Source organism: Accipiter gentilis, chromosome 14, assembly GCF_929443795.1.
Source record: "Accipiter gentilis chromosome 14, bAccGen1.1, whole genome shotgun sequence".
NCBI lineage: Eukaryota > Metazoa > Chordata > Aves > Accipitriformes > Accipitridae > Astur > Astur gentilis.
This window is the reverse complement of record NC_064893.1, coordinates 30816735-31103226: the sequence shown is the minus strand read 5'-3', so window position 1 is coordinate 31103226 and position 286492 is coordinate 30816735. Positions and strand designations below refer to the sequence as shown.

General features: G+C 43.3%; 9 protein-coding genes across 20 annotated transcripts; 3 read left to right on the top strand and 6 right to left on the bottom strand.

Annotated features, from left to right (window-relative positions):
* Positions 1–23999: 23999 nt before the first annotated feature.
* On the bottom strand, positions 24000–49759 carry LOC126045813 (uncharacterized). Of its 2 annotated transcripts, XM_049817342.1 has the most exons (10): positions 49714–49758; positions 48757–48858; positions 48148–48242; positions 37300–37472; positions 35885–36554; positions 31598–31722; positions 31385–31487; positions 26913–27094; positions 25928–26011; positions 24000–25141 (listed from the first exon to the last, which is right to left on the bottom strand). In XM_049817342.1, the coding sequence occupies exons 5-10, from the start codon at positions 35941–35943 to the stop codon at positions 24753–24755; spliced, it is 942 nt and encodes a 313-aa protein (XP_049673299.1). In that variant the 5' UTR covers positions 35944–36554; positions 37300–37472; positions 48148–48242; positions 48757–48858; positions 49714–49758; the 3' UTR covers positions 24000–24752. The 2 variants fall into 2 exon arrangements, with proteins under 2 accessions (XP_049673299.1, XP_049673300.1); XM_049817343.1 differs by having other exon boundaries at positions 31598–31740; positions 36213–36554; positions 48757–49759.
* Positions 49760–50062: 303 nt separating this feature from the next.
* Positions 50063–56125, top strand: BHLHE23 (basic helix-loop-helix family member e23). Of its 2 annotated transcripts, none has more exons than XM_049817345.1 (2): positions 50063–52918; positions 53870–56125. In XM_049817345.1, the coding sequence occupies exon 1, from the start codon at positions 50149–50151 to the stop codon at positions 50851–50853; it is 705 nt and encodes a 234-aa protein (XP_049673302.1). In that variant the 5' UTR covers positions 50063–50148; the 3' UTR covers positions 50854–52918; positions 53870–56125. The 2 variants fall into 2 exon arrangements, with proteins under 2 accessions (XP_049673302.1, XP_049673301.1); XM_049817344.1 differs by having other exon boundaries at positions 53828–56125.
* Positions 56126–93236: 37111 nt separating this feature from the next.
* On the bottom strand, positions 93237–113863 carry SLC17A9 (solute carrier family 17 member 9). The gene is made up of 13 exons (XM_049817199.1): positions 113708–113863; positions 105417–105614; positions 103665–103804; positions 102889–102988; positions 102132–102262; positions 101205–101301; positions 100150–100246; positions 97729–97816; positions 97377–97411; positions 96695–96810; positions 96365–96420; positions 95982–96011; positions 93237–95877 (listed from the first exon to the last, which is right to left on the bottom strand). Exons 1-13 carry the CDS (start codon positions 113815–113817, stop codon positions 95714–95716), a joined length of 1362 nt encoding a protein of 453 aa, XP_049673156.1. The 5' UTR covers positions 113818–113863; the 3' UTR covers positions 93237–95713.
* A 4333-nt stretch (positions 113864–118196) lies between these two features.
* GID8 (GID complex subunit 8 homolog) lies at positions 118197–125048 on the bottom strand. The gene is made up of 5 exons (XM_049817200.1): positions 124972–125048; positions 123572–123701; positions 122186–122382; positions 121475–121672; positions 118197–121144 (listed from the first exon to the last, which is right to left on the bottom strand). Exons 2-5 carry the CDS (start codon positions 123687–123689, stop codon positions 120971–120973), a joined length of 687 nt encoding a protein of 228 aa, XP_049673157.1. The 5' UTR covers positions 123690–123701; positions 124972–125048; the 3' UTR covers positions 118197–120970.
* A 6430-nt stretch (positions 125049–131478) lies between these two features.
* On the top strand, positions 131479–187848 carry DIDO1 (death inducer-obliterator 1). Of its 3 annotated transcripts, none has more exons than XM_049817198.1 (17): positions 131479–131641; positions 146234–146432; positions 148687–148797; positions 149112–150030; positions 150348–150666; positions 153647–153859; positions 154639–154864; positions 168713–169178; positions 170140–170299; positions 171001–171117; positions 171347–171454; positions 171806–171941; positions 172070–172616; positions 173485–173638; positions 174339–174428; positions 175100–175295; positions 182687–187848. In XM_049817198.1, exons 2-17 carry the CDS (start codon positions 146336–146338, stop codon positions 186073–186075), a joined length of 7248 nt encoding a protein of 2415 aa, XP_049673155.1. In that variant the 5' UTR covers positions 131479–131641; positions 146234–146335; the 3' UTR covers positions 186076–187848. The 3 variants fall into 3 exon arrangements, 2 of the variants coding, with proteins under 2 accessions (XP_049673155.1, XP_049673154.1); XM_049817197.1 differs by lacking the exon at positions 131479–131641 and adding an exon at positions 144293–144583; XR_007508136.1 differs by lacking the exons at positions 131479–131641; positions 168713–169178; positions 170140–170299; ... (6 more) ...; positions 175100–175295; positions 182687–187848 and adding an exon at positions 156612–157583 and having other exon boundaries at positions 154639–155686.
* A 2584-nt stretch (positions 187849–190432) lies between these two features.
* On the top strand, positions 190433–196947 carry TCFL5 (transcription factor like 5). Its single transcript, XM_049816429.1, is given in 7 exon segments — positions 190433–191738; positions 192442–192628; positions 193270–193429; positions 194030–194276; positions 194709–194850; positions 195621–195710; positions 195712–196947. Coding segments are annotated over 7 exon segments (1584 nt in total). The 5' UTR covers positions 190433–191004; the 3' UTR covers positions 195736–196947.
* Positions 196948–197574: 627 nt separating this feature from the next.
* Positions 197575–239717, bottom strand: COL9A3 (collagen type IX alpha 3 chain). Of its 2 annotated transcripts, XM_049816427.1 has the most exons (33): positions 239628–239717; positions 235818–237874; positions 234498–234566; positions 229907–229942; positions 229388–229459; positions 228534–228587; positions 223991–224026; positions 223368–223391; positions 222834–222887; positions 222107–222160; positions 221311–221352; positions 219884–219940; positions 218149–218202; positions 217606–217659; positions 217040–217093; positions 216242–216295; positions 215051–215104; positions 214551–214604; positions 214194–214247; positions 213508–213561; positions 212704–212748; positions 211680–211733; positions 211192–211245; positions 208296–208349; positions 207785–207856; positions 204197–204232; positions 203056–203100; positions 202468–202500; positions 201933–202079; positions 201221–201275; positions 200182–200364; positions 199832–199909; positions 197575–197815 (listed from the first exon to the last, which is right to left on the bottom strand). In XM_049816427.1, the coding sequence occupies exons 2-33, from the start codon at positions 235881–235883 to the stop codon at positions 197640–197642; spliced, it is 2028 nt and encodes a 675-aa protein (XP_049672384.1). In that variant the 5' UTR covers positions 235884–237874; positions 239628–239717; the 3' UTR covers positions 197575–197639. The 2 variants fall into 2 exon arrangements, with proteins under 2 accessions (XP_049672384.1, XP_049672385.1); XM_049816428.1 differs by lacking the exons at positions 229388–229459; positions 229907–229942; positions 234498–234566; positions 235818–237874; positions 239628–239717 and adding an exon at positions 224758–224834.
* On the bottom strand, positions 237915–250083 carry OGFR (opioid growth factor receptor). 7 transcript variants are annotated; one of them, XM_049816419.1, is made up of 10 exons: positions 249828–250083; positions 248031–248078; positions 247678–247731; positions 245138–245182; positions 244332–244394; positions 243931–244015; positions 243460–243538; positions 242921–242987; positions 242462–242610; positions 237915–241337 (listed from the first exon to the last, which is right to left on the bottom strand). In XM_049816419.1, exons 1-10 carry the CDS (start codon positions 250044–250046, stop codon positions 239951–239953), a joined length of 2196 nt encoding a protein of 731 aa, XP_049672376.1. In that variant the 5' UTR covers positions 250047–250083; the 3' UTR covers positions 237915–239950. The 7 variants fall into 7 exon arrangements, with proteins under 7 accessions (XP_049672376.1, XP_049672382.1, XP_049672379.1 ...); XM_049816425.1 differs by lacking the exon at positions 249828–250083 and adding an exon at positions 249358–249816 and having other exon boundaries at positions 248031–248083; XM_049816422.1 differs by lacking the exon at positions 247678–247731.
* Positions 250084–251705: 1622 nt separating this feature from the next.
* MRGBP (MRG domain binding protein) lies at positions 251706–257965 on the bottom strand. Its single transcript, XM_049817099.1, has 5 exons — positions 257734–257965; positions 256996–257117; positions 256365–256446; positions 254285–254359; positions 251706–253209 (listed from the first exon to the last, which is right to left on the bottom strand). Exons 1-5 carry the CDS (start codon positions 257963–257965, stop codon positions 253019–253021), a joined length of 702 nt encoding a protein of 233 aa, XP_049673056.1. The 3' UTR covers positions 251706–253018.
* Positions 257966–286492: the final 28527 nt, after the last annotated feature.

The following is a 286492-nucleotide window of genomic DNA, read 5'->3' as shown; positions in this document are numbered from 1 at the left end:
CTTTCAACACTTTTGCACGCCTTAAAAAAAAACACCATATTTGGCCACCTGCTGCTGAACTTCACGGTAGCCGTCCATCCAAAGGTTTACAATAACCAGGCAGCCCAGTATGGTTTTCCAGCTTGATTTCCTCAGCGGGATTTTGTAGGGATAAGGTGACACAGGGGTGATGTCTGAGAGCCTCCTCTTCCTCACCCGTTCACTGCTCCTGGGGACACAAGGAAGTTTTTAGCCTTCGGGCACAACAGCAAAGTGCAATTCGAGTTACCCGTAAGGGATCGGATTTGGGCTTTTGCTCCTTTCGGAGGCTCCTGCCCGCAGCCCCGCAAGCAGCCTGCCCTGCCACCGACTGCCTACACACGCCGAGAACTAGATCCCTTTTTCTAAGCCAAAGCACATCTCTAATTCAAACACAAAGTGAAAGGATGCTGGAAAGCCACTGGCCTTTATGGTTTGTTAAGCTCCTTGTGCAGGCATAATTTTAGATATTTTTTTTATTTTTTTTTTGAGACTAGACCGTGTCACCGCTGTGTTGCACTCCACAAAACCCACGAAGCCACCATCCCTCCTTCAAAATGATGGAAGAAGTATGGGGAAAATCCCGCCTTTGCTGCTGAACTATTACGTGACTCTCTTTTTTTCTAAAAAAAAGAATAACAGTCACATTTCTAAACAGCTCTTTATTAAACCGTCCAAACATATCATCTGCACTGGAGGATGTAAGGGCTGACACCAGACAAAACCATCAGATTGCTCCGAGAAAATGCATTGGCTTGTCTTGACAATTCAGGACTCTGTGGAATACCCTGTTCATATTTGCTGTTGATTTTAAGACTGAAATTTGCAGTATGAAAACAGACATGCCTAAGAAAGCATTGCTCAGCTTAAACTTAAAAGGACAGAGATGCAAGATTACAGCAGAGAGATGCAGCTCCTGGCTCCGAGCCCTTTCTTAGGAACCAGCTTACACTTTGCCTTGGGCTTTTGGTCTATCAGCATCTAATGAAAGATGACAGTGCAGGCTCCCTTAGGGGCTAACGTGGGCAATTTCAGTTCTGGCATTTTAATTTATCTGTAACCAGCAGTTTTCAAAAGGGTAGAGCTAAAAAAGAACTTGGCTTGGTCACACACAGACAAAAAAAGGGGGAGTTGTGACATAAAATGCATGAGGAGGTTTGCTTCATTTTAACTCCTTGGGATCCTGCTACGCAGACGCTGCGCAGCGGAGCCTGTAGCGATGGCTGCGGTCTCTTAGCACGGTGGCTTGATGCTATTAACCCTATACACCAGGTAGCTGGGGTTTCTTTAGGCGAAGTGGATTCCTCCATGGTTTATGGCTGTCGGGTTTAGTGCCGGGCACATCTACTATATTCCTGACAGTTAAGGTCCCGACTTTTCCCGTTTATTAATCCCCAAAGTTGCATTCAGACGCTGTAATGGCGAAAGGTTAGCTTAGGATCAGTAGCAGCCATAAATCCAGAATTAAAGGCCGCGGGTTTGTCTCCAGCCCACCCCGTGGTGCCTAGGTGCTGCGGCGGGGGGGGTCGGAGCCTGCTGTGAGCGGGCATGAGCACCCACGCACTCGTTGCACGTGTGGAGCTGCCCCTGCAGCGTAGCGGGCAGCCTGGGGTGCTCCGTTCGTGCTCCAGGGAGAGAGGAGCAGCTCCGTCCTCGAGCTGGACCTCCCGTGCCATTTTTCTTGCCAGGTTTCCCGAGATCCCACGTGCCGGGGTGTGCGGGTCGAATGGAAGGTTCTCATGGCAAAGCTCCATGCTGACACAGCCCGACGCTGCGGTACCGCTGACGATAGCGCCTGGCTCCGGTTCATAGCCGAACCTCATCAGTAGCATTTGACGGTGCCGTCTATTTGTTCCCTGGCACGTTCAATATACCCTCCAGGCGCCTGGCTAACCTCAGGGCACCCCATACCACCAGTGAGTTCCTGAAGGATGGGTCCAATCCAGCTGCTGCCTGGGCTGGGGGTTGCAAAATCTTCATTCAGGATTGAATGGGTTAAATTTTTTAAATTTTTTTTTTATTATTATTATTTTTTTTTACTTCTTTCCACGGAAGAATTTCACTTTGCCTTTTTTTTTTTTCTCCCTGCTGCCTCTAGAGGACCAGGCGATTCAAGGCACAACTCTAGCAGATGGTTTTGGTGATGTAAAGCACAAGGGGATCGCTCCCAAGAGCTGCTGAGGCAGTTAAGTCAAAAATGAAGTGATGCATGCAGCATGCCACAGCCCCTGTCCCGGCCGGCTTCAGACGTTTTCTTCCGCACAGCCAGCTCCGTGCTGTCCCCACGGCCTCCGCAGCGATTCATACGCAGAGCTTTCTCCGCATCTGATCCAAAAGTCTGCTGGAAGGGGTGATCGGCGCTTTCCTAAGCACCCTGAGCCGGTTCGAGTTGGAGCAAAGAGCAGGTGCCGGTCAAAGGCTCGTACGGCAAGCGAAACCCAAATCAGCAATCCCTTTGCCGATCCTGCCGCGAGAGCTGCGAAAGGTGCTGGGCAATGCAAGCTGCAAACTCGCTGGAGATCAGGAGACAATTTTTTTGAGGTTTACAAATTGTAATGTAAAACCTTAACCTCTCGTCCATGGCAAATATTGCCAAAGTTGTTTGTTAGAGAGTGAGAAAAGCAAATCCATGTTTTGTCAATATTAGTCCGATAAACAAAATTAAAGAACTAAATGCATTCTGTGCTTAGCAAATGAAAATTAATTTCTGATACGTGAGAACTGACTTTCTCTAAACAACATTTCCCTTGCTTTAGTGAGATAATCTAGAGCTATATTAGGAAATACAAACATTTTTCAGAAGAACTATACATAATTTATAGAGAAGCAGATCTGAATTAGCTATAGCAGTGCAGTGAGCTTTACTACCGTCCATACGCCTCTCGCCCCTAAAGCCAGGATCTCGGCTGTGCACAGCGAATCCGCTCCATCTCTCTGATGAAAGCCTCTCCCAGAAACAGTTAAACACAAGAAACCAGAAATGATCCATAAATTAGGTCTGGCTATAGGTTCAAAATCATAAGTTATGGCCTATTGACCTCATACTCTGAGGGGAAATCAGAAGCATTTTTCTAAAGAGCCACCACTGGAGGAAGGGAGGTTTAATATATGGCACAGCAGAGCACTGATGCAAATAAATACGGCGCTGCATAATTGTAGGGAAAATCAATAAATAGCATGGTGGTTTAAATAAAGATATGCACAGTGAGGTTTCTGGTTTGTATGTGTGAACGGCTGTTTCCCCAGAAGTGGAGGAAGATTTTTTTCCTGCATAGAGCCTCTAAATACGACAAAGGCAACGGCTCGTCCGCTGCCCCTTTTACGAGGAGCAAGTTTCAGCTATTGTCTTCCTCAGAGCAGCTATCTTGAGTCCTGATTATTAGCATAATTAATAAGTGCAGTTTGCTCATTTGAAAAATTCCAGCGACATTTGCCGCTCAGGCATCGTCAGCGCAAGACACAAAAAATCACTGTGACAACTGTTTTGCAAGTTAAGGTTTTACTGACGAACACCACAAAGAGATGAAGCCCAGAGCAAGTCCCTTTTCACTTTAATATTTAAACCTCTTTTAAGACAGCGTCAATATTAATGCTCATAATTGATGCTGGCAGTTGACTGTCTGACCATAAAAAAGGCAAGGGATATGATTAAAAACAAAAAAAAAAACAATAATAGCGATTGCGATGTGCCGGCCATCGTAGAGGAGGGTGCTGGGACGAGGGGCTGAGGTCTCCTGCATCCCTGATGCCGTCGAAGCGGAGCTGGTGGTGCTGCCCAGGAATGGATGAGACCCTTCGGGTTCGGCTGATTGCGTTTCTCCAGGCAAAGCCCTGGATCTCCCGGCCGAGAAACCCATCCTTGCTCAGCCTCAAGACCGGCCAATGCTTTTAATAACTAAATACCATTTGTAGCTAGTTAACCTCGGGATTTCCAGCATTAAAGATATTTCCCAGAGGTACCAAAGAGCACGAGGTGAATAGATAAATGCAAAGTTCATGGAAGTCGGTGGGAAAGAGCACACGGAAAATACCCAGCAAGTGCACTGTGCGCTGGGCTCCGAAAATAGTTATTTATCGGACAGAGCTTTTTGATTGTCATTGATCTTATTCTGAGAAATTAGTCAATTGTTTCAGTTTAAAATTTAGGCTAAAAGTAGCCATAATTTGAAACCGAGTTAAATGCAAAGTGCTAGATAACCTGAGTACGATTATTGTCGTTGCTCGGTCTATAATACAACCAGAAGGAATTGTGCAGTAGATCACCATCTCCATCTTTTTAAATGGACGTGTAGAGTAGTTTTGCTGGCTTTGAATTGTACTAGTATGCAGTATATGGCGTAAAATCAAAACCGGAGAGATAATGTGGTTATTTAAGCTGATACAGTATTTTGAATTTTGACTTTTTTTTCACTTTTTGAAATTAAAGGTGAGGAAACAACTAAAAGATCTTGTACCCATTAAAAAATCGAGCTGCGTTCACTAGAGGAAAAAAATATTTCATGACTAGCAATTTGGGATTTCTAAAAGGCGAGGTTTAATAAAAAAATTATCGGTGCCAACACTTCTCTTTTTCTCCCAATCAGGTTGAATGGCTGCATAGGCAGAAATCTTTCTGAACAAACAAACCCAACGCACTTCAGTTAAGTCATTTTATGTACTTCCACTCTGACATTCAGCCTTAAACTAAAACCAGCAAAACTCCTTCCTAGCAACCCTCTCCCAGCAAACACGCTCCTGCTCCGTAGGTATTTAAGCAGGATGTCCCAGCCAACCCTTTTCTTTATATTCTTGATGGTTTTTTCGCTGTGCTTTGGGGTTCTCCAGGCAGTTTTTACTCCTTCCAGAGGAAGATGCACAACAGAGGAATTGGGATTAAAGAGACAATGAGAAGTTCCAACCGCTGCCGTGCGGCAGAGAGCAGGGTACGGATTTAGCGCTAACAACAGAAAATAGGAGAGCTTTGTAGCAATTAAAGCTGGTCAAAACCCACCAAATGGTAGCGAAAATAAGAAGGGGGGAGGGGGAAATCATTGCGGTATTACGAGTCTAAATAAAAAAAATAATCAATATTCTTATTGTTCTCTGCAAGGGTCTCACAAGGAGGGAAGAGCCATGCCCAGGTCTCAGGGCTGGCTGCAAAATACAAGATTAGCGCTTAGATCCTTATCAAAAATGGCAATGGGAAGCTTTTGTTTAAAAGGTCTACTTAAAAGAAAGCTCCCCTGACCGATTACTGCGTTTGTATTTAAAAGAAAGACGACCGCTGACATCAACTAGCTGGCCGCAAATGAGCGTGCTTTAAATAATTATATTAGTTTCTACAACAAATAATACTAAGTGAAAACTGTGTCGGGGTGCGCACGTACGTGTGTGCGCACACACGTGCGTTAGCAGGTTTCATGCCAAGGAAAAAGGCTGCTGGAGAAAACCTGGTGATAAATGCATCGGCTTCATCTTAGAGGTATTCTTTTTCATTTGGGCATCAGAAGTGAAATACCCTGTGTACTGTAAACTGCTGCTCTGTACAGTAATGCATTTGTTACCACTATGGCTCTTATTTAAGCATCTGACTACAGTAATTGTTTTATACATTAACTATACTCCCTGATGGTTGCTCTATTATCTTTTTTTCCAAAATGGTGCTCGCAGATATTAGCAGCCTGATTACTTGTTTTATTAACAATTTCAACACTGTGTCAGTGTTGATTTGGGAAGCGGGACGGTATTGTCAGCGGCGTGGATGCGGCGGGGGCTTTGAGTTTCCGCGATGCTTTGTTATTATTTAGCTTGCTGATCTGCGCTGGCCGCCCTTACCCCAGCAATCCGGGCTTTGAAGCCTAGAGGAGTCGCGGTTTCGGTTCGAGTTGCGTGTTGACGATCCATACGATCGAGACGCTCTACCGCGGATAAGCATTTGCATTCAGCTGGCCATCAGGGCCAAAGCCGTTGCAAAAGTGATTTGCGGGGGGGAAAAAAAAAAAAACAAAAAAAACAACAAACAGGCAGAGAAATGATGGATTAGAAAGGGGGAGAGGGATGCGCAGGCAGCGACGCGCGCTCCCGTAAACGCTGCGTGTGCGAGCGCGGGTTGTCTGCGCGTCTCTGGGTGGGAGCTCAGAAAAGGCAGGACCAAATTTTCTGTGGCTGTGCAGCCTCTGCTACATCAGCAATTCCCAGCGGCAAGGGGAAGGCGAGGAAGCCGCCGGATCGGGCCCTGGAAGGGGGCAGGGGAGGTTTCTGCAGTGCAAAGCGCTCCCCTGCCTTTGCTCATGCGTCACTTCTGTCACCGAAAGGAAAATCAGAGTCTGACGCCAGTTATTAAATATCTTCATTATAAGGGCATTCCTTCCAGCTGACTTTCAATTTTGTGGTATCTAGGGGCCCTGTGTTAATAACTGCATGCTAAGGACAAGTGTTCTTAAAAAACACTGACTATTTACATTCTTATAAATAATATGCAGCTTCCCGCTTCTGACTGATAGATATATTGTTCAGCCAAGCCACCATAAAGGCAATAAATATATGTACTGTTATGGGTCATGAGTCTAAAAATTAAATCAAATGCAGAAATTGAGTCTTGACAGAATCTGAAGGGATAATGTCTTAGCTTCTCCAATTACGCAGTTCAACATTTGGATAAATCATATGAAAGTAAGTATTTAGCCCCATTTTTCATAATCACTATTAATGAGAACAAAATGGGAGCTGAGGGCAGAGGGAGAGAGTTCTGACAAGATAAATAGCATATGGGGTGTGTTGTCAGCCACAGAAAATCAAGGCTGTTTAAACCCCCTAAACAGCAGGAAGGAAAAAAGCAGTAAAAAAAAAAAAAAAAGAGAGAGAATAGTGGTCATGTGTTCTTATCAGCGACAGTCACTGTGTCAAGGCGTTTGGGATCTGGCTTTCCAAACACGACCTAGGGCACAGAAGTATCATCTAGAGCACCCTGGGATGGTGTGAATAACTGATATCCAGCGCATGTGATTTAAATATTGCCTTTTCTCACTCTGTAAGCAGCACTTAAAACCGTGCTAAAAAACTTCATTTAAAAAAACCCACAAATTTTCCCCCTGGACTGGTCCCTGTGGGTCCAGGACAGGCAGCTATACACACCTTCAGTGGCCATCTCTTTGTTTGAGGGCAAGAAGAACATCGAAGAAATTGTTTCATTCGTACCGCGGTTTTCTTCAGCTTTCATGCCAGGACACGCGCAAGATGTGCCGGGCTTAAACGAAGGAGGGGAAGGTATAAATTCTGTAGTCATTTCCCATCATCTTCTCTGTCTTTCCTGCTTTTCATGTTGAAATCACTTTAAGCATCTGCAGTAGAATTATTCTTAGAGAGTCTCTCATGAAATTAGATGTCTCTGAATTGAATTCATTTCCACTCCATTTTGTCAGACGCTAACACAGGGAGAGCCAGATCCTGCTCTAGCTGGCTTGGAGACGCCGTCCCTGTTTTGGCACGCAGAAGCCGGGGCTTCACACTTGGGCCGAATTCGTCCCCCTCCATCCCGAGTTTTCGTCCCCATCCCCAGTTCATGCCCTGCTTTTCGGGATCTCAGGGAGCATCCTTTGCACGAAGCAAGGCTCTTGCTCGGATGCAGACAGCAGCTGAACCCTGCCGTTCGACATCCTAGCGACTCGCCGGGAGCCAAGTTCTATCAGAATATTCTTACAACATAGAGTACATCGGTCACTTTTTGGCACTGAATTAGAGTTACAATATCCCCGCTAAAGTCAACAGCGGTTTGTGGTATTAGATACACGAATGTATCCTCCGCTGCTCTGAAAATGAGCGCTATGCCGTAAACCTCTGCATTAAGCTATAAATACCCCAGCAGTCCAGGGGAGAAGGGACCATTTTGATGTCTCATGCAACATTAGCAGCTCACAGATTAAGCACGTGGGGCCTGGGAGATCATCTCCTTGAATCAATATAAAGCAGGGAAGCAAACAAACAGCTGGCCGGGTTCCCCCAAAATAAAAGCGTTTGATTGTGGCAAGCTTCAAAGCGACTGGTTGACACGAAATAGGTTGGGTGCCCTCCCCTGCTGTGCCCGAGGAGCAGAGGGTAGCGTGGATATAAATAAACATACAAAAATTACTGCTTACTCCTCCCCCCGCCGACAAACCGCCTCCCAAAGAAAACCAGGGAAGCAACAAAAACCGCCCCAGAACATATGGCGGAATCAAGCGCAGGATCCCCCGTAGGTTTGGGTTGTACAAGTAAATATTAATCTGGGGGGGATACTGGGGGCTGAGATCAAAAGAGCAGCTCCCGTTTCTATAGGGAAAAGGAGCGCTTTGATGTCACAGCGTCTTCCCTGCGCCGCCTAATGAACTGAAATTGTGACACAGTGACATCCTGCAAGGTTTGAAAGCACTTAGCACAATGACACATCTTTGGGGTTTGCTGCTCTCTTTTTCCATCAGCCTTCTTCGCCAGGCAGCCGGCGGCAAGGGCGAGGGGCGGGGGGGAAGAATTCTGCCGGCGAGGATGGAATAGCGGCGGAGGAGACGGAGGCGGCTTTTGGGGAACCAGAGGTGAGAGTTTCTCCCTCGGTTACACCAGGGAGAGCAAAAGGGGACTCGCTCCGTCGCAAGCCCGCCTGGGCGGCATCAGGTAGAGACGGCAATCGGGAGAGAAGCACGGCAGGGTACGTCCCCCCCACGACCCCCAGCCTTCGTGTCCATCCAAGGCTGGCGGGACCAGAGTCATCCTCGCGCAGCATCTCCCGCGCTCCGTCCTCCGGCGCCCAGCCCAAGTCACGGCATCCTCATGGGATGATGGATGTGAAATGGGTTTTAGGAAGACGCAGGGGCAGGGTTCCGTGGAGGCAGAACCTCCCCTCGTTCACGTCAGGCCAAGAAAATACCCAGCAGGTAGAAAAACCATGGCTAGAGGCACCTTCCTCGCGTAGGCTTTTCAGCCCGGTTTTGGCCAAAAAGCCTGAATATTTTACCCAGGCTCCCGAGAAAAAAAATTACACTGAAACAACACCCTGTGCCCCCACACCAGGGAGGGCAGGGGAGCCCCCGCATGTGATGGTCACAGCTCCCCAAGCCCCCCTCCCGCATGGCACATGCTCTGGGGAGGAAACCAGAGAGTATGAAAATAAGAAAGTCCTAATAAACTGTGCAGCAAAAACTCCCAGGGCGGCCAGGGGGGGAGAAAAGGAGGTGAAAGTGGGAAGGAGAGATCCTTTTTTTTTAAGAAGGATGATTTCATGGAGGGGAAAGGCGTTGGCCTTCGGCTTTCAGGTCTACCCGCTTGCTGAGCAGAAAGGCTCTGCTGATTTTGGATGGATGCCCTCCAGCGTTTCACCAGAAGGTGGTTGACCTGCCGTTGCCTGTGGAGAGTGGGATGGTTTATTGGATTTTTCCGGGAGTATCTCTTCACCCAACCCACGGCTCGTGGCCAGGACGCAGAGCCCAGCAGACCCCGGGCAACGCCGCCACTCAGGGCTGCCCACAGCTGCTCAGGCAGCGCAGGGTTAAATCCAGTTAATCCCAGGGATTTACTCCAGATTAACCCAGGGAATTGAGAGCAGCATTTGGCCCTGTGTAAAAGGGTCGGGTTTTCAATGGCAGAGGAAACCCAACGGCATTACCCGCTCGGCGGGGGGGAGTTGCAGATGTGGGTAAGAGAGTTGCTGAGGCCAGAAGTTAGAAAATGTAATACAGCAAGACAGAGCTGCTGAACCAGGCGGGGAAAAGAAACTTTATTCAATCATCTGCTTTACTTATTTCATAGCTGAGGAAACTCATCTATTCCTTGGACTTGTTTGTGCTGTGAAAGCTCTGTGTTGTCACGAGGCAAAGAAACTGTTACAGAGAATAAAAAGGGCGACGCTGAGCTGCAACCTGCCTTAAAATGCTGCACTCGGCTAGGAGGAATAAAACCACGAATTAGTAAAAAGAGCCCCACGGCTTTTCCAAAGCCTAGGATGCAGTCTGATCACTCTTCACCAAGTCACTGGGATTAGGAAGGCATTAACGGGAATGACAACTTGACGGGTTTTAGCAAAGCGTCGTGACACTGTGACATCGCCTTTCCAAAAAATACCGTATTTGGGTGTGTGTACGCAGAAACACATGCACGTACGCAGCCATACGCGCAGAAGGGAAGCCTGTAAGGACTCCAGGTGTCATTAGAAAAGCGTGAGCAGGGGACCGACCTGTCCCAGGAAGGGCTACAGAAATGCACCTGCATAATTTCATCGACTCAAAGGTCCGTGGAGGAGTTTGCTGGGGGGGATGCAGCAATAGGGTTCGGGCATCCCGAGACCCCTCTGTCCCCTGAATCGCGGGGAGAAATGCAGGGTGGTTCCCAGCACACTTCCGACCCGTGGGAAATAAATAGTTTCTGGAGCAAGGGAAGGGATCGGTCACACAGAGCTGCTTTTACATGAAAAACTCGCTGCAGCAGCAAGAGGATTTGATTGCACGGAACAGACTGGGGCTGGATGCAGCTCCAGATGCTGCTGTGTAGAAATATTCAATAATAATAACAACAACAACAACAACAATAATAATGCAATGGGAAAAGGCTCGTCTTGAACTGATCATTGAGGCAAATTAATGCAACTTTGATGTAGCCTTGGGGTAGGTGGCTCCACGCAAGGTCACGTTGCAGCCTTGCGATGGCCAGGACAGGGCACCAGCACCCGTGGGCAGCCCCGACGGCCACCCATCACCTTCGTGCACCCTGCCTGCAGGCGGGGGGGGAAAAGCACTGAGCCGGGAAGCGATAAATAACCCACGTCTCACGGAGGGATGGATGTTTCTGCGTGTGAATTAGAGGCCTTGCCTGCTTCCAGAGAGATGCCCCTTGCACGGCGCCGCGGCTCCTATCTAGGGCAGGTTTCCCTTCAGAGATGTCATTCACCAAATCCCACTCAGCCGTGATTTCAGCTAAGCTGCATTTCATTGTTTTTATTTTTTTCCCCAAATCAGCCTTATGCCGATTCCACCCTCTCCGCTAGTTAACCCCTGCAGCGCCAGCACACCCCAAATGTCTTTAAGGGCTCGGGGAGGTTTTTGGTCGTGGGAATCCTAAAACTTTACGGCATGACACAGCGCCTTAGTGAGGCCATCTGGCAATTTGCTTAGAAAACCTGCCACAGAAATCTGGGTGCCTTATCAGCCATTTTTCCCATCTTTCTTTTATCACAAAGTCTATACGAGTCAGATTAAAGAAAGGCCGTTTGTATAGCGTTAAGGGTGTTGCTGTATTAAGACTGTAGATGTTTACTGCAATTTTCCTTAGCTCATAGCTGTATTTGACCAGTAAAGTGTGAGTTAACCAACATCCAGTTTATCCATGAACATCTTTAAGTAACTCACAATTATTTCATGTTTGAGTTGGGCTGATATAGCAGATGTGACCATCCCCTGAGCTGGGCAGAGGGGTGGACCAGGGGGCTGCCTTTCTGCACGCTTCCCTAGCTGTGTCATGATGGATACCCCCATGCTTAAATTAAGGCCACGATGCTTGATTTAAAAGTTCAAAATCAGGACGGAAGAGGAAGTTAAGAAATTAGGAGAAGCGAGTTGCATCATCGGATCCTGCCAAGTCAATGACTCAGGCTTGTTTTTGAAGTCCTGAACATGATTTAGGCTTCCTCATCGGGATATGAGGTCTGAATGGGAATCCTGTCCGGAATCCCTGCTTTGCTGCATGGCTAACATGGGAAACTGTGGCCCGAGGCCAGCCAGCTCCGAATGATGGTCCTTCCGCTGCTGTGACCACGGCATCCAGAGACGCGGGGCTGCTCCTGATGTGGGGCAAAACACCGCCTGCCTCTAGCTGACACGAGTGGGACATGGGTGCAAATGGAAAACTAACCCTGTGCAGCTCCAGGCCCTGGCATGGCATTTCCCTGTGCAGGGCAGCCAGGAAGGGATGCTGGTTGCTGAGCAGGGGCTCAGCTCTGGCACTGGAATTGGGTGTCCTGCATCCAGCCTGCACCCACCCTGCACCCACCCTGCACCCTGCCCGCACCCTGCCTGCAATCAGCCTGTGCGCAGCCTGCACCCTGCCTGCAATCAATGTGTGCGCATCCTGCACCATGCCAGCACCCTGCCAGCATGCTGCCTGCACCCAGCCTGCAATCAGCCTCTGCACAGCCTGCACCCTGCCTGCAATCGACCTGTGTGCAGCCTGCACCCTGCCAGCACCCTGCCTGCAATCAGCCTGTGCGCAGCTTGCACCCTGCCTGCATGCTGCCTGCAATCAGCCGGCAATCAGCCTCTGCACATCCTGCACCCTGCCAGCACCCAGCCTGCAATCAACTTGTGTGCAGCCAGCACCCTGCCTGCACCTTGCCTGCAATCAGCCCCTAAACACCCTGCCTGCAACCCTGCCTGCACCCTGCCTGCAATCAGCCTGTGCACAGCCTGCACCCAGCCTACAATCAACCTGTGTGCAGCCAGCACCCTGCCAGCACCCTGCCTGCACCCTGCCTGCACCCTGCCTGCAATCAGCCTCTGCACATCCTGCACCCTGCCAGCACCCAGCCTGCAACCAACCTGTGTGCAGCCAGCACCCTGCCAGCACCCTGCCTGCAATCAGCCTGTGCACAGCCTGCACCCAGCCTGCACCCACCCTGCACCCTGCCTGCACCCTGCCTGCATCCTGCCAGCACCCACCCTGCACCCTGCCTGCACCCTGCCTGCAATCAGCCTGTGCACACCCTGCACCCTGCCAGCACCCACCCTGCACCCTGCCTGCACCCTGCCTGCACCCAGCCTGCAGTCAGCCTGTGCACACCCTGCACCCTGCCTGCACCCACCCTGCACCCTGCCTGCACCCTGCCTGCAATCAGCCTCTGCACATCCTGCACCCTGCCAGCACCCTGCCTGCAATCAGCCTGTGCACATCCTGCACCCTGCCTGCACCCACCCTACCCCCTGCCTGCACCCACCCTGCACCCTGCCTGCACCCTGCCTGCAATCAGCCTCTGCACATCCTGCACCCTGCCAGCACCCTGCCTGCAATCAGCCTGTGCACATCCTGCACCCTGCCTGCACCCACCCTACCCCCTGCCTGCACCCACCCTACCCCCTGCCTGCACCCACCCTGCACCCTGCCTGCGCCCTGCCTGCAGTCAGCCTCTGCACACCCTGCACCCTGCCTGCACCCTGCCTGCACCGCCCGCCCCCCCCGCCCCGGGCAGGCTCGTAGCGGTGCTGCCCCCTGCCGGCAGCGCCCGCCCCCTGCAGCCGGCCCGGCCCGGCCCGCGGTTGCCGCGGCAACGATCGGGGACGGGGACGGGGACGGGGGGTGGGGGGGGACGGACACGGACGGACACACGGACGGCGACGGGGCCGGGACCCGGCTCCGCCGGGGATGTGTCCCGCTGCCGGGACCCCTCCGGAGATGGTGCCGAGCCCGGGGGGGGGGGGGGGGGGGGGCTGCAAAGCGGGCTGAGCCGGGGCGGGGGGGGGGCCGCTCCGCTATTATTAGTAGTATTATATTCTTCTTCTTCTTCTTTTTTAGCTCTTTATTTGGGCAGAAGCCGGCACTCGGAGCGCATTTTCATCCTGCAGCAGGTATTCCGTTGCGGGCGGACACGGAGACATCACCGCTTCCGACTGCTTTTAGTCGCTGCTGCTCATCCTCCCCCAAACCAACATCCAGTTTTCCCACCCCCACCCCCAAAAAAAAAAGTGCCCAGACTGGGATTGCCCCTCCTGCCCCATCCGCAGTGTCCCGCTCTGCCACGGGGTCTTGGTAGCCCGATAGGGTCTTGGTAGCCCGATGGCAACCGGCTCCTGTGCTCCAGCGAGGGGTCTCCCCCTTTTTCTTGCCCAAAATGGGGTGCCTGTCAGTCCCCGTTCCCCCCCCCTCCAAGCTTCCCATTGCCTGATTAGGATTCACCTCGCATCCAGACGGAGGAGGGCATACGTATCCCGGCATGCACCCGCCCAAAATTGCAGACCATTGCTCGCGCTGCAGCGGCCATCTGGTTGGAAAACAACAGGCCAAACAGTTTCAGCATCACGTCATGTATCCAGCCAGCGAGGAGAAAGTGGAGGGGAGGGGGGGGGGGATGCAGAAATGCCAGGGAGAAGGAAGGTGGTCGGCATGGATGGATGCGCGGGAGCGAAAGAGCGGGGAGAGACGGTTCCAGCGAGGCCGCGGCCGTGTGCCGCGGATCCCGACCCCGCCGTGCCGGGATGTCCGATCCCACCCGGAGGATTCTGCCGGGGGAACGGTCCCCGCTCCCATCGCGCACCGCAGAGAAGCATCGCGGTTTGCAAGGATTTCCCCCTCATAAATTAGTATCTTCCAGCTGTTTCCTTCCACATAAAATCTCTTCTATTTCTTCTCTTATTGCTTTATATAAACAAACATGAGAGCGACTCGTTCTAAATAAAGTTATTTGTCTACGTAAATTAATATATCATATTCTCTCCTGAAATATAGAGAGCTATTTGTCTCTAGAGAAATCATGTTAAGAGTGACATAGTATAACCCTATTCATTTGCATATGCAGATATGTCTAATTATTCAACTTGCAATTAAAGGCTTGTGTGTCAGCAAATGAGACTAATTAGATACATTTATCTATGATAATCAGCTTTATTACAAACAAAATAGATTTCCCTTCACTTCCCAGGCAAGTGAGACATGTTGACTGGAGGTAGCTGGTCAAGGGCCCGTGGACTTAAATCGCTGACAGGGTTTCCATCTGCACCAAACCGAGCAGAAGCGCACAGTAGTTCGTTATTTCTTTGTGTCTGAAGCACAAACACATAATTTTTCAGCTTTTTTTTTTTTTTTCCAAACTTTCTTTTGGAAATACCCCACCGGTGCAATCTATTCTTTAGTATAGAGCAGGGCATAAATAATTACTAGAAAACAAGGTCTGGCTTCTAAGTGATTTAGGCTCCCATATTAAAATAAACCATGGATGTTCTCTCTGAGGGCTGAGATAGCACGTAAGGGAGTAGCAAGGATGCAGACAAAGCTGTCACCTTCCATTTAGGGCAGGTAAAAGATACTTGAGCTCCTTCAGGTTAAACAAAACGATTGCAGCCCTCGCCCAAAGCACAGCCTCATCCCACCACTTTCAGCAAAGGGTTGGCAAGGCGTAGGCTGCAAAACTACGAGCTCTGTGGGTTGGTATGAGGCGGAAAAGTCCAGAGGCATTGAGGGGAAAAGTAGCAAGGATGTGCCAGACACTGAGCAAACCTGGTACTCGGGGCAGCGAGAGGGATGCTCTGGGCTGATTATTCCCTACAAGGGGCTCAAAGCTGCAAAAGCAGAACCTGGTTCCTCCTGGCAGAGTTCTGCTACTTTCAGGAAAATATCATTTATTTATTTTTTTGTTTTCTTTTCTTTTCTGTGGACTGAACCAAAGACACAAAATAATATTCAAGTCCCCCATTTTTTTGGCTAGTTACTCAGGCCAACAGAACGTGAAACACTCGACGCCGATGTCTGCAATAGCTGCAATATAACACGTTGTACTCTTCCTTTCGTATAAGAACGTTGCAACTGTTTTGTTAGATCGTCCACCTACTACAGGGCAGTTGTGTTTCACAGTTGCTTGGCCAATATGTGATCTATTGAAAATAACATATAACCTCTCCGGACTGGAGTTAGAGCCAGTAATCCCCAAAAGACAGGAGCGGGTGTTAAAAACAACTTTCTCTGAGCTCCTGCTATCTCACTTTGCAGAGTTTCCAGCTCACAGCCTCCTGCTTTTGGGCAGCGTCGGACACAGGCTGCCAGGTGCAAAGGAGCAGGGCACAGAGCAGGTCCTGATTTCCTTGCTCTTCTGCCAAATCATGCTTTTGGACATCTTTTACCAGTGCTTTACGCTTAAATAACATTAAAGAAGACATCTCAGATAGTACTAGATAGTGCTCGGAGGGCAAAACGCACCGTCTCCTGGCATCATAGCAAGAGGATGGGCAACACGAGAGAGATGTTTAGATGATGCGGTGTCCCCAAACTTTTTAACAGCCTTTTCCCGATTTCCCAGTTACTTGAAGGAAGGCAGCGAGACACCTTCCACGAGCATCAGATCCACTTTTAAACTGTAAAGAACTGTTGAAAAAGAGTTCAAAACCTGCCCTCGCTACTGACAGCCTCAAAAGCATCCTCATGGGTCACATATTCATAGCGTGACATGTGGCCCATAACCACTTCAGCATTTATCCAAGTACTCCCCAGCCCTGGTGCCTGCAGGACCCGCGTCCGTCCCTTCTGTAATTGTCCCAGGTTACTTGTCCAGCTCAAAATCAGGAGAAGTGAATCCTGGAAATGTTTGAATTAGAAACAAAACGGTTTCATTTTGGAAATCGCTGACACAAGACTTTTTTGGCTTTTTCTTCAAACCTTCTGGCTAGACTTGCTGTGTTATCTTGGGAAGCAATCCTCAACTTGTTCATTGTATTGTTATTTACAGAACGGTGTGAACAACATTTGTCATGGTCGCTCAGGACAATGTTTTCACAATGTGCACACTGCAAATCAAAATAAATGCATTTTCAGATAACTAGTTTATTTTCAAAACTGTATTAGTTCTGGTGGAGCCACAGACAATTTTTCACAGGTGTAACGCAGAGTTACAAGCAGGAATTATTCTTAGAAAAAGTCAAAATTATCTCATTTTGATAATTTTCAAACCAATACCTATTTCTTTTCTCATTTCAGACCTCCAGTGGGGGGGTCCCTCTCTGTAACTTTAGCCATCGAAAATGGAGATGCCTCAGCCAGGTTCCGCAATCCGTGTGTGCAAACTGCATACACCTCCTTCGTGTTTCTACTACCTTCCAGTGAGAGAAATTATTCTCTGGATGTGCCTCAATTTAATTTGAAAATAAAATGGGATTTAAAACAAAAGAAAGGGAAATGAAAGAGTATCATCAATGCAAAACGGTGGCTTGTTCCATTCTTCGCTTTTCTTTCAGTGAAAGGAAAAGGACGAGAAAGAAAATTAATTTCTAGTTGATCCAAATATGTTGGAAATTTGTTACAGTTATCCGTTGGGTGGAGAGAGAAACAGGAGGGAAGCAAGGGAGGGGAAAAAACCATCTCTTTCCAGAAGCAGCTTCCTGAAAGTGTGTTTTATAATCATCATTCTGCATTTTCTATCTGTTCCGACATTTCAAGGGTGAAAAAGCACCAGCACAAAATTGTAGGAGCACTTTATAGGCCCACAAATCTGGGTGAGAGAATTAGGGTTTTTTACTTTTTCAAGAGACCCGAGATCCCTCTTAGGACCCTAAATAAGAGCTATACTTTCACAGGAGCTCAAACTCATTTGCTCTTATCGTGATGCTTATGGTACCTTTCAAAGCCCAGCAGCTCTGGGCACTTGGGGGCTAGAAATGTCCTTTTTGTTCTGCGTTTCTTTATTACTCAGTTTAGTGGGATCTCATCCATCACTCGGGCTTTTAATGCTTTTACAGTAATAGCTGGCCTTTTCCCTCTGTAACACATATACTGTAAATTGAAATGATCAGGCCACAAACAGGGCTGTTGGTCCCAGCCAGGCTCCTGTTGCCTCCTGCATCACGCATCTGGCTGAAACGCGGTGGGGTTATATCGTTTTTAGCATCTAGGGATCACTGACAGGAGTTAATAAGTATTATATAACCTTCCCCAAAAAGCATAACAAAATAATAACAAAAAAATAAGGTTAAGTGAAACCATTTCAATAATGTTATAGGCCTGCTTTCAATCAATGAAAGCTGGGAAATTCAATGTCTTTAGAGGCTATGATTTCATTTTAGCTCCCTCCACTGCTGAACTTCTTTTCACAAAGCAATGAGTTAAAGACTTAGCAGCAGATTCATAATACATCTGAAATGTACTTTTTGTGTTTAATATTCACTGGAATGGTTGACTTTGCTGGGTTTGGTTATCGAGAGGAATAATAGTTTTCAGTTTCATTGAAGCATAAGATATAATTCCATTATCTTTTTTTTTTTTTGGATAAAATAATCTGGAAGAAGTAGAGCAAAATGGGAGAAGAAATGATTCTATAGACCCTGTTAATTATGTATCCATCATATAAAATAGCAATAATAGCATAATAATTTTTCATTAAATAGGGCACGGGAATATTTGCAATCTCGTGCTGTCAAGTAAGAAATGGCTTTAAAAAACTCCACTTTATTTCAATAATGCTAACTAATTTTGAAGCAATTAACACTAAATTTTGGTGCCTACTAAGTAGGAATCTGACAATTTTGCAGCTCTGAATCAATTTGTGCATTGCTCCATATACATTAAGCCTGAGTTCAGCCCCTGTAACTTCAGGGACTTAAAAGTTAGATGCCTGCTCTAAATTAGGTGCCTGAACTAGCAATATAGTTCAGGGACGGGGACCTCAGACTTGTACTCGCTCCACAGCTTTGCCACCAAGCTGCTCTGTTTTCCAGCCTGTATCTGAACGCAGAACAATTGCATCACTGTATTTCAAATTAATATAATTGAAAGAGGTGCCATTCTATTCTCCCTGCAGGGAGCAGCCATTTAAGCATTGATCTTAATTTCAGGAGGTTCAGGATGGAAATGAACTAACTCCAAGAAATTGCCAGCATTTCATCTGAAATGCAAAGCTACACTCCCGATGCCCAGTAAGCTATTCAGATAGCAGGTTCAGAGAGCAGCATGACCCTACAGCGAGAGCGACTACGTCCCTCAGTCTGCTTTCCTGTTCAAGTACGTCAGATTTTGAAGATGCTCTCAATTATAAAGGCTAGCCGGTGTACCGGGTAACTCTGCAACACCTCAGCTTTTTCCCATGCGAGTATATCCCACGTGTCTGTCAAGGAATGCCATGTCTCCTGTTATGGGAAAATCCCCTTGCAGACACAGAGAGTTGTTTTCCCATTCAAACGAAACCCAGCAGTGAGCAGCAGACCCATGCTGCAAAACGCAGAACAAAAAGGTTTGATCCTTGCAGAGGTGCAACGTTAGAAAGGAAAACGGTTGCATGTTGAAAACACAGACAATTTGATAAAGAGCACGAGAAGAAGGAAAAAAGCTGCTGCTGCTGCTGCTGCTGCTGCTGCAGCTTTAAATTAAAATGCTGCATCAGCCAGTCCCTCAGGACTTGATAGAAATCTAATTAGTCAGACAATCTGGCACCAAATGTCCTAATTTCCCCAATCCATGTGGGATTTGTGTATTCTCTTATTCACTGCAGTTCTAAATTTCAACCTGAGCCTTTCTAACCCCTCTCTTTTTTCCATGCAGACATGGGACTCAAGAGAAGGTGATCCCTATCAAAACCTAATTGTTTTTCATAAACCTTTAATTAATTAGACTCAGCCTCACGAAAGACACTTAAAATATTAACAATTTGTTTAGACACAAGTGCTGGCTGAGGACTGCTGCAGCGTTGTATTTTTATAAGAAACCCAAATGTAATTAATGTGCATGGGCGTACGCTCAGTGTGGGGTCCAGGAGGGCGGCTGAACTGGGAGTCCTCCCCGAAACGCACTGGGAGCGGAGTGAGGACCGTGGCCGGGCTGTGCCGTGACCAGCATCGCAGCCAGCTCAGAAGGATGGATGCAGCATGGGTCCTCCGCGGCCAAGGGTTAAGGGCAGTGGCAGCCCTGGGGTGGTGGGTTTTAAGAAAAGCTCCAAAAGGGCATTGGAGTCCCCCCAGGTTGGCAGGGCACACTGAGAATGGCAAACTCATTAAGGCAATTAGCCCGGTCCTAGGGGACCACAAGGTCCTGGAGTGAGGTGCTGAGTGCCTCTGAATCCCTCTGGCACCCTTGGAGAGTGAGGATCCTGGCTCACACAGGATTAAGCCGTTCGGGAGTAACAGATTTGATTTTTATTTTTTTTTCTAGAGCGGCTATGACCTGTCATGTCAAAGCTTTTTATTAAAGTCTCTTAATCCCCAGATTATCACCACAATAGTTCCACAGGCCCATTCCAGATAAGGCAGGGCCCATTGTGGAGATGCACATTGGAGGAGTTTTAATCTGCAAATTATTGGCATGCAAGACCACGAGGGGCTGCTTTGCTGTGTTGCCCGTTGCGTCAAGGGGAATTGAATATTTATAAAGAAGACTTCAAATGGGCCATGCACTGTATTCCTCCCACACATGTGCAATCCCCATGCGGCAGAGGGGCCCTGCTGAAAGAAAAAAAACCACTAGTGTGCAGCCACAACACACACGTGGACTGCCCCAGAAGCCATGCAGCCTTCGTGGAAAGAAAGTGAGGAGGGCTAGGGGGAAGGGGTTGGTCCCCTCCTCCAAACACCCCATTTCAGCCACACGGGATGCATGATTTGATTTTTAAGAGACGAATGATGAGAGTGGAAAGGCAGAGCTGGTGATGGGAACTCCACTTCTCTCTTGAATACCGGGGGAGGACAGCGAACAGATAAAGTCCCTGATAGGGAATCTTTGCTGACACAAAATATGCCATGTGGAGCGAAGGCTTATGCTGTATGCAAAACTAATTATCAGATACCTTCTAGATTATGGAACGACTCAAGCATCTGTTTCACCCTCTTTAAAATAGCCTGACGGGTTTGAAAACGTCATCCCTTGGGTCTGGGGGCTCCCCAAGGAGGTGCTGGGGTGCCCAGGAGAGACCATCCCCTCTGCAAAATGTTTCCAGGCTGCCAGTGAGCTGGCAGGGCGAAGCAGGAGGTGCCCTCTCTTCTCCCCGGCGGTGTTTGCACAAGCACATTGTTGCACCTCACTGCAAAGGCTGCCGAACAAAAATTAACACAGAAATGCTGTATGAACAAGTATCGATCGGGAGTATGGCAAGTCTGAGCGGGGTGAGCTCAGTAATAGGTGGAGCAGAGCCCATGGCGCCGAGCTGAACCTCTCCAGCTGTGTGTGGCAGGTAGGTTATATATACATATATTTACATATATGCATGCATTCTGCAAGATGACCGGCTCCTTCAGCTCTGCCTAGCATAGGCGCTGCTGCACAAGGCCAAATCCTAGCTACCGCTCAGAGAGATGCTGAGCCCCTCTCGTTCCTACTGAGATCCCAGCCCCGGCTCAGGCTGCAGCATCAGTCAGGGCAGAGCAGTCGCAGCCCTCAGCAGCAATTTGAGAGCTTCTCTGTCAGCAGATAAGGCAGAGGATAGTCCAGGACATGGCTTGGCTCCTAGCGTGTAATCTCCCGTTGCTTGCTAGGTGAGGATATCACCCAGTGGCTGGGGATCTGGCTCAAGATCTGCAGACTTGGACTCAGCTCCGGCTCTGCCACAGCCTTCCCGTACGACCTTGGGCCAGCTGCTTAGGTTTCCTCCATACCTGTTTCCCATCTGTTAGAAAATGACTGGGTATATTAAAGGGTTCTTGTGAAGATAAGTAAACTGTGAGGCTATTATTAGCTATTACACTGATAGGGCCCAAATGTTCCTATTTTCTGTAACAGCTCAAGAACTTAAGCAGGCAGAAAAAGGCTTCGGGAAAATAAAGGATTGCCTTTCTGGGGTCTCCTCTCAAAGGAGGGAGGTGTGTCTTCCTTTAGAGCCAGCTCTTCATGCATTTTATGAAATTGCAATGCCCACATTTTCCCTAACAGCCTTCGTTCCAGCCCGTGAAATGGCCCCCAATAGCCTTTGGCTCATGGAAACCTTCCAGTGTGCTTAATATTACCTGCAATGCCTATATTAATCATAACACGCAGGTGCCAGAGCCACCGGAGGGAAGGAGAAGGGAGAGGCCAGGTAATTTATCGCTATACAGCCCCAGCATGAGCGGTTGCATTAGTCCAAAAATTACTTTGCTTTCTGGTTCCCAAAGTTCTTGGGAGTACAAAAACGGAGAGGGGGTTATCTGTGAATCATCTGTCATCTCTAAAGCTTTTGGCTACAACCTTTTCATGACTCGTGGAAAAAGAATTATAAATAAAGTGTGGGGGTGGGGGAAGTGACTAATTGAGTGCAATAATTAAATGCAGCTCCCAAAAAAGCTGAGCATGCTTCTTCAGCCATCAGCACCCTGAGTGAGGGGTGAGAATGCCTCCAGGATTTGCCAGGGCTTGGTTACTGCAGAGCACTAGTATAAGGGGCAGCAGCATCTGGCAGGATGCAACAGAGCGTGTTTCCATGTAACACAGTCGATGCATGGGCAAAATACTGGTTTTTGATATGCACAAGCCTGGGCAACGGAGCTGAAGCAGGCAATTAGCTCTTGTTGTTGTCCCGTTTGGGGGGAGCTGAAATAAAGGAGTGTTGAGTGCTGCGAGGAAATGTAGGGCAAGGACTAATACCGGCAGGCGAAGTCAGAGCGTTATGCATTCACCTGGGCCACCAGATTTGCAGGCAAGGCTGCCAGCTTCCCCCAGACATGCGAAGGCACTAAATAAAACTGGTATCCAGCTTGGAAAACTTCTGCTCCAGCAAATAATACTTGCAGGATAAAATACCGGCATCAATATATCCTGCGTGCCAAATGAAACCATTTGTATCCACTTGTTCCCTCTCTGGTTCAATTAATAAAGGCAACTGAAGAAACAGCGAGCACATTTCCTTTCAGAAATCTCCCCAAACTTAGTGACATTTGGAATCACACAAGACAGCTGCACCGTGAGATAAGTTAAATGATGTATTCAGAAATGGCTCGGTTCAGAAGGTTGCATCTTTCATAGGAGCCTGGCATCGAAATCTGTGTTGTGTTCTTCAAATGTGGAATAACTCTTCTTCCCAGTTTACATATATTGATGAATACACTTGAAAGATGGCCGGATTTCTGTATAGTACAGTGCTTTCTTTTCCTGACACATGGATCCATCTGCCAACATCACAGACCTAATTAGTACTCTCTTATTTCTATTCACCGGCTAGTAAGCATGTGGCATCTTTCCACAAGCCTATAAATCCTCACTCTACGCAGACATATACCATATTGCGATGGGTGGGTTATAACCTCAGTGAAACTGGCAGTTGCAGTTGCCTTTCCATTGAGGCTTAATGTCATGATAGCCAAAACAAGAGAGGCCATCACTCAAAACACAGGCTGGCACAGCAACGCTAGGGTTGTGGTTCCGAGTTTCCCAGCCCTGAGCTACCATGTCCCCCACCCCTAAGAGCCACACACACTGCTCCTGGGTCAATACAATTGTCTACAGGGCCGTCATTGAAATTGCTTTTGTGTAACGGTCCAAAAAAAAATCCAGCATAGAGGCTTGGTCATAAAGGAAGATGTGATTTGTGCAGTTTAATATAATATCACAAATGCAAGAGCTACGAGAAAGAAATGGCAGGGATGCGATGAGCCCTGGAGACCCAGCTCTGAGAAAGGAGAATTAGGAAATCCCTTAAATAAAACAGAAAGAGGATAAAGGCATATCTGGCTTCATTTCTCCTCCAAGCAGAACAACGTGCATCCCCTCCCAAATCTGGCCAGCCCCGCAGGTCAAAAATATTGTGTGAATATGCACTAGAGGTTATTGTTCTTCCCATGCTGGGGAGAGTTATTTGGAAGCCTCCTGCTGGTGTTAAATTAAATTACCCATATAAATAGCACCGGAGGTGACGGACAATAGATCCCACTGGTTTGCATGCAGGCTGCTCAGTAATGGGCTGAAAGGTAGAGCTAGTGTAACATGCCCTAAAAGGCACCTATTTAAGTTAGATCTCATCAAACTTCCACCTGGTCTAAGTTACTTTACAGACCTCTCCCTGCAATGATATCCAACTTCTGCTGTGCAAGAGCCAAGCCTACCAAATACCTCAGAAGTTAGTAGCAAAGTGCCTTAATTACTTACGGTGTTATTTTGGGGTTTCCACTAATTTTGCTAAAAAAATCCATTTGAGTGTCTATATTCAAATTTCTAACATTTTAAAATAGTGCTTCTTATGGGGGGGGGAAAAAAAAAGCCTGCTCGACAATGATTCTCTTTTTCTTTCTTTTTTCTTAAATATCCTTCCCACTTTGCAAGATTACTCCCTGCTGCTCCTTTTTAGGATTAAAACAAGAAGTTAAAACAAGTGAAAGAATGAATTTTCCCCAGGGAAGCTAACAAAATTCATATCCCATCAAGCTAACCAGCAAGCAGCATCTCAGGGACCAGCAACGCCAGATATGTACATATGATGTAAAATGCTTGAAATGTATCGTGAGGAATATATATAGCTTTCGTGTTGCTAGAAAAATAGCAACAGCAAAAGGCTTGGTGGTTTTATGTTCTGTCAGGGGTATGAGTGTCATTACTGGATGGGTACTCACCAAATACAGGTGCTGATAGGACGAGAGGAAAATTGGAGGATTATTTTTTAAAAACAGAATCTCTCTAAGCCAAATTAACCCCTGACATAAGCCTACTGAAGTCGATGCTGCTACTGGGCAACCAGTTAACCTGGCTCTTTTGCTTTGTTTTCCACTTATTTTAGAAGAGTCAGACCGTTTTTACATTGCTGGCCAAAAGAGAGTGTGTGAGGATTAATAGTCAATTCAAGGCTGTGAAGTGCTGCATTGCTGTGAAGTATTTAATTTAGATCCTTTTTGTGTTTCTGAGGACGTAGCCTAAGCTGTCTGTAAGAAAAAATATAAGGTACAGCCCAGAACTTGCAGTGATGTAAAAAATTAGCAAAAAAAACCCCAACCCAAAGACAAGAAAATGAAACAACAACAAAAACCTATCAGAGAGTGTGAAATTCACCTGGATCCCTCCTAAGGGGTTTGCACATTTGTGTGATTAGAGTCTTATTTATAGGAAAATCTTGTCACTTCTCCTCACACTCTGTGGGGCTGTAAAACACATCACTGCTGCTCTCAGTTTTTGGAAGAGCTGCTGAAAACAGGAGAACGTGTGCAGGAGGGACAAAAGCTGTCGTTCAGGAGGGTCCCCCAGCCCAAGGTCCTGCCTCTGTGCAGGCACAGGCTGGGGGTTTTAATCACAGTGAGATGCCGACGTCCATGTGCCAAGGGATTGCACAAGGGGCACTTTGCTGGAACAATACAAGCCAAAACGCTTTTGGATGCCACTCCAGAGGCTTTGCCCACTGTCACGGGAGGGAGCTGGTAAAGGAGGACACTCTCATTTTGCCTCTGGCCATGGTTTGCAGTGCCAAAGCACTGCAGAGGGGCCAGGGAAGCATCCCCTTTCTCACCTAAAGGGTCCTGAATAATGCACAAAAGCAGGATTTCCTCCTGGCACCAACCTGTAAGAAAACAGCTGGCATTAAAATAAACAAGCAAACAAACAAACAAAGGCTCCATTAAAACCTGACATCCTCATAACAGGACCTTGATGTCAACTTAAAAATCTCAACGATCTCCAAAGGAGTTATAAAATCTAGTAATTGCAATTGCTGCAACCAGTGATTTCCCAAGCACTTTGTGTGCTGCTCGGGCACAAGTGGTTGCATGAATAAACGGGAGAGCGAGGGAGAACCAGAGGGAGTGGGAGAAGAGGTAAAGAGGGAAAACGAAAGAGAAGAGCCCAGGACTGTGCTGGCAATCTTCCTGCTCATCTAAATGGATGTTTGATTTCTGAGCATACCACAACGCGGCATTGACAGATCCATTTCTCTTGCAGGGCTGTCCAGTTTGATACATTTCAGGTTGCCAGTGCTATACCGTGAAACCTCACCCAACTCATTTTCCCCTGCAGGAGCTCCTCAGGCAGAAAAGGGGATATTTCTTTTTCCAGTTGTCACAGGGATGTGTTGGGCAGCTAATATATATAAATTAAAAAAAAAAAAAAAAAAAAAGGCATGCAGAAAACAGCAGAGCCCTGAACCAAAGATAAAAGCCTAAACAAGTGCACTGAAGTGTAAGGTTAAACGGAGAGGGAAAAGCCATTAGGGACAGTAGAGCTTTGGAAAAGAGTAGAAATAATTCTTAAGGAGAAAGGGATGGTGAAGTATATCTTAAAGACAAAGAAACAGAAGTCAGAAAAACATGGAGAGCTACTGTTGGAGCTCAAGACAGTACAAATTACTTACCCTGGTCAAAATTTACTCTGGCTGAGATCTCTGGTTCTGAAATAAAATGGTTTTCCTGATTGTATACTCCTTTGCAAGGCCTGGCTTCCTGAACACAAACAGAAGCGACGATGTCACCGCAAAAATAATAAAACAGTAATCGTTTTGTTGGCTTGTCACATATTACAGCTAATTATTTAATTACTCTAATTTAAAGTTTTACTAGATTCAGCATCAAAGCATAAAAATCTAGTGATTGCAGTGTCAGAAAGGAATAATATAATTAACGTATTTAGTAGTAACATATTAAACTGTTGATTGCACCGCATTAATCGGCAGAGATGCTATGATACATGGGAAGCTATATGAAATACATGTCTGTATGGGCCTGTGTTGTCTTCTTCCCCGTGCCATCACTTACACACCCGTGGGGTGGGAGGTGCAGGTGTGGGGGAGAGAGGCAGACCCATTTCTGCTGCAAGTGTGTGTGGAGGCAAGCTGCGGATGAGCTGACAGCATCGCCACAGAGGCACACGCCAAGCACAAGGCTTTGCACCATCTCCACAAACAGACCCAAAGCACAGATGACAAATTTGGGGACATGTCTGGCTGCCATGCACCATGAAGGCTCTTTGCCCCAGGGATGTGCTGGAGTGGCTCCTGAAGCTGCTCAGATTTACACAGACCTGAGCCCACCCACCTCAGCTTCACACTGTTTCTCCCACATAGACACATATCCCAGACAGAAGCATTTAAATGAATCAAGGTCTAATTCCCTAAGTTATCCACAACACACCAAATCAGAAGCAGTTGGGTAGTCACATTCTTGAAGCCATAGGCCCTTTATTTTGATAGTGCCCTCCAAAATTGGCTTGCTGGGCGCCAGGCAATTAAAAGTAGAGAAATTCTTTCTGCCTGACATAATAACTTTTTTTTTTTTCTTTTCCTCCACTGCTCCAGAGCCAGCCAGCCAACAGAGGGAGCACAAATTCCTGAGCAGCCGTACATGCCTGGACTCTGCGATCCCCTCGGCTGTGTTCGATTGCTGATTGTGCTGGCACACAAACCAGGAGGCAGCCAAAATCTCCAGCCTTGGAGAAATAATGGGCTCTGAACTCCATTCCCCTGGGACAGGACACGGAGCAGCTCAGCTCTTTGCAGGACCCTACTCCAAATAAGAGCCGTGATCTCAAAATAGGAAAATAAAGCAAGACATCAGCAAAGAAAAGGCCACTCTGGAAAGAAAGGATGCAAAACAGTGAGAGAGGATACGGGTTTATGTTTTTAAGCTTAAACTCTTCTACAAAATAATTCCCTGATCACAAAGGGAAAGACAGCAAGATGGAAAAATTATTAGGTGAAACACACAGGCAAAAAAACAGACACACATGTCTAATAATTACAAATTACACTAATCCATTTTTTCAGATTAATTTCTGTCTGAAAAGAAACACTATATATTCCTTTTTCTCCCTCAGTAAGCACAGCGGCCTGCTTGCCTTTCTTTTGAGACAAGTCATGCTCTCCAGCATCATGCAAATACCTGCCCACAGTAGAAACGCTCCCTGCACCACTCTGGTTTCCAGACCCACATCTAACCAAATGCAGTTTGCCCTCCAGCCACCCCTGGGATAGTTAAGTAAGTGTTTTTTATGGTAGAGCTGTTTCTTTTTCTCAGCTGAAAATGCCATTGTACTATAGCTTTATCTAAAAAATACCTAAAAGCTATAGATACAGACACAGCCAGGTTTGAACTTCTCAGTGTGCTGCTTCTTAGAGACAATCCAGCACCTGGGCTGTGATGTTGAGAGCTGAATTAACTTTGCAGGTTTCACAACAGCAAGTCAGACATGCATGTGGACAGCAGAAGGGCACATCTAGTTGATCCTAGCTGCTAAATTCAAGACTGCCCCAGCTGTGTGTGACTTCTGAGCCACGCATAAATGAGGCATTGTTGCAAGACTAGCACAAACTGTATTCTTCAAATTAAAAGAAATCATTTACTTAGGTTTTTTTCTCCCAAAATAACAGAATTTGAATATATTATTTGAAAAAATACATTTTCGTTTTCCACCTCACTGCGTCCAATGATTGTGGTGTGATTATTAAACACTTCATAAATAATAATGTGACATTTTCAGATTGTGCGTCTGATTAAGCAGCCATTCTTCTCTCCCTGACTGCAACCATGGACAGATGAGATTGCTGCAGACGCGGCAATCTTTGTGGCTCCTTCCCTGGGGATCAGGGATCAGAAGTTGCCCCTGTAACCCAATTAAATCCAAGAGGATATGAGCTGCTCACTTCGGGCCAGCTCCAAAACTCATGACCGTCGATGGGGAATCTTGACATGAACTTCTCTGAACTGCAGATCTGACCCATGAACACTGCTTGATGCATCTTCTAGGGAGGATATTTTACACAGTGAGTCACTTTCTCTGCAGCGGGTAATGATTTTACCCAATTATAGTTTAGTATTAGGAAGCCTGCTCTAGGAGCAAACAAGCAGTTTCAGATGAAGACAGAACTAAATCCAGGGAACTGAAATATAAGAGAAGATAAGTTTCATCTAGAAGCAAAAAAAGTGAACCTGAGAGATAAATACTCTCTTAATGAGGGATCAGAGTCCTTTGAGGATCAACACATTGCAGAGACCCTCCTCAAAAAGTTTGCTGCACCTTTTTCACAGCAAAAAAACATTTAGTAAAGTTATTTATTAAATGAAGACCCAAAATCCAGTGGCATTTATCTCTTGGTTCCAGTGCCTGTGATGCAGCTGTGACTCTCAGAGCTGTCATATAGAGTAGCGCAGATGTCAGTGAAAGGGACAATCTCCTAACCCAAATTCTCTCTTGCCTAGCATAGCATTTGGATGAGTTAATCCCAGTCGGAAAACCCAAATGCTTTCTTTTTTTCTGAGCACAATCACCATTTCAGAAAAATGACCAAAGCAAGCAGGCCCTCTCCGTAAACCCTCCCAACCATCTGTCTGGATATTACTGACCTTTAATATTATGCAGGCGGGAGGTGGAAAGGACAGGATGGGGGGGGGGGGGGGGGAGGTGTGGAAAAATGTCATTGCTGTAACAATGGCTTATTGCATTTGGATAATCTCGCTTCTTGTACCACTGCTAACATGGTAATCTTTCTCCACCTACTGTATGTCAATAATGCAATAACCTCGCTCTCCCCCTGCATCAATAACACAACAGCCGCTCTCCGCTTTCAGCAGCACTGATGAATTCTAGAATTGCAACAGCTCAGATGGTCCATGCTAGCTTGTCCCTGCCTCCCACCCTCATTACATTTTAATTTCACTTTAAAGACAGTTGCTATCAGCATTGTTTGGCTACAGCTTCTGCAAAATAAGATCAGGCTGTATGTGAACTCAGGAGGTTCCTCGGCTCAGCACAGGTGCCAGAATATTTTCTACCAGTGTCGTTTCTTTGTATATTCTCAGTTGAAAAATTAAGGCAAGATTTGCCAAAGACTTAACTGGCCAACAGCTCAATGTATCCTCCAAAGGAGCTGCTCTAAGCTCAGCACTTCAGCGTATCTGTTACTTATGCTTCAGTGTATGGATGGCAGGTCAGATTCTCACTGTCCCCATTGCAGCCTTCAGATCTATGCCAATTACACTTATACCAGTCCACCAGTTATTGATTAATCAGTGTTAGTTTAAAGCAAAAACATACCCAAGTGCTCTCCACAGACATGTTAAGCAAATTATGGTTAAAAAAACTGATATAATAACAACAGCTAAAAAATAGTTAAAGCCAAGTGATGTGACAAGTTGGAAAAAAAAGATCTGAAAGCTTAATCAAATCAGCTTAATATCAGAGAGCATATGGTAAAAAGATCTTGTAAGAGAATCCTTAATACTACAGTGGGCCTCACACACTGATTAATATCACCTCCTCTGTATAGTCTAGCATGGATGGATTCAAGAAGAAGCTGATAATTTTCAGAAATGCTGCTCCTTGTAATGATAGAAGATGAGGTTTTGTGAGTTATGTTGAGAATTATTGGCAAAGGTTAGGTGATTTCCCACTGGTGCTAGAGGGAAAACATTGCTTGCAAATTACCAGCATTTGTCAGTACTAATATCACATCCCCCAGCCACCTAAACTGTCAACATTAATAGGTGTCTTTACAGCAAAAAGGGGTGACGATAGTCAAACTTGATCAGACCTTGAAATGAGAAGAGGAACATGATACAGAGAATAAAGAAATGGAAATGTGCTTGCAGTGCCTCTTGCCTTAGCTCCCAACATCCCACCCATAACTGTGTGGGTGGCACTGCTTACCACGCTCTGCCAATTATCACATTTGCTTCCCTGTTCGCTCTCCTTCCCATCTCTCTTTCATTCGCTGGGTAGATTTCGTTAAGCCTCTTCCATCCTCTCTCTTTCCAGTGACTGCTCTGTTTTAACCTATCTATCATTAGCACAGTTTCTTTTTCTTTTTCTGAGAAGCAAATGCAAGATGCAAGATGCAAGATGCTAATGCAAGAGGCAAATGCAAGATACTTTCCCAAGAAAAAAAAAAAAAGCAAGATGAAAGGCAGGAAAGGTTTTCTGGTCATTCTGCTACCAATCCCCTGTAGAGCCTTTGGGCAAGCAGCACCTTGGATCCCACTGGCAGGGGGCCCATAGCACTGCTCCCCAGGAGGGACGTTAGAGACAAGGGTCCTTGCCAGGCTTCTAGGAACTTCCCTCCCACTTGGGCACCGCAGCAGCATATGTTACCCCCTATTTAAACCTTGAAAGCCTTCAGTATTATTTAGATTGCAAGGTTTGGGTGAGTCTGGGGAACAGTCTAACTTGCAACCTTGTTTACCTGATCTGGGAGTGCAGAGTCTCCTCAGACAAAAACAATACAGACAGGTCTACACTTCTGGCAGGATAGTAATCATCACTGGTATTCAGCAATTAATTAGTGTTTTGCTGAAGAGTTGCTAAGGTATTTTCCCTCCCTGCTTTCCCTCTGTACACGTCATGCTAAAGGACCTGCCATCCACTTCTCCAGCACTTGAAATTCAGCTCTAGTCACCTGTCTTTGTTTCAAGCAGGCAAAACAAACCATGACTTCACTCCCTACATCTTCATCTTTCAGGCTGCACAGCCCATGCAACTGGGGACACAGATCAGCTTTGTCCATAAGTTAACGCACAGTCTGATGTGTAGTTTGGTACCCCTACGAGGAGTGCATATAAAATACAGACATCTGCTCTCCTGAGCCTTTCAGCACCAGAGGTAACATTAATTTAGGTCGGCCACAACCAGAGATAAAAATCATTTCCATTCGACTCCTCCTTCTGTCAAACTGAATAAAATATAGTTCACTTATTCACCTCGCCTGGCCTCTTGGTGATTAACATTAGCAAATGCAATCAGCCCATGGCCACGTCGCCACTCTACATTAATGCAAAACTGGGGGAGGGCCTCGTCTACTATCAGCACAAAAAAAGAGCCTTACCTTTTAATATGCTCATTCTTCACATGGCCACTAGTGATAAAAGGAGCTGTCAAAACAGATGGACAGGCCAGCCTAGGCAGAGATAGGAGATTTCTGCTGATTTCTATGGGAAAGAGAAAAAAAGCATGCAGTGAGCACTATGCACATCCTCAGCAGTTACCGCTCACGGAGCAACCGAGGCTCTGGCAAGGCCGCGGAGGGTCATAAGCTTACCTATCCTAACTCCATTTTTGTGTGTGCTACTGCAGTCTTGTCTGCTGCCACCTCCTCCCTGCTGCAACACGGCTGCTCTGTCTGGAGCACGGGCTGAGTTTCCCAAGCGGGTCCCACGGCAGATCCTGTCGAGGAGTATGGCACTTGGAAAGAGGCATAGAAAAGGGTCACTGCTGGCACATGGTGTCCAGGAGTGCTGCTAAATTTTGCAGTCTGGCTCACTTGCATGCCCCATCATCAGCCAAAGCTACTTTTCCTGGAGGCATGATTATTAGTACCTCAGGCTAGTATTTTTAGCAGTTCTTCCCACTGTTGCAGATACCTAATACATCATGAAATGCAGAATCGAAGGCCCAGACTCATTTCCCCGTCTACTCACTAGCAATTAAGGGCAGGCTGACCACATGGCGCTCCTCACCATATCTCTGCTCAGGCAACTTTGAACACAGATGCAAATGCTGATTCTGCCAAAACCCCTGCATCTAAAATGCCAAACCCCTGACTACCACAAAACGGTTTGCATCTGAGGAGTGTTCCGTTCATGGATTGTAAAAAACCCTGATGCTGTCATCCTTGAGCTATGAAAATATGAAAAGAAGTGCCAGGTTTAATGCTAAACCTCATTCTAACCCTGCCTGTGATACCACGGTTCCGGGGCACACACCATTCACAAAAGCATACATCTGGATAATCTAAGAATTAATAATCTGGTCTTTAACAACCTCATTCACCCTCTATGAAAATGGGTGAAGTGATACAAGGTTGGTTACCCTTGGAACTGTGGGTGTCTCTGTGTGCAGCAGTATGGCTTGAAAAACTGCATGCAGAATCTCAGCCCACATTTGGAAGACTTTTTTCCTTAAAAATATTTTCTATGATCCATATGTGGGTAACAAAAGTTGTTGTTTTAAGGCAGCTGAATTCATTATTCTTCTTAGATAACATTCAATGCTCAAATACAATTTTTTTTTCTTTTCCTTTCTTTCACTACACCCTCCTCTTTGGCAAATAGGACTCCCAAGTCCCTTCTGATCACTAATAACATGGGCTTTCATACCCTCTTGGAACAAGTGAAATTTCTTTGACATCTTAACTTTGCACAAATAGATTTTAATGAGGGAATATCACCTTGCCTTGAGCTAACTCTCTTCCTTTGCTCTTCCAAGGCTTTTGTAGTCATTTTCTTACAACTTACAGAACATTAAAGTTCAGCAAAGTGTTTGAACACTGCATACCATTTCCCAAGGAACTTTGTTTATTCGCTTCAGACTGTCACAAGAGGGATACACTTTCAAAGATACGATGTAAATCAGGCAAAGGAAGAACATCTTCTGCAACCCTCCATTGTCCTGACATGGTCTTTCATGTCTGCTTAGGGGATTGCATACAAAAGCACTTCCCATTGGGTGACAACCAGGGTGATGCTACTAATATAAATAAGGCTCTGAAGTTATGGTGCACTCACAAGGGCTGTGGAAATCCTTAAGTATAACTTGAGTAACATGCACTTGTTGAAGGGATCAGGAATGTGCAATAGATGGGGAAGAGAATATCTAGCTACTTGCCAGAGGATACATCAGTTCATGTTCAAACTTGCCATAGACTTAATGAAGACAACAGCCAGAGAGGACATCAGCCTCTAAGTTCTGGAATTAGAAGAGGATATGAATCTGGGGTTAGGAAATACTGATCTTGTTGTCAAATTCCTCTCCATGCTCCTCCTAGAGCACAAAGTTGAGACAACAGACTAAGAAGCCACACACTTCCCACGCTGTCATTTTGAGAAAGGTTCCCAGCACAGAGAGACACCAAGGGATGGACTTTTCTCAAAACAGTTGTCCTCTGGGGTGGAGCAAAGTGTCACTGTGAAACATGGCAGAGCACTGAGATCCTGGGCAGACGTTCACTGAACCCATGAGTGGGATTCAGCTGTCCCCCTGAAAACTCTTCCCTTTGCTGATAATTTACTGTAATTAAACCATATGTAAAATTCTTTCACTCTGTCAGAAGCAGAGACCTTCTGCTGCCCATATGCCAGAAAGACAAATGAAGGGCAAAGCTCACACGAAGAAGGCAAACTTTTGCTTCTTGATTAAGGAACAGTAAAGACACCTTCCATAAATGTGGCTGCTGGTGCTCAGATGATGTTTTGACATATGAGCGAGATCCACAGTGAGACACAATGAGTCCCCAAGAACAGTCAAGAAACAGTCAGTGACCACACGTTCTGTTTCCAGTTCCCCTACTGCTGTAGGAATGGGGTGTTATCAGCATCAGGCCTTATCCCTGGCACAGGTTACTGCTGCTCGGGGCCCATACTGTGCTAGAGCTTGCTCACTCCCCAGGCTTACACCTGCGTGTAAGGGGACAGCAGCTGTGGGAAGCTGGGAAACAGCCAGCCTCTTCTCAGTGGTGCCCACTAAAAGGACAAGAGGCAATGGGCACAAACTGAAGCACGGGAAATTCTGTTTAAATGTATGGAAAAAAAATTTCCTGTGAGGGTGAAGTACGGGAACCAGTTGCTCAGAGGGGTTATGGAGTCTCCATCCTTGGAGACATTCAAAACGTGAGTGGATGTGGTCCTGAGGACTAGGTAGCCCTGCTTGAGCAGGGGGGTTGGACTAGATGAGAGTCCAGAGGTCTCTGCCACCTCAACCATTCTGTGAGTCTGTGAGAAGAATTCATGGTGCTACAGAATATGAAGGAAGAAGCCTGGATTTTGAACACTTTGAACTGTCAAAACTGAAATTATTCCAATTTCTTAAAATACAAAAGAAAGGCAGGTTCTCAGCTTACAGACAATTTATTTCTGCAGACTTGCCAGACAGGAGAGACTAATATTTTGCTGTTGTTGATCTAACTGCACTTCAACAAGTGCAACAACAAAAGTCTAAATAAGCTCAAACCTTTACAGTAAATTGTTAGCTGATGTGTTTTTTAAAATTGTAAATATATAAATAAGGGCAAGAATCTGGAGTTTAGTGCAATAGAAACAGAAAGCTGATTCAGCAGAACAAGGCGTAGTCATAAAAGATTTATTACGCTTTATCAGCAATATCCACAGTCTTTCTGTGATTAGAGTTGCATTGTGTGTAATTATCTTATAGAAATTCTGCTCTTTGATGTGCTTTATCCACCATGCTGAAATACAGTTCAATTCTAGTGGGTTTTCATGGTTGACTGGAATTTACATTAATTCCTTTGGGCCTGCAGGGCCAGCCTGGTCTGTCACTAGCAAGCTCTTCATAAATATTCATATATATGTATATATATATATATATAAAATTCTGTAAAGTCCTAGACACTCTGGCCCCCAAAAAAATAGGGGAAAACAAAGAGTCTGACTTCCCAGGAGTGATCTTTGATTAATATTCCATAGTCCAGCCTTTCCTCCCTTTCATCATGAATTAGAGAGGGATTGAAATGTTTACAGTAATTTGCAAGCAGAGGTTACACTCTGCTTTTAATTTAAAATGTCCAAGCAAATTGAGGAAATGATTTCATCTCAGTTCATTAAGCTTGATTTTTCTCAATCAGAAAAATGTTCTCTTTTTATTTTGCTTTTTAAAGTTCACTGATTTTTTCCTTACCCCCTATGCCCATAAATGGTTGCTATCAGCCAGGAAAACTACAGGTGTTTGCAGGCCAACCTGTATAAGATGCAAATGCTTAAAACTACCTTAGTTGTGTACCTGATTGTGCTTTTGTGGATTTCAGCATGGGGGAAGTAATCACCTTCAATGGGAGCAGAATCAATTTTCTGAATAATCGCTTAATCCTTGGGAGATGCTCAGCACCATGCAGAAAGGAAAAAAGAACAGAGAGCAATGGGGGACAGAGGTTTAGAAAGTTTGGGGTTTTTTATAAGCAAAGCTCATTTTGCTCCTGTGTTTGATAACTAAATGGAGGCTACTCTGATTAAATATGTCCAAAAAACTCTCAGAACTGTAGCTCTGTGCCATTTCAGGCAGCAGATACAGTTAAAGTGAATGAAGAAGACATAATTATGCCTGGTTTGCACAAATCTCACCTCTGTCACCCACCTACAAGTGTCATTCTGTGGATCCAATATGTTTTTTGATTCAGTGTCTGATATTAGAAGAGATAGAATTTAAATACTTCTTTAATTCAGAGGTGGAAAAAAGCACAGAACTAATGAACAGAATCCATCATTGCAAATTGAAGGGCCAGGCCACCAGTGGGTCTGATCACTTCCCAGACCTAGAGAAGTCATGAGAACCCAGTGAGCATGGTCCACAGAAACTAAACTGTCATCAAAGGCCAGACCTTGTTTTTGCAGAAGCCTCACTCATTCCCTTCAGCAGGTGCAGAGGTGGATCCCCCATGTACACCACTTGGCCAGACTTCTCAACCTAGAGTCTGGTTCTCCTTGTCCAGTGAAACCCCAGCACCTTCAGGAGTTGCAGCTCGAGAGTTCATTCCACAGTCAAATTTCACCATCAGGAACATATGCACAACCTTTTCCTTTACAACTGCAGGGAACGCTTCATCATCTACCCATTGATTTCTAAGGTGTACATTGAATAAGATTAGATTCCAGGTCAGTTCAAGGAGGGAATAACATCCTCCATTACCAACTTGACCTGATCCTCACCTCTTTCCAGCCAGCCCTTCTGGGTTCATTATGTTCTCTTTTCAACTCTTCCTATGACAGGTTTCCTGAACAATACAGAACCATCAACACCCAGATAATTAATTTGTGGTGGTGGTGGTGGTGTTCACAAGATCTTGACTTGCTTGCGGGAGGGGGCATTATAAATCCCATTTCCAAACCGTGCATCCACACTGCTTCTCGAGAGATGAAGGGTGATGGAAGGAAAAACCAGCCCAGGCTCTCCACTCCTCTGGTTTTTTTATCTGAATGGAAGTGGGTTTGAGGAGGCTTGACATAACTGTGCAGGCAGGTCTGGGGAGAACAGATGCCAGCAAAAACCCTCTGTGTTGTGAGAAGAGAGGGAGAGACGAAATCAATACATTTGAGTAAGAATTGAAACAAGTTAAGAGCTGTATGCTTATTAGCTCCTCACAGCAAAATAATCTGCCATTGAAAGCAGACAGGGAAGAATATCAGAATGACTGTAATGGAACACAGATTGGTTTAATAGTATCAGAAACTCTTTTGAAGGCAGCTGTGTAGCTTAGAGCAGGTGGGTGCAACTCAACAGGGAGGCCTATCTCTAGGTAGAGACTTTGTTAAAGAGAAAAAAGGGGGGGAGGGAGAAATTGAAATTCTGTTGTCAAGTAACATCACGCTTTAATTTCATGCCACATTATGACAATCTGGTCTGTAAGGCACTCCCAGTGTGTGGCTGCAGAGCTGCTGTATTACAGCTTCTGCTTGCAAAGCTGATAGGCCCGGGAGACCTGCAGCCCTCAGCTAATTGTAAACCCGATTAAATAGCAGTGTGAAGAAGTTTGATTAATTCAATCTATCTCCATGCATCAAGACCAGAACCAGACGTGGCACGAGCCCCAAATCTTTGGAGTATCAAGTTCTTTGTTCTTCGTGTTTCAAATAAAAAAATTAAAGTGAAGCATAGGAAAATAATGAAATTATAACATTATGACATGATGAAACATAAGTGACAATTCTACTTTTCTTTCTAGAAAATCCCCAGCCTTTCTGCCTTTAAAAAATAATGCATAAAAAAACATTTCAATTAGCATCTTTATGCGCTTACCCAGATAAATTACCATACTAATAAACTTCTGATAGACTTTCAGGGGCTGCTTAACCAAGGGCTTCTGATCCAGTTGAATTCACGGTCTCTTGGACAGGATGGATTTGGACTTGATTAATTTCAGTTGTTTCAATTGCAAAGAAACTGTCGATTGTTCTCTCGCTTCTAAGTGCCTGTGAGACAGAAAGAGGATGTAAAGAGGGACTATTCCTGCTAACTTGGCTGGCCTGACTGACCTTTTGGAAACCACAGCATGCAATGCGCTCTGCACTGCGCAGTGCAATTTTGTGCAATTCAATTCAATTTACACAACTGATTTACACGACGTATTTTACACGACTGATAAACGCTTATGATACTGCTTTCCACTTCTTGAAATACTGTGAGACTGGCAAACAGCATATCCAATTTATGAAGTCATGTGTTTGAAGAGCAATTTTGACCAAGAAAAGTGTAAATATTCTTAGGGGACATTTTTACTTTGCATGTTCCTATTTGGAGACAACTGCAGCTGCACATGCTTGAAGTCTTTGGGTCCTTTTCCCCAGTAGGCAGGGTCTTTATATATTTCCAACACCAAGGGAATTGAGGGATTTTCCCATGCTCAATTTACAGAGAAAAGAGAGATAACTAGTCAAGTTGCTCTTTGCAGTTTCTTTCATCTCTCACTACCTACAGAAGCTAATACAGGAAACAGTTCAAGAAAGAGTGAGATACTAATTTCTATGCCTCATGAAGTGATCTGCGTACATGTGTCTAACTCTCCCTTTCACTCTGTTACAGCCTACTGCATGTGAAGTCACTTAGTTCCTACTGCATCACGTATTAACGGTATGACTTCTAATAACACCGGTAACGCAGCTATACAAAGCGTAATATTAGATTATTTCTGTTATTCATCAGTATCACGGTTGGACAGAATCCTCATAAATCTACCTAAAGTGGCTTCCCATGGATGCTAGTGCTACCACCAAAAAATAATATATTATGCATACATGTATAGCTTCTCAGCTACCCACCAGCTGCTTTTTGTGTACGATTATAAAATACCTGCATGACCCTCCTAAATTGAATATGATTTGATGGCAGCAGCTGAGCAACTGCAGTACTCAGAAGCCTTAAATATTTCAGAAGCCTTCTCCCTCCTCTTCCTTTTCTCCCCCACCAGCAACATAGAGGACTTCCCAGGCCCCACCACACTCCTGGAATGCATTCTCTCAAAAAATCCACTGAACCTCAAATTATTATTCCATGGTGAGAAAAGCAGTGAACAGTAGAAAATGACAGTTTACCCAAATGGAGGTGAAAATGCACTTTCTCCTGTACTTAAGAGAAATAACAGCTTTCAGCAAAGATCTAAATCCTAGCAACAAGCACTACATAAATGCAAAAAGGTCATCTCTTTGTTAGAGAAAGGTTACTTTGCTGAACACATACTTTAAAAAAAAAAAATCTACTAAAGGAAATTAAGCTTGGTAACATTTCTGTTGTATTTGCCCATGCAGAGAACAGATCTGTGCACTCACTTGCAGTGCAAGGATGCAAAGGAAGGTTGATTATAATGAACAAATTTCTTCTTTGAGAAATACAAGGAAGAGAATCGAAGATGTGTTTCAAACAAATGGCTATTTAAAAACAGAATTTGGGCTCTGCTGAGCAAAGCACTAGTTGTCAGCTGTGAATTCACCTGGATGGCAATAGAGAGGGACTAGAAACAGCCAGAAAGATGAGCGCTCCTGCACTCCTGATGCAGTCATGCAACTTGTTCATTGTCCTTCTCCTCTAGCCAGACTGGTGTCTGCCTTGGCTTAAAAACGCTTGCGGTAAAATTCTGGTTCCAGTAAAGACCACAGCAAACCCCCCTTTGCCTTCAAAAGATGGAGAGGACTGCAAAGTTTGGGAGATGGCAGGCTCCAAAGCCAAGAAATCCCTGTTTGAACAGACAACCAGGCAAAGGGTATGGAGAGAAACACAGGCACAGAGGGCTGATGTGCGTAAATGCTTATTAATCAGGAATGTACATAAGAATATGTTTCATTTTACTGCTAGTAAATAAAGTAAGAGGTTCTGCAAGCCAAGTTGGGTAAGCTGCTGTTCAGAAAGAATCATCACAAGGAACAGGGAGGAATAAGATGATGAAGCCAAATGTTGAGGGGATAAAGGAGGGAATACATAGCAGAAAGTCTCCCAGAAATACCCAGAAGGTCTTGGTCCTGCAAAGGACAACAAGGAGAATACAATAAATTAGGGGCTGCATGAAACAATGACTCCAAAACACTTGAGCATAATGCAGAAGGATGCTAGTGGGAAAACTGAAACAAGGAAATGTCCACAGCGTTTATTATCCTGGTCTAGATCCATTTAATTCTTATGTGATTCAGTACAACATCATCTTCCCTTGACCAAGCTCCATCTCCAAGGTAACAACTGTTTAGGAACGACCATGTTTAAACAGACATATACAACAATGATCTAGGCTTCTTCTCTCGGTCTCTTCTTGCCTTTTGGTGAAACTGCCCCATTGAAATCCGTTGGAAACTCCTGTGGACTTTATTGGGAGCGAGGATTACATTGTCTTCTGGGGAAATACAAACAGTTACCTTCAGATCTGTTAAGAAATCAAGGATAGGAATCTCTGGTCAATAAGAAGCTAAGCCTAGGAAAATAAAAATGCAGTTCTATGTCACCTTGGGAAGATCAACATCATTTGTCATGTGGTGTTTATTCAGCAGAACAACAACTGCATTTGTGCTTTTAAAGGGAAATGAAAGGAGAAGGTAGCAGGAGGGGGGAATGGGGGAGATCTGAGCACAGGAATGTACTGCCACTCCAGCCTGCTATCATTAAACCACATCAGAACTTCATAATCATGGTGTTTAATTAAACAACAGAGGCATGGGTTTATGCATTAATAATGAGGCCTAGCACTTTAGCATGTCAGGCTAAATACAGTTTTAAATTAATAATGTAGCACCACAGCATTAGTGAGAAAATGAAATCTTATTAACAACTTAATAAAGTCCCTTATTTGCTAAAGTTCTAGCTCTCGGGGAACAGTGTTATAGCAAAGCATTTGCGTCCCTTAAGAGGGGCAGATGGGAGGAGGTGCTGCTTTCTCACACCCTCCGTAATTCCATTATATATAGCTCGCGTAGTCACTAAATATTGCCTAGTGTCTGCCAAATAATGCCGTATGTTACTTCTAAACCTAGGTGTGACGTGCTGGATAATCTGCACATGCTCTTTTTATACACCCAGGAAGGGCATTTACTCACTTTTTTCTATTACTGTACCGTCTTACCAGGCAACACTGGAGAACAGGTATGGGACTCCAGCATTATCTACAACATCAGTGCTTTACAGTCATTTGTGTATGATCTTCTCAGGGCCCAGGACTGCAAACACTGCTATTTTGAAGACGAGGAACTGAAGCGCAGAAAGCAGCTGAGAGCATGAGGAATAACAGAAAGCAATTGATTTACTGTGGCTTACAGGGTTACCACCTATCAGCTGATCCCTAATAACTGTCTATATAAGCATTCTTGGACCACTCTCCAATTTAGGATGTATTATTTTCAGAACAGACTGAGAGTGCACATGATTAGGTACTCCAGCTCTGCTGATAGGCAGTCACTTGTTAAGCTGCGGAAGCTCTAGCACTTTATAGCCAGGGTTTCACAAGCCTTTAGCTTCCTGACTCCCACTGATTTCAAGGACCTGGGCCACCTCAGGCACACAGTGAATCGGTAAAAGACTAAAGACTGGAGCCTCATCTGCTCAGCCCTACAGCAGAATCTGAAGCCCAGGGCCAGGTTTCCATTTGTCCATGTGCTTGGCACAAATTTATCTACCAAATTCCCTTAAATCCAGAGAAACAATCCTTTTACCCCTCCTCTACTGGTGGTCAGCAGTTCTGCCATCCAAGCAAGGGCTCTCTCTCCACAGGTTTGCCCATCTATCTTGAAAGTCCCACCTGGGCTTGCTTTGCGGAGGAAACAAAGAACAGGCTACAGGACCATAATGAAATGAGTAACGCGGGGACAAGATCCAAAGCCAAAGAGCTGACTTCAAATGGCTGAGCATTAAGGCCATGAAGAACTGACAGCAGCAATGCCACAACCAGCCACGGCCGCTAAATTCAAGGGAGATCATAAAAAAGAAGATGAATAGAGACAGGAACAGACAAGGTATGTCCAGCTATGAGTCTGTCAAAGAAGGGCCTCTTTGGGATGTAAAACACTGATCATACATCTTGTGAAGCTTGAAAGCTATTGGATTAGAATGGAAATCAGCCAGCAACACTGCTGACTGTTGCAGATGGGACCGGAGAAAAGCAGTGGGCTAAATCCTGCCTTTGATTATGCTCATGGGACCCTAGAGCTATTTCCTCTTCCTTCCTCTGTTGTCTCCACTCACTAACTTTGCTCTGAATTTGTTGGACAATGTACCAAAATAAGTAATCTTTTAGAGTGCTGGGAGAGAATGTGAATGATGGGAGGTAGACACACATACACTTACGCAGCCTTTGGATAAGACCCTAGCAAGCCCCCTTCTTATGGTAACAACTCCCTTAAAAAGAATGGTCTTCCGTATTAAGTGCCTCCAAATTTTCATTTGTATTTTCCATGTGTGTCCTGCTCCAGAGAGAATACTGATCTTGCGGAAGTTGGATGGGAGATTCTCATTGAGCCCTTTTTTCATTCGGTTACTACCCAGCTCTCTGGAATGAGGGGAAAGATGGGGCAGAATGGTAAGTGCAGTTCTCATAGGAGAGCTCAAAGTGGGGAGTAGATTTCTTTGCAAAGCCTGCGCATTAGAAGCCCTGCTCTGCATGCAGAGGTTGCCTGTCTGCTCCTTTCCTGCTTCAGAGACCCAAGGATGTGGGTTTCACTTGGGAACCACAGAGTTCATGGGAAGTAGCAGCCTGTGCAATGTCTGTGCAAGTGAAAAGCCTAGGACATAAAAATCATCTTGGTGTGCCTTGTTTTCCATCTCTTGTGTTAAATAATAAATAGAAACCTAATGGAACTGAGTATGACTGCAGGATGCAGCATAAGCGAAGCCAGAGTAGACCTGCATCTTCCCCCTTACTTCATCACCAGTGAGTAAATGGGTCACTGGTGAATGGGATCTAAGTAAATCTCCATCCTTTTTATTCTATCTTTATACTCAACCTACTGCAATTGAATGTGGCTCAAACTCACACACCTCTGCTACAAAACACTAAATAGAAATATTATAAATGATCTCAACAAAACCCCTTATGTTTCTACTCTGAGCTCAAGAAAACTTGAGGAAACAAAGTTTTTCATTCCAGAAATCCTTCATTTACTTTTTAATTGTGCAGTGGGATGTCTTGGGATCTGGTCTTTTTCTCCTCCTTTTTTTTTAATTTTCTATTTATTAATATTTAATCTTTGCATGGTGCAGGAGAAAATCATTTCTGCAATAACATCAGAATGGGAGGGTTAGAAATCAATAGCCAAGCTCTCACAAGACACATTCAATCCCTTCTTAATCCATTTTCAACTACTCCCCTGGCTTATTAGAACAGCCAAGTTTTCCCACACTTGTTAGGTTGGGATATTCACGTTGCAGGAGGGAACTGAAAGCACCCAGAGAAGCAGAAACCTCCTGAAAGGCAGGAAAGAGAACAGATCATTTGCCTTTGGGAGAAAAGCCTAGACCTCATTCTGAACCCAAATCCCTCCTCTAAAAACCTTCTGATAGAAAGCCTGGCTCCATTTCTGTGAACTGTGACACCTCCTGCACGCACCGTCAGCCCTCACCCATGCTGGAACATCTTTTCACTTCAGTTTTTCTTCAAGGCCATCTGTCACATCCAGATTTCTCAAGCACCACCTTCTCTAATGCATGGGTCAGTTCTGGGGAGGGAGAAGAGCCAAACAAGCATACTCGATGGGAGAAGCCGATGTCTTAGAAAGTCAATTACCAGAAGAATCCCCTGCACCTTCCTTAATGCCTCTAAGACTTGAAGATATGACAACAGGGACTTATTATTACACTTGAGCACAGAAACCAAAGCCCATGATTGCCAGCCTGCACCAACCTGACGATGCACTTATATTCACACTGCACATCCCACTAGCCACGCCATGACTATACAGTCATTCAGGTCTGAAGAGTCAGCCCATCCCTTCTTTCTGCATCCTACTGCTTCCATCAACACTTTCTTCTTGAAAAACTAAGCACTTGCATGTTGGTGTCATGCAGCGCCCTGTGCCAGGAGCGGACCACAGAAGGGATCCCAGCTGCACCTTGCACCCAGCTGTGGAGAGTTAGCAAGATGCACAGTGGATTTATAAGAGAGTTGTCAAGAACAGAGGAAGGTGTGCACCTTTCTTCCCGTTTAGAAACGGACTGTGTTTAGCATTTGTTTTATTGAAGGCAGGCAACATTTTTGCTTGGACTCTAAGGGGGCAGCTGGGGTTCTTGTCACTCTGTCTTCTCTTTAGTAGGTTTCACGTTCTGGGATATAGCTCTGCATAAGACTATGCAAACTCTCCCTGAAAATATATGCTTTCTCCTCTCTGTGCAGGGCTGAATATCCACACATGCCTTCTCTTAGCAGAAGCAATGATGAGGGCTGTTCAGCAAGTTTGTAGAGGGTGCAGCCAGAGCTAAGGGCCCTCTGTGCGCTGCTGGCCCTCCGTGCGCTGCTGGCTGCCATAAAGAACTTTGTCCTAGTGCTGGGAAGGAAGAAGAGGAGGAGACTGTGACATGTGAGAAGCAAGAACTGTATGTCCAGTTTCAATATCCAGTATCTCACCTGCAAGCAAAAACTGGAGCTAGGTAGGAAAGAAAGGATGATGCCCCCTTGCTCTTGTGAGGGCCAAGGGCTACTGTGGCCCTGTGCCCAGGCAGCACATCCGAGGCTACTGCAGTGTGGCCCTGTCCCTCCTCCCCGGGCTGCCTCTGAGCCTGGCTGGTGCAAGGAGAGACTTTGCCAGCAGAGGGAACTGCAGACCACATAATCTCTCCTTCCACGCTGAAACACGCACTGAAGCGCGTCTCTTCTCTCCTATGTGGGAGAGATGTTTCAGGCACCTCTGCCAGTGCTTTTGACCAACTTGCTGCTGGCTGGTTTGGTTGTTGAGGGTTGTTTGTGTACGGGGATTGCTAAAGAAATCCATTCAAACAGGAAACCAGTTGAAAACTCTCGGCTTACGGTATTAAAAAAAATATTAAAAAAATCTTGCAACTTCTTATACCCATCTTCTTGCTGCCACCTAGTGAAGGGGAAAAAGTATGACTGAGTGACATAAGAGGAGCAAAAGCCATCCCAGAGGCTTGTACTTATTAAATGAACTCTTACTTTGAATAAACTGCTTCAAAATAACCTTCAAAGTTGCACAAAGGTCTGCTCCTTCACTGTTGGAAGTCTCCTTCAGAAAGGGCCCAGCTACTAACAGAGGTCTTTATGATCACTTGTGTCTGAAGAGCAACATAATATTGACCATTTTGTTGTACTGAAACTCTTTGGGCTGCTCTTATAAGCTGTAGGAATTGAGGTGGTCTTTGCACTATCAGACAGTAAATGAAGATTTCACTGTCTTTTATATCATCATGAATACATAATTAGTATAGCCACTATGGCAGGGAGGATTATAAGCACAGACTCTTTACACATCCACCCAATTTTTCAGGCAGGTTTTGTAATCAGAATCAAACTTCTCGTTAGTACCCGAGTGAGCTTCAGGTAGGACTGAGAACAGAAGTCCTATATCCAAAGTCCTGTACATCAGTCATAAGGTCTTCCTTCCCTAAAATAAAAAAGGTACGTTCCTGCATCACTCAGGGATTTTTTGAGAGGAAAGCCTCAGCTGTGTGATGGACAAGTGATAGACAAGAAGTCAGCAGAAACACTAACACTTCAGCACTTCCAGTTCTTCTTACACTCCTGTCATGCTTCCAGGCAACAGCCGTGACCTCTAGCTAGTCCAGACCTATACATGTTTGGCCAGAAGCCTGCTAGACTGAGCCCTGCCTGCTTTTCCCTGCCTTGAGTTTCTGTCCTCTGCCTACCTACCATTTCCAAATAGCCAGAACCAGCACAGCGTTGCCATAGCTTGTGCTTTTTCTGCCTGGTTGTTCTTGCCGATTTTCTACTATTACACCCAAGGGAAAGAAGTATTCACCCACAATTTCCAGCAGTTCCAGTTGAGCTTTCAGTAGAATAATTCCACTCGTCCTACCATCATTTGTACTCAGCAGAAGATGATCCAATCACTCATTTTGATGCTGGAACACCTCTTCACTTTCCACTCTCTTGCGTTTGTCTGAATAAAAGGTCCAAAGGCTGCAGTGACAGCTGCCACCAGGAACAGGGTCCTATTTACAGGGAAGGCAGCCAAACACAAGGTGTGGGATTACAACCCGAGGCCCATAAGCACTCACCACCCTTATCGTGCCTGTTAGCCTTTTGGGTTATTATTTCTGAATTTTTAGCGCTTTGCCTACCTCTGTCGGGATGCCGAGGAGGGTCGGTGGGTGCCCGCTGACGGCGGGGCTCTGGAGGAGGTGGTCGCTAGGTGTCAGCATGGGACCACCACACCGGCCACCGCTCCCGGTTACCGGAGCAGCTACCGGGGCCTCGGGGGGGGGGGGGGGGGGGGGGGGGGAGGCTGCTCGACCCCCCCCCCCCGACCCCGCGGTCCTAACAAAAACCATAAAACCAGACCATATTGGTCTCTCTTACACCTCCTTTCTTCCGATCTTTTCCAGAGATTTTGGGTTGTTCTACTTTTAATAGCCAAATCTGGCTGGTCGGGATGCAGATGCATTTCTCACAGTGGCCCCCTCCTCTTTTCTGGTGGAAAAAAATCCATTTGTGCATCAGTCCCTCAGTCAAAAATGCTGTTATCCAGCAAAACAACTAAAGTTTTTAAACGAATGTGGCAGTCTTTGCAACTAATTTTCTTATACATTTCGATAACAGGTCCACTCCAAACACTGAGGTCTTTTATCTACGTGTGATAAGTAACACATAGCTCTGAGTAAAGGTTCATGCTTTATAGCTTAGTCCTATCTCATTCCAGTCCTCTAGACATTCAGACAGTAGGCACTGACACTGTAAGATGCATTGCTTGATTCAGGTCCTTGACTTTAAAACTGAAATTGAAGAAAATATGTAATTGTTTCGATCCTTTTCTCCCTCTCTTCATATCAAAACTGAAATAAATTGTATTCAAGCTCTTTCTGTAGTAACAGGTGCTGCAACCTCCAAATTTGCTTTTTTTCCCCCCAGAAGCATGAGAGCAATCTCCAAGCTGCAGCTGAACCTGGGAGCTGTAGTCCTGACATAGCAGCAAACGCTGGTCAGTGCAGCCCTGGCAGTCTGTGCTGCTCGTGGTTCGGTCCCTGTACACAGTTAAGCAGCAAGTGTTTCTCTTTGTAGGTAGTTTCACCTTGTCAAGCTAGCAGAAAGCCCTTGAATTTACGGAGGCAGATGTACAGAATGCAGTAATCAAATCACTGACGCTGCCTATTATTTATAAAATGTTTGTGACTTGAAAGAGTCTTAATAAAGGTATGAGTCCTGCCTTAAGGAACTTACAGTTACAAGAACTATTATAACTGCAGTGATAATAGTTTGCTATTAATTATTAAATATTCACACCAAGTTTTGAATATGTAAAAGAAAAAAAAAAAACACTTTAAAGCTGGCAAATACTCTACAGCATCTGATAAATGTATTTCCTCTTGCATATGTCCATTTTTCCCCAAAGCACTTGGAAGAGATTTTATTTTCTGCCATGTTCTTCCATATGAGTCACTCCCTTCTGCTATTTTTTTATCTTCCTTTTCTGTTGTTCTAGTCCAACATGTCAAAATCCAAATCAGATGTTCCTGTTTCTCAGTTTTCAGTGAGAAACCAGGTTGAATAGTTTCAAAGATGCATATTCACAGCTGAAATTGGAGAGAGAAGTCCAAACCAAATTCTTCTATGTGCATTTTTTGGTAGCACATTAAACCTGGTTTGATTTCAGATTCATACAGGCTCCAAATGATTTCCCTCAGCTGTGCTTTTTGGAATTACATATAAAGCATCAAATCCTTCTGCTCTTTTCTCCTGTAGTTAATATACCTCCCAAGTTGCCCTTCAGTGTTGAAATAACCCTTGAAGAACTCATCTATTTATTAAAGCACTAGAGAGCCTGTGTGAAAAGTGTTTACATCTAATTTTCAGCCCACTGTTTCTCCTGGCATTAGCCTTGATAAATGCATATGACATATTTAGAAAGCCAGCAATACTTGTAACGTCTCTTTACAACCAGAATTCCTGAAACGTTCTAACAGTGCTAGTCCTTCTCATCGCAAGATCTCAACACATTACAAAAAAGGTAAATCATTTCTAGCAGGGGACGATCCTGCTTTTAACAATCCCTGCACATCTTTCTCATAGGAATGATTTATGCCAGTAATAATATTCTAGTACCTCCCTCCTTTTGTCTATTTTCACTTGGAGTGTGGGACTGATTCCAGAGATGAGCGGAAGTTATGCTGTGCTCGCCGGTATTTGAAAGTCCCCGTGAATATACACAGTGATCTGTCCCGGGAGTAGTTAAGTGGTCCAATTCTCATAAAACAATTAAATTACTAAAACCAGTAATCGGTCTTCATGGTCTGATAAGCCCGATAAGGGTAGCAAAGAAGAGACGTGACAATATTGTAACACGTTAAAGACACCGGAGGTGAGATAAGAGAAGACCAGTGAAAAGTATGATGGTCAAACCTTGCGCACGGCCTGACAGCCAGGCTTGGACAGCAGCTAGTTTTACGTGCTCCACTACTCCAAAACACGGAAACACAACCTTCAAAACTTACATTCACAAAGCAGAAGAACAGCCTCATTCCAGGCAGCAGCTCTGCAACCACGGGTGAGGGTGCATGTGTCACTGCAGATCTTGGCACTCTTGGCTCTGATGTGGAGAAGGAAGAGAGACAAGCTCGTCATTTCACGTTAGCACACTGCATAAAGGGAGGTGATGGGAAGAGGACAAGCTAACTACGCTTTGCGGAGGGCCTGATAAAAACAAAACACATTCTGGAAAAAGCCTCGTGTCACCTTAACACCCAAGCTATTTACTACAGCAAATAACCTACCAGGTACATCTGCATCAACTGGTTGCATCTGCCTGTAGGCAATATCCACCTGCTTGCATCTGTATGTCACTACACAGGATTCATCCCATCCTTTCTAAGCAGACAGTTGAGGGGCCTGGACCAGGCATGTGTCATGCTTGGAGAAAGCCTGGTATGCCCTTATACTATCTTTATACCAAAACTCAGTATCGTGAAGCAGTCTCAGAAGCCTAGGAAAAAAAGAGACTGGGACCTCTTTCTGTTGCAATTAAAGATTAGGCCTTCTCTATCACGTCGATGCAGGAACATGAGACAAAGCATCCTGCTTATCCTTCTCTATGCAGCTCTCACCTTTGCCAGCGGCTGCCTTGGATTCTCCTTGGGATTTCTCTGTGGGCCAGACGGTCTACCAGTCATGGCAAGGATTCCCCCCTCGAGTGATGACTTCTCGCACTGCAGGCCACGATGTGAAGTGGTTTGTTTCCTTTCCAAGCTTAGCACTCAATTACTGGCACCCACAACTGGGAAGGACAGAGAGTCCCTTCAGAGCTGGACTGAGTCACCAAGGATCAAACTTCTTTTTCTGGCACACGGAAGGGAGGAGCAAAGGGAGACTCTGAAGAAAATGGAAATAGACAGGGCCTTTGCCTTGGAAATCTCTCTGCACAACAGGTGCCTCCTCTGTCATCCTCGCCTAAATCAAAAGGACCTGATCAGCAAGCCATGCCTACAGCTGTCAAGACCTTGCATGCCTTTGCCTCCCATCACAACACGTACCACGAGTGGTTCGTGTTCCCATGCCTGGGGCGGGGGAGAGTGTTTGGTCCTCCAGTTTTCCCTGGGAATGACACTAGAAAGCTCTCCAGAAAATACTTTGGTTCCCTATTCAATTCTTTATTTGCCCTGGGGCTAAAAAGGGCTAAGGCGAGAAGCAGTCAGAAGCATCGGCTCAACCGTCACCTTTTCTTTTTAATTTTAGGAAGGGAAACGAGCACATTGGCAGGCCTGGAGCTCAGCGCTATTACTTTCTAAGAGCTGAATCTGCTCTCACGTATCCATCGGGTCCAGACACCGCACGCCAGGGACTGCACTACGAAGTCAGGACGCCTTCCCTGCCCTGCCAGCACCCAGCGAACCAGAGTTCCTACCCTCGGTGCCGAGCGCTTCACGCTGCCAGTTTCTCCCCCGCTGCCTTGTCCCAGCCACCAAACCCAAGTTCCAGAAGGCCAACAGGGGCTCCTTCCCATTCCCGCTCCCTGCTCGCCACCGCTTTCTCCAGCCCCTCCTCAGGCAACCCCCTCCTCTCACCACCCAGGGGTGTCCGTTGCCGCCGTCGGAGCCCGGGACCCCTCCGCCGGGGTCTCTCCCGGAAAATTCGAGGAGCCGCCGGCCGGCCACGAAGGGAAAGGCCGGTCACGAAGGGAAAAAAAAGGCCGGTCCCGAAGGGAAAGGCCGGCGCCACTCTCCTCTCTCCCCTCTCCCTTCTCCCCTTCCCGCCCGCCGCCTCAGGCGCTGCCCGCCGCCCCCTCAGCCCCCCGCGAGCCGCCGCGGCCCCCTCTGATTGGGCGGCGGGGGAATCCCAGCGGGCCCCTCTCCGCGATATAAGGGGCGGCGGGGCCGGCGCCGGGCTCACTGCCCGCCCCCAGCCCGGGCGCAGCGCGGAGCGGAGCGGCGGGGCCGCCTCCTCCTCTTCTTCCTCAGCGCTGAGGCGGCAGAGCGCGGCTTCCCGCCCGCGCCGAGGCGATGGCCGAGCTCAAGTCGCTGGGCGGCGAGGCGTACCTGGCGCTGGCCCCGGGCTACGGCCCGTCGGCTTTCGCCTACGGGGCGGTACGCGGCGGTGCCGAGGGCCCGCGGGGGGCCTACGCGGGTGGCGGCGGCGGAGGAGGAGGAGGAGGCGGCGGCGGCGGGTCGGACTTCCACCCCGGGGCGTTGGGCAAGTCGGCGGAGAGTAGCGGCGAGCAGAGCGGCGACGAGGAGGACGGCTTCGAGGCCGGGGTGAAGGGCGGCGCGGCCTTCGAGCGAGAGGGCAAGCTGAAGGGGGGAGCCCTGGGCAAGAAGCCCAAGGAGCAGCGCTCGCTTCGCCTCAGCATCAACGCGCGGGAGCGGCGGAGGATGCACGACCTGAACGACGCCCTGGACGGGCTGCGCTCCGTCATCCCTTACGCCCACAGCCCCTCGGTGCGGAAACTCTCCAAAATCGCCACCCTGCTCCTGGCCAAGAACTACATCCTCATGCAGGCGCAGGCCCTGGAGGAGATGAGGCGGCTGGTGGCCTACCTGAACCAGGGCCAGACGCTCAGCACCCCGCTGCCCGCCACCCTCAACCCCTTCGGACAGTCGGCCGTCTACCCCTTCGGCGGCGCGGCCTTGCCCGGCTGCCCCGAGAAATGCACTGCCTTCACAGGAGCCGCCTCCGCCCTCTGCAAACACTGTAATGACAAGCCTTGACTTCTGGCTGCTTCTTCGGGCTTTTGGGGTTTCTTTTCTTCTGTTTTTTTATTATTATTTTTTTTTTTCTGTGCACTTTTTCTTTCCACTACCATCAGCCCTGGCTTCCTACCATCAGTTAAGTCTGGGTTTTCTTTTCATTTGCTTCTCTTAAATACCCTTCCCCTCCCCGCACCCCATTTGGAAATATTTGGCAGTACGTGGACCCCCAAAAAACACCCACCTTCAACTTTGTTTAGTTGCACCCCCCACATGCAACTTCATCTGTAGAGTTATTTCCTTCCCAGCCTGTTAGTGGACTGTGAGCACAATGTTGCTTTTCCGCTTGCTCTGATCTACAAAGTTTTTGAGCAGTTTTTAAACTAAACCATAGAAAAACAGGGAGGGAGAGAGATCTGGAAATGGAAACCTCAGTGAGTTTTCTCTGGAATTATTGACCTGTGTTAAAAATAGCTTAAAAAGAAGGGGGGGAGGGGGGCAGCAAAATCCAGCTGCAAAACTATGCAATGTTTCAGAATCAGGGTGGGGGATGTCCTGTGTAGCCAGTTGGCTTGGACTGTACCCACAAATCCAAATTAAAATGTCATTTGGTCAGCTCATGGGAGGGGGGAAGACCGGTGCTCTTGATAAAACAATAGATGCTTCAAAATAAGATGATGCTTTTTTTTTTTTCCTCTTAAAATAAAAATTGACCCGTTCTTGAACCGAGAGGAACCTGTGATTGTATGCTAATGCCTGCTTCTTGCCTGTTTCTCAGTTTGGTTAAGTTTTCCGGATGATTTTCCAAAGTCATTGCTCATCATGATAAACAAAGCAAAAGGTCACTTAACATATTTATATGTATTTATAATAAATAAAAGACATGAATAACCACTTTCTCTGTCCTACATGTCTCTAAAACCAGCTGGCAGTCAAAGCAAAGCCCCTGCTGAAGTAAGGTAGAGAAGGACACGGCAGTCCTTTGCAGAGGAGCAGCTTTGTGAAGTTAGGCAAATGATCGGAATACTTGGAAAAACCTTGTGGACATCCAGCTCCTTATCAGCAGGGATTTGTTTTTTCTCCAGTTTCTCATGAGTTGTGAGCACACAAAAAAAAATGTTGATTATGCCCGACATCTAGAGTTAAGCAGGTAGAGATTTAGCTTGTGTATTTGGACACTTGCTGGAGAATGCTGTGTCCTGAAAGTGGTGTTTGAAAGGGGTTATTGTAGCACAGATCTTAGCTCTGAGGACATCCATGTAAAACATGGCAGGGAAGGAAATCGCTTAAAGACTCTGCTTATCCCTTTGGCTTGGTTTTCTGTTATATCTGTGGCTTGACCCTAGACCTATGTGTGGGGTTTGGGCCACTTAGTATCATGACTAAACTAATAATCTCTTGCCAAGTATTGAGTGTGTTAGTACAAGTTACAAAGTGAGCCCCTTGCTGGCGAAGTTTTTGATGTTGCTTGTGTTGGTTTACTTTGGTTTTCTGGTTTATGATGTTTAACGCTTTGGTGCCTTGTATGCTTCACTGGTCATTATATAATAATAATAATTGAGGTGCATTCAGTGATTTCTGTTCAGATTGGAATACCCACCCAATGTCAGAGCAACCGCGTAAACTGGTACAGTTGCAGCCTGAGGGGCTAGAGCTGTCCGTGGCCATTTGTGTTAGGAGTGGGGTGTAACTATTTAGGGTTATTAAACCAATTTCCATGCCTGTCGCTAGTGTTATGCTAATTTGAAAAGGACTGCCATCCCTCTAAAGCTGCTTGTCTATGGCACTTAATTTTAATTAATACATTTCCAAAAGACTTTTTGTGTTTGGAAAACGAAGTGTGTGATTAAGCCTCAGTCATAAAGACATATGCTTAAAACTGGTTCCTGCTCATTTCCATTTTTATATCTTCATGTCTTCTTTTTTTTTTTTTTTTTACAGAATAGTTGTACAGAACAGTTTATCTGTTGTACCTTTTTCCATAAAAGAAAATCTTGAAAATACTCTTAAAAGGCATCTGATGAAGCGAAAGCCGACCAAAACCACTACTGAAGCAAAAATGACTGGATACTGCAAATCAGCAAAGGTCATTTAAAATTTTGCAGACTGAGTTGGTGCTAGATAATATTTTTGGGGAAAGAAAAGAAAAAAAAGGTCAGTTTAACAGAGTCATGATTTTTAGGTAAATGTTTATTACTTCTGGTGAAAGTTATAGAAGATTGAGCAGTTGGAATATTTAAATGGAGATTAGTTTAACTGTTCATTTTTCACCAAAACTAAGATAGTTGGACGATAAAGTATTTAACAGCTTAATATTAAATATGAGTTTGGCTAAAGATGCTAATAATAATAATAATGGAATTTATGATTGCTTCTTTCTTAAATAATTATGGCAAAAAAAGTGGCTCACTAATTTCAGAGCCTAACAAATTCTTCATAGTCTTAGAGGCAAGCTATTTTTGGAACAGTGGATTTTAGTACAGTGATTGTTTAATTCTTTTGCTATAATTTACATGAGTAAAAAACTTGCTCGTATAACCGTATCTACCTAGAATCCTAAAAATCTACCTTCTGAGAGTCCTTGAAATATTCAGAAGGCGCTTTGAGAGCCCACTTTGAGTTAAATGATCTCAGGAGGCTAAACGTGGAATTTCAAATACAGAAGATAAAACCTTCAGTAAAGAAAATTTTGATAGAAAAAATAGCAAGCTTGAGTATCTAAGTACTGTTAAAAGGCTAGGCATTAAAAACAGAAATGTGGAACTTAGCAAAGCAATACTAGAGGAACTTGTAAATCATTACTGAAATTGACCTTAAAGTACAGGGGTTTTAATTCAAAAGTAAAAAGAAGTCCAATCATAATTTTTCCTGCAACAATCGAATTCATATTAAACTAAAACAAAGTTGACTAACTTCTCAGTTAATCTGAAAGCTCAGTCCTGTGGGCTGCTTCTAGCCACCACAGACTTACAGGATTTTAACTCTTCTCATACAGAGTTGAAACCCGTACTGAGCCCTTTGCGTTTCCTGTTGACAGGAAGGCATCTATTTTGATGTGACTTACGCTTTGTGCTGAGCTGCTGCTAAAACCTCTGCCAAGTGAATGCCTAATACCACTGGAAAGATGATTTTGTTGGGAGGGGATAAACTAGCGTCTGATTATTGCATTTGTGTGCGTGAAGCATCGGTGCTAACCTTGCAAATGCGCATGGTTATCCTGGGGATGAGATCCTGTAACTTGTCATTTGTTTTTCCCCTTCTCTGGCGTATGAAAAAAAAAAAAACCAAACCCAAAACTTATTTTGTGTACCATGTAAGGTTTTAAGTGTCCGCTTCTGGTTGGTGTCTCAGAGAATATAAAGGGAGGACTTCAAAATGCTGAACATCTTTTTTCTGCTCAAATGTTCTTGTTATGCTGCCTGCTTTTTTTCCAAGAAGGATTTATGGTGTATGCTCAGATGGAACTGAAATACAGATCATGTGTTCTAATGTACTCATTATCCTGGTATGTTCATATTTTGAAGAAAACATTATGCCAACTTTTAATTAAAGATAATATATTGTTTTCTAACCGCACTTAGTTTTTCTTTGAACTTCAAGAATGATCAGCATGAGGTGTCATTAGGAAGAGATGCAGAGAGGAGATGCTGCTCCACTGTCTGTTGCTTTTTTTAAGCTGCGTAATTCTAGTCACTAACCAAAACTAAAGTTTTAATAATTAATATATATAACCTTACTAACAGGGAGTTGGAAACTGCTGTCAGTTTGCACTGCATCAGTCAAAATTTAGCATTAGCAGTCTTGAGCTTGCAAGGTAAAATCTTGTTTAACCAAATACAGGGAAGCAACAGGTTTGAAGATGGAGGGCCCGGAAGGCAGCTGTCTACTTCAGGTACCAGCAAAAAGTTAAATCAGTTGGAGTTCTAGAAAGAAGTCATGAGAATCATGCGGGTTTGCTTGTTTTTTAACCTGTATAGTTGATTTTCTGACATACTTCACAATATCTGAATATTGCTGCATTGCCGAGATCGTTTCTGAGACTTTAGAAAGTGGTCATTGTTCTCAGATCATTTTTCAGGGTTGTTCTTTACATATACATTTCTATCCTTTCCATTTTAAAATAGTAGCTGACGTTTTACAAGGGTGAAATGAATGTAGGGTCCAATCCTGCTGCTGTTTTACTAATTGGCGGCATTTCTGGTGATAAGTAGTGACAGCAAGATGGGGCCTGATGCTCCAGAGCACAGTGGTGGTTTCCAAAACCAACATAATGGTGCCTTCTTCAAGAGGCTCCAGAGGACCAGAAGAGTCTGTACAAGCTTTATCCCTTTGCTCTATTAGCCTTGTAACACAACTGTAAAGCATCAGGCACGGTGGGTGGATAAAGACCTTGCTTAAAACCTTTCACGCTTCTTCAGACCAAACCTGCTAATTGCCAGCTCAGCAGCGAGGGAGTCGCGGTGCTGCAAGGTTGAGTTCTCACGGCAGGTTTCAAGTTGAGTTTTCCACAACTCGTGTTATTTAGCTTAGAGTTTAGGAGAACAAAACCAAGCATTCCACACTGCGCTTTTCCCTCCTGTTTCTATAACGTATGTTCAAACAAGTGTGTTTCTTGGATGTGCTCCTGAAAATAAGAGGTCGGACTTTCCAGCGTTACTGAAATTTATTTTTATCTGTGCTTGTTGCCTGCCATGTGAATTATCAGCAGAGAAATCATTGCTCTGATCTCAAATAGGTGAAAATACTTTTAAAGAGTACTAGAATACACCAACCGATATTTTTAATTTTCAAAACTGCTTTTACTCTGTTACCTGTCATTTGATAGAATTTTGATTAGTATTGCACAGTAGAAAAGTTGGGGTTTTTTGTTTTCACTAATCCTGATTAAGGCTAGAAAAGACTCTTGATTACAGTAATTTTAATAATGTAAATTTGTTTGTGATATGTCTTTAGTCTTTAATCCCCTTTGGCGTTCCGTTCAAAGGGAGATGAAAAATTCAGGGATTTATAACATTTAAATCAGTCATTCCATGAATACTTGTCAGGCAGTTTTTCTCCAACCTGAAATAAAAAATACTTAATGGGTATATAAGAAAATATTTTGCTGTCAAATTAGAAATATGTTCGCATGGTTTTTGTAGAAAAATAGCTTAATATGAAACATTTTATAATAAAGCATATGTGCCTAAGAGAAAATGGAAACAATTATGAAAACAAAGAATATATATGAGAGATCTTTGCCATTCATTTAGATGTTTCAAAGTATGATTTCCCCCCTGAACTTTATATAATATTTTCAGTCAAAACTCACATTAATTCTGTTACCTGTTACTTCAAATTCTTATTTCCATTTGGTTTTATAAATACATACAGTTTTAAAATTATCCAGTTAATTTTTTAAAATATTCTTAACTTCATTTAACAATAGTAAAATTTGAGTTAATGTTTATTCCTGAAATGGTAAACAGTTTTTAGCATAAATATCAAAATGTCTTTAAGGCCAAATAGATTAATCTGAAGTATTAGTTTTAAAATAAATTGATTTGTAGTGATATTTAGCCAAAAAAAACCAGAAGTGGGGTTTTAATTTTTTTGCAATACGTCAGGTAGTGAAATTTGCAGAACAAAGACTCGCAGAAGACAAACGACAAGTACGTTACACCTTACAAAACAGAGAAGGAGAGCATGCTGCTTTTCAAACTCCCTGCCCTAGTGAAACAGTTAAAATATATATTTTTATTATTATTATTTAACAGCTTATTTTCATTTTTAAGTCTTTAATTTCATCAGTGATTTATGTTCATTAAAATCTGTTTCATTAATGCTGTTTGTATTTGCTTAATTTCTATTTCCCCACGCTAATACTAATGTTTTGTGTGTTTATGCATATTGATACGGAATTGTACTATGTATATAACCCAACCTTCCTCAGCTACCAATGGGGAAAAACTATCTGCTCTTTTGCCTTAAGTATTTCAAAGGGAAAAACATGGCTGAGCAAAAAAACATCACCCCAGTTTTTCCTCCAAGCCCACTTTTGTCTAAAGTAATGAGGCCATAGTCAGTTGGCTCCAAAAAGCGTTGTGATTTAGTGTGACGTACAGTGAATCATTGCAGATCCATTCGGACTGCATTCGTTATTTTAATGAGACAGAGGCAAATCTGTTTTTTGGCCGCAAACCTTAAGATGCAAGCATAATGCGAAATGTTTGTTGATTGCCACAAGGCAACTGACATTATAGATTTTTATCGCCATCATTATGTGGTTTAAAACTCGCCACATCCCAAGATATTTAGCCCCTTCCCTTTTCTCCTGCAAATGACAGGGAAGTTGCAATGCTGACATTTAAAAGCAAAAAGCTCATCTATTTAATTTCTGCACCTATTAAAACCTTACGTCGCATCCTAGGGTCTGCACTTTTTTTTTTTTTATTCACGCTTTCCCAGAGGAGTAGGAAAACCCCCACCGCAACGCGGTCACCCAAAAAAGGTCACATTCAGTTGGGCGACAGCAGTACTAGGTCCCCACCAGCCTTTGCTTGATGTAGTATAAGAAATGACAATGAGGCAGGCATATCTTTGCACAAACAGTAATCACAGTAATGGTGTTCATCAGAATTTACTAGTGCTGAACTTTTCTATAGTCTGTAGTTGTGTTTTCTCTTCCATGATACCAGTAAGGAATTTATTGTGCTTGTATCTGCCTTCAAGAAAACAGCAGTCAATTGATTATTGAAGAAAAAAACCTGTCAAAATCAGGTTACACTGATAAATGTGGTTCTATGTGCGGGCATGTTTGTCTGTGTAAAAGGCACATCCACATGCGTGACGTGTTGATGTATATTTATAATGTCTTCACATGTATTGCACTCATGCACGCATGAAAGAGTATTTCTATAATTTGTTTACCAAAAATGTCTCTTTTCCATCAATTGTTGGTAGCTTTACTGGAATGCTTTTATTATCTTCTCATGAAACTTTGTACAACATCATTTGACTGTAGCACAGAAAGTGTCATTGCGTAAAAACCACTGGTCTCCTGAAAAACTGCTTTGACCTGTCCAACGTGACAAACCCATGAATAATATTTTGCATCGCTTTATTTTACCCTTAAAAAAGAAAGTGATGTCTTGGGACAGGACAGGGTGTTCGTTTCCCGTTCTGCCATCGGCAGCTTTGCAGTAAGAACGATGGAGAACGAGCGTTATCTTTGCTTTTACTGGTTTCCAAATGCATGCATCCTATTTTTATTGATTTGCTAAAAGTAAATGTCATGCATTGCGCTCTTCACAGAGGTGTCATGAAGAAATCCTTATGCCACTGATTTGTAAATTATGTTACCTTAAGTATTTTTTATCTCCTGGCAGCTTCAGTGTAAAGCAAACTACACAGCTGACAGCCATGGTGGGTGCGCTCGGTGTTTACAGCAGAACTGAGGCTGTAGGGGAAAAAGATGAAAATCTCTTGCAAAATGTTAAAATGGCTGCTGACTTGGAGGCCTCTGGCTTAGTTCTACTTTCTTTCCGATGTCCAAGAAAATACAATTTTACTTCTAACAACTTTTCTCCCCTTGGCTTTTTCCCTCTCGTGCCTCCATCAGTTTCCTGGAAGATTTGAGGAGAGAAAACACTTTAGTTACAGGAGCTCTATTACCCCTAACGGTCCTTTTTGCAATTGAATGTGGCACTGTATAGAATAATCTTGGTACCGGGAGATTGCAGAACATAGGCAAGCTTATTCCTGTACGACTTGACTCCTCTTTCAGGTGCTTGCTTGTAGCAAGTTTGCAAATACCCTTTTTGGGGGGGTAAGCAATGCAGCAAAGAGCACCTTTTCGCCAGTGTTTCTCTCCTTGGCAGTTGTTTGGGGTCTGTCTTATATTTTACTCCATCAAAAGCAAAGCCAAAATCCTTGTCAGGCAAGAGACTTTCCTTTCCTTTTTGAGCTCTTGTGTGCACTTGTTAGGACCAGACCTATTGCTGAAGTTCCCATTCTTGCAAATTATCTCCCCTGTAAATGCTTTTGCCCTCAGTGGGATTCTGATCCAGCCTGCAAACAGAATAGTTTCTATATAAATACGTGAGAAATTAGTTCTCAACCACATCGAGCGTGCATGTCTGTAGATATTTACTTGGTTTGGGGTTTAGAGTTAAACCAAATTGGGAAGCAGCATCTGATCATTTTAGTGAAATTCTGTTGCTTTTGACTTCCTTCTCCAGTTGCCTTGCCCTGAGGCGCAGAAAAGATCAAGGCGTTTGCCCATGGACACACACTGACTTGAGTGAGCGGCTCACCATATTTGAATTCAGATGATCTTAGCTTGCTGCTTTCCTAAATAAGCCGCACATTAAGCTGCCTCCTCAGCAGCATCCGTGCTGATATTTTCTCTCTCTCTCTCCGCACGCTCGGGGTCCCTGGGAAGATCGAGCCTCTCTTGTGGTGGTGGTGTCACCCAAGTCACCTCCTGGTTCCTTCTGGAGCAGCGAGAGCCAGTGGAAAAGGAGGTGTAGCTTCATCTTGGCTATTTTCTAGCAATCTCCTGCCGCTACTCTAGCCCGAGGCGACTTGAACCTACCCGGGGACCAGCCAGTCCCCAGCTGCTTCCAGAGTGGAGAAGCATAAAGGTGGCTTCAAGCCACCTTTGTTCTCCAATCCTCGTCTTGCACTGAGCACAGTCGAGCCATAGGGGAGAATCTGGGCCAGAGTTTATGAAATGCTTTGCTATAGAAACATGCCCTCGCTGCAAAACGCAGCTTTCTGGTTCTCTGAGCTCCCGTCTCAACGTCCTTCGCTTCTTGCCCTGCAACGGGGGAAGTGGCAAAGACTGCAGCCAAGATCCTGGCTCTGTCTGTGAAAGCACCAGTCTGTAACGTGAAGTGTCATCGCAGGGCTGTCCTTTGCTGCTTTCTCTGCATCTCTGTCGCTGTTCGAGCCACAGGCTCCTGCCTCAGAGAGAGTCCTGCACAAAGCTGGTAACCCCAGGAAACAAGAAAGGCTGATACACGGTGGGAGGAGGAGGAGGTGCTATCGCTGGCTCAACAACTCTTTGGTTTTCTCTTTACAAGGAAAACAGGCACTTCTAACGGGGATTTTTTTTGTTCGTATAGTGACATCCCTGCTTTAGCCTAGCCTTTGGTTTTGAACCAGCCCCAGTTTGCTCTCGCTCATCCTGAGGTGATTATACTTACACACCTCTAATTCCCCTCCCAATTTGATACCCAACTTTTGGGTTTCATTCCAAGGAGTCAATCCATTTCTTACACTAATTTTGCACCAGTATCACTCTCCTAATGTCAGGAAGCCTTCTCGTTTTCAAATGAGACGAGTGCCAGCCTCATGAAATTCACTTTTTGTGATCAGCATTATGTGGGCAGTTAACTTCTAGCACTTCATTTCTATTCTCTAGCCCTTTCCATGATGTCCTGTGTAACACCCAACATTGCTGATGACACGCACCACACATTTCTGCTGGCTGAAACCCTTTTAATAGCTGGGTTTATTTGTCTGAAATGAAAGAACGACTTTCACCTACTCAGTGTCATTAAAGAGTCTGCTAGGAAGTGACGTGAGGAATGCTCTGGTCAAAAGGAGACAACCCAGGTGACCAGGTAAGGCACAGAAGATATTCAACCCAGACAAAAAGGCGTGTGTCTGCTCACTTGCTGAATGTGGCAGATATGCTCCACAGGAGTGTAACTCCCACCAGGTCCTGCAGTTGGAGTAACTGTCATCTTTTGCACTTTAATATAATCTAAAAATTTCTAAAATCTCCTCCAAGGGGCAGCGGATTGGGGTTTTGTTGGGATTTGGCCAGCAGAAAGTGGCTCAGCCTGGTACTGATGTGAGGGGTATCTGCTCAGACAAGAATGCCCCGTAACCAGACCAGTCATGGCAAAAGCTATTTTTTTGTCACACATCTTCTGATGACTCTCTAACGACTTTCAGTCTGTTTGCTACAGTGGCCTATGATTCATTCACCACATTATCCTAGCTGCTGGCCTGAAACACTCTATTTAAGTTAGACCAAATGTTTATTCTGATCTCAATTTCCATTCAGATGTGGTTCTACCCCAAGTTCGGGGTTTCATTTGGTCCAGCTGTTAAAATTCAGGATCGATATATCCCAAATTTGGAGGCACGGGATGGTGGTGTTCAACCCAAATACGAAAAATACCCACTGCGGTCATTAATTTTGAGATAAAAAGATGAATAGCTTGGGATAGACTGGTGACCCTCTGTTCACATAAATTTGTTCATCACAATTCAGTGATCTGGATTTCTAGTATCTGTCTACATAGTCATGGACAGAGCAGAGTATCTTCATTCATTCAGGAGTTGAGAAGTGGAAATTACATGTCTTTCCTCTTCATTTTCTCTGGGAAAATCTTTTAAGTAATTTATGGAGTAGTTAATCTGGTTTCGCACGTGTGCGGGTAAATGAGCATGTCATGTGTCTTCGCATGCAGGAGAAAAAATTATTTCCTGATGGCGAGATAATGGAAACATATTGGGGGTGAGAGAAGGGCTTCATTAGAAAAAGCACAGCTTCATGAATACGATTCTCGCATACGAACCGTGACTCATCTGCTCCAGACCGAAAAAACATCGCTAGGAGTCAGATTATTGTACCTAACTCAACATCCAAAAGTCAGACAACTAATTAAGCCTGGGCTGTCTCCATACTGAGGAATAATAGGTAACGGTTTCCCAAGGGTAATTCATGTCACTGTAGAATAGGTGGACAAGTCGCCTTCTGGGGACGCTTATCTCTTGACATTGACTGCAGAAGCTACACAGGTTGCTCAGAATAGATGCCCGCTTTTCAGGCGCCTAAAGACAGGGAGATAAACCCCCGCCTTACAGCCGAGTGCTAGGACTTAAAATGAGAGCTTGAAAGGTTGCGGTTTCCTACCAGTTAGAATAACCTGGCCGCAATAAGGAGCAGCCCAGCAGCAGTAAGCATAACCCAAGGCAATGTGAAATTAAAAGCAGCTTTCATTAAAGCTGCCAAGGGAAAGCGTTTACATCTGTGGGAAGCAAGTGTGGTCACTAAATAATATGGGATAATAACAGTGAAAGAGATAAATGAATAGGGGTAAAAGGAGTAAATGATGCTGACAAACCTCAGAGCTAAGCTCCTAAAATTGAAGGTTGTGGACAGTGTCTGCGATCAGGACATGTAATGTTAACCCGGGTCAGAGCCCCTTTCAGAGATCCGTTGAAAAGACCTACTGAAAAATGCGAACAGAATTTATCACACAAAATATTTGAGTGGGTGAGGTCAAATTTGTACTTCTCTGTTGCCCAAGAGCTGTGGGCTGAAGATGGTGCTGTTATTTGCTGTAAGAAGATGATGCGCAGGCACGCTGCAAAAATCGGCCAGCGTGGACCTAGTGAAAAGTCCCGATTCCATAGTTATAAACTGGAAAAAAGCACTGCACGTACGAGATGGCATTTTGCACCTGAGAACACGGCAAATAATAATGCATTTCTGAAATGCATGGTATGGCCCTGCGTTATGTGCTTACATCTGATGAATGTAATGTGAAAGTGGCCTAATGCAGTATGTTATTTGTCCTGATACATTCTGGAGCTTCTGTGAACAAATATTAAGGAAGCTGTGAAGCTGTCACGCTTTGTAAAGGCTACTCAGAGGTGCTAGATTTAGTAGCTACAATTCTAAAATGCAATTGTGTTTTTAAAGCGTATCTTTTCCCTGGGTGGAGCCTTCACACACACCCAGAAGGTTTTTTAATTGACGTCCATAACTCTTCCCTGCTTTAAGTAAGGCAGCAGAGAGGGCACCGCTCCACAGTTGCACTGTGGTTTACTATCGAGGCTTGACAACAGTATCCCATATGTATCTACTGGAAAATAGTGTTAATTTCCCCTCAAACACAGCAAGTCTGCCATCCAAAATATCTGCAAATCCTGAAACTCAGTGATGGAGTGAGGGCGGAGAGAGTCATCGCGTTTAACCCGTGACTACCACATTTTTCATTCTTACAAGGACGTTAGACGCAATAAAATGAATTCTGGTGGAAGCATGTGTCTCCCTGAAGTGGGCAAACGATAGGTTAAGAGAAAGCAAATGAAAGGTAAGATTAATAGCATTTATCATGGCAGATAGACTAGCAGTTTGCTAATTAAAGATGTTAGAACATAGAAGCAGCCAAGGATCAGTGGCTTTTAATGAGGATGTTGTAGGGTGATTTAGGTCTAATTTTCTGCTTAATAAGGCTGGTTTAAAAAGTAATTTTGTTGGGATGTGACTCTCCTAAACCTGTTCATTATCAGTGATGGGACTTCACTTCAACACTCCAGGAAATGTTGTGTTTAATTAATATTGTGTCGGCAAGTGGATATGCTGACAGATGAGAAAAAAATTGATGAAGAACTTTCAAGGACATTGACTTCATTACACAGCTTCATTATAGCCTGAATAACTGGCTAAATATGTCATTGGAAAGATAATGTGCCACTTTTAACTCTTCTCTGTGTGTTGCTCATGTAAGTAAGCAGAGTATATTTTCAAAATAGCCACTGTTGGAAAAAACCCAACATCAAGGGATCAGTTCTGCAATGTTTTCTCATTGCTTCAGTCTCTTTATGAGATTTCTAACTGATAGTGGACTATTTAAAGCAAAGCGCTGTAGATTATTTACATTAATTTATCAACCATTTTACTTGGACAGAATAAGACTTTAGTAAGTGACATTCTTCACCATTGGGTAATTTTCCACAGCACCCCTGAGACAACAGTAGAAATTAATTTAAAAGATTTTTATTTCTCTGCACAAAATAACGTCCTGAGGTATAGTGGTGGATTGATCAGTGTCTCGATATATCTGTTGATGGAGATATATTTAGACCTGTTTGGCCCATTTGTCAGCACGACAACGAACGTTTGTCCATTTAAAGCCCATGATCTTGTATACACACATACACTTTATGCATTTGGGCTTATTGAAGCAAAATTAACTGTCCCAAAAGGTCCTAAATACTTTGCCTCTACAGGGACAGGGATCAATTTTAGCAGGGTTGCGTATAGGCAGGGAAGACTGCCTTACCCTGCCAGGAGAGCTGAGGGAGACAGGTCCTTACTGGCACTGTTACTTGAGCCAGGAATACTTTCAGTATCTTTTTGCCGTGCAAAAATTGGGTACCTGGGAGGCACCTCAAACAAGTCTTTTCATCTCAGCGCAGAAGAGCCACACAGCAATCTTTATTACCCTCTGAGGAACACTAGTTTTAGCCCTGATTTAGTGGGTAGTGTGTTTGCATCCTGCACTGGCAGCCTCTGCTTCTGCAGCATCCTTTAACTCTTCGATGATTTTCTTTGCAAACAGACTCATCTTTCCCCTGGCTAAGGTTAAGCTATGAGAAAATCACCCTATGAAACAATTCGAAAGAGAGAGTCTACCAAGTTCAGTTAATTTTTGGACCAGGGGCCACTGTAGTAGTTCGCAGTTGTTTGCAGACCACCCTGCACCACCACACCAAACTTTCAACCAGAAAATATAGCAAAGCTAATCTGTTTCAGACTAGATGATGTGACCCAAGTTTGACCTCAAAGACTTTGGGTTGGTGTCCCCTGATCTGTGTTAGAAGTCTTTTTGCAGCAAGATAAAAAGCTTCAGATCTGCTCTTTTAAACAGGGGGTGGGAGAGAAAAAGAAAAGCACAGAGCACAATGTCTGGACCAGTGTTTACCTGGAGGAATACAGAAAAGCATCCGAAAGGTGTCTTACAAGCTTTCTAGAGAAAAACAGGTCAAGCAGCAGACTACTGACTTTTCCTGGGTTTCAGTTGCCTTTTCTTTGAGAAATAAGACTGTTTAAAGAACGAAAGGAAGAAGAACAAAGATCAACCTTTGAGGCTGACAGCAAAAGGAGAAAAAATTATTTTCAATCTTAATCATTGGGGATATTAGCCAAGAGAAGAGGGCCAGACAGGGGAAAGAGAAGAGGCGCTGACTGGAGGCGACAGCTGGAGTTTATCTGATGCGTCAGTTCTCTTTAACACCTCCATTTTGTGGCTGCTGTCACCTTCAGATGAGGACTTTTACAGAATGGGATTCACTAAAGCGTTCTGCCGTATCAGCCCCGTTACACACCGGAGAGCTTTGTCCCCGTAGCAGTATTTGCATTTACATTCCTATTTCTCATAGCTGCAGGGAGACCCACACATGAGAACATGCCTGTATCCATGCAGCCATGGGCATGTGCATATCTTGGCCCTCACCCAACACCTTCGAACTTTGCCCACATGCCAGCAACCGTTAATAATGACTCGTTATTTTTTTACCCTCGGTAATAAGGAAGGCAACACTCAGCCCAACTGTTCAATGAAAAAGTAGCAGATAGCGTCCTGTCATCACCGCAAAGCTGAATCCACTCCAGCACCTTATGTCTAGACAAACTCAGGAAGATATCCTGGGTTTGGAAAAGAGGAAGGGACTAATGAAAGCCGTCAATCTCCACCCAGGTTTGCTGTGTCAGTACATGTATAATGACCTCCCTAATGGGTAATTGCAGGATTAGAACCTCAGAGTTTAAATATCGCACAGGGACATCTGTCAGTGAAGCAAACCATCGCCTGGCAGTGGTACGATGCTCTTAGGTGCTTATATGGATCAGCCCGCAGGAGAGAAGGTGCCTGGGATAGATATAACATCGGCTAAGCCTGTTAAATATGCAGATCCCGAGAAAGCGACTGTAACTGTCCACCCGCAGGCACAGCGGGCCGATTCTTGCACGTGAGCGTGGGAAGATGGTGTGGAGAGCCCACGCGTGTTGGGTACACGTCACCCTCGTCACACACACCTTGGGAAAGCGGCGACCTTGTTCCATAGTGGTGGCAGGGGACAGCTGGAAAGTGGCATTTCAGGGTGCCATTCAATGTGCCGCTAGATATGCCATCATCTGTCAGTGATCTCTGATGGAATCACACCTCATGTGGAAGACAGCAAGGGCCAAACAGCTCCTAGATGAAAGCTGGAGTTATATCCAACTTGTCTTCTACGGATACCCACCTCAAACACCACAGGTTATTCTCTGTCCTGCCTCAGGACAGAGTCAGGGTCGTGCACCTTCGGTACCGGAAATTTTCTGCTCGTATTTCAGCATTTTGGGTGGCATGACAAGCACAAACCCTTAGGCATAGAGGAGGTCACCCAGTCCATTCCTTCCTACTACTCCTCTTAAAAACGCTATTGGCCAATAAGGGATTAAACAGATGTAAATGAGGCTCAGGGAATATTTAGTGGCTTTAGTGGAAAACACGTTTCTTTTGAAGGGCTGGGGTAATCCTCCCAAAGAACCTTTCCGTGGTGCTGTGGTGATTTCGGAGACCACCCCATCTCGCGACAGTAGCTTTGGGCCATCCCCTTCAAGAAGCATATGTTGAAATGAAGTTATCAGAGCAGCGTCATTGCCTATGGAGTTCCCCATCTGTGTGCTCTGCCAGCACCAGCAGACAGAAATCACTGTGTGCTTCAAGTGCTGGGCTATTATCACTTATGTCTACTTAACAAAAGGAGTCCACCCCGTTATTAGCCACTTAATGCACCTTGTTTCCTGTGATTTAGTTGGGTATGTGGCATCTTGGGTAAAATTCCACCCACACGGGAGTTGGTCCTTGGGTTTCCAACGGTTGGGCAGCCAGAAATATCACAAGGACTTCTAAAATAACATCCTCTCTTACCTTGGTCCATGGAGGGTTAATGCTTACCTATTTATCTGCATTTAATTGCATTGGTTATGTATTAGTGCTGGTGCATGCTCTGATGTAAATTATGCGCAGCGTATGGCTCCCCATTCTCTGCGGATGTCTTGTTTTTAATAGCTTTATCTGTGCTACTTGTGTAAATAATGAAAGCTGGGGTCCGGTCATTGATCCGGACTAGCCAGCTGGAAAGGGCTCCATCTGCGCTCCCTCCCTCTTGAGCCAATTTTCGGGGCAGAGTAACCGTCTCATCCCCGTTCCAGGACCTGGCACCCTGGCATTAATCTCAGGGCAAGAAGTTCAGCCTGCGTTTTCTGACAAGCCCTGTAGTTACAACTCGCAACATCCATTTTGTCTGCACTTCGATCGCATTGCCCCGTACCTTCTGACCTAAGCCAAACCGAGGTATAAACCGTGCCCACGGGCAGTGGCACCGATGTACCTCTGTGGGTCCATCAAGCTGCTCCGCTGCTTTCTCCAGTTCCACGTATACATACAGCAGATACAGGTTTTGAATGCACAGCAACATTTTTTCTGTGAATCCTCAGCCGTAGACGCTGGTAAGTGTATCAGAGCTCAGGGTTACACATCCAGTGTTGAGTGCCAGCCTTTTTCCAGGTGTAACCTTCACCTGCAAAGTGTGCGGCTTTTTTTCTACCTCCTACTTAATTGCTGGTGAAAAATCTGGCTCCTTCCACTTGCGCTTGCCTGATACCTGCTGCAGCCAAAGAGGAGCGCAGATTTGCTTGGAGACAAATGATTTAGAGAGGGGAAGGTCATTCCCAGGCTAGCGCAGCTAAGAAGTGGATGCAAAAGTTTTGCAGAGCCTGTTAAGCTCAGTGTGGGCTGGAAACTTTAGCTCTCGCCATGGGGGCATGTATGTGGCTAAAGCTGTTTGAAATTTGGATAAATAAGTGCGATGTGGGGAGTTGATCTGAACTTTTGCTCGGGGCTGCAGCCATGCAAAGACCCGACGGTCGGGATGCCCCACCGCAGGCACGGCTCTCCAGCTGGGATGCGAGATGCCCATCTCGGGGACCGCTGGCTTCTGTCTGACAGTCGGGAGACTCAGGTTTTTATTCTGCCTCGGCTTTTCTTGTTCCTGAGCTTGCTGCTTAATTGTTCTCTGACAAAGGGGCTAATTAATTCATATGCAGGGCAATTAAAACACGTCGGATGTGATCGGTTTTGCAGCACTGACAGCGAGGAGGTACAGAAAGCAGCCCCGAACAGGGGAAAAGACACGTTCCCGCTTGCTTTCTGGTCTTGCCCCAAACGGACCTCAATCCCCAGGGTGTGTGACATGGTCAGACTGAGCTCAGGCAACTCGGAGGAGGAGGAGGGCACATTTTTGGAGACGAGCCGCTCAGTTCATCCTCACTCCCGCCCTGGCCTTGGCCAGGGGAAGCTCAGTTTAGTTACTCAAATCGAGGTCTCATCTGCGGGGCCAGAAAACGAGAAACCCTCTTCTCTGTGCAGGGCACTTACTGGTTCCACTAACAGTGTCTCGGGTCACCTCCTGCGGCCAGGTACGTTGGCTTCGTGGTACCATCTCACAGGGAGGAGGTGACATGCCCAGGGACAGCAAGGAAGTCGGTGGCAGAGCAGGACATCATCTCCTGCCGGGCTGGATCACGTAAGTGTGAACTAAACAACCAAGCAGGTGTAAATTTGGAAGCAAAGGGTGGTAGCGACACACGTATGTCAGCAGCTTATACGCTTGGTCACCAGAAGAGCCTGTTGCTCGTTTGTGCGGTTTCTGGAGTATCTCAACCGAGCATTCACCTTCGGGGCTGGAACAGAAAGTCCCTCAGCACACGCTCTATAAATATTTAGATGGACCTTTCAAAACGAATGCTATTAGAAATTTGGCTATCTGTAGGCTGTTGTATAATCCAGTACAATGCACAATTATATAATTGTCAGATATCCAAGAGTTTAATATTTTGCAATACGCCAAAATCAAAAGCGTGCTCTTATTAACATCCCAAATGTACTAAGTGTTTAGTAAATACTGGAAGATACATTTCTTGCCCCAGAGAACATACAGTCTGAAAAATTAATATTGATTCTAGACAAATCAATGTTTGCTTACTAAAATCATGTGCTGAATACTTTATAGCACCCGCACCGCTGCAGGGATATTGCAAGCTATGTCTTCCCTGCGATGCCATGAAACACAACATGAGTCTGTATGCAAGGCTTCACCTTACTGTGCAGCTTTAAAATTGTGGCAATAATGTTACTTAACAACATCTCCCGTCAGTATTAGCGAAGGTAAAAAACCCAGACTTTTTATGCAGATCCCCAATGCGTTTCTTTTAGGCAAGGACTATGTACATTAATACAAATCATATTTTATGTTACTCACAGGACATCGAGATAATCAGAAAGCTATCTTCATAAACAGAGGGTTATTCATAATCCCTCACATGGCATTTCAATTATCAGTCTGATGACGATGTGACATTATGGATGAGGTTGTGATTAAATTTTCTTGTGTAATGACCCTAAGTAAATCTTTGCAATTTTCATTTTGCAGAGATTTAATATAGATTGGTGGCCTGTTGTTTGGCCCCTGTTTAATCCAAAATCGTTCATTAAATTGGGACCAGTAAACATCTGATGATTGCATTTCATGGGCTGAGCTATGAATTTAACATATTAAATCTACATTCCAGATGGATATAAGCATCTGTTCTCATTATGGTTATTGGTGTTAATCTGAAACCCTGACCTGTTTCTCCTAGCATTACTCATATTAAATTCCATCCCAAATTCTAACAAATACTGGCATGAGGGCAGAAGATAGCTAAAATACCTTCACGTGCACGTAATCCGGTGAAAGATTAACAGCAGAAATTAGGGGACAAATAACATGAACTTCTTTTTGTTCTCAGAAGGTGGCTTCCATTACTGCAGCATGTAAAACAACTGCTTTTGTGTTCTACCATTGAAAAAAAAAACCCAAAACCTGGAAAACCCTGGTAGCCAATTCTGTTTGACCGTGTACTTGCTAATCACCAGGCTTGAGCCATATCCTTTACAGAGCAGCATATCCCTAATTTGTAAATCTGATTTGTCACTAAATCTCTGCAGAGTTTGACCTAGCATCTTGCAGGCACTTGTCTGGCAGTAGCCAGGCTCCTCTGCTTCAGAGCCAGTCAGCTGAAAGTCAAATTAATCGGTGACTTCCAAAGACCATTAGGAAGAAGATATGTGTTACAGGGCTGCTGAGAGCTTCACCGCACTGAATGATTCATGTTTATTGCAGCCGGGGCATTTATTTATTAGATTGCTCAGTGTAATGGGAAATTTAAAATGACACACATTGTATTACAGGAAGGCTTAGCAAAATATTATCTCCCCGTTATTGTAAATCAAACAATTCTCAATGTCAGTTCAGATCACCTTTGCTCAGCAGAAGTTTTTCCAGAGGGTTTATTTAGTTCCTTAGGTATTTTTCGCTTTACCTTAAGCAAACGTGCCCTCTTCCCAACCTGATGTGTGAGACAGGCTGCACGGCTCAGTGCCGCGGACTGTGTTGGGATGGCGACTGTAATCCTGGAATTATTTGGGTCTTCACGCCCAGGTCCTGCGTATAAAGGATCAGACAATTCAGCCCCCTGGTAAAAACAGATGAGCCAAAAGGGTGGATATAGTTTTTGCCTTGAAAAAGAAGAAAACACTCAACAATTTAAAGGAGCAGAAGTAGACCTGTTCTACCCACCTTGTACCAAAAGGCACAAACCCCTCCTGATGCCTCATTAGCTGATGCCCCAGGGTTTTCCTGGCTTGTTGGGTGGAGGGGAGCAGGAAGGATCCAGCCTCTGGGGTGGTGGGAGAGGGAAAAGCGGCCAGGAAAATTGTAAATACCAGAAAAGCTTGCCTGAATACTAGTAAAGCTGGGCTGGAGCCAAAAAACTGGACTAAGCCCATCACTGGAGTTTGCCCTCCAGCAGCACCTTCCCTGCTCCAGGCTCTCTGCATGTGGACCACAAGTGACTAATAGCAGGACTAAGGGTTAGGGGGAGGGCTTTGTGGGTTTTTAACCACCAAATATTCACCTGAGACATATAAACACTGTCCCTGCAGGACAAAGTGTTGGAAAATATACAAAAGCTCTGGTTATTGGGTAAGCAGTGAGATGCAGCGTTTCCCGATGGCGGCTCTCTGCGCTGGGCAATCACTCCTCTGCAAAATTTCCCTGGGATTTTAACAGGTTGAAAAGTGCAGAAACACGAATATAGTATTTCCGATAGGAACTGAAGTTTGTACATAAAACAAGGGGAAAAGGGATTTAAATATACAGTAGGTATTAGCGAGCGCATCACCTACACACAGAAAACTCCAGCTGCATGCAGCCTCCCATACCCATTTCAAAACAGGAAAAAAACCTCCGGTATCTCAAATACCATCTCAAAGATCACAAAAAAAAAGGGGGAAAAAGGACTGCAGCGTTCAGTGGGTGAAAATCCCCACTAAGGTGCGTATTTACCGTCACTCACGGTTGTAACAGAAGGACAAAAAAAAACCCCAGCCCTGCCATTAGTAATTAAGCCTGCATCATTCATGGGAGAGCCGTTGTGTATATGCAATGAGGCTAATTATCTCCAAAGTACTGTTTGATTTAAAAGAGTTTGGTTCGCGGGAACACGCAGAGGGGCTCACACAGCTAGGCTGGCCGCACTTCAGTCGGAGCGGTTTGACTTCGGCTCCTCGCCCTGACGGTGGGATTCGGAGGCGGCAGAAAGGGTTTGTTACCGCTCATCAGCGTCTGTAGCCCCTGACAGCCGCAGCCGCGGGAAGGATGGAGCACGGCAAGGATGGAGCACGGCAAGGATGGAGCACGGCAAGGATGGAGCACGGCAAGGATGGAGCACGGCATTGGGATGACGGCAACAGGTCCACGAGTGCAACTTGAGGAGATGCTGCCTGAAACGATTGACCCAAATTCATTTTCGCTCCAGAATATCTATTTTATTTTTCATATCCAGGTGTGGTTGTACCAAGCCTTTGCCCCATTGCATCCCAGGATGGGTACGGTGGCGGCAGTTTAGGTGGGTGGACATCACCGAGAGGTCACCAGCTTGGGGGAGAGGAAAGCAACCAAGGAGCCGCGTCCTGGGGGAGCTGCTCTGGCAGCAAACGTGTGTGCACAGGCTGCCTGGGCTTAGCCACGAGACGAGGCGATGTTTCTTTGGGTCGTTATATCTAATGGTGCTTCCCGCTGGCTGCAGACCATGTTCACGGCACCGTGTGCGTGCAGGAGCAGACACAGAAGTGGTAGATATCTCTCATCACCTAGAGACTTCCACAGCATAACCGGGGAACAAGTGGAGCTAGAGAAAATCAGAATTAAAAATACCCTACCCGAGAACAGATTCACACCATTTTAAGTAGAGGAAGAAACTATCTATGCCAGGGAGGCCAGTCCCTGAAGTTCTCCCCAGCCTCCAAAACGAGGATTTTTAAGAGGGGATAATGCTGAATGATGGCTCCGGGGAACTATCCTGTAGCTTCCAGCACAATGGACCAAAGATTTTAATTGCTTGTTAACTACTATTGTCGCACACAAGTTAGCAAAGCTGAAACCGTCTGACATAAATCACATGTATCAGCCCAATAAATCTCCTCTTGAAATGACAGCTTTGCAGACAGCACTAAATTAGAGCGGCCGTTGCACAGACCTGTACTTACAACTGCCGCCTGCAAACCGGTGACAGATCTGTTGAGACCAAAACACTTGGCATTCTGCTAATGTCTGTCATTACCGTGATTGATACAGCCCCTCTATCACATTCTGCAGTTGTCGACATTTGCAAAGCTTTATTAAATTACCACGTCTCCCAACTGTTATCCAGCATCAGTACAAGGAAATGACCAAGAGCAGTCAGGGACAACTTGAGGTTTTTCGGTTCCAAAGACCTGGGGAGGTGGAAGGGGTGAAAGCTGAGGGTTTGCTGACTTTTCGCTAGCTAAAAACCGGCGTACGGAATTATCTTTATGTTTGAGGGTGGGAGCTGACGCCGTCCCCACGTTCGGTAGCGGAGGGGTCGCTCCCGCTGGAAGAGATGGGTTACACTAACGCCTCCCCCTCCACCGCTCAAGGCTTGGCAGGACCGAGGGACTTTCTGCTTCCTTCCATGTATTGTCGTTATAAAGGCTGAAGGATTTATTTTGCGAGCCCTGGTGCTCTCGGGGCCGGGGTTATCTTAATGACTCTCCCGCAAGTGTTCCCCTTGACCTACCTTTAGTGCAAGCCCCAGTAACAGGTGCCATTACAATATATTCCGCCCCACTGAAAGTCCTGTCTTTGTGGAGACTTTAGGAGGAAGAATATACAGATATATTGTTTCTATAAATCCCCTGATATTATCTTTTATCGGTAGTAATAAATGTCCATATTAATTAACTTAATGGTTTTAACTGCAGTAATGACTTTGTATTAAACTAGTGCACTTTCATGTCCCATATAAAAGCTGCAATAATAAAATTCGTCTGCAGTATTTTTTTCAACTTCTATTGTGCTGAAACAAAGCAAACCCGTTGCTGGAATATTCCAGCTGCCAAGGCCAGCAGATGAATCAAGCTTGGTGTGAATTACTTCCATTTTAAAATGAAAGTATATTCAAATTTGGAAAGTTTGGAGCAAGCCACAGATAGAATAGAAACAAAACGGGGCAACCACTTTTCTTTTTTGTTCTGTATTTTGCTAATAAACGAGTGAATCTGGTACTCAGTCTTCTCTCATCTGTTGCTGTGAATATGCTGGATATTCCCATAAATATTTGAGAAAAATTGATGGGCTTTTGCAATCATTTTGGAATATGTGTCAGTGCCAGAGGAGGTGTTGACTACCAGTAAGGGAGCAGGAAATACTGTGTGGGATGAGAGTAGCAAGCGGATATCAAAGAAATACCTTCAACATTTCATTTGCGTTCTCCAGGCTGAAATTTCTTTACATCAAATGTGAACTTCTGCAGCTGGAAAGGTGGAAAATGGTGATTATCTGTAGCCAGGGCAGTGGTAGAGGAAAAAAAAAAGCTTATCTCCATAAATTGACATCTGCAAATAGTTTTTACTGGTTCTACCAGAGCTACATCTGAGCCAATTTTAGTCATTGGGTTTGCTGTGGATTTAAAACAGCATGACTGTCTTCACCATCTGTGTGAACTGGCCCCATTTTATAACTGACTGTTACAAATGTTTTTCCCAGCTTTAAAACACTCAGGCAGATGTGTTTGTTCAGGGCTCCTAAACTCTCCTGAGGAAGCCCGATTCCCCTCCCGGCATGTCAACGCCACCAACACGATTCCTTTCAAGCAATCCTTACGTGCTTCTGAAGTTGGAGATAAAGCCTCTAAATTCAAGTTTCTTGACACATAGAAACTGCTGCTTTCCAGAGGTAGTTTATCTATCTCTTGCGTTTGATTTGGGAGATAAAAAAGGGAGTGCACCAGAGGGAGAGGTCAATAAATGGAAGCCAGTGTCCATTCACAAGGATTTCCTTCGCGTCTGAATTGCACTGAAGAGTGACTAAGGCTGCGTATAAACAGCTTTAAATTTTGCACCGTAACAGCAATGGATCTTTACAAATTAAAACTTTTCCCCTAAGCTTCTTCACGCTTTCTAACAAAAGCACATTGCTGGCACAAGCTGGTTAAAACAGCAGTGGAAGCCATGCTCACAGCCAGGTCACAGCGAAAGCTTTCTAGTCTGGTCAATAACCTGAAGTTTTTAAAACTGCAAATTAGTCTCTGAAGTCTTTTCCGAGAAGAAATTGCTAGATTGAATTGGCCCTTACAAGCAAAAAAGTGAATTGAGAAGCAGCTGCCAGCCCTTTCCCCCTGCTCTAACCACGGAGCCAAGCTGCTCTCCACGTCATGTACGTCTTTCTGGATTTTAAACTCAGAAAGTCCTAATCGTTGTGTGCGGGGAGGGTACTTGCCAATAAGCTTATGGTGCAGCAAGCAACAAAGCTTTTCTGGTCCGTTAAGATGGTTTTCACCTTTTTTGAGCAGCTTCAAACCAACTCACACCCGTTGCAGAGCATCCTCTCCCATCTCCTCTGAGAAGAAGGTCAGAAAACAGTCAGGCTCTTGAGAACTTCTTTAGTCTCGATACTTTTTGATCCCAAGAGCTGCAGCTGTGGTTGCAGCAGTTTGCAAATCGAAGCCATAGCTGTTCTCTGCAGACTGGGGCAGCTGAGCTGGGTTGGTGGACATCACCTCGAAGCCAGCTCCGAGTCGCGTTGTCCCGTGGCCGGGCTCGACGGGAGGCTTGCTTGATGGCTCCCCGTGGGAGTGCTAGTTATCCTGCAAGCTTTATGTAAATATTTTTAAGTGGCACAGCTGTCTGAATTACAGCCGTGCCCTCCTGGATTGCTAATTGTAGGTTTTAATTCAGCTCTGACGACTAGTTTACATAAATTAGGGAGCTGGCGGTAAGCACGCTTTGAGGAGATGGGGTATGGATTTAGCGAGGGATGATTTTTTTTCTCTGAAATGCTTCTTCTCCCAGGCTAGTGCCTCTTCCCTTCATTTGAATCATTCTGGGGGAAAACCAGAGAAAATTCAGCTCTGCTTGTTGAAGGCATGCAGCATGGTTTTGTCTTTACCCCAGTGCTGGTGTGCCCAGGTCACGCCAGTAGTCTAATTGACTTTAATTGGCTATACAAAACCAAAAGGATTTGGCATTTAATTTCTATGGCAGATCCATTTGGCAAGAGTCGGAGACAGCATAATTTGGCATGGCTCTGCTGGCTTGCCGAGGTGAGGTTCTGGCTGACGCGAGCATGGTGTGCACGTTCCCCAGGCCATCAGTGCTGGATCGAGGATGCACCAACCAACAGGTTGTTAAATGATCGATAAAAGTCTTCCAGCCCTTCTTCGGCTGCGTGGGCTATAGGACTGGTGCATCCAAGCCAGCTCTGGCAATCAAATAAAGCCCAGCCAAACTGGTTCAATATACAGCTGTGTCCCCTCTGCAAAAAAGTACTGGGACTATCCACAAAGGCTTTAAAATCACCGTTTGTTTTCCTGGCTCTTGCTTGTGCCGGCAGCATTAACGCTCTCTCACGCGCGTTCTTGATGTGGCAAACTTTAAATTCAAAAATTTTTGCATCAATTTCCAGCAGTCATCAAGGTAGACCTTCTGAAATTCATTTGCTTAATCCAAGGAGGGACTGCTATCTGCTTGGAAGCAGAAGATTGCTCCACACAGGGGTTTGAGAGGGTTGTGGAAATATCCCTCCCTGCAGCCCAAGTCTCAAATTCCTGGCAACCAGATTTCACAGGGAAGGTCTATGGCACTTGATTTGTATGTTAGCAGCCCCTGAGACGTACCACACTGCTGGGGTGGATGCAAGCTGTGGGTCATCATAGTCCTTTTTCTCGCGGAAAATATCTAAGCCCTTGCATTAAATGACAGCTGAGGTCTTGTACCGGCGTGGGGAAATGGCCCTGTAATATGAATTAGTGCCCAAAATACAAGCAAAGACTGGAATACCAGATTTCTTTTTCAGAACTGGGCCGTCTGATCGCACGTCTTATTCCCAGCAACTGAGCATGCAGAAAGCTTGTGAGCTGCAATTGCACGTTGAGTTCCCAGTTTGCATATTAGGTAGCTTAAATTTCCAGCAGAGATTAATCAAGCAGGTGAGCATTCCGTTTCTCCAAACTGGCCTTAGGACTGGAATGTCTTTGGCTGATATCCTTATCCACGTCATCCCCTGTCTTCTGTCTGAAATTAATATGGTCATGAGCCATTTTTCCTCTGTCACATCCTCCTGTTCTCCCAAGCAATCATGCATTTAACACCACAACCACTGACACAACTGATGCAGCCGTTTAACCATCAAGACACACAGGGTTTGTCCCAAAGCCTATCAAGTGTCCCTTGCTTGGATAGAAGCTGTACTACAACTGTAGACGGGAAAGCCAGAGTTTCCTTTAGCAGCATATGCTCGCACATAAAGTATTGCTGCCTTCAAGCAGCAGTAAACATGTATTGCCTGCTGGGGGGTGGAAATCAATGCCTTTCCAATAAATATGTGTATTCTGCAAATGAAGTAGATGGGGTTTATTACTGTCCGCCTTTTGCTTTCTTGAAAGTCTCCTTTCCTCCGATGTTTAACAACTTAAACATGAGACTCACAGAAATACCCCCAAACATGTGCTAGTAGAGATTCCTTTCTCAGTCAAGCTGGATATGCAGTCACCTACCCATATACTGTGTAAGAGCATCATGCTGCACCTATGAAAAAATCCAGCTGCCACCTGGCATCTCCCACCACCAGCACCATTTGCAAGAAAAACAGAGAAGCCAAACATTAAAACCCATCTATTTTATGGGTGGGTCTTTAGAATAGTCAGTGGTCAGGCAGGAAGAGTTCAGAAATGGATTCAGATTAAAGGGAGCAAACAACATGAGAAGGACAGGCTGGAAATCTACTGAGATAGTCAATCTGTTCAAATGCACACGTGCTTAAACTGTAATTGTCTAATTAACTAAAGTAGTTGCTGCAAGCGTATTTTGTGCTGTGACTTTGTCTCGTCTCAATTAGACACTTCAGATCTTCTAGATGGTTGGAGAATTAGAGGAATATGGCAACCCAGAATGGAAAATGTCAACCCAGAAAAGCAAACCTAAATAAAAATGTGGAATTTGGAGAGCTGGTCATTCACTCTGTCCTGTCTGAAATGAGACTGCCAGCTCCTCAAGGCACCAAGCGATGCCTGCTTGCTTGCTTTTTCCTGCTGTAAAATGCCTTCCACGCGCTGGGCCTTCTAGAATAGTGAGAACATCCTGATCCTCATCCTTGCTGCCACCGTATGTTTCCTCACATCCCAGACTGAGCCTTAAAACAGAATATTGTCTTAAATCCAAGGAGCCAAACCCATCGCTGATGCAATAGATCTGAACAGGACTGCAGCCTGGTTTTGACCCTTTCTTCCCAAACATGTACACTAAGAACGATGGATTTAATCCACTTTGGTGACGATCCAGCTGCATCCAGGCTGGTCCAGAGCTCATTAAAGCTGGCAGGAGTTTCTCCATCGCTTCAACAGACACTGGAGCAGGCCGGCTGCCATGTGCGTTGCAAGCGGGTCCCACCGTTGCCGAAGCACGGTCGCAGTACATCGCTACATCCAGCAGCCAGACTTTCCAGAACAAAAGCTTTAGGTTTTGGGGTTTTTTTTGCTCTTGGCTGGCCGATACTTTTTATGGAATCACTCAAGGGCCAGGTTGTAGTTCTGTAATTGTACAGGGCTGTCATCCTCATGAATATTAAACACCGCTTCCAAGTGAAACTGCAGTTCCTTTTATTGCACAAAGCAATGGATATCCCAGCTGAAACCATTCTGCTTCCTTGCTGGTGCCTGCTGAAAAGTGACTGTGGTTCAAAATATTTGTCGATGCTTTGTTGTATTGGGAGAATGCTCAGTGACAGATGGACACTCTCTTTAAAACCTCAACGTATGCAAATCTCCATACAAAAGAGCCCAGGATGTTTTTAATATCACACACTTGCCTCAGGACATGTTTTTAAATCCCCACTTACCAAGGGCCCTGGCTTTTTATCAGTCAAACGCCTTAAGCACTATGTCAATGTGGACATCTGGCCGCGTGTTTAAAAAATTTTTTTATTTGCTAAAATATTTAGTGATGTGACAGGGGTTTTAACTGGGGACATCAGGTCTAATGGCATATGTTTCAACCCAACTGCTCAGAGAGGAAAAACTAACAAGGTAGCTGTTCAGGGCAGTTTACCATTTGGTGTGTAGTAAGCCAGAAAAAAAAAGAGGAAGGGAGAAGACCAAACCCAGGCATTATTCCTGCCTACTGCAGGGGCAAAAAGAATTGGGGTTAAATATACTGAGATAGCTCATTGGGATTATTCCGATTCCTATCCATCGCTTTGACGTGCAAGAGAAAGTCTCCTAAGGATGTGTGTGGGTTTTAAGAGCTTCTCCCTCATTTTCAGGCTGTTGAGGTTGGCCAAGGAGTGAACTGTTCCCACGTGGGAGCCTGAGCAGCCGTGATAAGGGGTTTGGGGCTGGTGGGGATGGGTGGGAGAAGATCACCGAGGAGTAAATGAATGAAAAATAACAGACAGAAAAGTGTCATGAGTCTTTCAGGTTTCTTTCAAACCTCTTACACTTAACGCTGAGCTACTCAGCAGTGACAATTCCCACCCAACGCCATCTGGAGAGCGAGTCTCAAAACTTCTCGCAGGTTTCGGTACTCCACCAGCACCCAGACCGTGAAGAGGAGTTATGATCCCAGCAGTACCAAGCATCGACCTTCCTTTCATCCAACCATCCCTGGCAAGTACTCCTTGAAGGACATTGTCCGGTTGGGGATTGAAGAGAAGGTGTTGAACTGAACAAAACCCGGCACCCTACGGCCAGCGATATCAGGGCTGTTGGCTGCAACGATTTCGGAGCGATGAGTGCTAACGCAACGCCCCAGCCTGGTGCCAGAAGCCCTTTTGCTTCCAGAACAGCCATCTTTTAGCTTTAAAAATTAGATATGCAAAAGTGATTTCCAGCCTCCTATGCATGGATGTGCCATGGTACGTTTTGTAAAAGCAGGAGCGTCAGCTAATTGTTACTCACCTGCTAGAGCTATTCTACTCTCAATTAACACCCCTATTATTAGAAAGTTACCACATGTGAATTGAAACATTAGGCATGTTTGCCTTCTGCATGGGCAACCAGGCAGCCTGAATTGCTTAGAGAAATCCAAGCTTCCTCGCCTCAGTGTTAATGCTAAATCCAAGGATAGTCATTTAACACTGCCATTAACCATTTTGTTGCTGTCACTTCCAAAGGAGTTGATGTGACACTGCTACTGCTGCAAAATGAGCTCATGAAGGAAGAAAGTAACGTGGGTCACGTCACTGTTGTCATGTTTGACGGTAGGGATTGAAGAATCACTTCATTTGAGGGCAAAAGTTTCCTTTTCCTTCACTCAACGAGAAAAATCAACCAGAAGAACCAACCCACTGTCTGACCCTTTGTCTTATATATGTGTGATACCTGCATTTCATGTCACTGCATTATTCATGTTTACATTTGATTAACTAAGACCCCTTGGGGTTTAATGGTATTCAGTGCGGCTGCAGATATGTCAGTGTGCCGCAGAGTTTCAGGTCAATATGTTAGAATAAATGAGGCCGCTTTCTCTTAAAAAAAATGCTGGCTTTTGTACTGGCTGGCGAATGTTGCATCACTCCATTTCTCTTGCAAAATGAACGAGAAAATAAATTTGGCAGAAGAGCTGCATATTACAATGCAATGTGATGATCTAAGGCTAATGAACAGTGAAATCAATGAATTTCAGCTCATTTATGCAGAAAAGGCCAAACTGTGTCGGAGCCAAGCTGCCTCCGTATTGGTATCCTGTCTCCGGCGGTGACCAGAACTCTGCTGAAGACCCGACAACCCCCAAAACGCTGATGTGAAAAAGTCAGGTGATGCAAAGCCGGTGTCAAATCTGAACACACCACCCCCAGAAATAGGTTTGAATCCTGGAGCACAAGGTTCTTCTCTCTTCCCAAGTGCTGTTTATTGTGATCATTGAGGGGGGAAAGGTGATTTAAATGGAGTTTATTAAAACCGTCGTTACTTGGGAGGTGCGTAGATATTAGTGAAACCTAAAAGGTCTGACAGGAGGTACCTGGACCCTTACCTGATGCTTCTTGTGGCTGTAAAAAAGGGAAGGTTTCTGCAGGAATGACCCAGCAGAAGACAACTGCCTGGAGAGCCGGTCCCTGCTCCCCGTGGTCCTCCAGGCACCTTCTGGGTTTGGTCCCTACCATTGCGGACATCCCACTTCTGGATCTGCTCTCCCCTCGGAGGGAAAGATTTTGGCTTTACTCCTTTTCTCTTCTGGAAAGAGACAAAATGTCAGGACCAGATCCAAGGCATATTGGAAGAATGAGGCACAGTGGTAGGCATCAAGCGCCGTGCTAGATCCGCTGCCCATTTTCCAAATGAGAAGGTGATATAGCTCTCCTAGAGTTAAAGCTTTTTAGCAAACCCCTAAATTGCTTCCTTTTTTAAATAAAAAGTTATTTTTCTCCAGCATACATTACTTTCTTTGTGTCATGTGCGTGTCTGTCTTTGCTGCATTTCTCCTGAGAGCGGTTGGTCACTCTATTTCTATGAAGTATTAATACCCCACCAGTGATATTTATGTACCCAGATCTTTTTTTTTTTTACCTTTAGATGTTCAACAGCATGAATATTCTTATTTTTTATTTAAAACTAATTTGGAGTTCTCACTCTCTAAGGGGTTTCTAATCACCAAAAAGTGCCCGAGGCTAAAACTGATTGACAGGAAAACGTTGTGGCTTCTGAAAAGTAAATTGGCTATTGACAGAGCAGTATACAAAGGAAAATGCTAAATGCTTATTATTTATGAGCTATTAGGGAAAATGTTATTAGCATCTGTTTCCCACATGGGCAAAAACACCTGTCAGACATCAGGAAACTATAAAACGATGCACAGTTAATAGTTACTTTGTTTAAAAAGTCATTAAAATTGAATGTCAGCTAAAACTTAGGAAAACATTATTCTTCAAACAACTTTTAATCTTGCTGTTCAAAAACAAAAAAAAAAAAAAAAGAAGAGGAAGAAGAAAAGACCTTGCCACATTTTAATTTCTGGGAGCAGAAAGGAAGACGACGTTTGATTTGAAAGCGATGAGGCAACTTTTGGTACACAACAAACAAGGTATTAAAAAAAAAAAAAAAGCAGTGGGAAAAAAAGGGACAAGTTGGCTCCCCTCCTGGAGTTCTACAACAGAGGGAAAGCGGAGCAAGGTCAGGCATTTACATGGGTTTTCAGCGCGTGTCGCGGGGATGTTTGGATTTCACTTAAACCCGTAAATAGGACAGGTCGGTCTGTCTTCTGCCACGAGGCTCTTCCCAGGTGGAGGTAAAGCGTGGAGCGGCGTTGGTTTGACTCCAAAGCCGCCGCCGGCATCGGCCGCAGACCTGGCTGCCGGCATCCCCTGGCTGGGGGCAGGAGCCGTCGGTGGTCTTCCTGCACCGATTGCAATCAGCTTAATGGGCTTGTACCTAACGGGCAGACTAACGGTAGACTCTCCTCCCAAGTGGGAGAAACCTCATGAGCATCATCAGACCTGAATCGCGGTCGCTGTCAATCAGGGCCAAACTCTGCTCTGCGCAGGGTGGGTCACGTCCAGGTTGGACTTTCTTGCTGTGTCTGCAAATAAAAAGGAAAATTGTGGCCAAGATGTCCCACGGAGACCAGCCAGACTACTTTCCCCCTGTCTGCGTTGCATCTGAACAGGGATTTACTGTATTTTGATGAATTTTCCAGCTGCAGAGCTGCAAAAACACCCCAAGCATCTCTCTGCCCTACAGCAAGAAAGGGGATAAGGCAGGGACAGTCCAGGCATTTCATGCTCAGCATGTTGAGGTTTAGTCTATCAAGACTGACCCTGAATCAGGATTTATTTTGGTTCAAACTGTTAAGGAAAATTAAGATTCATTGAGGGGGTTTTTCTGCTAAGGTGAATCCAGCCAGTGTTACACATGAGGTAACTGGGAAAAAAAAGAGGGTTTGATTCTTATTTTTATGAAAGCCGTAGCATCTTTTGCTGTTCTATGAGCCACCAAAATTTATTTACCTAAGGAACCATTTTCCTTTTAAAAACTCGTGTATGGTTTTTCAAGCAGCCTCGTTCAGGAGGCAAACCTGGTCTCCGTGTTTTATACACAGCTGAGCACACCAACAGCATTTTAACAATCGTATAAGCAATTGTGGTAAAACCAAAGACTTTTTTTGACACACATTGCGATGGCACTTTCCCCTCCAGCCTGGTCCCAACTTTAGCACAGGTTGCGAAACCAATGGATGCATGTAGGGCCTAAAGGTGACACTGTGCTTAAAATACGCTGTTCTTAGTATCTGAGCAAGCGTAACAGCAAAATGTATACACAAAAGCCTTAGTGGTGAACAGAAACATGGTCCATCTTCCCTCAACTGCACAAAACACCTGCTGTTGCAAAATAAATAAATCATTTGTGTCCGTACAATTTACATTCCCACCTGATTAGGAATTTCATGCCTGGAATTTTACCTTGGGAAATAGAAAAAAAAATCAGTGATCTTTAAAACAGCCCCTCACCTCAAAGTCACCCTTGGTTTTACTCATGGTGAATGGGATCTTACTGATCCAGGACACAAGGACAAACCCAGTGTGACACCAGTAAAAATGCCAAAGAAATATAATATAAAATATTGCTTGTCCGTTTAAATTATTTAATGTTATTAACATTAATTACCATACTTGGATACCCTGAGTGATTCACACGTTTTTCCCTCCCCCAACTTCTCCTCCAAAGTTTAACTCTGATTTTCGACATCCGCTTGTTTTCTCCATTTATTTCCCTAAAGCAGCAGAAGGGATTCGGCAGATGGCATCTCACCATCCCCATCCACTTTGCTCCAAACCTTATTTCCTCTGCATCTCCTTCTTTCGCACCACAGCCACCAAGTCTCCGTTTGGTGCGTACGTGTGTGTCCCAGTTTCCAGCTATCACATCCATGGGGATCTCGGGGGGGGGGGGGGTCTGGAAGGGTTTGGCCCGTGCCAAGACCCAGGGTGAGCTCAATTAGTGCTGATGAGTATCAGGGACTCGCAGACCTCTCTGCACCCTCTCCAATGAGGCTAAAGAGATACTGGAGGAGTTCAGCGCTCTAGTGCAATAAGAGGGTCATATTTTAGTATGAATAGTAGTATAAATTATCCTCACCTGGTGAAACTATTGGCTTTTATGACTAAGTTTTAGCACAATTTCTTCTATAGCCCATAAATTGAGACAACGTCCGATCTGCTCGAGGGAAACGGCATCCTCACCGCGTGACGGACCGGGGGATCAGCCATCCCCAAGACACGCTGGCAATGTAACGGCAAGGTGGGGGATGCCTCACCCCAAACCTTCTGGAAGTGGCCAGGTGGGGAGGCAGAGGATGGTCTTAGTTCGTTATTACATAAATTTCTGGGGTCGGTCAAAGACACGATCACACTGTTGACGTTTCAGCAGCAGAGGGCAAAGCGGTGACTTTCCAACCGGCGTCATTAGCCGGGAGAGGCAGATGTGCTTCCCAAAAACTGCGTTGGCCTGATCCAGACCCCAGCTGCCTTTAGAAAGACGTGGGGCTGCCTCTTGCCCTTCCCACCTTCTCTCCGAGCGCTCCCAACAGCAGCGACCGCCTCTGCCTCGTCCAATCCTCCAGGCAGGAGCCCTCCTGGGTGGGTACTTCAATATCGGGCTGGAGCTGCCTTTGATGTGCCATTTTCTCTTTGAAATGCAATGTCTCACTCATCTAATCCTCATCACATTTGGGAAGCTTCTCTTCAGCCTTTCAGATCGGGATGTCAGGGGAGTAGAGTTTATTTTTGAAAGGGGCCGGTTTGAAGTTTTTTTGTTTTTAAAACATAAATGCTTTTTTGATCAAAATGTAAAGTAACCCTTTTGGTGGTTGTTTCTGGTTGGGTTGGGTTGACGTTTTATTGTTTTATGGGGGTTGAGGTTTTTTTGCTTGAGACTGTAAATAGCTCTCAGGCACCTTGAACCTATTTTCCTAAACTTTCCCTTGATGCTCACTGTATAGTCCCTATATTTCAAACCTCCAAATCATCTTTCCGAGCATATGCATGGGATCGCTCCAGAAAGAGCTGTGCTTACAGCCAACAGAAACCAACACTGTGCCCACTCCCATCCCAGGGAGTAAATCCTAACCAGCAGAATACGTAAAGACTGAAATCTGCTATGATTTATTCCGTTTGGCTCGTTGAAATGATCCTCTCCCACTCCTGTGCCCGTCTCAGGAGTGACGGGTACTTTCTTCCCCAGAAACCGCCGTGAAGGATGGGAGATGTGCTCGAGCTGCTCCAAAATCCCCCAAACCTTCATTTTCTCTCGGTCAGACACGAATGTGGCCGTTGCGTCAAGCACGGTGCGGGGCGGCTTCCAGCGACACCCTGGGTGCAAAGACGTGGTTTGCTCGGACCCGGCTTTACGCACGGATCCTGCAAACACAGCGGCTGCTCCTCACCCGGCCGGGAGCCGGGAATCACGCTCCGGGCACGGCAGCGGTGGGGATTTAACTTTGAAACGACTTGCACTCAGCCTGTTTTTCCCCACACTAACCTTTCCTCCTCCCAGTCTTGAAAGTTAGAAACATCTTTTGTATTCCAGAGGCCAAAGGGCCAAACTTGCCTTTAATTAAAATGCATATTCTTTAATTAAAAGCCCCATAACACATGAAGGGCATTCATTGAAATACGATGTGTGACATAGTCATTACCCTGCTGTTAATTACTAATTAATGAAGCTATTTCAATTAATAGCTTCCCCACTGTCACTCTGGCTTTGACAGGGCTCCGTGCTGAGAAGCCGTAGTGGAATCACAGGCGATCGTAACTCCTGGAACAGCACCAAAAGGCATCAGCTGAATATTCATGTCGGACGATGTTAACACTTTTCAATTAAACATAATAAAGTAAAAGCTCCGTCAAAAGTGTATATCAAACATGCGTCAGCCTTTCCCTCTCCCCCTGTTCTCTTCCAGCTTGTCAAAAATAACTAGAGAGAAGTAGGGGGGAAAAAAAAAAAAAGTGAGTTTTTTTTCTTTTCTTTTGACACTTCAGGCTGGAGCATCATTTATCAAGCAAGCGGTGCTGCTGCACGGGGGGAAGATTTACAACGAGCCCAGGCTGCAGTTGGAGCACACGCACTCGCAAGCGGCTCTTTTCTTTCCGAGGACCGAGCGTTGGCATCGCTCTCCTCTTTTCTCTCCCTTTCCTATGGTAAAATCACGGTGGGGACAGGCCCTCGGATGGCTTCTCGGTCCCGTGCGAATGTTTGGAAGCTCAGGAGCAACATCTTTAATTTCCACAGTGAAAGGATTTGCTTCCCGAGTGCAGGTTTTAATTACTGAGCTGTGTCACCGAAGAGGTTGCTGGTAAGGGCTGGTGTAAGGAACAGCGTGAAAGAAGCTATTTTGCAGTTGACGATAAGTTATATCAGTCCTGAAAAATGCAAAGCTGCGAAGCGCTCTCTCGGGCGCCATCTGGTTGAAGTTTTCCATTCAAAACACTTGGAAAACGAAACCAAGAGAAATTCCTGTGGAGCATATTCATGTTGAACCCCAAATGTTTTATTTTAAGACCTGCTTTTTTTCAGGCAGACCTTGGAGGGGGGGGAGGGAACCTTCTAGAGAGAAAACATTAGTTACAGAAAACTAGATATTGGGAGAAAAGGAAGATATTGTCCAACTATCCCTACTGCTTCGGTACATAGAGGTACAGAGAAGTCTCGTATGATTTGTTACAGAAAGCAAAAAAGACGGTGACCTGGTGTGGGATCCTTCTCCTATGGCGACAGGGAAGGGAAATGGAGTTTCTTCTAATTCCTGTGGAAAAAAGGAGGAAAGCAAGAGAGACCACAAGGAGATGTTTCAATCCATGTCTCAACTTGAAGTTTCTATCTGAAGCCAAGCAAGACAATACTCGTTATGTTGCCTGTTGGTAACGCATTGCTGAGGCATTAGCTAACGGCACATCATGTGAGGGGACTAATAAGTAAATAAATCATGTGGTTTGTGTTTATTCTTTGTGTCAGGTCATGTTTCTGCATTTCGGCGTCCTAGCTAGAGCTGTAGCACATGGGGTAAAGTCCTTACCGCCCAGTGCTGAGCATCAGCTGGAAAAATTTTTCCTCCCAATTCCCAGCGGCTCTAAGAAAATGCAAATCCATTTGCTATGTTTGTAGTTGGGTAACGGTAATGAAAGAGTTGTGACACCATGTGGTTTATCAGCCGTGGGTGGAGGGATCCACGCTTTTGCCAAGGAAATTTTGTGTGCGCCGCACAAAGGGCCGTCCCTCGGCGGAGCTGCGGGGACGCGGATGCAGCCGCTGGGATGATGCTGCTCAGGAGATGGACAAAACGTCAACCAATTATTTTGCCCATGCACTTCAAATTCTTGCTTTGCTCCATCTGGAGTATCTAAAAGGGCTGATGTCACCTGTGCCTGGAGGCCCTGGGTAGAAACCTCTGCCTGATAAACATCATTCCTAGAGCCAGATGGAAGCAGGGAGAGAAATGCTTTGCGAGGAGGGGTGAGATGTACTCTCCACTGTGAGACTTTCCCACACTGACCACCTTCCCACCCTCACCGCAATCCCAGCCTCTGGGCCAGCTCTTTGCTTCTTCAGAGCAGGTCAGGAGCTAAAATTCCCCGTTCCCATCTCCTGCTCCGAATGCTGGTATCCATCTTGGGTGAATGAAGCTCCATCTTTCCTTCTAGCACGACCCTTCAACTGCCGCCAGGTTTTCCCACCCACCTGACAGAGCCAGGCAATGGTCCTGTTTCCTTCCCTTCTTACAGACATGTAGATGATTTTCTCTGATATTTGGGGATTTCTTGCTCTGGTCCTATACTGGGTCTAGAAGCAAGAAATCAAACGAGCTCTCGAAACCAAGTGTTTCAGACTCTCAGAAGAGAGTGGCTACAACACTCAAGTGCCTTCCTCGGTTTGGAGGGCAGCGTAAAAGCGAAGAACCTTTCCTTCTCTGAAGCAGCTGCCAGATGTGCTGACGACAGGGCAGGACAATTTTACCTGCCATCCCGCTAGTCCCCAGTTTGCTTTCTAACCCTTACTCTGCCTTACAGCAGTGTTGCTTGCAAACCTTGGACCATGCAAGAGTACAAGCAGATAAAGCAGTCGATACCTAGAAGAAAATTTCCAGGGATGAATAGGCAGTCCTTCTGAATGCTTTCTTTCGCCCCCCTCCTGCTAAAATCTGGAGGTTTTATTCCTTTCTTCTTTTTCCTTACGGCCATTACCAGACCGAGCCCTGCTAAAGCCGAGGGCAAGGGGAGCCCAGCTGATCTGTCCAAGCATGACTGAGAAGCAATCATTTTTTATCCGGCTGCTTGACATCTAAAGGCTGGTCTCCGAGGTCTCAATTAGGGTTTGGGGCTGACTCGCCTCCACCTCTCCTGGGAAGAGGTTTTGCCTCTTCTGCTCGGTTATACGCAGTGTCTCCTCCACGTGCAAGACAGACCAGGAGGGAGGGAGCTTTAGCCCTACTTTAGTTGTTAACCTCCGAAGCATAATTCAGAGCCCCGCATTGCTATAAAGGCTTCACAGATTGTTCTTATAACATAATAGGCCCTTGATCTGCTATGTTTGTGCAGGGTATGGAGGCCAAATTAATTAACTGGACAGGCCCCTATTTCGTTTGAATGCTGTGCCCCTCTCCCAGAGGATGCTGTCGGTGGCAAGTGATGCTACGCAGAGATTTGCACCTGACTTCCCTGGTGCTGGTAGCGACTTCTGTGTCTGTCTGACATGGGCCTGGTTTTATTCTTTATTATTAACAGAGTAAAGAAAAGGCAGAATTCACACAAATCACCTTTCATATATTTATATGGGAAATGCTGGGGTTGCAACAGATACTGAAGCATTTGTGCCAGTGCTGTGAACTTCTGTTGTCTGTCTTTTGCCAGGCAGAGATGCTCCTGCTTGCCTGCAAAAGAAAAAAAAAATGTTTTGGGATATGTTGGGAGAAGTATTGGCTGAGATCGGAGATGCCCTTCCCTGGAAATTAATCCACCAAACACAGATGAATCTCCTGGAATAATCCTCTCTAATGCACGTTCAGGAAATCAATTCAGTGCTTTATTCTTTAATCCAGAAATCTCCAAGGAGGAGGAGGAGGAGGGAGAGGATGAACAGACCCCATCAGAAGAGGATAAAAATTGGCACTGCATTTAAGGAAAAGAGAGCAAACAGTGCCTTTACGGAGAGCGGTGACATGTTCTCGCCAGCCCAGTGGGGAAGATTCACCTACAAACACCGAAGCCCTGAGCAACGCCAAAATATGCCGTTTCTTACTCATGCTATAGTTTTTGGCTCTGCATTAAACCTGCCAGAAGAGGGTAGGTGCTAATGCAAAACCCTTCTCGGTTTCCAGTGATCTGGGACACTCCTGGAGGCAGATGCCTTATTTGAGCTGTCAGACTTAGCCCCCTCCCAATCCAAACAGCAAAACCAACCAGTAATACCCCAAATTGCATTACCTTGGTGTTACATTTGCAAGTCAGATTTTCACCGGTCTACTCTGTGTGTTTTAACTGCGACAGTGCATGCAGATACAACCCACACAGGCAGGTCTCAGCCAGGCTAACTACCACGGCAAATTTGGCATATAATTGCATGTGTATTAGCATATCTGGTTTTGAAGCAACAGTGAATGTGGTTCAGTTTCCATCCTGAACAGCTTTATCCATATCCTTTAAACCTGTGGGTAATACATCTTAATGACGCTCTTTCAGGCATGGTTTCTATCCTAAACCCTTTAAAATACAGCTGTTTCCAGGCATGTTTATCTTTTAGCTCTCCCAAACAGTTCCCATTTTTCAACCCCAAGCTATTATGAAAGATTTCCAAAACCTGCCAGGAAGAGTTTGTCCATCTCAAGGCTCTGTCTCTGTTTCTGGATTTCAGCAATTTTATCCTAATTCCAATCAAAATTACACAGTGCATTTCTGAAAATATTGAAATTATTTGAGGGTACTGAGACATCTTGGCATCTGACAGAGCTCAAAGGGTGAAGAGCTGCATCCAGAGTCTGGCAACATAAAGGCTAAAGCTTTTCACTTAGCTCGCCATGGAGCCATAAGCCAGGAAAAAAGTCTGATTTGGAGGTCAATCAAAATTTCCCCATAGTTTTTAATCCTGAAAAATGCATCATTTAACTAAGAAATCAGTTCATTTTTAATTTTGTGCTCCCAGCTGACTCCAGGCACAAAATCCCCAGAAAACAGGTACCCCTTTGAAAAGGTTTGTCACGGTCCCTGGATCCGAACCTTTTTGTCCAGGTGCAGAACAGCCCGTCTCCCACCAGCCTTGGCTTTCCTGGAAGGACAGCCCAGGGCTGTGCAAACATTTCTCAGGTCACCCACTTTGTTGCAGTGCGTGTCCTACTTAGAGATTTCTGTAAAATGAAATTGCAGGGACGGAGGTTTTACGCTGAGCTCTCGCTGGTCCAGGTGGTTCCTGCGGTGGGAACTGCAGCCTCCAGCCCTTTTCAAAGCGCAATTGTGCCCGAGATTGGCTGAAATAAAATGAAATAAACCAGATCACGATAAATTACTCATCGGAAGACCTCCTTTCTGATATCTGATTATGGTCTTGCTGATAATACTATTTGTTTAGGGGGTTTATTTTGCTAAATAACTAGTAAATAATCAGGGTCTGGGGTGCAGAAGAGGGCACATCCTCCCTCCCGTGAGCCTGGGGACATGTGGGGACCTTGTCTGCTCCCCCAAACCTGCTAAATGGGCTTGTGGAGTGGGGCTGGGAGAAGGTCGGACCACGGGATGGAGGAGCCGGAGGGAGGATGCTGGAGGAGGCAGAGCGGAGCTGCGTGCACTGAGGAGCAGGTTGGTTGCAGCAGCAAAATCACAAGGTTTTACAAGGAAGGTGACTGCAGCCGGGAAACTTGTGACACTGGGTTTACAGGCACGAGCCTTGGCTTGTCTCGTTTGGGGCAAAATAAGAGCGAAAATATAGGAAGGCATCCGTGACCAGCCAAGGTTCACGCCAGCTCCGGGTATCTGAAGGGCCAAGGATGAGTCTCATGAAAGCTCCCACCTCACTTGTAACTCACGCAGGTACACGGGAGAGACTGTAAATGAGTGGGGTTGTATGAGACTCGGTAGGAGAGAGGGGGAAAAAAACCAACATGAAAGGAATTTAGCAGCTGCAACGAGCCTAAATGGTTGCACAGGAAAATCCCCTGTCAACCGCAAAACGGTTTGCCTTTAATGAGAATGCAGGACATGCGCGAGTAGGTTGCTAATTCTTTGTGTAAAATCCTACCGATAATTGCTACACGTGTACCTTTCCATTGTCTCCCATGGAAGTGGGATATTTTTTTTTTTTTTTTCCTTTGGAGCTGAAATTAAAAACAATTTATTAGAGAATAATTAATGCCAAAGTGCCAGGAGATCGCGCCCAGCACTGTGTTTGGAAGAACAAGAGCAAGTCCCCAGTAAATTGGTAGTTGTACAGAGCAGGGGAAAGCAATTTGGGAAAGGATTCAAGGGATCAGCCAAAGCTTTTCTGGCAGCTATTTCCTTAGTCAAATCATTAATTTTTGTTAATCCTTTGCAAAAATCTGGTGAATTGGGAACAAAATTTTAAAAGTATTTCAGTCCTGCTTTAGGAGGCCAAATCCTATTACTGGATAATGGGACTTTACCCTCCCAGGAGCAGGGACCTTTTGGAAGATGTGGGTTTATATGGGGGTTTCTTGTCTTTTCATTATTGGATTAAAACCTACCCCACTCTTAATCCTGCACTGGGAACTGTGTAAGCAGGGAGCTATACCAGTCTGGAAACCAACTGGAGCATAAAACTCCAGTTACCGTTCCTGAGGCTGACGGTCACGCTGTGCTTTCGGGTTATTCCCGTAACTCTTTGCTGTTGGAGCTCGGCTGCCCTGGCTCACGCCGTGCCCCCGGCACTGCTGCGGGGCCATCGGATGGGACCCCCAAAAACTGCAGCCCAGGAGCACCACTGGTATTTTGGAGGTGTTTTGGTAGAGGGGAAAAGTGGTTTTTTTAAAACCAGGTTGTACCTGTGGGAACTAAGACTGTTTTTTAGGCCACCTGCCCTGAAGACAGTTACAAGCAAAAGCAGGAAAATTATTTTGAAGAAAAAAAAACAAAACAGGGAAGAAAAAAGGGGAGAGAGCTTAAAGGTGCCGGCGGGAGCTTGATGCCCTGGACTGCAACTCCCTGCCACTGTCCTCCCCCCCCCCCCCCCCCCCCGCCACCCCCATTTTTAATTACAAGCAGTCAAACTGTAAAGACCTTAATGGACATCTTAATTATTGCATTAAAGTTTGAAATGGAAAATTCCTCATTACGTGCCATGCAGTAGGTCACGGCTGCAATAAACGGTGATATTTTGCTTGTTACGGTACTGGGTGCCCTTTGCAGAATGGTGGTGTCTTTGGGGCATGTCCCAGCCCTGGGGAGCTGGCAGGTGGATGTTAGATCAGGTCTCTGCTGTGAGAGCATCTGCTTGTGTTTTCAAGGCAAAAGTATCAGCGAGAAGTGCTTTTTGCTATTTCTTTTCTCCTCCAAATAGTGCTATTTTTCTCCTGTGTTTTGCTTTCCATCTGCTTGAATGTGTTTATTGATTTAGTGTTATGCAAACTGCAATAAAACAGTATCCTTCCAATGCTCTAGAGCCAACTATTGAATATGCCCCAAACAATTTAAATACAAACCGACCCATCAATCCCAACCCACAGCAGCAATACAATATACCTGTGATTAATCAGCCTTTAAGCCCAGTCCCAGATTCCCAGTCCCGTTCGCACCGTCCCCATGTCCCTGCTGGCTCAGGGCAGGCTGGAAAACTGGGATCCAGCCTGACAGGCAGGGTAGCCCTGGGACCCAGACAATTTAAGGAATGTGGCAGAGCGCGTTCTTTTCTCTTAGGCTTTACACAGATGCAGGATGCCATGAAGAACAGGGCAGGGGTTTAGGTGGGTCTGTGGCTTCTTAGAGCTTTTCAGGTCAAAGTAGCTCAAGTGTGTACGTCAGAGGTTGTCTATACCTTTATAAGAGGAGTAAAAGGACAGGAAAAGTTGAGGATAACTTGCATTCCGATAAATTTTCATACCACAAAGTTTCACGCTGGGTTTTTTTCTGAGCACATTGAGGAGAAAATTAGGGAACTCTGCAGTCCTTAAAGGTAGTTTCTTGATTACATGACCCTACAGATGAGGTTTTAAAGTTCCTTTGGTGGCTATTTCTCCTCTTAAAACGTCTTCCCAAACTTTTGCTCCCCCTTTCCCCTTACTAGCTGTACAGTTGCCAAATGAAGAGGGAAAGCGAATGCTGGCGCAGCAGGTCTTGGGACTCCCCAGCGCGGGCTCCGGCGGGGAGAACCACCAGCCAGGGCTGCTCCTCGGTGGGGCCAGGCTCTGCTGGCTGCCCAGCTGTGCCAGCTGTGCCAGCCAAACCAGCCACAGTATCTGTGCCAGCTGTGCCAGCTGTGCCAGGGCCAGGCTGAGCAGCTCTCGGCCGGCCAGGAGCTGCCACATCCCAAATCTTACAGCTCCCTCTGTTGGCATCTCTTCGAACCTCTCAGCGAGGACGCAAAAAAGTTGGCAATGTCATATTTTATTTTTTTTTAAGCAGTCTCCAGGTGGAAGGTGGTCTGGCTGCGCGGCTATATCCCACCTAACCGAAGACTTGCTTCATTTCTGGTTTTACTCGAAGAACCGCTTCTGGAGCATGTCTCCTGGTGCTGTCCTGACCACAGCTCTGCTGAAGAAAGCTTTTCCGTCAGTTTTTTCCAAAAGAAGTGGGAAGAAGATGGAGCTGGATGCACTCGGAGGGCTGACGTACGAGTAGACACAAGGTTGCTGCGAAAATCTGCCAGCCCGGATATTCTCCCAGCGCAGCCTCCCCATCCTCTCCCACCAGCCCTAAGGAGTTAATCACATTAAATACAGATGAGCTCTGTCTGTCCCTTACGGATCACACAAATTAGCACCTCTGCATTCAACGGAAAATCAGACAGTGTGCAAATGATTCGCTGCCTTTATTTTTTTTTTAGGTCCTTCCGTAACAAAAACTCTCAGACAGCAAGCTTTGGCAAGGTTGCTTAAACATATAACAGTACAGCTATGTAAAATGGTTTCAATACTTCGCCAAAGAGGTACGAACATAATGAAACCTAAGCCTCAAGTGTATTTCAAACTTATTAACCAGTTTACAGAGACAGATAATCTGGACAGCCCACCAAAGTGTTAACTGGCTTTACAAAGAAGGCACAGCCAGCAACATTGACTTTCCTTTGAAATTCTTAGTTCCAAATTTCCCAGCTTGCAGAGCCAAGGGGTGGCCAAGCCGCCTGGTTCAAATGCAAGTGATTCAAACTCATCAACATTTCCACGTGAAATGGTGCATCCAGCAAAGAGAACCAGAATTCACTCCTTGCGCTCCTGACCCGCAACACCAAACACCCAGGGAAGACGTCAAAAACCCCAAAACAAAACCCACCTTTTTTTTTCTTATGTCGCTATAGAAAAGGCCGTGCAAACAATCTGCTCAGACTGGACGAGGGACAAGGCTGGCAGAGATGTCTGCACGGCCTCGGGCCTCTTTGGCAAGCCTGGTTTGCATTTGCTCTGTGTGCCCTCCCCATTTTACCACCCGATTTTGAGGAGCTTCCCGGCAGTGCTCGTGTGTCCTGGCTCTGCAGCACCCCAGATACAGGGCTGTACCTATGGTAGCAACCAGCCTTTTAGAGAAAAAAAAGCACAGAAGGAGAAAAAAAATACTTTCTTATCTCTCTGGCCCCCAATCAGGCCACACTGATCCTATATTCTTTTGCGAAGACATCGGGCAGTTGCATCTTTATCTCTTAATATCCCCAAAAAGTAGCTCAGCTTAGGTTGGTGGCACCCGTTAGTGACTCTGCAATTAAAAGGCTGTCAGTATTTTCACTATAAACCCAGCTATTCAGAAACTTAACATGGCTCCAACATATCTTCCAAGAAGAAATTCGGCTAAAACAAAAGGAGAAGCAGAGGATAATTATTTTTTTTAAGGACGATGAATCCGAACCTACAGCTTTCCTGCACAGCGAGGTCCCTTGGGAAATCTGCTCCCAAGTCTCAAGTGAAGTTTTCTGGTAAGCACGAGAGAAATCAAAGAGATCCTTTCAGGCTGCAAGCAAGGGGTGGGAGGAAAAGCAATGACTTGCTTTAATACGAAATGTCACATTTAAAATAGATCCTACAAAACCGGAAACTGTAGGCTGGTAAATCCTTCCCTTCCAGAAATGCTGTGGGGTTTGGTGGGAGTACCACTCAAAATAAGCATGCAGCATCAGGCCTCAAGTACATAAAATATAGAATTTGGTACTTCAATTTAAAAATATTTATAAATAACTTAAGACATTCAGGCTCAGAGGCGTGTACAGCCGAGCATTTCCCTCCGACACGGGGAACCGCAGGGATCCACATCCAGTACTATGGATCCCCAATGGAGAAATTTGCTTTACGCTTCACGTAGAAACAAAACCTGCCCGTTGCAGGCTCTTTGGAAAGTCTCCCCCGCCCCTTCGAGAGCACGTGGAGGACACATCTGATCAAGCAGAGAGCATTTGGGAGTATAGATCCATAGCACAGAAGACGACCCGTTCTTCCTATACATTCACAGCACGTGGCAAAACAGTTCCCGGGGGATTCCTTGGCCGCCCCTCCACCGCGAGGTGATCCCAGCTAAGCCTGACCACGGGTGATGGCAGCTTCGCTCTCACGTCGGAGGTGGTCTGCCGTGGCTCAGGGCTGGAGTAAAACCACTCGGAAAGGAGGGAGCCCTCGAGCGAAGGCGGGCTCAGCTGGTTTGAGCGGTCCGCTCTGCAGCGTTCCCGGCTCAGCTCGAGCGCGGGGAAGGCCGTCGTGACGCGACCTCCTGCCCCTGGGTCCACAGTAGTCATCCGGCCAGAAGACTTGCCCTGAAGGGAAGCCTTGACTTCATCTCACAACCCCTTCTCCCGTACACCCGGCTCGGACCTGTCGAGCAGATTGCAAAATGAAGGCACGCGGGGGAGGGTTAAGGTCAGAGGTACGTTTGTTTGGGTTATTCCTTTCATGTCGTTCAGAGGACACGTGTCGAGTGGCAGCCCAAGAGCCGGGCACCCTGCAGGGCAGAGCACGCAAACCGCGGCAGCCTTCGGAGACAAGCCGGGTAAGCTGCTTTGGCCACATGGATATTTGTCCACTGGACACGGATTGGGGCAAACTGGTCTCGTGGGCCGTATCCTCACTGGAGATGTTGAGCTGGACGGCTCTGCTGGCCATCAGCTATGCCCTGAGCAAAAAATGAACGCTAAATTTCTTCTCTCCCACGGGCTTCACCCAGACCCATTATATACTTGGTCTCAGTATATTTTTTTCCTGTTAAACACCTAAAAAAAAAATAAAAAAAAATGTTCTTTGGCACTTGTGCGACAACGACACATAGACGTGACACTCTCCTGTCCTTCGGCTGCTTGCTGGACTCCTCTCTAGAGGTCCACGTATGCAGAGTCTGTGTCCACCCTCTGGGCCTCTCCAAACACGAGGAATGCACAGAGGCCAACGCTGTTGACAGCAGCCACCAGATTGAAAACAGAAATCCAGGAGCCAGTCGTTTCAATCAGGTAGCCAGCCAAGTACACGCAGATGACACCTGGGGCAGGAAAGAAGAGAAAAAAATGCAAAGAAATGCGGGATCCTGCCCGCTTGCGAGGAGAGGATTCCCAGGAAAGGATGAGCTGCAGGAGGATACCTTACCTAGGAGGGCTCCACCTGTATTCCCAACACCTGTAAAGAAAAGCAAGAAATTGCATATTCAAAACCCGCAGACATGAGCGGCTTCTGCCGGGCTCCCGCCTGACCCCCAGCTCAGCAAAACCCCTTGCTCACGGCTGGGACAACCCACACTCATCCTCATCCCCAGCCCACGGTGCAGGTAAGCATTTGGTAAATTGAAAGGTGTGTTGGTGCAGTTACCTGCCCCCAGCAATGGCACGTACAGCACAGAAGGAAGCTGAGGTTGCAAATATGGAGTAGACATTGCACAGAAATACTCCTGCTCAGACTTTAATGCTGATGACCGTGTCCCCTCCCATACACACCACTTTCCGGCAAAACAAAACCCCCACCAGAATCCTTACCGAAGAGTAAGCCGGCACACGAGGGGGCCAGATCCTGTACGTTCACTGAAATGCCACTAGTGAGAAACAGAGAGGGGAAAATGGCAGTTTTAACGGAGCGCGATTGCTTTTTCATCATTTACACAGTTTGCCAAACAAAAGGAAAGGCTCCTAGACAATAAATGGCACTGGCAGGAGAAAGGAGGAAAGAGACTGAGAGTGAAGCAGCACAGGAGAATACCAGGAGGAAAAGGATTCCACTCCAAGCAGCAGCCTCCTCCGAGACCCCGGAATGCCAAGCATGGGGTAAGAGCTCAGGGCCACAGCTACCGTCGTTATCACTCTCGTTACCTGTGGTTAAAGGTCTGAAGTCCAACAGAGGCAGAGGCAAACACTATCGCTTTGCAAAAACTGGAGGTCTGGCCCAGGCACAAAGCAAAAACGCTCGAGACGCCGGAGCCAATGACCTGGAAGAAAGGGAAAATTAAATAGCACAGCACATTTTCTTTAAGGAAGAAAGCAACTCCTTTCGTGGACAAACTGTTCCCTTTTACGATGGCAAGGGCTTGTGTACACCAGGCGCTTCTCCAGACTTTTTTTCCCCTGTGTCCTGCCTTTCTGTGCCAGAGGTCTGTCCGGAGGGATGCGGTGCTGCGGAGCGGAGGATACGCTGTGCTCTCACCCAGCACTTCTATTCCTGTTCATCCTTGTATTGCTATTTCCTCAGTATCTAAGGGGTCATTTAGAAAGACAGCGTACGGTTGGCCTTTGCCTGTGAAAGCAAACCTCTGCGGAGCACTCACGAATCTCTGTGCTCAGTGTTACCGTTGGACCACGCTCTGTTCCTCCGTCAGGGCTTTGCTCTGGATTTCATTTCCCATACGCACTGACACCGATCGATCTACAAAGCTAGAAAACCTTTCCTCTTTCCACTTACAACCATGAACCCAGGTCCCTAAGAGGTCTAATCTGCCTTGTAAGCGGAGGTCAGCAGGGAACTCGGGTGTCTCTCCCGTGGCTTCAGCTCTCTTACCTGCATGAACTTACGAATGGTGATGGTTTTGTACCCTGGAAGAGAAAGGGAGAGTTGCAGTTAAGCACAGCTCACCAGGTTCCCTTGTTCTCCAGCCAGGAGACCACGTGGTAAGAGGATTTCAGATGGCCACATTTCGTCTCTACGTGGATGTTGTGGCTGAGATCAAACTGACATCCAAACACATGGATGGGACTGGGACCCTGGAGTGTTTATTCTGCTTTAATATCAGAACCTCAGGTTGTCTATTTGCTGGGTCTTCTCCCTACCAACAAACCCACCTCCTCCCACCCAGGTCCTCCTTCCCCATCACATAAAACAAGAGCTGAGGAAAAGCCAAAAGAGCTCTTACCCTGGTTGATTAAATGATCAGACAGAAATCCACTGAACAAGCTTGTAGGAATTGCGACCAGCCAGGGGACTACATTAAACACCCAACCCTGAAAGGGAGCAAAAATCAAGAGAGGTTTGCTGTCAAAGCTGAGTTTGTTTGCAAATATTTTATTTGATAGTCTGTGATAGCTGTAGAAAGGAAAAAAAAAAATAAAAATGAAGCGATCGGGACTTCTTGCAGGATCTCTACCCCCCTGTGCCCAACAAGCTCCCAGCTACGCCCTGCATCACTCCAAAATCTGTAAGGCGGCAGGCACATCACAGGGCTGTAGCGTTCACAGATTTGTCGTCTTTCCTTCTGCCCCGGTGACCCTGCGTCCAGGGGAGAGGCAGAAAGCTCTGTCTGCTCTGGGAAAGAGGGATTAAACGTGGCAAAGTTTACTGTTCAGCAAGGTGATGTGGCAGAGAGCCACAGAGCCCTGGAAAGCAAGCTGTAGATTTTACTCTGCCCTGTGGGTCATCAGTAAAGCTGCCGGCAAAATTCCCGACATCAGCTTCAACCTCATTAGCAGCGTTACTGCGAAGCTGAGGGAACATAGCTGGATTTTCTAATGCCAGGATTAGGTAACATTATGGGTAGCAACATACTTCGGCCTATTTTCAATTAAGCGAGCTTGCTACAGTTGTAATCACAGATGATTACTGGTCATCTGGATTACAGCTGCTCAGAGGCGTTTTGGTGCCCAGATCCCACGAGGAGCTGAAATCCAGTGCAGGTTGGGCTGGGCTTCATCTCAGCTGGTTGAACCTATTGATCCATCCATCCGTCGTCCCCCGCGTCTCCCCCTTTTGCTCCGAGCCCATCACCCCATGGAGGCATCCCTCCCTTCCTCGCCTGGCTTCAGGATGCGTGGGAGGGCCAAATAATCTTGGGTTTGAATAATCCTGTTTCAGCTGCTCCTGGAAATTGTACTAGGGTCCATCTTTCAGTGGCTTTGAAACTTTGGGTCTTGGTCACTATTGGAATTGTTACCCCCAAGGGCTTGTGGGGTGATGTCTCTGGTGTCTGTTAACACCAGCTGGGCTTGCTCAGCAAGTCAATCCCAACACACCGAAACACCTTTGTCCATCCCTACAGCCCATCACCCTGAGCAGCGTCAGCCAAAACCCTCCATCGCCTCCATCCATCCATCCATCCATCCACCCATCCACCCATCCATCCACCCATCCATCCATCCATCCACCCATCCACCCATCCATCCACCCATCCATCCATCCACCCATCCATCCACCCATCCATCCATCCATCCATCCACCCATCCATCCACCCATCCATCCATCCATCCACCCATCCACCCATCCATCCACCCATCCATCCATCCATCCATCCACCCATCCATCCATCCATCCAGGTGGGCTGCAGGCAGCTGGTGAAGGCAGCTCACCTGCAGAAAGGGACTTTGACCAGTAGGTGCCACAGGTTTCCCACATTAAGGATTATTGTCCGTCCTTTAAAATTAAGCATCCTCAAGCCCCCTTTTATTGAGATGTATAAAGTGATTATCAGATGCAGGGACGCTATATAGAGCGTCTTACGTAAGGGCACCATGATATAATGCTTAACAGATGGTAAATTACTGCTGCACAAGCACATTACTCGAGGTGCACAGATCTTGTCACAACAATATGTTTGCTGGTTTAATACATGATTTTAATATAAATATCGAGTATGCCATAAAGCGCCTTACACATGCCATATGAAAAGGCATTTGTAAGCAGCTGTGGAAATTATACAAACCTAACGGAGCCATCGTGGAAAAGATTGTCTGAGTTTCTGAGAACAAGATCAAAATACCAGCTCTCAGCCCAGATGAGTATTGCCTAGGTTTCTGAAAAATGGGAACACCATTTGTACTGAGGAGAGGGTAGCTTTGACAGTATTTTTGAAGTACACATCATTAATGGTAATTATCGTTTTCGCTGGCAGGTCTGAGCTAGACAATGTCAGTACAGTTTAAAACCCCGTGAAAACCCAGGAGTGAACGGTGGTCATTTGCAACAGCATAATGTCACGAGCTCTGTGCCGTTTGAAAACCATCCTTTCCTCAGAAGAAAAGCAGTCTGAAAACAAAATATAACCCCCTCTTCCCTGCCTGGAAGGTTCCCCAGCTCTGCCTCACTTCGGCATCCCTAAACAAGCAACTAGAAACCAGCCTCTGCCTACCTGGAGGGAGGATGCTTGCATCTCCAAATATCTGTGCGGGGGGGTAAGGGCTCCTAACCCCACAGCGAAACCTCCCGCCTCCTCTTGCCTCCCAGCCTGCTCTCACCAAATCCCTCTGCCATCATCATCCTCCCTATCTAACCCATTCTGGCAGGGACCCAGCACAACCTCGTTTGCGCGGGGACCGGCAATGCCTGTGTCTCAGAGCCAACTTACCTTTGACTCGGGGAAAGTTTCCTTAAAGAACGTCGGCAGCCAGGAGAGGAGAGTGAAAAAGGTGCTGGCCGTAGAAAGCTGAGCGATGATGACAGCCCTGAAAATACACAGCGGAGAGGAAATAATCAGGAGTGACGTGTCACACGGGGTGGGAAACGGGCACTCGAGCAACCCGGTAGTTCAGTTCCTGGTCTATAAATAAATCCCTCACAATGCTACAATTCCTGAGATTTTTTTCACAGATAACTACTCCTTTTTGGCTCGCCACCTTGCAGCACCGCTCGTTCCTTCGCTGCCCGCACCGCACAGCGCCCGGGCGGGCGCCCGACGTCAGCCCCTGGGTTCAGGCGAGGTTAATTGCAGCGGTAATTGTGCGAGTGGGTTTCCCACCAGTCCCTTCGAGCGCTGCGAGAGCTGTCCCGCTCCAAGAGGTGTTGTTTAGGGTTTTCTAGGGATTTGTTATCAGCAGATGCTCCGTGGTTATTCAAGGCAGGAATGGCCTTGCTGCCCCGCAGCCCCATCGCCCTCCTCCTCGTCTTTAAACGGCACTTGGGAACGTGCTTGGATGAGCTTCAGTACCGAATGCAGCATCCTATGGCTGTTCCTATGGCTATTAAAATGTCCTACGGCTATTAAAATATCCTACGGCTATTAAAAAGATGTTTTGCCGGCAATGAGAACACAGCCTGTGCCACCCAGTGTCTCTGAGCAGCGCTTCTTAAGAGCCCTTTACAAGCAGCATTTCTACCAAGCCCGGTGGAGGACATCACTCCGGAGGAGCACGCAACTCATCCAGGGAACAGCCTGTGAAGGAGAAAGTTTTGCCAGTAACATTCAAGCCTGACATTCCTCCGGACAGAACAAAAACTGCCATTAGTCAAGCTTACTTTTTTAGTTCTTTATACAGAAGGGATTAGAAAACCTGGTAATATTTCCCAATAAATAAGTCGGCAAACACATAGGCAGAAGCAATAAGCACAGAGAGGACAAGAAGCCCTTGGAAGCAGGGTGCTCTCCCAGCCCTGGCAGTGCTCGAGGCCACCGCAGCTGCCTACCATATCGGCGCCTTCTTAAACAGCTGCTTCCAGGGAACTTTGGTCTGCTTGGATATCGAGAGGCTTCTCATTAAATAGTCTATGGGGATGATGAGTTCTGCAGGGAAGAAAACGTACAAAGGACAGCTTTGATCAGTAATTTTCTGCGCAGCTGGAAGGAGCCCTGGAAGCCCACTATACAACCACTTTTAATCTCCTTCTAACCCTTGCTTTTTGGCTACACCACCATTGAAGGCTCATGAAAACACCTTGTTCTGTTGACCAAAATTTTTCCACGGCATCCACACACTTCCCCATCCAGCCACCTTCCCCCATTTGTTATATCTCTTGTTATATTTAAACAAAAATCTCTTGGGCAAAGACCAGGTTTGGATTTTGTGTAGCACCAGGCACACGCCCGCCTCCTGACGAGCTGGGCTTCTACATGCCACGCTCGCACTAGTAATGCTGTAGCCAGGTCTAATGGTTTCCCCATGTGTGGAATTACTCCCAGACAGTTATTTGGGAAGAGATATTCCGGATTAACTGGTTTTTAAAAGCTCTATGTGTAGATGTTCTTAGTTTGTAATAAGTATCTTGCCCTGCTTTAGCTTAATCCACTTTGAAGATCATGCTCTGTTTGGCGTTTTCACTGGTGCTTAAGAGTACGGAGGAGTCAGATCAGGCTCTCGACAGCAATATAATCCAGCGTGGGACTTGAAATAGGAAATCAGCAACGCAAGAGCTCAGAACCTTGTTTCTGGCTTTAGCATCTTGGGTGAGACACAGCGTGTGTTAGAGAAGACATCTGAACAAAAGGTCTGTGCGTAAAACCAGGCGCAGTCTTAGAAACAGAGAGGATTTGTAGAAAACAGCGGAGAGGCACCACCCGGGTCCCTCAGCCTCAGGAGCGCTGGCAGCCCGAGGGATGCAGGCGGCAGGACTTACCTTTCTCATTCAGGAGGTACTTGCAGGTGCAGTAAACCCAGAGCAAAGTGAGCAAACCGGAGAAATAGAAAACGCTCTCCCAGCCGTACCAGTCCAGGAGAAGAGATCCCGCACCGCCGATCACCAGCGTCCTGCAAGGGAAACCCCGCTCGGATTTACAGGGCTGGCTAAGAGCGTTTGGGCTGCACGCATCAACGGGAGATGCTCCCCGGGGAGGATGCTGCGTGTCACTAAATGCGCTTAAAAAAGTCATCGGTAGAGAAACCACTAAGGGAAGTATCCCAGGGAATGTATAGACCAGCAAAAGAAATGAATACACCGGGAAACTAAGGGATTAAACACAGTAATACTTCTATTTGGCTTTAAGCAACCCTTCCATTTAGAAAGGAAATTCTCGTGGAGATTAGCAGAGATGGGGAAGTTATATTATCCCCATCTATCAGAGAGGACAGGTGACCAGGCTCGGGCCGACCCCTGCTCTTCCTGCTGGAGCAGGCTGTTTCCCATCGTAATTAAAAGTTGCAAACACTCTTCGAAGTCTGGTTTGAAAAGAAAGAAAAAAACAAACCACCCATAAATCCTTGACGTGCACGACAGCAACTGCCCGAGGCTTCCTCAGCTGCAGCCGGTATCCTCAAGGACCCAGGAATCCACACGTACTTTGGGCTGCGAGTTTTGCCTCCAACTATTTAATGGCATTTCATCACGTATGATGTCCGGAGACTGTCACTCGCTGCTCAAAGCCTTTTGAACTTACCCACACTGCGAGCCGGTCCCCACTGTGCTGTAGGTGAAGGCTCGCTCATTCTCCCGGACCTTCTGGGACAGCAGGCTGGCCAGCGATGGGAAATACACCCCTGTGAGCAAGGCAGGGATCAGTCAGGCTCCTGCGCCCTCGTGAGCAAATCAAAAGCAAATTTAAAAGATCCAGCAGGAGTTAAAACACCGAGACAAAGCAACAAAACCTTTGGTGAATTCCAAACAGGTATATAAAAGAAAATAAGCGACTCCATCGCCCTGAAAGCTTTGTTTCTGCCTTCTCCGTAATCCCCTGTTTCACCATCACCGCTGCGGCTGTAAATCCATCAGTGCCAATGCACTTATCCCAATGGTTCAACAGTGCTGCAGCTCGGCAAGAGGGAAGGAGAATCATCCCAAATTATGCAAAAGTTTCGGCAAGGACTAATTTTCCCCAAGTCCTTTGAAGGAGTTTTAAAATGCGGAAAATCAAACAGCAACAGTGATGATTTCAGAAGGCAGCAGCCCTTGTCTGACAGAGAGATTTCTACAGGGGAATGATTTGTCAGCGACTTTCTCTAGAAATGTCACTTTTTTTTTTTTTTTTTTTCCCCCGTGGAAGTTCTGGATGCGGAGGCAGTTTTGAGGCAGAGGATTGCTCGAACACGCAAGAGAAGGGCTCACGCACTGCAAACCGCATGACTTGCATCTGAATTTACCGCACACGAGCCCCCCCTGCAAGGAAGCCCCTGGGCAGACAGACCCACAGACACGTGCGCAGGACAGGGGTCTCACCTTGCAGCAAGCCCATGAGGAACCTGGAGGAGGTCATAAAAACGAGATGGGCAGAAGTGATGTGGGTGAGCAGCGGGGTGAGGACGGTGAGGAACCCCCAGGCTGACGCCGAGAGGAGGAGGACTTTCTCACCTCCTATTCTGGAAGACAGAAAACACGTTATCGAAAACAAGGGGAGGGCGAAAGGGCAAAGTCCCCCAGTCAAGACTCAAGCGCTTTTCCCAGTTGAGCCTGTTTTTAAGAGCAACCTTTCGGTCAAACCTGTTCTCTGAGGTTTTCTAAACCTTACAAAAGCCTTTAGCCCTCTGGGGAGCAGCTCTGACCTCCTCCCTTCCCACCTCCTGCTCCCCGGGAGCCGGCAGCGAGCAGCTGGCCACCAGCATCGCTCTCACCGGGACACTGGGCACCAGTGCTGCCCGTCCAACTCCAGCACCACCGGCCCCAGAGACACCACCGTGCTGATGCACTCAAGCCTCTGACGGAGGGGAAGCCCAAGCTGCCGTCACCCTTCTGCTTTTCTTAACCAGGCGCTGCGTTTCCTCTTCCATCTGCTCTTTTGCATCAGCTCTGCCTGCTAACATTTGGGTTTTTGCAGGCGTTTGCTTGCAAACTATTAAGGAACGTAATTAAATAGCATAGCGCGCTGCACGGATAATGTTCTCCTTCCAGGCATGTGTTCCTCACAAAAGATTTCATAGGAAAGCCCTCCTCGCTAAGAATAGGGTGGCTGGGGAAAGGAACTTGAGCAGGTAATTACTCAGATCTTTCCTTACAGCTACCTGGGGAAGTTGGTTTTTAATTGATGGGATAAAATGGAGACACTTGGTTTTCCCAAACATGATGGAAACCGTGACGGGGGCTTGCTTGTGAAAAGATTGCGTGAGAATACAGGGTGGAAAAACGGGAGGTGCTGAACTGAAAATGAAGATCGACTATGCAGATCAAATAGAAAAAAGCTGTGTTCCTTGCAAAAAGGAAATATTTTCTTCTTGCGGTTAGTGATTGCAGCTAGAAACCCTTCCAAATGGCTGTCTGGCACTGCTGGGATTAAGCTGTTTGTTAATGAACAAATAACACTCCCAGCGAGCAGCAGCTATGAACTATGCACGAGCATCAGCATTTATCACTTTTCTAAAATAAAGTTTGCCTTACACCCACTATTCCTTTCATCAGCTTAATGTGTAAGCTTGTGGGTTTGCTTTTTTTATTCCAGTTACTGAACCAGCGCTAAAACCCACCTCCATCAGAAAAATTATGCTGGTATGAAAGTGCTCTTCACTGTTTCCAGGTAAAAAAAAACCCCTATGTTGGTCTAAGCATCCACGACTGCAGGTCTCTCCTGGCAGCTGCTCTGCAGGAACTGTCGGGGCAGTAATGATGGTGTAGACACTGCCTGTGTTTGCTGGGGATTTTGCCTGTGCGAAGTCCTTCTGTACGTACTGCCCTATAAGCCCAGCAGCAATTTCAAGACCCAGGAACCTAACCGGGCAGTCAAAACTACACGTGTCCTTTCTGAATCAGAGCTATAGACCCTGAGTGAGGCTGATGGAGAGACCTCAACCGCTTTCAGAGCAACCTGCAGTGCCCCATAAAACTTCTCCCCATGGACACGCTTCCCTCTCCCACCCTATCTCTGTCCCAGGGTGACACTTGGCACAGCCACTGTCGAGACTGGAACCGAGAGATCAAAACCAAGCTAAGCGCCATGAAAAAAGCCCGAGCAGAGGAAAACGTAAGAATAATTGCCAGTACTGATCACTGATATGTCCTCCGATAATCTGTGTCAAGCAGTAGCCCCAGAAGAAGCTGCTGAGCACTATGCCCGACTGCTTCTTGTCCCAGTCGAAGCGGGTGCTGAGGGCGACGGCGCAGATGGGCACGGTGACACGGGCGCAGTACAGCAGGCACGTCCCCAGCAGCAGCATCACCTTCCAGACGCGGGACTCAGGCCTGCGAGGATGGAGAAGAAGACAGGGAAAGGGCAGATGGAACGGTCCGCCTGGTAGATCCGTGCACGGCGAGGACTTTGCTTGCAAGCCGAGTCTGCCTCGATACGATAAAGCTCAGCACAATCCCCCCTGCGGCACGGCACTTCTGACACAGATGCGCGTCGCATCTGGTGACTTTTATGAACGATGCTAACTTTCAGCCCGAACACCGTTTGACCCCAGCGGCAAAATAACGTCTGTCCATAGGCTGCAAGGTGGGACAGGCTGCTCGGGCATCGCTGACTGTGGATGGAGGGAAAGGTGCGGGGGGGAAACCTGGGTTGTTTGCTTTTTTTCCCCCAGATAAAAGCTTTAGAAACTGTTCTCTTTAAAAGATAAGGATAACAAAGGAAAGGTCAGTGCATGAGGTTGGAAGCATTTGCAGGAGACACACCGTCTTGGTAGCAAACATTTGTTATTTGGCATTCCTACCTGTTCCCCAAGGGAGGTGGCATGTGTGTTAGCCTTCCTAAATAGAAGGGAGGTGGAGGAATTCTTTAGTGAGAGACGAGACTGGGCTGAATAGCCCAGAGAGAGGAGCAAGATAATCCAGCTCGGCCTGATAAGAAGTTTAAGGTACTATTAGTAATAACACATTAACAGAACATTTTTTTTTGGTACATGAAATGTGCTCCTGCAGAAGATACAGGCGGGAAATCGACAGGAAGGCAATTTTCTCTGCTCCAAGTCAGCAATGTGCTTCTGGAGCAGAGACCCACGTTTTGCTGCAAACTTCAGGCCCCAGGTGTAGGTAAACTCCTCCGCCTTCCCGCAGCCCCGCTAACATCAGTCCGGGTCCCCCTTTTGTCTGTGACTTACGGAGCTAAAAGCTTAGGAAGAACACCCACTATTTGTGTTATTTGTATTTGGTTATTTTTACGCCCAGAGGCCAGAGCACAAAGCACTGAGCAAACAGACTCTCTCTGCTCCAGAGATGACTGGGGAATTCACTGTACCAGGGCATTGACCTCCGTGCTTTCCACCCTACTAAACATACCCTCCTTCTGCGTGGGAAACAACCCGGGTCACTTTTTGTATTGAAATGAGCATTTCTTTCTCTGTACTGGAATTATGATAAATGTAGGTTAATCCCACACAGCACAAAACCATTTATAAATGTGTCAAACGGCCCGTCACAGACGGAGGCAAAGGAACAATGAAAAGTAAAACACGCGGGGCAGCCGTGCCCGCTGGAGGTGCATTTATTGCTGTTTCCCAACAAGGCAGATAAGCAGCTCGGTGCCAGCCTCTGGCAGGAGGAACTGGAGGTGCTTCAGTTGGCGCTCTGAAGGTTGGAACCGTCTTTACTGTGCACACGTACAAAATAACACAGGAACTAGAAAACCCCACGTATCTTTGCTGGAGGAATAAATAACCAAGGGTTGACCTGCCTCAGCCATTCGCGCTGGTTGATAAAACGCCCTCAGAGCCCCTCCTGCTCTCACACCGAGAGGAAGATACGCAGCAATCCTATCTTAATTTGCTGCAAAACCAAAGGTGATTTGTTTTTTTAATCGCCTGCCCCAGCCACCTCCGGCAGCAGCCACTCCACCGCCTTCAGCTCCCTACACCAAAGCACAGCAACACCAAAATCTCTCGGACCCCGCGTGTCCGGATCAGACCAAGCCCAGCGGGACCATACGGGCAGGAATTTGGGGTACGAATCCCCCCCCAGGAGGCAGAGGGCAGGTGGGGGGTAACCGTCGATGGAAAATGTTACGTAGAGCCCTCAAAAGGGTGTCTCAAGACAAATCGAGATCAGATGCTTGCCGGTATAAGCGACCGACCCGAGCCTGCCTAACCAGTGCTCCTGCAACCGCAGAAATGGGCTGTTGCCAGTCCGGGTCTGTAATCTCTCCTGTTATCTACAGCGGCACGGCGCTGATTAATTTGAGCTATTGAACCTGCAACAATTGAGGTGACGAAGTAAAACGCAGCGGCCTACGATGTGCGTAGGTATTTCCTATTATTTAGCCACCAAGATAGTTTTCTAAATTGTGCTTTTCCCCCTGAAGCGAAGACATTTATGAGCTTTCTCACTGTCTGGAGCCGGGCTGAGCTCTGCCTCTTCTCCCAGCGGTTATTCTGATGAGCACAGCAGCATTTTAATGGGATATTAGATCAACGGTTCTTCCTTGGCATTGCAAGGTGTAAGACGGAGAGAAAAAGACCTGTGCAGCTCAACTGGTCTTTACTCCACCTCCCTTTCTAATATTGCCAAGGTCTGTTCCCTCCAGCGAGCGTTTGCAACTAGAAAAAGCAAAACCCCTGCGCAGCAATGCCGGTGTCCAAGGAAGGTGCGGGCAGGGGGAGCAGAGTTTGGTGCTAACGGATCAAACCCCAAAAAAGCAACGAGCAGGCTGCCGAGCAGCTCTGGCACCAGGGCAGAGGGGCAGGAGGGGATGCTGCGAGCTCCCAGCCTTTTTTCTCGCCCCGAAGAGGCAGGCAGAGTCACCCGAGCCCCCAGCCCCTGCGCTGGGGGCACGCAAGGGGATTTGGGGGTGGTGGGGAAGAGGTAGCCAGGCCAGCGGTGCTGGGTCATCCAGGCGATAAATCCGACCTGGCTGAGAGCAGGGCACAAAGGGGCACGTTGCTCCCTGCAAAAAAGCAAGACAGCATTCAAAGCACAGCTCAGGGACAGCGGTGGGAAGGGATCGCCAAGCAGAGACGTTCTCCCGACAGGCCTCTTCCCCAGCTGGTGTTTTGACAAAGCTTCAGTGAATATTTTTTTTCTTGACTTTTATTCTTTTTCAAAAGCACTAAATAAGTCCCTGGGTATATGACACCATCTCAATGCTTTTTTTTTGATTACTACTCCATTCTAGGCACTCATATTCTTTTCCTGTATGTTTAAATGCATCAGTAGAGACTTATGCTCAAAACAAGTGGGTAGTATAAAGACGGCTTCAGACTACCACTTGCTCCGTAGGTAGCATATCCAGCTAGGAAAATCCACTCAAATAATGAGAGTGTCAAATGTAATCACTAGCTGCCCACACCCACCTGGAAGCATGGCAAGAATTATTTCTCTGCAAGGACAATCATGTGCTTGCATCAGAGGAAAGAGCTTTGTAAATGCATTTTCTCCTAATTATAGTTATCACAGAGGCTGCCGATGAGTCAATGTTCTGCTCAGTGCAAAACAACAACAGCAAAGGTTACAGGAGAAACTTCGACTAGTACAAAGGGGAAAAACTAAAACTCCCTTTCAAAAACTAAGGAATAATGACAAATCAAACAATAGTTTTTCTAGGTAACACCAGCCAACCGAGAAGCGGAGCTTTACTAGCGTTAACAAATTAAATTTAATGGCTTCCCTGATGAGGGAGGTAGAGATAATCCGTGCTGGAAATAACCAAACTGAGTCGGAGTAAAGCACATCTAAACCTAAGGAAGCCACGGCCGTTGGTGCCATCCGTGCGACCGTGCCCGTCTCACCGGCCGCCGGCCGGAGCTCGTCTGGAGCCACCTAATTGACTTAATTGGGTGCCACGTGACGGCGGCAGCTCCTCGCCGCCCAGCCCGTGCTCTCCTGACCCGTCATGCCTTTCTGCTTAGAAGAAACAGGCACTGCAGGTGCAGCCCCTTTTGCATGGCACCGAGACCCTCCTTACAGAGCAAAGCAGCCATGCAGCTAGAAAACGCTTCCTATTTCATCAACCTCCAACCACCACCCAGACAGACTATAATTAGCTCCAGCCCTAACGACTCTTCCTGGGTTGCTTTTTGCACAGCAGCAGCCCTATATCTGAGCAGCCCTGCCTGATGTCCCTCGGTTCTCCTCCTCCAAACGCAGCCCCGGGTGCTGGGTGGTCACAGCTTTGCTTCCAGGCATCCAGTGATTCCCCTGGGACCCAGCTCCCATCAACCGAACGGGTCCCGCGCCTAGGGCACGGTGGTTAAGATTGATTTTCAAGGATGCCTGCGAGCCCCAAAGGGGCAAAACCCAAGCCAAGCCATCCCGCGGTGGCAGGAGAGCCAGCAGCATAGCGTATCTTTATTTGCAGTGTGTTTTCCTGCTGGAGGAATTTCCCCGGTAGATGCCACAGAGCAAATATTTATTCGACTTTATTTCTCTTGACTTGCCTCCCTCCTTTCCCCCAGTCTGCAGGTCTGTCTGTTTGCAGACACTGCGGGTCACTGTTAAAATGGACTTGCTGGAGTTCAGGCTATCAATTCGATTACAGTTTAGTACCCCCTTCAAGGCACGAGTCTGGACCATCAAGGTATTTTCAGGTGGTAAGAGAGCTGTGTTGGCCAGCAGGACCACGAACAGCCTGTCCCAGCAACAGCTCTTGGCCAGGAGCCATCTCTTGAGGTTTGTGGGTGTTTTCCACAACTGGAATTGGAAGTGGGAGAAGAACCGGGAGCTGCAGCTCCTGATCTGCATCGGAGCTACCCCACGGCCAAGGTGGGCGCAGGTATCGGTGACGGGGCATCCCGCCCACCCCCAGGGCATCTCTACCTCAGTTCTCTTCTGTAAAAAGAGACTAAACCCAGCTCTGTGGGAAAGACGCGGAGGGTACAGCACCTGGAGCCACCTCCAGTGCCCCCAGCCCGCTCACTTCTCACCTGCCACAAAGCAACCTGGGGACGTTTCCCTCCTGGTCGCCCATTCCCAGCCTCACGGGGGCATCCCCCTTCGAAAACCTCTTTTCCAGCTTAGCTGCCTATGGCTTTAATTTACAGTAATCTCCAATTCAACCACGGCCTGACTGATGTGGCGCAAACACAGCGGTCGCGCAGACACTCCTGTGCAAGGAGATAATACCCAGGTAGTTATTTTTAACCCGCTTTGACAGTCCGCTCGCTTCTCTCTCTTTGTTTTTCTCAACAATTTCTCCTTCCCTTGAAAATCTAACACGCTTGTCAAGAGAGAGGTTTGGGGTGGGGGGTTTTTTCCCGCCCCTCCTCGAGTTGATTTTGTCATGCTGCAGACCAGCTCCAAGCTAATGATTTGTCGCTGTCAAAAGTAGCTTTGGGGTTTAGAGAAGGGTTTTGGTTTTTTGTGTTGGTTTTTTTTCAAATCCACCAGCTAACAGCCAGCGAGAGCGGCACAGAGGACACAGGGCTTTTTTTCCTGGGAAAGCTGCTGGTTTCCTGTCAGCCTCCCTGTGCACAAACTCCCTCTGCAGAGCCGCAGATGGCAACAAAGTGGTGTTCAGCAAGCGCGGCTCTGGGTTTATTCCCTCTCTTCGTTTCTTGCTTTCGGCAAAAGCGAAGATGAAATTAGATTTCAGCAGCTCGTATGAGCTGGAAATAGTTGTTAAGGCCAGGTGGAGGCAGCGGGAAAATGTAATAATGAAGCACACGCGTGCTTTGCACGCTGATCTAAGGGCGTACGTGGATCAGCCAGGAATGAAACGCTTCAGCCAGGAACGAAACGCGTGTCTTGCTTACGTTTTCCACGTGAAATAAGTTCTCAGCACGGCATGATTAAAACCAGGGTGAGGAACTCGTTCAATAAAAAAAATCCCCAACCACCAAAACAAAATATGCAAGTAACGCTGCGACACTGTGTTGATAAAAGATCAGGGCACAGAACTCAGAAAAAAAACGTGACCGTTGGCTCCGGGCAAAGAGCACAGTCAGGCGATCGGAAACCAGCTTGTGGCTGGTGGTACAACTCCTTTTATCTCTGGAGCTTAAAGAAACTGCTGTAATAATCCCTTGTCTTCAGATGTAGCCAGAGGCTGGGAGATGCAGAGTGGTTTCAGGAGCCATTTGCTTCCCAGAACACGCTGACTTTTCTATGTCGTATTTCTCTCCAGGAGGCACCATCCAAAACGCGATCCCCACGTCTACGGCTGGATCTGCCCGTGGCTTTGTGTGCAACCTTCAGCAACAGATTTCTCTTCTCCGCGCTTCGGTCTTCCCCCAGCTAAACCAGAGATGGATGCTAAAACACACCTACTGCCTGAAAAGTCCTGCTTTGGCATGTTCAGATCTCCATTCAAAAGTGCTATCTAATTGTCCAGGCGTGCTACATAGGCTCAAGCCCCAGACAGAAATCCCCGAGCGTTGCTCTCGGAAGAGGAGATGTGTGAAAATGGAGCCATTGGAAACCTGCAGAAAAGTTTGGGAAAGGCAGCCGGAGAGGCAGGATAAAACAGAGGGCAAGAACAGTAGAAGAGGAAGGAAAAGCCAGCTGAAAAAAGGGAAGACAAAAAAAGAAGCAGCATGAACAAAGATGGAAAAATGAACCTGCCAAGATAACTGTTTATCTCTCCTTGCACTGACGGTGCAGACAGATCCTGGAAGGCTGCCTGGCATGTCTTTTGTTGGAGCATGAAAGGAGAACCCATGTCACTTCCCCCACTTGATAAAACCTTGCCTCCAGGGCAATAACTCATTACTTGGAAACGTCGAGAGCTATTTATTTGCATATGCCGTTCGAAAAGTGTCCACCAAATCGATTCGAAACCATCCAACGAGGTATTTTATACAACTCGACTAACCTGCTGGCCTGATCTGGCGGATCGCTCCCCCTTTCTGCTCCCCCCTTCCCATTCCCACCCTCCGCCTGCCCTCTTTACGTTAGACCATAAAGCCTCCCAAAAAAGGGCTGCGACCTTGCGTGTCTACGCCAGACAACAGGGAGGTGACCTCCGCTTGTGTGAATTGCTGCGATACAGATAACGATCTGACTGGAGTTATGGTTAGCCTGCCGCTTTTTTGCATTAACCAGATTCTTTCAATTACTAGCGGCACTTAGGGTGGTCAGAGTCGCTTTCAAAACACGTACGTCTTGATAAATAAATCACCTCTTTGGTTTTGGAAAGTGTTATCGATGGTTTGCGTTTTTCAAAAGAGATTCGGGGAACTGGAGGGTTTGCTCTGGCCCAACGTATTAATTTTTTTTTCTAGAGGATAAATATCTAAATGGAAACTGTTTCATGAAAATTTGGCCTGAGGATCTTCCTCTCCCACCACTCCCATTTCACACAGCCTCAGTGAAAAGTTAGAAAGGGGGGAGACAGAGAGAAGGAATTTTCCTAACCGCTTTTGGGGGAAAAGAATCTTAACATTTTAAGCCACCCTAGTGCCCAAGGTCTGCTTTTGAGACCTACCCCCTTACTCCCGAGATGAGCGTGGGTTTGATTAGACTGCCAGGTCTCTGACTGCAGGAAAAGTCTCCCTCGGGATGGCAGTTTAAAGCCGGCTCTCCTACCCGGCCCGAGTTCCTCTTCGTGGCAGCGTTAAACCGAACCAAATTCCAAAAGCGCGGGGACAAGGCGGTGAAGTCTCCCGGTTTGGAAAAGCTTCCGACCGTCCCTTCCAGCTGCCCCGTGGCACTTCTCCATCGTCATCTCACCCCACCTCAGATGGGAGAAGCGGCGGATCCTGAGGTCGGGGTGCTGGGTGACTTTCCCAGGGTGGCAGCGGGGAGCAGAGCTGCCCCAAACATCCCAGCTCCGTCCTGGGTCCGTAGCTTTTGCTCCAAACACAAGAGCACCCTGCGTTTGCTTACGGCCCTCCTGTTAAAAGTGGTCAGTTTGGGCTTAATAGTATCTTTAGGTATTTTATTTAGTTAACTTGAGGAACAGTTCGTGCCGTCTAGCTGCCGCCCGGTTACTATCCCAGACTTTCTTAATTAATTACTACCGCCAGTACAAACCTCCCTGCAAGGAACACGTCGATAAGAACCTCGCACTGATTTCAACGGCGGGTTTAAATACCTGACTACAGGCCAGAAATAAGCTCCATACACTTTTTTTTTTTCTCCCCTATATTTCACAGGGATTCCCTATCTTCCCCCTTTTCCTCTCCCCTCTCTGCCGGAGTGACACAGCGGGGACCGCCCGGGCCGGTGGGTGCCCCCCCGGGGAGAGGAGACCCTGGGACCGGCGGGGAGCACCCAGCACCCCCCCAAACCGCCTCAGGCTCCCCGACCCCCCCCTCCCGTATCTTTTCCAGGAGCAGCATCACGACGTGGAGGAGTTTTGGGGGGCGGAGGAGGGGAAATAGCTGCGGCTTGAGCTTGCCCGAGCCTGCAGGAGGTGGGGGGGGGGGGGGGGGGGGGGGGCTTGTCCCGGCGAGGTTTTCCAGCCTTACCTGGACCAGTACGGGTCCCCCCCGCCATCCTTCCTCATCCCGTCGTGCTGCCCCGGCCGGGCCCCGTGCTCGGCGCTGCACACCGGCACATTCTCCCCCCCCGCGGCCATACGGGCGGCCGCCTTCCGCCTCCTCCCGGCTTCACATCGCGGCGACCGCCGGTTCTCCTCCCCCCTTCGCCGAGCCACGGCCACGTGTCAACGCCTTCCCCCCCCCACCCCACCCCGCGCCGTTCCGGGAAGTCTCGCCGCCCGCAAAGCGGCCGGGGGCGGGCGGGATCCCGGTGTGTTCCCCCCCCCAAAAAAGAAACTCCCTCTCCTCGGTCCTAGGGCAGTCTCGAACCCGCGGACCCCCGACCATCGCTGGGGCTCGTTTTCTCCGGCCGTCACCCCACTCTGGGGGGTGGGGGGAAGGTGTTTCTCTCTTTTTCTGTATTTTTGTATTATGTTTTCCTCTTCCTCCGGTAAATACTCACACCCCGCTTGGGTAAAACCGAGGGGGGTTAACAACAGGGGCTAAACAGGGGCTGTCCTCCCCCCCCCCGATACCTGGAAAGCACAACAATCCTTGCCCTGTTGGCAAGACAGCCCCCTGCCCCGCCAGCTTTCCGGCAGAAAAGTCTCTGCCTCTGCTTTTTAAGGATTACAACAGACTACGATATTCCCATCCAGAGAATTTAAGGAAAAAATGAAATAGGAATCTGTATTGTTACAGCTCGGTTTCTCTGTCAGATTGAGCTGCTGCCCCGCTATGAGTTATCCGAGAGAGATAATCAGATGGCAAGACAGCCCCCTGCCCCGCCAGCTTTCCGGCAGAAAAGTCTCTGCCTCTGCTTTTTAAGGATCAGAACAGAGTATGATATTCCCATCCAAAGAATTTAAGGAAAAATGAAATAGGAATCCATATTGTTACATCTTAACTCTGTCGGATAGAGCTGTTGCCTTGCTCTAAGTTATCTAAGAGAGATAATCAGACTCCTTTATGGAAGCAGATAATTAAAATGATGGTTATCTCGGTCCAAAACAAGAGGACTCGTGACTCACTTCAGGAACATGAATAAGCAGGTGCAGGAGCTTTGTTAAGACATCGTTCAGGTGATTCTGTGGCTTGGATGCAGGCATGGCAAAACTTCAGGGCAGCAAAGGATGGAGGAGCTCCGGCACAGCCCAACCAAGGTCGTACGTGGCCCTTGGGAAAGGTTTCAAAAGCTTCTGGGCTGCACCAAAAAAGTACAGGGCGCAGGTGCAGGCACCTCCCAGCTGCTAGTCCTGCAGCCAGCAGCCTGTAAATGCTCATTAAAATTAAGTCTGTAGCAGACTAATGTTTAGCTAACTCATCCATTCTTCTAGCATGAATACTTTGCAGGTCCCGAAGAGTAGGTAGCTACTGAAATCAAGAGGGTTAACAGTATTATTGAGCTGAACTTGAAGAGACTGAAATAGCAAAAAGGTTCCTCACGCACCATAGAGACAACTCCAGAAGAAGGAGGTCACCAGGGCTGACAAAAGCAAAAATCGTAAAATCATACTTTGTCCTTTGCTTCAGCATTTCTTCCTCGGAGGAACGAGATCTACCCCAAAAGGCCTGTGGCATAGCCACACACGGTCGCGCGGTCCTGCTACCAACAGAGAAAACAAATACAACAAGCTTTGGTACAAGTGGGAACTGAGGGGAACCATGTGTAGTAACCACAGGGCTTAGCCTTCATCCAGTTGTAGGCTTTCCTCCCTTCATTTGGACAGGAGACTGGAAACTGGAAACTATAAAGTACATACTCTGCTACTGTGCCCGTTTCCAGAAGAGGGAGCCAAGTCGTGGTAAAATGCAGCCAAAAATCAAAACCATTGTTCAATGTTGGGTTTTTTTAAATAGTGTGCAAGTTTGAATGAAGTTAATTTGAGGCAGGAGGGGAGATGAGTCACAGAAGTGTAACTACAGAAGTGAAATGCATGTAATAAGCTCAGAAAAAGAACTGAAGAGGTCTTGGGCACGGTACAGTAATCACAGAAAACTTAACTCATAGCCATGTATGAGTTAGTATTATGTTAAGTCTCACTGCTGTGGCATACAAGCACTTCCAATACAGACACTGCAACAGTGGCTACTGCATCATTACTAAAATTATGATTCAATTTGGAAATCAAGCACATCGCACAAAGTTTTCTTTACTTGTTGTACTCTTCAGTTCCTCTCCCTTACTGCTCAGTATTACCTCTTCAATTAATAGCTTCTTTGACTAATTTGCCTCTTGCATATGAAGGTAGTTTCACTGTCAAAACCAGCTGCAGTTAAAAAAAGTGTTTGAGCTCAACATCCATCACATGCACATAAATAACTTTCTAAAGTAAAAACATGGCCATTGTTCCTTTACTGCTGCATAATTTTCTGGAAGCAAACCTCCCACCAAGCTGACTAAATGGCAGATGGAATCAGTTCAGAAGACAAGGGCCGACTAAAGAAAATAATCTTAAGCAAGAACAGAATCTCCTTTAGTTTTTCCTGTGTTCAGCTTAATCTGTCAAAAGATTAAACCAAACAAAATATTATTTGGTTATTATTTGGGCCGACATTTACTATCACTGAAGTTTATCCACACAATGGTTGTATTACTTGAAGATTTTACAAAGTTAAGCACCCATCGTGCCCAGATCCTGAAGGGCTGTGAAAGGAGAAATAGGCTCACACATTCCATAAAGGGCAACTGTCTCCTGAAAGGCCAGTCCAACTGCAGCTTGAACGCTCTCTGCTAACCAAGAGCAGTTTCAATGCAACTTGTCCAGTCTGAAGAAAACGCATGTGGTTCCTAGGGCTAAAATAATGCAACTTTGCAAAATTGCTGCAGACAGCGATATGCTAAGAAATAAGGAAATGCTCAGAAAAGTTGACAAATTGAGACTGTCTTCAAATGAACAGCAACTCCAATGCAGAAATTCAGCCAGTTGGGTATAAGGTAGCTGCATATCATTGGAATCCCCATTTAACATGAAGAGCATGAGAGAATGCACAGGGCCTTCTGGTTCTGAGGTGCCTGAACGCATCAACGTGCAGCCCACCGGTAGTTTGGCCAATCTTGTCCTTAATTTAATCATCCGAAGGCAGGAGCGGAGAGGAAAGGAATAAAAATAGTTTCTAGCACCTTAACGTGTCTATTGAGAAATACAAATGCTTTTGAGGGTGCTGTTCATAAAGCTTTGTGTTTTGTCTCTGCACAGCTGAGCACATAAAGCAAACTAGCTGACGAGCAGGGCGGGGGGACACCGTTGTTCACGCAACAGCTATAAACCCTACTCGTCCCTTTTCGTTAAGAACACTATAGCAGAAACAAATACTGGCCGGTGACATTGCTTCTGGATGGCAGAGAGACCTACAGTGCAGGTCTGAACCCATCTCAACTTGCTGTGGCCTAAAGGCAGATTTTGGGAAAAATATGACTCCATATCCTTTTATATTCTTTGAGGTAAGTATCTCAAGGATGCTTTCAGCTGCTGTTGACAGCAGGAGGCCCCATTACCCGTGAAGATAAGACACAGAGGGATCACGCTCCAACTCAATTTAATAAGCTCCGTAACGAACTTGGACAGAAAGTGGTTTGAAATAAGTCGAGCAACACTCATCTACTAGTCAAGGATTTTTTTAAGTAATGCTTTTAAGCTTATACTCAAGCATACAAAGCATAAATTTTACAAATTAAAAACAATAAAATCATCCTAGAATAATGTAATGGCTTCCCCTATATGTACAAGGAGTGGAAAGGAGACAGAACTCTTTCCAGGTAATTTCACATATCTTAAATGCTACATAAGTGCTCTCCACATTCATTTCAATTTTTCTTTTAATGTGGGTGGAAGGAGCTGAAAGCGTTTCAATGAAATCATCTTAAAGAGAAAGAGGTACTTCACCTGGTTTCAAGCTCTGTATGTTTGCCTCTTCAAAAGTCTTGAGAGGAAATGCTTTACTTAAAATTCTGCTGTTAGTTTCTGTGCAGCAGCCTCTGTTTTTCCAGCTATATAAAATTAAACAGTTCAGTAAGTATTTCTCAGAAAGTACCACTAGTACTTCATCCTCATGGAAACCTGTTATCCCCGCCCCCCCCCCTTCACAAATGACTCCATTGTACAACAGAAGCAACCACAGTTTAGCTTAGATTTGACAGGCAGAAAAGAAACATGGTAAAAGCAAAGACGACAGTTATTAGCGAGGTGATAGGTTTTGGAAAAGGAGAGAGATTTGTAGCCTAATCAAAACACACTTGATATACAGCCTTTCTGCAGAGGCATGTAAGACAGGGTATTTTGCAACCCAACTTCTTCACGTCCATAGCATTAATGAAAAAAATCTTACTTGCTTTCAACAAAGGAAAGGCTGGGGGAGGAATGAGTGTAGTGTACCACGTTTAATTACCAGATTTGTCTGCCACCATTGAGTTTGGAACAAATCTTCCTAGAAAAGTTATTTTCGTATTGTTCTAAATTAAGCGGAACAAAATATGTATTTTTACACTAAAGCAAACTGATCAAAGTGGCATTTAATAGTATTTGTTAAAGTGGTTATCTAACAAAAATGGGTTAACAAAATCCCATTCATTAGTAGTCACCAAATAAGACACTTCTCATGCATATGACAAAAGTTCATTCGTGTACTGAGACGTCTGTTTACTGTGTACAATATTTCCATAAATTATATGTTTCACAGCCCCTACCATTCAAGAATATTTCAAACAGATTATATATTATATTTGTATATGCAAACTATTTTATATACACTAATATAAAGATCCTTAGAAGTACCAATATCACTACCTTTATGCTTTCTCTAAAATGCATAGCTTTCGAATATTTTCTTGCAGTTACCAAAAACTTTACAGATTAAAGCTGCTTATCAATGTGGCATGTTCATAAAACCAAAGTGAAATAGTTCTATACTAATTTTATATTAAACCCCTTAAAAAACATGTTTATTTTTTAATGGAAAAAAAAAACCCAAGCTAGTGAAAATTCAAGTAATCTATGCTCAATCTTTGCCCAAATACTATATGAAATTAATGTAGCGTTCTAAAAGTACAGTGAACTTCTCAACCAGGACTGTAATACTGCATTTCTCATGGAGAAAAATGCTAGTCATGCCACAAAAACGCACCACTTTCCACTTCATCCGGGAGAAGCTTCAGATGAGATTTAACAATGCAAGTCTCAGAACAGAGGAAAAGCTGATCAGTTATATATGAAGAAATTAGAGCTATTCCAGTTTTGTTTCTCTAGTTTGTTATTAAACAAAGTTACATTAACCATACAGTTTCTCACAAACTAAAAGTTATACATGGTTTTCAGACATCAACCGACTGGAAAAAGCCCCCAAAAAACACACACAAAAAAACCCCAAACCCAAAAACCCAACCCCCTCCCCCCCCAAAAAAACCAAAAAACCCCAAACCCACAACTGTTAAAAGTTTGGTGTTAGAATAACCAGCCTGGGTGAAGGAAAGCCAGACAACTGTTGTAGTTGGGGGAGGGGGGGGGGCTACTGATAGCTTGTTTGTTAAGACCTCCATACCACAAATGCCTCAAAGTGGAGAACAGAATGATCAGTAATAAATGGGAACAAATAATTTTGTTATATCCATCATCTAGCTTAACCTTGGCGCTCCGCATCTCTAATAGCTGCTTAACAAACTACGGTTTCTCCCCACAAAAAATAGCTACACAAGTAAACAGTGTTCACAGTAATGCAATCAGTAACAGGTTTTGTTAGTTTCCGTAAGTCAGGTGTATCTGCAAAGCTTTATACAGTTTAATGCGTAAGTATTCCAGTAAAATTAAGTGAAAACTAAGTTTCATTCTACAGGGTAATATCTACCATACAAGACTAGATTATGTACAGTATGGGACTGGTGTGACAACTGCCAGTGTTTCATGATGTTAAGCTATTTCACCCATCAGCTCGGTCTTTGTTCAGCAAATCTGTAATAACTTGATGTACAGACCTAAAACTCTATAGAGATCGATTTGGCAAGATTAGTGCTTACTACCACTGGATATATACCAGTGTGCAGTGCTGCAAAACTGAGTCGACCAGAACATCCCATACCCAGAAGATTACAATTTGTTGACTTGAAAGTCTGGACTTCACATGTAAAACATTAAAACTATAATCCTAACTAGAGTGAGGACAGTCAGTAAACAAATACAGGTGAAGATGAACTGCATCTCTTCAGAAAGGTATGGAAGAATTGAGAAAAATGGAAATTTCTGGTTTTAGACAGCCCCGCTTTGCTCAGCTCAAGGCATAAAAACAGCCCAAGAAGCTCTAAAACTACAATTCTTATTCAGCAAGCATGAAGGCAGATCCTACACAAGATGATTGCATCAGAGGCTTCAACGAGCGTCTCTCCCCTCCACTTAATTTCCTAACGCAAGCATGTCCTTCAGCTTACAAACATCCAGTGGCCTTCAAAGCTTTAGTAGCCCGCTGGAATCACTGCAGTGTCTACAGCTGCAAATTTGTTACAGGGGGGAAAGGCCCCTGTTAACAAAAACCCTCAAATGCCTCTGGGGGCCATTTTGGTCATTCATGAAAATTAAGAAAAAACTTATTTCTAACAATACTCCTCCTGAAAAGATGGGTCACTGATCCGTTATGAACATAGCTCTCACCATATAAAGCACCAAGAAGTCAGAAACAAGGAAAAAAAAAACAAAAAAAAACACAAAAAAACCCCAAAACAGTCCTTAAATTATGATTTACAAGTTTGTACACTATTTCCCAAGCAAAAGGTTGACCTTACTGCAAAGTTTATAGATGAAAACTTGACCAGTTACTTTTAAGGGGAATGTATATCTGGCTATAACTTAAAGGTAGAAAATATTCACTGTTCTATATACACATTTCAAACAGGAGACAGTTAAACTTAACTGAATAGTTGCCAATATAACTCCGTATCGACTCACTGGCCACTAAACTAGGCATCAGTAGCCAATTAGAAAGCTTGAGTTCTGTACTTTTAAAAATGCTATGTTTCCTGTCCTGTTTTAATTGTTTTTTAAAAATGTATTATAGTGCATAGCCTAAGTCAGACTTTCAAAGAGATACAGCGCCTTTCAATGCAGTTTTTGCAGCATTTAAAAGGGACTTTTCTCCCTTCAAATTAGATGTTCATTGAAAAATCTGAATTGAGTGCTGTACTGTAGTAAAAATATTTCAGTCACAGACTGATATAAATGTATACTGTGCAGTACTAAGATTGTTTGATGTCCATCTGCACACATTTTACTTGGGTTCTTCAATCGTCCCCTTGCTGAGGTCTGTCATTTTGGGATATTTCACTTTCTTCTGGTCCAGCTCATTCTGAGCCCACAGTAGTAGTTTCAGTAATTTTGCCAACTTGGGTGTTGATTCACGATTTTCATAGTCTAGAACAGCTTGATTAACCTCACTCCATACCTGGAAAAGAAATACTGGAGTTCAGTAATAGTTTTCATGTGATTAACACTGCTAATGTCACACAGACATTGAAAAGATCACACCTAGTGTGCTAATTCCTCTGAATGTTGTCAGGACAAAGCTCCATAGACTATGAGCCTGGAGAAAACAAGGAAGAGAGCTAAGTAGTTGAATACAGTAACACCAGTTTTTTTTAATCTTGTTTAAGAAATACTTCTGTTCTTTTGCATACCACCACATAAGTTTTCTCTAAACATTGCAAAAATATTTGGACATTATTTTCACCACATACGAATAAAAGACATCAATTTCCTTTTGAGAAAGGACTACCTTCTGTCGCTGCATCATGTTAAGCAAGTCTCCAAATGGTGATTCTTCAGGATTATCAAAGGCAAGCAAAGCCAGCGTACGCTCCATTTCTGTCAGACATTCCCTGCTCTCCTCGCCTTGTTCTGCTAATTGGGTCTGAGCGAATTCCAGAGCTGCTTCTGTCTCACGCTGCCGAATCAGTTCGATCAAATGCTGCTGCTATATACGAAAGACATAGCAATATTAGCTAAACAAATTAACAAATCTTCAGTATTTCAAGACTGTAATCTTCAGACATTAGTGTGTAATTTGAGACAAACGCTAATCCGTAATTTGATAGTTTGAGGTCAATTCTTCTCAACGTGTGAGACAAGGAGCGGCACACTTGTCTACAAAACCTACTGAAAAAGGTAACCTGACGCTTTTCAGTAACACATTTTGAAAAGATGTGTTACTAAAGGAACTACTGGAAATTCAGTCTAACAGTAAATGGAAGTTGGTAAGTCACAGACCACTGTTGCTGTTACAAGTTTTCACGTTACTAATTGTGTATGATGTTTTCTGCACCATGCCACAGTTTCCTGTTGCTACAAAACGATGCCAAGAACAAACACTTGAAACTGCATCCATATTCAGTCACAAACCTCCTAACGTACTCGTAAAATCTGCATTACTTTATCCAGTCTCTCAGCAACTTCTAAAACAAAGATAAAGCGTGCCACCTGTCCTTACCTGCAAATGAAAGTAAAGATATCTGTTTGTATCTAGCAATTCTGGATGGAGGCTGTTTATTAACGCAATGGCTTCTTGAATCTGTCCTTTCAATATCATTTCTCGAATTTTTATTCTTTCATCGAGAGTCTCTAAATCAACACTGGGTTCAATTCCAGACTCCATTCGAAATTTCTCAGCTGCTTCTTTAAAGCCCTCTGAAATAGAAATATTTTACCTATAAAATATATTTTATGAAACACCTTAAAAAACCCCATCAGCTTAAATGAAAAGACTTGAGTATTGCTTGTGCATTTTGGGCGTTTAAAGATTAAGTCCAAACTTCTGAAAAATTCTTCTCTATTTAAACAGGCATTTATCCAACAGGCATCTAACAGTACACGCTTAATTCATTCTTAACTCTTGTGCCCTCATTCTCTAAGGATGCATGCAACTTGTAATCCACTACCTCTTAACTTGAAAGCTTGTTTTATACTTAGAGCAGTGTACTTATTCCAAAATGGTATTTTCAAAATCACATTTTCAAAATCTGGGTGGTTTTGCTTTTTCCTCCAGCCCCCAAATCTGTTTACACAGACCTAGCAGTTTTTACCGAGAAGAAATAGAAAAAGAAAATTAATTTTGCTTTCTTGTACTAACACTATTTTTTTTTAAGTTCTAACAGCTATTTTAAATCCTAAGTCACGCTTTCATATACACAAAAATGATTTACACCACCCACTAAGATGCTCTTCCTTCCTCCCAGAGGCTTCACCTACACACCAATGTAAACAGGGGTGTAGATCGGATACAAATGCCTCCGCCCTAGTATAGCTTACTGTGATGGTATGCATCATAATTGCTAGGGACAATTTCTGAGGGTTTTTGATTGTTCTAAGTATAACATTAGGCTATATGCTGAAGAGGTTAATATTTTTGGTCTCGAACTATTTTGACAGCAGTGCCCTTTTAGAGTTTATCTTTCTAGCCAGTTAAAACTTGCTTCTGATAGTTGTTCTGTGCAACTTTCAGAGCGCTATTTAACAACTGCAATGTATCTTGAAACTCTGTTTTAACAACATAAAAAACATCATCATACAGAAGCTGGTCATGCTTGTTTACAGCATTCCAGAAAACACTTTTCTATATCTTTTAGCAGAAGCGTTAAGGTTAATAAATGCCATTTCTATCGCATGATAAGCACTCGGCCTCTGAATCTTTGTCAGCTTCCACTTAAGAGAACGCAAGAGCAGTTGTACATTGCTAAGAGAAGCCAACAGCAATCACAAAGTCCTCAAAGCCCTTAATTTCACTCCATCTAGTAGCATATTCTAGCCAAAACTGTCTCTCTTGATAAAATAAGTGACATACATTTAAGAGCCTCCTAGCATTACTACTCATTTTCACCTGTAACAAGGTAGTTCATGATAAGGCGGTTCATGTCTGCTCTCTGGATATGCAAGTTATTAAGTTTTTCCATCCATTCATCTTTCGTGATTTCATCAGGTTTTTCTGCATAACTCATCCTGGACTCTTACTACAAGAAAAGAAAAGCATCTCATTTAACATGATTCAAGAAGAAGTAAGTTTAATGTGTGCAAGCACTGTGTTACTACCACCTTTATATCTTTTTTATGAGATCTTTTAAATTAATAATCCAAAAGAGACCCTTCTATCTCAAACCACAATTTTACATTTTCCTCCTTGTTCCTGCACTCTTTCACATCTACTAGCCAGTCTCTAAAGCTGTTTTCATCAATCGTCAGAATAAAAAATTGAAACACCATCTTCTTGTACTTACTCTTAAATCCACTCCAAGTAAGTCTCGTTTGGAACTTATACAGGACCCACAGCATCACAGTGTGAAACAAATGAATCAAAGAGTTTGACAGCTAGCCAGAAAAATTGCAACAAACGTTTAAAGCAATGCCTACGCAGACAATATTTGCTTTAAAGTTTTCACCAAAACTTACGACGGGACATCTCCATGTATTGTACAGCTACAAAACCGTACATAATGCGTTACCCAACGTACGACTACGAGACTCACGTTAGCTTAGCTTCCCTGTCCCCAGAAGTACTCCTGTCAACGTTACTAAAATGTTATCTCCCAGTATTTTTCGCGGCAGTGGGTTGTTTTTTATTTTTTTCAGATTCGTACGCCAAGCGCTTCGTTAAAGCCGGCATTTAACCATTTCTGCCTTCAAGTCACGATCACAGGAGCAGCGAAAGGGGGAGGAGAGGCGGCAACAACAACAACAGCAGCAGCAGCAGCAACAGGCACCGCCACCCCTCTCGGGCAGACACGAGCGGCAGCGCGCCTTCTCAGCACCAGCCCACTTCCAGCCGCTTTTTCCTTCTCTGAACTACCGCCAAAACCACACCGCACCCGGGGTAAGTCGGACAGCGGGAGGCAGGATCAGACCGGGGCCGGCTGAGGGGTCGATCGCTCCCCGGACCTGCATTCACGCCGCTCCCAACAACGCGGCGGGAGGCGGGGGGGGGGGGGGGGGGGCGCGCAATAAAGCTCCCGCCACAAACGGGGCTGCGGCAGACCCGAGCCCACCGGGGGACCCCGACCTTCACCCCGCCGCCCACCGAGGCGCTGCCCGCCCGCCACCCACCCCCCCGACCCGGCCCTCCCCGGGGCCCGGGCCACCCAAGCGCCCGGCCCCGCTCGCCGCAGGCCCAGCGCCTCCCCGCCACCCGCAGCGTTCGAAAGCCAGCCGACCCGCCGGACCAGGGGAAGGACCGCGCCAGTCCCCGTCCCCCGAGGGAAAGGAGCGGACCCGCCGGCGCCATCTTACCGAGCGCGCCGCGGTGCCGGCTGCCGACGCACGAACGCGGGCCCCTTCCGCCGCCTCCGCCTAGGCCGCAGGCGCGCGGGTCTCGCGAGAGCCGTCCTCTCGGCCAATCAGCGCCCGGAGAGGGGCGAGAAAATGCAACCATAGAGTCGGCCCGCGGGACAGAGCGTACGTCTGGCCGTGGGAGTACGCGCCTCCGGTGGGGAGCTGGGACCATAGAGATGGCCGGGGGCGGTGGGGGGGGGGGGGGGGGGGGGCGCGCCTCAGTACCATAGAGATCGGGCGCGATCCCGCCAGGGCTACGCTAGAGCGGCAGCCTAGCGGTGCGGGGCGAACCTGGCGGCAAGATGGCGGCTGTGCCGCTTCGGGCAGCCGGTGGGATGGGGGTCACCGGAGTCAGCGGGGCCGTCGCGCCGAGCAGGGTTGAGGGCCGAGTCTCGTTCCGTCCCTGCCTCCCCCCTCAGCTCCTCTTTGGCTCAAGGCCGCGGGGCAGGGCCTGTGCTGGCTCCGCCGTGCCGTCTCCCTCAGCGGTCGCGACCACCTCTGCCCGGAGCTACGGCAGCGGCTCTCTGGCTCATCTCCCTTCCTGAGGTGACAGCGTGGACCCCCTCCTCCCCGGGAGAGGAACACCAACCCTGCCAGTAACAAGTGAAGCAGAAATGGACTGGTGGGCTGGTGCGGTCCCTGCTGCGGTGGGGTGTGCGTGAGCACCGCACCGCCGTGTGAGGTGGAACCGCTCCTGCACCGACATGGCGGGTTCCGCAGTTGGGCCGGTTGTGGTTGTTCGAGAGCTTCGCTTGGCAAGGGTCGGCCGTTGGAGCCGGCGGAGTTGACCCTGACAGGGTGATGGAAAGGGAGATGGGTCCGCTGTAGGTCACAGCCCGCTACGTTAATGTGCGGTTCCGCCAGTTCAGTCGATAAACCGGGCTGTGAACTGTCGTGGCTGAGGGCTCTGATCTGTGATCTCTGTCAAAACTTGTACCGGCGGCTGAGGAGAGCTCAATAAACTCACTGCGGCTAGATCCAGTGGGGCTGGTGAGACACAGCTCTGCAGGGAAGCCCAGAAAACACCTCAATTTGTGTATTTAAATGGCGAGCAGGCTTAAGACACACAACTTATATGTGTGAAATGCTGCAAATGATACCCCTCAGAAAAATGTAATTTCAGTTAACACAGACTGGAAATACGGATACAATTACTCGTTTTTCACTCTTGTTTTTGTAACTTCGCAATAAAGCTCACCCTTCAAAACTCATTTTCATTACAGTTGTCCCTACACTGAAACCGAGAAAATCTGCAATGTAGTCAATAATTTATTATTTTAACATATTTCCCCAAACAAAGCTCCAAGTTTATAAACAATGCAGGATTTTGGACTAAGAACTTCAAATATTTAGTAATACACACCAGTAGTTGTGAGCCATATTACAAAGAAAGTTACAGTGTGGCAATTACTCCTATTGGTTGGAGAGGGCTGCTTCCTCAGGCTTTAATCTAAAAACTAATCTCAGTGAATTTGGCTCATTGGGAAACATCAACATTCAGACTCTATTTTTGAACTGTCAGGCTTGTAAATCTCCCGTTGGCTCGGGTGTCCTGCCTGGTTCTTGTCAGCTCCTCCCTAAAAAGGTGGAGTTTTTCTCAGGAGACTTCCATAAAGAGGGAGAGAGGAGGAAGGTGAGCCTCTCTTAGGAGGGTTTCCTGACTTCTTTAGAGGGAAACATACCCCAAGCAGAGAGGAAGCAACAGAGTGTAATTCATACCGCAATTGCTGTTTACAGGTAAAAAATAAGTGTAATTGCTTTCTAATTAGTAGAATAACATTGAACAAGTAAGCTAAAAATGTGTGAGCTGCTCTTTGGCAGCATACTGATTGTGTGGTGCTGACACCTGTTTTTTCAGAGGTTGGGCTGTTCGACCAACTGCAACAGAAGTTTCCCTTTCCCCCTTTGTTGTCCCTGAGCTAAAGAAAAGTAAAAATGGGCTAAAAACAGCTCCTGAGTTGTGGTTTTGCTTGTCACGAAAAATAGTCTGGTTGGTTTGTTTTTTAAATATTTTTAGGAGTTGGCATTTTTTCTGGCCCTAATGTTAACAAAAAGAAGTTTAGAATATTTCTGTGCAGAATATCAAAGCCAGCTGCATTCTCTTCTCATCTTTTTTTCCTTTCATATGCTTTCTCTGGCTTTTTGATGTTTCTGGTAACGTCAAACCTTCTTAGAAACTGAGATTTCATTTGAGAGAAGAGGTGCTATAACCACTTTAGTTGCAACAAACACACTTTGAATGTTACTCTTGAAGCATCTTCTCACTGAGTCTGAAAACAAAGTGACTTTCTAATGCATGAATTGTTTTTATTTGGTTAAATAATACTAAATAGTACTACTTGTAGTGACACCTTTTTTGATGGCAGCATTAGCCCAATGTGATAAAACCCTAAGTATATAAAAAAACCTTATAAAGCTATTAAAAAACTTCCAAAACTGTTACTCCTTTATCTTGATACAGGCCTTTTTTTTGCTACTGATGTTCTGGGTGCAATGAAAACTCTGCATGGTTGGGGGGGATTGAGCAGTATCTTGAGTAATAAGTAACACATATTTTACACTAATTCTTTCCTGATAGAAAGCTGCCTAGTGACCTTCTGTATTCCCCTCTTTTTAACTTGTATCTCACTGAATACATGTTTAATCATCCCGTGTATAATACCTGCGGCTGTCTTTAGTGAAGAGGAACACTTGCGTTCCCTGCGCTTCATAGCTTAGAATACCCAGGGATTTGGAAATACCAAACTTGCATGGTTTTTCTTTGTTAAACCTCACAAAATTAAGAAGGGAGTAGGAAGATACAAAGTTGTGCAGCAGTTCATGGCAAAAGATTCCTGCACCATTCCCTCTTTTCCTAGCACTAAAGCCTAACTTCTGTTAAAAACCCTCACATTCTCCTCAAAGTTGGAACCAAACTTGTCTTTTATTATTCAGGGAAAACCTTGCAGTATGCTTCTGTGAGTCTAAAGTTCAATTAAAATGCATGGAAACAAACTACTGTGCTCTCAGGAGACTATCCCATGTCTTCAATGACCCACAGTCCTACAAGAATCTTAGAGTAATGAGGGCAGTAATAACACGGAAAGTTGGATTTTTGGGTGAGACTACAAAAGAAACAAAAAGAAACATAATAACTGTAATTCAGTGCAGTTTATAGAATTTTTACATGAATTAGGATTTGATAAATCCTAATCTCAGAGAGGTATTTTGATGACTGATATTTGGAGTTGGGTGGAGTGAATCCCAAACCGAAATCACTAATTCCTGGAGAAGTCACAAAAATCCCTGCAAAAAAGGCATATGGTGGTGGGGGGCAGAGTTTACCTAGACTTGGGGGGGGGGGAGGAATCTGCAAGTTTCCATCAGCTGGTAGGGAAAGGGATTGCATTATTTATGTGAGTATGGTGAACCCTCATTAAAGTATTTCTCTGTGTTCATCTAGTCTTTATGAAAAATGATGTATCAGGAGCCTTGGAGAATCAAGGACTCATAAGACACACTGCCTTGACACCTGATGTATCTATTTTGAGTGATGTGCTGAACTCTGAGGACAGAGGGGTTTTTCCACAAAAAAAGGTAAAGCTGGAGCACAGCCAACAGAAATCAGTCTGTTCTGACTTAAAATGATTCGTTATCTGTTAAAAAAACCCAAACACAAATGCCAGAGATGGAGGAGGGAAGAGAACTTGCTCATTTGCTTTCATCCCTACTCTTTTCATGGGCTAACTCTGTCTCTGGTTTTTACCTGGCTGCTGAATTTGGCTCACCAGAACATTCAGTGAGGAAGAACTGAGAGAAGGCGTGAACGTAAAGTAAGTATTATATTTAAGGGCTTCGTGTCTTCAAACGCTGGAAAGGGTTGCTATCCTGGTGAAGGGAAAGGTGGGTGAGAGGGCAGAAGTGACATCCCAGATGTGGGATGACCGTCTCTGTGAAACATGAAGATGATGCCTTAGTGCCTATCACTAAAGACCCTTATGTAAGGCACTGCAAATATAAGTAAGGCCAGTTTGTAGACACCCAAAGTTTAAGAAAGACTCATTAGGGAAACCCAAGGGATAAACAAATAAACATGTGTCAGCTGCAGAGGAAGGTCTCAGTGTACTGACCACCTAATAGCGGAAGAGGTTTTGGAAAGCAGTGGAAAAAAGTTTTAAGGAGAGTTAGTGACGAGGGATTTGTAGATATTTCAGCATAAGCTTCTCTAGTGTTTAAGAAGGAGAGATAGATAAGGTGCTTATTAGACTGTTTTAGAAGCTGATTGATAGTCATTAATCTCTGCTAGGATTTCCCAGCAGTGTTTTCAGTTCAAACCAGTTAGAAACTATCATCATGTTATATGAAAGGAAGCCTAAACTGAAACAAAACTCGCATTATATAGATCACCAAAAAAGCTCCTTCTGTGTGCTGCCAGGACAATGCAGATTCAGACCAGTAACACAGGACTAGATTTCCCAAATTAAGGGAAATAAGGCTCTAACAGGAAAAGAATTAGGAAGGGAAGGGAACGAGATGGGGAAGGACCTGAGTTGCTGATGGTACCATTTAAGTGAAGGTGACGCAGGTGTTTAATCAGCAAAGGTAGATACTCCGACTTGGGCTTTAACACAAAGATGTGGGGGGTTTTGTGGGTTGAAAGTGTAATGTGCTTTAGATGGTATTCACTGGGTGTGCAAAGTGAATCGGTATTACGTTAAGATGGTGTAAGCCTCTTACCAAATGCATGTAAGAGGTATTTAATACCTGTTTCACTGCTGGATCCCCTATTGCAGGCATCCCCTGTTCACTGTTGGTGTGCAATTCCTGGTTTCGCATGCTCCCTTTCCCTTGGTGTGTAATTCCTGGGTCTGAGCACTCCCTAGATGCTAAATTTGTCCATTAACAACATGTTATTAGCTTTTCTCAGGGTGTAAATCACAGTGCAGCTTGATCTACCAAATCATAAGGTATTTCCCCTCCATGTGCTTTTCATTTATTGTAGCTCTAGCTGCAGAACAAAAATTAAACTTCTGCTTGCCTTTAATCATGGTGTCTTGTACTTTTGCACAGGAATCTGTTGGGTTTTTTTTACCCCTTGGTGTTCCTGTGTGAAGTAAGTATTAATACTGCCTGGTTTTACAGGTGGAGAAAGAGGCTGACTATATACTATCAGGCAAAAAGCTAACAGTAGCTTTTCCAACATTATCCTGAGTTTTTACCACCAGAAGTCTCATATATAGAATGTAGACTTGTAAAAGATGTAATCAAATTGCTCTGTAGAATCCTGTAATTCTATAGAATTAATGCTAAGTATGTTTTTATGTTTTCATTCCTTAATCCATCTTAGTAAACACTGCACCTGTCTGGAATCCAACTGAAATCAATGTTATCAACCCATGAGGAAAAATATGCAGGATCAGGGTCAATCCAAGAGCCAAACCTCACACCTCCGACTGCCTAAAAGGCTCTTCCGATGTCCAGGTCAGGAGTGTTTGCATGGCCTCCCAGGTCCTCCTGTAAACCTTGGGACCGGACCCCTCAGTGACTGTGAGATGGAGGTGTTTCTGGTTGCTAGTGTTACAAATGCTGACAGTATTGAGGAAAAGGTGTAAATGGGAGTTAACTCTCTGTAGCTGTTTATAGCAGCTTGGATCCTGGAGAGTTTTTTGAGTAGCCTAACCATTTTTAAAGGCTGTTTACTGGGAAGCCTCCATGTGGTGGATGAGCTGATCCAGTGAACGCTTCCTTTCCATGGCACTCCGTAACCTGGACCCAGAAGAAAGCATTACTGCAGGAATTGCTATTTGCAAATAGCAGGAATTGCTATTTGATTTTCTAAAACAGGTGGAGTAGAATAGGAAAAACAGAACAAAACCCCAATGGACTAAGGACAGGTGGGGAGCGTAGCTGATGTGAGCAGTTTGGTCTGCAAGCAGCAGACGAGCTTCTCTGCCATGTTAATCCAGTGACAAAGCCGTACTTGTCCTGTGAGAGAAGTCACCGTAAGCAAAACAGTATTTAGCACTGCTGCTGTGCAGTTTTCCCTCGGCGCTTGCGACCTCACGAATAATGAATGAAACTGCAGTTCCTGTGAGGTAAGATCACGCCGTATTTTTGGTAAGAAAACCGGGAACAGGCGTTGTTGATCCCACACAACTCGTCTGCAGAGGAAGCCCTGAGGTTGACCGGGGTGGCCCGCCTCCCGTTTTCCTCAGCGGCCGCAGGCCTAAAGCCCAAGAAACGGGGACTTGGCGGAGAGCCGCGGCCCTACGGCTGTGTGGGGAACGGCTCAGCCTCCCCTCGAACTGGAGGGAGACGGGGAAGAGCCGCCCCGGCTGCGGGCAAGGCTGACGAGCCGCCGCCGTTTTCCCGCCCAGCGCCCTGCCGTGAGGGAGCGCGCGCACGCCCGCCGCCGCCGCCCGACGGGGAGGCGGAGCCAACCGCCAGCCGAAGTCCTCCGGGAGCCGTGCGCAAAGCGAAGCGCTCTAGGACTGCCGTTGGCCGCCATGTCGGTCTCTATGGTAGCGGGGGAGGAGCGCCCCCGCCCAGCGCTCTGGAGCCGTTGCGAGGAGGAAATGGCGGCTCGGCTCGGCTGAGAACCCGCGGCAGCGGCGAGATTTCTCTCCCCCCCCCCCACCCCCTCCCCGCGGTGAGTGAGGGAGGCAGCCGGAGAAGCAGCGGGACGGGAGGAGAAAGGGAGCTGGGGCCGCCGCCGCCGCAGCAGCAGCAGCGGCGGAGGGGTGGCGGAAAAGGGGCGACCGCCTCCTCCGGCCTGGACGCCTTTGGGCTCGACGAGAAAATGGAGGCGGGCGGGTGGTGCGGGTCAGGGCGGCCGGAGGGACCCCCGGGGAACGGGGGGTGGTGGTGGTGAGGGGGTGTGTGGGGGGTGGTCGGCGCGGCCTGTTTTCAGGGGACCGTCGGTGCGGCTGCAGGGCGCGGGCACGCCGGAGGCCTGGCCCGGTTCCAGAGGAGGTCGGCGACTCAATGCGGGGGCCCCGGAGGAAGCTAAAAGCCGCCGCCCCATAAGCTCATAACGTGGTTGGGCCGGAGCGGAGAGGACGCCCTCCCCGGGCGGAGCGGGCTAGAAGGCGGGCTCCTCCATGTTGGGGTGGGGGGGGGGCGAGGAAAAAAAGAGGGAAAAAAAAAAAAAAAAAAGAGAGAGGACGGTTGTGCTCTGAGGCGATCGACGTCATAACCAAGCTGACGCCGGCGAGCTTCTCCGTGACGTCACGACCGACTTTAAACCGCCTTGCTCGTTCAGTTTCACCGTTGCCCTAGTACCGGACGAGGGGTTCTCCGCCGCCGCCCCGGTGGGGTTGGGGGGCGGCGGGGGGGGGGGGAGTCGCGCCCTTCGCCGCGGCGGTGCGGGGGACTCCAGAAACCCAACCGAACACTCATTCCGGGGCAGGGGGGTCTTCGGAGGGTGAGGGTAAACACTTGACCTGCCTTGAGGGGACGTGTATTTTCTCTGGGCGATGGAGGCGATCTCCTTATCGGTGAGTTAAAGAAGAAAAGTTGAACTTTATCAAGTTCTGGTGACTTTCTTGCAGGGGAAGAGAGGAGGGGCTGAATTTTTAGACAGGAGTAATTGTTGGCTGGCTTTAAATATTCACTAAATTCCCTGTCAATAGCCATTCCCCGTCCCTTGCACTAATGTACTTAAATACTGTCTCTTGGAGGTGATGGTAGTTTGGAGCTGCTTATTTGGCTTGCGAAAGCTGTTTTCTGATGGTGACCAAATTTTGTTTCATACAGTTCAGTAGTTTTCAGTTTATACCTCCAAGTGATAGCTATATTTTAGTCGTGGGTTAAGAAAATCTTACCGGTTTAGCTTGTCATTTTTAAGTTGGAAAGAAAATTACAGTCTTTTTAGCGTGTTTCAAAATCTACCTGTGTTACACTCTTCCTGCTGTTTGTATGTTCAGTAACTCAAAACAGTGTAACATGCTGTTTTTCTTGCATGGGCTTTCATGTTTTCCTTCTAGGAACTTCGGGGAGACAAAAAATGCTGATTCTTTTTATTTAACTCAAAAGGATGTATATAGCATTCCTATTTTCCCTGGTTAATTTTTTTTTCCTGGATAATTTATTTGAGAGGGTTTTTTGCAGAAATAGCTTTTTTTGACTACTTAATCATCACAGCCTTGTTTAAGTAAATTCTTTGGCAGCTGATATTCAACTATATTTTGCTTTATTTTACAAGAACTTTTTCACTGTTTGCATTTTTGTTTTTCTATTTTACACAGTTTTCTTGTAAGTGGTAATTTGAATTGGTTTAGCTTCAAGTGTCTTGTTGCTACTTCTACAAACAAAATTTACTAGCTGTTTACACAAGTGCTGGTCAATGGAAAATAATAATGTGTAGCTACTGTACATGTGTAGCGTATACTGTGTTAATTGTAATAGATATTTTGGGTTGTGCTCCACTTTTATGTATGCCAGCTGCTTGTTACTGTTCTTTGACATTTGGAACTTTCTATAGGAATAAATATAGAAGTATGCTTAAAATAGCTGTTCAGTTAAGCCTTAAATTTTTTTCCCTTGATGGTTCCAGAAACATATTGCACATAAAGGTTTTTTTAATGCACTTTGGTGGAAGAATAAAAGCTCATGGTAGTCTTCGGCCTACTTTGAGACCGCATGGCTCCAGTGATTTGGAAATCGAATAATTGTTGATTTCAAGACTAGCATTTAAATAATGGGGTTATTTACAAAGTTTCTGTGTTGTCTGGGTTTTTTAAGGGATATTTTAGTTGGTTTCTACTGGTATGCAAATGAAATTTTTTTTCTCCTGCAACTGTATGTACACTACGAAATATTTGTAGATTTTGAAACTCTTCAAATATAAAACAATACATGTAATTCACACAGTGCTTCAGAGGGTGCTTTTCACATAACTAAGAGGTGTCTTTTGAGTTAAAAAATACCAAAACCACCCCCTCCACCCCAAACCCCTAAAAGCAATGCTTATAGAATTGTGTGAGTCCAAAGTGGTAAATAAAATTAAATAAATATTTTTCAGTGTCTAGTGGACTCATCAAAAGGCAGTGTTTGTTCTACTTTAATTCTGCTTCACTACTAAGATTTTCTGGAAGTAGATTATGTTACTTGTTTCTGGTTTAAGATAGTAATTGTCTTTATAGTTGTGACTTACGACTGTGGGATTTTAATTCTGTACAGCCTGAAAATTCGGCTAGAAATATTAAGTGGGGAGAGCAAGGGCAAGGGTTATAGGGGTTAGGCTGAGAGTTTATAAAATTTAACTGATAAAAATGGAAGAAGGGGCTGTACTCGGCAAGAGTGAGATTAGGTGGTTTTTAGTTGACAGAAGTAGTAGTGTCTATCTACACTACTTTTATTCTCTGGTGCGCTTTTTCTGCCTAGTGTCTCTTGTAGTGCTACAAGTAGTAGGACAGTGTTAGAAGATACAAGGAGAGGATTTTAATATAAGTAAGATTTATCTAGCTTATGCAAGAACTGGTTGCTTTTTTTGTGTGCTGTCGAGCCTCTCACCTCACTAGGAGAATCTTCTCTCAGTTAACTGTCAGTTAACGCTTTGAGGGTTGTACTACTATTAAGTTTTTATCTAACACAGCTTCTGAAATAAGTGAATATTTCACAGTTATTAATAATGGTGGTCTCAAGAGCATTGATAGACTTTGGGATTAAGAAAAATCTTGAGTTTCCAGTTAGGGAGTTAAGACACAAAGATAAAATGTGCATTATGTGTGTTCTTACAGTAAACCCCAATCAAAATTGGGAACTGAACTGTGTTTACGGCGTTTTTAATAATGTAATCAGTATGCTGTAATTACTGTGTTTCACTAACTTCTGAAGGAGAAATTAATTTCTGTTTTACTTCATTTAATGAAGCCTTTTTGATGGAATAAGAATGAAAATGTTAGCTGGTTTCAGATGCTATATTTTAGCTCACTTTTTATAAATGAAATAAGGGGGGCGAAGAGTGAAAAACAGGAGGATTTTTTTTTTTTCTTCAAGAGCTGTGCTGATAGGGTCAGAAATTATAATCATGCAGTTGTGTTGAGTCCATTTCTGTATACACAGTTTGACTGACAACAATAACTAGACATGCCAGAGGATACAGATAATTTAATTATAATGTAAAACTAACATTTTTTACACCGAATGTTTTGGGATGTGTAACTAGTTTGTGTACTGTTATAATGCCAACTTGACAAAAAGCCTGTACAGCTTTACTAGTTTGTGTAAAACTGTTTGGGAAGAGGGATTTTTAAGTACAATGTAAGTATTCAAGCTAAAGTCTGATAGTTGTAGAATTGTAATCTTGTATGGTTAAAAATAAACAAGCTGTGGGATGTTGAAGAGTTAAACTGTAAGGTTCTTGGGTTTAGCCCGAATAACTGTTGCTGTTCGTTGCTGTCCGGTTAACAGCCAAGTAACTGTGGCTGTTGGGTTAACAGCTCAGTGTTCCTAACAGCCCTGATAAAGAACTAGTTTCTTTGGTACTTCAGCAGAGGAATGCCAGATTGTGTGAATTGCCTTTCCAAAGCACATTGTTTCCTGTGCAGTTGCTGAAAACGTGTTTTCAGTGCTGCTGAAGAGGTCAAGTTCAGTAGCAGAAATTGAACATTCGTCAAATAAGTAGTATATGTTTGTAAAATTTTCATGCAAGGTGATGGAAAAGGAATGTTAAAGATACTTACTGTATATTGAGTAATACCCAATAACAATCAAAGTTTATGATTGATATTTCTGTTGTGTAAACTTAGGACCGTGGCTTGTAAAAATGGCTTGTACTGGAGCCTTTAGAAGGTTTCTTGTACAGAGATAGTTGTATTTGGTTTTTCAATCTAAGCTTTTGACCACAGAAAGCTGCTTTTTTTTTTCTTAATCTGTATAAAAGGGAAAAAGAAAAAAGCAGAGCTATCTACACTGCTTGTGATTCTGCTCACATTTCTTAATGAGCAAAAATCTATATGCTATCTGATTTTTGCTCATACTGTTCAGACCCTGAGAGCAGAAGTAAATTTGACAAAAATTTCAATTTTATTTTGTCTTTGGGTAAATTTTCATTGTTAGGGCAGATATGGGATTAGTTTACTCGGAAGAATGTGAACAAGGGCTTCAGAAGGTGTTATAGGAGTAGTAAAAAAGCCTAATGTCAGTCTGTTACGAAGCCAGTAGAATGTATCTGCCTAGTCTTTTAAGCACCCATGAAGCTCTGGATTAGAAAATACCAATGGCATGTATATAATACTTTTCTTTCTGCTTAAATTTAGTTAATGTTTCTTCAAATGCAGAAAACACTGAATATGAATTTTGTTTATCGGACACAATTATGGGTGTTCAGGTTGGAGGATGTGCGTAGTGTAAGTGCCTTATGTTAAGGTTTGACCTTTACTAAAGTTCTGTCCGTACAGTTGTCAGTTACAGTTCTTTTTCCCCAGCTACTAACAGAGCTGTGCTGGCAAAAGCTCTAATGTGTACACAGATATCTTAGAATCTGTTTGCTAATGTAACTTTTTTTAATTCAAGGAATTTGAGTGAACTTTCAAACTCTTGCTTCCTCCTGAGATAAACTGCTTCCCTACTTGGAAGGGCCTGTACTATTTGTTGGTAGGGCTTTCTTATTGCATGTGCAGCCGCACTGATAAAACTCTGCTGTACCAGGGTGGTGCACACCTGCTACTCTGCAAGCAGAATGGCTCATACAGGTAAAAGTACAGTTTTGCAGGTGTAATTACACCAATATGAGGCGCTTATACCAGCATGGCTCTGTTGATTAGGGATTGTACCCCTTAACGTTCCTGAGTTGTGCAGTTGTGACAGTGAACATCTGTAGTCTAGATACGATCATAGTCTTGTCATTAAATAAAATTTTCATGTTTGCCAGATTTCTGGTGGGCCTGCTGCTAAAGTGCCTCAAATGTTTCTATGAGAAGTTGCTATTTAGCTGAATTTAGCTGTGGGAATTTCACTCTGGTTCAAAGAAGTACTTTTTGTTACTTATTCAGAATAAAATACACTTGTAATACCTGGTGCTGTTCTCATTCTGCTGCACTGCCTGCTGAGTGGTCCATCCCTTCTTTCCTTTACTTTTTTTCCTGACTGTTCTGATCCTGTATGATGCAATCTGAAATAAGAATTTTTTTTTTCTTTAAATGTGTTGCTTGGTAAGATGATTTTCTAGTCTGAAAGACCTCAAAATAAACTTCAGTGTGTGTGTATTTTATTTTGCATAAACCAGGGAGCTACTTTATGTGTTTTTGCTTGGGGTAGTTATGTCATATTGTGGAGTTGCTCATGGTCTTTTCTGTCTAACTGGTACTGTGCACTAGTCTGCTGTGTGCGCATGGTAATCTGATTCTGTGCATACGCATTAAATTCAACACTTCCAGGAGGTCCCACATTCACTGTAAATGTGCAGGATTGCTGTCTTGCGTGTGCACAGTTTTCCATCATGTGAGGCAGTGGCCTTCTTATGAGGCTTACGTAAGGTAAGTGAGTAGCCCGACAGAAATCATGGAAAGGATGATGGTGTATATATTGGTTTCAGACATACAGTAGAGAGGGTTTATAATAATGGGTGACTAAACACATTTTAATTTGGAAAGGTTCATTTCTTTATTAGTACAATTACAGAGACCAAGTGAATGTATTTATTGTTTTTAGAGGAAGATATTTCTTTAACTTCTTGGAATAAATCCATTTGCTTAATTATTTTTAAAAATAAGCTGTCGAGTTGGTTTGCTATAAAGTTTATTGTTAATTAAGAGTATTTCTTCAATACATTTCTCAAGTGGAAAGAAGTGATCTTTTGAAATGAATAAATATACTGAGTCTCACTTTTCATGAGAGAAAAATCTGGAAGAAAATGGAACACTTGTTTCTTCATCTTTGGAAATAAAAAAAAAAGTAGTTAATGCTTACATTTTAAATCTCATTAGTTGATTGGCATCAGCACTGCATGTTGGTAGTACTTGGTATCATGTAAATTTGCAGTTAATGGGCTCCCCTGTACCAAGACAGGACAAGTGGTTTGCACCATACCCTCGACATTTGAAATAATTTTTCAATGCCAAACAAAAAAAAAAGCTTCATCCGAAGTCAGAAAGTCTGCAAACCACAAAACTTCATTGAAATGGTCTGTCTGAGTTTCCAGGGCTGTCTGACCGTAGAAAGGTGGTGATGGACACTACTGAATTATTCGTGGTATGTGATAACCACATCATGACACCACAAGGTCTTACAGTACCTTCAAAGATTTCTTGATAAAATGTCAGCAAGATTGAGGAATGGGGTGTCAACGGAAGTGCAGAAGCCTCTCAATTAATATCCCCCACCCCACCACCCGGGAGATCTGATCACATTGGTGTGCTAAGGTATCCCTGGGGAGCTTTCCCTCACGTTGGAGACTTCTGTGGTATGGGTGCCATCAAACACTTTCTTTGCACCATCTTCAAAGGGTGCAGATTCTCTATCCTCCGGAGCAACCATTTCTGTCCTGGGGGGGCAGCCTGATCTCCCATGCTAGGCGAGTGAGTTCTTTTCTATTACTTTTGGTAGGAACTTAGGTGGGATACTACCCAACACTGAAAAACAAGGTTTTACAAGTACTAGAACATGTCTCTGTGAAGGGTCTAAGTGGAGGGATGTGATGTGAGACTGTAGTGTAGGTGTCAGTGGTGCCATCCCTGACAATATCATGTGTTATGTGCATCTGTGGTTGAAATACTGTTCTGATACTATAAGCTACCTTAAAACTAGATCTTGGTGATGCTTTGTCCTAATTTGGCTGTATAGCTCTGTTCATATTTGCCTAGAATTATTACTGCTTCATGCAGTATTTAAGAAGAGCACACATTTCTTAAATTAGGATGGGGTATTTCTGAGGAAGATGGCTGTATTACTGAATTACGTATTACTGAATCTATTTAAAAGCTTATTAAAGTGTTAATTTTTTTAAATGGGAGTAACATTGACTCTAGGAAGGAATTAACTGCCACTTTTAAGTTGTTAATATTGCAGGTATATGAGGTGGTAGGTTTGTTTATAATCTTGGAATTAATTTATCGTGCTTAACGATAGCCAGCAAAGTGTTTACAGATAAGTGTTAACGTTTTTTTGTAGTGTTATAGCACTGAAATAATTTGATTTTATGCAAATTTTATTTTTAACATGATCTTTCAAATGTAAACTTCTTCTGGCATAAGATCTTTGTACTTACCAGGTATGTCTGGACTTTTGACCTTGAACTGCAGCTTGTTTATGGCAGTCAAGTAGTGAGATAGTAAATTGTTTGGGGTGTAGGGGAGGAGTTCAGGATCACAACTTTCTTATGTCTCACCATATCCAGACTTGAGCCCTATGGCTGCTGCTTTTCTCCAACTCATTGCTTCCCTCTTGTCACAACATTCCCATTTTGCAACTTTTTGAAAAAGTGTTTTCCTTCTTTCAGAAGGAAGATACTTAAATCAGTAAGCAGTGGATACATTGTATATGAAAATAAAAGGCCATATACTAGTTGTACTTGGTTATCTGATTTTCTGTTACTTCTCATGTAAGTAGTCTGCTCTTGCATCTTTCGTGAATGAGCAGCAGATGGAGGGGACTGCACTGCAGCCTTCTGTGGGCATGGCTTTTTCCAGTGCTAGCGCAGAACCTGTTTCCTGCTGTTCTTAGGGCTCAAGGGATTGTACCTTCTGTCCATGGCCTGAATGGAACGGCTCATTTATATACAAAGTACTTTTGCCCTACTGACTTCCTTTGGGCTACTTTTGTAATGCTTGTTGATGCAAGGGATTAATTTTGCTGCTGCTTAGTAGAAAGTGAAGGTTTCCCAGATGTCATCTTTGACAAACAGGGATGCAAAGTAATTTTCAATGGTATCAGTCTTCTGAGTGGGACTGGCATCAACTATGCCATACCAACAGTTCTTTTATTTGCATCAGAACTGCTTATGTGAGTTCTCAGACTTTTTTTCTCATGTAATAATATATTTGTTTATTAGGAAATTTTTAACACTTAAAGGAGGCATAGGCCAAGCCCAGTGCCTCTTTTACAGGGAATAAAATGAGCAGTGTCAATTGTGATTGGAATCACTGTTACATCATTCTGGAAAGGATGCTTTCTGTCCTGTTTATAACATCCTGCAGTTTCTTTGACATTTAAGAAAACTACCCTAGATATTTTGGTTCTAGCCAAATACCTTGCATGTCAAGCCTTCTAATTTTGAAGAAACACTCAGAAAAACATAACTAAAGGCCCATTACAAGTCATTGTAATTGAATCTAGTATCTTAAATACCGGCATAGACTGGATTTGTGTCAGGACGTGGCGGTGAAACTGGTCACTGATGAGCGATAACTGCTTTTAAAAGCTGGGAAGTATAAGACTCTTAGGCTTTGAATTTCTTTGTGGATGCAAACAGTCTTCTGTCTTCTCACTAACCCTAGTTCTCAGAAAGTTGCTGAACCTTATATTGGCCATTGTGGTTGTTTGAGATTTCTGCCCTGTCCTTGGGCCCTGGCCATTGAATTTCCATAATGTATCTAAATCAGTAACTTGAGCTTCAATATGAAGACTTTAAAGAAAAAAAAAAAAGTGCCTTTTTTTCTTAAAAAGTGCCTTTGTTTCTCTGTCACAGTAGAACCTTTGTTAGGTAACAGGTCACACTGAAACTGTGAGTATTAGGGTCTATCATAAATCTTAAATATGAGGTGAACCTTGCTTTCTTGGATGCTTGTGGAGAGATGAGTATGCATGAGGTCTTTCAAAATTGAAGACATCTGTAGAGTTCTCAGGGTGAGTAGGGAGTAAGAGAACTAGTAGGTGACAGGTATTAGTCATTTGGACTAAAGCATTCATGCAAGGTGCTTGTATAATGTTTAAATAACGAGATACCAGAATTTGTCCAATTACAGCAAATTGGCTCAATATTGAAGAGTGCTGACATCCAAGAACATGGAATAAGGTGCAGCATATTTTGTCATTTGGCTGTTGACAGTGAGGATTAACATTAATGAGAGGATAAAGATCACTAGTCTTTCATTTAGATTCCTCAGAAAACTAAATAAAATAGCTAGTAAGCTGAAACTGAAGAATTTACTCTGAATTCTGACACAGATTTTTGGTTTGTTTTGTACACAAGTCCTCAGGTAAAGGAGAAATAAAGTTATTTCTTTTGCTTGTTTTTAGTTCATGTTAAAGGTTTTATTACTAAGCTTTCTTTCACGATCCTTTTTTAGAATGAAGTCTTCCCAGTTAACTGAGGCAGGGAATTCTTAATGCAGTTAAAAATAATAAGTTCTAGAAAAGACAAAGTCTTGATGCAGTCAGTAGGCCCACTGAATGTTTTATTACCTCTTCAGGGAAATGAGAGAAAAAATAAAAGTGGAGATACTGATCTGAATGTATATTTGTTGAATTGGCCTTTGTCTAAAAATATAAACACAAAAAGATGGGGAAATGTTGGTGTTCTTTAAAAGCTTTGCTCTGTCATCATCAGATTAAGATGTTATATTGAGGCATCTTAAAAAGGGCTTAATGAAGTCAGCATCAGCAGATCCAGGTGTCTTCAGGCTGCCTGTCTTGCAGTTAACATCTCTCAGCTCTGAGTTACTGGCGTGGATAACCTGTCTTCCTTTTTGCCTGACATTTGTAAACTGCTGGGTTACAAAAATGGCAGTAGAGAGCAGTACGCTTTTCTTGAGGTTTTGAGATTTTGTCTGAATGTGAGAGGGGCAATATATTTACAGAAAAGTGGGGTGAGATTACAAGCTTTCTTTTTTTTTTTTTTTTTTGTTGTTTAATGAAGGTGTGTGATTTTCAATATGCATTGCGTGTATGTGAACAAGTGGTATTGCAGTATTAGGATTTGGAATTTGGGAATATCTTTTGTCTCTTGTTAAATTGGCTGCTGATACTGCTCTGGAATTTCTTCGAGCCATTTATACTGAGAAACACAGATTTGTGGTAGAGAATCCACAGGGATGCTGAATGTGAGTGATTGCCTCTAGTCTTACAGAGTGGGCAGCCCTGTGTTTTTGGGTTTGCCACTGCTTGAGAGTAGTTGACCAAATTGAAATTATAATCTTGTGATAGTTCTGTGATTTTTTTTTTTATTTTATTTTTATTTTTTTTCCCCTCCTAGGGTAGTATATTTTTGTGATTCGATTGCCTCTGGAATTTGGGTCCAGAGTGAATTAAAGTGCCTAACTTGTTTTGGGAAAACTGGAACATTTTACTTGCAAACTAATGGGGGAAGAAAAGCCTAGATAAATGTTTTCTTGTCTGAGTATTCTTTCTCAAGATATTGTGCACCAGCTTTATGCTCCACTTTCAGATAAGTGACTGTTCTGTTTCACTGGAATGCTCACATTATTACAGTTTGCAAGCTTAAAACAGTCATGACTGAGGGGGCAGTTAATGAAATCCTGCTGACTAAGGTCTGATGAGCGCTTGCTGCACGGATGGATGATGGTGTGCAAGTGTTGAATGAGATAGCAGCAAGGTGCTATGCCAGCTCAGCCTGCTTAAGAGGATCTTGTTCTCCATCCCTGTTCTTGCACGTCTTTACACTAGTTCTGATGTTTGCTTTTTTATCCTTTTGGATCAGTCTTTGGTGGGTTCATTTTCTGCTAAATTCATAAGCTGTGTGTTTACTAAGGAGTCAGGGGACCATTTCTGTGGTGGAGGTCTGTGGGTAGATGTGTCATAGACCATGTAACTGAGCATGGGAAAAGGGAACAGGAGAGTAGCAGCTCAAGTAGTGTTAAGGTTGTACTTCTGTTCTTCATAGTCCATAAACATGGATTTAATAAGCACTGCGAATCCATTGCTTAATGAGGGCCTGCTGTGTATCTTATGTAACCATTTAAGTCAACCTAGGGATTGTATTGGCAAAGCTTACTTCATCTGTGAAGGGAGAAGATATTTCTGCTTTAAGAAACTCTTGATTTGTGTCTCTAACGTTATTTATAGTTCATCTTAAAGCTTATGCATTTTCACAGTGGGGATTGCTTATCACAGAAGTTGTTAATCTAAGCAAAACCAGAGGACTTCTTGAATAAGCAATGGTATACGTGTTTATTATTAATGGTATTTTGCTGTTCTGTCCCATCATTTATGGAGATTTGTGCCTCAGATTTTTCAGAGGTACTTGATATCTTTTCTGAAGGAGATGTGGCAGAAAGGCAGGATGATGCTGATGGGAATTGTCTGTTAGGGGAACTACAAAAATTTTCAGTTTCCAGTTAGAACTTCCAGTTTCAGAAATGTGATTAACGTACTGTATTAGGACGAATAAGGTTGTTGGTCATGTATGTTCAATTCCTTTGAAACAAGGTAAACTACTTTGCTGCTTCAGCTTACATTTCTGTCAGTATCTCAACTGCAATTGAATAGTTAACTTGAGAACAAACAGAACAAAGTGAACGAAAATAATACTGAATTGGGATGAGAAACATATTTGAAGACTTCGAAAGTCGACTTATGTTGTAGTAAATATTTTTGCAGGCAGTTACTAGAACATTTGCTTAGAAATGCCAGCAGGCTTGCTAGGTTTAAAAGCGTAATTGTGTTAAGGCTTTGTGCTTTTATATTTTGATGATACGTCATTTTTCAGCCTCTTTTGGACATTTAAGTTCAACCTGTATTAAGATACAGTTCTGCAAGAGCAGATTCACGTAAAATAAGTTTGAAACTTACTCTGTTCTTCATGAAAAAAAAATTTGGACCAAATGGGGAGACGAAAAAATGGAGATACTAAATAATAAGAAGTAACAACCAAGCATTTTACAGCAAATGTAGGGGGTCTGCAGTTTTAGTGTTTTAAGTGTACTGAATTTTTGTACCTCTCAAATTTGAAATTATTTTAAAATTGCCGTTCTGTTGGAAGTTTTTTCCTGTAGGTAATAGAGGTAATAATACAGGTAATAATAATGAGATAACATTACTAATGCAAAAAGCAGCATGATTCCTGCATAGAATCGCTTAGTTTTCAACTACTATTTGTGTTTAAAATGCTATTTTATGTTAAATCAGAGCTGTAGGCTGTGCACTGTGCAGCCTTGCTGCTGGGTGGGCTATGACTAACATTTTAAAATATATTATGTTCAACAAGCCAGAATGTTTCCTGGGAAGAGAGGATGCCAATTCCGTTTTTTGAATGCTTTAGTGATATTGGCTCTGTGGCTCAAACGTAATCGTAAAGAGTGTGTTGCACACAGGGCCTTGAATGCACAGATACGTAATTGTGCACTATGAAGTCAATCCTTCAGACAACTCTTTCTTTAGTACGTTACTGGATAAATTTTTCAAACAGGGTGCACTTTTTGCATGTTATAGAGGCATAGTTTGTTTCATAGTTTAATATTAGAGTTGAACAAGAAGTGATTAGCTGACTTTCCCTCTTCCTTTAGGAATATCACTTAAAAATTGCGTGATGTGCGATCATTTGGAGATTCTGAACAGGGAGATTGAAAGGTTATTACAGAACAACAGCATTGAAGAAGGCACTTTAAACTCAGACTGTCTTCAGCCATCAGTGACTGACTTCCTGGATATAATCACTGATTCAGACAATGGAGCAAAATACATATTAGAGCAGGTATTCAATGCCATGAGATACAGCACTAGGGTCTTCACAATTAGTTTATTCTATTGTCTTTTTTGTTTAATTTTTTTCCTCCTCTTTTTGGAGTGGGAATAGTTGGCTGAGGGAAAGAATGTAGATAATGTACTTAATCCCCTATAGAGAAGGTACAGGGGAGGGAAATCCTGATGTGCATCTAGCTATACACTCACGTGGTTTTTTTTAATTCTGCTTTGCCACAGTCATGCAAATTTTGAGAATTATTGTTTATGAAATAATAGTGATCCACTGCGTAAAATCGGATTTGGGGAGGGGTTTCTCTTTTCCCCTCTCCTTATTTTTGGGATGGTGACATGGCGCTGGAGAACACCTAGAGCTGGATCATTGCTTAGTAAAAAGTGTTTCTAAACAGCAAAGACGCTTTTAAGAGTTGGGGGCTTGAGAGATTTGAAGAAAAAAAAAAAAAGACATTCTTTAAAAAGAAGAGTCAGACTGTGTATTGGCATGTCTATGAGGGACTATCTAGTCTGTTCTTACATTTGTATGTCTCCCCACCTGGAGTATTGACAGTCAGTTTTTAGTCCTTTAAAAGAATTATTAATGTTTTAGTTGTTTACTGTGGCAGTTCCCCTGCATCTTTAATTACAGAATGCTGACTTGCAGAGTCTGTGTCAAATAATGTTGTTTTGTCTTCACTAATTTATTTTATAGGCCAGTTCAAAAGTGACTTTTTCTGTTCTGTCCATCTGGTCTTTCTTTTCCTTCCAAATTCTCTTCCAGTGTTCTTGTATTTTGGTAGACTACTTTGGGGTTAAATGCAGGCATTTCCTGCTGATTTTCAAGCTCACCTGCTTGAAGGAAGAAGTCAGTGTTGATGTTCTGTTGCTATTCTGCATGTGAATTTGGACCCTTGGACTAAAAAGTTGCTCTTGTTCAGATGCTTTAAATGAATGCCTTATGATTTTGGAATGTTTTCCAAGAGTTAATTTTTGGGAAAGTGTGTTATTGATATAATCTGCTGTCCTTGAAATAAAGCTTCTGAAACTTTCTATATTGCAAACCTTATTGGTGAAAAGGACAGTGATAAGGAATATTCTTTAATTCTGAAGCTCAGCTATAAATTTTTATTACCCCATCTTGCAAAACCACTGAGTAGCCTCTTGGATTTAAATCCTCAAAGCTGCAGATAGATGTCTTCTGTGATGAAATTTAGTACAAACTGGTAAATCTTCCCTACTGTAACCTTGGGCATGCTGATGGAGTTTAAAATCATTTCTGCATTTTCATTGCACGATATACACTTAGTAAGTTTCACTCTCAGAATACTTTTAAATACTGTGAGTGGAATAGACTTGTTGATTACAGTTTGTTACTGTTCTGGAAATCTTAATGGGATCTAAATGAGTTGATGAGAGTACAATCATATTTTGTATTTATTTCAAAGGTCTCAGCTGTTCATAAGTGGTGGCGGTGGTATTGCTTTACTTTGACTTTTCTTTCCAGTTTCAGTGTCTTTCTGAAAGTAGAAAACTGTCAAGAAGGCAAGATAACGGAATTTGCTTTATAATGTAATAGGGGCAAAACAATTCCAAATTTATGTAACCAATACTAAGATAAGTTCATAAACATATCAGTGCCTTATTTTGTCCCTTCTTTCTTTTCCAGGAGCCAGTAGGAAAAGGAGGATTGATATTTGGTCCTGCTGACAGCTCCGAGACTCAGTCTGGCACTTCTGAATCAGGAAATTCAGTATGTGCTGGAAGGATAATGCTGAATGATTCTGATCCTTTGCTGCCCTCCTCTGGCTCTCCTTTTCATTCAGCTCTGCAGGGAGAAGCCATTCGAACCTTTAATGCTGTGTCAGGTAAAGCATATAGAGGATATTGAAGAGACTTATTTCTTTACATTTTATCTGAAATTTAAATCTCAGAATTTGGATTACCTCTGCTAATAGCTTTTAACATTTCTTCATCTTCCAAGTTAAGCAAGATGTAAACTTTAACTGTTCTGACTTGTCCCCTTACTTCCATTGCAACCTTTTTCTGGTGTGAATATAATTTTAGTGTGGTTTTGTAAACACAATTTAAAAACTTATAGTTAGTGATTTTTTTATGAGGGAACCTAATGGAATTTCATATCAGATTGAAGCAGTTTCAGCTTTTTGCCCGTTTACTACAGGCTTAAAATTCACTTTTTATTCTGGTTGTAGTGTTAAAAGTAATCAGTTACTATTTAAACTGATGTTCTGGAGTCTGCGACATAGTATCTCACTGAAATGACTCTTAAGTTACAACTTAAGCGTTAATTTTTTTAATATATCTGCATGGATGTTTATGATTCCATAGCATTGACAGTTAACTTTCTGTTGTAGCATTGTTAAATATAATACTAGAAAGCAGAGGAGTTGCACTATAGAGTGATCATGTTTGATAAGGCAAAACTGTAATGCAGCTGACGCAGTATATGAAATAAGGAGGCTTTTATCATCAGTGTACACTGTAAGATTGGGAAAAGCATACTAAAGGATGCCTCTGAAAACTTGTAGCTGTAATACGTACAGCTGTTAGAAATATCTTTGATTCTTTCAGCAAGTACTGTTGTTTAGGAATTCTGTTAATGTTCCCTTTTGGCTTACCTGTGCAATCCTTGAGCCAGGAATATACAATACCTATTCCAAAAAACATTCATGGGGGAGAGTTGGGGAGGTGTTTTTTGTTGTTGTCTTTAAAGTACTGTTTCTGTTTACCCAATTGAGGTATGCTTACTACTGCATATTACAGTTTCACATGAGCAATGTAATTGCAATGACTGCAAAACATAGTTTCTGCATTCATTTAGGAGAGCATTTACATGGCATGCAACTCATTGAAAACATTGTACCATGATGTAATTCTACTTTAATACTTGTTCAAACCAGGTTATTCCTGAAATACTCAAAATGCAGTCTCAGATCTTATATTTATTTCTCTCACTTGCTTCTGTCTTTTCAAATAAGAGAGTCTTCTGGTATGCTGGAAAAGACTTTTGAGAAAAAAGGGATCCTGGTTGTCAGCACAGATTTCCCTGACACCCCCCCCCCCCCCATCCCAGCCGTGGCTCCATCTGTGATAGTTGGAGGGGTTTTGCTGAATCTTTTTGGGTTTGGGGCAGGGTGGGGGTGGTGTTTATCTTTCTGGTAGATCATACAGGATGAAAACCTTTTTGTAAATAACCATATCAAGGAGCAGCCTTTCTCAAGTTTCATTCAATGCAGATTTTTTTGTTGTTGTTCCAGAGAGATGTTTGGGAAGATTTTTATTTTGTTCTTTTCTGTATAACTTCTTCTATCCCATGAACCTTGTTAGAGAAATAATGAAGGGAAAGTGTGTTGGTTTATCCTGAATACTCACCAGTTCTGAAACAACTTAAAAATAGCAGCTAAACTATTTAGATAGATAGTTTAGATATCTACCTGTAGATAAGGTACAGGCCTAATTTATTTTAACAAGGAAGACTAGGGTGTTTCTCTGATTTTACATTTTGTTTAAAATCCAAACCCTTGTTATTCTTTGACTAACCCTGTATTATCTAAGCAGCAGTAGCTTTGAATTTCTTTAAACTTGGTGTTGTTTCTACCTTGCTCCTTATACTGCTGCAGGTAATCAGCAGTCCTTTCTACCAGAAAATGTTATTGATATCAAATATCATCCTCACCTTTAAAACAGTAACTGTGTCTGCACTGTCTGTTTGGATGACTCCTTGTTCTGTTCCATAGTCTTTCACACTGGTGCATGCATGGTTCCTGTGTCCACGTGAGGAGTGGAACTGCTATAGGTTTTTCCACAGACAGACCCCAGGGAGTAGGTTCATACCATGAAAAGATTTTATTGAGAAATATCAGAAATCCTAAGGCTGTTTAATAAAACATGTCAGTATAGTGTCCAAACCCATATATTTAACTTAGTACTTTGAAGGGATTCAGTCAACTTTTTGTTGATAATTCAGTGACTATTTTTGGCTTGAAATTCAAGTTAATTATTTGTTACAATAGCAGAATGAGATTACATCAGAATATTTAATAATTACTTAGGCTATGAATATTTTTGGATCTGAGTTTTGAACCTTATGTATCTCTTCAGCATTTCAGGGTGAGGACAGTGGTGTCCGTACTATGGAACAAGCTGTAAGTTCACAGCCAGTACCATTAGAATCTGAGTCTAATACTGACAACATGGAAAATAGTTCTCCTGGTAAGACTTCTTCCTTTTATATTGAGCAGAAAATAGGCTTATTTGTCTGTTGTGTGTGTGTATATACATACATTTCTAAATAACAGAAGAGTTTGTAACAACTGGATTATGTTGGCACAGTGTTCAGTGATGTACTTAATTGCTATTGCTGTTGTCTTACATTCGCAAGAAAGCATTTTATCTGTTTTCAGGGTCATAAAATGAGGTGGAGATATCTATATTATCAGAAAGAAAATAATACTATGTTGAAAAAAACTTTTAAGAAAAAACATCTTCCTTCACCACCAGTTTAATAACTATTCCCTTGCTTTTAGCATCAGCTTTGGATGATAAAGGTGAGCAAAGCAACGAGGAGGAGCAAAAAACTATCAAGCCTACAAGTAAAGAGTTCAGGAAAACCTGGGGGTTTCGAAGGACTACAATTGCTAAGCGAGAAGGTGCAGGAGATACTGATGTGGACTGTAGTGAACAACAGCCGCAACAGCAGCAACAAAGCTTAAACCTCAGGCGTAGTGGTCGGCAACCAAAGCGAACAGAAAGAGTGGAAGAATTTCTTACAACAGTAAGACGCAGAGGAAGGAGAAGTGTTCCTACTACTCTGGAAGATTCAAGTGAACCAGCATCCTGTCCAGCTACAGATGCTGAAACTGCTTCAGAAGATAGTGTTGAGAGCACTCCCGATATAAAACCTGTGACTCGGAGAATTAACACTAGGAGTTGCAAGGATCAGAAAGGCTCTAAAAGCAGATGCACAAAAGAGGAAGAAGAAGAAGAGGAGGAGGAGGAAGAGGAGGAAGGGGAAGATGATGATACTTCTGATAGTGATAGTGATGGGTTAACACTAAAGGAGCTGCAGAATCGACTAAGAAAGAAACGTGTTGAACAGAAACCTGTGCAGCTGACATTGAAGGATATACAGAACCGTCTGAGGAAAAGAAATTCAGAACAAGATCCTACAGAAACAGGTGATGTCCAGCCTGAAAAACAAGGTGAGTCTGAGTTGCCTGTCAAACAAGAGCCTGAGACTGCAGACAACACTGAGATTGCAAGTCAAGTGATTGTATCTGAGGAAGACACTGAAGATCTTCAGGTTCAGAAGGAGGTAAAGCCTGCTCTTGGCGCAAAAGGGATCACAGATGAAGAACCCGAAGAACTGCCCAAGAGCAAACCTGAGTCTGAGATTTATGACCCAAATGCACTGTACTGTATTTGTCGTCAGCCTCATAACAACAGGTAGGCAAAGGTTTCAAGTAAAAATGCGGTGCAAATAGTTGGAATTTTTCTGTGATGAAAAATCAAACCAGAAGCTAATGCTCTACTTTTTTGAGTATATACAAATGAGCTCTTGGGTGTATTTGAAGTTTGGGGGGGGACAGTTTATAACAAATCTTTAAAGGGGGGATAAACAAATACAGAAATGAACAGTGAGGCAGAACAGTATACTGGTACTTTAGCAGGGCACTTAAGATCTGCTTTGTGAAATATCTGTTGGGCATTAATTGTCTTTTCATTTCACAATGTCTTACTGTTCCTTGGGGTTTTTTTTTCAGGTTTATGATTTGTTGTGATAGATGTGAGGAATGGTTTCATGGTGACTGCGTGGGTATTTCTGAAGCTCGAGGGCGATTGTTGGAAAGGAATGGCGAGGACTATATCTGTCCGAACTGCACCATTCTACAGGGACAGGATGAGCCTGCTTCAGAAATAGATCAGCAGGAAGCTAAAGCGGGACAAGTAAATGTGGATGGCACAGAATTCACAAGCATAGGAACAATTGAACAAAAATCTGTTGAGGACCAAGGAATCAAGGGTAGGATTGAAAAAGCTGCGAATCCAAGTGGGAAGAAAAAACTAAAGATATTTCAACCTGTAAGTATTTTAATTGTTTCTTATTTTTTGTGTTTCACTGATTACATTGAGACAATAGCTTACATGTATGGCTTTAAATCTGACTTTTTTTTAAAGCTAAATATGAAGCTGAACAACCCACTAAGTATTACTGTTTAGCAGAAGTTTATCCATAGTTCTGTCAGCACAGGAACTAAAACTAAGTGTTATTTTGAAGTGGGGGATTTAAAAGTTTTATTTAGGTGTAAGGAAATGCGTTGTGCTATTTTGCCCTTTCTAAATACTATTTTGGAATTCAAATAATAAGCTGTTCTTTTAATAAAAGTATTAGAATTCTGGACTGGTTTATACTAGCTTTGAAATAATCTCCCAACAGTTTGGGCATTTTCAGTGATAGTGAAACTTTTTACTTAACATTGACAAGTGTCTGTTGGAGTTAATTCCAACTGTACTTCCTCTGTGCTTCCAATTAGTCTTTGAAGTTCTGATTTTTGTCCTGATGCTTCTTCAAGTTATTAGTACATACAGAATTGTTTTATACTGCTCTTTTAACATAAAAATGTGTATTTTGAATTATTACAAATTCTGGCATAAAATAGAAAAGAAGCTTAAATTTTATAATAGCAAGTTCCATGCCCAAATCAAAATACAGGCAAAGAAGCTTCTCTAGCTCAATGTACACAAATTTAAAATTCATGCTACAGTGGTTGTCTTTGTACTGCCTAAGGTACTGTAGTAATGCCAACATCTTGAACATTTTCCTTTTCTTCTTACTATGCCTTGAAGAGCATGTTTAGTGTGTTTGCTGTTACAATGCCACAGCTATTCATATTTTTTCTGTATGAATTTGTTCTTTCATGCCTAATCTTTAAACTCTGAAATCATCCCTAGAATAAGTTTGAGTATAAGCCTATTTCTAGAGAAGTCTTTCTGTTGTAGTACATTTTCTACAAAACGTTTATGGACCACTCCCCACTTCTAGTCAATTTAAATAGCAGAGCTATCCATATCAGCATAGTGAGCTTAATGTATAGATCAGAACAGCTTGAGCTTAAAACTGTAAATATTTCTATTTTAAGATAAATGTGTGGAAAGCATTATTTTTCTCAAATATATTTTCAAATACAGTTTCAAATACATTCGTTGTTCTTTGTACACAAAAATGTTTTTGCTAGTCCAGTTCTGTTGGTGTTGGTCTGCATTTTGCTGACAGTGTTATTATTAATTTTAAGTTCTGCTTCTGAGTATCACCAATTATGCTTCGATATTAGCATGCTAAGAAGTTACTTGAAAGTGTTAGGCGTCTCTCCTTTAGTGAAAGAAAAACATAATTATCATTAACTCATTGCCTCTTAGGGAAGACCTGCTTATATTTTAGGTATTATTTTGGCATTTCGAAATGGAATGGAACTGCTCTACTTGTGTTTGCCAGGTGGTATCATGTTTTGAGAGAACAGAACAGTTGAAGTCTGTGTTTTAGCCTGTGCTGTCCCTCATACCTCAATTAAGATCCCTGTATGGCTTGTATAAACAAGCACCGCTCTCTGCAGAATTCCCTGCCCATTCTAGGCAGAGACCATTGCTATTTCCTATGTTGATGTGCTGAGATCACTCTGTGTTACAGTGACTAAACAGTCTCATTATTCAGTTTATTTGTTCTCTTACACCAAAATTCTAAGCATTTTGAGAAAGACTCCTTTTTGTTGCTGTCCATAAGCACGTATAGCTGTAGAATTTTGGTTTGTGGTTAAAACTCCTAGAAACTGTGTAAGTACACACATCAACACTGAAAATTTTGTCAGCATCTGAGTAAATGCACTTAATTAGAAATGACAGTTCAGTTAATCTGAAGTTTGAGGTGCTTCTTAGGGAACATGAATTGATACTTCTTTCTTGTACTTCACAATTAAGTGTGTACATGATGGAAAAGCATTCTAAAGCATAAACTTAATTTTTATGGGAAAATTCCCAAACCCAGGTTTTATCAGATTGCAGCAGATACTGTCTTACTGACTTTTGACTGGGGAAAAATAAGCTACACTATGCAAATAATATTTTTTTACTGGAAATATTCCTGAAAAATTTATTTTTGGTAATTACAAATTGCGGTTAATATTGACAGGGGAGAGGCTGTCTAGAACTATGGTAGTTCTGAGTGTTAGGTCAGTTGTATAACATTTTGGGGAGTAATCTGGAAGAGCGAGACTAAAGGCGTAATACTTAGAGGTGATATGCTGGAGCCTAAAGAGCTTTCAAATATTTCTCGACTTTGACCTAATGTATTCTCTTTTCAAGGAATATGCTATTTTCTAAATCTTAACACTTTAAGAGGAAATGCTTAGTATATAACACTTTGATATAAATGGAGAGTAATTGTAAGATACAGGAAAGTACAGACTGCATATGCAAACTTCTCAATATGTAGAAGTATTAGGCTATGGCAAAACTGTGTCGGAGAATGGTTGTGTTTATGTAAGTTGGAGACTTCTAAAATTAAATTTGGTAAACCTCTAGAGCAAGAATTACCTGTACACTTGTATAGCTGAGTGCTTCCTTTTGCACGTGTGCATGGTTGAGGACAGCAGCTGATGGTGATATATAAGTAAAATGTGGTTTAGAAACCTTGTTATTGAGAAGCCAGTTCTGCATTATTAAGGAGATTTCTCACATGACATAGAAGAGCAGAAAAAGCATTTGTGTGCTTATGGGATCTGAAAATTTAGGAAACCAGCCTCCTTTAGTTCACTGCTAGCAGACCAACCACTTGAAAATACAAGATGTTCTGAAAATAGCGTGTTACAAAAGTGAAATTCTTACCTTTGTATGGGTTGTTTCTGTTATATCATGAATGAAGGTTGTTTTCACGCTGGCAATTGTGCAAGTGACTAACAGTCATAGCTGCAGTCTGCACATATGATATGTAGGCATTTCTTCATGTTATAAAGGTATGTTTCTGTTGTTTCCTCTTTGAAGTTTGAACTCACTTCATTTCGATCTATAGGTAATTGAAGCTCCTGGTGCATCGAAGTGCATTGGTCCTGGCTGTTTTAATTTGGCTCAGCCTGATTCTGTGTATTGCAGCAATGACTGCATTCTCAAACATGCTGCAGCCACTATGAAGTTTTTAAGTGCTGGCAAAGATGCAAAACCAAAACCTAAAGAGAAGATCAAACCAAAATCTGAAAAACCTGGGATGCCAAAATCTCAACTGCAGGTAAGCTTATGTTTATGATCCAAAACAGTTGTCCTGAAGCACAGTGGCTTGTTTCTGTGCTCTCCTTTTTAAGTCAAATAAAATTGCCAAGTCCTGCATTGAAGAGGAGCTTTCTATTTTTCTGTTGTTGTTGTTCTCTTGCCTTTTTCTGTGGTAAGAGCATTGTTTGATTCTTCTGACAATAAAATGTTTTCCTGTCACATTTTTAAAATCTTAATAATTGCCTCTGGATAGTTTCTTGCAAGGGGCTTCTAGATGGTAGTGCACTTTAATTCCAAATTAATTTACCTTTAAAAAAAAAGTGTAAGCAGTACATCTTTTTTACTTAAATTTTATTCCAAATTAATTTTACCTTTTTAAACTCCAAATTACTGGCTTTTGGGCAGTAATTTAGCATTACTGTGAATTGTGAACTAATGTGACATTGTATGTGTGCTTTGTGAAGCAAAAAGATGAAACTAAAACCTTCTCCTTTCCCTTTGGAAACCACTATGAAATGGGCAGTAGGTTTTCAAACAAACAAGAAAAACCAAAACCAACCCCATAACTTGATAATACTGTTGTTTTGAGGTGGTTTCTTTACCATTCTCTTTCCTGAAGTTTCAGTGTATATTACCTTTGCTTTATAGAGTTGAATGTGAAATTACATCATTTCAAGCGTATTTACAGGAGCTTACTATAAAAGAGATTTGTGTGCATGTATGCAACTGTCTCTGCTTGTTTGTAGACTATAATATATTTGATGATTATTAGTAATTAAGCTTCTTCTAATCATACAGGCAGGTATTAAGCCTCTTTCAAACCAAAAGAGACAATTTCCTGAGAAAAGAGAGATGAATATGAAGAAGACTGTTTTGACAACTGCCAAGACTGAGGCAAACATTCAACCTATTGTTAAAGAGCCAGCAGCAGAAAACAGCACACCGTCCTGGGCAAGCGATCATAATTACAATGCTGTAAAGCCTGAAAGGACTGCTGCCATTTCATCTTCACTGTTGTTCAAATGTATGTATCGCATAGGGATATTCCTGAATAATCATTTACATTTTCTTTGAATATCCATCCATTCTTGGCTCTGCAAGACTAGGGAGTTTAGTATTTGGTTTTTTTTTTCTTAGTATGGCACCAAACTACTTTTCGCTACCTTCAAAGATTCGCACACAGATACACACAAATGGGAGACACTTTTAGAAGTTTCATTTGTATCATGTGTCAGTTGTATGATTAAGAGCCTATCAATCTACCCAGCTGATTTCTGGATGAAAACTACTACATGATTAAGCTTTAAATTTTTCCCTTAAAGACAGTAACTGTTTCTAATCTAGAAAAGGTAAGTATTGATACATTTGTGTTAAGTTTTACGAAAAGGTTGCACGGTATGCACTGTGAATCAGCAATTGACTGTACTAATTTGAATTGTATTTTTGTAATTTAGATTTGGCACCTGTCTCTCAGGTCTTGCATTTTCAGTGCTAGTGCCGAGAATGAAATCTTCAACGTGGTATCCAATGATACTTTACACTTCTGTAAAAAGTTTTTAACTGTCAAGTATATCCAAGTTCTTCCTGCTGCTTTTCTTCCTTACATGAAATAATTTAAGGACCATTCTTTACTTTTAAGTTTGGGGGGAGGCAGTACTCTTTTTTTTTTTTATTTTATTTTTTTTATTTTTTATTTTTCCTTTCCCTCTGCCCCTGTCTATTTGTATGTTCATACTTCACACATTATCCACACACACAAGAACACATCTTAAGTGGATATTAGGCAGAGATATTGCCTTCCATATTTTTGCAGGTTTTGAATAGCATCCTTGTAACTCATATAAAGGTAAGTAAATACTGCTTTGTAGCCTGAACAAGTCTTTCTGCTAATGACCGTTTTTTGATTGACTCCAGCTAAGTAGTTTTATAACGCAGCGGTGGAACTTCAGATGAAATCTTACATTTCACATTTACAAAACACATGACCTGGTGTCTGATGTTTACTCACTTGAAGATTAATGAATTCAGAAATTCAGTTCTCACAGCTTTCTTAACCACACTTTAGCCAATTTACATTTTATTTTCAGAAATAAACCTAGTTATTAAACACATACATTCAATGTAAAGTAACTGTTAAGTTTATAACTTATCTTTAAGATGAGATTTTTTTAGATGTAATTTTTAAACACTGAGGGAACACCAGCTACCCGAAATTGCTGTTTATTATTATAGCACACAGTAGACTTCCTAGGTATGTTTTAATTGTATTTACCCACCTCAAATGTTTAAATGGGTATAATTTTTCCCTGCATATTTTTGTTGCATATTTTGTTACTTGGGCCCTGTGCCTTTTTTATAGTGCACTCTTAAGATGCATATTTTGACAAACTTGCATTTTTTTAAGCTTCTTCTAAAGAAACTGTAGCTTTTTTTGTCAGAAACAGTAGTGTGTTAAACATAACTAAAATTGAGGAAGATGTAAATGAAACTATAAGGGCTTATTTTACATGTCAAATCTTTGTGACAGTTTCTATCTCAATATAATTGCAAGTGTCCATATAACCATATCACTTAAAATGTCCTTATTGCTATAGGGTTTTTTTCTAGGAGACAGGAATATAGGTTCTGAGGCAACAAGTTTGGTTTTTAAGGGGGCGTTGCTCTTAAGTTTTACCACACTGGTGGTTATACAGATTTAACCAATTCCAATAGAAAATTGGATTCCTATAGCTAAATTTTTAACTTAGTTCAAAAATATGTGTATATACCAGACTTTAATAACGAACAGAAAACAACCTAGTTCGTGTGATGAAGAACTCTCGTACCAAATGCAAGGAAGACCTTCGGATTGCTATTATTAAGGTAAGTTGTACTAATATGTGGGGACTCTGTGCCATTACTAAATTCCCAGGTAAATTGTTTGTGTATTTGTGAAAAAAATTGTCCTGCTTTTTGATGGATGGGTTTGATCTGTAATCTTCCTGAGAAGCTGCCATTGCATCATCTTCTAAGAGTATTCTACAAGATTTATTTATGTAACAAATCTTTATATGCTCTTCAAAAACATAGAAGTTACAGCATTACGGAAATTCGTGAGAGTCATCTCACTTCAATTAGGGTATCTAAAAGTTAGAACTCTTAAAGACTGAGCTAGTCTATCAAGAAAAACACCTTCCGTGGACAAAGCATACCATCTAGTTTAGACACTAATCTCGGAACAAAGTGACTCGCTGTTTAGAAATGTGTGTTTCTGAACATTGATTATGAAGGACGTTTAAGATGACTAGTTCAGAAATCTGGATGTCTAATGTTTGGACTTAAGGTCACCTAGAGTAGGCTAAGAACAGGGTTCTTCCATATACAGTGTTTCAAAATACCATCCGCATCCTCCCGGAGCTTCAAGCCATGTTCCGCAAATCCTTATTTGCGACTTCAGTGCACGAGGCCCTTTAGGAATTAAGGAAACTTAACACGATTAGCAGAATTGTTCTCTCAAATATTCTTTCCATCAGTCCGTTTATCATATTTCAGACATGGATTTACTTTATATGTTTACTCTGTACTTGTCAGATACAAGATTTTGTTGTCAGATATGACAGTAGTTTCACTAGTAGCAAGAAGAAAATCAAGCCAGTCTTAGAGATGTACTGGGTGATAGGGGCATGTAGTATATTTGCATCTAAGCCCTGCCACCAAGCCCCCTTTTCTTTTCCCAACCTGTTCAGCATTTAAAAAAAAAAGAAAGGACTTGATGTTAGTAGTATGCAGTTATATAAAGCAGCGATTTTTTATTTATTTATTTTTTTCTCCATTACTCCATTAGTTTGTGTTTCTACATAATTTTTTTTCTGTAGCTTTTTCTGGGGATGAGTTAGGGCTGTACTTGGAAGTGATTTTGTACACGAAAATCTGGAGCCTGATTAATGACACTGTCTTACATCTTGATGTTCCCAGTGAAAATAATCCTTTTTATTCATTTAATAACTACAGTAGGAAATACCTTGAACTTGCTTTGATAAGTGAATACTAAGTACAAGTACTTTTAAAGTTGCAGTCAGTATTTGAACTACACATAGAAGAGGAAATTAGGTATGTGTCACATTCCCTTTCAGAAGTGTTGCTTTTAATTTCATTAGGAAAATTGGTATTAATGTAATATGCAGTGCTAAACTTCAATAATAAGTTTAATAATAATAATAGCTTCCAAATTGATACAAGTATATGGATTGTTGAGATTTAGGAACACTATTGTTCAGAGATTCAAGTTGTGATAGAAATCCTGAATTTGTCGTGTGAGCTAGTGTTAATTATCAATATTTAGGTCATATCTAAGGAGATGTAAAATTCATAACAAAAGCAAACCAGACTGTTGTTTTATCTAGTAAGATCACCTAGGTGTTTGTGGGGGAAGCACCAGCCAAAATGATTTCTGAAACGTTTTCAGTTTCGTTAGTAGACTAACATACATCTTACAGTAATAGAAAGCATTATTTTTAATTATACTGGAGGAGGACAAACTTTAAACAGCATAATATATGCACATTTTTTTCCTTAAGGAACAACAAAAGCAGTTGGTGTCCACTGCTTTACTCTGCTGAGAGCTTTTACACTTCAAGTTTTACACTAAATAATATCATGTATTGCATTTGTAATAATATTTGACCATTATATGCACTGCTGCCCTGTAAAAAGGGGGTAAAAGAATGCTTCAGACATGAAGTTTGTTGATGCAGAGGTTTATCAGCAGTATCAATGTATATATCTGAAGCACCTGAACTCAGGTTTCTGCTTGATAGAGCAAAACTTGAAAGAGACTTTTTTCTATATCTTTGCTGTTAATTGCCAAATAGAAATCAGCAGCAAATGTATCAGCAGTTTTAAAATAGAAGATGAATCCAAAAGGGCGGGAAAGAAGATAGACGTTTGTGGTATTCCAGTTTTGAAACTGTCCAGTTATAAGTATACTTAAGTACTCATCAGTGCTTCAAATCTTTGTTGAAGTTCAGCTGACTTACCTTATTAGACTTAGAAGAAATACATGAACCAGTAATTTACTGAACTCAGGTGTTAAAGCTACTTAAACATCTTAACTGCATTTATTGATAAACGTAACTAAGCACACAGGAGAGTTCTTGTGGTAGGATTTCTGAGTAAAAAGCATACCAAGCCACTAAACTTCTGTTTACTTAACTGTAGACAGATAGTATGAGCTTATAGCTATCTATTATAACATGTTATTTGGTGCTAGTATTTCAAAGAAGTTGTTCATGAGTGGCACTTCAAAGGGGAAGTATTTCATTAAGAGAAAAGCACAATGGTTTTGGTACCTCTCCTGCTTTTTACAGCAGTGAATTACAGAGACAACTTCATGCTGCCACCTCCTGGAAGTGGGAGGCCAGGTTTGAGGAGCCCTGGCTCTGGTGATACAAATTTCCTTTTATTATCCCCTTTCAGTTTATTTTCTTCTGCAGCTAAACTTTTCTACACCCAAGACCTCTTCACAAAGTGAATAGCGCCTGCTTGTACAGTTAAAGGTCCCAGATACAAAGGTCACTTGGACTGCTTTGTTCCTATACACCTCTAACAAAATATGAAGACACTGTAAAGGGAATACAGTGATACTGGAAGCCCATCATCAGAAAATGTGATGTGCATACCAAAATGCTAGGATTATAGCATATATAATTTATGTATTTTCTTTTCTTGTGTGACTTTTTTTTCTTTCCGTAATACAGTACGAAGGCAGGAAAGAAAGAAAATATCCCACTATAAATAGAGCAGGAGGAAAATGTAGTACACTCAAGACAGGAGTTACGGCTCAGGAGGTAATAGTGGTGTAGGAAGCTGTAAGTACCATTGCAAAAAGGAAAAAGTAAGGCCATGTTTGCACACTGACTCGTGCCAATATAATGCTTCTCTTTGGGCAAGATTGTACCAGCTTAAGTTGTGACTATTCAACTGAGTGCAGTGTATGTGGATATACTGCTGTTGGTTTAGCTTAACTATTAAAAAATATTTTACTTAAACCGAGGAGCCATTCTTAAGTCATAAGCATGTTTGTCTGCAAGGACTGACTAGTTAAACTTGATGCCTTTATTTTGATGTGAGTGCTTCCCCACAGGAAAAACTAGCCTGTGCCAAGTTCCATACTGTTACAACTGAACTACTTCTGGCATCTGAATTAACTCCTTGAAAGCTAAGGTGTCTTTGCTTAATGCTGTGTTCTGCAATGTACACCCTTATTAAGAGGCAATAAGTATTGAGTAGTACCAGGGGAATAAAAAAAAAAATTATTTTACATTACTGGCCATTTTCTGGGACATGTGGCTTCTGTATAAGTAGGTCTAGTCTTAACTCTTTGTAACTAGGGGAGTTTTCAGAAAGGTTGCTAACAGACCATATAATGATCAGAATACCTAAGATGAGTCTGCCAGAACTTCTGAGAAATTCATGTTGGAGATCTTCTGGCATTGGAAAGATTATAGTACAGGAGTGGCTGGTGTAACGCAGCTCCGGTGCTGAACTTGCATCGTGAGAGTGGCAGGGGCTGTGCTGGCACATGATCTGAACCCTGGCTGTGGAGTGAGGCAGACCAGTAGTGGCTGCTGAAGCCAACATTCCCTGGGACCCAGCCATTTAAAAGGAGCAGTGGGATCCTTGGGGAGCAATTATCATCTCCTGCCTGTGAACTACTGGAGCTCCCCTTCTCTGCTCTACAAGGTATGTTAACATCTGTCCTGTGGCTGTCAGCCACATGAAGATTTTTGCCATGTTTCTTAAGTTAGGAAGGCTGGTCCCTACTCCTGGCATATTTCCTATTTTGCCTTCAAGCACCTAGCACTCCCAAGGCGCTTGGACGACAGAAAGCCAGCACTCTGGCCATAATGGGTGCGTGGCTTCAGTATCAGGAACCATTGCTGAGGGAAGGGTTGGGGGGGGGCAGAAACCTGGTACAACTTACGGATGCACTATGAATATTAGGGTGGTTTACCTCTTGTCATCAACACTGAAAGTGATGAAAGTTTGATTAAAAAAACTCACCACCCTCTATTGCTGTTTTGCTTTCTTTTACTAATATTACTTTAGTACTTTGAACTTGCTCACTTGACTGCATAGCCAGTGAAAAAGATCTTTCTCTGCTAGTCCCCAAATAAAAGGGATTTTTTGAGGTGATCACTTGCACTTTGGAGTCAAGTTTTGCTGCTGATCTTGGTGCTGATGATTTACTGTGTGATCTGTACTGACCTTGGAACCTGAAGATGGCCTATCCCTGCAAGGACTGATGATGCCAATCCATGAACGGTCTGGAAAATAAGGAGGCCTTTTTTTTGCCTCTTTCACTCGGGAGTGGTGTAGTTGTGAAGATGCAGTCGGCTAATGTAGATCAGATAAATCACTATAATTTCATGTAGATTAAAACAAACAAAACTTTGCGTGTCTAAGCTACAGATTTGCATGAGCATAGCTACAGCCTTGGCTTGAATGCAAACAAATCACCACCACAGAAAAGGCCCTTGTCTCGGAGTTTCCTAAATTAATTGACTGTAAAGACAGGTTTACTTTCTTTGTGTGCCTGAATGTAAGGGCTTGGCACACAGGCAGCTTGATTACGAGCTTCTCATTGTGGTGCAGATTAGAACTGATAGAGGCTTTTGAAGAAAAACAGCAGGGCAGGGGGCACACCTCTGAAACACTATAGTGTTTAATAATAAAGTCTTGAAAGTGGAAGCAGACACATTGTTCCATAGGCAATTAACAGTGGAAAAAATAACAGTGAAACCTATTTAAGAATAGTTCAACACTTTTGAATTATTTAGAACTAATGCTAAACTAGCTTTGAGGGCAATGACAAAAAGTCTAGCAAAAACAGGTTTCAGGAAAGCAACAGTTGAACAGTCGTGGAACTGAAGCGGTTACAAAGTACACCTCACCTTCACAGCCTTGGGCACTGAATGTTCAGTGCCACAAGAGGGTGCTTCAGTGGCACCTCACAGGATTGACTCTTCGACAAGTTTCTGAGGCTCTGAGATGTCAGGCATGCATTCCAACAGTGTGACTATGCAAAGGCTGCTCTTGAGGAACGTCTCGTAACTGGTAAGTAACTTCCCATTGTAGAGTGCTTTATAACTGACATCTAAAGCACCAGCTCGCCCATGTATTTTGTTCAGTTTTTTAAGTTAGATAATGCATCAAAAGGTTTCACTTCAGAAGAACTCATGGATTAAAGTTTGGTATCGGCCACTGCATTGGGGCAGAGGGGTTAGTTTAAATTCTGCTCTGTTAAGATTATTTCTATCATGAATCATGCAGAAAGGGGTCATACCACAGCTGCATTGGACAAGTCCATTTAGGACATAGTGAGGCTGAGTGGCAAAGGGAAGCTGTTGGAACACCACCACTTTTAAATTTGAGAGGTCCTGCCTGTCCCCTGTTTTGACAGTTTTACAAAGGGAAAAATGCAGTTCTTAAATTCTCAGAGATTGGCAAATATGGGTGAGAGATTTCATCTTCTCTGAGCCAAGAGCGTGTCCTTTTCTGCTGTGATACGTGCCAAAACGGGCTGCCCTCACCTTTTGTAGTGTTCAGACCGGACAGCTGCAGCACGCTGGAACAACTGCACAGAGAAATGGGATAGTGCAGGTACCTGCAACTGAGCAAGAAGGAGCTGCAGGACTGTACAGAACTTTACAGGACAATTTCACAGGCCAGTTTTTTTTAGTGACACAAAATGCTGGCTGGGTTTTTTGTGAACTCCTAAATAGATTATTGCTTCTGCCTGGGCTTTTCACATCTGCATTCCTATCAAATGTTTAAGCCACTGTAAAGCCACTGTAAACAGTGCTGTTGCAGATCTTTAGAGATGAGCTCTTCTCAAAATACATATTTGCTCGGCCTTTACATAGGCTGTTGGGGAATACCTTCTAACGGGTATTTTTGCTTTTTTTTTAACAACTGCAGAGCTGCACTAGTGTGAGTTTTTTCCTCCCTCTAATTTGACATTAGTTTTTTTTAAAGGACATAAAAATTATTTTAAATGTAGTAAATGATTCACTTTAAAAGGTGGATCACAAGTACCTGTACTCTGCTTCTTAGGTTTTATTCATATTGTGGAATTTTACAGAATTTTTTTCTTTCTTTTTTTTTCTTGCAGAAACATGTTAACTACCAGCTTTCTCACTGTTGATGCCACACAAACTTGTATGCTGTGCATACATTTGATAGTTGTGGGTGGTGGGGTTTTTTTCCTAAAACTGTTTTAGTGACAGAGGACCGTGAAAAATATCTGTAGAACCCACACGTGCTTCACCAGCCTCCATGCTGTGGGCTTGTAAAGGCTCGCCGGTGTGCAGGGCAGTGTCTTCTGAAGCGTTGGGTTGCCAGCATCCTGCTCCCTTGGGCCAGTGCTCCCACTGTGGAAAGTTCTGTGCAAGCTGGACAAGACGACACAGCCGTCAGCCTGTGCTCTCCACATGCTGCCATGAGGAATAGTATCCTGGGGAAAAAAAGTGGATTAGTGGAGATGGAGGAGAAATGTTAAGACGATATTAGACACTGGAGACAATAGTTCTGGTGTATGAACAGCCTTATGCCAGACTTAATTCTGTAGGGAAACTTCTCATAATTGGTACTATGTAACAAACAATCCGCTTGCATGGCTGCAAGACACTTTTCACAAAAGTCTTTTTAAAAAGTGTTCTGTAGTAGTAGCAGCTGTGATGCCTTTTTTTTTTTGCAAAGATTTTTTTCAAAAGAAAAAATCTGAGCTTTACAGAGTCGTTATGAGATAGACTCTTGAAGTGTAACTGCCTATGGTTTGTCTGCAGCATCATTTAAAACTTTTAGCATCAACTAGAGCAAGATCTTTAATGTGTGATTTGAATAATTTTAAAACTATACAAACAAAAGTAATAGCACATTTCCTCAGGTATTTAAAAGTTGGGAAAAGTAGATAATGTCTCTGGGCAAACAACCCGTCACAAATGAGATAAATAGAAACTAAGGGTCGCGGTATGCTGTTGAAGTGGCTTTCTAAAGCTACTATTCCAAAGAAAGACTGGGTGGACAGGGAAAGAGGGAAGAACCAGCATAGGCTTGAATGCTCTACAGAAATATTTTTAAGAGATCAGAGGAGGAGCAAAGTTCCCTTTCCATGCTGGTGGTGTAAAACACAGCCTCCCAGTGTAGGTGAGGGATTATGATACGAGCGCATCCCGCAAATCCTTCATGCAAAATGAAAACAGCACTACACTGGAAATCATTCTTAAATTAGGCCTGAACAACCCCATTAACAGTGCTGAAACATCAATGTTGAGATGTAGAAAAGTGAAGGATATGTAACCATCAGGCTTTCAACAGGCTTGTCTGTAACACAGTAGATAATGTAGCACTTAATGTCCTCCACTGCTTACAAAAGTTCCATTCTTAGCTGCACCTTGTATTATTTGGCTTAGCTTCACGGGGAATTTCCTTAGGGGAGGGCTTCTGTATCTGTTGACAACTAGTGGGAGATATAATAGTTATGTCTGTAGTGAACATACCATAGTAATGCTATTTCTTAAGCCTTGCAAGGAGGATTCATTGGGTTTCACTCTGGAAATGAGCTGACTCATTAGCTCTACCTGAACCTCTCAGTCTTTTTAGCCTGTGCCTCTTCAGTCAGTAAGAATCCTGTTGCTGTCCTAATAAGTGCCTCACAGGACAAAATGCGGGAAATGGGAATTAATGTTTTGTTTTAAATACCATTTCTAACATCAAGCCAAGGGAGGTACACCTGTGTGTTCAAAAGTGCCAAACAGAAGAGCTACTAAATGCCTTATTCTGGCACTAATCTTCTGTCTCTGGTGAAACTCCCTGTTACTCTGTTAGGCTGGACAGGCTAATGTTCAGTAGTCATCTCTATCCTTTTATTTTAAATTTAAGAATGTTTATTGTAGGTATGCTGGAGCTACTGATGAAAAGGACCGGCAACATCACAGTATAAAATACAGTGGCCAGTATGTATAGTAGGCATTGACTGCATCTTCAAGTTGTTCGTGGACTGCAAAGCCAAGCAATTTGAAATTCATGGTCTGAGAGAATACCTGTTCCATCATACGTCCCATCAATTTGCTGAGTGACTGTGGCATCTGTTTAGAAGTTAAATTCCACATATGTTGGCATACTGCTCTGAAAACGAGTACATATTTCTAGTAATTCTTCCAAACATAATACTTGACATAGTTTCTTACCTATCAGAAGATAGTGTAAGCTTTGGGGTGTGCCCATGTTGCAGTTAAGTCAATAGAAGAGCAAGCTCCCACCAGAAGAGGCAGTCCTGCTCCTTCCTTTCCCTCAGCTGGGTGCTCCTGTGCGTTGGATCTAAGACCCATTTAATGACACAGGGTGTTGGTTCACCCAAATTACGTGGCAGCACGTTAATCTTGTCACTAAAGATCAAAACTTGATAGGACAAAAATTCTAGTTTCTCATAGTCAAAATAGGATAAGAGGGGTTTTGGATTATGTTCCGCTACAGCCATCAAAAGTTATTCATATATGTAGGATTTAAGTAGTCTTGATTCCTTGTCAAAATGTGCACGTGATCTGACTGTCCTTCAAATAGTGATGTGTCCTGTAAATTTGCAAAAGTAGTTGGTAGGTGTTCCGAAGCACTGAATGACCTACATGTGATTGAATTAGTACATACAAAATCTGTACCATCAATTTCTCCAATCAAGAGGTACTGCTAGGTGGACAGTTTTAATTGGTATAAAGTAGTTTGAACGTAGTTTGAAACTTTATGAAGTTCTTGCGCATCTTCTGTTGCTGTGCTAAAGCAGCACAGAATTACACGCCTTAGTTTGGAAACCTTTCTAAATAGTCACAATATCAGCTTGCAGAATAAAGGATGCTTCTGCATCTTTCTTCTTGGACCCTTTTTGATTTCTGCTGCCCTTCAACCCTGGGAACTTCAATCCACCTTTGTACTAGTACCATTTATTTATTCTACAAGTACGTATTCTTACTATGATATAGCTGTGTAACATAGAAAGGTTTGTGGTGTGGATATAGTTCTCATATATATACAACATCTGATTGACACAAAACTTCTTGTGCTATTTTTAGTTTTATCAATGTAGTTCTTAACTAATTTGAACTAATGATTAAAAAGATAGCGTATAGAGGATTAAATACAAATTTAGAATTTCATATTTTGTACTTCTGCTGTAAACCTAAAGAACTAAATGTCTTAGCACTGAGGACTGAATTTCACTGTCGTCATTTTGAAACCCAAGCTGTGCTGTCCTGCCTTACCACGATGAGTCACAGAAACGTGCTTCTGTCCTACCTGCCTCAAAAGGTACAATTCTGTGCAGAAGATGCAATAAACCAGGAAAAAGAGAATGGAAGTAGAGTAATTCCAGCATTGTTACCAATGCACACATTTTGGATCTTCGCCTTCTCAATTCAAGACTATTAACTCAAGAGGTTGGCTTTTTACCTCTGATAAGTTCTGGGTGCTGAATTTGGCCAAAGAAAAAACATCAGCAATAGTTCCCAATTGCAGCCCCCCTGCCCCAGGATTGCCAAAGCCCTCCTGACAACTGGAATAGTGCTAGTGGGGTAGGGGAGGGTGGGGATGTAAGGAGAGAAATTGAGAGTCACACGAAGGTCTCCCTAGCTCCGTCTCTTGACAGTAATCCAGACCAATCTCTAGGGAGAGGTATGGGAACAGTGTGAGAGTAATAATTTTAATCTACTTTATAGCAAAGTCTTCACATGCTTTGAAATGATTGAATCTATTATGGCAGCTGTTTTCATTTTAAACTTCAAATAGTTAAATCTCGGGAAAACTCCTGAAGGTGTCTGCTTGTAAAATACTTCTAGGAAAAAGAAAAATCAGGATAAATATATAGTGTTTCTGGATCTTCTGGCTGCTTCTCCTTGTGTTCCAGCAGAAGTTCAGCACACCCCCCTTATACTTAGCCTTACAAAAGTTCAAGTGCAGTGTTATTTCTTAGTTCATCTTAACCACCAATTTCTGTATTTGTGGTGAAACTGCCAGCAGTAAGAGCCCATTTAAAGAAACCAGGGTTAGGAGCATCTTTCTGCTGGAAGCATATGCCAACATTTGGGGGGTACCTGAACTTTGAGCCTTAAGAAAGGTTGCAAGGCCATTTCCTCCCAGAATGAGGGATTATCACATTATGTCTCTTAAGCATTCCAAATCTTCCCCAGTTTGAGGGATGTCTGCATTGGAAGCTTGCACTGCTTGGTGGGGTTTCTTGAACCAGACTTCACAGGAGTGCTTTGTCCCCTTCAAGTCCATCTTGAAACGGATAGATTGGATGATTTAGACCTTTCCTAGTAATTTCTGCTCTCATTATAGCAGATGTGGAAGGTGAAGAGGGTCCATTTCATCCTTGGTAAAGTTATCAAAAGTTAAATTCCTGGATCTTTCCCAGGAAGTGTCCTGCATTTTGCAACTAGGGCTTCTGGGCTAATTCATCTACAAACCTTCATTAGCTAAAACCATCAGATTAAAAATTAACTTGTTAACTGGTCAGTGATTGTTTTACAGATTTGTGAGAAAAAGGCTTTTTGGGGAGAAAACTTGGCTTTTCTAATTGAAACAATTGTATTTCAGGATTTTGTTTTTGGTAATTTCCCTCAGAACCCCTCCTTGTTTGAGCTGTCAGGATAAATGTGCTAGTGTTAGCCCACTAACTTTAATGTCTTATAAATGATGTTTTGTTTGCTGGGGATGGGGGGTGTTTCTGGGTCTGGCTTTTTTTGCTATGTTGAATTGTTCCTGTCAGTGCCAGAAGGTGGACAGATGAAACACAATTTAAAGAAATGCTTGCTTTTAAAGTCCTGTGCAAGTATGACTTCAACAAGCATGGAAACTGGAGACTTTACTTATGCTTTGTAAATTTTGTTGTGTATGATGTGTATTAATTATTCCATTAACATTAGGAAAAAAATATTAAATGGAAAATCTGAATCTTGTGAATGGAAAAGTTTGAGAGTGATGGGAATTAGATGGCCACAGCTTGCGCAGCAATATTAATGCTTAATTATTCTATAAATCTAGAATTTAGCTAGGAACTGAACAGGAAGATCTAATAATAGTTTATGGCAACATCATCAGTATGATATTCATGCTAGCAACCAAGTAGATTATGTATTTAAACTTTTAAAGCAACTTCTGTGCTACGTGATTCATCTGTCTTTACTGTTTAAAACAAAAAACCTGGGTGAAAGGTTTTATTAAACTTCAATAATACTAAGCTTAAAGCAATATTAATGCAGTTTCACATTCATGGACTCTTGTAATTATATCTGACACTGTAATAAACTGGTTCTGTAAGGTGCTATGAGAATTTTTCTGTTTAAATATAAAATGTGGATTGTATAGTTTTTCTTTCTTTTTTTTTTTTTTTTTTTTTTTTCTTAAATGCATGAAAGTTTGGGGTGTATTTGAAGCTTAACCATGAAATCCTGCTCAGGAATCTTTGAAGGTGGTGCCTTTTTCCTTTTTTTTTTTTTTTTTTTTTTCTTTCCAGTTTTCTTGAGTAGTTTTAAACGAAATATTCAACTTTTACAGCCAAAATGGAACTCCTTTAAACTCTTCAGTCAGCCTCTGAGACAAAGTACTCTCTGAAGGATCAAAGACAAATTTCTTCAAAAGAACTATGTCAACCTCTGTATGGTTTTAAAAATTACTTTTAAAAAGGCTAGTGAAAGTAAATAGCTTAAATTGCCTACTTGATAGTTATTCTCTGGAGATGTCATTTCACAGACTTTTCATTATAGGTTGGTACCTGGTCTTCATGAACAGGAAGTTCTAAAGTTAAGCCTTTAATATTGTATTTTCTTCTTTGTTTTAACAGCTCAAAGGGAAGAGAAAAGGAATGAAGATAGAGCAGAGTCTTCATCGGCATCGAAGAAAGCTGTTGTATCTATGATGGAGAAACAGACGTCTTCTCTCACTAAAAATCTTCCTTCAAAGAAGTCCCCATCCTTCTCTAACACATCACTAACTAAGCAACCACTTAAACCTGCTGGAAGTTTCAAAGGTGTAATTCCCAAGAAACCTTGGCCTTCATCAGGCAGTGTTCCTTCATCAGGCAGTGTTCCTTCAAAACACTCATCTCTTTCTCATGGCTCATCAGTTTCCAAAAAACCAGCTACATCTTCCAGTTTGGGTGGAGGACTCAAAAAGCCTTCACTGTCTTCCATGTCTACTGCATCTGGAAGTAGCCAAGCAAAAGCATCAGCTAGCCCTATGCAGTCACAACCCAACTCTCAGATTCGACAAAATATTCGACGATCCCTAAAAGAAATTTTATGGAAGAGGTGGGAGTTCAAAGCACTTATTTTATATAGGAAGCTACAACTAGAAGTAAATGTTTAGCCTGCAGAGTTTTATTTAAGTCTTGATAAGGGATATCGAGGGATTGAATTTAAACTAGAAATTACTGCAAGTATAATTGGCATTTCAGGTTTATAGTAAAAAAAAAAATAAATTAAAAAATCCTGATACTAAATAAACGTGCACGTGAAAAAAAGCCTTTTAAAAAAAAAACCACCTCACTATTCCATTTATATTAAGGCAATTACAGTTGAAGAATTCAGTTACAGCATAGAAGCTTTTATAATGTAGGTGATCTGAAGTTTTAAAATCTGATGATGGCAGTGTTTGGAGATGTAGAGGTTGTAGGGAACATACTACAGGAAATAGTGAAAGGTTAAGGGCTTACTGAAGCAGAGATTCCACCCCCTCCCAACATAAAAATGAACCACAACAAACCCTGGTCAGTGGACAGCTGTATCACTTAGGAAAGAAAAAACAAACAAACAAAAGGCAGATTTTCCCACCACGATTATTAAAGCCAGCGCCAACTGTCCAGACTTATTATAGACCACTGCGGTCTGGTATTGTTGCTGAAATGGAAGTGCGGTTCACAGTGGAGTATCTAGGGCTAAAACTCAAGTGCTTGGGCTCCTTGTGCCGTTCACAGCAGAGAAACTGCTCACTTCAGTGCCATGAGCAGGAGTGGTTGTAAAGGCTGACTTGATTTCCCAAAGGCTGTCTTCCGTGGCTGCCTGTGGGCAGTAGTGAAAGGTTGCCGTAGTTCACAGTTCAAGGTCCTGAGACAGACTTTGGCTTTGAGATGTCTTTTAAAGGAGTCATGAGTCCTCGCTGAGTAAGGAGGAACCTAGGTTAGCTTCTTCCTCTGAAAAGTTAGCTTTTATGAATGCTACCTGAAGATTCATGCCTAACGTAAATGCACGTACCCTCTTTTGTTTTTAACAGAGTCAATGATAGCGATGATCTGGTCATGACAGAGAGTGAAGTAGGGAGAATAGCACTCAATATTGAAAAGGAGATGTTTAATTTGTTCCAAGTTACGGACAACAGATACAAGAGTAAATACCGTAGCATCATGTTCAATCTCAAGGACCCCAAAAACCAGGTTTGGAATTTCCTTAAACAGTAAACATATACTGAAATATACTTTTGGTTTTTAATGATATGTCAAACTGCACTCTCGAGAGTTTCAAGATAAATACTTATGAATTGTACTATAAAAGATTATTATAAAGCCATTCAAATCTTTAAAATTTTTTTTATCCAAGTAGGAGTTCAAAGTCTACTTTAGTTGGTCATGTGTATTATTAAGTTTGGGCATTTGGTGTGAAATATTTATTTACAGAATGGCTTTCTTAAAATAAATACAGATTTTACTAATTTCTCCTCTTGTGACGTTCTGTAGCATGTTTTGGATACTGCCCGTGTACATGATCATACTTATGCTTTAAAAGAAAAAAACTGATGCTGGTACAGATGAAAATATTCACTAGAGAACACTTGAAATTTTTTACTTTTTTTTTTTTTTAATTTCTACAATAGATGTGAAACAGTTGTTCAGCTTCTGACATTCCTATTCAGTCATATTGATAGTTATTGATGATAATGAGGAAAATTCATCCTTTGTGTTTATTTCCACCTTGTTTTCTGGTTGCTGCACCTTTCCAAATTTGCTTATAAGTAGTCAATATTTTTAATAGGGAATTAAGAAACTAGAACAAGTTTTGCCTATTCAGCACTGCAAATCTTCTTAGTTACCCAAGCAGGTTCTCTTCAGCATGGCAACAAAGTCTGTTTTGTTCTCAGGGACTTTTTCATCGTGTCCTTCGTGAGGAAATCTCACTGTCAAAACTAGTGAGAATGAAACCGGAAGAACTTTTATCTAAAGAACTGTCTGTATGGAAAGAGAAACCAGCTAAAGCAGTAAGTAACATAATTTTCTTTTATGTCCTTAGATACAAATCAGGAGTGAGTTTGCCAACCCGTACCACCCATATTATATTAACGCACTGTTTTCTTCATAATGAAATACTAATAATGTTCAGTTTCAATATGCTTTTTTCCTACCACCAGCCAAATGATAACAAAGTACAGAATAAAATTATAAAATAAATATGTGGACTTTCTACAAAACTGGTTTTGTTTCTTTCAGATGATAGAGTCAAGAAGCAAATCTCACGAAATCAAGAAAACAACTGTAAAACGGGAACATGTACCAGTTGTAAATATGGAAGATTCTCCCCCAGTGTCTGATTCTGATGTAAGTATTGGCTGTTGCTTCAGCATGAAGACATCAAGGGAGATAAATGGTAACTAGGGCCTCAGCTTTTTCAGCAGAAGTGCAGATTGTTTCAATGAACTGTAAGGATATTGTTACCTACTAGGTGTGCTATGAGCATTTTTCTTTTTGGTTTGAAGGAGTGCAACAACAAAATGATAGGCATATTTTGCATGCAGTTCTAAAATGCTGTGTATTTTTCAGCCCTTGCTGTCAATTTACAGAGAAATCTTGTATTTCTGAATACTTAGAACATCATGGAGTGAAATAAGGACAAACGTTATTTGAGAACTGTATTTTTTTGAATATTTTTTTGTGTTTATTCACTTTCAGGAGCAGCAAGAGTCAGCCCGAACTGCACCAAATTTAAACAGTGCTCCTTCTCTAGATGTTTTTAGCAGTATGTTGAAGGATACAACAAGTCAACATCGAGCCCATCTTTTTGACCTGAACTGCAAAATCTGTACAGGTATCTACAGTGCTGACTTTGTGCAAAGTAAAAGAATTGTTATGTTAAGCGTGTTGTTTGTTTATTTGTTTTTTCCAAACTATTTCATTATTAAATTGTAATCAAAAGCTTTTGAAATAAATTTATAGGTCAGATTTCAGCATCTGAAGATGAAGTACCACCGAAGAAGATAAAGTCAGCAGCTCCTGTTAAAAAGGTGGAGTCGAAATCAAAACCAGAAGTTCAGCCAAAGTATGAAAGTTCTGCACCAACCCCAACAGCAGAGCCTGCCAAAGAGGCCATCTCTGAAAATGCAATGGAAACTGAAGTCGGACCAGTAGCAGAAACAGTTTCTCAGTCAAGCGTAGAAAGAACTTACATTCCTACAACCCAGGGCCCTAATAATGCAGATTCTTCTGTACCTGAAGAGGCTTCTGCTTTTCCTGCCTCTTGTGCTGGTGGAGTTGTCACAACCGTAACAGTTTCTGGCAGAGACCCTCGGACAGCAATGAGCAGCTCCTCTGGTATTGTGACGCCAGCCCTGCGTTCTGGTCCTGCATCTGACAAAGTTTCAACAGGGGAAACAAAACAGGAAACTTCAAAACCAGTTATGACTGTCCCCAAATCAATATTAACAAAACCATCATCCTCACCAGATCCAAGATACTTAGCAGTTCATCATTCACCCAGTATCAAGTGCGTATACTTAATAGTAAGCCAAGCTACCAAATGTTTAATGTGGTTATCCTCAAAGTCCCATGTCCTGTTCCGTGCCACCCCCCAGACAAAAGGCATGTTCCACTTTAAAGTTCAGGTAGCCTGATTCAGATTTTTAATTTACCATCATTTACCTTCTCTCATTGGTCAAATTTTTGGAGCATCAGCATATGGTGACAGCAAAGATTCTACAATGTGTTTCAGCAGATAAATAAAACTTGAAGGTATTATGCAGACTTGCAAGTCTGCACATACATTAATGTATAGAAAGCGAGTGACCATGTGAGAGATGGTTTAAAGGCATTTCCAGATTTTCGTCCTATATTAAAATACTGTTACATCTCAATTTATGAATTAAAATTAACCAATTGCTCAGCTTGAAAGGAAGTGGAGTTATTTCATATTCTGGGTGTGTACAATAGTAAAAATAAATACTGCAAACTATATCCCTATGAAACTGCAGTTAAAAGGTTTTTGTTTATATCAATTTCTTTTCCTTGAGAATCTCTTTCAGATGGGTATGGTTGAAAATTAGTGGGAAGTACACAATTCAGAGTAGTGTGTTACAGTCAGAATCCCAACAGTTATAGTGCTAACCTGATTTTATAAAAGTCATATCTTTTGGCATCTTTTTGCCTGTGTGTAGCTACAAGTTTATTTTCAATTACTCTTTGCTTTTTTCAATAATACTGAGTTAATGGAAAACAATAACAAAGCATTTAGTAAAAATTCTGTTATTTGTTTAAAATAAAATATTTGGTGAATAGGAGGAGGGAAGAAAAGTGAAAAAGAAGGGACCATTCTTGTTTGTATTCTGTAACCTTTCTGTTTTGGATTTGTTTTGCAGTGTTGCAGAGCCACGCTCACCTCAAGACAGCGATACTTCCCTCTTTCTCTCTCGTCTCAACACCATTTGGAAGGGATTTATTAACATGCAAAGTGTGGCCAAATTTGTCACTAAAGCATATCCTGTCTCCGGGTGCTTTGATTATCTTAGTGAGGTTAGCACTGACATGTTTATGTGTTTGGAATAAATCTGTACTGCAGTTCCTGTTGCTAGAAAGGCTGGGGTCAGTATATTGCTATTTTAGAACTGTAGCAGTGGTAAATGGCATCCCTTTAGTAATGGGAGGGTGTATGTTCAACTAATGAGACAGTATAAAGGTTTGCGCTAAAACAAATAAGCTTTTCTTTCTCTCTTTTTCTCTGAAGTGCATTTTATGTGACTTAGGAAGTTTCAAACACAAATGTGTGGTTTAGGACTTGTGTTAGTAGAGTTGGTGGTTCTTTTTGGTATCGCTTTTGCTAAAATGAGTTTCACTGTCCTCATGACGGGAAGCTCACTATAATTCATGTGACTTCTAGTCATAAGTGCAGCATTTCCTGAGAAACTGAAAGCGTGGAGAAAATCTGCGTTTCAAATAGCAGCTTCCATATAAAAACAAAGCCAGTAATGGGCATACAGAACTATTAGACATTTTTTGCTGCTATCTTTGGGAGTGCCTTTTGGTAACATGCCATAATGAAACACCATGAAATTTAGAAATAGCCTGTCTGACATTAGAAGAGTATGTATGAAAGTTTACTAAAATATAATAGTGCATTATCCACTAGGCTACTGGGATGGGGCAACCTGCACTGCTTTTAATCATTAGTCTCTTTTGGTTTTTCTCATACTACCATGTAATACTTCTTGTTTAGGATTTACCAGATACAATTCATATTGGTGGGAGGATCTCACCGAAGACAGTCTGGGATTATGTTGGCAAACTCAAATCTTCACTTTCTAAGGTATTCACTTAAAATCCTTTGCAAAACCCAGAAGAAAAATGCAGCAATATAAAACGACAACTTTATTATAATATAAATTAGTAACCAGCAAATACTGACATAGATCACACCTGGAAAACTACTGACACCACTTATTCCTTTGAAATGTTTCATTTATTGAAGAAACATGGGTTTGAGCTGCAGAACCTCTTGATATCTCTCTCTCTCGCATAGTAGTTAAATCTTCTATTTATTCATTTTTATGATTGAACATAAATAATCTGTTGTTCAGTATTGAAGATTGAAATTCAAATTTTAAAGAAAAGGAACTTATTTAATATATATATGTAATAGATTTTACTATTAAAAACACTTCAGAAGTGAAAAAATGATGCACAGTATGCAGATATAATCATGAAACTAAGAATTTTCCATTTCTTTCATATTAATTTGAGCCTCAAGATGTTTAGTTTGATATAAGATACACAAGTAATTTGTATTTCTGAAAATGACAAACCTAATTGTTTTAATGTTACAAATTGAACAACAGTACTGTCTCAAAGCTAGAGTACTGCCTTGAAAACATAGTTGGATAAATGTACAATTTATTTTTACTCCGGCATTTGACCTTTACCATTTTATTTGCTGGTATGTTGCAGGTTGAGTTTTTCTACTTTGCTTTTGTATTACAGGAATTGTGTTTGATTCGTTTCCATCCTGCAACAGAAGAAGAAGAAGTTGCCTATATCTCTCTCTACTCCTATTTTAGCAGTCGTGGTCGTTTTGGTGTTGTAGCTAATAACAACAGACATGTCAAGGATCTCTACCTGATCCCCCTGAGTACTAAGGACCCAATTCCTTCCAAACTCTTGCCCTTTGAGGGACCAGGTAAGCACAAAACAGGGGAGGTTAAATGCTAGGTAAAATCACAAAAACAAAGTCAATCTGACACAAGTTGTTGTTGAATGTTTAATGTAAGCATTATTAAATTTTTTTAATATAAAACCAATTTTAAAGTGCATAAATAGGGGAAAAATTGAAAATCCAACTGTTCCAGATAAAATTGTCTGAAATTTACATAGGCATTCCAACAAGATGCTTATATGCTATTAGGAGGATGAGTTTACCTGTAAAATCAAGTATGTGGAACAGCCACTATATTGAAAAAAAAAAAAACCCAAACCAACAACAAAACCCAACAAAAAACCCCCACCCTATCTTCAGCAACTCATAAATTCACAAAACCTAGGCCCTTAGAAACCATTTACTGTCGCTTAAATCAAGCAGGACATTTAGCCCACAGAGGAGCCAAGAAATCTATGAAGACAAGGTAATATTTATAGTGGTTTCACTACATTGTCATTGTCTCACACTTATTATTATGCTGTATGTGCAATATGGTGCACAAGGTGTTTGAATTTTTTTGTTCTAGTTGGAGCAAACTCTAGCCAAATCGCTGACTTCTGAAAATTAGTTTGTTGGTGGGGAAAGGCATCCACATTCCTTAGGGTTGGTATAGGCAGGTTATATTACAATCTTCTATTTTTAGATAAAATTACGAGTAGTAGTGTTTGGCTTGAGATTGCTCCATGTTTGTTCATTGAACGTGGTGACAGAAGAACTGAGAATGAATTCAGCCCTGAAACACCTTTCTATTACAAAATTTGAAGTCGTCTTCATCTGAGAATGGAGGAGGTGCATATGCTTAGTTTCCAAATAAGTACCTGGGCTTTTGTATAAAATAACAGATTGAGAAGCTGAAGAACTACAGGTCACAACGAAGGTAATACTTCATTGTCACAGCAGTGGTTTGGAAAATATTAAACGGTAGGTATGAAACAGCAAACATGCAAGGAGCTGGCCTTTCTGAGAAGCTGATTCTCTTCTACTCAAATACAAGTTTAGGACTAAACTCAATAAAGCATTCTCAGGCCTTATACGCAGGAGCAACATTGTTTGGGACAGGTTTTCATGTGTTAATGGCGTATGACTTCAACAACAACAACAAATGATACATCATTAGTTAAATGCTCTCCCTTCCTCCATGGGATTGCAAAGGGTGCTTGCTCTGCGTCCTCAGACAAGATTTTTCTCATACACCCCAAGTCTGTCTTATCTGTCCTTGAACAGTGCACAGTCTAGGTAGTTGTTTTTAGGCTATAGCCAAAAAGGCAGGATTATTACTATCTAAATTATAGCAATATAGCTATAATTGTTGAATCTCAGCACCTCATAGTCTTTAACTTACTGAATTCTTGAAAGACAGGCAAAACCTGTTGTTCCCATTTCATAGCCAAGAAGTGAAAACACTAATTGCGGAACACTTTTGGCACAGGCATGTAGGCAAAGAGTCTTAACTCATGGACTGGTTTTTCCAGCCAGAACAAGAGAAATACCCTCCTTTCTGGACAGTAACACAAGAATGGGATTGGCCACTGAATCAGCTGTAAATGTTTGCAGTCTTTTGCTGGACTAGTAAATAACCTGCTTAGGGAGGCACTTACCTAATTGTTGCCTACTTGCATTCCTGTGGAAATACCAGCCTTCCTTTTTCCACTTCTTTTTTCTTTTCCATTATAGGTTTCATTTCAAATGAAACTCTTATCTTAGCTTGAAGGTTGGCAAATGTAGACAAACTCATACTAAGTATTAGTAGAGAAATTTGTAATATCAGCCCGGTTTTGTCGAGTTTGAGGTGCAGAAGTTGTTAAAAACTGGAGGGTGTTGCTCAGAAGAAATGTAGTTATCATTTGTAGGTGTTGTTCATGGAGGCAAATTTTGAGTCAGGTTTTCAAATTGAAGGCAAGTGGATTAAAGGATAGCAATAGCAGCAAGGTTCCAAAGGCAGAGAGGCCATATGATATAAGAGTTTCACAGAAGACCCACTTAGGCTTCTGCCATCAATTCACACTTCTTGGAAACTTCTGTAGCAGCCTTGACCTCGTGGTTGTGCTGAGTTGTGTTCATATTTTAAAAACAGATCCAGTATGGGGGAGGAGGGGGGGGGAAATCAGGTAAGCTGTTTTTCTGTTTGTGTATGTATAAAACCACAGCATAAAAGACATGTAATCCATACTTTTTAATGGCATCTGATGGAATTTACCACTCTTTTTTCTTTCACAATCAATAAAAATATTTTATGGAAAGTGGTCATTGTCTCCTTAAATTTAATCGTGTACCTTCAAATAGAGTTTAGCAAGGACTCGAAAAGCATTATGCTTTAGATAGCTTAAGATGATTTGATAAATACGACTCGGGGTGGGGGGAGGAGGGAGAGGACAATAAAACCCTGCCACTAGCCGCTACAGAAATCCTAGTTAGAAGCTATTCCAGCTGTATCAACCAGTTCCATCAGGCACGTATGGATTATGAATTTCTCCTGTTTTCTGATGGACTGGATTTGGAACACAACTGAGGACTTCTGAACTGCACTAGTACCTACAAGATCTACAAAAAACTTTGACATGGGTGATTTAAAAACAGAGGAAAATGAAAGGTTATCCAGATTTATACTTAATTCATCTCAGACAGTTATTGCCAGATTTTATGTATCAGTGGGCTCTTCTGCGTTGTCTTTTTGCAATGGTTTACTGTATGTGAATTTCCTTGTCTGTTTCACATACACATTTAATGTTATTTAGCACTTTCATCTGTAGATCTCAAAGCACTTTGTAAAAAATAGTATAATCAGACTTAATTACCAACAGAGAGCGATTTATTGAGGGATTTAGTGGCAACATTGGGAACATAGCAAGTATCTTGTATAGTTAAAATAAATGAATTTTAATAAAACAGCCATATATCAGCAAAGGATTCCACAAATGTTGATATATCTCTTTTGGTAGTTTACAATAGGAAGTGTGTTTCTTCTTCAAGTATGAAGGCATGAAATCTCATGCTGTTTAGAATGCTCTTAAGAACTGCCACAAATGGAACAAAATTTTAACCACTCTGAATGGAGTTAGGTGTCTTCATCTCAACAGATATCGTTATGAAAGGTAGCAGTAGTAGAAGAACATAAAGCATTATGGACCTTATTTTCTATGCCAGCCCATTCCATTCAGCAAGGGTACCTTAATGTGCAGCACTTAAAATGCTGGAAGTGATCTACATCCCTGAATTAAGGGTGCACAAATTTGGTCATAGTTGTCAGTTGCTCTCATGATTAAATGGGGACAAATATTTAAATGGTGTTGATAAAACTTAGAGTATCTTGTATTGGTCCTCTGCAGTTTAAAAATGTACACCATGGGTATGCTTACTCCATTCCTGTGGTTTGGTCATTGAGGTACAGAAATTAGGCATGTATCTTTAATTGTGCAGGTAACTTCTTACCACCTGATGATGATAGGGAAAGATGTGGTCATTATATGCATAAATATGGTAAAACTAATGTAATGAAAAAATGTAATTAAGGGGTAAGAAAAACAAACATTCATCCAATACCAATATTTAGTATATCCTGTTCTAGTGGCTTTAGTTACAGGATGTAACTCAATAAAACCAGCATGTGGACTTCAAATACATAATAGAATAATAACTATTTTATAAATAATTTAGCACTGAAAGCTACTAACTCGGTTGACACAGCTTGCAGCACTTTTAAAATGCTTGCTTGTGAGAGGCAGTCATTGAGCAATAGTTGGAGACTGCAGCCAACATTTTTGTTATTATCTAAAATTAGGCACTTAACCTATTTATGGATATTGAAATAGAATGGGACTGACCTTTGAAATGCTGGTCTAGCTGTATTTTTCCATTCAAAAGAAGCATTAAGTATTTGATCGCTTCAAATGGAGTGAATGTAGAAGCCAGATTAGGCATGACTTCTAATATTTGTGTAAAGTTACAGTATCAAAATGTAAAATTTTAATGAATTTATTCTATGATGACTAAACTTAAACAGATTATAACTAATGTTATTAACTTGCTACTGGAATTCATTGTCTTGAAAGTGTATTAAAATTTTACTCTGTTTTAATTAGTGACTTGATCTCTGTTTTTTACAGGGATTCAAAACTGATTTTTCAGTAATTGCTGTTTATTAGGTATCCTGTCTGAGAGATTTTTAAAACCTGTTTATTTCAATTATTCAGTGTTTGAGAGTCATTGTGACTAATTGCATAAATCACAAGTCTCTGCATAAAAGTAGATACCCAAAACATTAACAATAGAAGAACAGCAAATGCCTACTAGGAGTTTTTGGATGAAGACCAGTTTGTGAGATACTCTGCACTGGTCAACACTGACCAAATGTGGAGTTGTTATTCATATACTGATAAAGAAAAAATGTAAAACAAATTCACACACAGTGAACCATTTCTAACTAATGAGTATTCTGACTGTAAATTGTGAATGTTTTTTTTTTCCCAGTTATCTTTTGAACTATGCCTTGATCTTATATATTAATATAATTTCATTTAAAGTAGTAAATTATTGTGAACAGAACTGCTAGAATTGCTTTAAGCTGTGTGTGCAAATGACTATTTGGATAAGTCAAGTATTTATGTGGTCCTTTTTGAATAATCTTAGATTCATTGAAAATAATTGTTTGTTCAGTTTCTGTCCTGCCGGCTTTCATTGTACATCTCAGCATCCCTCCTCCTCTTTAGAGGCAAATTTGTGCATGTACTGAATTATTAGCAAATCTTAGTTCTGGTAACGTAGCCAGTTTAATTTTCTTCCATTTCATGAAAAATGAAAGATTATTTAAAACAGCATGTCTAATATCCTCTTAACCACAGAACTATGTAAAACTTGGCCACTGAACTGTGAAATAATATAAATTCCATTCTGGATCTAGAATGCATTCTACATAACTGTTTTTCAAAAACTCTCACTCAAATGTAATTATTCTTGTTTCTCAACATAATTGTAATGAGAGCCATTCTTGATAGGAAATCTCAAGCAAATATTTTAGATTGGCCTCAAATTTTCATTATAATTTTGTCTGTTTTTTTAAAAAGACTCTTTCTAGGGAGTAATCAGACTTTGCTGGTTTCTTCATTAAGTGATGAAAACAGTTTCACTGTACTGTTACCCATTATAATCAGAAGAACACAGAATTTTAGAGGAGGGGTTTTTCCCTGTTGTCAAGAGATCTCATAAAACTTTGAAGTTAACTTATTTGAAAAAGTACTGTCTTTGTCTTATTATCTGTAGTTCATTGTTTGGAAAAAAAGGTTTATATGGGATAAGATTTGAGCATATGAAGTGGTGATTTAGGGGGACATTCTGTGAACAAAAGTTATTGCTTAATGAAATATATAGCAAGTATTGAAGATAAATAGTAAGTTTAAAACATAAAGCAGCTATGGTTTTGGTGTGTTATTTAGCAAACTGCAAATAATTCCTGCAGTATAGGCTTTCACTGAAGAGGAAATCTTGACTTAATTGGTTCTGATGCTTGGGCTTTCCCTTGCTGTTAGTTCAGCTAAGTTTTCGTCTTGTACTTAAGTAGGTTCTAACGGAATTTAGCTTAAGCTGTAAGAGTGATGGTATCTTCTCACTGACAAAACTTCATGTTTAAGCTAAAAATACACTAAACTCTTACTGTTTTCTCAGTGTAAAAGAACTTAGAAAAGGTTAAGTTTATTAAATGTGAACATACATTTAGGAAAACACCTGATGTAATTTTCTCATTAGAAGGTCCCCTTAAAACTTCAAATTCAGTTGTTTCAGCAAAGTAATGTACCTGTGAATGTGGTTTGCTAATGGAATGTATCTGCAACTGTGGGGTTTGGGTTTTTGTCTTGGTATAAAAAGTTTTCAGTGCTAATAATTAGATATTTAAAAACTGTTCCTTAATGAGCAATTCGTTTGGTTTAATAAGAACAAGGAACCTACATATATATATATGTGTGTGTGTGTGTATATATATATATATATATATATATAAAACTCACAGGATCATGAATAGAAGGAACAATGTAGGTCAGAGTCTTCGCCTTACCATTTAACCACAGTGAATATTATCTGTTATTTTACAAATTGTTTTGTGTTTCTATATTACTGCTTCCTAGCTGAATGCAAATAACTAATGGCACGTATAGGGGAAAGACACTGGTCCTCAGATGAGGACCTTTTAAAAGTCATTAGATCCAGAAGTTAAAAAAGTCTCTCTTTATACAGATTTTCTACATTTGCCACCAAATGTATGTTAAAAGGTTTATTCCCTGCCCTTCATTCTGGACATGTTTATCTTCCACAAGTGCCAGTGGGAACTGTGCATGTAAAAGGAAGAAATACAGTAACATGAAACAGACCTACAGACCTTTCCATTTTTCCTCTTTATCAGAAACTTTCCCGTCATTTTTGGATATACTTCTCCAAGGATTCAAGTCTGAAGCTTTCACAAAGGAGTAATTCTACTCGCAATTATTTTTTTTTACTTATAGAAAGGCCTACAGCATCAAACTGAATCCTGCAACTGAGGCTTTAAAGTCACCTTTCCCTCTGCATACCAGTTTCTTACCCAACCAACCATTTTCTTGCAGAGCAAGCAAACACACCCAGTGTCCCTTTCTCCCACATGCTAAACTTGTGTCTGCTTAAGCTCTCCTTTGCTTGTTTGGTATGTTACCAGGTTCCCTGCTTCTCTCAAGTTTTAAAATAATGTCTAGCTGGAAAAAACCCAAACAAACAGGGAGTGGGTTACAAGCTTTAATACTGTTTCCAAACACAGTTTCTTTGAGATTATCTTTTTAGCAGTTACTGGTATTTGTTTAACTTAGAGATAGACAAAATATTTATAGACTGGTGTAAAAGTCAATGTAGTCTTTTAGCACAGATTGTAACAGAAATACAGTTATGAAGTTTAGCCCAGGTTTTCTCATTTTTCAGTATCTCTGTATATACAGCATATTTGCAAACTATTTAAAAGTAAATACATGATTTTTCAGGGGGAGAGGTAGGGGTGGTTGAACAACAACAAAATGATGTAACAATACAAAAAATTTAAAAACTTGCTTTGGTTTTGAACACTTGCAGAGACCCTTTTTAATAATCATACCTGTTGCTGCAATCTTTTATTAAAAATATCAAGGAAGGAATTAAAACATTTCTTTACTTGTATACAAATATATATAAAAAGTAAAGAAATATTAGATGTATATCCTTATGGACTAATGAAAATTGCCAATAGGTCATCTAATGGAATTTAGAAAAACTGTTATCTTTTTGACTTTTGTAGCTGCCACTATCTAAAATAATAAGTTTCTACTGAAAAGATAATTAAAAATTAGGGTTTTTACGTATACAATCTTTGTGTTTCCTTTCAGGTCTTGAGTCATCTCGGCCAAATTTAATTCTTGGATTGGTTATCTGTCAGAAAGGAAAACGTCCTGCCACTGGCATTGAAACGGAAAAGATAGAGGAAAAGCGAAGCAGAATTCAAGCACATGAGGAAACGGAAACATCACTGTTTTCTAAAGGGCCAGTAGCTGCTTCGCAAGAGAAGAAAACTCCGAAATACACACTTTATTCAGGAGATTCAACTGTAAGTACAACACCACCCGGATCTCCTCCACCTCCACCCCCGCTTCCCGTTCCGGACACCTCAGCAGTTACACCTTCAGTATTAAAAATACTGTCCTCAATTAAAAGTGGAACCACAACTACTGTAACACCACCCATTTCAACTGCTGCTTCTGCAAGCGTTACTGCTACGCAGTCTTCATCCTCAAAAACTGCCACTCCTCTGGAGCACATCCTGCAGACGCTTTTTGGGAAAAAGAAAACTTTTGAGCCTCTTGCTAAGGATTCCGAAACTGTCCAGTCTTCAAATCAGGAAGGTCAAGGTGCTGCTGATGGAGGAATGTCAGCTGTTCCTCTGTTAGATCCCATTGTGCAACAGTTTGGACAGATGTCAAAAGACAGAGCTATAGAAGAGGAGGAGGATGACAGACCATATGATCCTGAAGAAGAATATGGTCCAGAGAAAGCTTTTGAAATGCAGACTGGTGAAAGTGAAAAACGATACAATGTGGAAAAGCCATCTAATACAGCAGAACTAGAGGATGAGGCCTATGATCCAGAAGATGAAACTATACTGGAAGAAGCAAAAGTTACTGTTGATGATTTACCTAACAAAATGTATACAGACACTAAAAGCAGTTCTTCGGAAACATCTGCTTCATATGTGCCTGATCTATCTGCATCCTCATCCTTGGTAGAACAGCAAAAAATGTTGGAAGAATTAAACAAACAAATAGAAGAACAGAAAAGACAACTAGAGGAACAAGAAGAAGCCCTCAGACAACAAAGAGCAGCTGTTGGTGTTTCAATGGCTCATTTTTCAGTGTCTGATGCTTTAATGTCACCACCACCAAAATCTTCCCTAATAAAGACTGAATTATTCCATCAGGACCAGCAGGCTACACAAAAAGTAGATTTACCTTCATCTTTAAATCAGCAAGCACAAGTTTTAAACCAGGGCTGTGACCCAAGGCAGAATAGAGATCCTCGACAAGCTAGAAGAATGGCGACAGAGACTAATGACAATGTTGATGCTCGAATAAAGCCACAGGTGGTACAGAATGAGATAACCACAAGAGAAAGTGCTCCAGCAAGTTTTCCAAATGCTTTGCAGAGTTCACTTGGTAAAGACGAGAAAACTTTAATTTCTGCTACTCAGCCCGTTTTTAGTGGTGATAATTGGGTTTCAGGTGAAAAGGCTTCTACGGCATCCCAGAAAGAGGCATCTAATAGCAAATTTGAAAACACTGTTCAGGTTAATTTGGAAAACGTGAGTCAAGCAGCTTCTGGAGAAACTTCTACATCCAAACCTTTACGTAAAGTGCTGCTTCCGACACCTCCAAGTACATCTTTTCAGCCTAATTTCTCCACATCAAATGACAGTCAGTCTTTGCAAGATATGCATAAAGTATCATGGTCAAATGAGTCAAAGGAAGTAATGGGGAGGGATTCTTTTTCAAATACAATGTTTACTTCTCAGGAGAAGGTAGCTGGTCACTTTGAACCAGAGAGGGGTCTTTCATCAGTGCAATATGACGAACAAAGAAATCCTCAGTCTCATCAATTTGTAGAACAAACTGAAACTCCATCAGTTCAGACTGAGGGCGGACCTTCCCCACAGCACTTTGAAGAAAACCGTGCTGGACCTCCATTTTCTTTGTCTGGGCAGAAGGGAGGGCCTCCACCACCACTGATGCTCAATGCACCTGGAGGACCTCATGGACCTAATTTTAGAGGACCAGCACCACAGTTCTCTGAAGAGCATGGTTCTCCAAATAATGATGGTCAAAGAGGACCTCCATCAGGAAGATTTGGAGGTCAAAAGGGTCCCATTCCTTCCTTATTTTCTACACAGCATGGACCACCATCTCTTTTTGGTGATAACAGGGGCCCTACCCCTTCTTATCATGGTGTTCCAAGAGGAATGTCACCATCTCAGTTTGAAGATCGGAGGGAGCCTCACATGGAACAAAGGGAATTCTCAGACTCCCAATATAATGAAATGATCAGGCCTCCAGGACAGTTTGAAGGACCAGATCCACCTCAGTTTATGGGAAACAGAGGTCCTTCGCCTTTTCCTTTTGGAGGTCAAAGACGACCCCCACCAGCTCAGTTTAAAGGACAGAGAGGAGGCCCTCAGTTTGGAGGGCCAAGAGGTCCAGCCCCGAGTCATTTTGGGGGACCAAGAGGGCCTCACCCAAATCAATTTGAAGGGCAGAGAGGTCCAGCTCCAAATCATATACCTGGTCCAAGAGGACTTTTGCCACAGCCATTTGAAGAACGGAGAGGGAGTCCACCACCCAGATTTGCCAACCAGAGAGGTCCAGCGCCGCTTCAGTTTGGAGGACCAAGAGGAGCCACACCTGCACTGTTTCCAGAAGAAAATGAACCTCCTAGATTTCATTTCCAAGGTCAGTCACCACAAGGTATGAAGCCAACCCCAAGACCACTCCTGGACCTTCCAAGCCATCCACCACCCCACAGAAAAGAGATGTGGGAGGAAGCTGGACCATCTGCATCTCTTTCCAATATTTCTGGACAAGGATCTGAGTCGGAAGGACAGTGGTCAGCATCTGACTTCCGAGAAGGCAAAAATCCTGAATTTAGAGGCCAGACATTTGAAGGGAGACAGAGAGAGAGGTATGAGGGAGGAAATAAAGACAAGGGTTTAGATCAGCCAGAGCCTCAGCAAGCAGATAATCGACAAGGTAGACCCTTTGAGGAAAGACGAAGGGATCGAGAACACGGCAGACCTTGGGAAAGAGACCGTGGCAGAAACTGGAATAGAGACAGGGACTGGGAGAGACACAGAGACAAGGAATGGGATAAAAATAGAGACAGAAGCCAAAACAAAGATAGAGAGAAGGATTCAGAGAGGTCTAAAGAATGGGAAAGAAACAGAGACCGAGAGAGAGCAAGAACCAGAGAGAGAGAATCCTACAGGAGACGCGATAGGGACCGATCAAGAAGCAGAGACAGAGATCGTGACAGAGAGAAAGACAGGGACCGGGATCGAAGCAGGGAAAAAGAAAGAGATCGAGAGAGAGATCGAGATCGTGAAAGAGAAAGAGGAAAAGATCGCAAAGACCGGAGTAAGAGTAGGGAAATTGGTAAAGAGATGAAGCCAGAAACACCGAAGGAAACTCAGAAACCAACAGAAACGGAAGCTTCATCTTCCACTAATCAGTCATAGAAATATGATTGATATTTCCCATAAATGACAGAATTTTACAACACAGCAAGGACTGAGTCAGCATCTTCTGTATATACTGTATATTCCCACCTTTACAAAAATGCTGTTGTAAAACTAGCCTTACAAAATGTACTGATAAATTAGCAATTTTTGAACAACTGTGAATGAAAATACTCAAATAGATAAAAGGCAAGAACATATTGGACTTTCACTTGCTGCATTTTGTGCATAATGTTTTTCTTATAAAAATTCACAGCGTTACCTGTACTGAAATTTTCTTTTTCTACTTGCATCTTTATCTTAAAATTTCCATTTACAGTACAGAAATGGAAAAAGTCTAAGAAGAGCATATTGCTTTTTAAGATTATAAAGTTATGTTTTCCAGTAACTTGAATTGTAATTTTATAAGAGAATTTAATCCAGACCTTAGGAGCCATACTTTACATCTCATTTACGTGATATTTTGGTGTCAAAGTTGTTCCTACAGCACACGCTTTAAAAAAAAAGGAGTCCAACGTTGCCATCTTGTTTATTTTACAACGGAAGAGTCGTGTGTATTTAGGAAAAGGCTGAAGAAGAACAGTGTTAATAATTACTTGTGACTGATGGAGGATTTGAAAATGGAATGTTATAAGCTTAAAGTGCACTATCTTCCTTTTTATATACAGATATTTTGTGTTTTGGAATCCATCTGTTAAGTGTACAGCAAAGATACTAGTCGTACTCAGTTTTTTTCATGAGGCTGAGGGGTTTTAAATGTTGCATTTTTACAAACCTGTAATTAAAGAACAGACAAGAGTAGCACCTTTATAACCAGCAAAACTTATAAAAACATCAGACATTTATTTGAAAAAGGCTAAGACTATAAATGAATTGGTATACCAAAGGAAAGAAGAAGTTGGTTAAATAGGCCACTAAATCTGTTACTTCAACTGAATTGATTTAGTGGAGCATTTTTTTGGTTTTGTTGTGTTTTGTTTTTGCAGAATTTTGCCATAGACTTAAGAAATGTCCCCATTTCATTGTATTTTTCATTCAAAAAGTGCTTTGCTCCTGGAAAAAAAAAAGCGTCACTGTTTTTCTGTTAGACCCTACTTAGTCTGGTAGTGTACATAAAACTTTCCACTGAAAAAGGTATAACTGCATTAAGCTTGAAAAGAAGAGTGGTGGTACTTCATGTTGTGTTTCAAGAGGGAAGTTTTTCACTGTGAAATACATTACATCGCTACTTTTCATGTATTCTTCAAGTACGTAATTCTAAAGTATGAAATAAAACCCCGCTAATTTGTTTGATTGTGTAAATTAACAGTTGGGTAAATATTTTCATATTTTTATAAAAGAGTTTTGGAAATGTAAAATTAGATTCCTATAAACATTTGCATCTTGAAGACTACATTACAAGTAGCATGTATGCCGTGTATCTCACTACAGATTTTACAGTTCCTATTGGTGCATCTTTGAAGTCCTTACACATCAAGGATTTGCTGGTTGAAATGGTCATCTGTATTCTGAACCTGTAGACAAAATGTTAAAATGCAGAGAGGTGGTATTAAATGCAAACATCTACTATGGTGTAAGATTTTTTTCTTAATGAGATGTTTCTAATTTAAAGACATACATAAAAGTATGCAAAAAGTAAGTGTGTTTGTTTAGGTTTACTTGATAGAAATTTCTGTAAATTGTATTTTATATGGCAAAATATATCACTGTACATTAAAATATGGGACTTCACAGGTTTTTGTTACTGTAAGTAGAATAAACATCTACAGAGAACTGTTGTCCATTTCTTAAACCTGTATGTGTATATTATTTAAGTATTGCTACATCTGAACAAACCACAAGAGTCTGATGACACACAGCTTTCACTTCCTCATTGTTTAACGAAAGAAGATGTTTTGCAGGACATCTCTACCAATCGATGTTTCATTGTAGGCATTCTAAAAAGCCTATGAAAATCTGTGCTTATCATTTTTCTCTCAGTTCTAAAACATCGCCTAATTTATTCTGAAGGGTTTTTTTTATTTGAATTAGGAAGTTTGTAGATTTTACACCCCAAAAAATCTAAATAAAAGAGAAAATATTAATTAATTCAGGTCAGCTTTGAACTTAAGAAAAACTCAGTTCACACTACTTATGAATTCCTTGACTTCACATTGTTACAAAATAGATGTGTGGCTTTTCATCTTCTAGGAAACACTCCTTTATCACAGATCAGTTTGGGGAATCTGATCACAATTTAGGAACAGTAAATGCATCCTCCCACAGAGGTTGTGGCAAAAAAAACCCAACAGCAGACAGACAGACACTAATGACTTATTTTTTTTAAACACACAGCTTTATATAGTTTATTATGACCTGGACTTGGATTTTGTAGCAAGGTTCCTGTGTTCTACACTGCAGCAGATAGTAAAAGCTAAGCTGAAAAGATATAACAATTTAACTTCACTTAGAGACTAAAGATGATACTGAATTGTTATCATGCATTGCAAGAACAAGAAAAATAAACAGTTCTCTGGCTTTGTTCAAACTTCTGATTAACATGAAACAACCTCCTATTTTGAGCATTTATCTATGTTTGTACTAAGCTAAATTAACTTTCCAATTTTTTATGTAAAAGCCTCCGAGAGGTCTAGAACGATATAAGTAGAAAGAATATTATATCTATAAAAGACTGTAATATTCCTTTTTGCATTCTGAAGGAGAGCATGTAGAAGGATTAGAGGAGGAGGGAAGTGTGTATTGAGTCCAATGCGCACAAGCCCGCTTTTAAAATTTCTGCTTTTGTTTCTAGAGGAAAGCCACCAGTGTAACTTTCAGACTTTGGCTACACCTCATATAATATGGCACACTTCGACATGGAAAATGTCTGTGCATGCTACCTTGAGTGAACATGCACATCATTAAAGAATGCAGTAAACAGATTTTATTTTTTTAACCTCCTGAAGGGAATGAAGATTTCATAAAGCATTGAAATTTTTTTATTATTGTATTCTATTTATGAGCTAGAGTAGCGGGGTTTTTTGTGCCTTTCATGCTCTGGCTTGTTTCTAGAATGCATCTTCATAATAGGCATCTGTTTTTAATACTAAAATGCATAACCAGTAGCAGATACCTAATAGAGATCTACAGACAAACTGCTCATGATCGTGAGATGCCTGTTTGTGGAGAGAGTGATTCTGTGTGGTCTCTGAGTGGAAGACCTAGCATCCAAGCTCATTTTCATGAAAACGTGATAACACCACCTTACAAGTCCAGAAAAACTAAATTTTTTTAAGGGGCTTTGGATTAACTTTCTATCAAAGAACAGGTTTTAAACACCGGCAAACTAGTAAAGTGTTTATAATTTAGTAGCTTAATCTTACAATAGGAAACCCAGGGCTATGGACTCCACTGTAGCTGTGTATAGGATGTAGCCTCCTGCCTCCAGTGCTTCACAGCAGCATTCTTGGGGGGGGGGGGGGGGGGGCGGGAAGCCTTTATCCTGCAACACTGAAACAAACCAGAGGTTAATTTCAAACCATGGTGGCTTTTATTTCTGTCTTAACAATTTTCCTTTGTACTATCTGTGCTATTGGTGGCTGGTAACAACTAGTAGGTGAAAGTACCAAACGGTACCTGGATCACAGCAAAACCGGGACAGGCATGAGGTGTCATCTGTCGGGACTTGAGAGTCCTGTCCGAAGTGGTTTTGGGGAGGATTTTCAAAATACTAGGAGTGATTTAGACCACACACCCGCTGCCATTCACCAGGCCTTGCGCTCCTGAACGGCTGAGCTCTGCTGCCCTGCTGTTGAGATAAAGACAAGAAGACAACTTGTAGTAAAGACGGGCTGGGGGCTGACCTCTTCCTAAGCCTCGTGTTGGTGAAAAGAATTCCTGTCGTGTGCGTGTTTATCGAGGAAGCCTTACGTGGAAAAGCAGTGCCGCGTTCCTATTTAACGGCTGGGCGTGAAAAAAGCCTTGCTGCGTTCACATTTACAACGGGGAGGCTTCGCCCGAGGATGGGAGACGGCGAGTTTCAGGGAGCCCTTCCCCGCTCTTGGCAGTTCCCCCCGGCCGTTTCCTCACGGACCGGGCTCCGCCACCCCACCTCGCCGCTTCTCCACAGCCCCAAGTGGACAAAATACAACCCCCCCCCCCCGCCAAGGGAAGGAGGTCTGAGTACCTATCGCGACATGACACCGAACTCTTTCCCCGGGTGAACCACCCCCCTCACAGCCGGGGCCCCAGACGGAGCCGCCGCCTGAGGGAAAGGGCGGGGCGGGGGAAGGGCGCAGGCGCGCGGCCGTTGGGCGGGCGGCGGTTGCGCGCGGCGGTTGGCGGAGGCGCGCGGGGAGCGGGTTCGGTCAGGTCCGGTCCGGTCCGGTCCGGTCTGGTCTGGTCTGGGGGAAGGTTTGGCCGCTGTGCCTCAGCGTTAGGGTGGGCTGAGGGGTGGTGGTGGGTTCCCCTCCTCTTCTTCGTCCTCCCCTTGGCGGCCGAGGGCATCCTCCGCCCGCGGGTTCGCTGTGGGCAGAGGTGGGGCTGCTCCCCCCCCCCCCCCCCCCCCCCCAGCTTCTCTTCAGCCGGGGCTCGTCCCTTCGCCTTCGGCCCATGGGGGCTCCTCTGAGGGAGTCTTAGGCAGCAGAGTACCTAGAGCTTCCCTCCCGAGGCCGGGTGTTGGCAGGTGAAACCCCTTTTTTTGTGAGCAGCTGTGTCGGAGTGGGAGGGAGGGTGTTACTGGGGCTCGGAGGGGGGGAGACAGGGTTAGACTGTCTGGTACCTCGCTATCAGGAGCTTGCTCCTTGCTTTGTTACCTCACGGTGGTACGGAATCAGTATTAAGTGCAATTTTTTTGCCTTTTTTTAAAATTGGGTAGTACTGATAATTCTTGAAGGTTTTGCGGTTTACTGTTGAAAGAGACATTGGTAACTGGTTAGGTTTAGTGTAGTCATGTCAGGATCAGCCCCAGAGGAGCCTCAGACCTCTATTCCTCAAAGCACAGCTAGTGTTCCTGATCCTGCTCCGGTTGCTGTTGGACCTGGAGGCTCAAGTGAAGTTTCCCTTGGTGAGCAAAATCTTAGCTTCACCACCACGGATGTCAGCCTGGTGGAGATGATGGAAATTGAGTATACCCAGCTGCAGCACATACTTTACTCACACATGGAGGCACAAGCTGGTGAAGGTGAAGTGGAAGCTAGGCTCAATTCTTTCTCCTCGCCTGGTAATTCTGCAGACCCCCCTCTGCACCAAACCTCAGTGTACACCAGTCAGGAGGGGTGTTCATCAAACTGCTCTAGGAACCAGTCGGTTTACCCAGTTACCTGTCAGTCAGGGTTACCTTCTGACAGCAGTTCGCTAAGTTCAAACCCACATTTGGGCTACACTGACTTTCAGGAGCTCAGAATGATGTTACTTAGTGAGTCTAACCTCCCTTTGAACCAAACAGATAAAACGCCTAACAGTAGCTCTGTAGAAGTCCCAGGACACAGTTTAGTAAAAGTTAAATATGGTGAAAATTTTGCTGGGATGAATAAAGAAAACATACTTGTTGAAAATTCGGCACTGGCACCAGAGCCTAGATCTAAATCTGCAGTCAGAGTTCGGTTGGAAGACAGATTCAACAGCATCCAGACAGAAAACCCCAGATGTCAAGAACCCCAAGAATCTGGAGTAACTCTTAACAAGTGTGTTGCAATTAATTTTAGTTTATATTGTTAAATTATGTATCATCGTATAGTTCAAAACTGATTTTCTGAAGGAAATCTCAGAACAGTACTTTTTTTAATAGATGAGAATGAGGGGTTGGGCCTTTTTTTGGACGTGGCTGCAACTCCACTGACCTCAGATTAGGCCCCAGTGCATAGTGCATAAATGGTACAGCATGTAGTTAAAAAATTAATTACTTTACAACTTTATTCTTGATATCACGGTGTAAATAAAGGTGAGAGAAGAACATTACCTAGTTTTAACATGCAACTTGCTAAAGGCAAAGTAGACTTTTGATTGATCATAATAAAATACTAAGAGCAATTGATTACTGTTATAATGTGGAGGCCTGAGTATGGGGCAAACTTTGAGCAAAAATACTGTTTTACAGTCCAGCCCTGTAACTATTAGCATGCTGATAAAACATTTTATTGAGGCGTAAAGCTGAACTGTTACTGCACAGAATAAAATGCCTTCTCAGCTGATTTTTTTTTTTTGTCCCTGAAGTAGGCAATATGGCAATAACAGTGATTTCCATTTACAGTAAATGAAAGTGGTTTCTTGGTGATAATTACTAGAAGTATGTGTAGCTGTAAATTTTTCTGCACTCATTTTCAAGTATTCAGTCTGGAATGTTTTCTGTGTTGTTTTTTTGTTGGTTTTGTTTGTTTGTTTTTTAAGTTTAGTAACGTTGATTCGACAGCCGTCAGAACTGATAGGTGTTCCTCTTCATCAGCAAGAAAACAAGTGTGCTGCATTAGGGAAAAATAAGACTGCACCTGCCCCGCCTTCTTTACAGTTCACATACCCGTTATTTACTATGAATGCATGTTCTACTGCTGCAAGTGCTAATCCTTCACAAGCACAGGTAGATAATGTATTCACCACTAGTTGTACTCGGCTAATTTCAAATGCTAATAATGTTCACCTCTTAGGTGTAGTATAATTTTAAAGGTTTGCATTAAAGCGTGACTTGGTTTGAGTGGGGATGATCAGAATGATCTGTAATGCAATTTATTCTTAATCTTTAAGACCATCAAAAATACTCAAATCAGTTGTGTGGCATTTGTAATAATGTGCAGGTAATAATCCAGGTAATGATCAATAGACCATTGGATTTCTTACTAGAAAGATTTTTTTCCTTGAGTTTTTCAGTGTATCATCAGCTTCATCTATGCAAGACAAGAAGGAGACACTTAGTACCATTTTCTGTGGTTCCTTTTTTTTCTAATTCATTTTGATGAAGAAGATTCCCCCCGCCCCCCCCAACTTGCAGTAACCTCTGAAGCAAGAGTGATAGCATGGCACTTGGAAATGTTAGAGGTATCCCCAAAAGATTCATCAGTCTGTCAAAATCCCATGTTTGTGCACAGAAGTAATTGGGATTTATTGTGATACAGCACATTGAATCACAGGGATAAAACTTAAGAAGTTAACATGAAGATACCAAAATAGTCTCTTTTTTTTATGTATATAGTCCTCTAAGTATTTCCTTTTTGGTTTTCACAGACCTCCGGAACGTCTTGCACTGTTTTGGAAGCTGCCAAACATCAAGACCTTGGGATACCCAAGACATTGTCTTTCTGTTATCAGGAAATTGAATCCACAAAACAGACAGTAGATGCTATGAATAAAGCTTTGCCTGAGGAAGTTTGGATTAAAGTTGGAGGTAAACCTTTTATCTTCTTTTTACTTGGCTTTCTCTTGGCCTTCAAATCCTACAATTTTTTTCTGAATTTGTGTGTTTTCTAGAATGAATATAATTTTAGTGAATCATATGAGGTGTGTTTTTATGTCTGAGATATGGGACTAGATTTCTTCAAAAAAGTTCAACACCTGTGAGTTTAGCTGTACTTTCAAAATTGTTTAGCACTTCTAGCTTGAAATGAGAAAACCTGAGGTTGCAAAGTATCTTTGAAAATGTGGGCTTAGAGTAAGAACTGGTTTCTACACTTTTTGACCCCAAAGTTGATATAGCAGATCCAGTCAGTATCAAACTGAAGAACATTTAAAAGGGCTCCCTAAATGCTTATCAAAAGGCAGGCATGATCTCAATGGGTTCTCTGAGAAAATAGAAGCAAGATGGATTTTGTAATAGCCAACAGTGCCTCAGGGCTTCCGAAGGACACACATTGCTATGGTTGGCAATAAAGCCTCAATGATTATTCCACATAAAGAAAGCAACAAAAAAAATTTTCCATGATCAGTATTTGCAGTGATCAGTGAGAGGTTATGAATAGGTTCTTCTTTTCTTCTTTGTTTTTCCAAGAAAATACCTTATGCAAGCAAGCGATAAACAGAAGAAGTTGCAGCCGAATAAGCCCATTGGATCCAAACACAGATCGCAAACCTCTTGGTGAAATTCAAAATATGCGTGATGATAGCCAGAGTACTGCATCTGCCCAGGGTCGCTGGCAGTCAGCACAGTCAAATTCAAGTATGCAGGTGCAAAGTGGTACACAGGATGGAATCGCTCAGCGAAGAGAAAGACATAACCGCATGGAGAGAGACAGAAGGTAATTTCTATGAAGAGGGGCAGTACAAAGCTTTTGAAGCCTAAAATACTGATACTGTAATGCTTCTGTCATTATCCAGAGTAAAATGTAAACTTGACATATTTTGTTTTACGTACAAGAAAAAGCAATCCAGGTGGTGAGGGTTTTGGGTTTGTTAGAGGCAGAAAATTTGTATGTTTCATTGTGGTCATCTTTGTTGATTTTTACTCTGTAAACAAACAAAATGATTTCAAAACATGTAACTAATTCTATAAAAACAAGGTAACTTGTGTATAACATGAACAATATAGAAATACAAAGCTTGTAGCAAACAAAAAGAAGTCCCCAAAGTCCATGGCTTGTAGTGCATGTGAGTAGGCTTCCTTTTAAAAATTTTTTTTCCTTCCTTTTCACCCACCGGTTGAGATGATAACCTTTTGTATTTGCCTCTAGGCGCAGAATCCGGATTTGTTGTGATGAGCTGAATCTTCTGGTTCCGTTCTGTACTGTTGATACTGATAAGGCAACAACTTTACAATGGACAACTGCATTTCTGAAGTACATTCGGGAAAGGCATGGTGATTCTCTGAAACAGGTTTTAAATCTAATTTCATTTTTGTTCTTGATAAAAATGTGAAATGTTTTAAAGCTATCATAACATAGCTAAAACTACATGGAATGCTTCTGCATGATGCTGTTTGTGAAGGACCACTGTACCATTGGACCTTCCTTTAAATTTATTCTTTTTTTTTTTTTTAATAGCTGGTTCAGTTCAGTAATATGAAATTGTAGGCTGTCCTCAGTCAGGATTTTCAAATCAGATTTTATCCTCAGTCAGGGTTTTCAAATGAGATTTTAATCTTTTTGTTTGTTTGTTTTGTTATTGTTGTTAGTATCGTGGTCGGGAATTGGGCTATGTGGACAGTGTAGAATTGCGGCTGCCTTCAATCATTCCTCCCTTTAGCCTTAATTTTCTGTATTTCCCACCTGTTTCACAGAGTTGTCTTCTAGTTAGTTTTCATGAACTAGTAGTTAAGTGGTGGGATTGACAGCTACCTGCCCACACTATCTCAAAGTGCATGAGAGTAGTAAAGCGTTGTGTGCCCTATAAGCAGCTCCTGTGCTACCACACCAGTAATTGCAGCCCCAGAGTAATTCTGGCTGTGCTAAGTATTTTAAGATCGTAGATGGAATGTGTATAGGAAAACCTGCTTGTCTAGATACTGGTATGGCCCCTCAGCACTTCCTGTTAAAGGTTTGGGGTTTTTTCTCGCCAAGACAATAGTGAAACAAAAACATACATCTTGAGTAAATATCTACATTAAACATAATTGTTATTTGTTTTTTGTATTTTGATTTTTTTAGGAATTTGAGAGTGTGTTCTGTGGTAAAACAGGCAGGAGACTAAAAATAGCAAGATCAGACTCATTTGTAACATGCCCAGTGCAGGAAAACACGCATGGCTATGGAGACCAAGTAGTCTGAACTGACCACCTTGAATTGTATGACAAGTGTGGCTAACAATGGCCCAAACTATTTTATTTTCTCTGTTTACATGCTGAATATGAATTGCAAAAGATAACTTGTAAAAATATATAAATAGAGCTTTAAAGAAAACATTCTTTATTCAAAATGGAAATGAAAGTTAACTACCAGCAATAGAAATCAGTGCTCTGTTGAAGTGGCTTTGGGACCAGAAGCTACAAGAAAATGTCATGACAGCTAAGTACTTTTTTCCCTTTAGTTATAAAAAATCTGTTCTTTTTCTGTTTGTCATTCTGCTTTGTTTTGGTTTTTTTTTTGTTGTGCTGTTTTTGGTTGGGTTGGGTTTTTTTGTTTGATTCCAAAGATGATCCAGTACAGTTAGGAATAGTTGTAGAACATCAGTCTGTCCTGTTACTTTAATGACTAGACGCAAATGTACTCTTCAAGTGTAAAAAGAAATTACAGTTACCATATTATAATGCCCATTTTTTCCATTAAAAATTTAAAGGTTATATTGGTTGAGTAAGTGCATAGTTTCTAAACTGTGCTGATACTATGTTTACATTTGCCATACATATTTTAACATACTTGGCCCCAAAGAGGAATACTATGGTGTTAGCACTTTTTTTAAAATACAGTACTATTGTTAATGCCTAGCACACAACTGTCCAACAGGTTCTTGTATTGTTACTTCAGTCTAAGACTGGCATATTGTAAACAGATTATTTAAATGTAAAAACTATTTTCCTATTTAAAGATAAATATGAGTCCTTTGTTCATAGGCTTTAGCATATAGGGCAGAAATAGAATAGTGTGTGAGCTGAGAATGGTTTTAATAATTTTTTTAAAATAGATGATGCTAGCAGGTTTTAAAGTATAAAAAGGTCTCCCAAAATAAATACTGTTTTAAATCACGGATATGGACAATTTTGCAGCAATTTATTTCCAAACAATCCTAGTACAACCAGTTCTGGAAAATAGAGTTCAGCTGGGTTAATTTGATGTGTATAATGACACTTACAACATCACAAAGAAAAGGTTAAAAAAAAATCTCCTTTTATTTTTACAACAGTTCATACAGGTGTTTTTGGCTGGACTTTAGAAGAGCATCCTTTCTTATTTGGGGTTTCATTCACAATTACTGTGCAAATAGCTTAAGTAGAGGTCGTGAAAATGCTGTTACTTAATTTCATTTATTATCATATGGAAATATACAAAAATTCTCCCCTGTATATTAAAATATATACATTACACCTTTTGCAGAATTTGATTGCAAGAGGATTACTATTTACTAGTCTTGGCAAATATTTGAGGTGCAGTCTGAAAATTGGTAACTGACAGCATTGTACATAAGCTATGGTCTTTTCTTAGGCCAGAATCTTAAGATATTAAAGTACAGGATATTTAAATGCCTAATTTCCACTGATGGAAGTAGCAGTTAGGTGCCTGAATATCTTAACAACATATATCTTAATGCACAAACCTGCATAACTGAAGTCAGTGGGAGCAGCACCAAGGAATTCAACTGGCAAGGCTCAAGTGTTTATACAGAAAAGTTGTGATCTTTAGTACACGGTTGGGGGGGGGTGTGGGGGTTGATGGTAAAAAGGAACAATGCTTCCTCTTGCAGGTCTCTTGAACAAAGGGAGAAAGAGAAGGTGAGGTTGTTTAGTAGTAAAAATTCTGGAAAATAATTGGGGGGATGAGAAAATACTCATAAAGCATCTTTTAATTAAAGTTTTCATCTGATGCTTTCTTTTTCATAGAACTGTGTCAAAGTCTCCACTTAATACAATAGAAGGAACATCTGTCCATTTATCACTAGGAGGATTCTGTCTGTTCTCTTACAATGCACTGTTTATTTAAATATTCAGTCACTTCTCCACTTCTTGTACCGTTTTATGATTTTTTGGAAATTGATGCTCCAACAGCTCCCATGCAAGCCGACGTGTCACATATTCCTGGAGTTCCCTGAGCCCCAATAGCACCAGGAGTACCAGGATCCCCTGGAAGACCAGGTTCACCCTGAGCACCATCACGACCATTTTTAGTAATTCCAGGTACACCAGGTAGTCCTAGACAAGAAGGGGAAAAAGATTACATGAATGATTTCCTTCCCCTCCTCTTTTTTTTAATATATATGTATATATATTTGTTACTTTTAGAGTTCTTAAAATACTTTGAGTTGTCTGTACATCAGACTTGTTGTGGCCTGTTGAGTACAAGGTGTTGAATAAATTTAGCCTGAATCTGGAGTATGTGCATTGGATTTTTTTAGAGTACCTTTGCCTTTACTGGAATTACCTCGGTATAGTCGAAGGAGGATGTTTATAGTATTGTGCTTTTATTACTCTATGTGTCTGGTTTGACTTTTGCTGACCGCTGTAGAACTGGATTCCATCTCAGTACTGCCTCAGTTAGTGTATGACTCCATGAATAACAAGTAATTTGTAACCAGAATTATTTTATGTCATCCCTGAATAGTTTGCTCAAGGCATGTCCTGGATGTATGAGCTCACAGCTTACTTATTGTGACAATAAGAGTGCTTACAACTGTGCCGCCTTAGTGGGAGGCTGTGGCCTTCAGCTGCTTCAATTCATTGCACCTCTGTAAGTCTAGTTGTAATTGAGATTCTGAGTAAGGGAAAGAGAGTAGTGAGAATGATGGTACAGAACATCTCCCTGACATTACAGATAAGGATTTTCCTTTATACCCGTGTCCAATTTAAAAAATTTGCTCACGATGAAATACATATTTTGTTTGTTAGCAAAAATAATTTCTGCTATTATGTTTCTTTATTCCTTCAGATGCCAAAAATAACCGCAAAACACTAACTTCTGTAACAGCAAGCTGCTGAAGCTTTCTGAAATACTGTACAATATGATTCTGTCTCCCTGAGGGACAGCTATATCAGGTGGTCTATGAGCCTGCATTTCTGTCTTAATTATGATAGAGAGATGGTGCCTGATCCTTTTTATTCATCTAAGTGATGAAATGCATCTACTGTTGATCTCCTCACATTTCATGAGTAGGACAAATGCTCTCAATATCTAGTATGTGAAACATAGCCTTTTCTTACGTGCTTTGGAAAAGAAAACATTTATGGATTAATGCAATTAAATTCTTCCATAAAATAAGACAACTGGGTATAAATATTCTCTGGTTATGAAATTACATGGATGCAGAGCCTGCATTTGATGCCTGTAGCTTATGCATTGTACAGATGTAATCACAATGAGAAAAGCTGCTTTAATAACAGGTGAGCAAAAGAATATTCTTCCAAGTTTCTAATAGATATTCATTAATTTGCATAAATTAATGTTTGAATCTTTTGATAAAGGATTCATGACTTCAGAAGCTGGGATTATAGCCAGGTACAGAGCAATAACACCGCTATCTTTCAAAATCATTACACTAGGACGTTATGTTTGTTTCTGGTAAAATTAAATATTGTCCCCAATTTCCCATGTTTGATCCAGAAACATGAACTGAATGTTGGAGGACTACAGCTGGTCATCGAGGCTGTAGCTTTCACTGAGGGCATTCTTTAAGCAGAGCACAAAAAAGACCACGTCCACCAGGAAACGGGCAGCAGGCATGATCCTTTTGCCTTAATCTGGAGCCAGAGCCCCACGAGTGTTTCACACCTTTAAATGAACTGATACACTACTTGTTAATTAACTAGTTACTGCATATGAAGTACCACTGAAAAGAACAACCTTCTGACACTGGCAACCCTGTGGGATTAGCTACGAAGGGTTCTAACTTCGCCATCTAGAAAAGCTCTCGACCTCTCACAGCCATTAGTGGAAGAAACCAAGAACAAATGAAGAGCCTGGCTGTCCCAGCAGGCTTTTCCCAGAAACATTCTCCAAACTGTTCAGGACTAGACAGGAGTGCTGTGAAGAGGGGATGTGCCGAGTTCTGCTGTTCAAACTGTCTGCACCTGCTGTACCCACAGGAAGACAACCCTAACGTAACGATTACAGCAACAAAGTGATTATAACATACTGCCAACATTATGCTGAGCCGTCCCTCTAAACCTTTACTTTTTTAGTCATGGTTTATTGAATTATTTGCACAGCCTTACCTTGAAGTCCTTGATCACCATCAGGCCCATCGATACCTTGACCAACAGGTCCTTTATCTCCCTTTTCGCCAGTGTCACCTTAAATCATAAACAGACAATTTCAACAATGAGTTGTGCACTGCAGCTGGATCCAAGGACAGGAAGGAGAAAGAACGAGAGAAGCTCAACATCCTCAGGCCATTCCTAGGATCTTTGCTTACACCGCATCCCTAAAGATGCACAACTGCCCTCCAGAACTCCACCTGCTGCCCAAGGCCTGATCTTTTCTCCTCCACCACTGAAATTAGTCCAAGTTTGCAATTTATTTCAGTAGGAACAAAAGAGGAGCAGGTTGGATTAGTCTTACGTACCTCTGGGACCAGGATCACCAAGTTCTCCTGTTGGCCCTCTGTATCCGGGGGGACCACGAGGACCAGGATGCCCAACACTTCCCATAGCTCCAGGAGGACCTGGGGGACCAGCTGGGCCAGGACGACCCGTCATTCCAGGAGACAAGGGCTTCCTCAGATTAGCAGCTAACTGTGCAATTTGATCTGAAAAGAACAATTAAAAACTGCACGTCCACCATTTTCACTCTTTGCTTGGCTCTTTGTTGTCTGCTACCAAGCGTGGAGTGGTTGAAAACTGTCTGACAGTAAAGCAGAACTGCATGCTTGGGCAGATCCTGCTCCCTGTTGCTCCTGCACACTTAACTGCTTCTAGCAGAGGAAACATGGTCCTCTCAGCTCGTCTGTGGATTTTTTTTTTTTTTTTTTTTTTTTTAACATCTCCACAGAGGGAGATTTTGGTCAGAAATCTGCAGGTTTTTAAGCTGTTGATATCTCCTGTTTCCCAAACACTTTAAAAGATGTCAAGTATTCTAGAAAATGATACTTAGATAATCAAAACAAGTTTTCTGAAACAAGCTTTCAGAGTTTAACTTCATCCCAAATGGCCAACATAACCTCTAAATACAGAGCAGTAGCCTCAAAGAAAGAAGAACACTCCTGGGGAGCGGGCACCTGCCCGGAGCCCTGCTCCACGGTGATGGGGGTGTGCCGTGGAGAGGAGAGAAGGTGGGAGTTGAAGTTCAAAATGACACAGGTCAGGGCAGACGCTTACACCAGCCAGCTCTTGCCAGCGTGCGTGCATGAGGCTTGGGTCAAAGCTGCTTTCAGCACACTTTGTATGTTGCCATGATGAATCATTTAAAAATACTAATTTTAGAAAAATGAAAGACAACTCGGGACGAGGCGATCTCCTGAATAATTTCCTTACATTAAAGGACAATATATTTTTTCTTATTAAGACAGAAAAATAAGAAATCGCAGGAGCCATCTTATGTTCAGAATCTACTCATCTTCAGCTAAATATGGTAATTAAAGTCAGTTTTCTCTCAGTAATACTCACCATTTATCATTTCCCCACAGAGTTCTCTTATATGTTGTTCACTGGCCTCTTTGCCCTGCAATTTACAGAAGAATCTGTCCTTATACAAAGCACATTATCGATAATCAATCCCTGACAGAAGCTTCAGGACACAAAACATTTCCAGCAGCTCAGTAAGCAGCATAGGATCCCACATGAAGAGGAGTAGAGAGGAGTGGCTTTTTTCCCCCTCTCCAAAAGATGACGGCTTCAGTTCAGAAGCTCTTTCATACTAGTGGCAGAGAGCAATTTTAATGTTAAGCCAGATATTTAATCTGGAGTTTATTTCGCCTTTCCTGAATGATGAAACATCAGCTCTGGACCAAGACAGAGGTCTAACATTTGAAGCGGTGAATAGGAGCTATATTTTTAAATGACCGACTTCTAACTCACTTTTGTAATAAGAACAGGGACTTACACCCCATTCCAATAAATGCAGGTCATCTGATGATGTTTCATTGTGAGAGAAGATTAATTCTCCCAGGCACGCATTCTGGGGGACTTTAATTCTGAAGCTTGCAAACTGTTAAAAGTTTTTGCACTGGTAAACACTCTTGATGCAAGACTGTTGGCTTACATACACTGTTACCTACTTTTGCCTGCTCAAACACAGCACCTTATTTTCTGAATACACATCCGAAATCCACGATTCATGTAGTCACTTGACTGTGCCCCAGAAGCAGATAATACTTACAGGTGGCCCAGGTTTTCCCGTGATGCCAGGAATGCCTTGCTCTCCCTGATGGCCCATGGGCCCTGGATGTCCTGGGATCCCTGGTGCTCCCGCTGTCCCATTAGGTCCTTGGACACCTTTTGGACCAAGTTCTCCTCTTTTTCCTGGCTGTAATAAAGCAAAAAAAGCCCAACAAAACCCACTTAAAACAAAAGATACGGGCCATTCTTTTCTCATGGGGATTAGTTAAGCCTTTCTTCAGGTTTCCCTCACTGGTCTGGCTGACCATATGTATTTTATATATTGTATGGGTGATTTTACATACATAGGTCATGATAATGGGAGTCCTTGCTGCAGCAAAATTATCACATTTGAATGTTTTGAATGCCACAAAAAATTGTCATTGTCATAGATTTTATAGCATGACCATGAAGGAAACATGCTTCTAGGAAATGATGCCAGAACATAGTTTACAGAGATATGTCATCAAAAGATGTGATAAGCATGTTTACTCCCAAACTTTTCGGGGCATGAGCCCACAATATCTAACACATACCTCTCCTTTTTGGCCGGGGGGACCAAAGGGACCCTGTTAGAAAGAAAAGAGAAATAAGAAAGCATGATCCATTCAGAAAATGCAGATCTCAAGTCAAATCTCCTAAGCTCCGGGAAGCTGCGATGACATGTACGTGGGCTTTTCTAGCAAAGGGGCCAGGAATGATTAAAAGGATGCTGGAGACCAGATTCAGCCCTAGCACAACACGGGGAGGACTCTGACGCCAAGACTTGCCCCAGGTACCAATGCTAAATGCAGGTCCAGGCAACCTGGCTGCTTCTTGAGATGGACCAAACCCCCCAGACAGAGCAATGTCGACCGCTCTGAGGAGCAAAATAACAAATTAAGTGCTGATACACCACAGTTCTGCCAAGGCCACACCGGCTATCTGGCGCCTCCTGAAGACAAGAGCTGACGCACACCGTGAATTCGGTGGCGGAAAGGCTTGCGTTGCCTTCTTATCGCAGTTAGCAGGGTTGGAGCTCTTAGACGGTTAATTCTGACTGACCACATTAGTTCTTGATACGTGGTTCTCTGGACCCATCTGTTATTTGAGGAGTCAAGTCTACTGAATTTAAGGACACCTACCAGTTCTCCTTTGTCACCTGGGAGGCCGTCTGCTCCAGCAATGCCCTGAAAGTGAGATACCAGAATTAACACTGCACTGCAGATTTCAGGTTCCCTGGCTCTGGGTCTCATAGAAAACATGGGTTTCCAATGACAGCTAAACGTTCAGTGTCCAGTGTAACTGTGTCCTCTAGGCTTTGTCAGTAGAAAGAGTCATCTGCAGAACAGCTTCATCCCACGCTTAAACAGAAGCGATCCATCACTTGGTGAGGACCATCCCTCTCCACTCTGTCTGGGGACCGTAAGAGTGGCTAAAGCTCTGGTGACATTAATTTTACTAGCCACGACAAGGAGCATCAATTTGCTGATCGCCTCCGTTAAGCCAACAGCAGCGTGTGCAATTCCAGCATCGCTGCAATCTGCCGTCACCGGCCGCACAGGCAGCGCTTCCCGTGCCGAACGCTCTGCAGCAGATCTGGCTTATTGCACAGCAATTAGAACAGATAATGAACATCGTTATGGTGACTCTATGGCTTTAGAGAGGAAGTTATTTCAAGACAAACGGAGATTACGTTGGTCTTTCTCTTAGCAACAAAACAGAGACCACACAGACACTGACAAGGGTAAACAAAATAAGCAATGCTTGCTGGAAAAGCACTCGTTTTCTGCAAAACCACAGTCATGCATTAATCAAAGTCATATATTTGATGAAAACTGGCTCACAAGCTCGTTGCTGAGATTAATCCAACTATGGAAGTTAAGCAGCAAAAAGTGAAATTTTAAATTAGTCTATTAGTGTGCTAAGCTTTGAGGCTAGCACAAATCCTCTTCATCAGACATATCAAGTTCAGTGAAAAGCTGTGCTTCTAAACTTAACTCAGGGGGAATACGATGTGAGGAGCTCATATATGGCACCCCTCCTGGTTACAAAATACACAGCAAGAATGTAGCATTTTTATGACAGCATTTTCATGTGTCTCCATTAGAACAGACAACATCTCTTTTACCAACACAGAAAAAACGGGACCAAAGAGGGTTTTGCCGGTGCCTGCTCCAGAATATTTTCATTTGATGGAGGAAAAGCAGTTTGTGCTGTCAAAGCCTGCACCTATGGTACAGTTTAAATGCCTCTGCTGACTACAGCATGGAAGTTTTCACTTACCTGGTTACCTTTGGGACCAGGAACACCAGTAGGACCCTGAGAATATGTAAAAGAAAGAAGGCAAATGAGCTCAAACTGTTATTTTCCTGTGAATTCCTGGTGCGGTCAGACATCCACTCACTCAGCAAGGGGTTGGGAATTAGTCTCCCAACTGCCAAGTAGGAGGGTCCAAATCTCATTCATACTTCTCAGAAATAAGAAGAGATTTTAAGCATCCTTGCTAGCTTTGTAGCACTCTGTACAGTCACCGGTTTGTGTTGTAGGACAGTTTCTCAAACCTCTTGCCATGCCAGAGGCAGCAGAGAGCAGCTGCCAGACCAGGCAGGACCTCCCAGTTCAAGCCTGGTCATCTTCTGCCCACCAAGTCCTCATCCAACAGGACCAGAGAGACTTTCTTGACATGGCTCAATGATGTGCTGCTCCCCACCTGCTTGGCACAGTTATCTACACTGGCCTTTTTCATACCATCCTCCTCAATTTCCTAAATAAAACTAAAATGAATTCTGTGCTTTTAATCCTAGTCTTTTAAAACTGTTTCACAAAAGTCATCTTTCACATCCATCCCAGGGGTGGGAACTCTGTTTTGCTTCTGCCCCTCTGCTTTTCATTATTGTCATCTCACTATCACGACCGAAACACCAATTTTACAAATTCGCAAATTAAAGGACGAGGTCCGGGATGAAACTGGTGGGCAATTGATCTCTGCCTTTCACACCTGAAGATGTGAGAAGGAGACTGAATTTACTCATGGTGTAAAATGGACAAAAACATTATTGTACCTCACGGGCAAAAAGTCAGGATGGTTTTTCAAGGCTTTATTAGACTGTCAGTTTTTCTGGGGATTTAAAGTTAGGTGCTCCTGACTTTGAGATTCACAGAACAACACAGCCACAGCACTAAAATACATTTAGACAATAAACTGATTGTCACCCTAGGAATAAGTCAGACAACTTGAGAAATCCTTCCAACTTTATCTACCTGGCATTCACAGAGAAGACATGAGATATTTTCAGCCCTATTTGTGACTTCGGCAGAGCCAACAAGGAGTTCAGGAGAACCCCAGATATTTTTCTCCACATGGGGAATTCAACCATTATACCCTTCAAACAGGACTTCTACAGCACATTCATCAGTCTGGCATCTGCAAACTGCTCTTTGTTTAATAACCGGATCTGGAGATGGCTCAGCGGAACAAATCTTCAAGGAAGACAAACACATGTCATTTTGCTCAAGTCAAACACTGAATAAGTTAAAAAGAACGGGGGGGGGGGGGGGGGGGTGGATTTCTATTAAAGAAAAAATAATTCTCAGTAAAACAGACAATGGAATGTGGAAATGCAAGAATGGCTACAGCTATTTATAACTCCCATTTTATGTTTGCCAATGGCAAAGGCAATATATTCTTTTCTGAACATTATTATCTAGATTTATACCTCTGACTTCACAGAGTCCCAAAGCTCCATAAAAGTTTATGGCAATAAAACACAGCTTAGTCAACAAAGACTCTGTCCTGCGAGGAATGCTCCCTTAAAGAAAAGCTTAGCCAAAAAGACTTTGATTCAAAACTGTAATTTCCAGCAGTAGTAATTCCCAGCATGCAGAAGGAACAAGTGACAGGACTTTAGGGCCACCAGCTTGATGTCCACCAGCCATCCTCACGTTTGTATCACTCTATCAGTTAAACACAACCAACAGTTTTGGTTAAGCATCTGGTGATGCCAGTATGGAGCCGAGAGAGACATTGCCCCAGACGGCTGCCGGCATCCAGAATCCTCAGGAATTTGATCATGATAAATATGCTTAGGAAAAATATTTGCCTATTGCTACCTCAGCCAAATCCTTCCCCTCCCCAATATCCCACTCCAACGAGATGGTTTATATATCATCTCAATGCTGTTTTATATCTTACAGTCAAATGCACTAAACCTCTTGTATTTTTCATGCCAGCAAATACACTTACTGATATGCTGGTTTATATTCCTGGCCACAGAAAGTCCAAGGACTGTGAAAAAGCATATCAGTACCTGTTAAGTCAGGCTTGCAGGGATATTTTTTTTTTTTCCCCCCAAAGAAAAAAAAAGCCACCATTGATTTCAGAAGAGCGTGATGGGTTAGCTGCAGCTGGGACGGTGTAATTGGATTGATCCTGTACTTGCATTTCTTCTCTTTATACACATCAGGACCAGCAGGCTGGGCTGGCAGTAAAGCAAACTCAGGGCAGTATCTGCCGTGCTCTTTGTCCGCCCCCCCCGGCAGACGCCATCACCCCCGGCAGCAAAGGCTGTTTAAGCTATAAGGACACGGTCTGAAGTTTTAGGGTCTTCCCTTCCTAATCTTGCGCCTAGTAACAAGTGTGGAAATTTGCAGGGCTGATCGCTGGCGCAGCCCTCGCTGCTGCCCGCACGGAGGAGGACTGTGGGCACACGTGGCTGTCGGCGACACCAGTGGGACTGGGTGGGCAGATGGAAGTTACTCTGAGTACCAGTTGCATACGTGGAGGTGGAAAGTCTCCAGCACTATCCAAACCTGCTGCAGCACGCTTTCCTGGGGAAAGCTGTTAACGATCTGTGGTGTTAAGAAACAATCAACAATTACATCTTAGAGTAACTACGCTTAACTTCAGAGCCAGAAATAAAACCTAGATTTTTTTTTTTTCCTTTTTCTTGAAGCATAACATTTTCTCTCCTTCTGCTTGGAGCAGCTCTCTGGATACCAGGCTGCTCTGTGCAGGGGCCTCTTCCCCTCTGAACATACATTTTTCACCGCAGCAAAGCCCTGACTGCAGTCAGAACCCCACAGCTCCACAATAACCCTCCTGTTTCACACTTCCAGGCTCACAGTCCCTCCAAGAGGCTTTTTTAAACCTGCCTGGAACCAGCACAGAAGGGCCATTGTGAAACCCCCGTGGTGCCGCTGCGATTGCTTACACAGAAACTTCACCTTAAAGCTGGAGCCGAGGGACCCGGCGAACACATGGCTACTGTTCTCCTGCAAGCCCTGAGCAAATGTCGTTCACTTTGCCCTGCTAGCTTCTTTTAAATGAGAATGAATTCATTTAAATAAAAAGTCGCATTTGTTCTGAGGTGTGGGGCCCAGGTGTGTTGCTGTTCAAAAAGAAAATCACTGAGCAAACCGTAATTTAAAAAATCCAGAGAACCTAATCAAGCATCTGAGTATCAAAAATGCATGAATCAGCTCTCCTGTGCTCACAGGAAGCAAGATTTTGGTGAAATCAGCATACAGATCAGGGAAAAAACCCAAACTAATCATCTATTCTGGCCGGGATAGGATCCCAAAGTCTCTTAAACAATCCACCCTGTCTAAAAATAGTGGGAGTTCCCAAACTGAAACAGAAACAAGGACAGGAACAGAAGAGACAGGATGCACGAATCCTGCTACCTGCCGTAAGGTCCGTCTTGAGCACGCAGCAGCCTCGGAGGGTGGACTGGGACACCCAACGTACCCACCTTCTACCAAGCCTGCCTGTGTTTGCTGTGCTGACATCAGCCACACCATGTTCAGGGGCCCCGTTCCACTCTGATTTCACATCTCCCAAACAGGAATTAGTTACAGATGTCTTCTCCTTACCCTGTCACCTAACTCTCCACGAATTCCAGTCGGACCAGGAAGGCCAGGTTCACCACTGGCACCTTTGGGACCCTGTTAGGAGAACAAAAAAAGAAAAAAAAACAAGCCACAGCTTAGGTAGTGCCAGGAAACCCTGCCTGTCTTGACACCCCCAAAGTTCACCAGTCTCCATAATACATTCAAAAAGGTCAGTTGTCTTAGATCTCCTCTCTCCTTTTTTCCCCCAGGACCATACAGGCTGAGGGTGTCCAGATCGAGGAGAAATTAAGGTGTCTTTACGTAGGTCAAACTCAAACCCTTCTTTTGCAAACAAATACTAAATTGTTCCAGCAGGCAGCTTATCTGGCCTTGTGCTCTTTCTACTGTACTGTGTTAATAAAGGTGTCAAACGGAAGGATGCTTCTTCCTATCACTTGTTGCCATCATGCAATTGGTCTTGCCGGCGGTTTGCAGAAAGCAGTGGCCTGCCAAAACACGATGCACGTTAAATTACCCTTGTCGGCATACCAACCTGGAAACCTCTGACACCAGGGACTCCCATCGGGCCTTGAAGACCAAGCGGCCCCTGAAAAGAGAAAGATAAGCTTTGGTGAGGAGAAAATTCAGAGCCAGGTAAGTCGCTTGTGTGACTAAATTGGCCAACAGAGAGATCCCACAGTTCTGTACCGCAGCACACTTTGCCCGGTGGCATTGCTGATGAACCTGACGAGCCACTGTAAAGCGGTGCTCGGTGGTTACTGAGCTTTGTTAATATTAACAGAAAGGCTTATTTCTATATATTGATGCTTAAGAACATACCGTACTCGTGAGCAGTAAAGATCAATGACAGCAAAAAGTGGTAGCATGATAGCGCATAGACAATATACATTAAAGGGGATCTGCTTTCCCTGTATTATGCTTTTAATTGATCCGATTCGGCAAGAAACTACTGTAAAACATGCTGCACGCACTTGAAAATGAGAAATGGCAATTGCATCCACTTGCTTGGACGTACGCGGTGCCAGCGATATAGAAAAAGGCAGTGTCTTACGCTGTTAGTGCAGGTGCTTTTGAGAGCCCGGCTCACTAGACAGGACACGGACATTACCGTTAGGAGTCTCTATTGCTTTCTATTGAGAAAAATGCGATAAAGATCTTGAGGGAAAAAACCCCTATGTAATTTAGGCATCTAAATCCCATTTTGTAAAGCGCTTTCTTGAAACAGATGCCTTAGGCAAACTTCTGTCACAAGGTGGAACTTCAGCTTTGTCTCCTTTCACAGCCGTCTCTGCTGGGTGTAGTGTTAAGGGACACAAATAAAGTTCAAACTGGCCACCCCAGGCAGAGGATCAGTCAGCACAGACTGTCCAATGTACCAAGACACCAGCTGTCTACTGGATTGCAGTGCAGGTGTGCCCTGTGTTAAAATGGCACCTGTATTTTTTCCCTAATTGTTAGCCCTACAAATTCTCCCTGGTATCTGAACACCCACTGTCTCCTGCAATTTTTTCTGGTTGTTAGGAAGACGAAATCCTCATGTGATGTGTGACTCAATGTATGATCTAAACCAGCTGTCCTTATCCCTGCCTGGCTTTGAAGATCAGCACGGCCGTAACCTTCTGCAGAAACCAGTGTCTGCCCAAAGAAAGGAGCCGATCTGCTGAAATAAAGCAGCGTCGCCTTCAAAAGGCTCAGGTATTTTTGTGGTTACTGTTTCCACTCCTGTCTTCTGCTTGGAATTCAGTAAGGAACTTTGAGAGTTATAAATACAGAGGTCTAGGAAAGTTACATTAAATTGCATCAAAAATGACTCGGCTGTGCTGGTGCCTCTAAAAGTGCTGGGAGCTGATAGAACCTGACAGCCTCTGAATGGGAAGAAATGCTTGATATGCTATGCTAAATAAAGTCAGATTGTTTTGAGCCAAACAGCCTTAACACTAGACAAATCCTGCAACTCTCTCCGAATAGCCCAGGCTTAACTAGAATTCATATAAATTAGGACTCTAATAACACAAATCAGAAATTAGAAACCTAGGTTAGAAAAAAATATGGGTTCAGCTGCTATTGCACCCACGTCAGAGGTCAGCACCAATGCAATTAGCTCGACTGCATTTGATTTTTGGCTATAATAATATGATAACTTCTGTGGAGCCAGCTATTTTGATGAAAAATTGCAAACATAAAGCAAACGTTATTCATTTAGTTTATTTCTAAGGGTGATTTCCCTCTCCTTGGAAGTTTAAAGAGCAGCTGCTCACAAACAATAAATCATCATACAGTTCAATTTTTTCCAAGTGGCACATACCAGAAATCACGTTAGACTTGCTGTAGGCTTCTAGATTTCAAAATGAGATTAAGAGGGGAAAAAAAGAAAAGAAAAAACACCCAACAAAACCACTGGAAGGTCAGGTCCAACCACAATGGCAGCACTAGTTGGGGAATGACAAAATAAAAGGCATCCTAGCATTTTTAGTAGTGTAAACAAAATCAGGTTTTTATCGCCCTGATATCATTTATTATTATCTCGGCTATTCAGCAGGGACATAATAGGTCCATGCAGTTATTTTCAGGTTTGCATTGCAACTCCAATTTATTTCTCAGGCTCTGAGATGATGCAGGGAACACAATGAAAGCAGGAACAAGATGCTCTACTGAGGACCTCAGCGGTTTCTAACCCAGCAGTTTGATGAAGTTGTCAGTTCACAGAGTAAAAGTGAGAACTGCTAGAGCTGTGTATGGGGTTTTGTTCCCTAGGGGCTCATACCTACAAGCTCCCAGCAGGATAATGCTGCTGCAGTACTGGGTGGGAGAAGGAATCTGTTTCAAGCAGCTGGGAAAAGCATGCAACTATGTGGGAAAGGCGAGAGATTCCCAACAGGTCTACCAACTTTTTAACACTTTTCAAGCCCCTGTCATTCACCATGACAATGTGCAGGCTTTCCAGTTTTGTTGCTTGTACGGCTTCAGGTTTTGCAGTGAACCTCTACTGCTCCAGGGAGAGCGATAGAGGAACGGGAAGGATTTCGTGTTTCATGTGCTGGTGGCAATGTACCTTCCAATGCCTTAACAGGAGTTTTGCTTCATTAATGTCTCACATGCAGCGCAAGCTGAACCTTATTATTACTGTGTAACGAGGGAATTGCTGACTGTCCAGTCTCTCCTGTCGGACTGTAGCAGCTCTACAAACCTCTTTGGCAAAGAAAGCTGCAGTTGCGCAACAAAACGGGAGGAATCACTTTGCATTTGCACGGAGCTGTCAGTGAGAGCAGGATCTGACCAACTTATGGGGGAGTAATTCCTCTGCTTCCAAAACTCCCCAGAGACAATATCGAGAGAGAATGAGGCCTTTTACTTTAGCCAGAGAGTAATCCCCATGTACTGAACTCCGGTTTGGTATCTATTTGCTTTACAAGCGGCGCTATACTTACAGTTGCTCCTCTGGGTCCCGGCAGACCTCTCTCACCAGGAATACCAACTTCACCCTGGCAAAAACACCAAAGTCAGCCATGCTATTTAGGAGCCACGAATCCACCCTTCCCAACCCACTGCAGAGCCAGAATGTATTCCCGAATCCCAGACTATTTCAATCCCAAACTCCCTGCCCTGTTGGTCCATCCACTAGGTCGCACCATCTGCCTTGGTGGGCTTTGACCTGCGCTGCAGCATAATATCCGTGCACGGAGGTGCCCACCCGGCCGGCTCGCATCGCGCTTGCTCGGTAGTTCCACGCAAGCGTGGGGCTGCCTGGGAGCGCTCATCACTGCGGGTTTGCGTGCCTTGCAGGCAGCCCAGCACCTATCGCGTTACTGAAAGGTTTATTTGTGCAGGGAAGCGGCACACGAGCTCCAGCTTCGCGGTTTGGTTTAAAACACACTTAGCAGAGTTCGTGGTAAGTGTAAATGATGGGGATACCTACAGGGATGCCTGGCTCTCCCGAGGGACCTGCCTCTCCCATCTCTCCAGGACTGCCCTGTGGAGGAGAAAGCAAACACTCAGTTAGGGCGTAACTTCAGAGAGTCATTTCTGTCCTACGCAGAGCAACAAACAGAGGAGGGGAGTTAAAACCTGGATCAGGAAAAAAAACCAGCTTTAAACTTTTACAGTTTTACGACCAAGGTGACAAAACTCTCAACAACATACATTTAAAGAACAGGTGAGGTGTACATCCCGTCCTGGGAGCAGTGACCAGGGCAGTGCCACCACATCCCACCTCGGACTGAAGTGGACCAGTGAGACCAGGATGCTCTTTTGGAGGCATGCTCAGGACACCCCATTTCATTCATTCCTGCATCACCTTTCTGCATGCAGAAATGCCTTCCTGCAGCGTGTTCTCACACATGAGGATTAGCAAGAATAATGATGCAGGTGAAGAGGGGGAAATTCAGAAAGGAAGGGGAGGGACAGGAAAAAAAAAGACACTTTCCAGAACAGTTGTGTGCTGGACTGCTTTGGTCTGTCTGAGATTTTCGTTATCTCACAGCTTGGTGCCAATCTAAAGCTCTGCGGAAGCTTTTCTCCTGAGGTAGAGGGAAAGTCTTCCCAAGGCAAGATGAGATAATCCTGCTCCTGCTTGCAGACACTCAGCCTTTTGATTCCCAAAGATGAAGCCGGCTCTTGGGACACTGAAAAAAGGGTGACTGCTCCCTTCTGAGGTTTGCTAAACAACTGATGGCTCTCCCGTGCATCTGCTGTGTGTGTCTTCACTGAACGAGGTGCAAGAGCTGTCTCAGCAAGAGCAGGGCCAGCTCAGTCGTTCTACCTAATGCCTGCTCCTCACTGCCAGGGGAACCCAGCCTGGGCAGGAACGCTGACACCATCACTTCGCGGTAAGTGTTCCCAGGGTCTACTTGTGCGCACCAGTCCCCAAAAGCCGAAAAGCCTTGCCGTGACAAGTTTAGCAGCTTCTGCACCAGAACCCGTCATAAGAGAGACTCACTTACTGGTTCACCCTTTGAGCCTTTAACACCTGCTCTTCCAGGCAGTCCCTGAAAAAAAATAAAATTAAAGCAATGTCAGAAGCAGAGTTATTAAATTTGTTATTCTGGTCTGATTGGATTTACAAGCAGCAACGTTTGCTCGAAGAAATGGAGGATTTGCATTTCTGCAGCTTTCACCATGAAAATTATGGCTTCAGTTTCCCTCTTGTTCACCACACTAGCAGCTCTATATACACTAATCCTTAACAATTAGAGCAAAGAGGAGGAATATACAAAGAGAGCAGCGGCAGCAACATTTTGCACAGCAGAAACCTCTCTCCAGGGGTGTTCAAAACATTCTGTAAGACAGGAAAAAAGGAGCACTTTACCTCTATTTAAACAGTTGGAAGACTGGAAAGATGAAACATTTTGCCAGTGAACACCAGTGAGCAAGGAACAGAGCTCAGGCTACTGCTGAATTATCGCCATTTGTATCCCAGATCTTACCTCCCTGCATAAGGGATGCACGTCACTGGGATGTGAAGGAGAAAATCCCTCTCACGTTTAAATTTTAAACAGAGCCAGAGTGGCCAAAAGCCAGGGTATTACTGTATTAGTATTTGGTGCTACTCCAGATGTTTTCCGTTCCATCTTGTACACTGTTCCCCTGTTTGTATGGTGGGAAAATTGCATTTCCTCTTGGCTTAAATGGGGCCCCTTCTGAGACAATGCACAAAATGAACCTCCCCTCTCCCCAGGAAGGATCTCTGTACGCAGGCCAAGCTGCTGTAGCACCCCAAAGATGACGGGTCCTGCTGCCATACTCACAGGCAGTCCGTTTGGTCCTTTCTCTCCAGGAGCACCCATGCGAGCTGCATCACCCTGTGGATATTGAGAGGTTAGGAGGGACCCTCTGGTACTGGAAAATGGTCTGACACAGGTAGGGGACCCATTCCCAAACAGGCATTTGCAATCTTCTCCCTCCCCATATGTATAGGACCAAGAACCTGTTGTGTCTACAGGGGATGGGTACCCACTGGACACTGGGTGCCCAGAGCTCCCAGGTGTTTCCCTAACTCCCCTTGCAGCTCCCGGCCTTCCCTGGCAGCACACAGTCCATGTTCCTGCGGGATCACCGTTCAAAAACCAGGCAACTAGTTCCTGACAGCACTTTGTCTACAGACAATTAAAATAAACAGATGTCTCTGTCAACAGCTCTGAAAAGGCATCTCTGAGGGCCTAGAGTCAGCCAATAGGAGCCACTAAGTATAAGGACACAGTTGAGTTTAGATCCTATGTGCATGGCCCATATGTGCATCTTCTTTCTTTAGAGAATTTCCTTGGGATTAATTAATAGAAGCAGCTTCACCCTTCCTCACTTGTTACACTACTGGAAAACTTTTTAGAAGGAAAAGCTTTCCAGCCATGCTCTTGACAAGCATCAGTAGCTTTACAAAACTCAAGGGACAGTAACAGAAATCTTTCCTGCAGTGTTGAAGTAGGACTTTACAAACCTTCTCACCATCGAGTCCAGGAGCTCCGTCCCGTCCATCCTTGCCAGGCATGCCCTGCAACCACGCACAATGCAGGTTAAGGTTATGAGGCAGATACCGGAGTTTGCAAAATACATTCACATCAAAGAACCTTTTGGCAATGGGTCCAACTCCAGTTGTACTGGGAGATGGGGAGATTTTTCATCAACAGCAGTACAACTGGGTTTGGCCCAACCAGGATTACACCGGTTACACAGACCCACAGAGCAGAATTTTGATGGCAAAGACTGTAAGGTGCAAGTTTTCTCCTATCGTGTTTTATCTCATCATCCACAAGCAAGAGAACAGCGAGACATGCATCCTACTTAATTGACTTACAGGTTCTCCTATGAGTCCACGAGCCCCTGGGTTTCCTTTTGGTCCAGGTCTACCCTAGAAATGAACAATAAATCCTGTGTTATCCAGGACACAACCCTTAATAACAGTCAGCAAAGAGAATACTCAAACTCTGTAGGGACATTTCATTCAGTTTGTGCTGGCTCCTACCCTGTTCATGTAGGTATAGCGGTTCTCTTTGGACACACCAGAAAACCGGCCCAATGCTGGCGGCAGCATCTGGGAAAATTCTTGATTGTTTCAAGGTATGGAGATGTAAGATCTGATCCCTGTGCTCTGGACTGTAAGCAGCACTTAGGCACCTTATTACTCAGGCATCTTTAATAAGACTCAAACATCTCATTTTTGAGAGGAGTACTTTCATCCCTTTCACCTCCCTTTCAAATAAACTGAGGGGGGACAAGCCATAATAAACCTGTGAAACAGACTCCTTCAAATGTCACGTCCAAAATTTGAGCCGACGGGTGTTTTACTGCACTTACAGTATCGCCTTTGGGCCCCCTGAATCCTTGAGGTCCTTTGTTTCCTTGGTCTCCCTATGACAGAGGAAGAAAAACCCATTAAGCATCTTCATCACACAATGACAAAGACTAATGGTTCAAGGGTGCAAATGATGAAGGGTTTTTTTGTGCTGTTTTCTGGTGTTAGCAGAGGTGTGAGCTTACACATTCCCCTAGGAACTCGGCTGTACTTTCTCAGTTACGCTCTATAATTCCTGACACACAGATGAATTGCAGCAGGGACTTTGCCAACAATCTCCCGGGGCAGAGACCACCTTCCCCTTCATTTAACGAAGCATTTTCTTTAACCAGAAATAGAGCGGGAGAAAAACTTTAATATTTACTGTCTAGATCCTGCTTGGGGTAATTAACTGTTTGGTGGACAATAAGCACCTCATTTTATTTTAGTTCGGATGAATTTCTTCTATAATTGCAAAGACTAGGGAGGGGTCCCCAGAGGGGGGTACTGCCTCAGGGTCAATGCAGACTGTGGTGTGTTGGCTGGTGCAGGCAGGTGCCTGCTATAAAGCAGATGTCATATTAACCACCCTAAGAAGAGACTAGGTGGAAAATGCTCTTATAGAGAGGCCATAATGCTGCAGATGCAGCTCAGGCCTCACATTTGGGCACAGTAAGGAGGGTACAGGAGTCTGTCCACAGGTAAGCATGCAGATTCCGTGTTCTACATTTCACCCCAGAGCTCTGCAAAAGGATGAGGACTGCATCTTTAATACACAACCATTTCTGCTTGTAGCTAAAGTTCTTGCAAGCTGTGGGCACTTGGGAATAGACCAGGCTCAAAGGGTGAAAGCTCAGGATAGCGCTTGCTGATTCCTCCTCAAAACTCTCCTTCCCAAGAACACCACAGATGCCCTCAAGATGCCCACAGCCGCTGATGCTCAGGGAAGAGCAGCGAAGAACAGAGAGCAATGGAAATGTGGTGAACTTATTCTGGCATGGGGCACGACTGAGGGAAAGACATCATGAGGTCTGGGTCAGGTGAAATAACGTTGCTCTAACTGGAGCGAAAAAGGCAAAGGGAATAATCCGATGGAGGTGGTCAGCACACCCCTCCTGTTTACCGGCAGTAAAGAGTTTAGCGCGGGAGGAATAAACTTTAGGCTTTGGTTGTGGAAGGCAGGGCCATAGAGATGCTGAGAAGTAGATACATACAGCTTTCCCTGGAGGTCCTGGGATTCCAGGTGGCCCTCTGAAACCAATGTCACCCTGCAAAGAATAATCCATCATTGTAGCGCTGTGGTTGCCAGAATGAAGTAACAGTATCCCCACCTTATATCACAATCTAAGAAAACACAAAGGCCCTGGAAGGACACCCCAGATTTCTTGCTAGTTTGCAACAGAGTCTTGCAAAAGATCCCCCTCTGAACAAGCAGGTTTTTACTCTGAATCTCCCCATCATTATCTCTGTGATACACTGATATCATTCGTGGCCTTGCTATCTTGGTAACACACTTGTTCCTAAATAAATGCATGACTTTATCAAATTCAAAACCATTCAGCCTCTAGGCTGATGGTCAAGGGACCTTGGCAAAAGTCCAAAGCCACGATGAGCTAAAGATCGAGCCTGTTCTCACTGAGGAGACTTTTCATGTCCTGAAAATCTTTGTCCACCAGTGATTCTTTGGCTTTTTCTTGAAAAGAGACAGAACAGAAAGTGAAATGTTCATGAAACGTTTCCCAGTTTTTTGCAAGATTCTTTAGCATTGTCGGTCCCGCAGGGACAGCACTTTGCTTAGAACAGGTTGGGACTGATCCTGTCAATCCCTCAGGTATGCAGGCTCCTCCGACCTTTGGAAGATTGATCTGCTGGGGGCATGCAGGAAAGAGCCTGCACTTTTTATTTTTACGAGTTCTCCAGTGGTCGTCAGTAACGACAAGTGCCACCTGGACCTCGCATGAAACAAACTGGGGGGGGCTGGGGGAAAAAAATTAGAAGAAGGTGTTTCTTACTCTGTCACCAGCCGGACCCATTGGACCAGGGAGGCCTCTTAGTCCTCTTGGGCCCTAATTAACAAAACAAATCAGTGAAAACCCAATCACTGTTAAACATAAAATGGCAGAACAGCACGACGTAGCAACTCAACACAGAAAACATTAAGAAACCGTGAAAAGAGGCAAAAAGCTCAGCCTTCTGATGCACAAATGAGACATTTTCCCCTTCAGTGACGACCTCTGAGCAAGTGACCCTGTGAAGACACCCCGCGCAGACATGCGTTCAGAGTGCCTGCCCTCTCCAGCCTGGCTGTCAAGCCAGCCCAGAGCTCAGCCTCAGATCCACCCAAAAGGTGTCCAGGGCTCTACTATTGCTTGGACGTCTCATCCAAGGTGAGGTGCCAAAAGCAGGACCTGAATTAAAGCTCAGCGAGACCAGCAGGATTTGGTTTTCACCAGCACCAGCTTTCACATTTATTATTCTGCAGAGGCGAGAGCTGTTTGTGTGATGCAGGATGACTGATGGCACCATTGAGCTGCACAGTAAAAGGGTCAAGGGAACCGCTCCAAAGAGTAGGTGTTACCTGCAGGCCAACACTGCCGGGAATTCCTGGAGGACCTGGAGGGCCAGGGTTACCCTGAGAGAGAAAAATTAATTAGACGAGAGGCGAGACGGCATAAGCCTGCCAACACAAAGCCAGGGACCTTCCCATCTTATTTGTCCATGGGCTCCCTCCCACCCACTTCCCTTCCTCCCAACCACTTCGGAATTTGCTTCTACATTACAGGCAATTTTTATTACGTGCAAGAACACTTGATCAGTCAGGAATTTTACCCGAGTGATTAATGCAGGGCTTTTTCCTGAGCTGACATCCCTGCACGTGAGACAACAGGCGTTAACTTATCAAACTGATCTTAACATTGCGATCATTGAGAAGATGAATTTTCTTGAAGTATTAGCACACGGTCATACATGCAGAGCAATGGAAGCCAACGCACTTCAGTCATAGTAACTCCTTGTTGTTCAGCCAATTGCCTCATTTCTCCCTGTCTTCTTGAAGAAATCACTTGTTATGCTGCTTTTAAAAAGAAAAATCCTCCCCCACCCCCTTTACATTGAAGTTTACCTTCTCTCCTTCTTTTCCTATTTCACCAGGTTCTCCTTTGTGACCAGTGTGTCCCTAGAAATAAGAGCTCCAATTATTCACATTCCAGTACAGTCTTGTTTCAAAATTTAGATTTTGTGAGATAGCTAGAAGACCTAAACCCACACAACACAAACAACTTACTGGGAAAATAATGTACGCATGTGCTGTAACCGTGTGAATGGAGGTCACTTCTGGGGTTAATTAGCTATGCACCATTCCTGTGCTCAGTAGCACTGTGTCAGAATTGATCTAGTTTCAGGAAATGCCCAGATTTGGTTTTCAAGAGTGATTTGCGGTGAGACTAGGCTACAGGTCTCCGGACGCAATTCTCAATTACAGGTCAGGGACCAGAACTCAGTTCCCATCACTTTTGAAAATGGGGCCGAGACGCTCCTGAAAACCCCATTCTGCATCTTTAACCTCCCCTTTTGTTTAAGTCATCTTTAATGTCCGCATCATCAAGCTTGCAAAGAAATCCATGTCCCACTGAAATCTTTTCTATAAACTCAGATTCAGTTAGCTTCTTGGCTCCCTTCCTATTACTGTGGGAGAGACCCAGACTAATTTCAGCCATGGCAGATGTTATTCCTCACCATGCAAAAGGTCCTGTGGATCATTTGCATCGTAATTGGAGACCTTCATAGGTTTTTCCATTTCATAAGCTATGAATTTTGAATAGTTATACCCCAAATATTGTGTATTTCTAATGATATTTATGACTCAGCTCAGACACCAAACAGACCTGCAAAAGGTCAGTTCAGGAGGAATCGAGAGCATTTCTCAGGAGATGTTCCACCCATTGCCAACTTCTGCTAAATCCTGCTAAAAAAACTCGAGTCACTTATTACTTCAGCTTACTGCTGGAGTGTAACCTACTGCACACAACTCGTGTGAATCATAGAGGGGACAGAGAAGATGTTTAACTGCTGAGGAAGGTTTCCTGAGTGTTGCAACCTAGAATTTATGTACCAGAATCAAACAACATCAACAGAAAGCTGCTTGGTGCTACACTGGGTATAAAATGACAATTAAATTGTATTTAATCACGTAAGTTATGTCTTGCTACAGTAAAATGTGTACCTCTGTGTTTACAGGGTCTGTGAGCACAACTTAAGAACTGGTGAGATTTTTACAGCCCTCTGAAGTCTGAAAAGGCAGCTCATCATTCTTGAGGCAGCCCTGAACCGCTGCTCTCTGCTTGCTCCCGTTCATCAGTTGTGTCCTACAAGGCTTGCATGATGTTTTAATCTTTGTGCTCGGCCTATGAAAAGGGTTCAATTTCATTTGCAAGAATAAACGGCTGGAGTTAAATCTTCCATCTAGCAAAGGCTGCAATCCTGCAAAGGACGGAGCCACAAAGCTACGTGCCCGCAAGCGCAGGCAGGTACTTGCGGGATGGATGCAAAGCCTCTGGCTGAAGGTGAAGGGAGAGCGCTCACACTTTGCAGGATTGAGTTCAGTGGCGGAGCAGCTATTGCAACAGCCTGCAAAGAGGGCAGGAGCAGGTCCTTCATCCTCCTCTTGTCTCAATTTGGCTGCTTTAGGGGTTTTCTGTTTCGACAGCATAAACCCAGGCAAATGCATGGCTGGTTTGGAGAGCTGTGGGGCCTACAGGAGATGTGTACTGTATACAAAACAGTTTAATCCCAGGGGTTCATAGTGGTATTTATTTTGGGAGACAGACCCTTGTATCTGCAGGTTGTATTTTTCTTACCTTGAACCCTGGCATTCCTGGGGGACCTGGAGGACCCGGCGGGCACAGAGCTGGGCACTGCAAAGAACAGAAACACTCTTTGGTTTATCGAGCACGCACAGCGCATCCAGGGAAGCTGGGTTCATCACTAGGGAGAGGCGAAAAGGTCATGTGGGGTTTGGCTCTAAATCCACTGAATCTAATTCATTCATAGCATCGTGTACTCACTGGCATTTCCCTATGTCAGAGGGTCCTAAACAGGTCCTCAGGCCCCCAGTAGCCCAAAAGAATGATTTATGAATGGTTTGCTTCACTTTGAACACAGGCTGCGAGAAATTCTGAAGGCTGACAGTGGTCCACGGTCCAAAATGCTGGAGAACCACAGCTCCCCAGTGAAGCTGGATGGGTCTCTCATAAATCATTAGGAACATATTTAAATCTATGCATTCATCGACCCCTACTGATTTCCATTAGGCGACTCACCTAACTGAAACAAGGACAAACATTAGAGTTTATCAGACGGGGACCTATAAAAAACTCATCCAAATACCAATAAGCTGGTATCTGCAGACGTCTAGGGGCGGGTAAGTTTGGGAACAAATCAGAACATGCACGGATATTTAATGGGGACTTAAAAGGCCATACTCTAAAAACTATAAATAGGGAACAAGATTTTCTTCTGCAGCTTCTCTTTCATTTGTTTGGTTTTTTTCTCTCAATAAAACCTCAGGCAACACCTCTGTAGCAGAAATTTAATTTTCTAGTATATTCCACGGGGTAACTTAAATTAAACTTGCAGAAATAGTATCATTTTCTATTAACTTCCACATGACTTGCCATAAGGCAATCTAAACTGACTCTGAGCTTTTTTTGGGGCACGCCAATTAGAAAACCAAAGATGCTGTCACAACAACAGCTGTGAAATCTGGAAATGTCACTTCCATCGTTCATGGACTTAACACTCCTTTCATTCCCTTGAAAGAAAGGAGTCGAGACTTTCTCATAAAGAAGGAAGTCTAAACAAAGCATATGCCCATAGGAACCCAGTGCCACCATCCATGGAAATAAACAGTGCAACACACATGACCTTTTCTCTTGCAAAGCAGGACTGGAAACAGATGCATGAAAAGCTGTTGTCATTTACCAAATGCTAAAGTTGTTTTGTAAATGAAGAATGTATGCAAAACCTGCATTTTGGAAAGCAAACTGGAAAGCAAAGATCAAGGAAAAAATTAGCACAAGCACATCTACCTCCTTGAAAGAACATTTCAGTCTTGTAAATACACACACAACACTTATGCATTCAGTGTTAAGGCAGTTTAGACCCACGTCTGCAAATCTGAACAGTGCGTGTTAAATTGTCTGACAGACACCCAAGTATGCCAATGAAAAGCCACATCAGGGATTACACCAAAAAATATCTTCATGCCACATGAAGAAAAACCTACCTGAAGGTCCCCACCGCCATCAGGAAAGGAGCCTGGAAGACCCTGCAATTCACGACACGTGGTCTTTTTAAATATATCAAGACAAACACTGGGAGAAAATACAATTTCTGGAAAACGCACTTTACAGACGCAGCTCAGTTGGAGCAGCATGAGGCAGATACCCAGCCCCACAGCGTAAAATGCAGCTCCTGAGCCCGGAGCATTATGAGCAGCACCAGTCCTCAAAACAGACATGTCAGGGGTGTAATTAGCTTCTGGAGATGCACAGCTGAACTTGGGGAAGAGTCTTGAGCCTTAGGTGATGAAGGCAGCAATTTGAGAAGAGCAGCTGTGCCTGGCTTTCCTTCGGGCCAGGGAAGTTCCTTGGGAAAGACACCCCTACCCTTCCAACCCTTCAGAGATACCGCAAGCAAACCCAAAACAGAGACTTGCTGGTTTCAAGCCCCCTTTGCTGGCCCCTAAAGAACACATCATGATCCAAGCAATCACACGACCCTTGAGAGAACAGAAAGCCCATCCTGCGATCTGCCTGTGCCATAAAGCCTGGATGTCGTTGGGTCCCTCCACCCCCCCAGCACAGACGATAAACAGGAGATAATCAACACACCAAAGTGCAGCCGGTGAAAAGTCACTGCTCTCCTTGGGGCACGGTGTTTACGGCCTGCTGAAACCTAGCCCGGAAAGGGAGCGCTCAAAGCAATGGCAGCAAATAAAACGCGTACGTTCTGGCAGCAAGAAGAAAATTCTGGACTCCCCATGGGAATTTTCGCACATTTATTTGCAAGTCTCAACTTACGGGAGGTCCGGGTGGTCCAGGAGGCCCTGGGAATCCTGGCAGACCAAAGGGACCCTAAAAAGAGTGAAAAATAATAAAAATTCCCCTTCTTAACCATTTAAATGAAAATGCGAAAGGAGAGGAAGGGTGGCTACCAAATACCATTGCATATTTGTGAATGTGGGGCAAGATATCTCTAATGGGACTAAACTGCACCCTTCCTTCTGCAGAGGCCTCTATGACTGCAAAGAGAAGAGCAGACGCATATGCAAGCACAGGGATTAGGACAGAAGAACATATCCCTGCACCTACATCCCTGCTTCCACTGGCTCTGTACCTCTCCGGTGGAGCTGTGGGCACCCAAAAATGATGGTATGCTTCTGCAGAAAGGGCTTGCTCAGATCAGACCCATCCTATTCAGTAGCTTCTTTTGAGGATGCTGAAAGTACACGTCAGCTGGTAACTGACCCCTGTTCTTGTGATATCGGCTGCTCTTTTGTCCTTACTCAGAGTTGGTAAAGGAAGATATGGCTGCAAGCAGTTGCACACCTTTGGCATTGCACTGGTTGACTGGGGTGATCCTACACAAGCTGATACAAGGAATAGCATTGCCCACCGGCGTTTGTAGAGCTTGCAGCGTCTTACGCGTCACGCTTCCAGAATGGGGTAAGAGACCAGAAATGAACCTCATTCTTCTGTGGTTGTGGCACAATCAGTAAATGAGGATCAAATGGTAGGAGAAACTCACAGGAGGACCCCGAAATCCATTTCCACCTGGGAGCCCACTGGGTCCTGGAGGCCCCTGTTGAACAGAGAGAAGATCCTTACACCCGTGGCGACCTCCCATAGCTGCCAAACAAACGGTCTGGCTGTCTTCAGTTGTCTAACCACCCCCCCCCCGAGTAGCAAAATGCTGCACTCAATCACTTTACCAACGCACATTTTTCTGTTTTCCTCCACCTTCCCACATTCCCGCTCTCGTCAATGTTTTGTGTTGCCAAAATCTGTCCCATCTGACACAGGGCGGCTCTGAGATACCCCAGGAACCCACCAAACAAAAGCTGCCCCAGAACTGGTGGTTTCCAGCAATTACAAGGCTGCCGTGCCTTGAATTTACACCAGCGCCAGCTTCCCCGGGGTCACGGTAAGCATAAAAACGTACAAGGCTGCCGACGCAGGAGAGGGACCCAAGGCCTGGGGTGGGTTTGTAACACTCAGAGTATCCAATAAAGGGAGTATACTAATTTAAACCTCTTTTTCAAAAAAGAGCCTCATTACTTACTGGAGGTCCTGGTAGTCCTTTGCCCTGGAAACAACATTTGAAACAGTAAAAGATCACTTTGAAACTGAACATACAGGAAGAAAGCAAACCTCAGAAACTGCTGCTTAATTTTTTTTTAAGTTTCCTTAGCACTCCCCTGTCCCCAATTATTGTAATTTGCAATCAGAACAGTGCTGGAGTCTTAATGAATCCTTTTGTTGCCTCTAATAATTTGTATTCCCTTTACATCGCTGTTACCTACGAGACATCTCTAAGTAAAGCCACATACGGTGATGTGACAGTGGGGCACAGACATTTATGAAGACAACATTCTAATTCATCTACTTTTCCTTTTTTTTCCCTTTTATTAGACATTATCTAATGTCTAATAATCTTGATAGCATTTGATATATGCTAGTCTTTATCCCAAGCTGGCTTGCTTTTAACAACTCAGAGACTAAGAACAGGCCCCGTGTTACCAGAACAGGTCATACATACATATTTAAACACTTCAAGCAATATTTTCACTCGTTCAGGCTTTGATCCCTTTGTTTGGGATACAAGGCTTCCTGTCTTCTCTCGGTGATTGTTTTAGCATAATATTACAAAGCATCTTTACATATGCCCTTCTAGGGGTTACTTACAGCTGGTCCAGGTGGCCCGGCAGGTCCTAACGCACCCTGCAGGAAAAAAACAGAGTGCAGATTAGCAGGGATAAAACAGAAACTCCCACATGGGTAGACACCAACGCTTGCTCTTCTTGACACCAGTCTTTGTTGGAAAACTCCAGCAGTGTCTTACAGTAACAGCACACAGCTGGAGATGCTCAGCTGAATTCACAAATATAAGGACATAAGCTTATGGATAATGACTCTGTCATTCCTGATTAATTACTAGATTAAAGAACATTTTAAGATAGTAGGGATGGATGTTCAGAACTGGCCCCAGTAACTTTCGTCACCATTTTCTGGTCAAGAGAGGAGACGCTAAAGCATGAGCTGTCCTAAAAGACAAATAGATACTTCTGCAAGTCACAGCTGGCCTCAGATTAGTCTCCATGAATATCTAAAGGTTCATAAATTGAGTTTCATCCATTTGAAATATTCTCATTCATAATACATTCATATTGTAGATCCAATGACTAAATTATCTGAAACTATTTACAAGATTTGGACTCATTCTAGTGAATTTTATTAATTCATATATCTTCCCTTCAAGCAAAGACAAAGATTTGGCAGCTTCTGCCTCTTCACTAGCTTCCTTGGCAAATACCCAATCTCCTTTTCCCAGTTTGCATTCTTACTCTTAAGCTTAACTAAAGTTTGGTGAGACCTTATGTCTTAGAATAGAATTAAGTTATTCTTGAAGTTGTTACATTCCCGCTTAACTGAAGATAGTAAGACAGACAGACCTTCTTAATCCCTTTGTTGCATTGCAAAGATGCCACCATTGGCTGGTAGACGGCAAAATTAATTATAGGTAGTAATTCTGAAACAGAAAGTAAATGCAAATATAAAAATGATCAAAAAAACCAGTGTGGTGGGTTGACCTTGGCCAGCAGCTGTTAAGATATCTGCAAGAGATACCGGGCGTGCATTGCTGCCTGATGCTCTCGGGTCTGAGAGCCTCCTCAGAAAATAGCTGTTGCTGCGACAGGGAAAGGAAAAGCAGAGGCAGGCAGCTGATTAGAGCAGACCGATCTTGTCACTCCTTTTAAAAAGCGGAAAAAAAAAGAAAAGGGGGAAAAAAAAAAGTGCAGAATTGCCAGTGTAATTTGCGATGGATGATAAATAAAATAATAGTTTGCTCAACAGCACTGATGCAGCTGTCACGGTGAGTTTCTCTAAGCTGTGCTGACACTCAGGAGCCGCAGAAGAGCCGTGTTGTTCTCCAGGCCCTGCCGCAGACAGCTCTTTGCTTGCATTTGGGTTGTTTTCAGCTGATGTTGCTCTCTGATAAAGGCAGAACTTAAAATAGTTAAGTGAGAAGGTGACAGATTTAAACACAGAACAAACCATGTTGTTATTTATGGACTGTGTTAAACTAGTGCCAGCAAAATCCTCATCTCTCTGTGCAGGGGACAAAGAGCAATTACAGCACGAGGCTTTCCCAGCCTCTCACCAGCCAGATTGCCCAAACCGTTTTTCCAAACGGTCTCAAAACACTGCACAGAAACATCTCGAGAATGATGTCCGGAGCTGGAATTAAATGGCACCTACCCCTCGGACCAGGAGAACAAGGCAGATGGATAGACCCAGGAAATATCCCAACGCACTGCTGTCTAACGTGACCCCAGGGATGACGCCAGCCCTTTCCTAACGTTCTGCGTACCAAACGAGATTAGAAATACTTTCACTTGTTAAGCTTAAGGAGAAACATACAGTGGACCCAAGGCCTCATTAAGAGCAGCCTTGTGAGGAGAGGACTATAATCCAATAAAAATCAACTCTGCGGCAAATGTCAGCTCATTCATTTCTCTTGCTGCAGGTTACTCTGCTTTTCTGATGCCAAACTACTGACGGTTGTAAGGGACAAGCTGGGATCTCCTCCTGCAAAGAAAACATTGAATTCCTGGCACCTACTGACTTATACCCTAATCCTGCCCCCACCGAAACCAGCCGCATAGCCCCTTTCTGCTTTAGCCAGCGTGCCAAAAGGTTAGCAGAGTACCCAAAGTGTCAAGCATTGGCACTTTCCTCTCTTTAATTTTGGTATCTTTGAGGGTGTAAGGTGCAGCACGCGGCAGTGAACATTCCTGGTACGGTAAAAGATCACCGAGTCCCTGAGCAAGCTGACGTGACTCCATTAAGTTCAAAGGAGAGACTCTCATTTACACCTCGATTTTAATAACATTGTCTGACTCAACTCATTCTCCTGGTAACAATGTTCTTTCTCTTTTGATTAGAAAAGAATCTCACCATAATTTTTCACTTTAAAGTAATATACTTTATGAATGTACAACTATGGAGCAAATACTTGATTAATATGACATTCATAAATAAATATGAATAATTATGTTTTCCTCATTGCTTATTGAGTAAAGCACCAAGCTTCAAAATGGCCTTTGAAAACTTTCCAGTGAAGGGCACCAGCATCTAGCACGGAGTTCAGAACCCAGCTTATTCTTGGCTAAAAATAAAGGTGTTTTTTTTTAATTGGAAAAACAAGTAGGCTTAATCTAATCAGTTTGTAAGCAGGACCATGAGAAGAGCTAATGAATGCTGATAGTAACAGGAGATATTTAAGATAAAAACCATCTTGGTATGCTGCCTTCACAGTACTCTGTCCCTGGTCAGATGTGAATCACTGTTGGACTGAAGAAGCATGGCATATAGAGGAAAAGAAATGTTTAGTAATAATGTATTACTAAAAACTGTCTTCCATGAGCCCACTTCCATATGCTAAACACCTTCGCTTTCAGACGCTCCAGTTCAGAAAAATATGCTTATTTAGAAGAAGTCATAGTGTTAAGCATGAATTCAATCCCACAACAGTAAGTAGACACCTGTATTTCAGTGATTCCTGGGAGACTGAAATACGTTCTAAGAGTTGGGGAGAAGAAAGAAAGCTGGGATAACAACAATGCTGTCCTTTTAGAGTGCTAAAGCTTTTAGAGGTTTTCCTTTTCCGGGCTTTTATTAGACCAATTAAAACAATTATCCAGATGGACCACTGACCTTGAAAAGCTCCCATAAATGACAACAGGTCCCAAGTTTGCCCCATGCTGACAGATTGAGTTACAAGACACGGGAAAGCACATCAAATCAGAGCACGTAGTTACAGTAACTGTGCTTGTGTGCTTCTACTAAACAGCTGAAGAGGAAGTTCTTGTGCCCAGAAATTATCTGCTCAATTACCCTGCAAACTAGGAGCTTGTGTGCTAAAGTGGGCATGGGCAAATACTACCACTGAACATCAAAAAGGGGCACAAAACTGCTCAGTCTTCTGCGTGTGGTCCTGAACTTTTCTATTTTAAAAACCAGGGCTCAGTTCCCAGAAGGTGCTGGACTCTTGCCACAGACTGTCTGAGAGCGGTCAGGATTTTACAGCCCTGGATCTCCGGGGAGAAAGATGGGCACGAGGAAAAGCAAAGGAGATGGGGTTTAGTGCAGTGCCGATGGACGGAGGCTTGGAGCTGTGAACAAGACGCTTGGGTCCTGCCACTCAAATTCCCCAGTGGCCAAGCGAACTTTGCCTTGCACGTGGGAAAGGAAGAAGAGCGTATCAAAGATGCGTGGCTCTATCGCTCATCCCTTTAACTAAATGAGACCACTCACAGAGTGTTGAGCTCTGGGTAACTACCTGGGGCAACAAATGGATTACTGAGATATCCCGAACATGTTAGAAAAGTCCACCTTTTTTAACCTCTGCACGCTGTGATGTGTGTTCAGACCATCGCTGCAGCCCCCAGTTAAGAGACCAGTAAATCAGCCGTGGATACAAGCCTTATCTTCCCATGCTGGGAGACAGGAAAATAGCCATGCTGGATAAACATCTGTGCTGAATGGCTCACTAATGTTTAGTTCTTAATGTCACAAGGAGGCTCAAGTGCCTTTCTGGCCCTGCTGTAGATGATCTGAAGGACATCTGTAACATCTCAGGCAATCATTTCTCTGTCCCTGTGGTGCCCCTTAGCAGAGCTGTAATATGCAGGAAGCAAGAAAAACCCTCTTATTTCTTGCTATGCTGGCAGGAGAAGTTTATGCCAAAGCAACTAATAATGTCAACCATATGGACAGCCCCAGAATTAACAAAAGGCAAAAGTTTAAACAGTTAACACACAGTAGCAGTAATTATAAACATAACAGAGCTGGGTACTCAGACTGCACATAAAAGCCAAAATAGCTTCACTTTGATAAACTTCGTAATTAAGTCTATCGACTGCTTCAAGGAACTTTTTAGATACTCAAAATATCGCTAGAGCTGTTCTGCACTGGCACTCCCACCACTGAGGCTATCCAAGCCCATTCAAAGCCATGTGAAAGAAAGATGGATCTCATGCCCTGCCTAATGAAAAGCCATCTGGGGCTTCATTTCAAGGGTCCAAGTATTCTGCAAGGGTGTATGGATAAATGCGCCATAGTAATCAATGCTTGAATGTCACCGATTTACAAAGGAATGAGAAATCATTAATCAATCAGTGACAAAGCTCATTTAAAGGGACTTAGGATCTAACGTGGTACTCACACGGTCTCCTGGAGGCCCATTTGGGCCAGGTGGGCCATCAGTTCCTGTTAAACCCTGTAAAAAACAAAAAAAACCCAAAAAAACCCCTAAGCGTGAAAACAGAGAAATACAGTAAGAGCAGCTATAGGAAGTCCCTGTCACTATCACCAGCACAAATCATCTGGATGCCAATCTCTCAGGAAAGCCTAACCATTTTATTTCTCTCTGTAATTAATCATAAAGGAAAGGACCAGAAGCAAATTATCAGTATTGTGCCCTGCGCATTTAAGTGTGGGTAAACAGCACCAAGTAGTCTTGTTACTGGTGTTTACTGAGTTGCAGCTTAGCTGTGGAGGCTGACTAAACGCTTCCTCTCGGCTAGTGCAGAAGAAAATGTGCTGGCTAAAACTTTACCCCTGCTCAGCTACCATGGCAGTAAGCCGGGAAAACTTGACTGTGGGCAGTCACTTGTCCAGAGCTGTAGGGCAAATCCCAGGCCAGTGACCAGCAAGCCTCAGCTAGGAAGTGTGACTGGATTTCTGAATTGACGCTCAATGGGTTTGCTCCAGAAATGTCAGCTGCTGCCTGTATTTCTGCAGACTTGCCCAGTGCACCTCTGAAGAACTGCCACGTTTCATTGTAAAAGTGCTGTCCTATCAGCTACGCATCTCAAAATTGTTCTTATAGTCCTTAGTTCAATCAAGGGATGCTTTCAACTCTTAAAATATCTCCATATACACAAGACATATATGTAGATCCAGGACCTAGTTTGCTTCTCCAGTAGACATAGAGAAAGTTGATGACAGACTTCAGGAAAACACCCACACCTATGTGAAATGTTTAAAAGATCTAAGAGAAGATGACAAAATACTCACATCCACTCCAGGAAGGCCAGGCAACCCGGCTTCACCAGCTGCTCCAGGCTTCCCTGGTGCACCTTTTGGCCCCTAAATCAGATAAACAGGCAATTATTTTTAACATACTAACAAGAGAAACGTGGCGTGTGCTGCTACAGGCTACAAGATGGAACTTCATTTGTTTATGTGTTAATCTTACACCGTACAACATGGAAGAATTCCTGCAGCGAGACGAAGCTTGCCATGAATCCATATCCAAATCCTAATTAATTAATTTCAGTGCTTTGGCTCAGTTCCACACACAGTTACTCATAAGCTGTTCCTAGCAGAGGGGTAGAAAGGGATGGGGTAAGTAGCCCAAACCAAACTGCTGTGCCACCTGGTACAATTTTGAGCACCCCTTGGCAGACTGAGGAGCTGAAGCAGACTCAGACCAATGCTGCAGATCAAGAGGAAAGTGAGCCAGTAAGTCTTAGCTCTTGCAATGTGTCCTTCTCAAAAGGATGAGCAAGTCAACGTCAACCAGAAAATACTCACTGGTGGGCCTGGCAAACCAGGAGGGCCCGGCTCTCCCTAAATGAAAGAAAAAAAGACATCAGCGTTAGTGCCGAACCTCTTTCTGTTGACTTTTTGCCACAACGGTGTCCCAACTGTCATAGCACTCAAGTCTCCCTTCATGCCCACTCCCAAGATTTACCATGCTCAGTCTTACGAAGCTGATGCTCTAGATCCTGCTACCCTCTAAAGCAGGATGAACTTGGGTGGCCTTTTCCACCTTTACAATGGCAGATATGGTGAAACCCACATCCTCAGCCTCCCAGAGAGAACCAGTGCTTCTCAGTGGTGCCCAGCACCTCCAACTTTTTCCAGATATACTTAGAAATTGTTTGCACTTGGGCTTGTCTGCAAGTGGGGCAGAGAGGAAGCTGGATGGCCATGGAGGCTTTCAAACATCTTCCTGATGAAACAGAGGGATACAATGATAAGCCTCCAGGTATCCAGGACACAGTATGAAACTGTGGTACGACCAGGAGTTGGGGACCATCAGAGAGTGAAGAATGAACAAACTGCCTACAGTGATTTTCTTTGTATGACTAAACTTTGCCAGGAAAAGCAAATGAAAGCCCCCAGCTGATTTCCACCCAACTCAATTGCACAATCTGGATTTAACCCAATTTTTATTAAATATTTCAAAAGTGCTCATTTTTTCCTCTCCTAATGGAAAGCAACTTTTAAGAACAGCATTAAAGGTGTTTGAAAGACAATATTTAAGAAGTCTTTGAATCACTCCTTCTAGCTCAGCCAGCTGTAACATCATTCAGGAGCTTGCATAGACCCCAGACAACAAGATATTTGTGTTTTATTGTTAGCCCCCAAAAGAAGCAATCATCTGTGACTAGCAGAAGCTTGACTGGAGCTTGGTTTCCCATCTCATCCCACAGAAAATCACTTTGTGTCCCAGTTTCAGATGTCTGCACGGTACCCTCCCCTCCTGGCTTTAGGATAAGTGCACCAAATATTGTGAGAGGTTCAGGTATTGCGGGCGAGCAGAGGGGAAGGGGCATGTTGATACCCTGGAAGAAAAAACACCCATATGGAAAAAGGGTGGTTATTAACAGAGCAAGGCTAGAAATAACACCATCCCCACCGTGGGCCTGATAATTAGGCGTTAGAAGGCAGTAAGCAAAGTTGTGGAATTTATAGCACGTTTCTATATTTACTGTGTCGGCAACTGTGAAGTCTGTGGGCAAATCTCTCCTGCCTGGCTGCCTTGGTTCGCTCAGGCGAGGATTTATGTACTGCACTGGTGACCGATCAATGCACAGACCAGAGGGTCATTGAACAGAGGGATCTTTATGCTCCGTCTTGCTAAAGCTGTCCTTTGCCCACAGATCTTCCATAAATAGTTATCATTATCATAGGTGGGGAAGGTCCCCTGCCAAGGAAATGAAAGGAGCAGTTCTTTTGCAATGAATGGTTTGAAAAGGCAGCTAGAAATGGCAGTAGAGGTGGTTTACTCCCTTCTCCATCGCTGGAGATTGCCAGCCCCTTGCATTTTTTCTAGCCCGTGTGATGGTAATCCATACAGCAAGGTCACGGCGTCAGCAAAGGCTGCTTGGGACCATCTGAAACCCTGATCCTGCCATCGTGGACCCCTGCGGGACTCTGCAGGAGCACCAGAACTTCAGTCAGCTGAATCAAAAGCCTAATCAGTGTTTATACCCCTAATGCCAGATCACTGGGAATTAGAGGCAAAAGCTGTCAGCAAAAGGAAATGCTCTCCTGGTGCTAAGCGAGAGGGAAGGAAGTTTACTCTTTCTTAGCAAGTCAAGCCAGGAGACGGAAAGTGGGGGAAAAAAAACCCCTTGATTTTTGAGAAGTGACAATTGCTTATTAGCAATTTGGGGAATTACATCCCCAGAAATAATTCACAGGAACTTGTCACTAATTCTTTTGATCATAACATGCTGTTTCTATTCTTGGGAGGGAGAGATTTTGCTTGTTACCGAGTATAAAACGTGAAGCATGTAAAAGGCTATAATTATAAAATATTTCAGAGGGACTTAATGTTGCAGCTCCCACCGAAAGGCGGGAATGAAAGCAGGAGCTTCTAGAAATTGTGCTTATGGGGTTCATCCAAGGTTTGTTTGGAGATATCCTGAATAATTCAGTTGTATGTTACGCATCGCTCACTGCTCACGGCCAACGGTAAGGGACTGCTGAACACCTCGGCAGCACTCATGCAGCTCAAAGAGTGTTCAGCGACTCTTCCCACACAGCGTTCATCCAATGCCATCTGTGAAGACGACCCAGCTGGAGTGGCTTACAGAGTTCAGGGAACTTGCATAGGTACGGTCCAGAAAAGTTCTGATCGTGCTTTAAAAATACGTCTCATCACTAAAGAAAAAAAGAACAACAGAATAATGGTTTCATTCTTTCCAGTGGTAGAATTGGCACTACCACTCAGGCTCCACACGATCCTCTCCATGCAGCACCATGAAAATGCAGACCAGTGTTGGATTTTATATGCCATAATTTTTTAGAAGGTACTGCCAGAAAAACAGTAGCCCTTAAACCGGGAGGCTTGTATGACTGTGCTCAACACTAGCCACAGCTCTGAATCTCTTCTCCTATGCAATTCCTTAAAGGACTAAATGTCCTGTTGAATAGCAGAAACCATCCTGGAGCCTGTCCCTGAACAGCTGGACCACCTTGAATGAACAGGGCACCCGACAACCTATATCCATAGGAGGGATGTAGATCAGGTCTGGCCAAATGACAGACTATTTCTGCATAGCCAAAACTCCAGCCTCAAGCTAGGACTGCAAGACTCGGCACCTTAAATACTTTATTCAGCTGTTTGATTTATTAGGACTAAGTTCTTCATATTAATTAGATGTTGCTATTTGGTCCTGTCCCACAGGGAGCCTTCCGAAGTTTTTAGCAGTGGATTAAAGGGCGCAGGTTCACGTGACCAACATCTCCCCAGGCTCCTGTTTCCAAGAGCAATCAGAAGTGATGCTGGTACTGTTCCAGAATTAAGGGGTGAAATATCCTGTAGAAAGCAGGAACTGAACGACACAATTACAGGGATTTGTTTCTTTCCGATTGCCTGTATGCAGAAGTTGGTTATGACTTGAAGCCTGAAGGGCTTCGTCCCTCCCAAATTCTTCTTTTTCACTCTGTACAGAAAACACAGCCACTCCTTTCCTGAAGCCCGCTGGCCACACTGATGTCCTGCTGCAGTGACTCCACAGGCTCGCTGCTGCGAACGTGAACACGTGTCCTTTCTCCTCTTCCAGGGTGTCCCCTCAAGCCTTTTATCACATTATGAAAAAAAAGCAGAGAGAAACCGTCGAGGTACCAGCTCTGAACTTTTGACGCTAAAAAGCCAGAGCGAGATTTTCAATAAACAGCCTCCATTAGTCAAAAGGACACTTTAGAGGAACTAGCTGCAAATCAATGAGGTTCTCTCTTCAGACCAGCCTTACTCACAGAGCCACTATGAAAGCTCACCACTGAAGACAAAAAAGCTCCTTGTTCACCATATACCAGGGAACTCATATATCTTTTTTACCTTCTTATCCAAAAAGAAAGTGACCTGCATGGAATGAATAATTTTTTTCAAGGTTGCTTAAAGGCCCAGTTCCAATAAACTTACTGCAGACAAACTTTAAAAGGCCCTGCCCTATTCCATAAGCAGCTTAGAGACAAGCGCTACTCAAACTGAGTATTGAAGCAGGAATCCAGCCTTTTGCATTTGATGTGGTTGTGTTGAAGGTCCATCTGATGCTCTTTTTCTCCATTGCCAACCACAGGACACAATTCAGTCCTTATCCACCAGATGCACAGAAGAAAAATTTTTCATTTCTATGGAAACATCAATTAAAAGTAACAGGACAAGTTTTTTTTCCCTCCTCCAGTACGTCCTGTGGTACATAGTCTTCTGCCTCTGCAGGAGGTGTACGTATAAGGAACTGCCTGCTGAAATAAAGGGTGCCCATTTCATTTGCCTCTTGTGCCACTACAGGCAACTCGTGTCCGGCAACACACGAACCAGATTCTGACCTCTCACGTGCCAACGTAAGTTAGGGATAGCCATACTGCCAATGTTGAAATAAAACCAATATGAGTAAGAGTAGTGTCCAGTGCTGCGTATTTGAGTTTCTTGGAGCCTCTCTAGAAACATGGATGCTCTGAAGTGTCACATAAACCTCTCTCTGAACTACAGAACATGCAATGACTCCGGCACGTGTCGTACCCATGCACTCAACCTTACCTATTACATTCCCCTTCCTCCCTAGACACCAAAAGAGAAATACCCTACTTTGCAAACAGGGTCACGAATCCCTGTGCATACGCTACTTTTGTCCTGAACTCTCTCTTGAGAGGGGATTGATCTTGCAAAGAACCTGAGGCCACTCAGCACCTCCACTCGCTGTTCTGACTCTTGCAGAAGGAGGTCTCTTGCGAGTAGGCTGGTTCTCCAGGTCCCTCTGCCTCTAAGGATGGCCCAAAGGCTGGGTCTCTGGAGAACAAGAGCAGCTTCTCTACTCAGTTGGCTCTGCCCCTGCTCCACCCCTCGCCCTCCCTCGGCCGAGCCTGCCCTCTGCCGTAAGGCACTCACATCGATGCCGTCCTTGCCAGATGGTCCAGGGGGTCCTCGTGGTCCAGGGGGGCCTTGTGGTCCTACTCTCTGAAAGGAGTGGGAGAAAGAGAGAGAGAAGAGTTTATTTTTGCATCAGAAAAAACATACGAGCTAAATCAGAAAGCAATGGGCGAGTCCTACAGCTTGTCCCTAAATCTGCACTAGCCCTCCATCCCCCAGGGCCCCCCAGCATCCTGGGTGGACTCAGAAGCGGTGCAAGGCTCTTTGGAAAATGCTTTTGACTGAGCACATCCTCGGGGCTCCCAACTTGTTTAACTGGTGGCTTATGCTGGGAATCGGAGCTGGTCACTGGGCAGCAAATGGGTTTTGGTTGTATAGGAAACGGTTCTCACTGCCTACGGGCACGTTGCATTTGGGGCAGAGGAGGAAATGCAAAGCCCACCGAAAATAGGTGCCAAGTGCTTGGCATTAAAAATCAATTTATAGTCCCGGTCTGATGGGGTGACAGAAGAGCCAGGCAGACACCACTGCAGACAGAAGGAGAAAGGGAAAGTCTCCTCTCTGAGCAGGATACCATTTGAAAATCTGGGATTTTGGAGGAGGTCTGAGGTGGGGGGAAGGAAAGAAAGGTCCAATAAATGACTTCTGTATGGAGAGGGCTCCAGAGAGCAACTTGCTGTAGCTTCAGCGAACAAAGGTTTCATTGTAGAAGCAGCTCTGCTCACAGCAGATGAGGGCAGCTCTGAATTCCCAAGCCAGACTGCAAAAATTCCTCACTAACACAATGAAAAACCTCACTGAGGAGTTACTTCCCCAGGCAATAATATTAACACTGTACAGGGAAGTTTAATATAGCTTCACATCTGAGGTAAACATGGGTTAAATATGCTACAAGTGTAGAATTTGAAAATTGATTGAGAGAAGGAATAAGAAATTCTGATTCAGAGGAAGACCCGTATCAGGAGATCAGTCTCACTGGCAACCATTACTTGATTGTAAAAGAAAACCGTTTCTCTCGCATCAACAGGTCTCCCCTTTCCCAAGGCTTTCTCTCTCGTAACTGCAGTCCTGAATGGGAAGCCAATACTTTTTACGGAAAGGATAACGCAGCAGTTTCTACACAGGAGGATACGATCTAAAAGCCTACCTACACAGGTACAAAACCAGATGCGCTGTATAACAGCACAAGCAACACACACGTTTTTAATAAACTTTAGACTCTAACAACTTGCTTATTGCCACATTTCATCCTGCAGGTAGGTAGAACACACACAGATCGCTATCTTTTTCCCTTACGGACTTTCTTCTTGAGCACAAGACATAAATGAGGCTTCTTACCTGAGCTGGGGTTGTGGCTAAGAGCTGACCTAGGAAGAGAAGCCCAAGAGCGGAGAATCCAGCCATGGTGCCCAGGCTCTGCCTCTCTTCGTTCCTCCTGGGCAGCGAAACCCTTTCTCCTCCGGGGTCCAGCAGATCCCTCCTCCTCCTCCCGGGTCTCAGCTTACAAACCAGAGACTCCTCGCCTCCAGATAAACCTGCGGCTCCAGCTGGAGGGGCAGAGCTCAGGAGCACAGGCAACGAGGGGCTGAGCTGGGAGGAGAGAGGAGGTTTGGGAAGGAGGTGGGAGAAGGAGGGGGAGCAGCAGTCAGTCGGGAAGAGAAGCTCTCATTCATGCCCCGCTGGGTAGCCCCAGCCTTGAGCAAACAGGGAGGGAGCCTAAGGAAGGGCCAGACTTGCAGACACACCGCAGGAGCAAAATTCGGCTGCTCCGGCCGGAGATACAAAGATGTTCCTTAGGTCTCATCCAGGCCGTTTCTCAAAGCCCATCACCACCTCGGTGCTGGACAGATAAAAAGCAACAGAGCGAGAGTTATTCAGTGCCTGAGGCTACTTAACTTTACTAGAGAAATTAATATACCTGTAACGAGCGCAAGATGCACTACAGAGAAATGCACTTACTGCTTTGTGAGATAGATTAACTCTGGAAGTGTATTCACATCTGTGTTGTGGTTGGTTGTTTTTTTTTTTTTTTTTTACAGGGAGATCTACTAAAGAATGCCAACTGATTTCTTGAGAAAGAGATGAATCTTGACCAGAGAACAGATGATTGCAGACAGATACAAGGAGGAAGAAAAAAGGAGAAACAGTCCCAGACACAAACACAAAAAAAAAAAAAGGAAGAATTGCCTTTGAAATATTTGCAAGGAATGAACAGGATGACAGTTCCCAGCTAGATGATCCCAAATGGCAATATATTCATGAAGAAACATCATCTGCAAATAGCTTCATGCTTCCCTTTATCGATTAAAGACAACTTCATCGAAAGCAGGGCTTGGAAGCAGAGAGGAACAGTGGCAAGATTCATCAGGAATGAAATAACACAGCTCATTGGGTTAGCAAGAGGAGAGCAGAAGTGGAAAAGCAAAGCTTAAAAAATGAAATACAAGGTTTCAGTTTGGCATCCTTACACCAGGAGGTTTATATGAGCACACAGGGTGTGCCTGTCCAGCTCCCCAGCAGCCAGTATTGCACCAACCTTGAACAGAGGGATAAAGGGCTCAAAGATTTACTAAGTTCCCACAAGATTTTGTGGAACAGGCAGCTGGGGACAGAAAGGGAGCATGTGTCTGTACGCCTTCGGATGGCTTCAAAGTAAACTGAATGCTTTATTAGACACCACAAACCCGCAGAAGACCAGCGCGGTCGCAGGAACTGCTTTGCACAGAGCTTATACCTCTCTCCTTCACTCTGAGGCCAACCGATGGGATGAGAGAAGGCAAAGCAGATCCAAATTCCTCAGCCACACATGGCTCATAGCAATCCAGGCTTTGGAGGGCTGCTGCAAGCTGAGGAAGAGCCCTGTGAGTATTCAGCTTGAAGCCCACCCCAGCAGAACAAGAGGAGGAACCCTCCTCCTCTCCTTCCACAGCCCCAGGCAGAGGGAGCACAGCTGAAGGGACGCAGCGACTTACAGAAGTCACCACCACAAAGACAACCCTGCGTCCTGAAGGAAAAGGCCCACAAGACTAAAGCCCCCTTTTGCTCGAAAGCAAAGTCCTTGTTCGCCCTACAAAGCGTCACAACACACGCTTGGGAGGATGACAGCACAGAGCCGAGACAGGACATACCGAAACTTTTCAAAGTACATCATTAAACAAGCAGCATGTGTGTGGGGGGGTGTCTCTTCCCCACAGATATTCACTGGACGCTTTTTACAGCGGTGGAGGAAGACTTGATCGTCATCTCCACGTGGAAAAAGCAGCAGGTTTATCTCAAGGTTCCTCTGCTTGGGAATGCTGGACAGCCCCGGGCACCCGCTCGTTGGAGGTGCCCAAGCAACAGCAGATGGCTACAGGGTGTGGTGGTGGTGGGGCAGATTTTCGGTCGTGTCCTGCCTTCAAAGATGAAAAAAAAAACCCCATAAGTGGAAACTGGTATGCATTAAAGTCATGCTTTAATAGGTGACATTAATATAACAGACTCCGTGATACAGCTCTGAGTGCTGGAAAACATCGTGTGAACTCACTGCAAACACCTACAGCCAAAACGCTAAACCTGATCATGATAGGGAATGGTTTGGTTTGAGCACTCCAGACTAGAGCTCACAGTGAAATCCCATTAAACACAAAAATCACAGATCACCGTAACAAGATTTATGATCTATGCCCCAACTGAGCACATATTCACAATGAAAACTTCTTAAATAAAAAAATTACTATAAATCTGTACAAAAGCCACAATTAACAATTTCTTATGAATCTTCTATGAAAGAATTTTCACTCAACTTCTTCAAGTATTTATATCTGTAGCTAAGTGTATTCTTATTGGCTATTTAACTCCACTTGCTCATAAGGAAAAAAAAAAAGTATTTTAAAAACATTAAAGCCTTTTTCCAGCACAGGTGTGACCACAAACATTAGATGTTAAGCTTGCAGACTTTTATTCCCACACACATGTATGTGGCATGCTGGATCAGGACCTACAGTCCAGGAAGGCAAGTCACTGATCAAATTCCTTGAAAGATGAAGCTTCCTAAAAGCTGGAGCAGAGAGAGGAAAAAACATTAACATTGCACAGGCTACTGCATCTGCTCTCTGGCAAGGCAGGCAAGCCTCCAGCCATCTCCTACACAAAACAAAGAGCACCTAAAAACCCCCAAACTAAAACAAACAGTCTGAGCAAACAGCAAGTTCAGACCTTCTGGCTGTTGGAAAGGGTTTCCTCTGCTTCATGAAACAGGTCCTCTGTTGTAAATCTCTAGGAGCGAAAGTGCTAAATTGTTTAAAGCTCCTTCAGACTCGGTTGAATGCTGTGCAAGTCAGGCAGAATAGCTAACAGGGAGGTCAGGAACATTAAGGCAGACAAATAGCTGGCAAGGTCTGAAAGTAAATTCTTGAGGGCTGTAAATAAACGAACCAGACAAGCGTACCTCCTCCAATTAAAGTTTCAATTAACTGCCCCACAAAGCCCAGTGGTTTCCAGACATGCTGCACTCGAATGTGCCCTCACTGTCTGACATGCTGATCATTAATGATAAAACAATCCTGCCCTAACTAGGAAGTCGCTTAAATCTGACACATCTAACTTCATGCAATGGGCCTGCAGAAAACATAGCCCCACAGGCCACTGCAAATCAACAGCAAAGTCTGGAAAAAAATGCAACGACAAATATTTGGTCTATTTTGGCAGTTGAGGAAGGCAGGCATTTGAACCAGCAGTGGACCCAAATATCTGTGGAAGACTGTCAAGGGTCTGGAAGTGGCGGAAAAACCTGGGGAAGAAGAGCTCTAGACAGCTTTATGCAAAGTCTGAAGGTATATCTCTTAGAAACCAATAGACGATTCGCATCCTTAACAACTCCAACGAGCACTACAAAGCAATTTCTGTGGGGGATAAAGGGAACAAATTACTCGGTACCTTGCACCCTAGAGAACAGTAGCTTTCAGGCAAACAGCACCTTTGCCAGGAATAAGTCTGCTAGGAAGGTACAGCCTTTCAAAACAGCAAATAGAAGTTACATGGTAATAGAAAGGCGTGGCGAATTAGGTCATGCTGTCTTACATTAAAAATCATGTATTTAATAAATACTTGACTAGTTCAAACAAGAAAACAGATCAGTTTTCCTCTTCTCTTTAAGAAGGGACATACCATAATCAAAGCAAAGTGCAAAAATCCCTGTTGCTCCAAGACAGTCCTGAACATCAGATAAAAAACAGGAACAGGACACAGCCTGTCTTTGAAGATAACTAAGTTAGTTTTCCTCTTTAGGGTGACCAAGGGCTGGGTCTCGGTGAAGTTACTACAGATGATTAAAAAAGTGTGGAAGAATGAAAGTCAGACAGGGGCTAGCCTGGATCAGCCCAAAGGAAGTTTCTTCTTCCGTATACTTCTGCTATCAAAATCACCAAAGCCGGCTCCTAGCAGTTAGGGCAGCGTCATTTCCACTTGCTCGAGTGCTTGCCGTGCTGGTCTCATTCTGCTGCTACCTGCTCTTTATCAGGTTCTGCTGCAGGCTCAGAGCTTTCAGGTTTGTGTGTTACAACCTCAGCGCTGTCTTCTTCGGGACAAATGGATGCCATGCTCTGCTCAAGATTTTCTGGAACTTGTTTCTTGCCTGTGACTTCTGCTTGCCCTTTTTCATTTGCGTTTTCTGCCTTTTTATGCTGTTCTACCCCATCCACCTCACTTTTGCCTGCCAGGAGCGTGCTGTTGCAGTGGTACTGATAACTCCTTGCTGTGACTTGATCTTTACTCGACTCCAAGCCATCACTTATTGGAGAAGTCCAGCCAGTCTCGGGGAACCTGGAACCCACCGGGGGTCTCTCAGCCCCACCATTTGCATCACCACCACCCTTCTCAGCTGTCACTTCCACAGTTGTGTTGTTCTCACTGACGTTCTCTTTTTCAGCCTCGGCATTCGCAACAGATGGATTTAACTTGACACTAGAGACAGAGGGCTCGATGTTCACGTTTATGTTCAGGTTTATGGCCAAGTTGAACGTTCTGGTTCTCGATGTTCTTTTATCAACTTTCCTCCGTTTTACAGCTGCATCAGCGGTCTCCGGCACTGTTGAGCCTTTGGTGCCTGCATTGCCTTCTTTTGGTGTTTCCTGGTCCTCTTCTGCTTGCAAGAGCGGAACTGAGGAGGGGATTTCTGCATCAATTGCACATTCTCCCAGATTACGGGAAATGTTTTCAATATCAGTAGGGCTTTTCAATGGTCCACTCTTTTTAGCATCTGCCATATTTGCATCCAGTTTTCTCTTCTTGCTCTCCTTTGTGCAGTCATTCTCTGCTGTACCCTGCACTTCTTCAGCCTCACTGTTTAAATCCTTCTGCTCCTGCTGGGTAAATGAAGCCTCTTTCTCCTCTTCGCCATCTCCTCCTTTCAAAACACATTCACTTATCTTCTCTCTTACATCTTCATCATTCACTTTAGGCTGTGAGTCTGCAGCATCTCCAGCTTTCTGTTCTTCCTCTAGAGAGTGGTTCTCATCCTTTTCCACAGAATCATCAGATTTTTCACCAGGGGTCTCCTGTTTATCTTCAGCCTTTTGGTGCAGCTGTGACTTGGCAGAGCGGGGTCTGTACTTCAAGAGTTTGTCATGCGGCCCCCACACAAAGCTGCCTCGAGGCTTGAAGTGTCGCCAAGCGTAGTGGACTAGTTCTCTTCTCTTCCATTTGCTTCTGATGGTGAACAGGAAGTAATCCAAGGCACTTCTCTTGACATTTGGTAATGTCTCCTTAACAAGAGTTTCTGTTAGGAAAAACTTTACCAAGTGCACTTGATAGTGTTCATATCCCATCTCCCCCAGGCACTTCAGGATGCGAGTAATCCGCAAATTGTTGTGGCTGAACCTGAACGAAACAGATAAGCAAAGTTGCTAAGTGGAATTCTTACTAGTCACTACAAACCTCCGGGATATCTGCAAAATGTTTTGGGCGTTGTTGACTGTGATCTATTAAAAGACTATTTGTCAATGCACATGGGAGTATAGGTGGGCTTACTTTTAAAGCACCTATTGCTGCTATTTGCCTTCAGCAGTACCTTGCTAGCCCTTCTTGGACTGCTAGGATTAATCATCTCAACTGCTCAGAAAGATTCTGGCTTGCTGCATCACCCACCAGTAGATAACAGCCATCATACTGGGTCAGACGCACAAGTCCATGCAGCCCTATACCCTGTCCCTGACAGCAACCCTGCAGGGTAAGCCCATAGAAAAGTATAAGAATACAGGCATGCAAGGATGCTCCTAGAAATTCATGACTTAGGGACTTAAGCTAGACACAGATTTATTTCTTTATTTATTAATACTTGACAGTCTTCAAGTTGGTTTTTCTTTTGTGAGTATGCACAGGCCTTTTGGAGCCCTTGTTAACATCATTAGGAGTACTAGAATATTAGGGGTCATCACCATCTCTATGATAAGACCTGCAATAATATAGAAACATTACCATCAGTTTGCAGAGAACTTTTCAAGCAAGGATTCAAAGCATTTTACATGTGTTAAGGCAGCTTTATAAACAATCAGGGAAGCATATGGAAACACTCCTATTTTGTACGTTAACAGAATACTACAAAGGCAATTTGGCTACCTGTGAAAATGTTTCAGTGATTTATGCTTAAAATACGGTTTTAAACACAAGCTCTGCTACAGCAAATATTAACATCACCAAGTCTGTATTTCATAATTCAGGAGACCAACATGAAGAATGCCTACCTTTAACAGCTGCACTGCATACAAAAGAAAACCAGTCTCAGCTGGTTTACTTATTATACTTGTCACTTGTTAAAGTCACAGAGTGTGATGACCTACAGTCAGAGGCTGAGCCAACTTAAAAATACTGTAGCTAGCTAACTTTTTTATCAACAAAAGCCTCCATTCCTCAAGGGCTGAGGATTTTCTCAACTTTCACTTTTTTTTCTTCTCAAAGAAGTGCCTGACTTTAATAAATGACCAGCAGTATAAGCAGAGACTCACCGGTTCAAGTTTTGAAATCGTTCAGCCCAATTCTCTGCTCTCTTAAGTTCTCCGGTTTCCTCATTGACCAGAAGGATTCCATAAAATCTCAGCATGAGCTGATAAGCACGTATAAACCTTTGCATAACTTCCTTGGACTTCCTAAAGGCCTGAAAACAAGAAAGACCAATGAGTACAAGGTGCAACTCCCTAATTACCTGCACCAGTTTAAGTGGCACCTGAACTATAAACAAGGCTTGATTATATCACTAAGCATTTCATTTGCTGGTGTAGCTACTGGCAGACACAAGACAGATAAATGCTTAACAGTGCTTGAGCGAGCTCCATTCATACTAGGGTTCCAAGGAAGCAGTGTAAAAAAACCTAGTGTTCAAATGTAAGGCATTTAGGGAAAATCCTAACATCGTTCAGATCTCAAAAAAAACAGAAAAAAAGAAAGACGACAAAAGCTTTCAATACCTGGATTTCTTGACACGTGAGTGGTTTGGCACGCCAATTCATCCCATGTTCACGTAAAGGGAATAGCCTGAAGGGAAAGAAATTTTCAGCCCAGGTGAGCAAAGACGAACCCATTTTGTTAAAACTAAAGAGATTCCAAAAATTGTGGTATCACAGGCATCTCTTAGGGACCTCACATCCTCATGGACACTGTATGACAAAAATCCTTCCCATAAAAGCATCGTCTACACCAATGATTACAACATACTTTGCTTATCCGGATCTCTCTCACTGCCCCAACACTTTGCTCTGCAGTTTGCCGTAAGACCAAGCATGACTGAGATCTATTGCCACGGCTGCACTGGAAACCTACGTCTTCAGGATTTCCACTGCATTGTTTCCAGAAGAATATAACTCAATAAAAACAAAGTGGACAGAGGTTTCACTCAAGAGTAATTATGGACCTTTTGGGAAGCTGAATTCAAGAATACAGATACAGCTGACTCTTTTAAGAGGCACAACTAAAGAAGGTAGGCAGTATATTCACGCAGACAGTTTACCACTGTATGTAAGAATGGTTTTCTTCCAGAACTTCATAGTTGTCCCACCAAGATTCAAGCAGAGTTTCAATATGCAAACCTGAAAAGAAAAGGAAGAAGTCAGGCAAGAAGAAATGACTCCAAATAGAAATTAAATTAGCCAGTCACCCAAGGTGGCTCATTATCCAGAGCCGTGTGTTTGCATACAGGCATTAGATTCTCTAACTAGACAACCATCCTGGTAAGCCAGAAAAAACCCTTAGTTTTCTACCACCAAACAGAAAATTAAGGAACATACAGCAGGAACAAGGACATTTTAAAATGGACATTCTTGGTGGTTTTTTCGTTTGTTTGGGGTTTTTTTTGTGTTGGTAGCGTGTTTGTTTGGTTTGGTTTTTTTAATAATTGTCCCACATGGATCAAGCTAGTCTTTCACCAATTCAAGCAGCTGCAGCACAGTTGCATCGAACAGTCATCAAACAAGGTACTCACCCTGGGGCAAAAAACGAATCTCATTTTTATAAAAGCTTAAGTTCCACATCTCTTCTTCCTCCTCATTTTCTGATTCTATCAGACCCTGGAGATGAGAACAAGAAATCAACAAGCAAATCTCTTCAAAGGCAGTATTCACTTCAACACTTCTCCTTGCTTTCCCTCATGTTTCCTAAACATTTCAAGCTAAATCCTTGAAATGTGTTTTGGGAAGTAACAGCTTGTTTCTGATGCGCCCACATGCACATCATCCTTTCCCCCTCACAAACGAATCCTTTAAAGGTTCTGAGCCTGTCAATGTAAAGACAAAAGGGTGCCCTCAAATCTAGAAAGCGTTCCTAAACTTAGTATGCAAATGAGGAAGAGCCACATGAGTATGTGCATCATCATTTAATCCATACCGGGTAACGATGTCTGTATCTCTGCAAGTCTTTTGCTGCATTCCAGTTGCGCCTGCCTGAGAACTAGAGAAAAAGAGACAGATCAGAGATCCAGAATAAAGTTGCCTTCTGCCAGCAGAAAAAAAAAAAAAAAATTTCCACTGGCTGAATTCATCATCTCTCACACATGTTCCCCAGCCTAACACTCTCCTGTGCCCTCCACTCTGCACTCCCAGCACCCCCAAAACCAGCCAGTTTGTTACTGCAGTTGTTTTTCTGCATTCCTTAAGACAACTTTGGACTAAGAGAGGTTCACACCATCTCCTTTAACGAAAACATTTCTTTTTCTTTCTAGTCTTATTAATGAAGTTCTTCACGTTTTATGCATATCTTTTATCCCAGTCGGGTTTTCCTACAGAAATGGTCAGAACTAGATGGAAATCCCGAATAGTAAAATGTCATTTTCTTCCTTAACTCAAAGGTTTTAAAACAAGACGAACTAAGTCCTGCCTGTCTGTCTCTCTCCATTACTATATACCCTAGTCAAGACAGAGATCAGACTCTAAAATTGTTGAATTTAAGATGCAGAAATACCCCTTGAATTCAAGATTCTCATTCCCTGTAGACATTATTGAAATAAAGTTTTCTTCATCTCTGCTTTCTGCTCGAGAGCAGCCTTGCTGATTTAGCATCATGCTGATCTACGCAATGGACAATAATAAAGCCACATGGTCACATTAGATATTTGTTTTATTGGACTTCCATTCCAATCATCATCTTCACTGTTGCTCATCTTTCCCAGTAACCAAACTTTATGCCAAGCCTACCTGAAAACCCCTCTGAGACAGTGGTGACAAATTTGATCTTTGCTCCTACAAATAAAAGGCATACAGTTGAAACACTCTGAAACCAAACTTCGCTAATACAATTAAAAAAATATGCAAAGTGAGAATACCCACAGCAGTGACTCACATGATCCCTATTAGTTGCTAAGTGACAGATTTACCTAGTTACAGCTGAATTCACTGATTTTATTCATAATTCAAATTGCTATAGAGAAAAACCTGTGGTGCAATGTCCACCTGACAATTAGGTGACAGGTTCTTCTCGCTACACAGACGTGCTAGATTCATTCCAAATGTAGCATTTAGACAGAAATTACAAAAAACAACTTCATTTCTTCCTCTGAACTTCATGGAAACAAAAGTCAAAAGTATGACAATTTAAAATGCATTTTAACTGAATTATATGTATAGATACTTTTATTCATAGTGTATTACGTGGATGGTAAGAGATTTTTTTACACTTCACAAGCAACACAGACAGGTTTAATCTTGCTGAGTGCTGAACCATCTTGTCCCAAACCATGAGAGTGCTTAAAAGTGTTCTGTCAACGCAGAACCACCAAAATTAAGACAACTACTCATGAGTAAAAGGACCCACCCAATGTGAAGCACAGTGCAGTTAAGAGCATCCAACGCCAGCTCACAGCAAGAGCAGGATCTTTGTGAAACAGAGATAAGATGGGCGGACTCTTGCAAAGTAAGCATTTTAAGAAACTTAGAAGAAAGAAGCAGCAAATGCTCTCGCGAGTTATTTAACTTCATTTGATAGTTCCTAACCTCATTTGCCCAAAGAAAAATAAAAGCAAACCCACTTTCTAGTGAACCCAGATCACTAGTTCCTTAATTAAGGCAGGAACTGGAGCAGATTTTTTAACACCTTGTTGTAATGAAGTCATCCATTCAGCAGCCCTGCTGATTGTTAATACTTAAAAATTATGAAGCATGCACAGCATCTGGGAGATCAAAGCTTTATCCACAGAGGGAGGTCGACAATGCAAAGTTTTCAAAATTACATTTTAAATATACATTTACACACTATGATTCTCCCATACTTTGGTGACAGGAATTAAATAAAGCTCAAGTTGGTTTTCAAATGTAGTAACTTGTGATGACCTAAAGTAATGCTCGTCTACATTGCAACACATTTCCATTCTATACATTGCAACATAGACCAAAATAGGTGGCAGAACTTCCCACAGCCACATGGCCCATGCAGGATTAGAAGTCCAAGTGCTGGTGTCTGTCCCCAGAATCTACCCAGACTGCAGAAATACACACAACTATTAAAAAAAAAAACCGAACAACAAACAAAAAACAACACAACTTTGCTACACAGCTAACATTTGGGAAAAAAGTGGCTGCAAACACAAGACTAAGAAATGTGTTCAGCCAGAATAGATCAGTATTATTCTTTTGTTCAAGACATAAGCACAGACTGGGATTTAACACCTTGAAATTCATCAATGCTTTTGACTATAACTTTGGAACTACAAGCATGAAATTCTGATACATGTAGAATTAATGAAAATTTTATTTCCAATTACAGAAGAATCAATTTCCAGATATTCTTTACACTTAAGGTTCTAAAATAACATCCTTTAACACACTCAGGTGCGACAGGCTAACAGTAGACTGGCTCCAGTTTTGAAAAAGAACTAGTTTGCTCCAGAGTCAGCGCAGATACAGACAGATCCACCATGCCATGGTGCAAGGTGCTGTAAGGCTTGTCTAGAAATAAACTAGATCCAGGAGAAAGGCACTCTGGAGCACAACATTAAAGAGAACAAGATGGGGAAGTAAAGAGAGCAAAACTCAGCCCTCCCTCCAAGCAGGTGTTGTTCCTGGGTCTCTATAAACTTCTATTTAAGCCACAGAAACCTTTCTTTCAAGGTTAGAAAGACAAACTAAGCTGCAAGACTGAAACTCACATGCATAAATCAAACTCCCTTATTTCTCACAACACTGATAGGCAATCTACGTGGGCTTCTCCCTCCAAACCTGCAACACATCAGGCAGAATGCGCATTGCTTTGCAAAGAGCGCGAGTAAAGCAGAGAACAAAGCTAGGAGAGGGTAACACAAACAATATTTGGCTGAAAACTGAAAACCAGCTGTGACCAAAAGGGATGAAGGAACTTTGCAAACAAGACACAGGAATGAGAAAAACGACAGAATCCTACAAGAGTGATTGAAACCTTTTTGTTGATGAAGAGTTAGGAGAAGGCAGAACTACAGGGCTTGTTCTTAAAACATGGCTCTAAGCAGCGGAACATGAACCCCATGCATTACAGCAGACTAAGAGGTAGCCTTTTTAAAATGAGCATAAACCCCAAGATTTTCAACACTCGCTCTTAAAAGCTAAAAGCACCAAAATGCAAAAGAGCTGAAAAGACATAACTGCAGGAATTTCAAACCACGAATATGGAGTATTTGCAGAGATACAAGTGAAACACAAAGATAAAAGTAGAATTTTTAGTTGATTTTGAAAATGCATAGTGAAAATAATAATAAAAAAACTCTAACCTCAGTATTGAATAAAAACATTACCAGCTTCTGCCATAAAGTATACCATCTAGGCTGAGGGGAGAAGAATGAGAATTAGTGCACATAGGCAGAAGTAGCAACTAGTTTTGGAAACTGATTCATGCCTTTGGCAGGTTGTAAGGCATAAATGGATAGCAGAAGATTTACTGTTTCTTTTTGTATTCATTCTCACTGCCCTCAAAAATTCTTCAGGCACTATCAGACAGAGGTGACTACACGTTCATCACTGAAGGAAGAACTCCTCTTTAAAGATGCAGGACAATATTCCAGGGGCCACAAGTCTCGGGGACAACATACTCCTTTGCAAGGCAAAGTTCAAAAAGTCCACTCACTGGAATGAAAAAATGGTCCTTGCTTTTACAGTTGTCACAATCCAGAAGCTGCTCTAAGAAAAAAAAAAAAAAATCTGAAGAACAAACACATACAAAAAGAACAATGTGAATGCTCTGAAGGCATTAAAACTTGTGAACAAAACCAGAATTCCAGCCACGTACAAAAGAAAATTGACAGTGTGCCCTCAAACAATGCAAAACGTTTTAAAAGAAACCCCTGCCTCTTTCTTTAAGTATTACAGCTATTCCACCTAAAATACCCATGACCTTTCACAGACCTACCTGCACAGCTAAAGCCTAACAACATTCCCTGCAGTAAACTCCATGGAAATGCAGAGACATGCATGGGCATATCCATCTGCTGTATTTCAACTTTGATTTTGTTTGCAAAGTATAGAGTGTGTATTTTTGTGAGATGTCATGAGTGTTTGGAACACTATGTTGCACAGAATTTTTTTTTTTAAAGGGAGGTTATTTTAATATCTTAATGCTTATAAAAACCCTTAAAGCTTACTATTAAACTCCTTTAAAAGTATATTAATTAGAGAGCTTTATCTGTCTATTTATATTCTAAGAAAACGGATGAGTTGCTGAAATGAAACTCAAGTGAAGGATTAGTTTCCCTTTCCTCAAAATGGGAGGAGTTAAAGAACTGTAGTGTGTTTTGACTGACCCAGGAAATACTGAAAAAGAGAGACACAGTTTTGAGTTTGCCAAAGCAATGCTGTAGAAGAAATTACGGATGCTCAATGTCAAACTCAAAACCAGTGATGCTAAAGATAGGAACCTCAGATAAGAGTAACAAGCTCCTTTTATTTCAAATCAACATCATTTTAAGGCACCAGACACAAATGTCCACATTTTGCAGCACTACCTCACTCATTGTAACTGCACACACCCCTGCAGTTTTTAGAACATCAGCGGGTATTTTTTTGTTTTCAGAGTTGCTCTAAATACGCTCCCTAGAAAAAAACCCACATGTCTAAAAGAAGGAAAAAGTTACAGCTCATTTTTAAAAGTGAGCAGATGTTACGTGACGGCTTTCTATCGATGGCATGAAAAAGCATACAAAAGGCCACCGTACAAAGACGAGGATACTAATAAAAAACTTAAATGCACGGAGCTGCTGAAGAACATCAACGTCATAACATCAAATCCAGTGGCCACCAGGATGCAGTGAACAGGCAGGTGCCACACAGAAAGCAGAACTTGTAGTTATGGGGTCAAGGAGCCAGACCACAGGGAATGGTGGAGAAAAAAAAACAACATTAAAACCCATCTCATGGCAGTCTAATGGAACTTAAGGGGTCATAAAGTCACAGCACACCTCTGCCTTCGCCACCCCCAGAGCTCATTTCTGAGCGTCGTCTCTTCTCCTTCGGGATGTGCTTCACCAAGACGAGGACAAAATTATATGCTAGCGATCGCTGCCAGAACAAAACCCCTTCGGCTTCTTGCAAGTATTTTAAGCCGCTCCAGTTCCCGACAGTAAATTAGGATACCGGAGAGACGAGGCCCAAATACACTGACGGCATACAAAGCGGGTGGCCTGGGAAGATCCAGGCGTGCACATCAGCCGCAGACCCCAAAGTATCCGAAATCAACCCGAGGGTTACGCCAACTCCCAGGTCACCGACCCAGCCATCCGAGACCCGAACGGCAACCGCCGGAGAACTGCGGGGAAGGACGCCGGGCGCGGAGCCGGCTGAGGAGCTCGGGGCTGGCAGGGAAGGGGCTTCCTCCCACCCCCGTCCCACCTCGGAGGCTCTGCTCTGTGCCCCCCGCCCCGGCACCCACCTGGGCCTGCCGGCAGCCCTGCACCCAGCTCGGCACCGGCTGCTCCTCCGGCTCCTCCCCGGCTGCCGCCTCCGCTCCCTCCGGCTCGCCTTCATCATCATCATCATCGCTGCCGCCATCCTCCTCCTCCTCCTCCTCCCAGGTGGAGTCGTACCTCCAGAAGCAAGCCTCGTCCTCCGCCTCGTCCTCCTCCGCCCTGAAGCCGAGCCAGGCCGCCATGGGGAGCGAAAGGGAAACCGAAAGGGGCGGCGGGGCACAAAGCCCGACCACGTGGGGAGAGGGGGGGGAAGTGGGGAGGGAAGGAAGAGCGGCTACGCCCCGCCCCTTTCCTGCGGCGCCGCGCCCCATTGGCCGTCGCCCGGCTCTTTGCCGCGCGGTCCCTACGCCCGCCCGCTGCTTTCCCCTCTGCCCCTTCACTCACGCAGCCGGGCGCCGCGGAGGGCTGCTGGGATTCTGCCTTCCTCTTCGGCGTGAACACCTAGAGGGGGGATAAAAAAAAAAAAGAGAAAAAAAAAAAAAAAAGAGGGAAACATAATTCTGCTCTTTTCCATCCACCCCGGCGCTGGGAGGCTATGCCTCCCACCTCCCCGAGCGCAGAAGCAAGATACTGGAGGTAAGGGGAGCCTTCCTCTTTCCTTCAGAGCAAAGAATTCAGCAAAAGTTGTGTATTTAACCTCTTCGCATGTTAAAAATGTGCTCCGTCCGTAGGATGGGGTAATATTGCTCCAACAGGAAAATGAATAAAAGAACAATCTTCCCCAAAAGCCAGGACTTGGTGAAAGGGAAGGGAGGAAAAGAAAGCTGCAGCAACCCAGGTCTTTTTAACACATTTACATTTTCCAAATATCTAACTTCGCAACCAACGCATTCCTAAAAAATCCGTGTTGCTGGATTGACCATGAAATCCCAACTGGACTTTCCCTGCTTCAAGCATGGTGTTGTGAGATTGCACCAGTACATGTTAATGTTGACGCACTTCTACTTTAAGCTATAAAAACCGTTACATTGGTACAGCAAAAAAATTTAGACTACAATCCCTTGGATGAAAAGGATTTACCCACAAGGCTGTGAGACTTGAAAGTCACAAAGTCTGCACTGTACGGCCAAGACCTATGTAGGTCACAACAAAGTAACCAGCACTGTAATTCTTAAGGAAACAGCAAAACTGAACAGAGGCATTCGTCTGTCAGCACTCACGCCGATGATAGGTCTGTAAGTGACATACAATTACAACTTCTAGGAAGCTGATCATTCCAAATAAATTGGTTTTCTTAAACATCAAAATTAAACCCAGGAGCTTCCTCCCATAAGGTCATAAAAGTTCAATTTCCACCCACCCAGAAAACCTCTGAGACTCCTGCAGCATCTCTCCCACAAACTAGAGCTCCACAGCTGGCAGGTATCTCACAGACATTTTGCAAGGCTTATCGGAGCACAGCACTAAACTCTCCATAAACTAAACTAAACTTTTCATACCTTCTGGTTTGGAATTTGTTTATGCCCCGCTATCTCAGACCCTAAACCAGTGAGCTTGCCATCCCGGCAGAGTTCCGACCTTGTAGAGCTCACCAGTGCGTACAAGAGGGGGCACAGGTGAGCTTCCAAGAGACTGCAACAAAAACTTCACCTTCTCAACTCGGTACTTCACAATTCCATTATGCTAGTCAGAACAGAGAAAATCCTCTAGTTTGGAAGCTTGCAGCAAACTGCCTACTGAGTTCAGCAGGCCAGGATTTCCTATCAAGTATCTTATAGAAATAACAGGGCAGTAGTTTTGTAAGATCCAGGCAAAGTTAGTAAAAAAAAAAAAAACCAAACAAACCCAAACCCCCGGTAGGCACTTTTGACCACTTTCACTAAAGGCACAAAATACCTAAATAACTTTCAGAATAAGTTGGGCCAAATTTTAATCAAGTTACACAACAATTACCATTTAGCAAAATAAAAACAAGTCAAATTTATTCTTGCTATAAAACAACTGAAGCAAATAAGGCAGACAAGAACTTGGCTACATACCTAGAATAAAAGCAAAAACTAGTAGATTCCTAAATTCCTCACCTTGAAGGCAATACTGACAGATTAAGAAGTAATTCTTCTTTTTATTAACCGATAGTTAATATGGTGAAACAAATCCAGTAACACTTCAGCCTACTTCATTCACCATTGAACATGTGTTTGTTCATTGCAGTCCATCTTTTCACAACACAAAAATAGTTAACTTCATAAAATCTTAATATTCTAGCATATTAAAGGTAAGCATTACAATGCCAGTAAGATTCTTAAGTTGTAGAACAAAATTAACATTTTGGAATACCAATTCCATTAAGGTCTACTAAAACTGCGTTAAAAAAATAAATAATGAAGTACAAAACCCACTGTTATATACTACTATATTACAAATGGATGAGGCAACATCTCCAGGTTCATGCACGGCTCAGCTGATCCCTTACAAATCCATGTAACTTCACTGGATATTTTATTCAGGACACTTATTAATTATTCTGTCTAGGGGCATTGTCATTTTCACTTCACTTACAGTATATACACTTACAAAGACTGGAAAATGTTACATCACTAAGGGTGAAAGAAGTAAAGGTTCCTCCAGCAAACAGAGCGAAAGAACACTTCAACTCAGTAGTTATCTGTATTTAAAAGAATTTTAGTTTTACTGAACCAACGAATTCAGACATTTGATACAAACGCTATGTTTGCAGTAAGTCAAATGGCCAAACAACATTACCCACAGAGGGTCTGTAATATTCAAAGACAGCAACAAAGCAAAGGCAGAAAAAACAATCCAAAATTTACAGAAATAACCTATGCTTTTCATGAACTGAGGCTCTGTGTTTCACTCAGCACTTGTTTCATGAACTAGGCTGACACAGAGCGTGTTACTTGTTTGAAATGCAACCAGCGGAGTTGTTACATACGCATACACTCTTAATGCTGCCAGCTTTCTCCCCCAGTGCCCTGAGAAGGCAGCCGTCGCTCAGCTACTGCTGCTGACTAGAAAACACATCAGGAAAGACAAAGTCTTGCATGTATAAAGCCAATGTGCAGATTCTTCAATACCTGGCTCAGATATCTTTTCCCCTTCTCAAAAAGTTTATGTAGCGACTATCCTGCTACTCGTTTTTACTGTTCCCTCCTCATGTTCCAGAGTTTATTACTTCTCTCTTTCACAGCTTGCTTTATGTTCTGCGTCGTTTTGCAGCACTTGGACTGGAAGGATTACTGTTTGCGTTTAAGACCTTTTCAGTGACTCTGTTGCGCTTCCTCTTATCAGATCCTTCTTTGGACCCAGAATCTGATGAAGTTTTCTCTTTCTCTTTGCTGCTTGGCTTTTCAGTTGTTTTTCCTAAACTTCCAGAGGGTGCAAAAACTGAAATAGGATCAAAGTAATGATTCCAGATCAGAGTCATACACATAGGCAAACAAGAAGTGATAACAAATTTCTTTATATTACATAAAACTTTTCAAACCAATCAATTCTCAGCATATTTAATGACTATTTAAGTATTACTTTCATTTTTAAAGGAAAAATCTTCTGTAAGAAAGGCACATCTTTCTTTTATTATTTGGTTTAAAGACAGGCAATGTATTTTGACAGGCTAAAAGTGAAATTCATTAAGTGGAATTAAACAGCACTTAGAATTAAAATACTTAATAGGAACACTTACAGAACATAGGACCAATCTATGAAACTTATTATCAGCAACAGTCATTACATTTGGTATTATAGATAGATTTTAAAACTGAACACCCAAAATGTGAAATTTAATATAATTTAAAAATACATGTTTAGATCTTTTATTACACTCAATCTTAAACCACCACTTATTCTGTGATATAAATATTATGAAATTATATAGTTTACAGTTGGCTCAGTCTGTTAAGGTAAATAGCAGAATCCCTACTGTTCACATTTGACTTTGTTCTACAGCAAAGTGTTAGGAAAATAAGCCTTATATTTAAAAGAAGAAAGATAATGGAAATAAAATAAAATAAAAAAACACTCTGCCCGCCTTCCCATTTAAGCATACAATCTTACAATCATTTTTGATTTATAGGCTCTATTTTCCCCCGTGACTACAAAGATCCTAACACAGAGTATTTAGGTTTGCTAAAACTGGACTCAACTTTCTTTCAGAGATTCTTAGGTTACTTCAGACTCCCAGGGTTTTGTCAAGTACATATTAAAACCAAAAAACTCCAAAGCTATACAACTTTGTACATATGAATTAGGAGCAAAGGAAAAATCTTTTGAAGTATCAGATATTGGCAACTGCTTACTCTGTGCATTCTTAAATTACTCTAGTTCTTGGCATGAGCATATGCTAAGTCTGAATACAAATCACAACATACACCAGATTTGGGATTTACATTTTAACATTAATTTCTCAGAGTTACAGTTGTTTTTTAATCTTGTATCACACAGTAGAGAGTTACAAATTTACCTTCTTCTGGACCTGCATGCGTTTCCATCTCTTCTTTTATTTCCTCTTTCACTTCTTCTTCAATCATTACTTTTCCTACAGAAGAAAGGATTGTTAGGCAATGGTTAGATGGGTTTAAAGAACCATATGTATTTTTTCTGGATTAGTAGCCTCAGCATATGTGCATAATGCTAACAAATACTCAGTGCGACACTCAGCAGTAAAGGTTCCTTAGCACTGTGATAGAGAAACGTAGCTAACAGTCCAGGCATACTGTGAGCATAATACGAAGGTAAATGAGGTAATGTGAGGTAAATGCACTGAACAAGATGATGTCACATGTCAAAAAGTTCCACTGAAGTTACTAACAGGAGGAAAGTGAAACGGTAAAAAGGCAAAACATATTGCAATGTCCTAGCTATATTGCAATGTCCTAGCTATATTACGATTTTATATTGAATTTTTAGCATAAAGTTTAGCATACCTAGTAATGATAGAATCATAGAATTGCTTAGGTTGGAAAAGACCTTTAAGATCATCGAGGCCAATCGTCAACCATGCCCACTAAACCATGTCCTGAAGTGCCTTGTCCATGCACTTTTTGAATACCTCCAGGGATGGTGACTCAACCACTTCCCTGGGCAGCCTGTTCCAATGCCCGACAACCCTTTCAGTAAAGAAATTTTTCCTAATATCCAATCTAAACTTCTCCTGCCGCAACTTGAGGCCATTTCCTCTTGTCCTATCACTGAGAGGCATTCCACTGTAGTTTAAAATAACCCAAGAACTCCTTTGGCAGATGCTTGAACTTCCTAGCTCCTACCTTGGATAACAGTACTAAATAACACACATATAGCTCAACTTTGAAAATCCAGCTCTCACTGGTCAACCTAAGATTTCTGCCAAACTGCTGCGTATTTCTATGAGATTAGACAATACAGATAGGCTTATCATGAATGAGAGAGATTGAAAGAACTAGGTAGTTGAATCCCAAGAAGGTAAAACCACAAAAAGCTGATTTCACAGTGCAGTGAAACCACCGTGAATCTATACAAACGCCTCTAAACATTTTTTGTTTTCAATCAATTTTAACACAACTACAGAAAAAAACCTCTTGAAAAATCTATCATCAGACATTAAAAACCAGTAATCCTTTTAAAAATAAGACATATGAACCATATTAAAAATAGTAATAGCCCAAAAATGAGATGGTTATATCAGCATAAGGTGCAAGTCCATGGCCAAAAAAGCAAGTTTCTCCAGCTATTAAACTGCAGCTATTCAGTAAGTATATTCCTGGTGTACGTTTTTAAACATTAGCTGAATTGCTATTCAACTGCCTTATATCATCATTCATACAGAAAATTTTATCACAGAAATATTATTATATCCGAATTATATGCAGAAAATGTTACTTTCATCATCTCCATAGCTCCTACTCTTTAGAAAAACATGATCTTGCTACAAAATGAACCACATTCAAGTGTGCAGATCATCTATTTTAGCAAAAATTATGGTCTGATGTAATATTACAGATGTCTCAAGAAAGCGCAAAAAACCCACAATAAACTACTGATGACCTTGCAAAGAACCACATTTTGCCTTTCACTCTGCAAACTAGTATCAGTGAAGCACATGGAGCTTTTGCGTATACCCAGAAGGAGAAGATGAATCTAAACTATTATGATAATAGATGAATAGATGAACCTACTATAAATAGAACCTCTTTGTGCTATATTGGTGTTCTATCTACATTACATTTAAGAATATGAGAAATACTGTGTGGAAACTGACCAATGGTCTATCTCTCCCACTACCCTGTCTCCTACAGCGGTCAATCACACAGGCTGATAGTGAGAGTATGAACAGCACAAGTAGTGCGATCCTCTCCATGACCGTTTCCTTCAGTCAGCTGATTAAAAATTCATGAGATAAACTTGTATCTGCTTAACACTTCCTTTTCCTGATATACCTAACACACCATCTGAAAGAACAGCCTTGGACTGCCATGTTACATTCTTTTTGGAGGGAGTTTTCTTAACCATCCATTCTGAGATGAGATTAGAGCTACCAAGAATAAAAGACTGCTATCACATCTTACCTTCTCTCACTTCTTGAATCATTTCATCAGGAAGAGCAAAATTCTTCTCTATATTAGGGAAAGGAAGAATCTCGGACTCGTGCTTAGAAAGAAAATTAAGATGTCTATGAATGACCTTGGTAAAAACTTTGATTTGGATTTAGAAGTGCAATCTCAACTTCTATTTTACATGCAATTAGTAGCTAAATGATTCTTAACAAGACACTTCAGACATTAGAGAATCAGGAGGATCCTGATGTCAAACTCATTACTGAGGTCAAGATATTTTGAGATCATGACTCATGACTATTTGAGATCACTTCTGGAATCCAACCATGGCAAATTCTTATGTAAATACACTATAACCTCCTTATTTGACACTTAAGTACCTATGTAAACGTTTGCTGGATCAGCATTTAGGCAACTTTAATAAGTCAGAACACAGTATGGAAAAAACCCCAAACCCAAAGCACTGCAGGTTTTTTTGTCTCCCACCTGATGTATTTTATACAGGGAAAACCCCATCAACTCACTGGACTGACACAAAACTCTAAGTAACATGAAAGGTATGACAGGCCCAGTGATTTTGGCCTGTCAAAACTCCTGAACTCCAAGAAATAAGAACGTGGCTGCATCAAGCCTTTATACTCACAAGAGCTTGCATATCATACATGGTGCTCAGATGGTCCCAAATCACTTTGGATGAAATCTGCCGTCCAATATTCTGGCTGAATTTATCTCGGATACAAATCATGTGGAAATGGCGATTCACACCTGGGGGAAGAACTCAATGCCATTAACGCTACTAACAGTTTTATTTATGCCACACAATTAAAATTAAAAAACCCATCCTACCGTTACAAGGAAATCATACGTCACAGGAGAAACACATGGCAACCTGGGCAGCCCTGCCTGGCTGTTACTTCACCCTACGTTACGGGTGCTGTTCTGGAGAGGGGCTGAGGGTGCCCCACTGGGGAATGCTGACATGTGGCCACAGCCAGAGCTTTTTGAGAGGCCGCGTGAAAAAACAACCCAAGGAAAGTGTAAGGCAGAGCGTCAGGAAAGGGGACAGTATGGGGGAGAGAGGCAGGCGGGCTCTGTGTCCCCGGGAAGGGCGGCCGAGGAGGCCGGGAGGGCACGGCGCCTCCTCCCCGGCAGGCCCCGCCACGCTCGGGAGAAGCCCCGGTGCCCCTGGGCCGGCTGCCGCGGCGGGAGCAGGCCCGGGAGGCCGCTAGGGGCAGCACCGCAGCGCGGCCGGGCCGCTAGCCCCCCGGCCCCGGGGGAGGTCCCCCGCCCGGAGCTTGCCGCTCCGGGCCCAGCGCCTGGTTCTCCTCCCCGGCCAACGCCGCTACTCGAGGCCGCGGCTCGGCCGCGGCCTTGCTCTCACCTACGGGCTTGTGGCCCAGCATGGCGTGGAAAAGGCAAACCTCCACTTCAGGGCTCCACACCACCACCGCCTCCTCCGCCGGCGCGCCGGGCTCCGGAGCGGCGGCCGCTGCCGCCGCGGCGGCCGCGACGGCAGCGGCGGCGGCCGCGACGGCAGCGGCGGCCCCCGGCCCGGCCGCGGGCAGCGGCGGCTTCTCCACAGCGGCCGCCGAGCCGCCCTCTGCCTCGCCCATCGCCGCGCCGCCTGCCGCTGCCTCCGCCGCCGCCCGCAGCGGCTCCTGCCGGCCGGGAGGAGGGGGTGGCGGGCCGCGGGGCGAGGCGAGGCCGGGGAGGGGGAAGGCCCTTTGTGGCCTTTGTCCTGGGGCAGGGGGAGGTTTTTTGGGGGGGGTTTACCTCAGGTTTGGGTCGAACAGCGCTCGTAGCGCCGGAGGGGTGAGGCGGAGAGCGAACCCGTCCCCTCAGGGCCGGGAGGAGGGCGCCGGGTGCCTCCGAGAAGCGTCCTCTAAAGCGTGAGGGTGTCTGGGGCCAGTCGTGGAGGCAGGGCAAAGCCGCCATCCCAAATGGCCTGCCTAGGGCTGTTCTTCTGCAGTCGAGATCCCCGGAGGGTTGGGAAGGCGGCATTGTGGAGGGCAGAGGGGGCCGGGGGAAGCCTCGGCCACCTCAGGGTTCCTCCTCCCGCCCTGTCCTCCTCTGGCACAAAGAGCTGCCAAGATGGAAGAGTGCGCTGGGGAAAGGTCCCGAGCGCTGCAAAAAACCCCAAACCGCTTGTCCTTGTCACAACAGGATCGTCTTATATCAACCTGGCGTTGATGCTTGACAAATAACTACGCCTGGCACGTTTTAAAAAAATGCAGAACCCACCAGCTTTGCCCACCATTTAAGGCGTAAAAAAACCCATTCTGTTTGGGAAGAAAGAGACTGTATCATTCCCTCCATGACAGGGTTTTTTCTGCCTTGTTAGGTATAATTAGACACAGAGGCATGAAACAGGACTTCTGTTGCTTAGGTGATAAGGTTTGCCTATTGCTCACACCTCACTTGAAATTTTAATCCTTTTTGTGACATGAAAATTATTTCAATAGCAAATAACAATGACATCATGCGCAAAGAGTGACTGTTCTGAATGAATAATAAAGCAGTGGGGGCAAAAACACACCGGCAAAGAGACATTATTTTCATGCAAATTATCCAAATAATAAAAAGCAGGAAGGGAAAGATGCAATTTCCTGAAATGGAAAACTTTCTGTACCTTTGATACCCAAAGAATTAACCTGACTCGTATCATTCTTTGGGGCTTGATGTAAGGCTTATACCCGAAACAGATTAATCTAACATCAAGTAAACACTTGAAATGAGTTAAACCCAAAACCTCACGCGTGAAGCCTTGGGAAGTTTGGTGATGCAGGTCCTGGATGTGGATGCCTGGATACAAATCCTCATTTCCAGCAGGGTTTAGGCTAGCCTCTCGGCACGGGAAGGAGTGTTTCACTCCAGTCTTGTTTAGATGCTGTTGAGATTTTCCAGGAATAACTGTTCCTGTGCGAGCTCCGTTCAGACTGACGGAGATATTGCTGGAATGACTTTTCTGCATCAAGACTACATGAATCTCCAGAAATATTTCTTCTGCCTACTGTCACCTCTGTACCTATGTCCTGGTTGTGCCGAACCTGCCTTTACACAGTTCAGGCTTCACGCTGCTTTCCCCATTTTGAGCCAAAATTATCTATCAACAAGATTTTGCCGATCTCAAATACAAGTCTGCGTGCTTTTCCAGTTAAATCCAGCCCTAAATCCAGTATGGGTCTCAGACCTGTTTAATCATCCAATGTTTATTTGATCTATGCTGCTACCTAGTCTTAAGCTGCTGCCGAAAGAGAGGGTTATGATTTCCTGTGATGACTACACAGCAGCAGTAAATGAGTTCCTGAACAACTAAATTCCTGTTTTCATACACACGTTTCTAGGCATAGGAAAATGAGGGAAGAAAGCAAAGCAAATAAATTACAGAGTATAAAAATTGTTCCCCCATTTTCAAAGTTTTGCAGGAGTAATTTTTTTTATTATTATTTTTAAGTCTGTTTGAAACACTGAGCTTCAGCACTCTCATCTGTCACATATGCTTCTACTTAAAGACTATCATCAAGAGGGAATAACCATGTCAAGTCAGATAGCAATTTTTATGTCATTAAGTTCTGATGACTAAAAAAAGTAGCATGTGAAACAGAATGTGAAAAAACATATGGCTACCTCTGAAAGTACAATAGCATATGAAAAGAATTCAGTAGAATAATGTTAATTCAACAGGAAGAGTATATGCATAAACTGCCTGCTATTTTGTTTCAATCACAAATAATTACATTTCCCTGTGTCTAAATTGCCTTGTCTCTTTCAATGCCTCTAGGAAACATATGGGAGCCTATAATAATGCCATGTACAGCCTCTGGACCTGGATTCGGACCAGACTTAAATTCTTCTCCCTTTACATTTTAGACGTTTTTGTTCCCCCTCACTGAACAGATTTTTCAGATTCTGAAAAATTTACCCTCCTCTTGTTCAAGTTTAAATCTTTGCGTTTTAAGCAGGTAGCAGCTGTGTAAGACATGCACGATTTAGTTCCCCTCTTTTTCTTCCCACTCTTTAGGTTGCTTTCAGCCTTAGAAACCTGGCTGCCTATTGTATTAACTAAGGGCGCTCAGCCCTTTCTTTGCTGGATCAGGTCGTGTCCCCCCGGAGAGACAATCTGATATTTCATAAGGCATTGCGACAACTGAGAAATACGCCTAGCATTTGGCATTCTCTCTAGAAGCGTTGGATTTCTGGGATAAGCAATATGGCTACAACTATTTCTGTCATTATTTCAGAACACCATGTGTTAGTACCCTTAACAAAGTAAAAACTTCATTCCTGATCGTGGATAATTTTTGGTATGCCACATGAACGTTTGTAAAAGAATATCATCTGCATGCTTTTGCATTAAAACCGGTCACTTAACCTTTGCTGGGGGTTTTTAGTACATCTTTGATATAGACTTTAACAGAATTTTTCTTACATAGGTGAATGAAACCTCCCGAGACCCCCCCCGGAGAGCATTACCAGTTTTATTCTACAGAAATTGAGAAAGAGAAGTGCTGCAGTTTGCTGGAGACCATGGATGGGGATACCAGCTAAAGCTGATAAATGTGCTCAGCAGTCACTGCTGTCTGATGCTGAGTGTTTGTCGCTAGCCATAGCTGGGTTTAATTTTTGAGAAACCGGATAATTAGCTACTGTATTATGCCATTTTCATTGCATACGGGTTTTTTACATGCAGAAGTACATACATTTGGGGCCTAGTCCTATATCAAATTCCTGTCAGGTCCATAAATCCTCCTACAAGTAATCTCAGAGCCTTGGCATATTTCAATATTTCCAAATATAATACCCTTTCTGACCGATGAGGACCTCCTGAAAAGCAGAGTTCTGATCTGATTTGTAAGCTTTTGTTGCACTTTCAAAATCTGCCTTTCAGTGTGAAATCTGTGGGAAGTTTTGCTTTAAAAGAGCTGCACAGGGAGTTGTCCAAAAGTTGGACCTTGGTCATTTTTCATATCTTTTTAATAAATCAATGAAGGTAGTTTGATATAGACATGCTTTTCTCCCCATTAAACTTGTCAAGGAGGAAGAACCAAAAAGATACACCTGTTTGTTTTTAAGAGTCTTATCGCACAGACTTTTAGAGCAGCATTGCCTCTTTCCGTGGTTGGCAAGGAGATACTTCCCAGGTTTCTTCCAATTACCTAAGTTCTTAGCAAAAAGGTGTGTTTGAATATTTTAAGCAAGAACTTTGAACGGGGAGTTCACTCTCAGAGCTGGCCTGTATAGTTTCTTACAGGGGCAAAAATATGGAATTTAATTCAAAATAAGGAGGGGTGAGGGGGCTGTGAAGCAGCAAAGAAGAGGGAAGCAGCTGTCAGACCAAGGATACATTCTGTTTGCTGAGACATATGTTCCTGAACTGAACTTTTCCCTTGTGATCGGTTGTGCTGCTTCTCCCAGCAGAGAGAGGCTACATACTAGATGGGCATCAGATGGCAAGCCTTAGAAAGAGAGATTGAAAACAGTGCAAATAATCATCTCTCAGCACGCACAGAGGCGTTCATTACTGCTGCTGTTATGCTTTAAAATCTCCCAGTGCAGCGTGGGGATTGGAGAAGGAAAAGCCATCTTACTGATTTCTCAGTTTAATAAATCCATCATATCCCAGGCTTACAGAGAAGTAGAAAGAAGAACCAGTGGATTTAGAATGAACCGGTTTAAGGTGAGCACAAGAATCAGTTTGTGAATCCCTGGCTATCCCAAGCCCACATCAGAATGCCGTAGCATGTTTTACTGGAGGTGATTTTTATTGATAGTGCCTAAAGTGCCTGCCAAACTAAATTCATACTAGCCCAGCTGGTCAATATAAAATCTAGAAGGGATTCCCTTCCTTGACAGTTTCAGTGTTGTGATCGGGATTGTTCAGATCATAATTTTATTCTCTGGGGCATTTTTTAAATTTTATTTTTCAAAACAAAAATACTACTTTTTTAAATAAAAAAGAGCCAGCATCAACAGAAAGGATCTTCGGAAGGAAAGGACACAAGCACTAAACCTGACTAGCTGACATTAAAATGACAACCACACTCAGCCTTTCGCTGTGGCGGAGGGTGGCAGCAGATTTTCATAAAGTACACGTACTCCTTTAAGCACATACAAACCTTGACAGAACTCTGCAAGTCGGGGGGTTGGGAGATTCTGTTAGGGCCATTTTTTTGCATTTCAACTTTGAACACCTGTGGGTATTCAGAAGTACCCTTCAGCATCATCATCCTTTAGGCTACGACAACTGGGTGATGTTTAAGATTGCTTCCTAAGATAGACCCTATGCATTGGCAAACAATAATGTGTTAGGAACAAACTGCAGCTGCAGCCAGCCAGGCAACGCTGCTGTTACAGAAAGCTGTGAAAAACAACAGGTTAGTTTGAAATTTGGCTTGCAATGATGATAAGGTAATAGCACCATCCAGGCCTAAGCCAAGTAACTTGTCAAAGAAAGTCTGAACTTCTCTGATTTGTAGAAATATGTCTCTAGATTCAGGACGTCTCTGAAACAAGAGGGTTCACAAAGTGCTACTAACAGGACCTTTCTTCCTCATTAGTCATGGAAAACAGGCCTGTCCTGTCTTCTGTTTTGTTTTACAAACACTTCTGTTTTGATTCCAAAATTTCAAGCCTGCATTTATTTTGCAGAACCAAAGCAGAGCTGTATAATTCCAGGTTTATCTTCATGTGCAAAGAATATAACTACTCACAGTAGGGAATGCTTGATCGGCCAATGTATCTGATGATGGAGCTTTTTCTGTTGAGCCAAATTTCTCACTGGATGTGAAGTCCATCACATGGAGAAGAAATTGGATTCTCAGAAATTATCAGTATATTTGCAGTGGTTATATTGGTAGGAGATGCTCTTAACATGGGTCAGAGTTTGCCTTCAACCAGACAGATGCTACAGTCCTGGATCAGGAGCAACTTCAACTGGCGTTGCCTAAAGTCTCTGAGTTTTGTCCTTCACCATTTTCAATGAACCCATCACTATATTTAATAATCCTAAAACAGACCGACTGGGAAAAAAAAAAAGAAGTTGTCTTATGCTTAAGTGTTAATCAAAGGGGAAAAAATCCATTTATTTCAGTGAGGCTGGAATTTCATATAGACTGTATTCTTGTTTCTATTTATTTGGCAGTTTAGGAGACACCTGTAAGAGGAGACAGGAGGTGGTTATTTTATTTCAGACCTGTGACTCGTACTTTTTTTTGCTGTAATTTACAGCACATATTTCAAAGCCTTTTCCTTCTAAAACAGCACAAAAATGCCAAAGGAACTATGTCAGTAATTTAAAGTATTTGGATTAGAACAGAAGCATGGAACCATTTCCATCTTCATAGCCAACAAAATGTCAGTTTTCACCATGTGCATGCCTAGGGCATCTCAGGAGGAAAAAAACCCCTCAAATAAATAAACAGGTTTAAAGAAAGGGTGCAGACGACACTGTCATGACTGACATCACTATATAAAAATATAAATACATATATATATATATATATAAAAATCTGTTCCTATAAAAGGGAACAGATACAGCTAACAATATTACCAAGGTAATATGTGCAATTCTTTTTGTTATGGGCTGATACACTTAGCCGCTTTTTGTTTTCTGATTCAGCAGGCAGAACTTTATTTCAGCGCATTGCTGCTTGTATACCATAACTCAGTGATTTTATAAACTGTACAGAGATGATATAAGTTTATGTAAAAGTCAATGATGCCAATGAGCTATTGGCTAAGAAGTTCAGCAAATTATGTGTCTTACCTTCATGAGAGACTTAATTGCATAAACCTGCCCACTGGATCAGCAGTTCTCTGCACTCCAAAATTCTAATTACCGCCTTCTGCACTGTTTTCTACTAGGAGCACCACATAATTAAGCTCTGGTGTTGGAGGAATTTATAGTGGATTGATATAGGCTGACTTGGCCAATGTGCTCTACTAGTTTGCTAAGATCACTGTCCATCTTTAAATTACTAGTCCTGCTTTATCCCTTATTTATTTTGCTCAGTAGCCTCTACCCCAAAGTTGCTATTTCAAGCTAGCAGAAGTGAGCGTTCACTCCAAACTCCAACTCAGATTCCTATCAGAATGCATTCTTTGCTGGCTCAGGTCTGCAAGCAATTTTACATATACATCATAATTCCCATCTGAACACATATGTTGGAGTATTCTGAGGCCAGCTGTGATGTGCAGACCTCTTATTTAGAATAGCCTCAGTTTTTTCTGGAATGGAAGTGACTGAAAACTTGCACATTTAAATAGATTTTATCTCTTCGCATTTTTTGAATAATTTTCCTGCCTTTGCATAATGGATAGCAGTCTTAACACTTCCCATTTCTTCAACTGCATCAGTTGCTTAGAGTAAGGATCTCATTTTCACATGAATCCTATGGCAAGGCAATCTGACGGACCTAAATTCAATGAAAATTACATAAAATTGAAAGAGAGCAGATGCCATTGTAAGTGATGGCAGGGCAGCGCTATTACTATCATCTACTTTGCATAATCATGTTAGCGACAAAGCCTGTTAGCACTTTTCACAGCTTTTCCCAGCAAGCTGCGATGGTAAGCTTTTTGGAAAGAGACAGAGCTTCTCCTCCTATTCAGGATTTCTCAATTGCTTCAGCCATTCATGCTGGTTTTATGCTCCTTGAGACAATATCAGAGGTAAAGTATCAAATTTAAGCAATTTTCTAAATGGTAGGAAGGCCCCAATTTCTTTCATAATAGATAACTTCATCATTTAACTGTGTGAGAAACTAATAAATGGGGAATAAAAAAGAGGAGTTTATTGTGCACACTCCTGCAGGGCTACGATCTTATTGGCATCACAGAGACGTGGTGGGATGGCTCCTATGACTGGGGTGTTGGAATGGAAGGATTCAGGCTCTTCGGGAAGGAGAGGCAGGGCAGACGAGGAGGGGGTGTCACCCTCTATGTCAATGACCAGCTGGAGTGCATGGAGCTCCGTCTGGGAGCGGATGAGGAGCTGACCAAGAGCTTATGGGTCAGGATTAAAGGGAGGGCAGGGACAGGGGACATTAGAAGCAAGGACAGGTAGCCTGGGAGGAATACAGAGAAATTAAATTGTCTGAGCAGGCAGGGAACAGGTTAGAAAAGCTAAAGCCTTGACAGAATTAAATCTGGCCAGGGATGTCAAGAGCAACAAGAAAAGCTTCTATAGGTACCTTGGTGTTAAAAGAAAGACTAGGGAAAATACAGGCCCTCTCCAGAAGGAAACCTGGTTACCCGGGACTTGGAGAAGGCTGAGGTACTCAACGACTTTTTTACCTCAGTCTTCACCGGCAAGGGCTCCAGCCACACCACCCATGTTGCAGAAGGCAAAGGCAGGGACTGGGAGAATGAAGAACCACCCACTGTAGGAGAAGATCAGGTTTGAGACCATCTAAGGAACCTGAAGGCACACAAGTCCATGGGACTTGATGAGGTGCATCCGCGGGTCCTGAGGGAACTGGCGGATTAAGTGGCTAAGCCACTATCCATCATATTTGAGAAGTTGTGGCAGTCTGGGGAAGTTCCCGCTGACAGGAAAAGAGGAAACATAACCCCTGTTTTTATAAGGGGAACAAAGGAAGACCCAGGGAACTACAGGCCAGTCAGTCTCACCTCTGTGCCTGGCAAGATCATGGAGCAGATCCACCTGGAAATTATGCTAAGGCATATGGAAAGTAAGGAGGTGATTGGTGACAGCCAACATGGCTTCACTAAGGCATATTGTGCCTGACAAATTTGGTGGCCGTCTATGATGGGATTACAGCATTGGTGGATAAGAGCAACTGATGACATCTGCCTGGACGTGTGCAAAACACTTGACACTGTCCCACATGGCATCCTTGTCTCTAAATTGGAGAGACATGGATTTGATGGATGGACTACTCGGTGGATAAGCAATTGGCTGGGTGGTTGCACTCAAAGAGTTGCAGTCAATGGCTCAAAGTCTGAGTTGAGAGCAGTGACGAGTGGCATTCCTCCCAGGTTGGTATTGGGACTGGCACTGTTTAACATCTTTGTTGGCGACACGGACAGTGGGATTAAGTGCACCCTCGGCAAATTTGCTGATGACACCAAGCTGTGTGGTGCGGTCAACACGCTGGAGGGAAGGGATGCCATCCAGAGGGACCTTGACAGGCTTGAGAGGTGGGCCTGTGCGAACCTCATGAAGTTCAACAAGGCCAGGTGCAAGGTCCTGCACATGCGTCGGGGCAATCCCAGGCACAAATACAGGCTGGGTGGAGAATGGATTGAGAGCAGCCCTGAGGAGAAGGACTTGGGGGTGTTGGTTGACGAGAAGCTTAACATGACCCGGCAACGTGCGCTCGCAGCCCAGAAAGCCAACCGTACCCTGGGCTGCATCAAGAGAAGCACGACCAGCAGGTCGAGGGAGGGGATTCTCCCTCTCTACTCCGCTCTCGTGAGACCCCACGTGCAGTACTGCGTTCAGCTCTGGGGGCCCCCACCATGAGAAGGACGTGGACCTGTTGGAGCGAGTCCAGAGGAGGCACACCAGGATGATCAGAGGGCTGGAGCACCTCTCCTGTGAAGGCAGGCTGAGAGAGTTGGGGTTGTTCAGCCTGGAGAAGAGAAGGCTCCGGGGAGACCTTCCAGCAGCCTGCCAGTACCTAAAAGGGGCCTGCAGGAAAGCTGGAGAGGCACTTTTTACAAGGGCATGTAGCGATAGGGCAAGGGGTAACGGCTTTAAACTGAAAGAGGTGGATTTAGATTAGATGTAAGGAAGAAGTTCTTCGCTGCGAGGATGGTGAGACCCTGGAAGAGGTTGCCCAGAGAGGCTGTGGCTGCCCCATCCCTGGAATTGTTCCAGGCCAGGCTGGATGGGGCTTTGAGCAACCTGGTCTAGTGGAAGGTGTCCCTGCCCAGGGCAAGGGAGTGGGAACCAGATGATCTTTAAAGTCCCTTCCAACCCAAACCATTCTATGATTCTATGATTTTGTCATGTGTGTTGGGGGTATACTATTAAAAGCTTGCGAACTATTTCTTTACAGATTGGAACAGGAAGGTGAGGGATGAGAGACTGATACTCAGGTGCACGTGATGCTTTGGCTGCCTTTGGATCCCACTACACATCCTGGTGCTACTGAGTCAACCTCCAGTCCACGTAAGAGTGATCGAGTATCTCTCGCTCCTCTCCCATTCTTAAAACCACCCCTGCTGATGATCTGAATTACTCACACTTTTCTTACATTCCTATTAGAAAAGGACCTCCACTGTCCAAAGGAAATGCTGATACAGAATGTACCTGTGTCTGGGGGGGTCTTTCTCCCGGCTTCAGAAGACTTTAGATCAGCCCGTAGGAAGCCATTAGGAGGTGTGTGGGGGGTAGAGAAGTTGCATTTGCTACAGGTTGTCCTCTTGGAGTTGGAGAAGTAATTTAAGAGTATCCTAGGGAATGTCAGAGCTCTGTGATTCCCCAACCACTTTATACCTATCTGTGAATCTTAGGCCCTGGAGGTCCTTTAGCACACTAGAGATGCTACTGCATGGTCAAAAGAATTAAGGAGGATAAAAATCCTCCTTTTTTTCTAAACTTCCTTCACTGACTAGTTTTCAGATTTGCCAAAGTGTCTTGATCTGGCTGGATGGGATAGAGGCAAAGCTGACCCGTCTATCACACAGAATCAGTGCATTTGTTAACTACTAATGTCTTCCTGGTTGAGGGATGATTTGTTAACTCACATGCCTCAAATCAGGTATCTTCGTATTTTAGGGACTGTATATATGTGAAGGAAAAATTTATGTCTTTAATGTATATTTGCCAAACTTACTATACCTCAGACGTAACTCCAAGTATTTCAGAACACAGCTCTTTTCCCAGCTCTCTTCACTGCTGTGAGATATCAAAACCTAAAAAAATAGAAAATTCTTTTTTGCAACAACTTAGAGACACTAAATTAGGCCCTAGGTTCACTAGGAGTCCTGGGATAGGAATTATTCAATCACATTATATTTCTGACTTTCAAGTTTTTCTTTTTTTATTCACCGTTAGAAGCAGATGAAAGTTCATTTGGAATCCATACACATCTTGCCATATAATAGAGTAAAACGTACTTTAAGAAAATAATAAGAATTAAAAAAAATCTAGTTTGCCTTAACTGTAGGAAATTTGGGGCTCAGGTGAACTGTAATGGGTCCTATTAACATTGCACACCAGAATTCTGAATACCTCATGTGATGATAATAAATATTTACAAGATTAAAAGGATGGCTTTATTCCCAGTGTTTTATTTCCCCTCCCTGGAAGCTATTACCTGAAGTGCTCTCTACTTTTGGTGATGTTAAACATAATCACCACAATTTTTCATTTGAATGACTAAGTCTCCACTGGAAAAAATTTACAATTGTGGTAAGTTTAGAAGAGAACTTGCATCTACCATGTTTTGTTTGATGCTTTTAAAGGAAGAGTCATGTGACCTTAGAAGAACCACCTGACCTTGGTCAGAGGACAAAATCATCCAGCTCCGTTGTGTGCAAGAACCTTCCACCAAATCTACTTATCAGCTGAGTTTCTCAGAAATTCCCTTTCCTGCTGGCCTTTCTCATGCTGTCATTTTTTCTCTATATCTGGTTCTGCTGTCCTCCCTTTTATTTCTTAGCCTGAAGACCAGATGTTCAGTAGCTGAAGTGGAGAAAGACCTAAAATGAGAGGTGGAAAAAATAATGTTTGCAGCAAATTAAAAATGCTGGGTCATTCACTGCCTTTGTTAAATGATCCCCTTTAAACTAGTCTTGTAATTGCTTTTTTCTTTTTTTTTGTGGGAAGGATTTTCATCAGTGAAACTGATAGAAACGCAGGTGTAGAGTTAGCCCTGGGTCTAACATAACTGCTGTCCTTACACAGCTGCCAAACTTTCATCCTCAGAGGTGATTTTGATGGTATTCTCATTTCAGAAGCTCTACTCTTGCACAGGACAACGTTTAATCTGCCATTGCCTTTCTGAGTGCCTGGCTGTGATATCTGTGGTGGCACAGCAAGGAAAGTGGCAGTTTCTCCCCATTTTGTGTATAGCAGTTTCTAAAGCTGTTTTTTAAAGAGTCTTGCTACTACATTCATTTAATTTCTCTCCATTGAAGTGGAGTCTGATTGATTCCATCTGAATATTTTCCATGTTCAAAGGTGGGATGAAATGGGAATCTTTCCACCCTTAGAAAATAGCTTCACATATAAGGTGTGTAGCTGTTTATGTACACATGTGCAGAAATGTAATTTATCTTCAACCCAGATGGGGAAGTTAGGGATAGCTGATGAATTTTCTGCTATATCTACAGTCTGTTCTGGGAGAAGAACCCAAGAACATAATAAGCTGCATTCACCACTTTGAATTTTTTAAGTTATTCTTAGATCAACTTGAGTTGTTAAGAAAAATAATCTTATCTCATTTTCCAATTTATCTTTTATTGCTGCAATTTGTATCTCTATATTACCTTATCTCTGTGCCCTGGTGGGATTGTTTCTAATTTGTTCAAATTCAGAACAGTTTCTATTTGCTGTCACTATGATCAAGGCAGGTTCAGGCAAAACTGTGCTCTTCTAATCAGTTTTATTAGATAGGATTGCTGATTAGATGTCTTTATACTTGTCTTCCTGACCAATTTCTAAAATGAATTCTGACAACAGCTATTTGAAGCTCCTGATTCTAATACAGGTAATATTCAGGTTCATAACAGGAAGTTTGTTGGCAAACATATTTCTAGAAAATGAAAATCACAAACTTAATGGAACAATGAATACACAATGTGTGCTGCTCCATTTACTCTTTAGTTATGAACAGATAGTACTTTAAACAACAGGCAATTAAACATGATGATGATCACTTGTTTTATGACACTGGACTAAATCTACCAAGTTCAGTCACTGGAAATACTCCTGATTCACAGTGGTGCAAACAGAAGGAGATGCTGTGTCTGTATGGCAGTACAATTCATACCACACAGCTACTTCTTTTACCTGATGCTTTTTTTGTTTATCCTCTATTTATTCATTACAGGTGGATCTAATTCAGACCCTCAGACTTAGATATTTGCTCTCGTGGGCAGTTTCATGTCCGAGTCCACCCTTCCATGTGCATGAGAGGTGGAAACCTCCCAGGTGAACAGCACTGGGAGCAGTTTCACTTCTGTGGATTCACAATAGGGCAAGGGTTGTCCAAGAGGCATAAATCACCGTATTCCTCAAACATCTAAGAAGACAAGACAATAAATTTTTTTTAAAATCCTATTAAGATGTAGTGTTAATATCTCTGATATGTCCCAATACAAGAAAATTCTGTCACGAAACCCTATGTTTTAATTTTCGGTTTGGGAAAACAATTGCTATTTACATTGCAAAAAATGACCGAACCTTGAATATAATGTAATTTTAAAACTTTGTGACCTATTATAATGAGAGAGCAGCTGAAGGAAAAAGCTTTTCATTATGACTATTAACTGCATTGTGAGTCTGAATTTTTTCCTCAATTTACTGTTCAATTGAGTCTTCCGCCAAGAGATGCTATATTAAAATTGTTTTTCTCTTTAGACAGTTGATGAAAGGTTATAATTAAGGTAAGTGGTATCAAGCATCAGATCTCAAATTGACGTTTGGTGGAAGCAGCTGTCTTTTTCTGCTTTATAAGCTCTGTTGGTGTCAACAACTGGAAACCTGAATGTTCTTCAGATTCATCATTAGTTTTTTGTGCATTTGCGTTCAGACTCAAAATGAAAACTCTGTGTAATTCTTGTGGCTTGACCCAGTGGTTACATAGACTTCAGAGCTCACATAACTTACAAATTCAGGTCACCTTAGGGAGTGGCAGGAACCAAAAATTAATGCAGGCTACATGCTTGGCTTCTTGGTACACTCTGACAGTTTCTTCCTTTCAAAATTCAGTGTAACTTTACAAGTAATTAAACATAGCTTTGACTTCGTAATGCAAAACTGGTTTTCTTTTAAGAACGGTCAAGCAGTTAAGTGCAGCCCTGCTGATGATGCTGGGTGGTTGGATACCTGCATTACGCCCCGTGAAATTCAGTGCATTTTGAGGTTCTCGCAGCATTTCTTTCCTTTCCTTCTGTGACGCCATTTCTTGTGGCTGAGGAATTAGCACTAACACCAATTACGTATCTTTGAATTTATTTGTATACCCTGTTACGTGACTTCAGTCTCCATCCACGGTGACTGCCTTAGATTCAGCAAATACGATTGTTCACTGATTTTAAGGGATGAGACTGAAGTGCAGAAGGTAATCTGGGGTACAAATCCAAATGCTTAGTTTACTGGTTTATAGTCTGGAATTGTACTTTGGTTTCTATTCTTGCTGGAATAGATTTCAGTCAGGCAGTTTGGGTTTGGACTCAGATTTCTCTAACATCAGAAAAGATCTGATGTTAGTCCTCATGCTTAAATCTACCTCTGGGAAGAAATACTGGCACAGAGATAACACATATATAGCTAGAAGTATTTGGAGTAAAACTTTGTTGTTTTAAGCAACAAACAACACGTTTAAAATGTCTGATCTATAGACATAGTTTCAAAAGGGAGCTTGGATTGGGATTTTAGCCTCTGTACAGAGATTTCTTAAGCTTCTCATAAAGCATAAGAGCACCTTTGGCAGAAAAGAAGCAGTTTTGTTGGAGATTTAGAAGTAGGAGCAGCAATGGTGATGTGCTGTGTTAAAGTGGCAGGAGTGAATTTGTCTGACAGCCCTATGATACGTGCAGGGTTACGTCTTGAAACAGAAGCTGCAAGAGAGGTGCTAGTGTAAACCTTTCTGGCACTGATGAAGTGCAGTAAAAATGATGATTACATGCTATGCTTCCCCACTCTAATGAAAACAAGTTTTTTGATTTTCTGTGGTTTTCTTCTCACCATAATACCCCAGGCCTCCGACACCTGATGTATAACTTTTCCTACATAATTAATCCCACATATCCTTAAATGTAGCTCTGTGACTACGTTTGTCAGAATTTTTTTGTCTGAACACTCTTGTGTTTCTCTGAGTTGCATGTGGAGGGGCACAACAAGATGAAGAGAAGTAGCCAAGTCATGCTGGAGGTGGGACCCTGCCTAATTTCTGCAGGAGAACAGGCTATTCAGGGAACCATTTAGTGTAAATAATTTCCAGCAACCCATTGGACATCAGGCTTTACTGAGACTATCCTATTCCCTTCTAGTCTATGTCAGCAGCACAGCAAGATCCTTTAGGAAATGCCATTATGGGCTGTAATCATAAGTGGAAAATATTTGGTTTCACAGCATTTAAGTGGAACTGCCTATGATTACTGTTTTACATGCAAACCACTTATTTTTAGTCCCTTCTGTTGCATTAGCAGTCATTTGGAAACATCCCTTAGAGGTGCCTTTGTTCCTGAAGCAGCAGGCTGTCCAGTTCTCCGTGCTCCCTGCCTCCAGACTGGCTCCTCACACCTTGCCCTGGCTGATGGATACAGCTCTTGTGAATTTGGAGATGGCTGTTGCCCCCTCCTTTTCCTGCACGATGGGTGGGGGGCAGCAGGTATTTGCTGTGTTCCCACCATTGCTATGTGATACCTTATTAAAAGGGCATCAGAATTTCTTGTAACCGGTTTGTCTGAGAGCTGCAAGAGTTTTCTAAATGAATGCCCACGAGAGGTGACAAACCTGCTTGGAGGAGACTTGTTTTAGGAGCAGCTCTGCTGGGAAGAGCAGGGTCTGGATTCTGAGTTGTTATTGCAAATTATTCCATGGCAATGGATTGTGTTCCTGGTCCTGCTGGACTGTTAGTGGCAGAAGCCTGTTCTAAAGCACTGTATCCAGTTTTTACTACAAACAAGTTGTAGAGAACAAAGCCTCCTTACGGGATTTTAAAATAATTTTTAATAATTAAAAATTCCTAATAACAGACTAATAGAGGAGCTTCAAAGGTTTCACAGACAAGAACACCCCAGTCTTTCACAAATGAACTATCAGAAGAAAACCCATAACTGCCCTTTTTAATACCACACTAAATATCCAAGTGGGGCAGGATTCAGGTATTCCCACAGCTCCATTTTCATTCTTATCTCTCCTCCATTCCTCTGCCCAGAACATGGTGTTTCTGTTTCAGTTATAAAGCCCTCCTAGACATTGATTTTACATTCGTTGTTCCTTTAACAAACAACACACCGGCATTCATGTGAATCAGACGTACACACAGCACTGAGATAACAACAGTTTAGTGTACAGAGGGAAATGACAAAAGTGCCGTGAGTGGCTGTGTTGTGAAAATAACGGGCTTTAATGATAGCAACTTTGCACTGGAATCAAGTCACTTGGCAAATCCGAAGCCCTGGCGTGGCAACAGCAGTTCTGCGTTTGCTTTACCATGGCTGGCTGGATGGCACTGGGTGGCATCAGTGACAGCAGCTCTGTGATGCCTGCGGTGTGTTTGTGGTCCTGGTGGGCAGCAAGAAGGAGAACAGGGAAAATGTTTCTATTTTACGTGCCGGGAGATAAAAACGAGGAGGAGGAGGCTTTGGCACCTGAGCTCTGATAGCAGCAACAGTCGAAATCATCGAATCCAAATCTGCTTTATTATTCCCTTAATTTGGAAGATAAGTACCGCTCATCAGGCTTAACGGGGAGTTAATATCACTTGTTTTTATTGTCTAGTCTGAGACTGCTGGTTGTTATCTGCATTTACACTGCCATCAGGGCTGTTCCAGAAGTGCTGGCGACGCTTTGTGACATTAGGCAGCTACCCTGGGTATGAGCCCAACGTGCCAAGTGCCAGAGAGAGCCACATCCAAGCTTGGGATTTAGTGAAATTGGTGAAGACTTTCCACAGACGTTTGTGGACTGTTGATGAGGCTGTTTACAAGGAAGGTGTCTGCAGATTAGGTGATTTCATTTCCAGCCAGAGGGCTTTAGGTATTTTTGCATATCTTTCCGTAAGCAGGCACAGAATGATCCCTGCTGAGCCATCAACCAGAGACGCCACAACAGGGGGGATTACTTCTGAAGTGCCAAAGCAAAAGGAGAGGGGGAATTTGAGCTGTAGAGCCTCCCACCTGAGCAAAAAGGGATGGACCTCTCTGTCCCACGAATGACTCGGGCTTTTCCCTTCAGAAAATCCTGCCAGTTCTAGCCCTAATGGTTCCTGTGATGGGTGGGAGATGTGGCACCGAGCAGGAGGAACCCAAACAAATCTAGACAGTGGGCAGGGGAACTTGATTCTTGGTCATTTCCTTCTTTTCTTCACGCCCTGTAGGTAGAGGGAAAAACAATGTTTTGTAGATATTTTAAGTACACAGCTCCCTTGAGGCCAGATGGTTTGAAAATAAACTAAAGGTTGCCTGTTACCTGGCTGGTACTTCACTGAGCAGGCCAGGGACCTGCCAGCAGAAAACATTAGATGGGAAGACTCTGTTTTTCAAAAGCAAATCAAAGCCTGTAAACATGGCAGTAGCCTCCATTATGTCTTCTGGGGTTGTACTTAATAATTTATCCTTCAAGTCTGGATGTTTTGCAAAGCAGCTGTTTATTAGGGTATTACAGGCATAGATGTAATTTTGGGGGCAGTAAAACTTGGCAAGAATTCTAATCTCAAAAGAAAATATCTAAGCAAAAATTGCCAGTCACTGTTACCGTTCTGCTTCCATAGTGAGTCTAATCTCATGTTTCGTTACATATTCACATGGGGGCTTGAATCATTGTATAGAGTACCTGAATAAGAATTTAATCACGCTGCCAATTAATTTGCAAATAAACTTACTGAAAAATGATGCTAAGTGCAAGAAGTTTTGGAAATGTAATATAGAAGCTCACCGAGCGTCCATTTTTTTAAATCCGAAGGACTCTAATGTAATCTGATAAATTGATTCTGTAATGAAGTTGCCGTGCTGAATTTCAAGGCCTTCGGCAATGAAGAAAGCTATAATCTTTTGTTTCATTAGACCACTGAGGTAGGATATATTTGCAAAACTGAAGTAAACAGACTAAAGAGCTCTAGTCAAATGGTCTGGCAGGAACTAGAAAATTGGGTATTAGGATACATATACATGTATCTATAGCTCTGCTTCCCCAACAGCAGTATGATGACTCACCACATCTGCCTCTGACACACAGGAGACTGGATTTAACTCTGGCTCCGTCAGCTCTCCTAAAGCTTTCCTTATTGCTGTTTGTCCTGGGTCCTTCTAATCGTGCTCAACTACCTTGCAAGCTGTGGTTCTGGGATTCAGCTCTGGATGACCAGTGTCTTTGTCCCACCTGTGTATCATAACCTTGGAAATACCCTTGTTCTTTCTGCTAGTGATGAGATTTGTCCTGCCCTGAGTCCCAGCAAATACAATCAGCTTTAGGAAACAACATTTCTATTCAATAAATCCCTTTTAATCAAGCAATGCTAAATGAAGAAGAAATAGTAACATCTAAAATAAAAAATAAAATTGCCATCAAAGCTAAGGTTTTACCCCAATGTGCAAGAAATACAAAGAATTAACCGAGGTTTTTATTCACTCTCAGTTTTTATGTGGGAAGCGTTCCAGTACTGTGCTGATGAGGTGTGATAGAAAATGGTTGCATGATATCAGAGGGTTTAAAGAGAAGGGTGTACAAAACCAGTACAAAGAGGCATGACTTCTGGGGAAGTTCAGAGTTAGAAGACTCTTGTATAAGTCCAATCACCAGGAATTCGGACTGTCAGCAAAACTTTTCTTTCTCTTCAGAAAAAAAACTTTGAGCAGACCATGATCTTAAATACTGTGAGCATCCACACAGTTAATTTTTGCAAGGATGATCACTTAGGAGGAAGAGAATTAGAAAAACACTTTAATTTAGTTTGTTATTTGACTGCAGTAGTTTATCAGGATAGACAGATGAAAATTTCTGTGTTTCTGGGCACGCAATAAGCCTTTGCCGTAGTCCTTTCTGTTGCTGATATAGCTGCTAAATGTATTTTTAAGTAGGAAGTTGTGTGAGACAAGAACTGAGACGCATCTGAGTGAGGAGAAGCTGATGCAACAGACCTGAAGCTGCCATGCAATGGAAGACTCAGGAACCCTATTTTTTTGCTAAAGGAGTGAAACAACTCCTAGAAAAGCTGTCTCACAGTCATGGAAAACACAAACATTTGTATTAGACAGGGCAGAAAACCAGCTGGAAGGATAGGAAAATGCAGATAATAAGGCAAATGAGGGCCTTGCCCAAACCTCCCAGATCTGAGGGCATTGCTCAGCTTGTAGTACTCAAGGGGTTTTTTTTCCCCCCACTTTCTTCCAAAGCATCTGGTTCTGCCACTGTCAGAGAAGGCGAGTGGAGTAAACGGACCCTGGGGATGATCCAACCTGGCAATTTCCACCTTTCAGAGAGATACAGCGTCAGTGCTCGGGTGTCAGGGAAAGGGCTGTGTTGCTGTATCTAGGTCTTTCATGTGTACACACACTTGGCCGGGTTTCGTGCATCCAGAAGGCCAGACCGGGGTGGGTACCACACATGACCAACAAAACTGCAGATGATGTGTGGTGTGAACTCCACGGCAACCCATCACCCTTGGGAAAAGCGTACAGCTGCATCCCCTATATCACTGCCATCCCCAGCTTTTGAGGCTTTAGACTATGTCCCTCTACTTCCCCCTCCTCTGCAGGAGACAGAAAAGATGCTTCTTCTGCATTTATTGCTCACTGTGCCAAGATCCTAAAGTGTCTGGTGTGCTAAAAACACTTAATAGCACAGAGCGGAGCTGGCTGCTTTCCATTCTTTCAATGTGCTGACAGCTGACTTCTGAAAGTTTTAACTGCAGAGAGGAAGCAATTTGTCTGCAATTTCTGATTATTATTTTTATTATTCAGCCTTAACGGGGGAATCACAGTACAAAGTGGTAGATTTAGCAGCTCAGGAGGAAACAGGTATTTCCTGTGAACTTACAAAAGCATGTATGTCTTTTGTTGAGTTGATATCGTTGCTCGGCTGACCCCACTGGGATGGCTGGTCCCAGGGGACAGGGTGGTAGTACAACAGCAACCTGCTGGTGCTCCTTGCCAGAGGGCCAGCAATGAATTCACAGTTAGCGGAGATAACACTGGGCAAACTGCAAACAGCACATGCCAGGGCAGAGAGAAATTGCAGGTAGAGGCTCCCAGGTCCTCTCTGTTGAATCTGAGACACCCAAGATGCTGCTCGGCAGCTGGTTGGCAGCACCCTCTCTTTCTCAGAAACTGCATCTCCCTGTTTTAACCTGAGATTCCAGCAACACGTTTCAATTTGAATTTGTAAAAAAGATCATGCTGGTGGATACAGAGCCCTTGAAAGTGGCCAGTGTGCACGGTGCTGCCTGCATGGGGGGAATGCACTTGGCGGTGGCCACTCAGTGTGAAACAAATATGAGTTTAAATCTGAGGAGTTTTTTTTTTTTTTTAAATTGGTAGCTGCCCATTTTGCTATGGTGATGCAGGTTGAAACCTGCCACCCCTCCTTCCCGGAGTCTCTCCTGTAGAATTACAATGGCACGTTGTTTTACAATTCACTAGGAAAGATTCGGAGATCAGTGTGGAAGGTTTAGGCATAGGGAGCAAGGGTCTAGGGAGGATGGGGTAACCTGGGTATGGTCTTCAGTGAGGTGTCTTGTCCTCCCCAGTCGGGGGTGAACGATGGGCTGGTCAGAGATGACCCCGTAGATGAACTCTTCGTTGCCTTGTTATTCAGGCCTCGAGCTCCTATTGATTGCAGAATATTTGAAGATCAGGTCTCCAAGAGCAGATGGATTGGTGCTGTAGCATCATTTGGGATGTGCAGAGGGAGGTTGCTATTCCAGAGCATTTCCCACAGCAGCTGCTGCAGGCTGCAGTACAAAAAGATGGAATTTTTTTTTGGGTGCTTTGAGCCACTTTCCCCTCCTGCTCCCGCCTACCTTCCCACACAGTTGTCAAGCAGTTAGTTTGTACGGAGAGAAGTTTTTGTTCCTGCAGTTCAATTCGTCACAACAGTCATGTCAGTAGGAGACTGTTTGTTGGGTTTTTTTGTGTGTTTTTTTTTTTTTTTAACCAGGCACATTTCAAGTGTAGTTTTCAGAGACTCAGCCCCGAGAATGGCATCTGCAAAACAAATGGATGATGCTCAGATGACTGGGAGCCCTTCTGAGGTGGTGGTTGCCTCTTTGAGTGAGTGTTTTGCTCCTAATCAGAGTCTATGAGCCATCTGACTACTGGATACAAATTTGGGGGCTACAAGGTTTGTTTGTGAACTGGCTCATGCCCCTGTCCATCTGTAAACGGACCCATCTTTGGCTTTTATTTTGTTATTTAATGTGATTTGCAGCCTAGCAATAATCTGCCCCTCTCTTTGCTATGTATCCTGGCACACCCGAGGGGCAGTCCCCATGCAGGAGGAGCTCAGAGTAACACTGAGCTGCGTGGCTGATGCTCACGGTCACGAGAAGGGATGGAAGTACTTGGGAGGGCAGGTACGGTTGCTGCCCCATCCCTTGAAAGCTCAGGTTAAGATAAAATAACCTGGCACATCTCTACGCGACACAGTAGAGGCTGAACAGCCCTGTATGGGGGCTGACCCCTGGCAACAACCCTTTCTCATAGTAAGAGTCTGTAGAACGACAGGATTAGCAAAACCCGTGGCTAAACCCATGACTTCGAACTCAAGTTGTGGATTTGTGCATGGGGCCGGGAACTGTGCCAGTGGCTGGAGTTGAATGATGACTTGAGCTAAGTTTTCAGTTCAGTCCTGGTGTCCCAGTACCTTTCTCAGGGTCTGGACCCTCTTTTCTGTGTTTCAAACTACTATAAATTACAGATTTTGTGGTTTTCCTTTCCTGGAGAGATAAAAAGTTCTCTTTTAGCTCAGTGTCTGATCCCTGGGCTTGTGAGAGACCTTTTATATTGTGTGACAAATTTGATCAATATGATGTTCTTTCTACGTACTGCATTTCTGTTTCCCCTGCCTCTGCTATAGTGCCATTGATATTTGGGGCAGATTTTGTGGAGAGCTGAAAATACCCTCTTCCCCATATATTTTTCATCCTTCTGCTTTCATCAGCCCCACAAAATACTCTGCTGATGTTTCTGCCTTCTCTTTTGCCATTAACAACTATGTTTTGTGACAAGAGCTATAGTTGCAGTCAGCATGCAAAATTTGCTGTTATTTTAAATAACCATCTGCTCTCCCCACAGTCTGCTACCTCATCCTTAATTTCTTTATTTTTTGGATGTTTATTTTGATTAGCCTTGTCACATGGTGCTATAAGGAAATCTTGCTTCACTTCACACGCTACTGCCATGTTGATACAGAAAACTGGCTTACAACCAAAAAGATGTTATTTTTTTCCATCTCCCCCTCCGTCCCTTTTTTTTTTTTCCCAGAAAAAGTTTTATGTAACAAAGTGTTGTGTAAGGAGGAGAACAGCAGGGTGCATGAGGACTCATGGATTTTCTTTTCATCTCTGTCACAAATCCACTATGACACATTGGGCAAGTCGGTACAGTCCAAATCTTCTTAGTGGGATCAATGCAAGAGCTGTTGAAGTCGCTTAAGTAGATCCATAGTCACACCTGTGTAATGAAGATTAGACTCTAACCTAGAGCAAAAAGAAAATCTTGGAAGAACCATCTGTATCAGGGAAGAGCTGGTGTGCTGAAGTAGGTCATCTTTGTTTATTTGCATTAAAATTACTGGTACATACAGATACTGAATTTCAGACTAACATTCAGATTTGCATGCCAGGTTTGCATGTTTAATATTTATAATATAAATGCTGTTTCTCCACTAGATGAGTAACTGGCCTGTGCACACGAGGTTGTGGTAACTAAACGGCCACAATTCTAGGTGGGGATTTTGTGCATGTGATGGAAATGTGACATACGTTAAAAAGCCTCTCTTTGAGGAGCAAAAAATCATGAAGAAATTGGTACTCATTTTGCAAATGCAAATTTAACTAGTCTGGGCGGAATAAAGAAACGTTCTTTGGCTTCCTGTGAGAAACATTTTCGGAGGAAATATGGTCCCACCGAGTGCTTTGCATACATTACAATTCTTGCATACCCATGGGGAACAAACTGAAGTAGGGTAGTATTAAAACTGTTGGTGCGTTACATTTCAGTTATACTGTATTTTTCCTTAGGACTTATCTTAATGTTGGCTTTAGGGGTATAAAATGAACTCTGCTGACCCTGGCTATGCTGATGTAGAGGCAGGGAGGTGAGACTGGAATCAGGCCCCTGTCAACAAGCCACAGTTCGCTTAATGAGTCTTTGGAGAGTGTTAGTGCACAGCCGGGGTTTATTTATTCTCATCTCTTTTATCAGTATAAACTGTGAGTACTTCTACTATTGAAAATGAAAGGAGAATAAGGTCTTTCGGTTCTGTCAGGGATTCCAGAAGTTCACTTAAGGTGTAATTTTTATGTTACAAAACACAAGGGATTCCTCCAGAAGCTTTAAAAAGATATCTTCAACTGTTTTAACACCACACGCGGCTTTCAGTGGTGTGTGTGAGGAGTAACTCTTCTGAAATCAAAACAGTTCTTAACTTTCTTCCTGAATTAATGATATACTGATCTCATTATGTAGTAGTTTTTAGATAAATCTGAATACATTTATCTTACCTTTTCTGGGGCTAGGCTAACTCATATTATTATACAATTTCTGCAAACTGAATACCAACATGGGTAGTTAGCAAGTTTACTCCATGTGTGTCTGCACCCAAAATTGTTATGTGGCCAATGAAAAGGGGAGCAGGAGTGTCCTCAGGATGGATTTTCCTTTATTCTTCCCTTTACTTGTCCTAAACTCCATTCCGTACTGCCTTCTGCCAGTATTTATTCCACCTGCCCACTCTCTTAGGTTTTTCTGGACAAAAAACCCAAACCAACAAACAAATCCAACCAACAACAAACCTCCAAAAGACCCCAAACCAGAAAAAAACCCCAAACCAGAGCTGCTGCAGTGATGTGCTAACACTTACTGCTATTGGCCTGCAGAAAAGAAAATCTTCATTACTGTTGACAGCTAAATAAACAATACTTATGTTATCTACACAGCGCAGCCATGGATTCAACACAAGAAATATCCTTTTCCATACCGTAGCCCATTCTCTAGGCTGCCGTTGACTACCCTTGAATTTCTATGGGATTTTATTGAGTTTGTCTGGTGAATTAACACCATGAAGGACTAGAAAGTACATTATTTCTTACAGCACAAGGATACACACTGCTGTTGGTCACGTTACTCAGTGAAAAGCCATGATGGATGATTAAAGGAGGTTCCGCTGTCCAAGACAAATGAAAGCCACATAAATCTTGTTAATGCAGGGGCACAGCCAGGGAAGCTGAAAACACTGGTCTGCAAAGGATGGGTTGAGAGATGTCCTGGGGAAAGGTTCCTGAGCTCATCTGCAGAATGCTCTATTCCGATTATTGTTAACCTGAGGCAATACCAGACAATTTTCAAACAACCAGAAAAAGAGAAACTCCAAAATCTTTAAGAGGTTTTATTTTTTAAGGGGGGTGGGGTGGGGGGGTGGTGGTGGTGGTGCTGAGGGAATAGCAAATAAAGTGTTTATTAATTTAAAAAATAAAAAGGTCGTAAGTACCAATTCTGTTTTGCCCCAGCTACACTCAAAACGATCTTTTGCCTTATCCTGTGACTGAAAAGAGACAGATTTTTGTTCAACGTCCAGGTGTTTTTCTTCTTCATATGACTGCGATACTAGCAAGAAAATCCAGTAAGATTCCGTTTGCATCAGGCATTTGTAGATGTATCTTACAAAAACAGACTCTGCCCCAAGTGCTTATAGTCTGTAACTACTGAAAGAAAAAGGGTGGATAAAGCCAGGTGTTACAGCAAGCCATGGCTGCCCTACTAGACTTGAAATCCTTGGGTAAGATCCTAATCCTGAAAAGTAAGAAAGAAAGGCTGACTTTCAGGAGATCAGAGATATTTCACATCTTTCAGCTTTTAACTCATTTTCTGTAGGAATTCTTGTGTAAACAAACTCTGAGTTTTTGTCCCAAATGGTCTGTTTTATTCATTATTATATATTTCATTTCATATGCCAGGAGAGTTCCTGAAGAAATGAATGTCTGACAAACCTCCTAGCAGAAGGAAGCCTGGCAAGGGGGTGGACTTTGTCAGTGTTCTTATTGGGGAATGGTTCCAGTTTGAGCACAGCCCTAAGTAGACATCAGAGAAGACACACAAGACGGAGTCCTTATGAATATTGCAATCTTTGGGGAAGACTTCAGACAAAAAAAATATGCCTTAATAAATACTAGAGAACCCAGCCACGAAACACCACTTTGTAGGCTACCAGGCTTCATTGCTCACAGAACAATGTGCTTATGAATATCCCGGGAGCATCCAGTTTTCTTCTCCCCAGCTGTTATCCCATGCCTTATCCCGTAAGTGCTTTGATTTTGCAAAGTGAACTCCTCAGGGCAGAGACATTAGACGGTGGAAGCAGAAAGCAGGCACAGTTAGACAAGTTTTCTAAGTACAGGCTTCCCAGCTGACCTTGGAAGGCAAACAGTGCCCTTCTGCTGCTTTATAGACTGCGATAAAAATCCACTGTGCAATATTTCTTGCTGGAAAAATCTTTAATTATGAAGCAGGTATCTTATTGAACATGGGAACATGGCACCTCTTTGTCATCTGCATCTTGCTGGCTGTGATCATTCTGCCTGATGAACAGCAAAAGAAACTTGCCGTTTCTCCCTGCTCCTCCAGGATCTGCCGCAGGGCTCTCTAACCCGGGAACGTCCCCCCAGCTGTAATCCATGGCCCTGGTTTCAAACCTTTTCCCGGAGCTGGCATCTTGCAGGCTTTCTGGCTGGACAGGGCCATATTACAAACCTCTCGGCATCGCTCCTGAGTCAGCCGAGGTGAAAGCTGTTAGGTGATGTGAATTAACCCCTTTGGTTAGCGCTGGGCACGTGTCCCCGAATCTCCTGCCCCAGAGAACAGAGCACAAGAGCCATCAATCAGGGCAAAGCCACTCGCAAAGCAAGGCAGGCAACTCTCCAAAGAGAGCGCACGGCAATTACGAGAAGGCTACGGCAAATTGCAAAGGTTGGGGCAATGCTATTTAGTTCAGTGCTTCATCTCCTTTTCTATCCTGAGACGGCACCTACCAACCAGCATTTGTCTTCAGAACAGGAATATACTAAGGACAGCCTCCAGAACTCATGGATTTAGTTAGCTACAGTAGAACTGGCAACACTTGAAAGGTAAACGCTGGATGAACTGGAGTATGAAAATTCACCGCACTGCAGAGCTGAATGCATAACGGAGAGCAAACAGCAAGTGTGAAGGAGAGACCAAAGAACGGGCTGACATGAACTGCCCTTCTTCTTATACAGAATGGGTTTAACCGATACCTGTGTTTAAATCGTACCTACCAGCTGGCATCTTCTCCTAATTATGTGTAATTATATTTAGACTATGAAAATTGTCAGGTCACACAGTTCTACCCAGATTACTTTTTAACTAGCTAAATCAGGAGTAATTGGAAGCATTGCCCCAATATATAATTTACTTGACAGCTGCAATGCGTACTTAATTTCCACAGGGGGTTTCCCAGCCCCCATTCGGTTCTGTAGTGCTCATGGTACTCGAGTGGTTTAAAGCCAGCTCAAGCCTATTTACAGCCACAATCACAAATGGGACCTACCCTCAGTGGTAAGTGCAACGGCTCAGATCCGTCCGTCCATCCATCCATCCATCCGTCTGTCTGCAGAGCAATCTGCCTTTTCTCTGTCTCCTGCGTTTGAAGACTGCTGGCCAGAGTATTGCTTGGGGAACAAGGAATTCTGATTCTGACTGAGAAATTCTGTAATTCTGATCAATTAGAATACCTGCGGGTGACTGAGTGCTACTTGGGGGTACAGCTGCAGGGAGATTTTTGGTGGTAGTGCTCAGCGCTTCCACTTACAGCTTAATCAAACTCCTACCGACCTTACAACATCCCAACACTTTCAGAAAGTTGGTGGCACCAGTTTTTGCCAGAACAATAGCACGGAATTTTTATTAGTGTCTAATCAGTGATCAGATGTATTTATTCATGAGATGGCACTGTAGGCACCTGTGATACAAGAGAACTTGAGAAATCTTTTTAGAGGCAAAAAAGGCAGCTCTCTTCATTGGAAACCCCCCACCCACTGCGATACTAGTAAAGGGTGGCCAAACTTTCTGCTCTAGTGGTCGCACAGCAGAAGGTACAAGGGGCTGAGAGTGGTGAGAGCGGGGTGACCTGGCTCCGAGACCCGAGCGCTCCACTCCTGGTTTGCAGTCACAGGGTGACAACAGCTCTGAAGGGCCCCCGTTCCCTTGAGTGACAAGGTTAGTTGTGTTGACTGTGTTGCTGGTGGACATCGTCCTACAGCCCGCAGATCCGGGTTGCCTGGCAGTCTCCATCGCACAGCCCAAGCCTGGGACTGTACGTCACCCAGCATGACCTATTAGTAGGTTACTCACGGACAGAAAGATGGTGAGGTGAGAGAGTTTCGAGCTAGAATTGCAATAAAATATTCTAAAAACTCTTTGGTCTGGCTGAGCTACCGTCAGCACAGGATCCAGGGCTGGAGGAGGGAGGTAGACGTAATGCTACTGGAATATGTTCCCAGAGGTTGCTTTGCCCATGCCCTTACAGATGTTCTGGCACTGGGTGTCGCTGGGTGTCACGGAGTCTGCCCTGGCTCTGGGTGGATATCCTCGCACACAGAAAACGAGTTACATTTGCTGGTGTTTTACTCTGTGCAGAGCAGCAGTTTGCTAAGCCATATTTGATTACTCAGCCTATTAGTTTTTATTAGCAACTTCAATTTTTGGTTGTTGCTCTCCTCTCCCATTCAGAGATCCTTTCGTTCTCTTTGGAGAATATTTAAAATAAAGGCACATCTGATTTAGCTGGAACAGCCCTCTTTCCCTAACAACTTGATAAATTATCTGCTGCCGTCATTTGTGATTACATAATTTTAGCATTTCATAACCTTAATCCTAAACTGGGGCTGGACGTAAGAACAACATAAGAAGTTTATATGCACTCTGATTTGAGGTCTGCCTCAAATCTGCTCTGGTTTCTAGCCACGTGCTTCTCTGGGGTAACAGAAATTTTCACTTAGCACATAATTTGTTCCCAAGTTTGGAAGACTTTTGATTTCTGCTGAAACAGATCCCAGTACTGATTTTTTGTACAAGTAAAGAATGAGGCTGTAAGCTCCAACAGAATAAAAATATTTCCAAATCCAACTTTTTTTTTTTTTTTTTTTTTTTATGTGTTTACGTGGCTCAGTCTCAGTAGGTAAATGGATATGATGACTTCAATAGTTGTAATTTTCTTCTGCTTCCATTATATAGCAAATACTCAGGAAAGACTGTAGGAAAATAGAAAATAACTTATGGTCAGATAGTTAATTCTGGCCACTTCCTTAAACACTGTAAGAGAGATTTCTGCAGGTCCTGCCAGACTCAATTATCCACCTTATTCACATAGTATTTAATCTGTATGTGGCCTGCACTTCTCACCCCGTGTGAAAATAGTGGAGACCACGTACCTGGTTTCCACTTATTTATTTATTTTTGGTGAAGGTACAGCTATGACATATTTCAACCTTTTTCCATTTCATCTATAATTTGCTCTTCTTTTGCAGTAGGTAACCGATCCACACTTCTCTGTGCTTGGTTATCCCATATGGCTAGTGTTCTTCACGATAAAGAATGGAGTATTTTCAAATAATTAAATGCAAGAGTGAAAATGTATAACCGAAGTCTATGGGAACCAACACTTGATGCCTCTGAACATTTTTCCTAACACTTTATCCTTATGTATAAATAAAATATAAAGTGTATATATATATATATGCATAAAGTATACTTTATTATTTCTTCAAATAATCATTTCTCAGTAACATTCAGGAAACCAGCAGCACATTAATAATTTAATAAAGCAGCGCCTCTCTGGTGGCAACGTTATGTCCCTTCATCTGCACGTCAGTCCCTGATGCTGCTGAAGGAGATCACAAACGGCAACGAAGAGGCCTGAGCACGGCATGGGCAGGGTGACAGCGCTTTGCCTTTTACAGGCTGCGGAGACTTGGGGATACGTTCGCTTTAGGCGTCTGCAAACAGCCCGTCGGTTAGAAGGCTAAAGTTAAGTCCCCTTCTAC

Bases quoted from the DNA above. Each gene is read 5' to 3' on its own strand.
- LOC126045813 (XM_049817342.1), bottom strand. From the start codon at position 35,943: ATGGGGGATCCACCTCTGCACCTGCTGAAGGGAATGAGTGAGGCTTCT. The intron at 31,488-31,597 runs GTAAGCTTATGA...TCTTTCCCATAG, and splicing joins CAAAAATGGAGTTAGGATAG to AAATCAGCAGAAATCTCCTA. The intron at 27,095-31,384 runs GTAAGGCTCTTT...TCCTATTTTGAG, and splicing joins AAGAATGAGCATATTAAAAG to ATCACGGCTCTTATTTGGAG.
- BHLHE23 (XM_049817345.1), top strand. From the start codon at position 50,149: ATGGCCGAGCTCAAGTCGCTGGGCGGCGAGGCGTACCTGGCGCTGGCC.
- SLC17A9 (XM_049817199.1), bottom strand. From the start codon at position 113,817: ATGGCCGCGGGGGGGGAGAATGTGCCGGTGTGCAGCGCCGAGCACGGG. The intron at 97,817-100,149 runs GTAAGTTGGCTC...GCTCCCTTTCAG, and splicing joins AAACTTTCCCCGAGTCAAAG to GGTTGGGTGTTTAATGTAGT. The intron at 96,811-97,376 runs GTAAGAGAGCTG...CCTTTCTTCCAG, and splicing joins CCATTCGTAAGTTCATGCAG to GTCATTGGCTCCGGCGTCTC.
- GID8 (XM_049817200.1), bottom strand. From the start codon at position 123,689: ATGAGTTATGCAGAAAAACCTGATGAAATCACGAAAGATGAATGGATG. The intron at 122,383-123,571 runs GTGAAAATGAGT...TTTCTATTTCAG, and splicing joins CATGAACTACCTTGTTACAG to AGGGCTTTAAAGAAGCAGCT. The intron at 121,673-122,185 runs GTAAGGACAGGT...TTTCGTATATAG, and splicing joins ATCTTTACTTTCATTTGCAG to CAGCAGCATTTGATCGAACT.
- DIDO1 (XM_049817197.1), top strand. From the start codon at position 144,419: ATGTGCGATCATTTGGAGATTCTGAACAGGGAGATTGAAAGGTTATTA. The intron at 173,639-174,338 runs GTTAGCACTGAC...CTTCTTGTTTAG, and splicing joins GCTTTGATTATCTTAGTGAG to GATTTACCAGATACAATTCA. The intron at 174,429-175,099 runs GTATTCACTTAA...TTTGTATTACAG, and splicing joins TCAAATCTTCACTTTCTAAG to GAATTGTGTTTGATTCGTTT.
- COL9A3 (XM_049816427.1), bottom strand. From the start codon at position 235,883: ATGGCTGGATTCTCCGCTCTTGGGCTTCTCTTCCTAGGTCAGCTCTTA. The intron at 217,660-218,148 runs GTAAACTTCAAT...TTTCTCTCTCAG, and splicing joins TAGGAAAAGAAGGAGAGAAG to GGTAACCCTGGCCCTCCAGG. The intron at 217,094-217,605 runs GTAACACCTACT...TTTGTTAATTAG, and splicing joins CCGGCAGTGTTGGCCTGCAG to GGCCCAAGAGGACTAAGAGG.
- OGFR (XM_049816419.1), bottom strand. From the start codon at position 250,046: ATGGCGGCCTGGCTCGGCTTCAGGGCGGAGGAGGACGAGGCGGAGGAC. The intron at 242,988-243,459 runs GTAAACTGTCTG...CTTTCCCTTCAG, and splicing joins AACCATTCTTACATACAGTG to GCTATTCCCTTTACGTGAAC. The intron at 241,338-242,461 runs GTGAGTCTCTGC...TGTTTCGTTCAG, and splicing joins CGATTTCAAAACTTGAACCG to GTTCAGCCACAACAATTTGC.
- MRGBP (XM_049817099.1), bottom strand. From the start codon at position 257,965: ATGGGCGAGGCAGAGGGCGGCTCGGCGGCCGCTGTGGAGAAGCCGCCG. The intron at 254,360-256,364 runs GTAAGATGTGAT...TTTCTTCTGTAG, and splicing joins GATTCAAGAAGTGAGAGAAG to GAAAAGTAATGATTGAAGAA. The intron at 253,210-254,284 runs GTAAATTTGTAA...ATCCTATTTCAG, and splicing joins GCATGCAGGTCCAGAAGAAG to TTTTTGCACCCTCTGGAAGT.